Source organism: Jaculus jaculus, chromosome 1, assembly GCF_020740685.1.
Source record: "Jaculus jaculus isolate mJacJac1 chromosome 1, mJacJac1.mat.Y.cur, whole genome shotgun sequence".
In the NCBI taxonomy this organism is placed as follows: Eukaryota; Metazoa; Chordata; class Mammalia; order Rodentia; family Dipodidae; genus Jaculus; species Jaculus jaculus.
In genome coordinates this window covers 95,543,947-95,781,700 of record NC_059102.1, presented here as the reverse complement: position 1 = coordinate 95,781,700, position 237,754 = coordinate 95,543,947, and the positions used below count along the sequence as shown (strand labels likewise).

At 40.0% G+C, this 237,754-nt stretch overlaps 2 protein-coding genes, 1 long non-coding RNA gene, 1 other non-coding gene and 4 pseudogenes across 5 annotated transcripts; 5 read left to right on the top strand and 3 right to left on the bottom strand.

Moving 5' to 3' along the window:
- Window positions 1-33,007: 33,007 nt before the first annotated feature.
- On the top strand, window positions 33,008-85,122 carry Plaa (phospholipase A2 activating protein). Of its 2 annotated transcripts, XM_004658395.3 has the most exons (14): window positions 33,008-33,214; window positions 47,555-47,748; window positions 53,652-53,752; window positions 53,836-53,956; window positions 56,915-57,082; window positions 58,028-58,163; window positions 62,417-62,586; window positions 64,680-64,837; window positions 65,871-66,090; window positions 67,892-67,960; window positions 72,661-72,729; window positions 76,065-76,166; window positions 80,713-80,877; window positions 84,400-85,122. In XM_004658395.3, the coding sequence occupies exons 1-14, from the start codon at window positions 33,066-33,068 to the stop codon at window positions 84,963-84,965; spliced, it is 2,388 nt and encodes a 795-aa protein (XP_004658452.1). In that variant the 5' UTR covers window positions 33,008-33,065; the 3' UTR covers window positions 84,966-85,122. The 2 variants fall into 2 exon arrangements, with proteins under 2 accessions (XP_004658452.1, XP_044997811.1); XM_045141876.1 differs by lacking the exon at window positions 72,661-72,729.
- A 2,497-nt stretch (window positions 85,123-87,619) lies between these two features.
- On the bottom strand, window positions 87,620-87,802 carry LOC123462889 (annotated as a pseudogene).
- Window positions 87,803-89,112: 1,310 nt separating this feature from the next.
- Window positions 89,113-94,674, top strand: LOC101599568 (annotated as a pseudogene).
- LOC123458284 lies at window positions 92,161-92,262 on the top strand. Its single transcript, XR_006635573.1, has one exon. It is a non-coding gene; the product is annotated as a U6 spliceosomal RNA (small nuclear RNA).
- A 14,433-nt stretch (window positions 94,675-109,107) lies between the features above and the next one.
- Caap1 (caspase activity and apoptosis inhibitor 1) lies at window positions 109,108-170,138 on the top strand. The gene is made up of 6 exons (XM_045142126.1): window positions 109,108-109,412; window positions 111,628-111,828; window positions 113,314-113,398; window positions 114,724-114,799; window positions 137,415-137,488; window positions 168,730-170,138. The coding sequence occupies exons 1-6, from the start codon at window positions 109,131-109,133 to the stop codon at window positions 169,074-169,076; spliced, it is 1,065 nt and encodes a 354-aa protein (XP_044998061.1). The 5' UTR covers window positions 109,108-109,130; the 3' UTR covers window positions 169,077-170,138.
- Window positions 130,678-130,796, bottom strand: LOC123457816 (annotated as a pseudogene).
- Window positions 155,730-156,576, bottom strand: LOC105944002 (annotated as a pseudogene).
- A 27,139-nt stretch (window positions 170,139-197,277) lies between the features above and the next one.
- Window positions 197,278-229,290, top strand: LOC123457734. The gene is made up of 4 exons (XR_006635128.1): window positions 197,278-197,359; window positions 222,690-222,811; window positions 224,449-224,561; window positions 228,103-229,290. It is a non-coding gene; the product is annotated as an uncharacterized LOC123457734 (long non-coding RNA).
- Window positions 229,291-237,754: the final 8,464 nt, after the last annotated feature.

The following is a 237,754-nucleotide window of genomic DNA, read 5'->3' as shown; positions in this document are numbered from 1 at the left end:
GGGTTCTCCTTGAATGTTAGGAAACCACTGTACTACTGAGTTACATCCCCAGCGTTTCTACTGTGTAGGTACTTAGTTTACATTAAGCAAATTTATTGTAAGGGTACTTGTATGTCAAGTTCCTTTCTGTCTTTAAACCATGGATTCTTAAACTGTGGGTCATGAACCTACATGGGGTGATGCAATTGCATGTGGGGTTCTTACAAATTTGGCTAACAGGGCTAGGCATGGTGGCACATACCTTTAATTCTGGCACTTAGGAGGCACAGGTAGGATTGCCTTAACCTTAAGGCTGCCCTGAGACTACATAGTGAATTTCAGGTCATCCTGGGCTACAGCAAGACCCTATGTGGAAAAAAAAAATGGCAACAGGGCTGGAGAAATGGCTTGGAGGTTGGGGTGCTCCCTTGCAAAGCCTAAGGAACCAGGTTCGACTCCCCATTACCAACGTAAGCCAGTTGCACAAGGTGGGGGATGTGTCTGGAGTTTGTTTGAAGTGGCTGGAGTCCCTAGCATGCCCATTTTCTCTATCTACTTCTCTTTCTCTCTCTCAAATAAATAGGTAAGTAAGTAAAATATTTTTAAAGATTGGCAACAGGACTGGCAAGATAGCTTAACAGTTAAGAGGCTTGGTGAACACTCTCAGTGGCAAAAATAAAAACAAAAGACCCTGCCTCACGCAAGGTGGATGGTGAGGACTGATGCCCAAAAGATGTCCTCTGACCTCCACATGCACACTGCAGCAAAAATGCTCTCACACTCACACACATAAACACTCATACACACACAACACAACACATATATAAGTTCATACACATATGCACCAAAAAAATGCCACTTGAGTTGCTAATGATAGAAGGAATTGGCTAGGGAGCTTAGGGGCAACAAACCCCAAAGTGAATAGCTAGCTCTTCACTAAGTGTAGGAATTGTCCTTGGGCCTATAGGAAAAAATCTAAGTCATTACACTTTACTACAGGTCAGAAACATCAGAAGTACCTGACCCTTCTGTATCTCTGCCCCCTTGAAGAGTCCTTCTACTACCTTCCCAGAGAATTCCAAAATTCCTGACCCCAAACTCCTGGCCAGCCACCTATCCATGGGGCTTACAAAAATCCTGTAAACTTGCTCTTCTTCATTTAGCCCCTCCATAAAAACTCCAGATCTGAGTCCCGAGGTAGACTTCTCAAACCTCCTCTTGCCTCTATGGGCAAGAGCTCTGCCTTCTCTCATGGGGTTTCTCAAACCCCCTCTTACCTCCCTGGGGAAAAGTTCCACCTTGCTTCCTTCTCTTATGTTCTGGGCTTAAGACCTCCTTCTGTTCTTCCTCCTAACGTGTTTTGTTTGTTTGTCTTTGGTATTAAGAGCTAGGGTCTTGCTCAAGTCCAAGCTGACCTGGAATTTAAGTAGTCTCAGGCTGACATCGAGCTCAGTGCTATAAGCAGAGTTTGATGGACCTCTTTGGTGAGAGTTCAAAAGACCTAACTACAGAGCAGGAAAGATAGCTTAGCAGTTAAGCACTTGCCTGTGAAGCCTAAGGACCCCAGTTTGAGGCTCAATTCTCCAGGACCCATAAGCCAGATGCACAAGGTGGTGCATGCATCTGGAGTTCATTTGCAGTGGCACACCCTTTCTTCCTCTCTCTCTCTCTCTCTCTCTCTCTCTCTCTCTCTCTCTCTCTCTCAAAATAAATAAATAAAATTTAAAAAATATCTAACTACAGAAAAAAACTGTGGTTACTAAAAGTTCAGCTTATGAAGTTCAAAGAGGAAAAAAGAACTTTGTCAGAACTGTGCTGGAAGCATTTATGCTATGCCCATGTCCTGAGAATTTGAGCAAAACTGGATTTGTAATGGGTTGGTGTATGGGAGAGCAGAATATAAAGACATAATGTTGAAGGAAAGATAAGGCAAGACATAAGGAATGTTCAGAGAGCAGAATTTGGGCCACAGCCTGGTTCAGAGGACACACATCCAAATTCTGAACCCCAAGTTGAAGAAGTTCTTAGAGTTTATAGTTTGGATTTAGTTTTACTTGTAGGATTAGTAAAGAGGGCATGATGCTTGGCTCAAAACCTCAGACAATTTTATAAGAAATGGGTTTCTTGGGGCTGGAGAGATGGCTTAGCTGTTGAGGTACTTGCCTGTAAAGCCTAAGGACCTGGGTTCAATTCTCCAGTACCCACGTAAGACAGATGCACAAAGTATCTGCAAATGTATCTGAGGTTCATTTGCAGTGGCTAGAGCCCCTGGTGTGCCCATTCTCTCTATTTTCCTCTTTCTCTCTCCCTCTCTCTCTCTCTCTCAAATAATAAATAAATGAATAAAATATTTTTTAAAAGAATTTTTTTTATTTTAGAACAGAAAAAAAAAAGTTTCTGTCAGAGGCAAACAAAATGGAAGCCTCTATTAAGGGGAAGGGAACCACAAGATGGGTAGCTGTAGCTAACCACAAGCCTGTTAAAAGAAGTACAGAGAGAAGATAAAATCCTTCTTTAAAATCTTGTTTGAAAATCTTTGTTAAAGAATCTTTAAGCCGGGCATGGTGGTGCACACCTTTAATCCCCGCACTCAGGAGGCAGAGGTAGGAGGATTACTATGAGTTCGAGGCCACCCTGAGACTACATAGAATTCCAGGTCAGCCTGGGCTAGAGTGAGACCCTACCTTGAAAAACAAAAAACAAGCAAACAACAAAAAAAAAGAATATTTTTCTTGAAGCCTGGCATGGTGGTGCATGCCTTTAATCTCAGCACTCAGGAGGCAGAGGCAGGAAGATTGCCATGAGTCTGAGGCCACCCTGAGAATACATACTGAATTCCAGGTCAGCCTGGACTAGAGCAAGACCTTACCTCAAAAAACCAAATCCTGGGCTGGAGAGATGGCTTAGTGGTTAAGCGCTTGCCTGTGAAGCCTAAGGACCCCGGTTCAAGGCTCGATTCCCCAGGACCCACGTTAGCTAGATGCATAAGGGGGGTGCATGCGTCTGGAGTTCATTTGCAGTGGCTGGAAGCCTTGGCGTGCCCACTCTCCCCTCTCTGTCTCTCTTCTCTCTCTCTCTCTCTCTCTCTGTCAATCTCAAATAAATAAATAAAAATAAAAAAATTTAAAAATAAAACCAAATCCTTTCAATTAATAAGTTTTTTTCTTGTATCAGTAAGAGTGGCACAAGTAGAAATGAAAGTTTCTGATAGGACATTGCAACCTGATTCAGTTGCAATTGTCTGAGAGATTGCCACCATTGAGATTGGGCCACCTGTTCTGTGTTGGAATAGTAGGAAGAATGCTGATTCTCTTTTGAAAGGAAGGGACCTAAATCAAGAACACTTACAGAGCCGGTCATGGAGGCACATACATTTAATCCCAGCACTTGGGAGGCAGAGGTAGGAGGATAACTGTGAGTTTGAGGCCAGCTTGGTACTACAGAGTGAGGTCAAGGTCAACCTGAGCTACAGTGAAGACCCTACCTCGAAAAACAAAACAAAACAAAAAAATGCTGAAGCAGTTTTTCTGTCCTTCAAAGTGGTCTTTATTCCTACCTCCCCCTGGATTAACAAATATGGTAACCCACATGGTACTGGTTTTAAAAGTATGACAAATGCCAGAAAGAGAGGGTCATTGGATTTACAAAAAGGTCTTTTGGAGATGGCCTCTGAGTGGTACGGAGAAGGGTCATGGTCACTGCAGAGAGATCATGAGGGTCCATAGCATAAAGCCATTAAGATGAACCATGGGTTACAGTGAAGACCCTAGGATTTTGGAGACACAGGTATTATAGGACAGCCTCCAAGTAGAGCTGCTCAATCTGACTTGGAGCATTCATCCCTAAGAAATCAGGCCAGCTGGAGGAGCAGATCTCAGAGATTTTATAATGAGTCTGAGATGCTAGACTTGGAGCTGCAGGATTCGATATTTATCCTTCTTGTTTTTTGATCTTGTATTATTTTAGTCTTTCTTGGCTATGCCTAATTCTTCCGTTTTGAAATGGGAATGTTTGCTCTGTGCCATTATGTGTTGGATATATGAAACTTGTGTTTTGGTTTTATAGGCTCACTGTTGAGAAACTGTCTTGAGTCTTTGGACATAAGACTTTTGAACTGTGCTGTGATTGGTAAAGACTGTGAGGCCTTTTAAAATTAGACCAAATACATTTTAATGAGATGGTCATGACTCTATATAGAGTTCAGAATGCAGTGATTTGAATGAGTTGTTCCTCATAGCTTCATGTGTTTTGAACATTTGGTAGCAATTTGAGAGGTGAAGACTTGCTTGAAGAATATGTCACAGGCAGCAGGCACTGAGGTTTATTATCCCAGCTCCAAGCCCAGTATTAAGACTACTTACACCCAGATATGTCAGCCAGCTTTACTTGTGCCATGCTTTCCCTGCTATGATGAAACTTCCCTTCAAAAATGTAAGCTGAAATAAACTTTTTCTCCCATAAATTGCTTTTGGTTAGGGATTTTGTCCTAGCAGCAAGAAGGTAAAATGCAACATGGGGGAAAATATTAAATAAATTTTAGCCTGCAATTATGGGGCTCCCGATGGGTATCAGAGGTAAGGTAATCTAGCTGAATCAGTGAGCTCTAGGTTCAGCAAGAGACTATCTCAAAGAACAATATGGAGGCAGCTGAGAAATACATATAACATTAAACTTTGGCCTCCACACACAGACATGTACACTCACCTATAAACATATATAAGCATACATGTATACACTACACATATATTCATTCAAAAAATATTGATCAACTGAAAAATGTTGAAGAGGCTCTGTGATTTATGTCAAATCTTCAGTAAGATATAATTGCTTATGAAAATAAACAAGCACATCTATCTCATACTATGCACATTAGCTTATGTCTTTAAATATTTTATTTATTTATTTATTTTTGGTTTTGTAAGGTAGGGTCTTGCTCTAGCTCAGGCTGACCTGGAATTCACTATGTAGTCTCAGGGTAGCATTGAACTCACAGTGATCCTCCTACCTCTACCTCCTGAGTGCTGGGTTTAAAGGCGTGCACCACCACACCTGGCTATTTATTTATTTATTTGCAAGCAAAGCAAAACAGGGAGATGAGAGACAGAAAGGGAGAAAAAGAGATAGAATTAGTGCACCAGGGTCTCTAGCCACTGCAAACAAACTCCAGATGCATGAGCCACTTAGTGCATCTGGCTTTATGTAGGTACTGGGGAATTGAACCCAGATCATTAGGCTTTTTTCAGGCAAGCACCTTAACCACTGATCCATCTCTTTAGCCCACCTATGTCTTTAATAGGTAAAATATATATACTAAAAACTAATTTTGGGCTGGAGAGATGGCTTAGCGGTTAAGCGCTCGCCTGTGAAGCCTAAGGACCCCCGTTCGAGGCTCGGTTCCCCAGGTACCACGTTAGCCAGATGCACAAGGGGGCGCACGCGTCTGGAGTTCGTTTGCAGAGGCTGGAAGCCCTGGCGCTCCCATTCTCTCTCTCTCCCTCTATCTGTCTTTCTCTCTGTGTCTCTCACTCTCAAATAAATTTAAAAAAAAAATGTTAAAAAAAAAACTAATTTATAGTAAACTTCTTTATACTTTATTATCATCAAATGTTTTATTTGTATAGCTGTTTTATATACTGACATATTAAAGGCTAAGTAAAAATTTCTCAGGTGAACTCAAACTGGGGCTGAGCTAAAAACCTCCTCCCTGTAGACCAGATGACAGAAAGCTGGGGAAAGCTGCATTGCATGTAGCCCTATGGGAGACAGAAGCCATTAGAGGTGGAAAAAAGTGGACACTGCAAGCCTGAAGTTTGGCCAGCTAGGCCAAATGACCAAATGGGTGCAATAGTAGCATGTCTATTGTGGCAGAAAGCAACTGCTCTCTAACTGGACTGGAGACCCACTCTATGAAAGGGAATACATGCCTGGTACTGGAAACCTAATCAAAAGCCTATGGGGGAGTGGGTCATGAGCCTTGGGAGTGTAATGCCTGCTCTTATCTGTATAAATGCATATATTATGCCCACCAAACTTCCCTGTAAGCATTTGACTTAATGTTCTACCCATATAGTAATGCTATTCTCACTTTTGGTTAGAGAAGCTTCTCTTTTCAGATGGCGGTGACCACTGGGATTACCCAAAAAGCACCATAGTGCTGAGATGTGATGGAGGAATGTTCCTCACTGAAACATCTCTATCACACCTTCCAAGTCTCGGAAAAGGTGGCAGAAAGAATGTAAGAGCTGAAGAAAGGGTAGGACTGCTTACAATGCAATCATCCAGACAGAAATTGGCCTCAATATCCATGACCTCACAGTGCCTAACACTACCTTCGCTAGACCCTCATAATAGGAGTAAAAGATGATGTCATCTAAATAAAAGAAAGGCTGGGTGTGGTGGCATACGCCTTTAATCCCAGCACTAGGGAAGCAGAGGTAGGAGGATTGCTGTGAGTTCAAGGCCACCCTGAGACTCCATAGTGAATTCCAGGTCAGCCTGGACTAAAGTGAGACCCTACCTCAAAACACTAAAAACAAAACAAAACAGAAATAAAAGGAAGACTAGGGCCGGGCGTGGTGGCGCACGCCTTTATCCCAGCACTAGGGAAGCAGAGGTAGGAGGATTGCTGTGAGTTCAAGGCCACCCTGAGAGACTACATAGTGAATTCTAGATCAGCCTGGGCTAGAGTGAGACCCTACCTCAAAAAACCAAAAAAAAAAAAAAAAAAAAAAAAAGGAAGACTAATGGAGGTGGGGGTGTGTGATGGAATATAGATTTGTGAAGGGGTAAATGGGGGAAGGGAGGAGATTATTATGGTTTATTGTCTGTAAGTGTTGCAGTCAGGTTCTCATTGCTGGTACAAATCACCCAACAAAGAGCAGCTTAGGGGAAAAAAGAGGTTTATTTTGGCTTATAGGCTTGAGGGGAAGCTCCATGATGGCAGAGAAAAATGATGGCATGAGCAAAGGGTGGACATCACCCCGTGGCTCACATAAGGTGGGCAACAGGAACAGGAGAGTATGCCAAACACTGGCATGGGAAAACTGGCTATAAAGTCCATAAGCCCGCCCACAACAATACACTGCCTCCAGCAGGTATTAATTCCCAAATCTCCATCAGCTGGGAACCTAGCATTTAGAACACCTAAGTTTATGGGGGACACCTGAATCAAACCACCTCATTCCAACCCTAGCCCCCATAAACTGTTAACCATCCATGATGTAAAATGCAATGCATTCAGTCCATCTTAGAAGTCCCCATTGTTTTTATCAATTCCAGTGAAGTTCATACATTCCCACAGTCCAAAGTCTTTTAACTGAGCCATAATACCAAACAAATCCCCCCAAAACCCATAATGGCACAGAATAAACATTTACACTGCAAAATATGGCATTGAGCATAGCAAAGAAATATTCAACCAATACAAGATTTAAACAGGGCAAACATCAAACTCTGTAGCTCCAAGTCCAACAAATCTATCCAGTGACAAATCTCTAAGTCTGATAATTCTAACCTGCAACAAGTGTCTCAAATTCCAATTCTGCCCCTCCAGCTAGGCTACTCACAGTCCTGGAAAACTTCATCAGGACCAGCAGCTCACCTTAGCAGCCATCTTGTGGTCCTGGCATCTCCACTGCAATCCATGGTCCATCCTCATGGCTTCATTGGGTCTCCATGCATGCATACAGCAAGGCATCTTTTAGGCCAAGGTTTCAAATTCTTGCACATTCCTTTTGAAAATCAGCTCCAAAAGGCCATAGCCATACAGTCAGGTGTCTAGCAGCACCCCCACTCCTGGTACCACTTTACTGTTACAGTCAGATTTGCATTACTGGTACAAATCACCCAAGCAAGAGTAGCTTATGGGAAGAAGAGGTTTATTTTGGCTTACAAGCTTGAAGGGAAGCTTCACAATGGCAGGGGAAAACAATGGCATGAGCAGAGGGTGGCCATCATTCCCTGGCCCACATAAGGTGGACAACAGGAACAGGAGAGTGTGCTAAACATTGGCATGTGGAAACTTCTATAACACCCATAAGCCCACCCCCAACAATACACTGTCTCCAGCAGGTGTTAATTCCCAAATCGCCATCAGCTGGAACGTAGCATTCGGACCACCTAAGTTTATGGGGGACACCTGAATCAAACCGAAACAGTAAGTATGGACGCTGTCAATAAAAAATAAAAAAACTGGGGCTGGAGGAATGGCTTAGTGGTTAAGGCACTTGCCTGCAATGCCAAAGGACCCCGTTTCAATTTCCCAGGAGCCATGAAAGCCAGATGCACAAGGTTTTTTTTTTTTTTTTGGTTTTTTTTTGTTTGTTTGTTTGTTTTTTTGCAGTGGCTGGAAGCCCTGGCAGCACATTCTCTCTCTCTCTTTCTCTAAAATAAACAACTGTTTAAAAAATTAAATTAAAAGATTTTAAAATTTTTTCTCAGGTAAAAATGGGTCACAAATGCTGAGTTTTAACAAGCCCTGTTATAGATTTCTTCATTGTTTTATCCTCTTTCTAGAACCCTTATTCCTAGCTTTTCAGTGTCAAAAATATGATTTGCCATTTGAATTTTAGCCCACATGTTCGCTATTCAGAAATTTTTTCTGAGGCCAGGCATGGTGGCACACTCCTTTAATCCCAGCACTTGGGAAGCTGAGGTAGGAGGATCACTGTGAGTTCAAGGCCAGCCTGAAACTACATAGTGAAATCCAGGTCAATCTGGGCTACAGCAAGGCCTTATCTCCAAAAATAATTTTTCCTGATAAAAAAAAAGAACTGGAGAGATGGCTTAGCAGTTAAGGTGCTTACCTATAAAGTCAAAGGACCAGGTTCAATTCCCCAGCACCTACATAAGCCAGATGCACAAAGTGGCTCATGTGTCTGGAATTTGTGTGCAGCAGCTGGAGGCCCTGGCATGCCCATTCTCTCTTCCCCTCTCTCTGCTCCGTTTTCTCAAATAAATGAATAAAAATAAAATATTAGGGTTGGAAAGGTGGCTTAGCTGTTAAGGCACTTGCCTACAAAGCCAAAGGACCCAGGTTCAATTACCCAGGACACATGTAAGCCAGATGCACAAGGTGGCGCATGTGTCTGGAGTTCCTTTGCAGTTACTACAAGCCCTGGTGCACCATTCTCTCTCTCTCTCTCAAGTAAATAACATAAAAAATTGTAAAAAGAGAATTAAATATTTAAAAGAAAGTTTTTCTGGTGCTGGAGAAATGGCTAAGCAGTTAAGACACTTACCTGCAAAACCTAAGGACCAACATTCAATTACTCAGTACCCATGTAGGCCAGATGCACAATGTGCCACATGTATCTAGAGTTGGGTTTACAGTGGCTGGAGATCCTCCCACACACCCATTCTGTCTCTCTCTCTCTCTCTCCTTGCAAATAAATAAATGGAAAAAAATTAAAGTTTTCTCTAGTACTCCCTTGGCTTCTCTTTCCACTGTATGTGTTCAATGTACTTTTTGTTCTTACTAAAAACTCTAAAAGAAGCTGGACCTGATGGTGCATGCCTTTAATGCCAGCACTTGGGAGACAGAGGTAGGAGAACCACTGAAGGGTTAATAACTTTCCTTGAAACCAGAGGGAACTGAAGGGTTAATTACTGTTGCTGAAACTATGAAGTCTTGGGAACATCAGAGGCATTCAGTCCTAGACAATCCTGACAATTCCCCTGATTGATAAACTTCCCTTAACTCAGAAGGCCTTGAAGGAACAGAAACCATCTGGGGAATCCTCCCTAGATAATCTTTTTGAAAAAGCTTATTCTGAGCAAGGACACAAATAGCTACAATTCCTTATCACTTCCCCTTGACCTGCACCTGGTTGAGTCTGTTTTCCTCAGGACCCTACTTATAAATGTGAATCCCAGCCTAGCTCAGCATTTCAGCCTCCATACTGCAGGAAGGTTACAGCCCCTGGCTGTGCTTCAATAAACAGTCTCTCTCCGTTGAGAACAAGTCCAGTTTGCTTTTCTCTTTCACTTTCCTTATAATCGCTGTGAGTTTGAGGCCACCCTAAGACTACATAGTGAATTCCATGTCATCCTGGGCTAGCATCCTGGGTAGCTACCCTACCTTGAAAACAAAAGAAAACAAAAGCCTCTAAAAATAAACCTTGGCACATTAAAAGTTTAAAGTGTGCATATTTCCTCTTATCTGTGTATCCTATATTTTATATAGATAGATAATATATATAAATCATGTATGTATATATGACATGGAAATAGAAACAAAACTGTCTACAGGAATGAAAGCAAGGGACTAATGGGAGAGAGGGGGTAAATGGAAGGATGATGTATGGTGAGCTTATGCTTAAAGTACATTACATGCTTGTATAAAAATGAAACCCAGGCCAGGTATGGTGGCACATGTCTTTAATCCCAGCACTTGGGAGGCAGAGATAGGAGGATCACCATGAGTTCGAGGCCACCCTGAGACTCCACAGTGAATTCCAGGTCAGCTTGGGCTAGAGTGAGACCCTCATAAAAAAACAAAATAAAAAAGAAAGAAAAGAAAAAGAAACCCAGTACCATGAACAATGAAAAATGTCAATTAAAAAATCTCTAACATGGCCAGGAGTGATGACAGTAGTCTGTATTCTATGCTTCTACAGGGAGGCTGAGGCAGGATTTTCACAAGGCCAGCCTGGACTATGTAGTGAATGCAAGGCCAAACTGGGCAACTCAGTGAAACTGTGACTCAAAACAAGATTTAAATGGCGGCGGAAAGCACTGGAGAGATGGCTTAGTGATTACGGTGCTTGCCTGCAAAGCCATATTACCCAGGTTTGATTCCCCAGTACCCACGTATGCCAGATGCACAGGTGGTGCATGCGTCTGGAGTTCATTTGCATTGGCTGAAGGCCCTGGCAGGCGCTCCCATTTTCTCTCTCTCTCTCTCTCTGCCTCTTTCTCTCTCTTTGAAATAAATAAGTTAAATTAAATTAAACAAATGGTGGAGTCTTGGGAACAGAGCACAGTGGTAGAGCACTTGTCTTGCAAACTTAAAGGCCCAAGGCTGTGGGTTCAGCCCCAAACATTCATTGCAAGAAGAAAAATGGTTTAAACAGTTTACTTGAGCAGACAGAAATTTATGGATTAGATAGCTCCAAATCAGAAAAGGCGTGGAACTGTGCTGCAAATACTTGAAGGGAAAGTATTTATACCACAGATGCCAAAGCAGAATAAAGAAACTGAGTTGGGCACAGTGTCATATGCACATAGTCTCGGATACTCTGGAGGATAAGGAAGGACATCTTGAGTCAGGAATCTGAGGTCACTGAGAAATGTAGAAAAATCCCATCTGTTCACTGACCAGCCTTTTCTCTTGGTTGTCAATTTGCATTTGTTAATGTTGTATCATATTCAGAGTTAAATTTTATCTGTCTCCCTGCCTGCCAAGCCCTATTGCAATGGTCCCTATATCTATTGGCATTATCCCTTTCGAGTAAGTCTGCCATGTCTTTATTTAACAAGAGCTATAGACTGAAGATATGCAGCCTGCTAGAATTCACATAGTCATATTGCATTCCTAATGAAAGGTTAATAGCCTTCCCTGAAAACTAAAGGGAAGTAAAGAGTTAATAACTATCCCTAAAGAAGTTTGGCACCCTTCCCTGATTGATGTACTCCCCTTAGCCTAGATGGCCTTGAAGGACCAGAGAACATCTGAGTATCCTCCCTTAGACAGTCCTGGCTGAAGGAGCTTATATGAATAAGGACACAAACTGCTACAATTTTCTTATCAACTGCACCTGGTCCAGTATGTTTTTCTTATGATCCTCCTTATAAGCTTACAACCCAGCCTGACCCAGTGCTTCAGCCTTCATCCCACGGGAAAGCTGAGGGCCCTCTGTTTCTCTCAATAAACAGTCTTGTTGGTAGAGCTCAAGTCTGGTGTTCTCTTTTGCTTTTCCCTTACACTTTCCTTACACCTAAAGGTGATGTTACCAACAGGAGGGGCTTTTGAGAGGAAGCTAGGTCACAGGATGAAGACCTTGTGATGGGGATTCATGCCCTTATAAAAAATAATGGAGGGCTGGAGAGATGGCTTAGCGGTTAAGCGCTTGCCTGTGAAGCCTAAGGACCCCGGTTCGAGGCTCGGTTCCCCAGGTCCCATGTTAGCCAGATGCACAAGGGGCGCACGCGTCTGGAGTTCATTTGCAGAGGCTGGAAGCCCTGGCGTGCCCATTCTCTCTCTCTCCCTCTATCTGTCTTTCTCTCTCTGTCTGTGTCTCTCAAATAAATTAAATAATAATAATAATAATTGAAGGGGGAGTAAGAAAACACCTAAGTAAGATCTTCAGCTTTGCCCACCCACAGAAACACCAATTTTGTCAGCATCAAGCTACCTTCACAAGAGCTAGAGAATCCAGGCAAGAAACTATAGTGCCTGGAATTTTAATCTAGTAGAAAATACACACTGAAAAGGGTAGAGAAGAAAAAAAAATTACCTACATCAGGTCTCTTTCCCAAGTACAAGTATCCCAACTTGGAGAGAGATTCCCCTGTCTTGGGGGAAGAAGATAAGGAGATGGCCTTACACTTAAAACCCAAGAACTGGGCCTAACTATAGTGAAAACCCAGCTTCTCCAGCCTGCTCATCTCAAACCAACACTGCAGACTAAGCCATTGGAACTTTATCAGACCCAGGATGTAACTGCCCCTACCCTCTTTAACCAACCTCATGTGACCAGGCTGGGATCAATATCACCCACTAGGAAACAAAATACAAAAGCTTACAGTGGGCTTTGTCTTGGTGCTCTGTGCCAAGTCCACTGCCACAAGACCCAGAACAAGAGAAAAATCAGAGACCTCCCCATACCTAGAACTCACAAATGGGCCTCAACCTACATGTGCCCAGCATCAAGCAAAGACCTTATGTATTGGTGGAACAGACTGGAGTTTCAACCTCATCACCATTAGCTGTAGCACAGGCCTAGGCACACCTCTGAGGTTGTGCAGGTCCTTGAAGCTATGGGAATTAGGCATGACCCAGCATAGTAACAGGCTTAATGGCCACTGGACTTCCTTTACCAACACTATTCCAACCACAGGTAGTATAGTGTGGGAGTAGAATATGGTAGTAAGCAAAGGACTCTGCCATGGAATTTAGTGTCAGACTAGTGAAACCTAGAGCTATACAGATCCTAATCCTCAACCTCCATTATTGCCTGTGGAGGAAGCGTCTGGAATGGTCCTACTGTAGGAAGGCACACATAGCTGCATTCTATGGGACTTCTATTGCAGCTAGTGTCACCTTTGACTGATTGTGAAGACTTTTGCCTTTGAGACCACCTCAAAGGTAGACAGACCATGGCAGTGTGGGCTTTAATCCCACCCTAGTGCTGTGCTAGTGTTAGTGGTATGAACAAACAGTCTTGCAATACTGATGGCCACAGGCTTGGCACAGGAATCAGACACTGTCCCATCTGTGATGATTCCAACCACACCTGAACAAAAACCCAAAGTTCCTTATGGCAGGCCACTATGGACAATGTGTCTGTACCTTCCCTGGCCACAGGGAGAGGCTAACAGAGATAGGCTACACTTTTATGGTTCACATTAAGCAGTACATTAACTGTGGGTTTGGGACAAACATGATTTTGATACCCCTCCAGTGTTAAAACAGAGACAGCATACCACATTCATAAGTGTTCACTGTAAGCACTCAGCCCGGCATGCGGTTTGTTTTTGCTTCAAGAGAAAGGGTCTTACTCAAAAGCCCAGGCTGAACTAAAACTCACCATTGTAGCTGAACAATCATAGGGGTAACAGGGAAAGCCCTCACAGTTGCTGTCCCCAGTCAGTAAACCTGGACTTGGGATGACATTGACTAAAATACAAGTGTAAATATTGATTTGAACAGTACATTGAAACCCATCTAGGATTGATAACTGGTTGTGATGGTTAATCTCCATTATCTATTTAACTGGATTTGGAATCACCTAGGAAACAAATCTCTGGGTTATGTCTGTAAGAGTGTTTCCAGAAACGGAAGGTGTTGCATAGCAGATTTGTCTTCATTAACATATTCCCTACTGAAGAGAGGAAGAAGGCTCTAGAGATTCAGGAAGTCATTCCAGGAAGATCTGAAATTTAGCAAAGGTCACATGACCACTCCCCAAGGATTTAGGAACAAGGATAAGCAACTGTTGAAGGACAGACCATTGATCAATTAGAAATTCAAACATTCTTTCCTGGGGTATGGAGGAAGGAAGTTTAGGAAGTCAACAAACCTTGGAAAAGTTTGCAAGACTCTTCCCTAAGGCTATATAAAGGGCTTTGGGAATGAGACTCTCCAAAAGAGATGCCCCAAATAATGTAGTAGGCTTGAGCCTTTGACCATCCCAGTTGCCTGCAGGGGCAGGTTGTGGAGCAAAATCATGAAAAACAACTTCCCTGAGTCACCATTTGTTGCAGTCGGCTTTTCTTTGTTGTTAGAAACTCGGTCTGAAGGAAAACACCCCAGCAGGGGATCCCCCACGCTCTGCCCGGATATGACGACACCCCAAATCACTCACGAGAAGCGGTCTTGATGCAAACTGCAAGAGGATTTTATTCCAAGCGCGCTGGGGCCCACAGTCGTACACCTCACAGGGGTAGAGGACTGCAGAGCCCCGAATGCAGGAACAGGACAGTTTTTATAGGGTTTCTAACAAAGCCTGTGCATTAGACCAATCATTTTCTAATATCAGGAGCCCGCAGGGTGTTGGCCAGTCAGTTTGTGCCACCCCATAATTTCTAAGCCAATTAGTTTAATTTGTTCAAGCCCCTCGTGGACCAATCATTTTCTTATGACCTTGGTGGTCGGCATTTGCGCAGGTCCTTGGGTGGGAGTAGCAGAGTGTGGTACCAGTCTCCTATGACCTTGGAGGTCAGCCTGTGCGCAATTCCTTAGGTGGGGGTAGCAGAGTATGGTATCAGCCTCCTATGACCTTGGTGGTCTGAGGCAGGCTGCTACGGCTTATGGTGTGACCTACTAAGGCTTACAGTGTGGGCTATTAAGGCTTATAGTGTAAGGCTATTTACAGAAATCAAATAAGTGGTTTACTTCATTACTCATTCCCCATCCTTGAGGGCTATCTCATGCCCTTTTACCTAGTTTTATATTAGGAGCGGGCTCTGTTATAATGAGAAGAGGGATTCTTCACTTGCTTCCAACAGAGAGTAAAGCCTGGAGTTTGAAGTATGCAGGGAGCCCGCTTAAGCTCCCCTTGGAGCGTGATAGTATTTCTGAGCTTCTGAATTCTTGGGCCTTTCAGGTCCAAGAGTAGCTTGTGAGAGGAAAGGGTTTATTTTAGCTTATACACTGGAGGAGAAGCTTCATGATGGCAGGGGGAAAAGATGGCATGAGCAGAGGGTGGACATCACCTCCTGGCCAACATCAGATGGGCAACAGCAACAGGAGAGTGTGCCAAACACTGGCAAGGGGAAGCTGGCTATAACACCTGTAAGCCCACCCCCAACAACACAACACCTCCAGGAAGCTCCAATTCTCAAATTGCCAACAGCTGGTGACCTAGCATTCAGAACACTTACATTTATGGCTGACACCTGAATCAGACCACCATACACCTATGCTGGGGTGGACTTTTTGGTGATGTAGCTGCCTTTGAGTCATCCATTGTGCCTCTAAGCAACCTCTTACCCTGCTTTGTAGTAACCCTGATAAACTCTTTGGTTCACCAAAATTGGTTTTGGTGCCATCATACATTTGTCTGTTGTCTGCACCGTATCTGGGGTGAATAGATGTGTGTTCACATTGCCCAGGGTGAAAAAAATTCTTGGATAGAAGGCCACTATGAGGAAAGAAGACCACCCTGAATCTGGGAACCAGAGCTGATGTCCCAGACTGAATAAAAACAAGAAGAGGCGAAGGTGAGCTGAGCACTGTCATTCACCTCCTCTGCTTCCTGACTGTGGGCACAATATCGCCTGTGCCTCAGACACCCCACCACCGAGCCTTCCTCACCATGATGGACTAGTCTCTCAGATCATGAACCAAAGTAAACCCTTCCTTCCTTAAGTTGCTTTTTGTCATATTCTGTCACAGAAAAGATAAAAGTAACTGAAATACTCGTGCTTATCAAAGCTAGGTTCCTACCTCCCACATTGACTAGGAGGCAGGGACATAATCTTCGATGTTAACTGAAACAAATTCTTCTGGTAACCTTGCATTTTCTCAGGCAGGCAGCTCATATGGGAATAAGGTCATTATCAGGTTGTGGCCTTGAGCTGTTAAAAACTAAGTTAGGCTGGAGAAATGGCTTAGCAGTTAAGGCACAAGCCTGCAAAGCCTAAGGACCCTGGTTCAATTCTCCAGGTCCCATGTAAGCCAGATGCACATGATGGCGCATGCATCTGGAGTTTGTCTGCAGTGGCTAGAGGCCTTGGTGCACCCATTCTCACTTTATCTCTCTCTCTCCCTCTCACTCTCTCTATTTCTAATAAATAAATAAAAATAAATCTTAGAAAAAAAAAAAAACTAAGTGGCTTGGAGAGATAACAGTGAGTTAAGTGCTTGCCGCACAAGCATTAGGACCTGACTTGAGATCCTCAGCACCCATATAAAATGCCAGGTGGTGGTGAACACATATAATCTCAGTGTTGGAGAGGAAGAGAAGGAATCCCTGGGGTTCACTGGCTGGCCAATCTAGCCAAATCAACTAGCTCTAGGATCAGCAAGAGAACTGGTATCAAAGAACAAAGAGGACAGCAGTTGAGGAAGACATCTGATGTCAACCTCTGGCCTCTGTATGCACACCATGCACACATACCTGCGTACACATCGGTTCTAACACACATGAATCTATACACAGACAAACTACATACACATGCAACAGCAACAACAAAGTTAGTATTTGTTCAAGCCTTTGTAATCCAACCTTAAGGTCAGAGGAGGAATTTGGCTAGAATTTGGAAGAAAAGATGTCAGTATTTCTTGATTATTTGTAACCACCTCAAGTCTGTGTATTCATTGTTAGCATCCATGAACATCTTTACATCTTTATTTTATATTTAGATAACTGGTGAGGGCTTTCTGCTTCAGGCATAGTCCCTTGTTGCTATGTCCTCCCTCACATGGAAGAAGGGGTGAAGAAACTTACACTCTTCCTCTTTTACATTTTAATTTTCAGTACCTGCCATGAGTTGAGCATCGTGGCTCATGCTTGTAATCCTAGTGCTTGGGAAGCTAAAGCAGGAGGATCAGGATTCAAGGCCAGCCTGAGCTACAATCGTGAGTTTTAGTTCAGCCTGGGCTTTTGAGTAAGACCCTTTCTCTTAAAGCAAAAACAAACTACATGCCGGGCTGAGTGCTTACAGTGAACACTCATGAAATGAACAATCATAGGGGTACCAGGGAAAGCACTCACAGTTGCTGCTCCCAGTCAGTCAAGCAGCTGAGACGCACAGAGTAGCCACACAGTTTTAGAATAGGAAAAAAAAATTTTAGAATTATAAGCTCAGTACCACTCTCTTTTAGAAAGTTTTATAACCACTGTGAAACTTGTCTTTTGTTTTTCCTCTTTTGCTTCTGTATTTCCAGCTATTTTCAACCAGAGCTTACCTTATACTTTGTATATGTGCTATCGTGGTTTCTTACTTGTTCTTGACTTCTACTGACATCGCTACTGCTTACCTAGCAGCACTGCCTCATACATCCATGCATTCGCTTCTGCTTGTGGGGTTTGTGCTTTTCTTTCCACTGTCAAATTATCTTACTAAATTCAAATTTCTCAGTGGAAGGAAGCTAAATTCAGCCAGTTACTTGCCATATACATCCCTATTGTGGTTGGCCTACTGGTCACTTAACTATCTCTGAAACAATAATTCCTGTGAAAAAAGAGATTGGTCTTGATATTGAACATGATCAGATATGCTTAAGTAGGCCAGAAGAAAAATGATAACCTGATGGGCTTGGTGGGGCAAGGCCTTTGACCCTAGCACTGGGGAGGCAGAGGTAAGAGGATCACTGTGAGTTAGAAGCCACCCTGAGACTACATAGTGAATTCCATGTCAGCCTGGGCTATAGTGAGATCCTTAAAAACCTCAAAAAATCAAAAAGGAAAAAATGATAACCAAATAACATATACCTTTATAGTGCATTTGTGTAGATTTTTTTTTAGAAAATAAGTTTGGAGGAGTGATATCAATAAGTTATTATAGTGAATGATAAAAGATTAATGTTTAATTAAATATTTACATCAATAGAAACCAAAAATTAGACATGTTTTTAGAAATGTTTGTGGAAAGAAAATGGCCATTAAAATTCAAATGTGGGGCCCATATTTTTTCCTCTCTCTGGAGCTGGCAGCAGATAATATTGTGGGGTTAAACTGAGAACCCAGAGTTAGCATAGTTATTTTCTTTACAAATATTTTTATTTTTTTCTGAGATAGCACCTCACTCTAACCCAAACTGTCCTGGAAATCACTATGTCATTTCAGGGTGGCCTCAAACTCATGGCAATCCTTCTATATCTGCCTCCTGAGTGCTGGGATTAAAGGTGTGCACCACCACACCCAGCTTATAATTATTTTTATTTACTTATTTGCAAACAGAAAGACAGAGAGAGAGAGAGAGAGGGAGGGAGGGAGGGAGGGAGAGAATGAGTGTGCCAGGCCTCCAGCCACTTCAGATGAACTCCACATGTATGTACCACTTTCTGCATCTGGCTTTATGTGGGAGCTGGGAAATCAAACTTGGGTCATTAGGTTTTGCAGGCAAATGCCTTAGTTGCTGAGCCATCTTTCCTGCCCCAGCATAGATTATTTTAAACTGAAGAGAGTTGAGGTCCACCAGGTGAAAGAGAAAGGGACTTCTGAAAGCAGAAATGCTCGGGCACTGAGACTACCATAAATCCTATGCTTTGTAACCGTGAAGAAACTAGAAAGGTGCTCAAATCGATATAGGAACACTACAACACATCTGTTTTCCCATTTGTTTGAAAACCCATTTGTTTTTTTTTTTGTTTTGTTTTTCATTTATTGTTGTTTTTTGTTTGTTTGATTTTGTTTTTGTTTTCTGAGGTAGGCTCTTGCTCTAACTCAGGCTGACCTGGAATTCATTATGTAGTCTTAGGGTGGCCTTGAACTCATGGTGATCCTCCTACCTCTGCCTCCCGAGTGCTGGGATTAAAGCCATGCACCACCATGCCCGGCCATCCCATTTGTTTTTATTTTTTATTTTTCTAAAGAAATCCAACTGTGTTTCCTATCGAAACCATTTTTTACACCACATACCAACTTTTCCTACTAAGTTGAACATAAAACCTTTAACCATTTTATAAGGCAGCTATTTATTTCATTGGTTTTCATTTGTGCACAGATTGGCTCTGTTCTATTTATCTGCATTTAGTCAGTTTAGTTTGTAAGGCCCTGAGATACTGAACATAACGGGGTAGATGAAAAGTGCTTTACTTCCCCTGCAGTATGTAAAGTTATATAACACGTCTAGTTAAGTTAAGGTGAAGAAGCATTCAATGAAAACACTTTTTTGCACCTGTATTAGCCATTTTTGGGAAGTATACAAGAAACTAATAATAACTGCAGGGCTCCAGAAAGAAAAACTAAGTGGCAAGGGTTTGAAGATTTACAAATGTCCTTTCAGTTTTTTGAAGTTTAAACCAAATAATGTAATATAGTATATATTATAATATATCTAATATATATTATATTGGTATATATGGTATATTATACCAATATAATATACATATAGTATATATATAATATATTATATATACTGGTTTTTTTGAGGTAGGGGCTTGCTCTAGCCCAGGCTGACTTGGAATTCACTATGCAGTCTTAGGGTGACCTCAAACTCATAGCAATCCTCCTACCTCTGCCTCCCAAGTGTTGGGATGAAAGGCATACACACTATGCCTGGATTATTATTATATTTTTTAAAATAAACATTAGAGTCAGGTAAGATGGCTCAGGGAAGGGATTAAGCATGCTTGCTTGCAAAGTGCAAGTGTCTGGTGTTCACACACGTGCACTTGTATAACATAATAAAGATAAAAAGCAAACATTAAGCAAAATAAATAAAACCATGATTAACTTTTACATTAGCTATAATTTTGTGAAATCTGAAATTATCTAGACAATGTTTTCAAATAAATGAAAAGAAAAGCTATAGTGCCCTTAAATATTTAACAAGAGAAAAAAAGTTTGTCAGGAAAATGTCTTTTTTTCTCTTTGGGCACCAAAAACTTAAAAACAGCAGCTACTGTCTTATATGACAACTATTATAAAGTAATGCTGAAATTTATTAACTTTGAAAGTTTTCTTTAATCCTCTACACTGTTGGCAAGCACAGTATGGTTTATAAACTGTATGGAGTTCAGGCTGTGCCTGTTCTGTTACTCCATATCATTCTAAACAGTAGCTTTTAGGATAAGCCCTGGGTTAAGTAATTGCATTTCATAAAACAGCAGTTTGCTTCGTTTTGAGAGCTAATACTGAGGCATAATGATTCCACATCCTATTTCTATGTAAGTAGCATTACCACCTATGACTTAACCAAATTGTTAGGAACATATGGACACACACAAGTAAATGAAAATGACATCAGAAAAGCAGGCCCACAGAAGGTACCAAACTAATCAGTAACTCATCCCTCACCAGGATCTTTTATTTTCTTATTTTTTATTATTGACAATAAACCAGGATGATTTCCCCCCCCACACACTTTCCCCTTCACAACTCCACTTTCCATCATATCCCCTCCCCTTCTCAATTAGTCTCTCTTTTATTTTTGTCATCATCTTTTCCTCCTATTATTCTCACCTCATATAGGTAGTTCCAGGCACTGTGAGGTCATGGGGTACCCAGGCCATTTTGAGTCCTGAAGAGTGCATTGTAAGGAGTCCTATCCTTCCTTTGGATCTTACATTCTTCCTGTCACCTCCTCCACAATGAACTCTGAGCCTTGGAAGGTGTGATAGAGATATTGCAGTGCTGAACGCTCCTCTGTCACTTCTACTCAGCACTATGATGCTTTTTGAGTCATCCCAGAAGTCATCGCCATCTAAAAAGAGAAGCTTCTGTAACCAGAAGTGAGAGTAGCATTAATGTATGGGTATTGAGCCAGGTGTGGTGGTGCCCTTAATCCCAGCAATTGGGAGGCAGAGGTAGGAGGATCACTGTGAGTTTGAGGCCACCCTGAGACAACATGGTAAAATCCAGGTCAGCCTGAGCTAGAGTGACAACTTACCTCAAAAAACCAAAATATGGGATGGAGAGATGGCTTAGCGGTTAAGCGCTTGCCTGTGAAGCCTAAGGACCCCGATTCGAGGCTCGGTTCCCCAGGTCCCATGTTAGCCAGATGCACAAGGGGGCGTACGCGTCTGGAGTTCGTTTGCAGTGGCTGGAAGCCCTGGCGCGCCCATTCTCTCTCTCTCCCTCTATCTGTCTTTCTCTCTGTGTCTGTCGCTCTCAAATAAATAAATTAAAAAATATATATATATATATATAATATAATATAATATAATATTTTATATATATATATAAAAAATATATATATACATATATATATATATATATATATACATACATACACATACACATTGTGTGTGTGTGTTGATATTAAGAAAAGTGCTTACTAAGCAATTTGGTGAGCATAATACATGCATTTCACCAGACACCAGCAGGCATTACACCCCTAGGGCTCATGACTTCCCCTGTCATAGGTTTTCAGTGTCAGGCATGTATTCCCTCCTGTGGAGCAGGCCTTCAGTCCAAGTAGAGAGTGGTTGGTTTCCCCTCATAACAGACATGCCACTATTGCACTTGTTGGTTCATTTGGCCTAGCTTGCCCAACTTAAGGCTTGTAGTGTCCAGTGCTGTTTATTTCCACTGATGATTTCTCTCTCTCCTATGGAACTGCATGCAGTGTAGCTTTTTCCAGCTATCAGATGGTGTACACAGAGGTTTTCAGCTCATCTCCAACAGGACTTCTCCATGATCTTGCAGCCCAAGCATGTGGAGTCTCCAGCAATAGGGTCTTACCATCAACTCCTAGTGAGAAACCAAGAGCCTTGGCAATGGCCTGTAATATTTTGGGGGCATCAGGGACCTCCCTGGCCAACAACTCACTGGAAGGTATCCCATCCCTGGCACTGAAAACTTTCTAGTAACAATCTATGGCTTCTGAATGCACCATTGTTCAAAAAAGTAGGTTTCCATATGACTTATTCATACCCTCTTAGATTTTGATTAATCCTCCCCCTACTATTCCTTTACTCAATCTCTTCCCTTGACCTCATTTAGGCCTTTCCACCCCAGTATTCTATTCTTCTACTTACACATATACAATGCCAACCCCTTAAGTCCTCCCTCCCTTATAGCCCCTTTCTAGCTTACTGGTCTCTGCTACTGACTCACATACAAGTCCAAACACTTGTAGCTAGGATCCACATATGAAAGAGACCATGTGGCACTTGGCTTTCTGATCCTGGGTTACCTAATAAGTATAATCCTTTCTAGGTTCATCCATTTCCCTGCAATTTCATAACTTCATTTTTCTTTACCACTGAATAGAACTCCATTATATAAAGTTGCCCATCATCATTATCCACTCATTAGTTGAGGCTGGTTCTATATCCTAGCTTTTGTGAATAGAGTAGCAGTAAACATGGATGTGCAAGTGTCTCTAAGGTAGTGTGATGAGTCCTTAGGATATATGCCAGGAGTGGTGTAGCTGGGTAATATGGTAAATCTATTTTTGGCTGTCTCAGGAACCTCCACACTGGCTATACTAGGCTACATTCCAACCAACAGTGTAGAAGGGTTCCTCTTTTTCTGCTTCCTTGCCAGCATTTATTGTCATTTGATTTCTTTCTTTCTTTCTTTCTTTTTTTTCTTTTTTGAGGAAGGGTCTTGCCCTAACCCAGGCTAACCTGGATGGAATTTACTATGTAGTCTCAGGGTGGCCTTGAACTCATGGCAATCCTCCTACTTCTGCCTCCAGAGTGCTGGGATTAAAGGCATATGCCACCACACCCGGCTCGATTACTTTTTTTGTTTGTTTGTTTTTTTGAGATAGGGTTTCACTGTAGCCCAGGCTGACATTGACCTGGAATTCACTATATAGTCTCAGGTTGGCCTCAAACTCATGGCAATCCTCCTACCTTTGCTGGGACTAAAGGCATGCGCCACCATGCCTACTTTTATGCCTTTTTTTTTTTTTTCATGTTTTTGTGATTTCTTGATAATAGCCATTCTGACAGGTGTGAGATGGAATCTCAGAGTAGTTTTAAGTTGCATTTCCCTGATGGTTAAGGTTGTATAAGATTTTTTAGATATTTACTTGCCATCTGTATTTTTTCTTTTGAGAACTCTCTATTTAGTTCCATAGCCCCTTATTTATTTATTTATCTATTTCTTTCTTTCTTTCTCTCTTTCTTTCTTTCTTCTTTATTTGAGAGAGAGAGAGAGAGAGAGAGAGGCAGAGAGAGAAAGGGGACAAGGGAGAGAAAGAATGAGCCATTGCAAATGAACTCTAGATGCATTCGCCTCCTTGTCACAGCCCATTTTTTAATATTTTTATTTATTTATTTATTTATTTGTTTATTTATTTGTTTATTTATTTGACAGAGAGAGAGAAAGAGAGACGGAGGGAGAGAATGGGAGCATCAGGGCCTCCAGGCACTGCAAATAAACTCCAGAAGCATGCACCCCCTTGTGCATCTGGCTAACATGGGTCCTGGGGAATCGAACTTGGGTCCTTTGGCTTTGCAGGCAATGCCTTAACCGCTAAGCCACCCCCCATTTTTAATTATGTTGTTTGCTTTCTTATTTAGTTTTTTAAAATATTATTTAGTATTTTTTTAGTTCTTTATATATCCTGGATAGTAATCCTCTGTCAAATGTATGGCTGGCAAAGATTTTTTTTTTCTATTCTGCAGGTTGTGTCTTTGCTCTAGTCAGTGTCCTTTTGCTGTATAAAAGCTTTGTAATTTTATGAGGTCCTGGTGTTTGATTAGTGGTTTTATTTCCTGAGCAACTGGGGTTATAGTCAAAAAGTTATTGCCTATGCTAATATGCTGAAGTGTTTCCTTTACTTTTTCCTCTAGCAGTTTCAGTTTGGGGTCTGACATTAATGTCTTTGATCCATTTTGACTTGATTCTTGTGCATGGAGAGAGATAAGGATCTATTTTCATCCTTCTGCATATGGATAACCAGTTTTCCCAGCACCACTTGTTGAAGAGGCTGTCTTTTCTCCAACAAGTATTTTCACTGAAGATCAAGTGGCTGTAGCTAGCTGTCTGACTTACATCTGAGTCCTCTATTCTGTTCCATTGATCTACATGTCTGTTTTTGTGTCAGTACCATGCTGTTTTTGTTACTATCGCTCCGTAATATGGGTTACCTCACCAGGATCTTATAAAAGGAAGGAAGGATATCTAACCGTAGAATTAACCTTTTGTTAGACCACTTGAGTGCTTGCGTCCATGGGATCATAGGCAATGGCTCTCACTTTTCCCTCAGGCTTTGCTCAGCATAATCCCTAGCTTGATACTACCTTTCTGCATCCCCCAGTCCTGTGCCACCAAAGCCAGCTCAGCACTCTGAGATAAACACTGTGATTGGTTAGTTAAAACTTATCCATCCACCTGCCAGGAGGCTCTCTTTGCATCTGTATTAGCTCACTGTTTTTGTCTTTAACACTGTAACACAGAGAATTGATTGAAATATAATATGTGATCTGAGAGTTAGTATGAGTAATTCAGATTGAAATAAAAGTGTGTGATTGCCAATGGTCATGATTATAAACTGAAATAAGTAGTGCTTGATGAATTAATAAATTCTGACACTGTGAAAAGACACAATGTGCCCATGTATGTTTCTGACACAGTGAACTCATGATAATTGCTAACTACGCTAAAAGATGAAGTACATAAGCTGGGCATGATGGCACATACCTTTAAGGCCAAGGTAGAAGAATTGTTATGAGTTTGAGTTTAATTCCCCAGTACCTACATAAATCCAGTTGTACAAAGTGGCATAAGCTTCTGGAGTCTGTTTCCAGGGGCCAGAGACCCTGGAGCACTTATTCTCTCTCTCTCTTTTTCTCCTTGCAAATAAAATTTTTATTTATTTATTTTAAAAAATATTTTTATATTTATTTATTTGACAGAGAAAGAGGGAGACAAAGTGAGAGAATGAGCATACCAGAGCCTCCAGCCACTGCAAATAAACTCCAGATGTGTGCACCCCCTTGTGCATCTGGCTAATGTGAGTCCTGGGGAATCTAACCTGCGTCCTTTGGCTTTGCAGGCAAACACCTTAACTGCTAAGCCATCCCTCCAGCCCTGTCTTCTATTTTTAGCCCCACAGAGCATCACTCACAAATCAATGCCTATTCTTTGAGCCAAACAGACTTTGTCTCAGATATTACATGCTTTCCAAGCCTATTGGGTTTCCATAAAATTCACTTATAGCCACTTAAAATTGCCCATAACTCCCATTTCCCTCTTCCCTATAGACATGAGGTACATTAGCATCTGAATCATTTTGATCTAGTAAGCAATTACAGTGTTTGATTGTTTCCACACATGTAATAAGTCTGTATATATTTTCTCCTATTTAGTCTGTCTTTGTCAGTTAAGTCCAGTGAACACTTAGAAGGTAGAGGGGAAATTTCCCTGCAGCCTTACAATTCCAACACCATCAGATTTTCACATACCCAAAATACCATTGTTAATTGTTAGGATTGTGCGTAGGGGAGCATTTGGTGGTTTTCATTTGTTTTTGAGAGAGGATTTCCTATAGCACAGTCTGGTCTTGAACCCAGTATGCAGCTGAAGATAACCTTGAGTTTCTGTTCTTTCTGCTTCTACCATCTGAGCACGGGGATTACAGGCATAGCCACCTTGTCTGAATTTTATTTGGTACTGGTAATTAAACCCATGGCCTCATGCATGTTAGGCAAATACTCTGTCAACTTAGCGACATCCCAGCCCTAAGAGTTGTTTTAGCTTGCCTAACTTTACCCTAGGTTACCAGCCCTGGATCATACTGACTCTAACTTTGTTCACATATGCTTTGCATTAAGTGTTCTGTATACATTTTATTAAGTCATACTGAAACATACTGAGAACAAAAGCCTCCATTTACATATACATTTTATTTCTGTTTTTATTTCCTTTATTTATTTACTTATTTGAGAGAGAGAAAGAGGCAGAAAGAGAAAGAGAAAGAGAATGGGCACAACAGGGTCTTCAGACACTGCTAACAAACTCTAGACACATATGGCACCTTGTGCATCTGGATTACGTGGGTACTGGGGAATCAAATCTGGGTCCCTGGGCTTTGCAGGCAAGCTTCTTAACTGCTAAGCCACCTTTCCATCCTTATTTCCTTCTCACACATCAAACTCAGGACCTCACACATGCTAGGAAAGTGCTCTACCAGTGAGCTATACTACCAGCCCAGTTTATATGTAAATTCAACTCTTCCATGTGTTGTCTTTGATTTTCCTACATGTTTTCAAGCATATGGAAGAGGGAGAAGAGATACAGAATATTTTATTTGTATATAGGTGGACAAGTAAAAGAAATTATTTGTTTTAAATTGTTGAATTCTTTAACATACATTGTAATTAGGGGGGAAAAGTGGGCTAGAGAAATTGCTTAGCAGTTAAGGCACTTGTTTGCAAAGCCAAAGGACCCAGGTTTCTCCAGGACCCACATAAGACAGATGCACTAGGTGGAGCATGAGTCTGGAGTTTGTTTGCAGCGGTTAGAGGCCCTGGCAAGCCCATTCTCTAACTCTCTATCTGTCTGTCTCTTTCTCTCCAATAAATAAATTAAAAATAAAATAAAATAAAAAATTTTAAAAAGTGCCAAGAACCCAGTTTGCTGTTCACAGAATTTAAGTTCAGTCAACTCTCTTATGTTATTTTTACTTTTATTTTCATTTCACAACTTTTATTAACATTTTCCATGATTATAAAAAATATCCCATGGTAATACCCTCCCCCACCCTGCACTTTCCCCTTTGAAATTCCATTCTCCATCTCTTATGTTCTTGCTATGTGACTTTTTTTTTTTTTTTTGCATTAAAAAACTTTATTTCATTGAAAAGATCCAATGTAGTAAGCCAAATTAAACCCCAAATTTACGGCTACATTTAGAGATCTGAACTAAATGGCACTATGTTGACTCTCTTGTAAAGGAGGTCATTAGCTATTACCACTATTTCTCGAAAGTTGTTTCTGAGCAAAAGCTGGCATTATTAAGATATGCATCAGATATTTCAGATGTCACCTTTCATGCACAAGTTAAAGAAAGCTATCAGGCTTTCCCCCTTACATGTGAAGAAAAACACTACAGAACAGGGCCTGAATGCTTCTGACATAGTAGGTGTGACTATAAAGTAACTCACTGTGTACTGTGTCCATTCATCCAAAAGTCCTTGTACTTGCACCAAATTCTGGTGGTGTTCAACACCAGATACCAATATCTGGGACAGTACTTCTGGATCACCTCATCGAGTGCCAACCAAAGAAGTGGGCTGTTCAAAGCTACTGTGGGCAAAGGGACTGCTTTCCCAGTAGGCTGGTGACAGCCAAGAACCACTTCCCACCTGTTTTTACTCATCACATCATTTTTTACATAGTGATGGAGGATCTAAGTTATGGCATATATGAGGGTAAATTAAAAAAATGAGTTTGTTACTTTATAGCTACACCTTGCTATGTGACTTTCAAAGAAGTACCACAGTGGTTAATTTTTTTTTTTTCCACATGATTTCACTCTAGCCCAGGCTGACCTGGAATTCACTCTGTAGTCCCAGACTGGCTTCAAACTCACTTCAATCCGATTCAATTCCATTACAACTGGGATTAAAGGTGTGTGTGGTAGTGGTTACTGATTTAATTGATGAATACTATTGAACATTCATCTCCTGTCAAATGATTAGCTGGTAGTGTTGGAGTAAGCCCAGAAATTCCGGTGTCTTGGGCTCCACCTAAGTAGAAGACATAAGGAGAAAAACTGTTTTTTATTTGTTTTTTCAAGGTAGGGTCTCCTTCTAGCCAAGGATGACCTGGAATTCACTATGTAGTCTCAGAGTGGCCTCAAACTCATGGTGCTCCTTCTACTTCTGCCTTCTGAGTGCTGTGATTAAAGGTGTGCGCCACCACACCCAGCTGGAGAAAACTTTTATAAGGTGTGCTAGAGACAAAACCAAGGATATATTTGAATAGTTAAAGTAGAAAGTTGTAGAGAAGTTTGGTTGAGTCTGATTGGTTAAGCTTGTTTTCTGTTACTGTTGCATTAGACTTCAGAGCTGGGCCCATTTTAGCCTAATGGTCTCTCAGTGGATTTTTTTTTTTTTTTAACCAAGGCAAATTCTTCATTTGTGAAATGGGTAATACAACATACCTTGCAGGGTTATTGTAAGAACTAAATGAGAGGTTATGTGAAAATTGCTTCGTATGTGAAATACTGGTGGAAACATTCACTGAGGATCTATTACATGGGACACAGTAAGGTAGACGATCAAGATCACAGAGGAAGATAGAAGGAGGTGGCTCACACCTATAATTCCATAACTCAGGGGGCTGAGACAGGAGGATTGTTTTGAGGTCTAGGGAAACCTGGAGTACCATGTGAGACCCTGTTTCAAAAAGCAAGCAGGCAAACAAAGTAACATAAAAATGAATGGCGGCTGGGGATATGATATGCTCCGTGGTTAAAGGCACTTGCTTGCAAAGCCTACCAGCCTGGATTCAATTCCCCAGCTGAAAGACCCCCCAGAGGGAGGCCTTCACTCAAGTCTCAAGATAGCACGCACCCAAAGACACACGGGAGACCCAACTTACTGCAAAAGCATGAGGCTTTATTCGGGAAACCAGAGCTCTGGGGTCGACACGTATCTCATGCAGGAGACAGAGGAGTCGACCCTGAGCCCTATTGGGTGTTTCTTTTTATAGGGTTTTTAGCAAGGAAGGGAAAGGGGAGGGGGTTTCACAAGGGTATTTGCCAAGCTTGTACAGTTATGTCTACATATCTTATTTGTGCATAATCAGAGTTTAAGTCCTTGGTCAGGCTGTCTTGGGAAACTATTTTATTATTTTGGTTTTTCTCAAAACTGTATTTTTGTTTATCCTCTTCCCAGGACATAAAGTTTAGGTTGACCCGACCAACCCATATGTGCCACCCGCAGCCTATCTTTTAGCCTATTTTTGATTTACTCCTTTCTGAATATACAGTTCAGGCTGTCCCCTAGCTGTAGCAACCAGCTGTTTCTTCACTACGTTTACTTGAAAATTTTCTATCCTGCCTTTCACAGCCACCCATGTAAAGCCAGATGAGAGTGTGTTTGCAAGAGAGACCTTCACACACACACACACAAACACACACACAATTTAGAAAGATTGAAAAGGAATGAAAAAGGCTGAAGGAAATTCAGTCTTGTACAAAAGATGAATATGCCAATGTGTTAGGATTCAGTAAACACCATATGGGATCTAAATAAAATTCCACTGGCCCTACAGAGGAACTAGAATGGTCCAAAGAGGATAAACTGGTATTAAAATATGACATGGAGGGCTGGAGTGATGGATTAGCAGCTAAGGCACTTACCTGCAAAGCCTAGGGACCCAGATTCAATTCCTCAGGTGCCACATAAACCAGATGCACAAGGTGGTGCATGCATCTGGAGTTCGTTTGCAGTGGCTAGAGGCCCTGGTGTGCCCATTCTCTCTCTCTCTCTGTCAAATAAAAATTTTAAAAAATGAGATGGAGAAAGTAGTACTATAGTTTTCTTGAGACAGGAGCTAACTCTGTAGCCCAGACTGACCCATAGGTCATGGTGGTTCTGCTAATATAAGAATTGTGAGGTGCTGTTGAGCTCTTGGGTGGGCAATAATTCAGGAAGTAGGGTACCTGGCACTAAGGGTCACAGGAAACTTCCAGTGAATTAGTGTCCCCTTTGTTCTTGATTTATGAATTCGAAGAATAACATTCACAGACCACAGAGGGTTAAGTTTAGAACTATTTTATTAGAGATTATACAGTTTAAGAGAAGAATAGAGAACTTCTGTATAGCAGGAGTGGGTTTCTGAAAAATGGGAAATCCCACTACAGACCAAAATCGGGGTCTTTTGTGGGAATTTACTGGAAGGGACTGATCCAGCCCCACTCCGAGTGTCTAGGTGCTGCCAGGTTTTCAGGAGGAAAAACAACTTGCTCCTTCTAACTTTTCCCAAGAGTTCAACAGGGGACCAGCCAGCCTGTCTACCATAGGCTACCATCAGTCCTTCTCCCCATGCAGTGCAATGCAGGATGTTTCTCCTTTCTTTCCTTTCCCACAAAAGGCTTAAAAACCTCCTTCTCCTATGAGACGGTTGGGGATCTCCTACCTCCCTCTTTGCTCCTGGTTTGGAGTCACCCTCTACTTTATTCTGTTCTTGTCCTCTCTGCTCCATGATTGGTTTAAAGTCCCCTTCCTTCTCTTTGCTCCTGGTTCAGAGGAACCTGACAGTAAGACAGACTGAAGAAATGTGAAAGGCCTTGTATGTTGTACGTGTGTGTTGTGTGTGTGTGTGTGTGTGTGTGTGTGTGTGTGTTTTGTAGGAAACTTTTTCCTTGAGGAAACATGAACACATTCCTATTCCACCCAGATAGAACTCATATGACAAACCAAACTATGATTGCTCCAAAACCAGGTTTGGTGAACCAATGAATTATTGGAGTTACTTCTAGAGCAAGGTAAAGGGTTGCTTATAGGAGCATAGGGCACTCAAAGGCAGCTACATCACCAAAAATCACACTCCAGCATAGGGGACAACTCATAGACGCTGCATCTCTTGGAGCTCACTGCGCAACCTGTAACGGGGTGCTAAGGGTCCAGGAAAAACCTTGGGTTCATTTCTTTCTTTCTTTTTAGGTTTTGTTTTTTGTTTTTTTTTTTTTTTTCAAGGTAGGGTCTCACTCTAGCTCAGGCTGACCTGGAATTCACTATGTAGTCCCAGGGTGGCCTTGAACTCATGGTAATCTTCCTACCCCTGCCTCCCAAGTGCTGGGATTAAAGGTGTGCTCCACCATGTCCAACTCATTTCTAATTTTAGTCAAAGAATTGAATAAAAAAGAAAACTGAGAAGGATAATCATTAAATTATTATATTTATTTGAGGGAAGTAGAGCCAAGGAAAGGCACCCACGTGGCTAGAGATCCCACGTGGAGGGCCTGGGGGAAAAAGCATGGAAAGAAAAGAGAAAAGAAAGCTCAAAGAGTTCCTGCAATGTGGGGAGCTGAAGAGGATAAAGAATCCATGCTAGGGGGCCCTCCTGGCTGGGCCTGCACTAGCCAAGGTAGCCCAGGCCCAGTAGAGGGAAAAACTCATGAGATTGCCCTCCCCTTGCAAAGGTATTTATAACCTTAGGGTGGTGGGCTGTCTTCTGGCCTCGAACAAGAGGGCCAGCTGGTTGGTTAGGGCTAGGGGCTTGAACTTGACCAAGTACAATGTTAAATCCTATGAAAGACCTCCCTCCCAGGAGACGTCCTTATTGTTTATGAAAATACAGGTCTCTAGAGAACTAGGCAAAAGATAACAAGTTAGCCTGTGCTTTTCACCTTCAGCAGTCCAGTCCCCCTAAGTTTACCCCCATCTCAGGGACCAGAGTCTTTTCCTAAGCAGTTGTTTTTCCTTTATATAACCTTGGCGGGGGAGGGATGTCTTGCAACCTTTTCTCCAGACGTGTTGCTTTTCTGAGTCTACTGAGCTTATTTCCTCCTCACAGGGAATGTTTCGATTCTGAGGAAACTGCTGTACAACAGAATGTATGATGCATGAATGTGTGTGTGAGACAGGCATCTGCATGTGAGTATAGACGCCTACCATGCCGAGTTTGTGGTTTTGAGAGGACAACTTCTGGTGTCGACCGTTCTTTCCCTGGTTGGAGGCAGAGTCTGTCATTGTTGTCACTACTCAGCCAAGCTACCTGGCCTGTGAGCGTCTCAAGGATTCTCCAATCTTCCCCTTCTGACTATGAGCATACTGGGACTACAAATGTTCCTTCTACAGTGTGACCTTTAAAAGTAGATTCTGGGGAGCATGTTTGTGCACCAAGAGGTTTATCCACTGAACCATCTCACCTGCCTCTCTAACATACTTTACTTTTTTTTGTTTTGTTTTGAGGCAGGGTCTCACTCTAGCCCACCCTGGCCTGGAACTCAGGTTACTGCAAGACTAGCTTTAAATTCATGGCTAAAATCCGAACTGGAAATCAGAGAAGTATTGATTCTAAATCTAAATGAGAGTTTAGATGAGAACAGAGTGAGAAAAATGTAAATTGAGGAAAGTAGTCACACTTGGAAACCAGGGACATAAGACCACTGTATTTGTTAAACCTGATGGTAATGGGTAAGGAGAATGGGGTAGCTTGAAGTGAAAGCAAGTGACTTAAGTTCCCGCTTCGGCTTCACACTCTCGTTTTACGTGAGAAGCAGCTTATGAAAAAGAAGAGGAGTGCCGAGAGAGCACGGAGGAAACGCGGTAGGCACGTCTCATCGGAAGGTAAGCACAAAGCGACCCGCTGCCCGGCGCACAGCATCCAGGTTTAAAATATCCGGATTCAGCCCGCGCGTCGCTCCGGCCCCGGGCGCGCGGCATGGTGGGATTTGTAGTTCCGATTCGCGCCCTCCGCCACCGCAGACACTCTGGCCGGGCCTCTGCAAGGGACGGAGAGAGGACAGGACCCGCGCCTCGGGCGCCGCGGCCGCAGGGCCGGGTGTCGCGATCGCTGCCTCCGGCGGCGGGCCACAGCGCGAAGGGAGCCGGCGAGCGGGAGCCTCGCGTCGCCTCGGCCGCCCGACGCGCGCACTCTGCGTCATGGCGGGCCGGGGCGGATGATGAATTCCGGTGTGCATGTCAGGCTTGCTGTGTCACTCAGCCCGAGCGGCGCGCCCCTTCCCCGCCGCCCTTCCGCGCCGGCTGCCGGGCTCTTCCGGTCTCCCGCCGCCCCTCTCACCTGCTCGCCAGTCTCCGGCCGCAGCCTGGCCCCCGGCCGCTCGGGCCAGTGACTCGTCTGGCGCTGGGCCGGGTTCCCCGGGCGCCCGAGCTTCCCGGCCATGGAGAGCGGCGCCGCCAGGTACCGGCTCAGCTGCTCGCTCCCGGGCCACGAACTGGACGTGCGGGGCCTGGTGTGTTGCCTCTACCCGCCCGGGGCCTTTGTGTCGGTGTCCCGGGACCGCACCACCCGCCTGTGGGCCCCTGACAGGTGAGCCCCGCGAGTCGCCGCCCGGGTGGGCTCCGGCCACGTGGGGAGAGTCCGCCTCTCTGCCTGCCGCCCCCACCGCCAACCCCCGGGGCGGAACGGAGGAAAGCAGGTTTAGGGTTAGGTGGAGCGGGTTTCGAACTGGTGGTGGTGGTGGTGGTGGTGGTGGTGGGTGGGGGAGACCACAGACCTGCTTTCTCGTCTTAACTTGACCAGCAATGGGAGGGTGACCTTGGACGAGCATCTTAACCTCTAAGGGGCTTCAGTGTTTGCAGAGAGGATCCCTCGAGTTTCACGTAGACTTTGAAAATTCACTTAGGTCATGCACACACTCCCAATTTAATGTACAGGCTTCTGCTTCTCCCTCTCCCTGCTGCCCCAGGAGTGGCTCTGTAGGCTCCCCCCCATTAAGTTTTGAAGACCTTAGTTCTCAAAAACATTGCTTGGCGGGTTGTTAACATGCAGTACTCTTAACCGTTGTCCAATTTTTCAATCCCGGAATTGTAGTGTAGAGAACTATAAAGGTCTGGAGAGCTCTCTACCCTTGGTTGGGGCTTGCTGTCTGTAACCTCTACTAAAGCAGCATCTAAAACTATTTCACTACACTGATCTTCTACTAAGATGAGGGCTTAGCCTCCAGTGTTTTGCTTTTGCTGATGATGATCTTGAGCTCTAATGTGAATGTGAAAGTTCCTCACAACCCAAGATTGTCTGGCTGGGTTGTCTAGCAGACTACCCCTCCTATACTTTGAAGTATTTTTTTCATTAATTCAAGAAATACCTAATGCTCACCATGTGAAACATTGTGCTAGTAACTTGAGAAGAAAAAAGGAAAAGTCTAGATTCTGCCATAAAACTTCATAGATGGGGCTGGAGAGATGGCTTAGTGGTTAAGGCATTTGCCTGCAAAGCCAAAGGACCCAGGTTTGATTCCCCAGGGCCCACATTAGCCAAATACACAAGGTAGCACATGCTTTTGGAGTTCCATTTGCAGTGGCTGGAGGCCCTGGCACGCCCATTCTCGCATGTGTTCTCTCCCACTCTTTTTCTCTCTGTCAAATAAATAAATAAATAAAAGTAGAATATTTAAAAAAAAAAAACTTCATAGATAGGCAATGTGAAGACTTGAGTTCTCTTTCTTACTCATGTAAAAGCTTGACATGGTGGCATGTGTTTGTAATCCCAGCACAGGAGACAGGAAGATCTCTGACGCTCACTAGCTAGCCCAATTGGTGAGCTCCAGGTCATGAGAGAGCCTGTCTCAAAAAGAGGTGGGGACTGGAGAGATGGTTTAGTGGTTAAGGCACTTGCCTGCAAAGCCTAACGACTCATGTTCAACTCTCCAGATCCCACGTTAGCCAGATTCACAAAGGGAAGGCAAGTGCAAGGTCACACATGCCCACTAGGAGGTATAATTGTCTAGAGTTTGATTACCTTGGCTGAGGCCCCGGCATGCCAATTTTCTCTTAAAAAGAATAAAAAGGTGGATGCATTCCTGAGGATAATGTTACAGGTTTCCTCTGGCCTCTACAGGCATACACACATACATGCCTATCTATACACAGATATATGCCTGCACACATGCAAACATGGATACTCAATGACAGCACCTCTACCCACCCCCTGCACAAACAAAAAGAACTTTATAGACAATACACAGCAAACATTGATGCTGGGGAGCACTAAGGGACACAGGTAGATTTAGTGGTTTGAATAATACAGGTTTTTATGCTAAATGTGATGGTTCATGCCTGAAATCTAGTGCTCAAAAGGTTGAGGCATGTGGATCATGAATTGTACTTAAGCTTGGGCTATGTAGCAGTACTCTGCCTCAAAGTTAAACAAAAAGAGTTGGGTTTTTTTTTTTCCAATACATTTATTAGACAAGGAGAGGGAGTGGGCACAGCAGGACCTCTTACTGCTGAAAATTAACTCCAGACACATAACTTTGTGCATCTGGCTTTGCATGGGTACTAAGGAATCTGACCTGAGCTGAGCTAGGAGGCTTTGCAAGCAAGTGCCTTTAACCACTGAGCCATCTCTCCAGCCTCGAAATGGAGATTTTAAAACATGCTTTATATTTTAACTTTATGTGAGTTTATTGATAAGATGATTTCAAAAACACTAAAGTGAAGTAGGTAAAACTAAAATAAAAAAGACATTAAAATTAGCTACTACAGATGTTGTCCTTTGAAGAATTTTTCTTGTGATTCAGCTTCTGTCTCATCCTGAATACTTGGCTTCTAGTCTTCCTTATAAACGTCTGGCTTATTTGTTACAGATTTTGAGAAATCCATAGAGTTGATAATCTCTTTGCCCTTTCTATTCCTTTAAAAATATTTTTATTTATTTATTTTCAAGGAGAGAGAGAGTAAAAGATAATGCACCATTAGGACCTCCAGCTGCTGCACACTCCAGATGCATGCACCACTTTGTGCATCTGGCTTACATGGGTACTGGGGAATCAAAGCTTCATCTTTTGGCTTTGCTAAGCACCTTAACCACTAAGCCATCTCTCTAGCCTTTCCTCCCTTCCTTCCAAATGTCTCACTATGAGGCAGCCTGGCTTTGAACTTATGATTTTGTTGCCTCAGCTTCCATATGCTTTATACACCCAGCTCCATGGTTTCGCTTCCTTTTTAAAAAATATTGTGGTAAAATACATAAGAAAATCGACTATTCTAACTTTGCAAGTGCATAGTTCAGTGGCATTAAATAATGCTGAACCACCAGCACCTCCATCCATCTTTATAACTTCATCCTATAAAACGGAAACTGTATACTCATTCAAGTAATGCCTTTCCGTTCTTTCCCTTACAGGCTTCTGGCAGTCATTATTTTACTTTGTAGGATTTTTTACTCTGAGTGCCTCCTATTTCATATAAATAGACTCATACTATTTTTTAAAATTTTGTTAAATTTGAGAGAGAAAAATAGGCGGGGGGGGGGAGGTGGTGGGGAGACAATGGACATGCTGGGGCCTCCAGCTACTGCAAATGAACTCCAGATGCATGCGCCCCCTCGTGCATCTGGCTTACGTGGGTCCTGGAGAATTGAACTGGGATCCTTTGGTTTTGCAGGCAAGTGCCTTAACTGCTAAGCCATCTCTCCAGTCCACTATTTTTTTTTTTTAATAACTGGCTAGTTTCAGTTAGCATAAAGTCCTTATAGATCATCCATATTGGAGTATGTCAGAGTTTCTATCTACATTTTTTAAGACTGAACAAAATTGTGTTGTATGTGTATATCACATTTTTTATTCCCTTATCCATTGATGGACATTGGGATATAAACACGGATTCTTTGTACATAGTTCTGTACGTATATATTTTTTCTTTTATTTTTTATTTGCAATAGAGAGAGACAGGACACGTGAATGGGTGTGCCAGAGCCTCTAGCTGCTACAAACAAACTTCAGAAGTATGTGCCACCTTGTACATCTGGCTTACCTGGGACCTGGAGATCAAACCTGGGTCCTTAGGCTTCCCAGGCAAGCATCTTAACTGCTAAGCTGCCTCTCTTTTTTAAAAAATTTATTTATTTATTTGAGAGACAGAGAGAGAGGCAGATAGAAGGAGAGAATGGGCGCACCAGGGCCTCCAGCCACTGCAAACGAACTCCAGATACGTGTGCCACCTTGTGCATCTGGCTTACATTGGTACTGGGTACTCGAGCCTTGAACCAGGGTCCTTAGGCTTCTCAGGCAAGCGCTTAATTAACCACTAAGCCATCTCAAATACATATTTTTGACCTTGCTTTCATTTATTGGAAATATACTTCTAAGGGGAATTTTTGGATCATTTGTTAATTCTGGTTTTAATTTGTTGAATAAAAAAATTGTCATACTGTTTTCCCTTGTCTTGTTCTTGGGTAGAATATTCTGTTTAGTTCTGGTTGGTTTATTGTGTTCAAGTTCTTTATTTCAAGAGATGTACTAGTTAGCTGAATATGCATACCCATGGCTTATTTTCTGTGTGGTTCTATTCATTATTCAGAATAGGATATTGAAGCCTTCAACTATTGTGGTAGAACTATCCTCTTACAGTCTTTCTGCCTCCTCTTCCACAATTACAGTGGTCTCTGAGACTTTGGGGCTTGCTAGAGATGTCTCATTTAATACTGAGCGCTCAACAGCCACTTATTTTCAGCACTTTGACAAGTTTTGAGTCTTCCCAGTATCCACTGTCTTTTGCAGAAAAGAAGCTCCTCTAACCAACAGTGAGAGCAGCACTAAAACTATTGTTTATGGGCATAAATTGTTTACCCCATGGTAGTCATGTTACTACTGCAACAGTGGGCACATCTTGCCTGGCTGGCAGATTGTGTAGCAAGCAACATGGATCCAGCTTTGGGTAAGACTGTTGGTGACTTTTCTCCCCCAACAGACTGCATAGTGTTTTCTTGCACTGTGACAACTTTCTAGATCCACCTGTTTTCCTGTGAATTTCTCAATTTAACTTTTCTTTGAAGCTGAATAAAACTCCATTGTATATGTGGACCACATCCTCATTATCTTGCATCAGTTGATGGGCATCTGGGCTCATCCTGTTTCCTACTGCTGTGAATAGAGGTGCAATAAACATGTACAAATGAGTATCTCTGTAGTAAAGTGTAGAGTCCTTAGAGTGTATGCCCAGGAGTACTATAGTTGAATCATATCATAGATCCATTTTTAGCTTTTTGAATAGCCTCCACACTGATTTCCATAGTGGTTGCATCAGTTTAAATTTCCACCACCAGTGCATAACAGGTTTTTTTTTTTTTTTTTTTTGCCTCACACCCTGACTATCATTTGTTGTCATTTGATTAAAAAATTATTTATTTGCCTGTGTGTGCATGCACATATGTACATCAAGATATCTTTTAACTGCAAACAAACCAGACACATGCACTACTTGTTTTGTGTCTGGTTTACATGGGTACAGGGGAATAGGATCTGAGCTGGCAGTTTTTGCAAGCAAGTGCCTTTAACTATTGAGTCATCTCCTCAGCCCCCATCATTTGATTTTTCAAAATCTATTTGATGATAGTCATTCTGACCAGAGTGAACTGGAATCTCAAAGAAGTTTTAATTTTCATTTCCCTTATGGCTATTTGTATTTCTTCTTCTTCTTCTTCTTTTTTTCAAGGTAGGGTTTCACTCTAGCCCAGGCTGACCTGGAATTCACTCTGTATTCTCACAGTGGCCTCAAGCTTATGACAGCAATCCTCCTACCTCTGCCTCCCGAGTGATGGGATTAAAGGCATGTGCCACCACACCTGGCTGTATTTCTTCTTTTGAGGGCTCTCTGTTTACTTCCATAGCTCTTTTTGTTATTTTTCAAGGTAGGGTCTTGCTCTAACCCAGGCTGACCTGGAATTCACTGTGTAGTCTCAGGGTGGCCTTGAATTTATAGCAGTCCTCCTACCTCTGCCTCCCAAGTGTTGGGATTAAAGGCATGCACCACCATACCTGGCTATATAGCTCATCTTTTGATTGGGTTGTTGTTGCTTCTATGTTCTAGTTATTAATCTAATCTTCTGTCAGATATATAGTGTTATGTCCAGTTCTCGGTGCCCCCAGTGACCACCAAGGAGAACCAAACACGTATATAAAGGCAAGGAGCTTTATTTTGGGCTTAACCTCAGACTCTTGAAACTTCACCAACGCAGAGGATCTGTATAAGAGCCCTGAGCAATAGGGGGCAGGTTTTTTATAGGGATTTGAACAAAGAAGTAGGGGCATGGTTACATGATTGGTAGATTTAAGTAGTAACTGCACTTGTATTTTTCTGATAGGCTTAGGATGCTGGGGGCAGAGCTGGTGGGCAGGGGGCTAGGGGAATTTTAAGCAGATTAGGTAACCTTTATTGTGATTGGCTATGTGTTTGAGGAACTTAAGTAATTTGTCTTATGGCTATAGAAATGTATGGCGTAAGCAATTTGTGATCTTTTCTTCAGTAACTGTTAAATTTTTATTTCAACCTTGCTGGGAAACAGAAACTTAGGCCTACTGGTGATTCTGAAGCCTGTCATGGCATCCCTCTGGTTCCTGAGTCCTTCATTCCCCCCTCTGCTTGTAATTTAAGAGGACCCAGTCTTGGGTCTTTATTAGGGAAGAGGTTGTAAAGGATGGTACTGGGTTCTTAGCACCATGAGTTGTACTGTGTTAATTTATTCCCTGACAAAAGAGATTAGTTTATTGATTATGCAGGGTCTAAGGGTTAGTAACAACAATAATAGAATCAGGGGTCCAGCTAGGGCTGAAAGCAAGGTCGTTAGCCATGGGGACCAATTAAACCAATTTTGATTCTGCTGTCTAGCTTCAGCCCTTTCCTCTAGTTTTTTGTGGACCATGGCTAAGCTATCTCTAATGATACCTGAATTTTTGATATAAAAGTAACATTGTTCTCCCAGGGCTTGGTATAGTCCTCCTTGTTGTAGGAAGAGTAGATTTAATCCCCTTTTATTTCTCCCTCTCATGAGAAGGCACTCCAACTGCTTTAGGGGACTGGGACGAAGACATCAGATCATTTACTGTTTCCTGCTGAATGGGACATGACGTGGAGATTTGTTGCAGTTAGAGAGTCTCTCCCAGAGAGGGGAACTATTTTAATGAACCCCAGGGTGTAGGAAAATAGTCTTGGAAGAGAACACTGGGGAGAAAGAATAAATGTAAGGAATTAATGAGAAGTGAGCACACAGTAAACTGGTCCTTTTTGATGTCAAAGGAATTTAGGTTGACAGGCTTGTATTGTCATATCAGGACCATCTGAAGATGAGCTAGCTGAGATTTTTTTCCAGAACTGTTCATTAAATGGTACAGTAGTATTTAACATGGCTTGTAAAACAGATGAAACATTAGCAGAGTTATCAGAAACATATATATTTTATTTTATATATATACATATATATATACATACATACATACACACACACACACACACACACACATATATATATATATATATATATATATATATATATATATATATATATATATATGAATGACACTTAACCTTGATAATAGAGAGCTATTGGGTGTTATTAAAGGCTGTACAAATATATTTTTTTAATCTTTGGTTATGCATTTCTCTCTGAGTGTTTAAGACCATGTAGACAGCCAAAATTTAATTAAGGATTGATTTTGGAGGTCATTAATGGCTCTCCAAAGAGACTTTAGGGACCCAGGAGTAGCCCTGTAGCTTACTGGTGTCTTTTTTCTGTTAGGATAAGTCAGAGCCATGCTGGCCAAGTAGTTTTCCCTTCTTTGGGAAGTCAGGAGGACTGATTGCTCCTCAATTGTGACTTTCCTATTTGAGACTGTACACCAATTTTGTTTGGGTCTCCATATCCTCCCTGCTCAGGAAGACAGGTGACTTACCAGGGCACCAGTGTATAAGTGTCCCATCATCTCCAGTGGCCTCATGACCTGGGAGCACAGGCCAAAATATTGGTGCCTTTTGCTCCGATGATTTTAACTGGCTTTGGCTTCTACGTAGGTAATTCACACACTTAGAAAGGAAGTTAAACCAGCCTGGATGTATGTACATATAGAGCACATTTGATTGCTGAAATAGACTTAAAGAATGGCACAAGGGCTTCTAAAATCATTTTGTCCTATCTTTAAAATTTTAGTTGTACTATGGCATCATAAGCCTTATATACAAGGTATAGAAAGGCACATCTTATATTTTGAATATTTAATATTTATAAATATAGGCAGAACCTGTTACCAGTACCAATTGGTTTACAAACTAACTAGTTTAACCTAGAAATTGTCAGAAAAGGACAAGTAATACAGTATAAAGTCTTAGCGCCTGTGTTTAAAAACATCTTTGATTAGTTTAGATACTTGTGTTGGTACAAATTACCCAGAGAATACTGGAAAAGAACCACAGAGCTTGAAATAATTTTTTTTAACCAAAACAGCTAGCTATATTTTAATATAACCCTTGATAAATCTTTTTGAAAGGAAAAAAATTATTTGACAACCCATGATTTTGGCTTAAGCTTGATAGCTATTGATTTTATGTACCACAGAAATCTTTATTAACATAAAACAATTTTATGTTTTATTTATGACTTAAATTTGATGAAGTTTAAGCAAGCTATCCCAACATATCCCAGGAAGATGAAAGTTATCATTACTGAAATTAAATCATTTAAACCTAAGTGATTAAACCTAGTTATGACCATTTAATAGAATTAGCATAAATAAGACAGAAGCTATTTTTAAAGTTATAATGTCTTTAGGTATGAGTACTTTACCTTTGGAAATTAACCACTTTTATGTGAGCCTTTATAATTTACTTTACTGAGAGTGTCTTAAAGCCAGTTTTATAACCCTTAAATCATAACAAGTTAGCATCAGTGACCTGTTAATGAGTGAGGCCTTATCATAAGACTCAGTTTCTCCACTGATTAAAACCTTGGCATCAGGTAAACATTAGATTTAATCTAATTAAAAATCTAATTAAATGTTTTAATGAAGGGGCCCTTACCCTGATATACACATTAGTTAAGCCTGATGCTTGTCTTATGTAAGGAGTTTGTAACCTGATCAAATACCTTGACTCAGTTTACCTATTTAACATTTTGTCTCGTGAGAAACTTTAATCTAATAGATGTGACTTTAGGTGTTTAAAAGAGCACAACTAAAGAGAACCACAGTTATATGCTGTACTTCTTTTTTTCTTGTCAGAGACAATTGGCCATTTTTCTCTAGTCAGAGTCTGGGGGACACATGGCTTAAACTTGCATGGGGTCTGAGATAAAGGGGGTTTCATCTGTTGTTTTTAGAGTCTAGCTTTCTATGAATTTAAGTAGCATATGTTGGAAAGCAAGAACAAAATGAAATTACAGAGCCGAGAGATAAGCATCCTGACATTTCTTATCCTATTCTGAAGTTGTTTGTTTTTACATAGTAAATTTACCCATTTGCAAAACATAAGGTGATAGACTCTTGTCTATGTTTAACCTGGTTAAACCTTCAATTACATCTGTACTTATGACTTTGTGACCCACCTAGCATAGGCATCACCTGTGTCTAATATAGGATGAATTTAGACTAAGACTATGTTCCTATATAAAACTTTTAGAGTATCCTTAAGACTTTGTAAACAGTTGGAAAATCTCTAACTTTAGGCATGGCATTTAGGTTTAGCCTGAAAATTTTTTCCTATATACGCACATCCTCATTTACATACTTTAACATTTTTATCTAAGTACCACTCAAAAAGTATTTTTTTTTTTTTTTTTTGGTTTTTCGAGGTAGGGTCTCACTCTGGTCCAGGCTGACCTGGAATTAACTCTGTAGTCTCAGGGTGGCCTTGAACTCACGGCGATCCTCCTACCTCTGCCTCCCGAGTGCTGGGATTAAAGGCGTGCGCCACCACGCCCGGCTCAAAAAGTATTTTTAATGAGCATTCTATGTCCCAGCATTGAAAAATTCCTTTTTAGTTTTTTAATTATCTTATTATCAACCACCTTTCTTACAAGGTTATTATGAAAAACTACACCAAATTAATTAATCCTATTACCCATTAACAAGTGAGTAGTCTAAAGACAATTTTATGTTACTTATATCAATAAGACATTAAACTAAGGCAAATGTTGTTGTTATCTTGAGGCAGGCTGGCCTAGAAGTCAGGTCAGTTGTCTCCTCCTTTTAAGGACATTATAAAAAAATTTTTTTCCTCTTACCGCTTTTTGGTGTGTTGTTGCACCTGGTCACGGCTTGTATACACCTTACATCAACCCTGCCTTACTCCTGGCACTCTCCAGGGGTCCAGTCTAGTACACGTGGAGGTAATGACCAAGAAGACTGCCCGGAGGTCAAGGATTGTGACTACCTGAAATTGAAAGGGGGGGGGGGCAGGACTGCCAGGAGGCCTCTGAAGAAGGCGGCCCACTGGGAGGCTGCTGAAGAAGAAGTGGGCCCACTGGGGGCCACTGGGAGAGGAGGCGGAGGCATGGCACCTGCATGGGCAGAGGTGCCATTGTCTGTCTGCCACCTGACTCTGACCCAAGCCACCTTGGAGTGCTTAAAGGGAGTGAGGGGAAATTTCCTTCCTGAACTTTTTATTTCCTTGCCAGATGAGCTATGTGGATCCACATGGATGCCCAGAAATCCAGAAATGACCTGGACAACTTTTTTAAAAAAGGATCCTGTCTCCCTCTGGGAGAGCTAATTCCCTTGACTTTCAGAAGAGCTCTCATTCCATAAATCTGATATATATATATGTATGTATCCTCCAGGTCTGTCCTTATGGTGTGTCCACCAGGACGTAAGACCTGATTAGAATAACAGAATTACTGATGCCACGGATGCGGCTTGCTGGCAAACTGAAAGTTTAAAAAAGGGGAGAGAACAAGAAAAGGAAACAAAAACAGAAACACACCAGCAGGCAACCTGAGCTCCACATGTTGGGGTCCTCAGGATCTCTGGGGGGTCCAGGACAAGCCTCCAAATGTTATGCTCAGTTCTCGGCACCCCCAGTGACCACCAAGGAGAACTGAACACGTATGCAAAGGCAAGGAGCTTTATTTTGGGCTTAAGCTCAGACTCTTGACTTCACCAACGTGCAGTGGATCCGTACAAGAGCCCTGAGCAGCATGGGGGGCAGGTTTATTATAGGGATTTGAATAAAGAAGTAGGGGAATGGTTACATGATTAGTAGATTTAAGTAGTAACTGTACTTGTATTTTTCTGAATACAGGCTTAGGATGCTGGTGGGCAGAGCTGGTGGGCGGGGGTCTAGGGGAATTTTAAGCAGATTTGGCAACCTTTATTGTGATTGGCTATGTGTGTTTGAGGAACTTTAAACTTGTCTTATGGTTATAGAAATGTATGGCATAAGCAATTTGTAATCTTTTTTTTAGTGACTGTTAAATTTTTATTTAAACCTTACTGGGAAACAGAAACTTAGGCCTACTGGTGATTCTGAAGCCTGTCATGGCATCCCTCTGGTTCCTGAGTACTTCATATAGCTGGCAAACATTTTCTCCTATTCTGTAGGTTGCCTCTTAACTTGGTTGACAGTTTTCTTAACTGTACAATAGCTTTTTAGTTTCATGAAGTCCCATTTGTTGGTTGTTTGCCTTATTTCCTGAGCATCTGGGGTTCTATTCAGAAAGTCCTTCCATATGCCTGTCTTGAAGTGTTCTTACTTTCTTCTCGTCATTTCAGGATTTTAAGTCTTAGGCGGAAGTCCTTGATCCATTTAGAGTTTATATTTGTGTATGTTGAGAGATAAAGGTCTAGATTCATTCTTCTACAGTGTAGCAGTCAGCCTCGCATTGCTGGGATGAACTTCCAAACCAGGCACAGTTTATGGGAGGAATGGCATTTATATGAAGCTTATGGATCTAGGGGAAGTTCCATAACAGCAGCAGTTGGCCCCTTTCACAGGACCAAGCAGAGAGAAGAGCCACCACCAAATGTTAGTAAGCACACTGTAGGAACACGAGGTAGAACTCTGGCAAAGCTCCAGCACTTTGCCTATCTCTAGACTGGATCTTCAAATCCAACCCAAAACTTAGGGCCGGACCCTAGGATCAGCCCACAATGACACCTCCTCCGGCCAGGTGGCTAGAGATCTAAATTACAAGCTTTAATTAACTTTTGAATCTATTGGGAGACATTCATTCAAACCACAACATGTAAGTATCCTTTCCTCTCGCCCCCCCATTCTTTGTTGAAAATGTGTGTTTTCTGCATCTTTGTCAAAATCAAGTGGCTGTATTACTTGGACTTATACTTGGATCTTCTGTTCTTTTCCATTGATCTATGTGTTTCTATTTTTTTTTTTTTTTTTTTGGTTTTTCGAGGTATGGTCTCACAGTAGCCCAGGCTGACCTGGAATTCACTATGTAGTCTCAGGGTGGCCTCGAACTCATGGTGATCCTCCTGCTTCTGCCTCCCAAGTGTTGGGATTAAAGGCATGCGCCACCATGCCCGGCTCCTGTTTCTATCTTTTTATTTATTTATATTTTTGAGATAGGGTCTCACTTTAGCCCATACTGACCTGGAACTCACTCTGCAGTCCCAGACTGGCCTTGAACTCACAGCGATACTCCTACCTCTACTTCCCAAGTGCTGGGATTAAAGGTGTGTGCCACCATACACCCTACGTGTTTATTTTTATAATCAATATCATGCTATTTTTATTACTATAACTCTGTAGTAATAACTGGAAATCAAGTGAGGTGATACGTAAGGAGTATTCTTTTGCTTTTTGGCTGTTTGGGGTCTTTGTGCTTCCATATGAACTTTAAGATTCTTATTTCTGTAAAGAATGGTACTAGACCTTTGATTGAGATTATATTCAGTCTGTATAGTTCTTTGGTAGGACCTTGGTTGAGGATATTTTGAGATACTTGTTTGGCTATAGTCAATGAAACTTTCCTTGATTTCTTTCTGTATGTTTGTCATTGGTATATATGAAAGCTACTGATACTTGTGTGTCAATTTTGTATCCTGCCAATTTGCTGAAAGTGTTTATCACTGTAAGAGTTTTCTGGTTGAGACACACACACACACACACACACACACACACACACGGTCTATTATATTTAGAATTAAATCATCTACAAGTACTACTAGACTTCTTCTTTCCAAATTAATGCCTTTGATTTTTTTTTGTGTGTGTTAATGTTCTAAGACTTCAAGCACTATATTAAGTAGCTGTGGAGAGAGTAGACACCCTTGTTTTTTTCCAGATCTTAGTGTGAATGCTTTGAATTTTTCCTCCGTTTAGTATGATATTGGCTATGGGTTTCTTATATATAGCTATTTCTATGTTGAAATATGTTCCTTCTACTCCTAGTCTCTAGAGTTTTTATGGTGAAGGGATATTGGATTTCTACCCTTGAGTCTATTTATGTGATGTGTTACAATTATGGTAGTCATATGTGAACCATCCCTGAATCTCTGGAATGGAGCTGACTTGATCGAGGTGAATGATCTTTTTTTTTTTTTTTTCGAGGTAGGGTCTCGCTCTGGTCCAGGCTGACCTGGAATTAACTCTGTAGTCTCAGGGTGGCCTTGAACTCAAGGCGATCCTCCTACCTCTGCCTCCCGAGTGCTGGGATTAAAGGCATGCGCCACCATGCCCGGCTTTGAATGATCTTTTTGATGTGTTCTTTAATATGGTTTGCAAGTATTTTATTGAAAACTTTTTCCATCTGTGTTTATCAGGAATAATGTTCTGTAGTTTTCTTTTAGTTGTGTCTCTGTCTGGTTTTGCTATTAGTCTTACCTTTTATGTGCACGTGGCCTTATGCAACTAGACATCAGACTTTTATGACTTGAGTTAGGGATGTGACAGTGTGTGCTTCTTGGCAGCGAGTTACTCTTTTCCACATAGTATATAATAATCTGCTGTTTGACTTTTAGTAGGCAGTATGCTAAGTGATTGATGTGTACAACAAATTGGTAATCATTCTAATACTAAGGCATTTATTGATGTATTGTGACCTTAGATTCCTTTTTTACATATTGAGAGTGTTATGCTAATGGGTACTCTTAATACTTCATAGTGTAAAATGTTCTCACTATATTTACAGCATACAAACAGTGTATTCTGTTATCTTAATTTCATTTTCTTGGAGTAAAAACACTGATGAGTACAATACAGATGGAGAATGAGAAAAAAGCCACTTGTAATATTTATCTCCTGTCTTGTCTTTTTCTATTAATTACCATACTCTTACTAACAAAGCACATCAGATTTTTCCTAATCTGATAAAATCCTCTGTAGAGAAGCTCATGCAGTTTAGCTGTTTATGTTTAATTTAAAACAGTGGGGATGAAGAGGTTGCTCAGTAGTTAAGGTGTTTTCCTACAAACCCTAAAAACCCAGATTTGACCTTGTAGTACCCATGTAAAGCCAATGCACTAAATGATGCATGCATGCATCTTGAGTTCATTTGCAGTGGCTAGAGGCCCTGGCACACCCACATTCTCATATTTTCTTCCTCCCTCCCTACCTCTCTCCCTTTCTCCGTGCAAATAAATAAAAGCATTTAAAAAGACAAAGTGGATTCTTAAAATTGTAGTACACTAAAATTTATCCTGAACACCAAATGAAAATGGGTGACTTACCAGTTAAGGTACTTGCCTACAAAGCCAAAGGACCTAGGTTTGATTCCCCAGTACCCACGCAAACCAGATGCACAAGATGGCACATGCATCTAGAATTTGTTGGTAGTGACTAGAGGCCCTGGAGTGCCCATTCTTTCTCTTTCTCTCTCTTAAGTAAACAAGTATAATTTAAAATAAATAAAATGAATACTTTGACTTTTATATTCTGTAGTATATTGGGGACAAATATATATCTATTAATTATCTTGTCTTTCTAGTCCTAACAGGGGCTTTACAGAAATGCACTGTATGAGTGGCCACTCTAATTTCGTGTCTTGTGTATGCATCATACCCTCAAGTGACATGTACCCTCATGGACTAATTGCCACTGGAGGAAATGACCACAATATTTGCATTTTTTCACTGGACAGTCCCATGCCACTTTATACTTTACAAGGCCACAAAAATACTGGTAAGTATAACATACTGCTATTTGGAAAAATGTCATTCTGTTGGAAGTAAGATTTACATATCCTTTTTTTTCTCAAGTTTTTAGCTGTTTGTTAGTGGAAATTTTCTGGACTTAGTTCTGTAAGTTCTGTGTCTCAGTTCCCTTGTAAATTTAAAGATTGACATAATAAAAGAGAATTTTTCTTTTTGTACTGGGCATCAAACTCAGCCTCATGCATGCTAAGTAAGCTTCTAGCACTGAGCCTGTAGCCCAGCCTGGATAAGTATAAAAAGTAAAGTATACAGTTATAAAAGGAAGAGGCTGTATCATTTTTACATACTTCATGCTATTTGTGCAAAGAAGTTATATACTAAGGAAAACTTGAGGGCATTTCTTTGTCTTTTGGCATTATCACTGTATTAGTGCAGCAAACTGAAGTCTGAAAAGGAGTGTGTTTAAGGATCTGATATCATTGAAAAAATTTAATACTTTTGAATATTATTTTGTGTGATTTATGTATGTTCCTGATTCTATGATAATTCTGGATTTGTGTTCTGCTTAACAACTCCTCCTCTTCCTCTTCCTCCTCTTCTTCCTACTGGTTTTCTTTTTCTTTTTCTTTTCCTTTTTTTTTTTTTTTTTTTTGTGAGGCAGGGTCTCACTGTAGCCCAGGCTGACCTAGCTGGCACTCACTCTGTAGTCCCAGGCTGTCCTTGACCTCATGGTACTCCTCCTACTGATGCCTCCTGAGTGTTGGATTTAAAGCCATGTGCCACCACACTCTACCCATGCCATTATTATTTTCTTTTCAAATTTTATTAACAATTTTCATGATTATAAAAAAATCCCATGGTAACCCCCCACTGTCCCCTTTGAAACTCCATTCTCCATCATATCCCCTCCCCATCTCAATCAGTCTCTCTTTTACTTTGATGTCATGATCTTGTCTTCCTCTTATGATGGTCTTGTGTAGGTAGTGTCAGACACTGTGAGGTCATGGATATGCAGGCCATTTTGTGTCTGGGGGTAAAACGTAAGGAGTCCTACCCTTCCTTTGGCTCTTAAATTCTTTCCACCACCTCTTCCGCATTAGGCCCTGAGCTTTGGAGGGTGTGATAGAGATATTACAGTACTGAGCACTCCGGTCACTTCTTTCTAGCACCATGATACCTTCTGAGTCATCCCAAGGTCACTGTCACCTGTAAAGAGAAGATTCTCTACCAAAAGTGAGAGTAGCATTAATATAAGGGTATGAACATTAAGAGACGTGCTTACTGGGCACATTGATGAGCATTGTATATACATTTATCCAGACATTAGCAGACATTACACCCCTAGGGCTCATGACTACCCCTGTTTTAAGTTTTCATTATCAGGGATGTGTTCCCTCCCATGGAGTGGGCCTCCAATTCAATTAGAGGGCAGTTGGTTTCCACCATGACAGATGTACCACTATTGCACCCCTTGGCTCATTTGGCCTGGCTGGCCAAATATAAGGCTTGCAGTGTTCACTGTTGAGTATCTTCACTGGTGATTTCTCTCTCTCCCATTGAACTGCATGCAGAATGGCTTTATCCAGCTTTCTGTCAGCTGGTCTACATGGAGGAGGTTATCAGCTCAGTTCCATCAGGATTTCTCAGTGGCCTTGCAGCCCAAGTATGTGGAGTATTCAACAATAGGGTCTTACCATCTATTCCTGGTGGGAAGCCAAGGGCCTCGGCAATGGCCTATAATGTTTTGGGGACATCAGGGACCTCCCTGGCTAACAACTCACTGGAAGGTATTCCATCCTGGCACTGAAAATTTTGTAGCAACAATCTATGGCTCCTGAGTGTCGCATTGTCCAAAAAAGTAGAATTCCAAATGATTTATTTATATCCTCTTAGATTTTGATTAGTCTTCCCTCCACCTTTCCTTTACTCAATCTCTTCCCCTGACCTCACTTTGGGCCTTTTCACCCCCATTAATCTATTCTTCTACTTACATATATACAAGACCATCCTGTAAAGTACTCCCCTCCCTTCCTTTTTCCTTTATATTTCTTTTCTAGTTTACTGGCCTTTGCTACTGAGTTTTCTTCCTACTCACACAGAAGTCCAATCATCTGTAGCTAGGATCCACATATGAGAGAGAACATGTGATGCTTGGCTTTCTGGGCCTGGGTTACCTCACTTAGTATAATCCTTTCCAGATCCATCCATTTTCCTGAAAATTTTATAACTTCATTTTTCTTTACCAATGTGTAGAATTCCATTGTATAAATCATTATCCACTCATCAGTTGAGGGACATCTAGGCTGGTTCCATTTCCCAGTTATTATGAATTGAGCACCATGCCATTATTTTTAAATTAAATATTTGATAATGCTATTTTTTTCTTGTAAAGGATCAGTTATTAAATGTTTTAGGCTATTCAGGCCTTATGATTGCTATCATAACTAGTCAGCTTGTTCAAAAGCATGGCAATTTTATTTTTGCTAATGCATACACATACATGCATACATACATACACACACACATATATATATTTATATGTATAATATATATATACATATATGTACTGTGGTGTGTGTGTGTCTCCACATGTTTCTTTGCCTTTTGGCTGAGAAGCCTGGAAGTACAACAGTCAAAGGCAGGCAGCACACCTAATGTCTAGATTTAAATTTCTCAGCACCATTCTTCAGTAAATGGATAAGAGCTCCTTTAGCAGAACTGGTTGTTTCCAGGACTTGGCAGGAAACATGACAAAAGAGCTAAGGAGTAAAAGATTGCTTAAAGAGGTAGGGGCATGTTAAAGAACACAAAGACAATCTAACAAAACTTGTAATACTCAAAGCCAAAATAACATGAGGGGACAAAATGAATATTGCATTGGAATGTATATAGTCTAATGAATATTCAGAGTCCACACTAATATTAGTGAATCCATACAGAGAAGGTGAAGAAAGGCCTGTCTCATCAAGTACTCTTCAAAAGGGTCAACCAAGTTGGAAAGCATAAAGAAATCTTAGGCGGTAGGTTCTATGGAGACATAAAGCTAATTTCAGTACAAGTGGTTATAATAAATTCAAGTGTCTGGAATAGAAAAAAAAGTACTAGTGTAAAGATGGTTAAATTTGAAATGGTTTATCCTTCAATGAATAGAACTTTTCCAGTGTTACGTTTCCTAGCTTTGATAATTTGGATTATGCAAGATACTAACTTTTGAGGAAGGTGCATTAGGAACATACTGTAACATTTCAGTAAGTCTAAATTCATTTCTAATAAAAAAACATTTGAGGGCTAGGGAGATGGCTGAGCGGTTTAGGCACTTGCTTGCAAAGCTGAAGGATCCAGGTTCAGTTCTCCAGTACCCACGTAAGCCAGATGTACAAGGTGGCACATGCTTCTAGAGTTCATTTGCAAGGCTAGAGGCGCTGGCATGCCCATTCTCAATCTCTCTGCCTCTTTTTCTCTCTCTTGCTCAAATAAATAAGCAAATAAAATATTTTTAAAAGGTTTGAAAAAGAAAACAGTTCACTTTGATTGCCACTTCTAAGTACCGTAATCAGATATCTGCTTGGACAGTGATGTCTTTCAGTCCTTCCTTCTATGGCCAAGCATATGTAGTATGTTATGGATCCTAATGGATGTTTTCTGTTCCCATTGTTTAGACTAGCTATGTATTTCCTGGGCCTCTAGGGTTTGTTATTATTTTGTCTTTTCACTTTAAGAGATTAAAATCAGCCTGACAATATACTTACTCTTCCACTCAAGCTCCTTGGAAGGCTGAGGCAGAAGGATCCTTTGAGACCAGAAATACTTGGGCAGAATGGGCAGTATGACAGGTCCCCATTCCTACCTCTATAAAGAGGAGTAAATAATAAACTTTAAAATATTATATTTTAGTACATGTTTTGCTAAAGCAAGCACAAGAAAAGAAATATTAAGCCGGGTGTGATGTTGTAGATCCTAGCACTGTGGAGGCAGTGGTAGGAGGACTGCCATGAGTTCAAGGCCACCCTGAGACTACATAGTGAATTCCAGGTCAGCCTGGGCTAGAGCAAGACTGTATCTTGAAACAGCCACCCCCCCCCCCAAGTTCTTTTGTCTAAATCTGTCTCATCTTCTGTTCATATCTATTTCCTGAGCTTGCTATACAATGTGATATATTCTTTGTTATGGTAAACACTCACCGATTTAACTTAGTTTAACTTAGTTACTCAGAAGGCTTCTGTCTTCAGTTTGTGGTGGCTCAATCCTGGACATGTTCATCACCTCATATTACACATGATTCTTACTTTCTTTTGTTGTGCTTTTCTATTTAATTTTTATCTTGTGCATATCTATGAAAGTCACTTAAGACAAAATGAGAAACAAGGAGAATGTTAATTTAAATGTAATTATAGTTCATTTATGGTTCCTTAATTACATTTTTATCAAAGAAACATTATTTTTCCTTGATGGTAATTACCCTTTTTCTCATTTCCATAATTTTATGTGTTGACTATTGCAAAATTTTGCATATGTTTACAATTTTATTAGCATACTTAGAATTGAACTTCAGTATAGCTTTTTTCAAACAAAATTTGTTTTCTCCTTTCCTTCCCCTTCTTCCCTCCTTTGTGCCATCCTCTCACCACTGTAATGGTTTTTTTTTCATGTTTCTATTTCATGTTTCATATTTCTGACAATTGTATGTCAGGATAGACTAGGTTATGAGATAGTTAAAAAAAAAAAAACCCTCCTAGATCTCAGTTGCCTCTGCCATTCAGTATGATGTAGTAGGGGGACTCAATCAGATTTTCTTAAGGACTCAGGTTGAAATGGGCTTTATTTCTACATGTGCTTCAGTAGTTATTGCAGCATCAAAGGACAACATGATTAAGAATGTGCTGGCTTGTCAAAGCATATACCTTTAAAAGTATGAGCTGCCATCTCACCTGTTGACTAATGCAAGCATCATGGCTTTGTCTGACTTCAAGTGCAGTGTGGAAAAGGAATAAGAAAATCAGAAGAAATATTTCCTTTCAGAAAAGGGAGCAGAGCAACAGTAGTCATTGTAAGTAAGTGGCTGCTTGAAGGAGCCACTTGGAGAGTTGAAAACCTGTTGTGATCAGTTCCCTCTGGTCTCAGTAAAGTGGGTTCCCATCCATTGCTCCAAAGCTTTGACTCTGGGAGAGTCTTTTCTAAGATAGCTTACATATGTATAATTTGTTCCTTGCATAATTTTACATCAAGATAATAGGACATTTTAAATGTATCCCATTACTGTTGATCTCTGATCTTGGTTCCATTAATTTTTTTTTTTTTTTTTTGTGCTCTTTTGTTTTACTTTGGAAATAGGGATCTCACTAAATAACCCAGGCTGGCCTTAAACTTGGAATCTTCCTAATTCAGCCCTAAAAGTGCCAAGATTGCAGGCATGTGCTACCACCTCTCCTTTGCATTGTCTTCTTATTGTTGCCTATTAGGGCCAGAAGAGAATATGTAGCCAATGTAGTCTTTTTTTTTTTTTTTTGTTACAAAGCAGGAATCTCAGGTTAAATATTATCTCTGTGGTCACGCAGCTTGTAAATGGCTCAGCAAGGCCTTAGATGTTCTGACCACAGAGCTTGTGCTCTGGAACACTGTGTTCTCCCTGGCCACTGAGCAGAACCATAATTGGCTAAGAAATTCTCTCTTCACAAAGTGATTTAATGTTGCAACATTTTAGTTATAAGTTGAAGATTTTTCTGCATGAAAATGTACTAACTAGCCAGGTGCGTGCCTTTCATCCCAGCACTTGGGAGGCAGAGGTAGGAGGATTGCTTTGAGTTTGAGGCCAGCTTGAGACAACATAGTAAATTCCAGGTCAGCCTGGGCTAGAGTGAGACCCCACCTTGAAAAACCAAAACAGAAAAAGAAAAGAAAATATGTTACTAACTAATGAATTTTTCCCCTTAGTTTGTAGTCTTTCATCTGGGAAGTTTGGGACATTACTTAGTGGCTCATGGGACACTACTGCTAAAGTCTGGCTGAATGACAAATGCATGATGACCTTACAGGTATAATATTTCTGTATGAATATTTTAAATAATAAGTATGAAGGTTCTGTAGCATCTTACATCGATACCCATTTTGCTCACAGGGTCATACAGCTGCAGTGTGGGCAGTAAAGATTTTACCTGAACAGGGCTTAATGTTAACTGGATCAGCAGACAAGACTATTAAACTGTGGAAGGCTGGAAGATGTGAGAGGACTTTTTCAGGTAATATCAGAGTAGACAACTTTTATAGTATGTATCATCACTTTGTATGTGCTCAGATGATTTCTTTCTCCAAGGTTTAGAAGCTGAAAGTGGTATTTGAAGAAAACATCAGTTTATTTGAGGACACTTCACGTGGGTGAATATAAATTTTTTTTTGAAACAAGCCCAACAGACTAGCTTTTTTTTTTATGTGAGAGTGCAAGAGTGAGAGAGAGAGAGAAAATTGGAGCACCGGGGCCTCCAGTCACTGCAGACAGATGCGTGCGCCCCCTTGTGTACATGTGTGACCTTACACGTTAATGTTACTTTGTGTGTTTAGCTTACATGGGACCTGGAGAGTCAAAGATGAGTCCTTAGGCTTCGACGGCAAGCACCTTAACTGCTAAGCCATCTCTCCAGCCCAATTTTTATGACATTTAATGTTTAATGTCTTTTTAAGAGTTAGAACTCATAAGACAACCAGGTATAGATTAATAAATAGCAAAACTAGAATATGTGTGTTTAAATATGTGGGATGTATATAACTTTCAATATGCACTTAAACTCTAGCTATAAATAACACACTGAGGCATCAGCTGTCTTACTTGTTCATTTTCTTTTGGCACTTGGGGTTGAACCCTGAGCCTTGTACTTTGAAGCACATGCTTTACCACTGAGCTGCATCCCCAGCCTCTCTGCTCTCTAATAGTAATGTCTGCATTTGTGATTTGTGCACCACTTATAGTTTTGGTGTGAGGTATTTTGTTGTTGTTGTTGTTGTTCATTATTTATTTATTTATTTGAGAGCAACAGACAGAGAAAGAGGCATGTGGGGATGGGTACGCCAGGGCTTCCAGCCACTGCAATAAAATTCCAGATGCATGTGCCCCCTTGTATGCATGTACAACTTTTCATGCTTGTGTTACTTTGTGTATCTGGCTAACGTGGGTCCTGGGGAATCGAGCCTTGAACCAGAGTCCTTAGGCTTCACAGGCAAGCGCTTAACTGCTAAGCCATCTCTCCAGCCTGTGGTGTGAGTTTTTGTTGTTTTTCCTTAAATGTTTATCACTACAAGAAGTCCTTTTGTGTAGACAAAATTGTCTGTGGATGGAAAATCAATGAGAGTTAAGCATCCTTCTGTTATTGATTCATATTATACAATACACATACATACACACTTAAGCTAATTAAGCTAAACCAACACATACTGAGCATGGGGAATATTTTTGATTTCTTGTTTGCTTTAGTAGATCAGAAGCTTCAGAGAATGTTTTCTTCTTAAATTTAGGAGGTATTCTTATGAATATTTTTATGATATTTATAATTTTTTTCTGGTTATTTTTTTGCTTTGTTTTTATGTTTTTGTTGGTTTTTGTTGTTGTTGTTTTTCTTTTAAGAAGAGGCTCATTGTAGCCCATGCTGACTGGAACTCTGTCTGTAGCCTTACACTGGCTTTGAGCTTATAGTGTACCTCCTACTTCAGCCTCCCAAGTTCTGAAACTAAAGGTGTGCACCACCATGCCTGGCTTCTCTGAATTGTGACTTTTTTTTCCCCTAAATATTTTATTTATTTGGGAGAGAGAAAGGCAGATAGAGAGAGAACAAATGGACATGCCAGGGCCTCTAGTCCCTGCAAATGAACTCCAGATGTATATGCCACCTTGTGCATCTGGCTTTATGTGGGTACTGAGGAATTGAACCCCAGGTCCTTAGGCTTTGCAAGCAAATACCTTAACTGCTAAGCCATCTGTTGTAGCCCCTGTTACTTTTATTCAAAAAAAAAAATTGAATGTAAAACATTGGGTGAAAATGAAGAATTGTTGGGATTAAATACTATTTCTGAAGGTTGAAGAGATGGTTCAGTAAGTAAAGTGCTTGCCATGTAGTCATGAGAACCTGAGTTTGGATCCCAAGTATCTACAAAAATGCCAGGCATGGTGGCTCATACATATAATCCCATCTCTGGGGAAGTGTAGTCAGTGGCTAGCTTGTATGACCAAAGCCGTGAGCTTCCGGTTCACTGTGAGACCCTGCCTCAAAAAAAGTGATGGTGGTAGGGAAATTCCAACAACAAACTGGCCTCATCGCATATGTGCCCACACACACGTGACTACACACACACACCCATCCACCCCCACACACATACATATAAGCCAAAAAATACCCTGAATAGTTTAGGAAATAATCTAGAGAAGATAAAATTAATGTGAAATAACTTTCCAAGACTGGTGATAAAAATATTGCCAAATCTGAAATACAAATTTTGGTACCAGGCTTTTCTACAGAAAAAAATAACATTAAAAAATATTTTAGGGCTGGAGAAATGGCTTAGCAGTTAAGGCTCTTGCCTGCAAAGCCTAAGGACTCATGTTTGACTCTCCAGGTCCCATGTAAGCCAGATGTACAAAGTGACACAAGTGTGAAAAGTTGTACATGCACACAAGGGGAATTTGATTGCAATGGCTAGAAGTCCTAGCATGCCCATCCTCTCCCCCCCTCCTATTTATTTATGAGGAAGAGAAAGAGGAATGGGCATGGCAGGATCTCTAGCCACTGTAAACAAACTGCAGATGCATGTGATACCTTGTGTATCCGGCTTTATGTGTGTACTGGGGAACTGAACCTGGATCCCTTGGTTTTGCTAGCAAGTGCCTTAACCACTAAGCCATCTCTCCAGCCCAACTTTTTGGTTTTTTTTTTTTTTTTTTAAATGGTTTTTCCAGGTAGGGTTTCACTGTAGCTCAGACTGACCCAGAATTCACTATTTGTCTCAGGATGGCCTCAAACTCATGGCAATCTTTCTACCTCTGCCTCCCAAATGCTGGGATTAAAGATGTGCACCACTACATCTGGCCTTAGCCCAACATTTTTTAATACATCTTACCACTTGTGCACTTGGAAGTTTAAAAATGTTAATTAAATATATAGTGCCATGAACCAAATGACCTTTCATTGATTTGTATTATGTTTTAAATCCAGGACATGAAGACTGTGTAAGAGGTTTGGCAATTTTGAGTGAAACACAGTTTCTTTCCTGTGCAAATGATGCTAGTGTTCGAAGATGGCAAATCACTGGCGAGTGTCTTGAAGTGTACTATGGACATACAAATTATATTTATAGCATATCTGTCTTTCCAAATTGTAGAGGTAAGAGTACCTCACTCTATATATTTAAAAACTTTTGTACTGTATATTGTTGTAATCCATTCTGGAGATGAAGAGAAGAGTGCTGATTTCTTAAATCAGTTTACTCTCTGACTAACTTAGTAATTGTATTTTTAAATTTTTTTTTCTTTGTTTATTTTTATTTATTTATTTGAGAGTGACAGAGAAATTGAGATTTGGGGGGTGGGAGAGAGAATGGCGCTCCAAGGCCTCCAGCCATTCTGCAAATGAATTCCAGATACATGTGCCACCTTGTGCATCTGGATTACATGGGCCCTGGGGAATTGAGCCTTGAACCGGGGTCGTTAGGCTTCACAGGCAAGCACTTAACCACTAAGCCATCTCTCCAATATGTTTCTTAATGTAGAAGTTTGTTTGGCAACCTTTAGATTCAGATTGGATGGCTGTGTTACAAAAAGACAATTGAGGGCTAGAGAGATGGCTTAGTGGTTAGGTGTTTGCTTGTGAAGTCTAAGGACCCCTGTTCAAGATTCAATTCCCCAGGACCCAGGTAGGTCAGATACACAAGGTGGCGCATGCATCTGGAGTTCATTTGGAGTAGTGAGAAACCCTGGTGCGCCCATTCTCTCTTTATCTATCTGCCTCTTTCTTTCTGTCTGTCTGTCATTCTCAAATAAAAAAATAAAAATAAATTCTAAAAAGACAATTCAGTGTCTGAAGAGAGACTTTATAAAATGTGAAATGAATAAAAATGTGAATTTTGAAGGGGGGCATGTTGGCACACACCTTTAATCCTAGCACTTGGGAGGCAGAGGCAGGAGGATCACTGTGAGTGACAAAATCTAAGATCTATATTAAATTACAAGTAGATTTAAAAGGTCAGTACACTGATATAGAACAATGTTGTTTGTGAATGTATTCTATTTATTCTAAGTAAGTTTTACCATTTGTTTTCACCAATTTTAGATTTTGTGACAACAGCAGAAGACAGATCTATGAGGATATGGAAACATGGAGAATGTGCCCAAACGATACGACTCCCAGCTCAGTCTATCTGGTGCTGCTGTGTGCTGGACAATGGTGACATTGTGGTTGGTGCGAGGTATTTATTTGCTAGTCAGTCAATACATTTTTTGCCAGTAGGCCCTTGGTAAGCAGTAGAGTGTACAGAGGTAAGCCATAGAAATTTCAGGTAATTTGGGAGTTTTCAGGTAATTTGGTAATTTGCATATTTCCATTACTGAATAAAACAGTAATGACACATGCTTTATTACACCAGGATTGAAGTTATATAGTCTAAACATGGAATACAAAAGAAGTTAAAGAAAGTAGATAATTGGTGTGTGAAAACTTGTGGGGAAGTTCAGTTGGATTTTGAAAGATGAGTTTAAAAAAGAGAAATTAGAATTTATGAGAAAAGAGACAGAATAAATTTCCTTTATGGGATGTTATGAGCATAGGTGATAAAGATAAATGAAGGAGGATTAAGGTTGGGGAACAGTGTGATGTGTGTGATAGTAGATGTGCTAGGATACCTGGGATGAATCTTTCAGTGGGGAAGCTAGGCATTCTTCAGATTCAGTGTTTGAGGGCTAAGGGATTGTCGTTCTTGACCTAAAAATGATCAGGTCAAAGATGAACTTGTGAATTAGTAAATATATGAATTGGATTTAACTAGAAGTAGCATTGACTAGGTAGGCAAATTAGAATCAACTATTGTAGTAGGGACATATAGTTATAAAACATTGACCTAGCACTACCAATAGATAAGAAATAAGCAAATGAGAGAATTCGGAGAAGAGATGAAAGAACAAAATAAAACCTTAAGAGCTGGAGAGATGGCTCCGCGGTTAAGGCATTTGCCTGCAAAGCCAAAGGACCCTGGTTCAATTCCCCAGAACCCACATAAGCTAGATGCACAAGGGGGCACATGCCTCTGGAGTTCATTTGCAGTGGCTGGAGGACCTGGCGTGCCCATCCTCTCTCTCCCTCTCTGCCTTTCTCTCTCTCTCTAAAATAAGTAAATTTAAAAATAAAAATAATATAGGCTGGAGAGGATGGCTTAGCAGTTAAGGCATTTGCCTGCAAAGCCAAAGGACTCTGGTTAGATTCCAAAATAAAATAAAATATTACGTGGGAATATGCCTGGAAACATAGGCATAGAGTACACACACATGCAAATAAAAATAAAATCTTAACTGGGTATATGTCTGGGAACATAGGGTAAGAGTCCTTCCCTGACACATGTGAGGCCCTTGGTTCAATTCCAGCACTGTAAAATTTTTTAAATAAGTAAATAAAAATAGTCAAAAATTAAAAAAAAAATAAAGTCAGGGCTAGGAACACAGGTTTGATTCCCCAGTACCCACATAAGCCAGATGCTCAAGGTGGTGCATGCATCTGAAATTTGTTTGCAGTGACTAGAGGCACTGGGGTACCCATTCTTTTTCTGTCTGCCCCTCTCTCCCTCTCCCTCCCTTCCTCCGTCTCTCTCTTTCTCTCTCAAATAAGTAAATTAATTTTTAAAATAAGTCAAAGGTGAAACTGATGTTAATACAAGGTTAAGAAAGAAACTATTTGGAATTCATTAGCATAAATACAGCTCAAAATAGCTAACTTGGGACTCCCTCCCTTAACTGAAACTGAGAAATCATAGAAATGAAATTGATAGTCTCACTGAGGTAAGATGGAATCTCAAATGTACTTTTGATTTGCATATCTCTAGTGGCTAATGAGGTTGAATTTTTAAATGTTTTTTTTATATCATCTTGTGAACTGTCTGTTCCTTTTATTAGGCCATTGATTGTGTCGTTTGTTTTGTTCAGTTTTTTAAGTTCTTTGTTTTATATATTATCATTACAGTATAATATATATGTTTTATAAGTTATTCTCTGTCAGATATATGGCTGGCAAAGGTTTTCTGTCATTCTGCAGGCTTATTTCTTTAGGTAGCTGTTTCCTTTGGTAGGTATAAACTTTAAATTTTATTTTATTTATTTATTTGGAAGCAGAGAGATAGAAGAGAGACAGACAGAGATTGGGCACAGCGGGGCCTCAAGCCACTGCTTGCTAAGGATGTAGCTTAGTACTTACTAGAACACTATTAAAATTAAAAACTAACAAATACAAATTTCTCAGTCTTTTGCCAGTAACTTTATTTGTGTGTGCAAAGGAATACTAGATGGTTTGTGTTGTGCTTACATGATTGGCTTGGTAATTGAACTCAGGCCAGTCGGTTTTGAAAGCAAGCTCTTGCTATCTTCCCAGCCCCTGCCAGTAACTGCTTTAAATACCTGAAACAGTAATGTGTTGTAGTGAGCATAGGGCTGTTCACAGAAATAACTGTTTTTTTAAGTGTGAGAAAAACTTCATTAGATTTAAAGAAGAAAAAGAAGAAAAGTAGAGAGCTGTTTACATGCGTAGGTGGTCTGCATAGGAGTGGGGTTGGAGCATCCCCCCACCCAATCTTAGGCCAGTAGGGCTGAGATGAAGGTTTACCAGACCAAGGAATTGGAAGTTCAAGAAAGGTGAACCATGAAAAAAGGCCTTGCCCACCTGGTAAGGATGCGTTTGTAATCTTATTGTTGTGGGCTTTACCCTCAGGCTTAGGTGAGCCTGAAAGAGAGCTGATTGGTCTGGGCTCTGGAAGGGTTGGCACAGCTGGGTGGGGCTGGAGCAGGCGATGAGATATTACATCTTTTTAATTCCTTCTGGGCCCATTCTGACTATTTCTTTCTTTTGAGAAGACACTCTTTAAAGCATTTATTTAATTGAGAGAGAGAATGAATGGGCATGCCAGGACTTTCAGCTGCCACAAATGAACTGCAGATGCATGTGCCCCCTTGTGCACGTGCACGTGTGACATTGCACACTTGCGTCACTGTACATCTAATTTACATGGGACTTGGGGATTTGAACATGAGTTCTTAGGCTTCTCAGGCAAGCACCTTAACCACTAACCTGTCTCCAGCCGACTTGTAACTGCTACTAGAGGAAAGGAGATGATGATGAGTCAGTCTTTAATTACTTCCAGCTGAATGGGGCCATAGACTATGGCAGTCTCTGGGGAGGAGTGCTACATCAAGGCCAGAGAGAAATCTGTGAGTCAGTCAGATGTCTCATTGCAATCTGTATGTAGTTTTTTTTGTCTTTGTATAAAAAGTTTTTTTTTTTAAATTATTTATTTATTTATTTGAGAGCGACAGACACAAAGACAGATAGAGGGAGAGAGAGAGAATGGGCGCGCCAGGGCCTCCAGCCTCTGCAAACGAACTCCAGACGCGTGCGCCCCCTTGTGCATCTGGCTAACGTGGGACCTGGGGAACCGAGCCTCCAACCGGGATACTTAGGCTTCACAGGCAAGCGCTTAACCGCTAAGCCATCTCTCCAGCCCTATAAAAAGTTTTGTAAATATTAATGACATAAGTATTGGAGCCTATCTCAGAGACCAGGAAGTTTAACACTGTGAGTAGGGCTAGTTGGTATTCATGTTAGAAATACTTAGTGATCAGCTCTTAATGGGTGATCAAGGGGCCTGTATAGATGGAGTTAGATTGTGGTATGACCATCTGATTACGAGCTGCCTATAAAAGAGCAGAGAAGGTTAAAACGTCAATTGAATATACAAGGTCCAAAAATCAGTAAAATAACTGTGAAGGTTATACTAGTTATAATCTTTTTCCACCATGAAAAATCTGAGATCCATTCCCAGAGTGTTCACCAAATGGCATGGTAGCATTCAGCTTGGTCTAATCTGTTTGTGCAGGTCTTGTAAAGCAGATAAGATGTTAGCAGAGTTATCAGGAATATATACACAACATTTAACCTTGATAATGGCACATAGGCCACCCTGGACAGCTGTGAGGATGTCCAAAGCCATGAGATTTTGTGTAATTGCCCTTCCCATCATTTGAACCTCAGGATTAAGAAGAGTGATTCCTTCAGCTGGGTCATTTAAACCCTTTGGGGTGTGTGTATAGTGAGAATTTCTGTGTGCCAGATGACATCTTGTAAGCCAATAGATGGAATAAAAGCAGAGACTAAATGATGGTAAAAAACACTCCTAGTCCATTGGTGCTTTAAATCAGGTAAATTGGCTGGGTGCGCTAAGGTTTTTATTTGTTGCCCTTGCATCCAAGGAAATCCCAGCGTGTACCTTCCCATCCGTCCTGGGGGCAGCAGCCAGTGCCAAAGGTTAGTACCACAGAGCCATTGGGTGCCATCAGGGATACCCAGTGATAGTAGCACTTTTTATATTCATAAATACAGATTGTTTTTTGCTTTGGTTCATTCACATGTGAGCATGTTAATACACTGCAGCAACGGCTTTTCAAATGAATTTGTTTTTCCTTATAGCGATGGTATTATCAGAGTGTTTACAGAATCAGAGGCTCGGACAGCAAGTGCTGAAGAAATTAAGGCTTTTGAAAGAGAGCTCTCTCAGACAACCATTGATTCAAAAACTGGTGACTTAGGGGACATTAATGCTGAGCAGCTTCCTGGAAGGGAACATCTGAATGAATCAGGTAAATATTTCAGTGTAACTAATAGTTTAACATGTCTTCATATTTCCCTTTTACATTAACAAGGATGCTAACAAAGATTATTTTCTTGTGTTTCATTGCAGATTGTGATTTTTCAGAATTTTTACTATCACATATTATTGATAGGAAAAGCCATGTGAACTTTGAAGCTTCCATAAATAGAAATTTTTCTCTTGTTTTCCCCTTGTTTTAAATAAATTTATTTGTTTATTTATTTGCAAGCAGAGAGAGAAGAGAGACAAATGGGCCACTGCAAATAAACTCCAGATGCTTGTGCCACATTGTGCCTCTGACTTTATGTGGGTACTGGAGAATTGAACTAGGGTTGTTAGGCTTTGCAGGCAAGTGCCTTAACCACTGAGCCATCTGTCCTAATCCCAAATTTTTCGTTTAAATAAATCTCACAACACTTAGAAGACTAAACATTAAAAATAAATAAAGTAGTGTCTGTGTAAATGAATTGGGTGATCATAAGAGATTTGAATCAGAGAGCAAGTGAAATCTGATTGTATCCTTAACCTGTTATATTAGTGCTTGTAATTATTATTTATTATGTGATAGCTTCCTAATACTTAATTTGACTCTGTTAATAAGGTGGTAATATTAACAAGTATGAACTTAATCATATTTAATAGTACTTTAGATGATGTTTAATAGCAACATATCTTTCTATTAAGTATTTTTTAAAACACAGAACAATGAACTTTCATTAAATAGAGCATTAAAAGTATCACTGATATGGTTTCAAATTCTTCCTTGTACCCTTGAAGGAACTACCATTTGTAGCATTTATATTTGACCTCATAGATAGACCACACCAAGGATTTAGGCTTTCACTGAGAATAAGATGTAAAGCCACTGGGTTCTTTTATGCAGAAGAGTTTAGGGCTTTTCTGAAAGAACTCTGGTTACTGGGTTGACTATATCCTATTAAGGGCCAAAAGCACAAGTAGGAGAGCTTTGATTCTATCCAACTGAGAAATGATGTCTTATACCATGAGATAATGATGGAGATGTTGAGAAGGCACAGCTTTTTAGATACCTTTTGTTTGTTTGTTTGTTTTGTTTTTTGAGGTAGGTTCTCACTCTAGCCCAGACTGACCTGGAATTCACTATGTAGTCTCAGGGTGGTCTTGAACTCACGGATATCCTCCTACCTCTGCCTCTTGAATGCTGGGATTAAAGGTGTGCACCACCATGCCAGGCTAGATAGATTTTTGAAATAATGAGCTGGTAGAAGTTGCCAAAGAATTGGGTATAGGACTGAGCCACTGCAAAAATGGAAAACCATTTACTGTAAGGAAATATATTGAAAGGCTATATTTGGCAATAATTTCTTTTTTTTTTTTTTTAGTGGGCCAGTTACTTTTTAGCAGAATTCTCCCCTGCCACCTATTTCTGTCTGTTTATTTGTTTGTTTGAGGCAGGATCTCACAATAGCCCAGACTAACTTTGGAATTCAGTCTGGTCTGGTCTTGAACTCATGATGATCCTTCTGCTCTCTGAAAGGTAAGATTATAGGCATGAGCCAACACCTGGCTTAGAATCACATTTTAATTCTGCTCCCCCCACCCACATTTTTCCTGATAAAAACATTTTCTTTACTATTCTTTTCTTTTGATAATTTTTGGTAACTTTTTAAGAATACTACATTTAAAAATATTATAATAAAATTTTCTTTTCAACCAAAATAAAGGAATGGGGCAATAGTTCATTCAGTAAAATTTTGCCAAGCATGAAAACTTGAATTTGACCCCCAGAACATGTTTTTTTGTTTTTGTTTTTAATCTAGGCATGGTGGTGTGTACTTACAATCCAGCACTGGGGAGATGGAGACAGGCATATCCCTGGGGCTCACTGGCCAGCCCTAAGTAGGCCAGTGAGAGGCAGTCTCAACACAGACTGTTTCTGAGGATGGCACCCGAGGTTGTCTGCTATGTACATTGTACTGCCCCTTCAATGGCAAAATGCATATTCCCTTTTATATGTAAACTTTATGTTAAGAATTTTCTATCTAATGTTTTTGGATTTTACTCTACCGTTCTACTTTTGATTCTTACAATTTTTGTTTCAAGGTACTAGAGAAGGACAGACTCGTCTAATCAGAGATGGAGAGAGAGTTGAAGCCTATCAGTGGAGTGTTAGTGAAGGGAGGTGGATAAAAATTGGTGATGTTGTTGGCTCATCTGGTGCGACTCAGCAAACATCAGGAAAAGTTTTATATGAAGGGAAAGTATGTCAGCTTCTTTTAATTATTATCTTAAACTCCTTAGCAAATTCAAGGTTTTCTTTTTTCCATGCTCATAAAATTTTTGTTGGTTAGCTGGGAGTGGCGGCTCATGCCTTTAATCCCAGCATTTGGGTGGCTGATGCAGGAGGATTTTCGTGAGCTTGAAGGCCAGCCTGGGTTACAGAGTGAGTTTCAGGTCAGCCTGGGCTAGCATGAGACCCTGCTTCAAAAAAAATGCATATGCATTTTTTGTTTGTGTTTTAGCATTTAAAAATATATTACTGTGGGAAAGGTATCTTTTTCTATCTTAAAATAGATTTTAAAATACCTTTCCATTTAGAGAAAGCTGTAGTTGACAAATTACTCATTATAAATCTTAAAATTACAAACAAAACAATTCCTTGTCATTTTGGGTTAGGAGTTTCTGTGCCATCTTTGATCTAATGCTTAATACCTGGCTTCATTTAGTTTGGCAAGATTTGAAGGACACTGTAGGGCTTATAATGCCAAAATGTCTTGGTGAGTAGTACACCCTGACAGCTGATAATTTTGGCCTTGAAATTAAACATGTGTAAACCTTCCTTTGGACTCAGAATCAATAGACAGTTGTAGGTTATCCCAATCTCACCCCAGATCTACCGTTGCAGCACAGGCACACTGTTGCTCTTCATGTTTATCTGTTGGAGGAAGTATTAACCATTGCATTTTCTTTTTTCTTCCTTCTTCCCTCCCTTCTTCCTTCTTCCCTCCCTCCTTTCATTTTCAAGGTAGGTTCTCACTCTAGCCCAGACTGACCTGGAATTCACTATGTAGTCTCAGGGTGGCCTTGAGCTCACAGTGATCTGCCTACCTCTGTTTCCTGAGTGCTGAGATTAAAGGCATGTGCCACTATGCCCAGTTTACCATTGTATTTTCAAAAGTTTTAAATTACTATTAATATTAAAGAACATTCAACATCTGTGTTAATGATATATCTCTTACCAGTATTTAGGAACAGGTAAATTAGTGTATCTTTTGTTTTATATTCCTATTATAGGAATTTGATTATGTTTTCTCAATTGATGTCAATGAAGGTGGACCATCCTATAAATTGCCATATAATATCAGTGATGATCCCTGGCTAACTGCATACAACTTCTTGCAGAAGAATGATTTGAACCCCATGTTTTTGGATCAAGTAGCTAAATTTATTATTGATAACACAAAAGGTCAAACGTTGGGACTTGGGAACACCAGCTTTTCAGACCCATATACAGGTGAGTTAGGACTTCTATTAAGTCTTAAGTCCTTCCATCCATGCTGGCTACTTGTTTCCTTTTTGTTACTGTTTTTTATTAGTGGAGATTGAACCCAATGTCTTGCACTTGTCTAAGCAAACATTACTGAGTATAACCCCTCCTAGGTTGAGGTTTCTGAATCTTTAAATACCCTTTATAATTAGCTGCTTAAATACAAACTAACATCTTCAGGAGATTTTTTTCCTTCACATTCATATCATAAAGCTTCAAATCATGAACTAATTTTTTTATTTTATAGAAACAATTATGAAATTATTCTTTAAAAAATAATTTCAATAATTTGAAAATTGTAATTCTTTTATAGTACTTAATATTCATTTATTCACTTATTTTATGGTGATAGGGAATTTGATAAAGATACTTTACTGTTAGTAATTTCCTTTTGTCATGTGTATGTTGTACTGAAGATTGAACGGGCCTTGCACATGCAAGCTAAGTGTTATCCCCTATTGTCATTTCTGATTCATATTTTTCATAAGCTAGTACTTTTTCTTTGTTTTATAAGAATCCCATATTCTCTTTATGTCTCACATTTGTATATAGTCTTGCCCTTTCCTTATAGATGTTCCATGTTCAAAAATTATCTTCCCTTTTTGATTAATTTGACTGTTCATTCCTTCATAATATAAACTAATTTCAACTGTCTTTTGTCTTGATCCAATTTATAAAAGTCAGTCACTACTTTATTATAACTTATTTAACCCTCCAAATGCTTGAATTTAGCACAGAAGGGGGAAAGGCTTAGTACCTGGGTATTTTAGTTGGTATTTCAGACTATAGGATAAAAGAATGAACTTCCATGAACACATTGCAGTACTGGGAAAACTATTAAGTATCCTTACATGCTTTTTTGTAAACAACATGATTATTTCCTCAGAGGTACTAACAAAACATATCACACACTCAGGAATGTGTGCATTAAAATCTATTTTCTTTGTACTCATCACCTTTGAAGTTCTTTCCTTGGGTAGGTTGTGAGTTTCAGTGGATACAATCAGGTTTTCCCTGCTGGTTTCCCAGTATTGAGTGTACTGCTTGATATCTGAACTAATGAATACTGGGCCTTGCTAAGAGATTGACATTTAATGCCTGTGGGCTTCTTAGCAGTAATAGTTTTTTTTGTTTGTTTGTTTTTTATAGCTTTTCAGTGTAGCATCTCACTCTTGGTTTCATAGCAATAGTAACCACAGGAATTACAATGCATTTTTGTAGGAAAAGGGGTCAACATTGATTGTATATTAATTATATCAGAGGTCACTGGCAATTCTCTTTATATATTCAGTTATTTTCAGATTTATGTGCTCTGACTACAAAAGTCATAGAGTTCACAAAACAAATTTTGAAGAACCACTAAGATTTTACTTTCTTACTTCCAATAAGACTTTTGACTGTAATTTCTGTCATTCTGTCATGTGATAGCCTTGCTCGTCATCTGTTCTCCAAGCTTAAGTTTTTATTTTATTTTTATTTATTTATTGGAGAGATACAGGCAGAGAGAGAGAAAGAGAGAGAGAATGGGTGTACCAGGGCTTCCAGCCACTGCAAACAAACTCCAGATGCGTGCGCCCCCTTGTGCATCTGGCTAACGTGGGTCCTGGGGAATCGAACCTCGAACTGGGGTCCTTAGGCTTCACAGGCAAGCACTTAACTGCTAAGCCATCTCTCCAGCCCCCAAGCTTAAGTTTTTAATGTAAGCATTGTGCTCCTGATAGTGAAAGCATGGGTGTTCTTCAGCTTTTCCTTTGGCTTGTCTGGGCAGGTGCTGGTCGGTATGTCCCAGGCTCTTCTACCTCTTCTAGCACAGCATCAACAGCAGATCCTTTCACAGGTAGGGTACACTTTTAATTAAGTATGTCCTTCTTCATTAAATAGACAGCATTTTTATATTACATGCCTTTACAATTTGAAGATCCTAACCAGTAACTGATAATTTATCCATATTTCAGTATTGATAGCTCTTCTTTTAACTTCTGTGGGGGTTTGAATGAAGCCCCCAATAGACTCATGTGTTTTGCATACTTGGTTCCCAGCTGATGTCAAATTGGGAAAGTTGTGGGACCTTTGGGAGAGGTGGAGCCTTGCTGGAAGGAGGTGTGTTGTTGGGAGTGGGCTTTTGCATAATATAGCCCAGCACTTAGACTACTTCATCGCTGCTGCTCTAGAGATGTGATGCCTTGGCTGACTGGCTGCTCATGCCATGCTTTCCCTGCTATGATAAAACTTCCCTTTGAAACTATAAGCCAGAAATAAACTCTTTCCTTCCATAAGCTGCTCTGGCCGAGTATTTTGTCCCAGCAGCAAAAAGGTAACTGCTTCAATTTCTAATACTTTGATTTTACCTGGGGTGCATTTGAAGATTTCCTTGTGATTTTTAATTAGCATGTTATCAGAATTCATTGTTTCTTCCAACTCTGAGAGCAGAGTGCTTAGGAATATACGTTTTGTGTCAAACAGACCTTGCTTCAAAACCTAGCTCTACCACTTATATATTATGAAAAACTGTAAAGCTAGCTACTTAACCCAGTTGAGCTTCTTTTATATTTATTTATTTATTTATTTCAAAGTAGGGTCTCACTCTAGCTCAGGCTGATCTGGAATTCACTACATAGTGTTAGGGTGGCCTCCAACTCATAGTGATCCTCCTACCTGTGCCTCCCAAGTGCTGGGATTAAAGGTGTGCACCACCATGCCCAACTCTTTGTTATTTATTTTTAATATTATTTTATTTTATTTTATTTATTTGACAGTGAAAGAGGGAGGCAGAGAGAGAGAGAATGGGCACGCCAGGGCCTCCAACCACTTCAAATGAACTCCAGATGCATGCGCCACCTTGTGCATTTGGCTAATGTGTGTCCTGGGGAAATGAACCTGGATCCTTTGGCTTTGCAGGCAAACACCTTAACTGCTAAGCCATCCCTCTAGCCCTCTATTTTATTTTTTTAAGGCAGAATTTTACTCTTGTCCAGGCTTACCTGAAACTCTCCCTGCAGTTGGGAACCTTAAACTCACAGGGATCCTCCTATCTCAGTCTTGCAAGGACCTTAACCTACCAAGTGCCCAGAGGTACTTTATTTATTTATTTGAGAGAGGGGAGCAGATAGACAGGGAATGTTCATGGCAGGGCCTCTAGCCACTGTAAATAAACTCTATGTACCACCTTAGGCATCTGGCTTATGTGGGTACTGAGAAATCGAACCTGGGTCTTTAGCCTTCCCAGGCAAGTGCCTTAACTGCTAAGCCATCACTCCAGTACTTTTTATTTTTTAAGTCTGTGAAATTAGATAACTGGGGAACTCTTCAACCAAGGCACAACATGGATGCTATCATTGGCAAGATGCTTGCAGTCATGAGCAAAGTGGCCTAAGCATATTTTGACTTAGCATGGAAGGTGGTGCTTGTGTCTGGAGTTTGTTTGCAGTGGCCGGAGGCCTTAATGTGCCCAATCACCTCCCCCCCCCCGCCTCTATCTCTGAAATAAATAAATACAAATATTAAAAAATTATATTTATTTATTTGAGAGAGAGAGAGAGAGAGAAAGAGGCAGATAGAGAGAAAGCATGGGCACATCAGGGCCTCCAGCTACTGCAAACAAACTCCAGACACATGCACAACCTTGGTTTACGTGGGTACTGGGCAATCGAACATGGATCGTTTGGCTTTGCAGGCAAGCACCTTAACTGCTAAGCCATCTCTCCAACCCTAATGACCTTTTTGAAGTCCCTGAAGGGTCATTGTATCTCTTTGGAGTGAATTTACATTCTGAAATATGCAAGACTTAATGCCAATCCTACTGGGAAAAATTTACTAGAGGTGGACGACCTTCATGCAGCTGAAGAGGGCTCTCTTTTCAGAATGTCTCAGTATTTTTTGGGGGGGGTTATTATTAGAAGAGATTCATAACCTTTATAGCCACCCAGATGCAAGTTGTTGCTCCCTGTGCATTGACAGCCAGTATACTAAATTTACCAACTGTCAAGTAAATGCTTTCACAGGATAGTGACTATAGAGGAAATCTTTGATGGCGTGTGATTTCAAATGATGCTAATAAAGATCTGAAGAGTATAAAATGATGACTTTGTCTTTACTAGCAGTTTCAGAATAGTGATGCCCTGAAACTTAGTCCTACAGGGTGTCAGCATCTCAGAAAGAGCATACCTATTTTACACCACTGCCAACAAATCAATAGAATTCCTGGGGCATGTCTCACTGGTGAACAGTGCCAGTAACTCAGAAGATGCATTCAGCATGTAGATACGCAAAACAGCCTACCAAGTGTCGAAGGGAATTATCGTATCATTAGGATTGGTGAACTACACTTGTATTGAAAACTAACAAAGTGATGCATGGCAGCACTCAGGATGCTGAGGTAGGAGGATCATGAGTTAAGGCCAGTCCTACCAGCATAGTTGACAGTCTTGTCTGAAGAAACAAAAATAACAAAAATGTAACAGCATTTATCATATTAAGATGTGAAAATTATTTGGTGCAATACTTACAGAGTGCTTTGCAAATGTCTGGGGTATACTTAAATTGTCAATGTGTATTAGCTGTTATTTTGTTTTATCAGACTTTATCAATGGTGCTAAGACCAAAAAATTTCCTCATTAGGCTTACAGTTTAATGTCTATCTTAATTCTTTACTTCTTTCCTTATTAGTTTGTGCTATGCTTAATTTTTCTAGTATAAATTAGAATTATCAGGGAAGCTTGTTTAAAACAGTCAGAATTGTACTCCTAGAAATTTTGACTCACTTAGGTTAGTAGAGAAGTTAAAAATGTTTAGGCCAGCTGGGCATGGTAGCTCATGCCTTTAATCCCAGCACTCGGGAGGCTGAGGTAGGAGAATCATTGTGAGTTCCAAGCAAACCTGAGACTGTAGTGAATTCCAGGTCAGCCTGGACTAGAGCAAGACCCTAGCTCAAAAAAATGCTTATGCACAATGGGGTGCATGCATCTGGAGTTCCTTTGCAGTGGCTGGAGGCCCTTGTGTGCCCATACTCTCTTTCTCTCTGCCTCTTTCTTTCTCCCAAATAAATAAATAAAGTACTTTTTAAAAAATGCTTACGCCATAATCCTTCCCCTAAGGTTTCTGATTAGGTTACTTTTTTTTTTTAAAAAAAGCATTTAATTTATCTATTTTATTTATTTATTTGAGACAGAGAGAGTGAGTGAGAGAGAGAGAGAGAGAGAGAATGGGTTTACCAGGGCCTCCATCCTTTGCAAATGAATTCTAGATGCATGTGCCACCATGTGCATCTGGCTTATGTGGGACCTGGAGAGTCCAACCTGGGTCCTTAGGCTTTGCAGGCATATGCCTTAACCACTAAGCCATCTCTCTAACCCCACTTTTTATTTTTTGCATGGAGTCAGTTTAGAGTAGGGCTGAGCTGTGGATGGACTCATGAAATTTGCATATTAAATAAGTGAGTACTTTTAGTGGTCAAAGAACCCATTCACAAAAGTGTAGGAATGTAGTCTGCTTCTTTTTTTTTTTTTTTTTTCTTTTGTTTTTCGAGGTAGGGTCTGACTCTGGTCCAGGCTGACCTGGAATTAACTCTGTCATCTCAGGGTGGCCTTGAACTAATGGCAATCCTCCTACCTCTGCTTCCCGAGTGCTGGGATTAAAGGCGTGCACCACCACGCCCGGCTAGTCTGCTTCTTAATAGCTTAATGCCTTGGGCAAGTTGTTCAGCTATTTTATGAAGTATTGTAAATAATGATGGTATTTAATACTTTAACTGATGCTTGAGGTGCTGATTCACACATAGTTAAATTGTGGTATTTGTTTTTTAATTAATGTTTTGTTTTTGTTTTTTCCTCAAGGTAGAGTCTTGCTCTAGCCCAGGCTAACCTGGCTGTCCTTGAATTCATGGCAGGCCTCCTACCTCTGCCTCCCAAGTGCTGGGATTAAAGGCGTGCACCACCATGTTTGGCCTGTGTTTTAGTTTTTAGTTTGAATTTTCTGTGTCTGCTGGTCCTGGTTGTACCATCTAGAATGTGTATAGACTCAGAACTGTTGTTCATTATCTTCCTTGTGTCATCAAAGGCTCTGAACATCTCCAAATCCTGCTGATTCTTTTCTGTGCTTGCTTTTCCTGTTCTTCATATTGAATAAGACAGTCACAAGTATAGTTTCAAATGTGATGAGGCTGTTGTCAGAGCAAGGCTACTCTCACCCAAGTCTTCTGACTGTCTTAAGTGCCAGCAACTAGTCCTGTTCTTTGACTTAGTATTCTGTGGTTTACATTTCATTCTAGAAACCTTTTTATTCTCTTCAGCCTGTTCATATTTTGTAATTCTTTCAACTTCTCTAAGAAAGCATCTAGTGATTATTATTTTTTCACTTGAAAATTATTTTTAGCTAACATTTATTGGACACTTAGGCAACAAAATATTATATGTGAATTTTGTGTATAACATTTTTGTGGACTAATAATGAATATAAATGATACAGAAGGGAGTAATGTAAACTTTATAAAACTATAATTTGTAGTCACCTTTGCTTACTAGGAGTATTGTTGCATTGTAGGTGCTGGTCGTTATGTGCCAGGTTCTGCAAGCGTGGGTACTACCATGGCTGGTGTTGATCCATTTACAGGTAGATGCTTTTCTTTTAGATGTTAAAATGCATTAAAATTCTTCAGTGTAGGTTGAGCCCCTAGCATTGCAAAAGAACAGAAACATTTAAAGGAAACTATTAATGAAGGGTAAGGACATTTCTGTCATTTTCTTAGTTGAGGTTTTTGATAGTAAAGTGTTTTCTCAGTTTGAGTTTTAGAATTTTCTCAAAATTGTCTTGTTACTACACATCAGAATCATCTGGGGAGCTTCAACAAAGGAAGGTCAAGCCTCATCCCATGATGTTTTTACTGGGCTTGTACTGCTTTAAGTTGGGGGTCGTGGCAAGGGTAGTTTTATAATCTTCCGTGTGGTTCTACTGTAATATCAGATTGAAAACTTTTAATTCTGATTCCTCACCACCCTTACCAAATCCATATCCCATCCATTCTCCTACATTCTTACTCTATTGAAGGTTATTCCCTGGATTAGCCACCATTCACTTTAAGAAGGCTCAACAGTATTTGTTTTTATTTTTATGATTTAGGCTTGGATTCTTTTAAACACTTAGTATTTAGTATTTAGCCTAGAATCTGATGTAGTTTACCTGTCAGTGAACATATGCAGTCATGTTTTCTACTCTATTTGTTGCCAGTAAAAATACAAAGCAAAGTTTATGGTTCATTTCTTTCCAATTTGACAGAGCTCTTGGAATGTGTTTTTCCCTACTTAATTTTTCTTACGTTGTTTATGATATGTAGTGAATTTTATTTATATTTATTTGTTCATTCATTCACTTATTGAAGCAGAGTCTCACTCTAGATCAGGTGTCCTTAAACTCCCAGAAATTCTTCTACCTCAGCCTGCTGGGATTAATGGCATGAGCCACAATGTCCAGCTTGTAATATACAGGAATAACATACTTTTCTAAGCCTCATAAAATAAATGCCCATAAACACAGACTTTACTTACTTATAAACTGGCTTAGTGTGTGTTTTTATAGGCTGACAATAGTAGCTAAGTTCATATAGACTAGAGAGTAAGAATGTGTAGATTTGAAATGTCTTATTTCTACTCCTCTGTTTGACATTGAACAAACTATTTGTTGTGTCTGTGCCTCTATTTCATTTACAAAGTTCACATAGCTACTTCCTGGAGTTGTTAGTAGCCTAAAATTAGAAAATATGTGTAAAGAATTTTTTTTTTTTTTTTTTTTTTTTTGAGGTAGGGTCTCACTCTAGCCCAGGCTGACCTGGAATTCACTATGTAGTTTCAGGGCGGCTTTGAACTCATGGCGATCCTCCTACCTCTGTCTCCCGAGTGCTGGGATTAAAGGCATGTGCCACCATGCCTGGCTTATGTAAAGATTTCTATAGAATAAATGTTTAGTAATTATTAACTATGCTAACAATAAATAGACTAATGTTAATAGTGTTTTTTACCATTTTCCTAAAAGTTGGTCTTAATACTTTGGTGTCTGTTCTATACTTTTATATATCTTAGTTAAAGTTATAGTTTTCCATCCTAGACTAGTGAAATAGCAATCTCCAAATTGGTCTTTCCTGGGTCATTATTGCAGCCAGTGACCTTTGTATTGTTTACTGTGGTGATGCATCCCTTAGCATGGCTTCCATGGAATGCAGCTTCTTGCTTTGCATTCCTACCTGCTTTGCTTTATCTACCCTTGCTGGTTTGTGCCTCTTTGTACTTACTATACTGTTTTGTTTTTTTTTTTTAATTTTTTTATTTATTTGAGAGCAACAGACACAGAGAGAGAGGCAAATAGAGAGAGAGAGAGAGAGAGAGAGAGAGAGAGAGAGAGAATGGGCACGCCAGGGCCTCCAGCCACTGCAAACGAACTCCAGACACGTGTGCCCCCTTGTGCATCTGGCTAACGTGGGTTCTGGGGAATCGAGCCTCGAACCAGGGTCCTTAGGCTTCACAGGCAAGCGCTTAACCGCTAAGCCATCTCTCCAGCCCACTGTTTTCTAATTTAGGAACTTCGAGCACAGTTTTCTGTTTTAGGATATATGTACCCTTTGCTTAGACCTTAAGTTATTTGGTTGTTTGTACAGGTCCCTGTTTTGCTTTTTTAGTTTTTAATAAAGTTAAGTGAACTCAGTAAAATTTTTCTAAACACCTACATATGTCCCTTGCCAGGTTACTCCCCTCTATGATGAGCCCTCATTGCATACTGTCCTTCAGTCAATTAAAATTAAAATTCAGTCAATTAAAATTTGTTTTCTTACCATGAACAGATAGACTGGCAACTAGGAGTGTAAGCAGTGTTTGAATAGCTCATTATTAATCATGTAAATAAATATTTTATAAAGTTAGAATTAATTTTGTACAGTTACTACTTGTTTTATCTTTATCTTTGTCCTGTCTGTTTCTACCTCTGTGGTAATTAGTCTTTCTTTTTCTTTCTTTCTTTCCTTTTTTTTTTTTTTTTGGTTTGTTTTTTTGAGGTAAGATATCACTTTAGCCAAGGCTGACCTGGAATCCACTATGTATTCTCAGGCTGGCCTTGAACTCACAGTGATCCTCCTGCCTCTACCTCCTAAGTGCTGGGATTAAAGGCATGTACCACCACCATGCCTGGGGATAATTAGTCTTTTTAAATTTATTTATTTTGGTTTTTTGAGGTAGGGTCTCTTACTCTTATCTCCAGCTGACCTGGAATTCACTATGTAGTCCCAAAGTGGAATAATTAGTGAGAGACATGAAAATGGAAAGATCGGTATGTTAGTGAAGACAAGAATAAAATTTCATAATGGTTTTCTCTTCTTTGACCTTTTGAAAATAGTTTTTGGTGCCAGATGTGGTGATACATGGTTTTAATCCCAGCATTCAGGGAGCCTAGGTAGGAGGATCACTATGAATTCGAGGCCAGCCTGAGACTAATTCACATCAGCCTGGGCAAGACCATACCTCAAAAAAAAGAAATTATGCTGAATATTAAAGACAAAAGTAGAGATTATAGTCAGGTATGGTAGTTCATGCCTGTAATTCCAGCAGTTGGGAGGCTGAGGTATTAGGACTGCTTTGATTTTGAGGCCAGACTGAGATACAGAGTTAGTCCAAGGTCAGCCTTGCAGTCTGGGACAGAGTGACACCTTGCCTAAAAAAATTAAATAAAAATAGAGACAATGAGAGGGACGACCCTTCTATAAACTTTTATTTTGATTTCTAAATGCAGGCATTAGTATATCAATTGATATAAATAGTAAACAAAAGTTTATGAATGGTTTTCTTGTAGCTATTTTTGGTTTTATTGTATTCACCAAGAAGTCATATCTTTCAATAACTGAAAACATTAGAAAAATCTCAATTTTGATCATGCTTTATGATTTTCATCATCTTTTCTGTATATAGGAAGTAGTGCTTACCAATCAGCTGCATCTAAAGCAGTGAATATTTATTTCCCTAAAAAAGAGGCTCTGACTTTTGACCAAGCAAATCCTACACAAATATTAGGTAAGTCTATATTAATTAATTTTCTTGCACACTCAGATTGTTTGAGATGCTTGCAACGTTGTGTCTCTTTGTGACCTATCAGGAATTGGGTACTTGGATGAATAGAACTTGAATTGTAGCATTATTGAGCTAAGTTGACTATAGTAGATAACCTGATTAATGCACCCTTAATACTTTGTAAGAAACATGTGTAAGAGCTATGCTGACAAAGCCTTGCGGCCCCTATTGGATTCCCTAGTACCCATGTAACCCTGGATACAAAAAGTAGCACAAGTATTTGGCAGTCATTTGAAGAAGCAAGAGATCCTAGTACATCCATATACAAACACACACAAATAAATAATTTCTTAAAAGACATTTACAAATCTAGGATAAATGTTTTACCATGACTTTAATAGAAAAAACTATTGAGGCAAAATGTCCTAGTATCAACCTCTTAATCAGCAGGGCAGAGGGGAATGAAAATGAGTGAGTAAAGCATTTGAGAAATTTTTTTTAAATCTTTATTTTATTTATTTATTTGAGAAAGAAAGAGGGAAAGAAAGAGAATGAAAGCGCCAGGGCCTCTAGTCACTGCAAATGAACTCCAGACACATGTACCACCTTGTGCATCTGGTTCATGTGGGCTCTGGGGAATCAAACCTGGGTCCTTTGGCTTTGTAGGCAAGCGGCACCTTAACCACTAAGCCATCTCTCCAGCCCAAGATCTTTTTGTTGTTGTTGAAAGATCTGAGCTTGTGATCAATTTTAGCATTCTCAGTGCTGGCACACATCACCACACCCCACTTTAAAGATATTATCTTTACAAATTTAAGGTTCTATAGGGATCATTGAAGGCCAATTTAAGCTGCCTATTCACTAGTGCCAGCCTCTGTTGCTCATCTCCTGGGCAGATGGTGTGCCACTGAATGGGAGGGGCTTTCTTTCCTTGGAGCAGAATATTGAGTAGTATTGTTTGTTCTTCATAGAATCAACAGTTAACTACCTCTTGATGCATTGTGCACCCTGAACCTTGTTCGTGGAAATCTTTAGGATTTTAAGATGATTAATAAAAATTGCTCATTTAAGTATTTCATGACAGCTTTTTAAAAAGATTTTTAGAATATTTATTTGAAGAAAAACAGGCAGATAGAGAGAGTGGGTGCATCAGGGCTTCTAGCCACTGCAAACGAACTCCAGGTGTTTGACCTTGTGCATCTGGCTTTACATGGGTACTGGGGAATCAAAACTTTGACTTTGCTGGCAAGCAACTTAACTGTTAAGCCATCTCTGCAGCCCAGTATTTCTTTTTAAAATTAGCTAGGTATGGTGTACATCTGTTATATGATACTTAGGGGCTAAAGCAGGAATATAAGTTTGAGGCTAGCCTGGGCTACATATTGAGCTTCTATCTGAAAAAAAACGAGAGAAGGAGAAAAAGAAGAATGAGGAGGGCTGAGTAGGTGGGTTAGTGGTTAAGCACTTGCTTATGAAGCCTAAGGATCCCGGATCGAGGCTCAACTCCCCAGTGCCCACCTAAGCCTGATACACAAGGTGTTGCATGCATCTGGAGTTCATTTGCAGTGGCTGAAGGCCCTGGTGTGCCCATTCTGTCTCTATCTCTGCCTCTTTCTATGTCTGTTGCTCTCAAATAAATAAATAAAATAAAATAAATAATAAAAATAAAAGAAGGATGAGGAGACAAAAACTGATGACTTTGATTGATTTTTCTGTTTGTTGTTGTTATTGTTTGTTTTTCTTGAAATGAAGTGAAAGGGGTTTTCAGGGTACGGCTAAGAGAACTACTTTCTATACTTCTGCCACAAAGTTCATGGTGAGAATTAGTTGAGATATCATTCATAGGTAATTTATGCATACTTGTAGGCATATTTAAGCTCTTATACATATCTAAGAGATTTCTGCCCCTCCCCCCAAGAGATTTCTTGCACTTAACATTCCTTTTAAAAACCTCATTTCAGGTTGGAGAGATAGCTTAGCAGTTAAGGCACTTGCCAGCAAAGCCAAAGGGCCCAGGTTTGATTTCCCAATACCCCCATAAGACCAGATGCACAAGGTAGTGCATGAGTCTGGAGTTCGTTTGCAGTGGCTAGGAGGCCCTGGCATGCCCATTCTCTTTATCTGCCTCTGCCTCTCTCTATCTTTATCTCAAATAAATAAATTAAATACTTAAAACTTTTGAAAAACCTCATTTTCAATAGTTTGATAATATTAAATTTAATTTTGTTTTTCATTTTGGGTTTTTCAAGGTAAGGTTTCACTGTAGCCCAGGCTGACCTGGAATGCACTATGGATTCTTCCCAGGGTAGCCTTGAACTCAAGATGATCCTCCTACCTCTGCCTACCAAGTGCTAGAATTAAAGGTATACACCACAACGCCTGGCACGTTAAAATTTTTAATGCAAAAATTAGTGTAACTTGTCCAAGTTTCCATTTATGGTGGTTAAAATTGTATCAATTTAAGGCAGGTGTGGTGGCACATGCCTTTAATCCTGGTACTGCAGAAGTTGGTTTAGGATTACTGTGAGTTCCAGGCCAGCCTGGGTATACAGAGTAAGTTCCAAGTCAGCCTGGGGTAGAGTGAGATCCTATCTATAAAAACAACAAAAAGTATAGAGGCCTGGAGGGATGGCTTAGCAGTTGAGGTGCTTGCTTGCAAAGTCAAAGGACCAAGGCTCGATTCCCTAGGAGCCATGTGAGCCAGATGCACAAAGTGGTGCATGTGTCTGGAGTTTGTTTGCAGCAGCTGGAGGTTCTGGCACACCCATTTTCTCTGTCTTTCTTTGTCTGTCTGTCTTTCTCTCTCAAATAAATGAATAAAGTATTTTTTAAGTCTAGATCTTGGACTGGAGAGATGGCTTAGTGGTTAAGGCATTTGCCTGTAGATCCTAAGGACCCAGATTCAATTCCCCAGTACCCATATAAGCCAGGTGAATAAGGTGGTGCATTTGTCCAGAGTTGGTTAGCAATGGCTAGAGGCCCTGGCATGTCCATTCTCTCTCTCTCTTTTTCTGTATCTCTTTCTCAAATAAAATATTTTTTTAAAGTATAGGTATGAATTATTCTTTAATCTTCATGCAGGGAGTTTCAAAAATTTTTCTTGAAGTAAAGGTTTATTTTTTATTTATTTATTTTTGTTTTTTTGAGGTAGGGTTTCATTCTAGTCCAGGTTGACCTGGAATTCACTATGTAGTGTCAGGGTGGCCACAAACTCACGGTGATCCTCCTACTTCTGCCTCCCAAAGTGCTGGGATTAAAGGCATGTGCCATCATACCCGGCCTTTTTTTTTTTTTTTTTTTTGGCGTTTTCATAGCCCAGGCTCACCTGGTATTTACTGTGCAGCCGCTGGATGGCCTCAGACTTGCAGCGATCCTTCTTCTACAGAACTCTGCCTCCTGAGTGCTGGGATTAAAGGTGTGTGCCACCCCTGCCGGCTTTTTTGTTTTTGTTTTTTTAAGATAATGGTCTCATGTAACCCAGGCTGGCCTTGAACTCTTGACTTTGAATGCTGGAGTTACAGACGTGTCACTATGCTCAGCTAAGATATATATTGTTGAAGAAATAGTGTTAGGTGACACAAAGTAGTACTGGTGATGACGAGGAAACGGGTATTAAAGATAAATAGAAAAAATTTGAAGGAAATTAGCAACATGGGAATAAAAAACAATGTTTCTATTATGTCAAATTTTTTAGGTTGTTTTAATTAATATGTTTATTGGAAAGAGAAAACAAAAAGAAAGAGGCAGAGAGAGAGAGAATATGGGCACGTCAGGGCCTCTACCACTACAAACAAACTCCAGATGCATGTGCCACCTTGTGCGTCTGGCTTTATGTGGGTCTAGGGAATTGCACCTGTGTTCTTAGGCTTCGGAGACAAGCACCTTAACCACTAAGCCATCTCTCCAGCCATCATGTAGAATTTTTTTTCTTCTTTTGAATAAAGAGAGTGTATGAGAGAGAATTGGTACACCAGGGCCTTAGCCACTGCAGTTGAATTCCCATATTGTGCACATGTGCGATTTTGTATGCTTGTGTCATTGTGTATCTGGCTTCTGTGGGACCTGAAGAGTTGAACATGGGTCCTTAAACTTTGCAGGCAAGCGCCTTAACTGCTAAGGCATCTCTCTAGCCCTTATGTATAATTTTTAAATAATGCGGTGCCAAATGTTTCTGTGGAACAGTCCCACTAAATATTTTCAGTTGTCATTTCAACTATTTCATTAACAATTCTAGGAGTTGACAAAAGCTGACTAAAAAGTTTAGAATTTGGGGGAAATAGGAGATGATTTATACTGGGATGTTATTTCTTTGAAAGCCATTCGGAATGGTTACAAAACAGAAGTTGTGTCTTAGAAAATAACAGGTAAAATAAAAATCATCACAGCAAACTGTTTTAACATATAAGTGCTCAGCTACAAAGTACTCATAAACTTAACTTTGATTGTCTTTGATTAGTACACTGCAGAGCATTCTTAGTGAACATTGTCTTTTACTTGTATCTGGCTTATTTCAGTTAGAGAATTTTCAAAGATTGTTTTTGGGTTCTAGGAAAACTGAAGGAGCTTAATGGAACTGCACCTGAAGAGAAGAAGTTAACTGAAGATGACTTAGTACTTCTAGAAAAGATACTATCTCTGATTTGTAATAATTCTTCAGAAAAACCCACAGCTCAGCAACTTCAGATTTTGTGGAATGCTGTCAACTGGCCTGAAGGTAAATAAGCACTCTTCAAAATCTACAGCAACTGTCATTCCTATCAATTTTATTTGTTTCTAGATTGAGGTTAACCTAGGTGGTTGTAATTCAAATTATGAAATACTTTACAACGGTTCACTGTATCATTGCATTTCATAATCTTGTTTACGTCCCATGCCATAATGAGAGAATGAAGGTATATGTTGAATATCCTTTATTTCAAATACTTGCAATTAGAAGTATTTTAGAATTTGGAGGTTTTCAGAGTTTGAAATATTTCTGCTGATTTTACTAGATTTTTTTTGTTTTGTTTTTAGAATCAGGTGAGGTCTCGTTGTAGCCTGGGTGACCTGGAATTCGTTAAGTAGTCTTAGGTTGGCCTTGAACTCACAGTGATTCTTCTACCTGTGCCTCTTGAGTGCTGGTATTAAAGGCATGTACCACTGTGTCTGGCAAACTTTTTTTTTTTTTTTTTTTTCAAGGTAGGGTCCCACTATAGCCCAGGTTGACCTGGAATTCACTATGTAGCCTCATAGTGGCCTTGAACTCACAGTTATCCTCCTACCACTGCCTCCCAAGTGCTGGGATAAGTGCGTGCACCACCACACCTTGCTAAACATTTCTTTTTAAAAAATATATTTATTCATTTATTTTATTTGTGAGAGAAAGAGGCAGATAGAATGAAAGAGAATGGGCATTCCAGGGCCTCTAGCCATTGCAAATGAACTGCAGATGCATCTTCCCTCTTGTGAATCTGGTTTATGTGGGTGTTCGGGAATCAAACCTGGATCTTTAGGCTTTCCAGAGAAGAGCCTTGACTGCTAAGCCATCTCTCCAGCCCTCATTTTAAAATGTATATATATATATATTTGGATTTATCAAGAAAGAGAATGAATGGGCACACTAGGGCCTCTACCACTGCAAAAGAACTCCGGATGCATGTGCCACCTTGGACATCTGGCTTTATGTAGGTTCTGAAGAATTGAACATGGGCCCTTAGGCTTCCCAGGCAAGTGCCTTAACCACTAAGCCATTTCTCCAGCTCAAAGTTAAAGGGTATTTTTGTTTGTTTGTTTGTTTGTTTGTTTGTTTGTTTTTCAAGGTAGGGTCTTGCTCTAGCCCAGGCTGACCTGGAATTCACTATGAAGTCTCAGGCCAGCCTCAAACTCATGGCGCTCCTCCTACCTCTGCCACTTAAGTGCTGGGATTAAATGCATGCGCCACCATGTCTGACCCAGCAAAAATTCTTAATTGGAAAATCCAAAATCATAAATGCTTTACTTTTTTCCCTTTGTGTGTGTGTGGGGTAGGGGGGCTAATGCATATGTGTGTAGGATTGCATATGTATCTGCATGCATGTTCTGTGTGTGGAGGCCTGAGGTTGATGTTGGTGTCCTGCTTCATTGCTCTCCACTTTTATTTTCTGAAGCGGAGTCTTTCACTTGAACCCAGAACACATTAGTTCAACTAGTCTAGCTAGTAAGCTTGCCCCTGGGATCCTCTGTCTTTCTACCGATATTGGGATTATAGGTGGGCTGCCATGCTCACCTAGTATTTATGTGGGGTGTGAGGATCAAAGCACTGATTCTCAACTTGTGTGGCAGGTGTTTTATCTTCTGAGCCCTCTCTCCAGTCTAGACATGCTTTTTAGTACATGTGCTAAAAAGTTTGAGATTTCAGGTTTTAGGATGTGGAATTCTCAACCTGTAATAATACAGTGATGACCGTACATGAACCTGTTTGTAAACTGTGTCAGACCATTTTGTGTCCTCTTCAAGAAACTCTTCATTAACTATGCTATTAACTGTGCTGTGGTTCCTCCCTGTTTTCTCACTACTATCTTTTTGTAAAACAAAAGTGTTCTCTCCCTCATGGCTTTTTTCATGCCATTGCTTTATTGAAAAATCATCTTTTTCCCTACAAAATCTCCCATATTGTACATTTGGCTCATTGCTCAATATTTTCCTCGATCTCTGTATTTCCTTTGAGTGGCATAATGCAGTTTTGGTTTATGAAGATTTCGTGTTTGGGGAGAGGAGGCACATGTGCATGTGTGCACATGCTCACTGAAGCCAGAGGGTAACGTTGGGTGCTATTCCATAAACCATCCACCTTTTTTTTTTTCTTTGGTTTTTCTCACTCTAGCCCAGACTGACCTGGAACTCACTAGGTAGTCTCAGGGTGGCCTCAAACTCACAGCGATCCTCTTACCTCTGCCTCCCAAGTACTGGGATTAAAAGCATGTGCCACCACACCCGGCAGACCATCTGCCTTTTTGAAACAGGCTCTCTCTGTTCCCTGGAACTCACCAGGTAGGTTAAACTGGCTAGCTAGTGAGTTTCAGGGATACTCCTTTCTCTGTTTCCCTGAGTACTGGGATTACAAGTACATGCCAGCAAACATGGTATTTGGTTTACAGGAATATGGGGGATCATACTCAGATTCTGGTGATTCCAAGTCAAGCAGTTTATTATCTCTCCAGCCCAAGTTTTTGTTTTGATTGGGCATATATTAGTGAAGATCCTTTATAAATGGTGGTGCTTAATATCTTCATGTTATGGAACATATAATGTCAGGTTTCCTCACTTACAGTCATGTTATGATTGTTGAATACATACAGTCAGATGGTGTCTATCCACGCTCAGTTATAAAGTTCCCACTGTCTTATGAGGAATCCATCAGTGCTTTTTAGCATTTTTAAAGCAGAGTCCATACTGTCTTTATTCATTATTGAATGCTTATTGTACATAAGGCCCTTTGATGTTTTTATAGCATGTAGCAATAAATCCAGTCTATTTAAGTGTAAAAAAATTAATGAACAAAATATTCAATAATAAGTTCATTTTATATAATAAGCATATGATTTTTCACATGTTTTTAAAAATGATCATGTGTTAATTTTGTAGTGGGAAAATAAAATCCTTAAAATTTGAGTAACATATACCCTCCAAGCCTCAGGGTCCATTATAGAATAGATGACAGAAAGAATTTAAGAGCCAAAGGAAGGGGAGGACTGCTTACAATACTGTCTTCCAGACACAAAGTGGCTCTCATATTCATCAAACTTATCTACACAGGACCTGAATAATTATGGTTGAAAAATGATGACATCAAAATAGAAGAGACTAGGCTGGAGAGTTGGCTTAGCCAGTTAAGGCACTTGCCTGCAAAACCAAAGGACTTAGGCTCAATTCCCCAGGACTTACGTAAGCCAGATGCACAAGGTAGCACATGGTTCTGGAGTTCGTTTACAGTGGCTAGAGGCTCAGGCACATCCATTGTCATCTTCTCTGTGTGTGTCAAATAAATAAATAAAATATAAAACATATCTTCCATTAAAAAAAAATAGAAGAAACTAATTGGAAAGAAGAGATTCAATGGAGGGTGGTTTGGGGAGGGAGAAAAGGGGGAGATTATGATTATGGTATATTGTCTATTCTATACTTGTGGAAGTTGTAAATAAAAAGGTAAAGTTTGAGTAACAGTGCTAAGGAATTTTCTCATTTTTTTATAAACATTAATGAAGTTTTCTTTTAATAGATATTGTCTTTCCTGCACTTGACATTCTTCGATTGTCAATTAAACATCCCAGTGTGAATGAGAACTTCTGCAGTGGAAAGGAAGGGGCTCATTTCAGCAGCCATCTGATCAGCCTTCTGAATCCTAAAGGAAAACCTGCAAACCAGCTGCTTGCTCTTAGAACTTTTTGCAATTGTTTTGTTGGCCAGGCAGGACAAAAGCTTATGATGTCCCAGAGGGAATTACTGATATCCCATGCGATAGAACTGAAATCAGGGAGCAATAAGAACATTCACATTGCTCTGGCTACATTGACCTTGAACTATTCTGTTTGTCTTCATAAAGACCATGACCTTGAAGGGAAAGCTCAATGTTTGTCAGTAATAAGCACAATTTTGGAAGTTGTACAAGACCTAGAAGCCACTTTTAGACTTCTTGTGGCTCTTGGGACACTTATCAGTGATGATTCAAATGCCATACAGTTAGCTAAGTCTCTAGGTGTTGATTCTCAGATAAAAAAGTATGCTTCAGTGTCAGAACCAGCTAAAGTGAGTGAGTGTTGCAGACTTATCCTAAATTTGCTGTAGCCATGGGGAAGGGAGTTTACGATTTTAAATTGATTAATGTTTTTTTCTTACATTTTACATGACTAATTACAGATGATAAAACAATTGCTGTGAATTAAGTTGAGATCTTGTAAAGTGGTGTGAAGGGGGAAAATTATAAATAAAATTTTTGCACTGATGAACTGTGAGATTTTCCTGTGTAAAGGGTAGGTTTTCAAAAGCATCAAGCCAATTTAAGAAAGAACTAATCACTAACACTAGTATACTTACTGGCATTTTTTCTCCTATATTAGCCATTTAGGAGAATACAGGGGCTTTTATTTATATGACTGGCTTTTATTTTTATTTTTTTTATTTTAATTTAATCTTATTTTATTTTTGGTTTTTCGAGGTAGGGTCTCACTCTGGTCCAGACTGACCTGGAATTAACTCTGTCATCTCAGGGTGGCCTTGAACTCATGGTGATCCTTCTAGCTCTGCCCGAGTGCTGGGATTAAAGGCATGCGCCACCACGCCCGGCTTGACTGGCTTTTATTTATGTATAACTATTTTGTTGTTGTTGTTTTCTCGAGGTAGGGTTTCGCTCTAGCCCAGGCTGACCTGGAACTCCCTCTGTAGTCACAGGCTGGTCTTAAACTCACAGCCATCATCCTACCTCTTCCTCCCACGTGCTGGGATTAAAGGCGTGTGCCACTATGCCCATCTGTATAACATTTGTTAATTGTTAATAGCTATCTTGTATATTAACTTCTCCACTTTAATTGTTGGATTCTTTCAACAGCACTGAAAAAATTTCAAGATCTTACAGGATTTACTTGCAAAAAATTAAGTTGGTTATAGATTACATGTTGAAAATACAATAATTTCTGAAGCTATTTGTAAATGGAAAGTGTCTGATGGTTTACTTTTGGATGAAGAAAAAGCAAGTTGGTGAGTTATAGCACATGTGAGTTTAGACAGATGAGACCTTAAATTGATGACAGGTTAAGATCTGATTTTCCCTTCACTATATGAGGTAACTTCATTTTGCATTCTGTTTTTGATCTTTGCTTATTTTGTATTATTTTCATCACAAGTTACATCTAGTTTCTTTTGCCCTTCTATTTGAGGTAATTTTGCTTTTCATTTCAGTTTTGATGTGTATTTTTGGTCATTTTCATTATTTCAAAGAAAATGTGGAATATGTTGACTTTTATTAGGGAATTGTACAAGCAACATACATCAGACTTGAAAATCAGCAAGTGTATTGATAGATATGTGGCTTACATTTTTTCCAAAAGAGTCGTATCATATGCAGTGTTCAATACCTGGTATAATATACCATTGCATGAACATATCCATTTCCTATTATGTGTTACTAACACTTTTTTTTTTTTTTTTTTTTTTTTTTTTTGAGGTAGGGTCTCACTCTAGCCCAGGCTGACCTGGAATTCACTATGGAGTTTCAGGGTGGCCTCGAACTTACGGCGATCCTCCCACCTCTGCCTCCCGAGTGCTGGGATTAAAGGTGTGCGCCACCACGCCTGGCCTATGTGTTACTAACACTTTTTAAACCCTTGGTATGTATGGTTCAGGGACTATACCACACTGTTTAATATTTAATCCTCAAACCAGCTTTCTTTGAAGGGTGCTTTTACTCTTTTTAAAAATAAAGATAATGGAAGGACTTAAGAGAGAGAAGCTAAGAGTACTCCCAAATTTAAACCAAGTACATATAGCGGGTATAGCTTCTGTTGCAGTCAGGTTCACATTGCTGGCAGAAAACACCTGTCCAAAAACAGCTTGTGAAAATAAAGGTTTATTTTGGCTTATAGACTTGAGGGGAAGCTCCATGATCAGGGGGAAATGATGGCATGAACAGAGGGTGGTCATCACCTCTTCACCAACATCAGGTGGACAACAGTAATAGGAGTGTGTGCCAAACATTGGCAAGTGGAAAGTGGCTGTAATACCCATACGCCCGTTCCCAACAATACACTGCCTCCAGAAGGCTTTAATTCTCAAATCTTTATATCAGCTGGGAACCTAGTATTCACAACACCTAAGTTTATGGAGGACACCTGAATCAAACCACCACAGCTTCCTAGGAAGGAGGCCATGGTTTGTTTCTGAACATCCTAGCAACTAATACAGGAAAGGAAGCATCCATTAACTGCACAGTTTACCATGTCTAGGATATCCCCATTTCTTTTTTTTTTTTGTAATGCAACATACCAACTTTATTTTACAAAAGTAACGGGTAATGTTAACAGGCACTTATATTAAAACTGTCTTAAATATAATAACCTCCTTGCAGTTGCACTTAACTGAGCTCTTTTGCTGTGAAGAAGACAGCTCATGCACAGATTTGGATGACTCATTTGTACATTTTTATTTTAAAAAAATATTTTTTCTCTGGGTCTATTTAATTGCAAGCAGGGAGAGATAGAAAATAGAGAAATGGGCATGCCAGGGCTGCAGCCACTGCAAATGAACTCCAGATGTATGCATACTTTGTACATCTGACTTTTTATTGGTACTGGGGAATCAAACCCAGGTCCTTAGGCTTTGCAAGCAAGCACCTTAATCACTGGGCCATCTCTCCAACTCCATTTATACATTTTTTAAGTATTCACTGAATGCTTACATACACACGTGTACATTAAATTGGATAAGATTTGAGGATCCCAGACGTACTACATCTTTGTTTTTTTTGGAAGAGGTCACCTGAAGAGACAGGGTAGTTCTGGCTCATGAAACATGTAATGAACCCATCCTAGACTCTGCTGGACACCAACTTATATGGAAAGTTCTCTGGGTAACGTGACATGCTGGTACTTATAGTGCCCGTTGAAGTAGTAAATCTGCTTGTGGGCCATCCTTTGGGCACACACAGTGGTGGGCAGAAGAGCATAATGGAAAACATGAGCACCTCCAGCCAGTTTAGTGACTCAAACAACTGGGTCCTGGATAATCCCATTTCTTAAACAAAGTCTGCTTGGGTGGTTTTGTTTTGTTTTGTTACTTTGCAGTGCTAGGACCCAAGGCCGGGTGTGTGCTAAGGAAGTGCTCTAACAACTGAATTGCAGCTCCAGTATATCTATGTTTGTTTGTTACTTTAATATTTTTATTTATTTGCCTGCAGAGAGAGAAGAGAGACAGAATGTATACATGAGGGCCTGGGGAAATGGCTTAGTGGTTAAGGCATTTGCCTATAAAGCCCAAGGACCCCAGTTCAATTCCCCAGGACCCACATAAGCCAGATGCGTAAGGGGGTACATGTGTCTGGAGTTCGTTTGCACTGGATGGTGGTCCTGGCACACCCATTCTCTCTTTCTCTCTGCCTCTTCCTCTGTCTCAAACAAATAAATAAAATATTTTAAAATTAAAAAAAAGAAGAATGGGTATACCAGGTCTTCCAGCCACTGCAAACAAACTCCTGATGGATGCACGCCTTTGTGCATCTGGCTCTATGTGGGTGCTAAGGAATCAAACCTGGGTCATTTAGCTTTGCAGGCAAGCACCTTAACTGCTGAGCCATCTCTCCAGCCTCCAGTACATCAGTTTTTAATGTGGAAGAGTATTTTTTTATCACCACACACAGGACTTTGACTAAAACAGTGAATAATATTCTCAACATTTATTGTGTAAAGAACTATGGGACTTGCCTGCAAAGCCTAAGGACCTACATTCGATTCCCCAGAATCCACATAAGCACATGAGTCTGGAGTTCATTTGCAGTGGCTGGAGGCCCTGGTGTGCCTATTCTCTCCCTACCTCCCCCAACAAATAAAACTAAAATATTAATGAAGGCCCAGGAGAAAGTTTGTAAAAAGGTGGGCTAGAGAAGATAACTTAGCAGGTAAGGAACTTGCCTGCAAAGCCAGAGGACCCAGGTTCAGTTGCCAAGAACCCACATATGCCAGATGTGCAAGGTGGCACATGCATCTGGAATTTGTTTGCAGTGTCTGGAGGCCCTGGTGTACACACACGTTCTCTCTCCTTCCTTCCCTCTCTGCCTCTCAGTCTCTCAAATAAATAAATAAAATATTTTTTAAAAAGCTGTGTGGCTTCCTTTCTTAATGCCACACTGTGTAGCATAAGAAGGGTAATTTTTCCCAGTAGGGGAAGAAAGGGCTTTGGTAATTTAGATTAATCCAAGGAAACACTTGCAAAATGCCAAAAGGGAATGAGTGAAAGGTAAATTGAGGAGTTATATACATTGCTAAGTATTGAATTGCAGCTTCCTTTTAGTTAAGTTGCAATTTAAACTGTTAAAGTTAACTGGCAAAACAGAATCAGCATGGCTCTGTTACAATACTTAGGATGTCCAATTTAGCATGCAACTGTAAGTACAAACTTACAATTACAAAATATTGCAATTTTTGCAATATTTTGTAAAGCTAGTTACCTTTGAATAATGGTTGGGTGCAGTCTGATTTAAGAATATGGGCTGGGTCTGAAGAGATGGCTCAGCAGTTAAAAATGATTAGTTGCTTAACTTCATCTAGTTAAATTTTGTTTGTTCTTAGTAGAGCCCATAAGCAGAGTTCAAGGAGAAGTTTTCATTAACTCTTCAAAAACTTAGAGAAGACCATTGCACTCAACCAAAAAGCAATTTATTTTCTACCTACAAAAATTATTTTGCTATTCTGTGAAACCTGGTTCCTAGGTATCCTAAATTTTTAAGATAAATTTGTTATCTAAATCAGTGATTAAAATAGTGTTTACATATGGAAGTTAATTTTAATTACTTTGAGTCAAAATGAAATGAATGCATTTTGAAAACCACATGAGATTGGAATATTTGGCTCCCCTACCAAGACTCATGTTCATAGGTGGTAAGTTTTATGTACAAGACTTCTTTACATTTGGTTTGTTGCCTAATCACAATGAAATTTGACTATTGTTCAAGGGATACATGCAAAATAATTACAGAATGGAGAGTAGTTTTGTATAAAATTCCTTTGTTTCATGTTAATGCATTGACATTTTTACCGAGATCAATAAAATATGTGCCAAAACAGAACTTGGGAGAAAAGTATACATTTTTCAGAGTATTACGGTATTGCTACTAGAACCATAGCCTCCTTCAGCTGATCTAATTTTGGTTTATCAACTCTGGGAAACTAAGTAGAGGGATGTTTTCACGTCTAGTAATACACTAAGTCCCCAGTTAATTATTATTCTTTATATCAGGTTATAGAATTTATAAGAAAACAAGTATATAGAAAAATGCTCAGCCACTTTTTGTGGCTAGCTTTATAAACCAAGGGTGTTTGAACTCTTACATAAATAGGAATAATTATCAGAATCTATAAAGTCAAAGAATAAACATAAATTCAATTATCTTTTAATCTGTTGTTGCTTAAGCAATAAAACTGACAAGAACTTTACTTCCTTAAAATGTTGTATTCTCTTTATACCTGCCTTAAAAATCAGATGTGAAATGGGTCAAGGAATCATGACTATAAAGAATTACTGGTTTTGTCACTTTAAGTTGAAGTAATCACAGCTGCTAGTACAGAAATTAAAATAGCCTTTTCTGTAGCCTAACAAGACACTTTTTAAAACAAGTATTAGAAGATGTACTAAAAGACTTATTGATGAGGTTATATTCAGTCTGGGGTTTGGTTGACTTGAATAATGTCTTTTAACTGTGTTTAAATGTATCTTGATTCACTAAATATTTACCCCATACTAATATGCCACACTGTATGAATATAGTGGACTTGATCAAATGTTATCTAAATTTAATCTAATTCTTTGGGGAAAAAATGTGTTCCATATTATTGTGAATTGCTTAGCATTATTGAATGTTTAAAAGAAAGTACCTCGTGGGGGGGGGGGGAGCAGCAGCAATCAGTTGCAAAGCCTGGTGGCTTGGGTTTGATTTTCCAGTACCCATGTTAAAGCCAGATGCACACAGTGGCACATAAATGTGGTATTTCTTTGAGGTAGCAGGGGCCCTGGCACACCCATACTCGTTTTCTCTGTCTCTCTCAAATTATTATTATTTTTTTTTAAGAAGAGAGCCCAGCATGGTGGTGCACTCCTTTAATCCTAGCACTTGAGAAGCAAAGGTAGGAGGATCACTGTGAGTTCAAGGCCAGCCTGATACTACAGGGCAGATTCCAGGTAGCCTGGGTAGAGTGAGGCCCCAGGCCCTACCTTGAAAAACCAAATATGTATAGATGGACTAAAATGTAAGGGCTGGCAATTGTAAACACTTTGCTTTCTAGTACTGTAGAAATCGTTTTATGAAAAATTTTATTATTTCATGTTTGTATAGTTTAGTAAACAAAATCCCATTTTCTTTTCCTTTAAACTTTTCTGTAGTTTTAATGTTTTCTTGAATATAAAAGAAATAAACATTTATTTAGTAAAACTGATTCCAAATAAAATTTGCCTGTAACCCCACAATTGTATCATGCAGTGCTTAATACCTGTATAATACTCCATTACACAAACATATCCATTTCCTATTATCAGACACATACCCATTACTGACTATGAAAAAGTGCTATTAAAAATCTCTCCAGGGCTGGAGAGATGGCTTAGCAGTTAAGCGCTTGCCTGTGAAGTCTAAGAAACCCAGTTCGAGGCTCGGTTCCCCAGGTCCCACGTTAGCCAGATGCACAAGGGGGCGCACGCGTCTGGAGTTCGTTTGCAGTGGCTGGAAGCCCTGGCGTGCCCATTCTCTCTCTCCCCCTCTATGTGTCTTTCTCTCTGTGTCTGTAGCTCTCAAATAAATAAATAAAAAATGAACAAAAAATATTTAAAAAAAAATCTCTCCAAGGGCTGGAGAGATGGCTTAGCAGTTATGTGCTTGCCTGTCAAGCCTAAGGACCCCAGTTCAAGGCTCGATTCCCCAGGACCCACGTTAGCCAGATGCACAAGGGGTGCACCTATCTGGAGTCCTTTGCAGTGGCTAGAGGCCCTAGTGTGCCCATTCTCTATCTGCCTCTTTCCCTGTCGCTCTCAAATTAAAAAAAAAAAATATCTCGGGCTGGAGAGATGGTTTAGGGGTTAAGCGCTTGCCTGTGAAGCCTAAGAACCCCAGTTCAAGGCTCTATTCCCCAGGACCCACATTAGCCATATGCACAAGGGGGCGCACACATCTGGAGTTCCTTTGCAGTGGCTGGAGGCCCTGGCGCGCCCATTCCCCCCCCCCTCTCTATCACTCTCAAATAAATAAATAAAAATAAAAAATAATTTTAAAAAAAACCTCTCCCAAGTGCTCGCCTCAGCAGCATATACGCTAAAATTGGAACGAAACAGATTAGCATGGCCTGTGTGCAAGGATGACATGCAAATTCTTGAAGCGTTCCGTATTTTTACAACCATTATTGCCATATAGCCTAGAAATTCTACTACTACCAATATGTCCAAAAGAAATGAAAACAGTTACTCAAATATGTGTTCATGGCTGTTCACAGCCTCCTCACAATAACAAACAGTAGAAACAACTCAGAACTTTATCCACAGCTGACTGATAAGCCAAATGTACACAAATGTAATGTTACTCAGCCAGAAGTAAAATGAAGTACTGGTAAATACGATGTATGGAGGAATTTCCAAAACATTATTCTAAGTAAAGGAATCCAGTCACAAAGGGTCATATTTTATTCTGTTTTTATGAAATATTCAGGACAGGTAAATCCATAGACTTGGGAAGAGATGATGTGGTGATTTGAATGTAAATGTCCCCCATAACCTCAGATATTGTTATTAAGCTTCCTATTTAGTCTGCAGCAGGTTGAGCCTAGCTGGAAGAGGTGTGTCACAAATCTGACTCTAGCCTTTTCATGAGTTCAGAGTCAGCTTGCTTGCTGTTCTGTCTCTGCTATGGATGTATGATGAAGTGAGCCAGCTTCTTCCACCATGATGAAGCTTCTTGGAGACCTGAAATAAATCCTTTCTTCCCATAAGTTGTTTCTGTTTGGGTATTTTGTCCCAGCAACAAGAAGGTAACTGCAACAGATGGTTGGGGAATCTTTTAAGAAATGGAGCCTTGCCTGAGGACATACACACAACACACAGTTACACATTCAGGTATATCGTCTTCTATCATCAGAAGGAGGTGTCTGCAGAGGGCAAGAGAAGTGAGAAAAGAAACTAGGCTTCTGAGGTCCCACCACTCACTCCCTGAAGAGCTATTGGCAGCAATGACTTCTGGGGCAGGGAAGGACTCATCTTCAGTACTTTAGTCACTGAGAGAGTTCTGAGGAGATAAACTACCCTTGCTCTTCAGCCAAGACACAGCTGAAACCACAGAGGAATTGGGGAGATGAGCAGGAGTGGTTGCTTCTATGGTGAACATAATCAGTAATCAGCTCCACAGTGAAGGAAACAAACCTTGAGGAGACTCACCACTTACTAAAGCAGAGAGCCAGAGGCTCATAAGAGCTCATTGCTGAAGTAGACTTAAAACACACCAGCCGGGCATGGTGGCACATTTTAATTCCAGCACTTGGGAGACAGAGGTAGGAGGATTGCCATGAGTTTGAGGCCACCCTGAGACTACATAGTGAATTCCAGGTCAGCCTGGGCCTTGCAAAACCAAAAAAAAAAAAAAAGAAAGAAAACACCATGGCAGAAGAGGGGTTGGAAAAATTTTAAGAGCCACAGGTTGAGACATGCCCAGAGGCATTGCCTCCCCTCAAAGACTGTTGCTCTCACAATGCATAACCCACATTCCCATGGGGAATACCTGCAACCTCCACTGAGGAGGCTTCCCAGCGGAATGGGGATAGGGATGAGGGAAAGAGGGTACCAACATATGATGTATTCATACAAAATATGTTGTTAATTTAAAAAAAAGTCCCGCTGGGTGTGGTGGCGCATGCCTTTAATCCCAGCACTCAGGAGGCAGAGGTAGGAGGATCGCCATGAGTTCAAAGCCACCCTGAGACTACATAGTTAATTCCAGGTCAGCCTGGACCAGAGTGAGACCCTACCTCGAAAAAAAAAAAAGTCCCCCACCCTTTGCTGTATCCCTTCCCTACACAGACATGGCCTTGGCTGTGAAGATCTCAGAATTGGTGGAACAGGTTTGAATGATCCAAAAATCTTGGATGCACTGAAAAATATGTGGATACTCCATTTCGCAAGCCATTTGATTCCTTGATTTTGGGGAAGATAAAAAATGTTGGTTACATCCTTCTTACAAAACATGGGAGGCAGCACACCATCATGCCTTCAAAAGTCAACTACCAGGCGAACATCTGGGCTTTGAAGGAAGAGGGTTGTACACATGTCATAGTGACCACAGCTTGCGGCTCCTTGAGGGAAGAGATTCATTGATCAGTTCATTGACAGGACATCCAGAAGACTTCAGACCTTGTATGATGGAGTGTGCCATATCCCAATGGATGAGCTGTTTTGTCCCAAAACAAGAGAGGCCCTCATAAAGACAGCTGAGAAGCTAGGATTTTGGTGCTGCCATTGAGGGGCCTTGTTTCAACTCCTGGAAAGAGAGCTTCGTGTTCCGCCCCTAGGGAGCAGATGTTATTAATATGACCACTGTTCCAGAGGTGATTCTTGCTAAGGAGGCTGGAATTTGCTATATAAGCATTGCCATGGCAATAGATTATGAATGCTGGAAGGAACATGAAGAAGCAGTTTCAGTGGACCGGGTTTTACAGCCCTAAAAGAAAATGCCAATAAAGCCATAAGTTTATTCCTCACTACCACATCTCAGATTGTGTCAATGGAACCTCCACAACCTGAATTATATGGCCCAGCTTGACGGCCACCAGAAAACTTTCTACTAGTCATTTTGAGAATTTTGCTTAACTTTGAAAAACAAAAATGGGAAATGCAATTTCATGTTCTTGCCTACAAAAGAAGAGCCTGCAGTGAGAAAGACAGGGTGGAGAGTTGCATGGCATCGGAGGCTCCGCCCAGAAACATGGACTTCTCCAGAACCCAGAAGAGCAAGTAGCATGGCCAGCAGAGTAGATAAGGGGCAGTCTGACAATGGAGAGGGGAAGAAGTGAGAAATTCTCATTCTCACATTCCTGGATTTGCAATGATCAGGACTGGGGAGAACAGTCCAGCTTCCTGTGCTGCCCAGTAATGAGGTGGGAATGGGACTCTGGATATTGAATTACTATTACTTAAAATAGCAGATATTCAGAGAAACCTGAATATGCAAAAATTAGAAGCAAATTATGTTCTTACTATAATAGGATATGAAGATCAACTGAAGATCATGTATTCACAGAATATTTGGTGTGCTAAAGAAATGATTGGTCTATGAAATGAGATAGAAACTGTGTGAGCAATTGTCAGTACTAGTTTTGTTTTCCTATGCTGTGTAAATGTATAAAAAGACTAGAGGGGAGGATACATAATCATGTTGCTGTGCTTGTGGGAGGGATATTCAGTAATTTTTATTTTCTTTGAAACTTTCCATATCTACATTTTTCTGTCACCTCTTTCGTGGTCCTATTTTGGACAGCAGATCCAAAACAAGTCAGGCAGACTAATAGTGTCAAGAATTGGAAATAATAGGAAATAACGTTCACTGAGGTATAAGCAGACATCACCAGACTGTGCTTCAATGGCTGGTAAAGCACCAGGGAACCACTTGCAAAAAGCTCCTTCTTGGCTATTTTTTGTAGCAGCTGGGATCTTTCTTACAGCACATGGGTAGGACAGGCCTCAGCTGGCAGGTTGGCAAAACAGCAGACAGCTCATGGGAGGCAACCACGGTTTGGAAATGTGAATGGTCCAAGCATTTGTGCTATTATTTCTAAAATTAGCCCATGCTGAAGTGGGGCAGCATCAAAAGCAATAAAGGACACCTCCATGATACTTCATGTTATTTCACCAAACCGGCAACAGTGCGTTGATTTTGACCTAGAGCAACACAGGCACAGTATATAACGGAAGCTTCCCTGGCTTATGATTTTGTCAACAGCCATCAGTGTTTTCCTAGTCTGTCACCAGTAATCACATGAAGACCACAACCAGTCAGAACCAGACCATTCACAAACTTGATGCCAATTTGCATTGGTTCCCATAGGGATTCCAGTAATGATCATAGGGGCTTTCAAGTCCACTTGCTTACAGGGCTTGCTCTCTTCTATCAATTGCTCTTTTCTATTAATGGCTAGTGGGATATATAACTATACAACCCCACTACTTAGCAGCTGGATTGTCTACAGTGGCTCCTGTTGAAACAGGAGGGAGCAGCTCTGCTCATGGTAAGCTCTTCTGAGCTGGATTCTTACCCAGAAAACAGTAAAAAATTAACTTTCTGGGCTGGAAGACAATCAAAAGGCTGGTGGGAGAGAATGAATGCATGTAACAAGCTTTATTGTACAGGAATCAGAATTACAGTAGACAGAAACAGCAGGGCAGCTTAATCACAAGCGAAGGGGTGGGAACCCCAGAATGACACCTCATTTGAAGACTAAATTTGGGGGGTTAAGTATAGTGGGACTACCTATCATTGAAAGTGTCCTAAGCTGATTGTCCATTGAAAGTTTAGTATTAATTGGAGATCTTTGAATGGGGCTGTTGATTTGGAGAAGAATAAGGTGAGCTGGCAGACTGACTGTGGAGAAGCATTAGAAGCAGCCAGCTGGGACAGCCTCCCCAGCCACAATACTTCAGTCTGAGCTCCTAGAGCCCCAGCCATCCCCAATCAACCATGAAATTTCTTAGCTTCTTAAGTATAATTCCCAGAAATGGGGGATTTTTCTCTCACTGTCCTCTTCACAATATCCCCTTCCTTAATCATTCACATTCCTGAACATGATAACACCAATGTTGTCCAGTTCCAAGTTCATAGTCATATCCATTGAGCCTGAAGAAAATTACCATTTCTTCAGCTTGAACTGATATGGAAATTTGGGGTGCCTTTGAGAGTGACAGAGTTTTTCTCAGCTCATGGTTGAGCTGTAACTCAGGAGTTAGGGTGTTACATGCTGTCGGCCACACAAAACTTTCAATGAGTCAGTGGCCTCCAGGTTCTTGTCTTAAGAAGTTTGGTGAATGAAATCCACAGACAGATGACAGAGGGTGGAGTTTAGAAAGATTTGATTATAGAGTTTAGGAGAAAGAAAGCAGTCAGGGCTCCTGCTGATAAGCAGGAGGGGTTTCTAGAAACGGGAAACCCTGCTATTGCAGTTAGTTTTGTGTTACTGACAGAAAACATCCAACCAAGATCAGCTTGTGAGAGGAAAAGATTTATTTTGGCTAACAGACTCAAGGGGAAGTTCCATGATGGCAGGGGAGAATGATGGCATTAGCAGAGGTTGGACATCACCTTCTGGCCAACATCAGGTAGACAACAACAGCAGGAGAATGTACTAAGCACTGACGATGGGAAGCTAGCTATAAAACCCATAAGCCTGCCCCCAACAATGTATTACTTCTGGAAGGCTCCAATTTCTAAGTTGGCACCAGCTGAGGACCTACCATTCAGAACATATGTTTGTGGGGGACACATTCTGCCCCTAGCCCCCATAAACTGATAACCATACTTGATGTAAAATGTAGTGCATTCAGTTCAACTTTAAAACTCCCCATAGTTTTTATCAGTCATGATGTTGTTCAATCATCCCTATGGTACAAGTTCTTTTAACTGAGCCATAATACCAATAAACATTTACACTGCAAAAGATGGCATTGGGAATAGCAAAGAAATACAAGATTTAAAACAAACATGGGCACACCAGGGCATCTAGCTGCTGAAAACAAACTCCAGATGCATGCGCCATCTTGTGTATCTGGCTTACATGGGTCCTAGAGAGTCACATCAGGGTTCTTTGGCTTTGCAGGTAGGCACCTTAACCACTAACACATTTCTCTAGCCCAGTAAAGATTCTTGATTGTGCTGCACCTCAAATTTTCCAAAAGGTGATATATTAAAACAAAGATAATTAGCATAAACAAAATGAACAGGAATCTGTCTTTGATTATTGTGAATATTTTGAAAAAAATTCAAACAATATTCTGAAATGACCAAAGTCAGTTTTCAAAATCAAAGTTATGTCCTTTAAACTCCAATTTCTTTTTTTTTTTAAGTTTTTTTGTTGTTCATTTTTATTTATTTATTTGAGAGCGACAGACAGAGAGAAAGAGGCAGATAGAGGGAGAGAGAGGGAATGGTGCGCCAGGGCTTCCAGCCACTGCAATGAACTCCAGACGCATGCGCCCCCTTGTGCATCTGGCTAACATGGGACCTGGGGAACCAAGCCTCAAACCGGGGTCCTTAGGCTTCACAGGCAAGCGCTTAACCGCTAAGCCATCTCTCCATTCCTAAATTCCAATTTCTTAAGTGGATCAGATGATAACCTGGTAATATTAGTAAAAAAAAAAAAAAAAAAGAAAGAAAGAAAGAAAAAGAAAAAGGCTAGAGAGATGGCTTAGCAGTTATGGCACTTGCCTGCGAAGCCTTAGGACCCATATTCAACTCTCCAGGTCCCATGTAAACCAGATGCAGTGACACAAGCACACAATGTCGCACATGTGCACAAGGGGGCATGCACATCTGGAGTTTGACTGCATTGGCTGGAGGCCTTGGCCTGCCAATTCTCTCCCTCTCCCTCTCCCTCTCCCTCTCCCTCTCCCTCTCCCTCTCCCTCTCCCTCTCCCTCTCCCTCTCCCTCTCCCTCTCCCTCTCCCTCTCCCTCTCCCTCTCCCTCTCCCTCTCCCTCTCCCTCTCCCTCTCCCTCTCCCTCTCCCTCTCCCTCTCCCTCTCCCTCTCCCTCTCCCTCTCCCTCTCCCTCTCCCTCTCCCTCTCCCTCTCCCTCTCCCTCTCCCTCTCCCTCTCCCTCTCCCTCTCCCTCTCCCTCTCCCTCTCCCTCTCCCTCTCCCTCTCCCTCTCCCTCTCCCTCTCCCTCTCCCTCTCCCTCTCCCTCTCCCTCTCCCTCTCCCTCTCCCTCTCCCTCTCCCTCTCCCTCTCCCTCTCCCTCTCCCTCTCCCTCTCCCTCTCCCTCTCCCTCTCCCTCTCCCTCTCCCTCTCCCTCTCCCTCTCCCTCTCCCTCTCCCTCTCCCTCTCCCTCTCCCTCTCCCTCTCCCTCTCCCTCTCCCTCTCCCTCTCCCTCTCCCTCTCCCTCTCCCTCTCCCTCTCCCTCTCCCTCTCCCTCTCCCCCTCCCTCCCTCCCTCCCTCCCTCTCTCTCTCTCTCTCTCTCTCTCTCTCTCTCTCTCTCTCTCTCTCTCTCTCACACACACACACACACACACACACACACACACACACACAAAGACAAGTTGTTGGGCTTGCTTAAAAAAAAGTTATAATTGAGTGACCACTCTTACCCTGGGACCTTGTCCATTCAATTTATCCACTTTCAAGGTCTGTCCAGGAAAAAGGAGGCAAACAAACCTTCTCACATAATGAATATTCAGCTTTAACAGTCAGATAGGTAAACCAAGCCTTGTGTTCAGATAAGACCCTTTAACAAGCACAAAATTATCCTTGTCCCCTGAACATCAAAAAGTTTATTGTAAAGGGCCGGGGAGCCTAAAAAAGACTGTAGAAAACCCAAACATCAACAGGGGAAATTAAAACAGGAACAAGGTTTTCTGGCTTATGTATGAAATAAAGGAAGTACCTTAGAAGTTGATGCTCAAAGCAAGAATTATATCTGCAGGACATTGCTGTCTTAATTTGATGCAGTAGTAAAAGTTTGCCTCTCTGTATGAGAGCCACATCAGTCCAGATCAGCTTCTATACTATGGAGATAGTCATGGGTTCCCTATGTTCCTCATACTGTGGAAACTATCCTAAACTTTCACTACAGTGAATATCGCTTTGTTGTCAGTCAGCAGGCTTGCCACCTATCATCTGAACGTAAATTACTGTCTCCCGCTATAAAAGGCTCCTCCTGATTGGATTACCTTGATTGGTCACCTCCTCCCTCCTGAGAGAACTTTACCAATAACACCTATAGATACTGCTGATGCTGTTGACTTTAAGAGTGGATCATATTTTTAAATTCTGGAGAAAGCAGTGCAGGATATGTAATTGTCTTTCTTTTTGTGTGTACATGTGTGATGTACATGTACATGTGGTGTGGTGTGTGTTTGTGTGTAAAGATGCAGTGCCCCATGCACACACTGAGGCCTGGGCTGAACATCAGGTGTCCCTGCCATTGCACATCTACTTGATTCCTTGATATGGTATCCTTTTCACTGATTTTTGGAGCTTGCCGTTTACACAAGCCCCAGTGATTTTCCAGTTCCTGCTCTCCAAAGGACTGGGGTCCCAGATGTGCATGGCCATGCCCAGGCTACTTATGTGGGTTCCAGGGAGTCAAACTCAGTTGGCCTCAAGACCCCTCAGGCCCTTATGCTTGCACAGGAAGCACACTTAATTGCTGAATCATCTTTGAAGCCTGCAGTTGTCTCTGTAATGGTAACCATCAAAACCAACTATCTTCATACTTAAAATCAGCCCCACCAACTGGACTAATACTGGCATACACAATGGCAGAAGATAAAGGGCACACAGTGGGTATGCATGTGGATTAGCCCTTCAAAACAGTAGAATGCTCACTAACCTTTAGACATACTAGAAGCTATGAAAAACATAGTTAGAACAACCAGTTTACTTCGCTAGGCTTTTTTTTGAGACAGGTTCTCACTATGTGTCTTTGCTGATCTTGACCTTGTTTTGTAGCAGAGGCTGGTCTTGAACTCATAGCCTCCTCTTTCAGCCTCTTGTGTGCTGGAATTACAGTGTACCATGACACACAGCTGAAGAAAAAAAAAATTGTGTTTTTTTTTGAGGTAGGGTCTTGTTCTAGCCCAGGCTGACCTGGAATTCATTATGTAGTCTCAGGATGATCCTAAATTCATGGTGATCCTCCTACCTCTGCCTCCCAAGCACTAGGATTAAAGGCATGTGCCACCATGCCCGGCATGAAAAAAATTCTTGAATTGCCTTTGTACACACAGGTTCTGTTGAGAAAGAACCCTCCAGAAGGAATTAAGAATATGGGACAGTGGAAGATCAACGTTTTTGTTTTTGTTTTTGTTTTGTTTTTGGTTGAGGCAGTGTCTTACTATGTAACCCAGGATAGGCTTGAACGTGAGTTCTTTCCTTAGTCTCTTGAGCATTTGTATTACAGGCACATGTCACCTCATCCTGCTGGAATTTATCTGACACTGTTTTATGGCATGGACCAAATGACAGACTCATAATACTTCAGTTTTCCTTTTTATAACATATTCATGAATATACATTGAAATCCCAATAAATGATAGTTTTGGGAATATGGAAAGCCACTTCATAGATCACAGTGATAGCTTCCCTTTGCCTCTGGGGCTTTTACAATCCTGGCAACAGACTATGCCCATTTGCCACCACTTTGGTTGGGTGCATGTGTCCACACATATATGAAATTACTTGTTTTCTCACTAGACTGAAGTATTTCCATGTCCAGAGACATGGGCCAATGGTAGGAGAAATCCTACTAGAAAAGATTATTCCTGCTTGGGGAGTTACATCTGAACTCCACAGGTATTAGAGAACATACTCCTCTGGCCAAACAACTCAGTGTATTTGTAATGCGTGAGCAATTTTCCTACACTTCCATTGTGTTGCTTATCCTCAGTACTCTAGACTGATGGAAGCCCCAACTGGCAAAATTCACCGAGGTTTTTGACCTTTCCTGGCCAAAGGCCATTCTGGTTTTGCTCAATCTTTGTTCCAACCCATTAGGAAAATAGCAAGTTTCTCCCTTTAAAATAATAACAGAAAGGCCCATCTGCCTAGGTGAAGGAAACATGAGACAGCTCTCTTCAGAGCAGTTATTTCCACTGTTGCCAAGGTCTTACTGAGCTTCTTATAAAAACTTCAAAGTGAATTAAAGCCTGTTTTAGCAGATAGCTTGTGGTGGACAAAGATATATTATTGTAGATCACAGCTTTTGACCTGAAGATTTTGTTTACTGTAAGTGAAATAAAATAAAGGTTCCATCCAGCTTGTTTGAAGGGACTCTATGAGGTATTGTTAATCAGTCCTTGTGGCTAAATTAATAAACATTAACTCATAGATCTATAGTTCTCATTTTTTAAAAGGTACCTCCTCTGGGTAGACATTTAGCAGAGGTCTTCAGCTAAAATTGATTCACAAACCCATTCCTTTTTTATATCTAAAAATTTTAGTTGGTCCATGAAAATATAAAAATTATATCTTTCTACAGTGCTGGGGGTCAAACTCAGGGTCTTACACATGCTCAGCTAGTACTCTAACACTGAACTGGATAGTTAGCCATCATAAATATAGTACATATTAGTAAAGCAACATGTGTTATTTTCATATACACATACATTATGTAATGTTTAAATCTTGTTGAGCCCATCTATTTCCCCAAACATTTATCATGTTTATTGTAAATATAATCAAAATCCTTTATTATAGGAGGCACAGTCTTTGTTCTGATCTACCTGTAACATATTACCATTTGTAGTTACCTTCTCATTGCTGGAATAAAGCACCAACTGCAGCAGGAGAATGACCTGAACTCTAGCCAGGGAAAGGTGGGTATAACACCTCTGAACCCACCCCCACTAACGTATCTGCTACAGCAAGTCTCTACTTCCTAAATTGCCATCAGCTTGAGACCAAGCATTCAAAACACGAGTTTATGGGGAACAGGCCTTCAGTATAAGATTGGGATGGCTGAGGCATCCATCTATGTCAACTGAGCAATTGCCAGGTACTCGGCCTCTCTCATGTGCAGATAACTTGGACTGCTCAGCTATAACCTGTAAGCTGATCTCATACATTTCCTTATAATATGGATTCATTCTGTTGGTTCTGTTTTTCTAGAGGCCTCTAATATATCTAACTACGTCTTCACTACTTTTCTAATTTATTATCCAAAGTTCTCTTTATTATCATAGCCTCAAAAGAAGAGCCTTTTAGGGATGGAGGGATAGCTTAGAGGTTAAGATGTTTGCCTGCAAAACCAATGAACTCAGGATCGATTCCTCAGGATCCATGTTAGCCAGATGCACAAGGTGTGCATGTGTCTGGAGTTCGTTTGTAGTGGCTGGAGGCCCTGGCACGCCCATTCTTTCTCTCTCTCTCTCTCTCTCTCTCTCTCTCTCTCTCTCTCCCCCTCTTTCTCTCAATGAATTTCTAAAATGAATAAACAAATATTTTTTTAAAAAGAAGGGCCTTCTGCCCAGAAAGCCAAGCGCCACATGTTCTCTCTCATATGTGGATCCTAGCTACAGATGACTGGGCTTCTGCGTGAGAATGAAAATACTTAGTAGCAGAGGCCAGTAAGTTGAAAAGGAGACATAAAGGGTGGAGAAAGGAAGGGAGGAGGATACTTAATAGGTTGATATTGTATATATGTAATTACAATGATTGTAATGGGGAGGTAATATGATGGAGAATGGAATTTCAAACGGGAAAGTGTGGGGGTGGGGAGGGAGGGAATTACCATGGGATATATTTTATAATCATGAAAAATGTTAATAAAAATTTAAAAAAAAAAAAAAGAAGGGCCTTCTAAGTGTACAAGAAGATAAGCCAATGAAGACCCTTCTGAACAAGATAGTGTGAACTGAAGTTCCCAGAAAAAAAAAATAATAAGGCACCGCATGGCTGATTGATTAGAAGTGCATGATTATGGAGACTTGGAATGCTGCAGATTCAGAGCCAAATCATCCTGGGCTATCTTTAGTTCCCTTAATAGCCATGCATTGCCCACCTGTGTCTGACCTAATACCCTTTAATCTTTCAGGTAGAACTTCTGGAACACATTGACTTAATAGACCATTAGCTTCCACCAATCTAAAAGCTAAGAATTTCATCAGGTATTATCTAAAATCTGTAACAAAGTTTTACTTGCTTGCTTTAACTCACGGGGGGGGCAGGGGGAGCCTTGACTTACAACTTTCTTTTTTTCTGGGACTATGAAAAATTCATGAACCACTTTTAGTTTGGGACATGTTATTTAGGACAACCTGGGTCCTTGTTCCTGGGGTATGGTCACTCATATTTGGATCAGAATACAGGATCTTTATTCTCTTTGAGGTGAGGACTATGTTTTTTGGATATTCTCAGGAATGTGACTAATACACATCTAGATGTTGGGCTGGCAGAATATATGAATATAAATCTCTCTTCAACTGTTTATAGGATTGTTAGTTATCAGATCCAACAGAGATCTCTTGATTCCTTTTATATTGTATTATTTATTTGAGAGGGAGAGAGAAAGAGGCAGAGAGTGAATGAATTAATATGGATGTGCCTCCAGCCACTGCAAACAAACTCCAGACACAGGTGCCACCTTGTCATCTGGCTTATTTGGGTCCTGGAGAATGGAACCTGGGTCCTTTGGCTTTGTAGGCAAGAGCCTTAACTGCTAAGCTATCTCTCCTGCCCAGAGACATCTTGATTCTTTAGCCTGAAAATTATTATTATTATTTTTGTGGTAGGGACTAGCCCAGGCTGACCTGGAATTCACTATGTAATTTCAGGATGGCCTGGAACTCATAGCAATCTTCTTACCTCCGCCTCCCAAGTGCTGGGATTAAAGGTGTGTTTGTTCACCCTCGGTGCCTGTATAATTCTTAACAAATGCACATCTTTAGACTGTCTTCTAGCCTTCCCAAGAGGGGTTGTGCTATAATCACAAAGACTCTTCTTGTGCTTCTTTTTATTTATTTATTTATTTATTTATTTGAGAGCGACAGACACAGAGAGAAAGACAGATAGAGGGAGAGAGAGAGAATGGGCGCGCCAGGGCTTCCAGCCTCTGCAAACGAACTCCAGACGCGTGCGCCCCCTTGTGCATCTGGCTAACATGGGACCTGCGGAACTGAGCCTCGAACCGGGGTCCTTAGGCTTCACAGGCAAGCGCTTAACCGCTAAGCCATCTCTCCAGCCCTTCTTGTGTTTCTTACTGCATGTGGATGAACACTTATCAGATCAGACTTAAAACTACTCAGTTATTTGAGTTTATAATGATAAAAGATCACACCACCTTTCTTAATATGACATAATCAGCTGGTTACCCTGGAACTAGACTCCTTTTCAGATCTAGATCTCAGGATTTACTAATTTACATATTTTTTGTCCTCTTAATATTATTTCTCTCTCTCTCTCTCTCTCTCTCTCTCTCTCTCTCTCTCTCTCTCTCTCTCTCTCTTTGAGGTAGGGTTTCACTCTAGCCTAGGCTGACCTGTAATTTACTATGTATTCTCAGGGTGGCCTTGAACTCATAGTTGTGCCAGCCTGCAGCACGGAGGTCGAAACAGACCCTGAAGGAGGGAGTGGGAATGAATCTGAGACAAGAACACAAGGAATGGAGCCAAGACAAGGCTCAGGTTTATTCAGGCAGACACAGGCTTATATACAGAAGACAATGCCTTCATGCCCAGGGCCATGTGGTAACACCCCTCTATCAGGTGCCTATCCCTTATGTTAAATGATGCCTGGTGTTATTTCACCTGGGCTGCCTTCTCACCTAGGCTGTAGGATAAGAGATTAAAGACCATCTGTAGCTCCCAAAGTCAGAGAGCAGCTACAGCTCCCCTGCTCCCGACATCTCCCCCTTCTTTATTTATTAAAAGAAGCAACTGGGGCTGGAGAGATGGCTTAGCGGTTAAGTGCTTGCCTGTGAAGCCTAAGGACCCCGGTTCGAGGCTCGGTTCCCCAGGCCCCATGTTAGCCAGATGCACAAGGGGGCGCACGCGTCTGGAGTTCGTTTGCAGAGGCTGGAGGCCCTGGCACGCCCATTCTCTCTCTCTCCCTCTATCTGTCTTTCTCTCTGTGTCTGTCGCTCTCAAATAAATAAATAAATAAATAAATAAAATTAAAAAAAAAAAGAAGCAACTGTGCCTGTCTTTGACAGGGGCAGAAGGACATCCTTAGCTCCCAAGGTCAAAGAGCAGCTGCGGCTCCCAACATCTCCTTCCTTCCTTTGTACAAAAGATGGCAAGACCCGCTATTCAGCGGTGGGCTTTTACCAAATGGGGGAGTATTGACCTGACTCCTTCTGTGGGCTGTCATTTTTTCATCCCACAATCTTGGCCCTTGGTACCTTTTGGGGAGGGGAGGCAGGGCCTATGTGATCATAATAGGTGTGGTACCAACCTCCATGCAAGTCAGGTTTTTCTAACAGGGAATTCAGAAGTGGTCAGAAAGGGACCTTCTCTTGTGGTGCTTTGCCTCACACCCATGTTGATATGCATAGGTCTGAATCCTATGCAGTTCCTAAAGGAGGGAAGTCCATCACTGGACAAACGTATTATCTTTCAATACATGCTCTATCTTAGGTTGCATGCATCCTCCCCCGATCTTACCCATCTCTGGCTACCAGCCAGATAAAATTCAGGGAGAATTAGTATAAAGTCTGAGGAGCCAAGGACAAGTTCTATAGTGCATACCTCGGAACTCTGCACAAACATTCACAATAGACTTCATTAGACACTTGAAGAAAATAGGCAATAGGCATAAGAGAAACAGAAGGCAAACTCCCACAGCTGTAAAGCTGCCTATCCACAGACCTACAATTGTCTTTTTTCTACTTAAACTATTTTTAACCTCCTCTAGAATTTGAATACTCTTGTCAGAATACCAAGGCTTTGAAAGGTTAACAGAAATAATAACAAATGCAGGTTGTTTGACAATCATTACAAATTCAGAATTATGAGAAACACAATTGGACAGACTACAATTATCACAGGTAACATTAAACATTCCTTCAGATCCATGATACCAAGTAATATTTACATTTTCTAACATCAGGGCATAAGGTGGTGTAACACAGACCATAACAATTCCCTTTGGAAGACTATTTGAATTATTGCTGGCAGATGTAACCTTGATACCTCCCATAGCAGCAGCAATTTTCCACATGCAAGTTTGCTGATGTCCATTGTCTGACCACCACAATCCTGAGGACAGTCCAGTAGACTTCATTGTAAGCAAGACGTACATGACACCATATCATCAGGATCAGCAGTGTCCTCTTGTTTGATCTCATGGCCTGCATACTGGACCAAACGTTCTGGCAACCATCTGGCTTCATTTTCTTTCTATGAAAAAATACAAACAGATCCTCAGCCCCATATTAATACAGGGTTGGGTCCACTCCATTTGTTAGTCAATGGATCTTTCCACATTACTTTAGCATAATTATTCTTGGTTTGTGCATGCCAAAAATGGACAGTGGCAGAAAACCCTTTTGCATCCAAAAGTAAAAAAATTTTAAATAAATAAAGTATGATTTAACCATTTTGTTACTGATCCCTGTGTCATTTCCTCCTTTTTAGTTTTTTTGTAACCATATTTTTAATGTTCCATTTGCTCGCTCAATGATACCTTGCCCTTGGGGGTTATAAGGAATTCCAGTAACATGCTCAATATTAGAAGAAGAACAAAAGAGCTTAAATCCTGCACTTGTATATCGTGGACTATTATCTGTTTTCAGTTGTTTAGGTACTCCTAAAATATTAAAAGAATGAAGACAATGAGCAATAATATGTTTAGTAGCTTCTCCCGTTTGAACAGAAGCACAAATGAAACCAAAATATTTTTATTTTTATTTATTTATTTATTTGAGAGAAGGAAAGAGGCTTAGAGAGAGAGAGAGAGAGAGAATGGGAGGGCCAAAGCTTCCAGCCACTGCAAATGAACTCCAGATGCATGTGCAACTGGCTTACGTGGGTCCTGGGGAATCGAACCGAGGTCCTTTGATTTTGCAGGCAAGCGCCTTAACCACTAAGCCATCCCTCCAGCCCCCAGCTTATTTTTCTCTCTTGATATTACACACACACACACACACACACACACACTCATTCTTTCTCTCTCTAAAATTACTGTTGCCCAGTAATTATACATGATTCAGGGATTTATTGCATTTGCATGACTGAAGTCCTTTGCAGTCAGCAAAGCCTGTGTTGAAATGTATCTCTAGTGTCCTATCTACAGCTTTATGGGACATAATTACCTTGGAATGAACCTTTCTTGCCACTTGGGACCTTCAGTTTGAAAATCTTCAGAACCCTTAGTTGATTACCCATACTTCCCAGAGAAAGCTATTGATTTAAAAGGGAAAGGACTGGAAATGTCACAATAATGAGGTCAGAGTTATTTAGCCCCAGGGAAGCAGGAGGCCTGAAGCCTGAGGCCAGAGTCACTTAGGATATTCTGACCTAGCATGGAAGTCTTTTGGAGGCTGATATTATAAAGATAATAGATAACTGCACATGGCGCATGCTTCTGGAGTTCATTTGTAGTGACTAGAGGCTCTGGCATGCCCATTCTCTCTCTTTCTCTCCTCTGTCTATCTCTAATAAATAAATATATATCATATATCTTACATGAACACATAACATAAATTAAGCCCAACAAGCAATATCCTGTTATTCTTGTCAATCAATGCAATTGAAAAAAAATTATTTTGCTATACCTATTTTTGTTCTTTTTAAATCTATATTGTAGCTGGGCATGATGGTGCATGCCTTTAAAAATCCCAGAATTTGGGAGGCATAGGTAGGAAGATCACCCAGAGTTGGAGGCCACTCTGAGACTACATAGTGAAATCCAAGTCAGCTTGGGCTAGAGCAAGACTTTACTTCAAAGAATGAGCCGCCCTCCCCCTCACAAAATTTAATGTATATTGTTCTGAGATGTAGTTCACCTAGAAGAGTGTGTGCCTAGCATGCTCAAGGCCCTGAGTTTGATACCCAGTGCCACATAAACTGGGTATAGTGGCCCACACCTGTAATCCCAGACCTCCGGAAAAGTAGGCAGGAGGATCAGGAGTTCAAGGTCAACCTTGCCTAAGTAGATAGCTAGAGGCTAGCCTGGGACCATGCTCAGAAAAAAAAAAAAAAAAAATCTATTAGAAACACATCACAGGGTATGGTGGACTGTGCTTGTTATTCCAAAAGCTGGGCTGAAGGATGGTCTGAACCCTAGTTACAGGTCAGCCTGGGCAACACTTCTAGATCACTGCACATACAAAACCTTTAGACCGTTCTTATGCCACTTGGGGAACATCAAAATAATTCCTAATAGAGTACAAGCGCCTTTCCTAATTCAAGGGGCCCTTGGCAACTGGTGGCGCCAAGGCCCACCTCCAGGAACAGCTCACGCGGTCTGCGCCGCGGCCGGAAGTGACGCAACGCCTGCGCCGGCAGCGCCCGCCGCTGCGGAAGCTGGGCTGTGTTGCTCCAGAGACCGCCGGCTCTCGGATGGTTGCTGCCCCGGGACCATGACGGGGAAGAAGTCTTCCCGGGAGAAGCGGCGCAAGCGGAGCGGGCCTGAGGCGACCGCGGCGCTGTCCGCCCCGGACCTCGTGCCCGCGCTGGCCGGCAGCGGCAGCGGCAGCACCAGCGGCTGCGGGAGCGCCAGCGGCTGCGGGAGCCTCGGCTGCTGCGGGAACGCGGGAGGCGCTGCCGGGGCGGCGGGCGGCGGGAACGGCGCGGAGCGCAGCGAGCGCCGGAAGCGGAGGAGCACCGACTCGTCCTCCAGCGTCTCGGGCTCGCTGCCGCAGGTGCGTGCTCCGCTTGCGCGGCTTCCCCGAGCCCCAGTGCCCGCCAGGCGCGGGCCGCGGCTCCTCGTTGCTGCGGAGCTCCCGGGGCCGCCGGTTCTGGAGCTTCACGACCCCTAGTCCCGCAGAACGCCGCTCCGGTGCTGTGAACTTTTGCACCCTCTGGCCCAGTCTCCCATGGAGCATATATGGGTCGGGTGCTAGTGCTCTTGTGAAGTAGACGTTTTACTTACCTCTTCATCTTCTCCTTCAGTGCGGTCTGGTTCATTCTGCCTTACACATGGAATAAACATTGATGCCCAGTTCTGCTCACGGTCGTAAGAGTTTAGCTCCTACGTTTGCATCCAACATCACATTTCAAAAGCCGTGTTCTTTATTTGCCACCAGCCTGCCCGAGATCCTTTCATTAAAACGGATAGTTGTAACTTACTGCAAAACAAATGCTTACTTAAAATTCATCCAACACAGGAATAAAAGCAGAAATGTAAACGTCCTCCGTGCCTCCACATTAATAGTTGATATAAAGGCCCTTTTCACTTTTCTTTTATACGTGTGTATTTAAGTTCCTGCACAGAAGCTGTATCTTGATATTCCCTCTTCTGAATTGGATAATACCATGGCATTGAGAAGAGTTTCTTTGTATATATGATAATTTATTTCTTAGGAGTAGGCATTTCACTATATCTTTAAAAATATTTATTTGATAGAGGGAGAGAGAGAGAGAATGAATGAATGAATGAATGGGTGTGCCAGGGCCTGCTGCCACTGAAAACTCCGGGGTCATGGACCACTTTATGTATTTGGCTTTACATGGATACCGAGGAATCAAGCCTGGGCCATCAGGGTTTGCAAGCAAGTGCCCTTAACCACTGAGCATCTCTCCAGCCCCTCTTTTATCTCTATACTTATGATTACTTAAGTTTTCAGTTTGTTATTATCTACAGTATCAAATCACGCACACTTGTACATAAATCTTGTGCAAGAATTGGGATAGAACTTCAGAAGTGAAATTCCAGGTCAGAGTGTATGCATTTAAAAAAAATGTTACCACCAAATGCTTTTCAAGTAAGGCTTAACTGATTTATAGTTCAACCAAGAGTCTTTAATCACTGAGCCTTCTTCCCAGCCCCCAATTCATAATTCATACAGCACATGAGAATGAATATTCATTTCTAGAAATCTTCACTAACTTTTAATAAAAATTTTTTTGAGATGTCTCACCTGGCTGGCCTGGACCTCACTATGTAGACCAGGTTGGCCTCTAATTTTCATCAGTCCTTGTACCTCTGCCTCCTGAGTACTGGGGTCACAATTGTAGGCCACTGTGCTCAGAAACAAAATAAGCCTAAAGGACCAGATGAGCCATGTTACCTAAACAGTGTATGAAATCAGTTAAATGACAGTGATTGTGTAACCGTTCTATAAAATCTATTTTGCAGAACAAGATCTTATATCGAATGTGGGGAGCCCAGTTAAATGACACTTGCTGTAATCTAGGAAAGATCATCCACTGGGATTTTGGTAGTAGATTTGGGGAGAATGGCTAGATTCAGAAGATAGGCTCTCAGAAATATTTTAAATTACTGAGATTATTTGATTTGAAGATGAATAAATTATTTAGCAGTTTATGATTAGCATATGACTTTGTTGACATGTGTAATTTGTAACATTTATGTTGCTTTTCCATTTCTTTGTGAATTTAAGTAGAATGACAATGCATAAAACTTTTGGATGAATATATACTTGAAGTAATCTAAATTCTTCAAAAGTTTAAAATTGGAAGAAATATTCCACATTGGCTATATTTTCATCAGTGTGTCCTAAGATACTTTCTTTTCTTTTTCAAGGTAGGGTCTTACTCTAGCTCAGGCTGACCTGGATTCACTATGTAGCCTCAGGGTGGCCTTGAACTCTTGGTGATCCTCCTACCTCTGCCTCCCGAGTGCTGGGATTAGAGGCATGCACTACCACGCCTGGCTCTAAGATACTTTCTTATATCACTAATCTTTGAGTTAATTTCAGTGTAGATGGTAAAATTAAGGAATGGTCAACAAGTAAGTATTCTTTCCTATAGCTTTAGATTAGTAATTGTGCAAACAGAAAGAATTTACAAATGTTTAACAGAATAATTTATCAAATGAAAATGCTTGTTGCCATGCACATATTCTGAATATCCTAAATAATTTTATTTATTAATTCTTTATTCTTTTAATTGTAGGAACCCAAATATCTTTTACCATCCTTTGAAAAAGACTTACTCTTGGCAGAGCACAGTGATCTTGAAGAAGGTGGACTGGATCTGACGGTCTCATTAAAGCCAGTGAGTTTCTATATATCTGACAAGAAGGAGATGCTTCAGCAGTGCTTCTGCATCATAGGCGAGAAGAAGCTACAGAAGATGCTTCCTGATGTGCTGAAGGTACTTCATCGTGTATGAGTCTGTACCTGACATGGAAGTAGAGCCAGTTTTGTGTCACTCGTTTACTGAATGTAGTGTGTAACAGGATAGTCCAATCTAAAACCAGTTACTTGAAAGGATATAAGGAATGGAATTTGAAGGACCATGGTGCATTAACAGGATAGTCCAATCTAAAACCAGTTATTTGAAAGGATATAAGGGAGGGAATTTGAAGAACCATGAATGGCCTTGTATATTTGAACTTTTTTGTTTTGTTTTCTTTTTCTTTATTTTTTGTGGTTTTTCGAGGTAAGGTCTTGCTTACCTGGTCGGGAGGCAGAGGTAGGTGCTGTGAGTTTGAGGCCACCCTGAGACTATATGGTGTTTTGTTTTTTTCAAGGTAGGATCTCACTATAGTTGTGGCTTATGTGGAGTCACTATTAGTTTCAGGCTGGCCTTGAACTTTCTGTGATCCTCCTACCTGTGCCTCCTGAGTGCTGGGATTAAAGGAGTGCTCCACCCATCTGGCTCCTATTTGAACAGTTATTTTAAGAAAGACTCAGGAAATTTATTGATTTTAAGGAAGTAATTCTGTCCCATCAGGCAATGGTACTCATTAGAATTATAATGACTCTTTTCGGTATGTAAGAAATACTTTACTGCTGTGTAATAAGGCACAATAGTTTGGAATGGCTTACATTTTATCAGGTTTACAAGTGCTTTCACATACTTATTTCTGAAAGATACCTAGGAATACACACACACACACACACACACACACACACACATACATATATATATATATAGTTTTTAAATGTATTTATTTGAGAGTTACAGACAGACAGAGAAAGAGGGAGAGAGAGAGACACAGAGAGAGAATGAATATGGGTGTGCCAGGCCCTTTAGCCACTGCAAATGAATTCCAGATGCATGCGCCACCTTGTGCATCTGGCTTACATGGGTCCTGGGGAATCGATCCTCAAACCAGGGTCCTTAGGCTTCACAGGCAAGTGCTTAACTGCTAAGCCATCTCTCCAGCCTTTTTTTGTTTTTCAAGGTAGGGTCTTGCATAAGCCTGGGTTGACCAGGAATTCACTCTGTAGTGTCAGGCTGGCCTCGAACTCATGACAATTCTCCAACCACACCTGGCTCCAATATATGCTCTTGCAATTTTACAGTTGTAGAAGCACAGCAAAGATCAAGTATCTGAATTTCATGGAGGTAGAACCTTTTAGAAGAAGAGTGTAATGTAAATAGATATTTATTCAGGAGATATGGGAAACTAACTTGCACTTTAGTTTGTCTTTCATAATAGACATGACTTTTTGTGTTCCCATCCAATCTCTTATTTCATCCCATGAAAAGATTTATGTGAATATACTTAAGGCTTTCATTTGTTTGGTTATAAATTTTGCTAATTGGAATTTTTCTTATGATTGCAGTTTTCCAGTTTACATTGGAGCTATAGTACATAAATGCAATGTTTTTAAATGTCATTTCCTTTAGAACTGTTCAGTAGAAGAAATAAAAAAACTATGCCAGGAACAGTTAGAACTCCTGTCTGAAAAAAAAATCTTGAAGATTCTTGAGGGTAAGAATAAATATTTCTACATTCTGCAAATTTTTTAAATGGTATTCAACATAAGTCCTGAAATTTTCTTTCTCCTACTTAAGTATGTCATTAATTTCATTATTAAGGAATTGAATAATATCTTTACTTCTATTTATACCGAGAAATACTAACGTAAATATCAGAATAGAATTTCAAAATTAAAGTTGATAGTTTTTCTAAACCAATGTAAAGATAAGAGCATATGTTTGCACACTGAAATCACTGGCAAAAATACTGTAAAAAAGTCACCAACAAGGCCAAAATTTTTCTTGTTTTTTTTTTTTTTAAATTATTTATTTATTAGAGATAGACAGAGGAGAGAAAGAGAGAGAATGGGCATGCCAGAGCCTCTAGTCACTACAAATGAACTCCAGAAGCATGCGCCATGTGCATCTGGCTTACTTGGGACCTGGAGAATATAACCTGGGTCTTTAGGATTTACAGGCAAGTGCCATAACTGCTAAACCATCTCTCCAGTCCCAAGATTTTTTCTTAAAATTACTAATTTTGTTCTACTTATATTCTTTATAGCTTATATAATTAACCTATAAAGAAAATAATGGAGATTTTTAAATGTTAGTTTATTTTTTATTTTTATTTATTTATTTGAGAGAGAGGTAGGGAAAGAGAGTGAATGGGCATGCCAGGACCTTCAGCTACTGCAAACGAACTCCAGACACATGTGCCCCTTTTTTGTATCTGGTTTATGTGGGTCCTGGGGAATCAAACCTGGATTCTTTGGCTTTGTAGGCAAGGATCCCAACTGCTAAGCCATCTTTCCAGCCCTGGATATTATTTTTGCTCTAATAAAGGCCAAGATGTAATGTAATAATTCTTGTAATTTGTTAGCATTTGTATATCCCTGAAATTTGACAGTTATTTGTGATACATATATTTTTAGACTTTTGAGCTTTCAGTTATTTTTTGTTCTTTTTGAACTTTATGAAAATTTTAGCATTTGTATCACAAAGAAACAAACAAAAAAAATTAGATACTTTTTATTTCCAGAGAGAATAATTTTTTTTAATGTAGGATAGTTTAATGGATTTTGGAACTCTGAAATTAGCTGCATATATAAATATGTAGTCTCTTAGTATTATATACACACGTCTTGTGTATATGTGTATATATGCATATGGGAAGACAATAAAAGGGCAGTAGAAAGTCATTATTATTTAAATATAAGCCACTGGAATATGTTGTCTTTTAACTAAAGTTCTTTAATATGCATCACCATTAAAGGTGACATTTTATGTAATTAAATTATGTTATAAACAATTCAACAGTTTATTTTTGTTTATAAGGTAACAATGGTGTGGACTCAGATATGGAAGAGGAAGCAGATGATGGCTCCAAGATGGGACCTGATGTAGTAAGTCAGTAAGTTAAAGCACTTTCATTTTACCCTTAGACTACATAGTGAATTTCAGGTCAGCCTGGGCTAGAGCAACACTCTATCTTGAAAAACGAAAGCAAACAAATAAACAAAACAAAAAATTCCCCCAAAGCCTTAGTCTTAATTCTTTATGTAGTATACAAATGTATATTGTTTAAGAAAGTACTTTTACTTTTTACTACTTTTATTAAAGGTAGGGGGACTTTGTTTACCTTAGTATTGAACAAAATTTGACGTACAGAATTAAGACAGATTTGTCTTTTCTCAAAGCCATAGAAGACTGCTTAAGAGGCGGTTGCTGGTAGAATTCTATAAATCTTATTGAATTGTATGACAACTTCCTGTTTGCTTCCTGTTTACAGTGTCACACCAGTCCTGCTCATCTGTATAGAGGGACCTGAACTGGTGGGCAGATTCATATAAACATGTTCTCTATGTCAGTAGAGGATGCCATTTAACATATTAGGTGCTTGAAATTTCCATGTCTTCTGTGATCTGCTTTTTTTTTGTTTTCACTCTAACAGAGGCTAGTAATCTAAACTGGCTGGACACTAATGGAAGAGTCACTAGGCATGAATAGGCAAAAAAGAATTGAGGAGTTCAGTAACTTCTGTTGAGCATTGAATTAATACAATATAGGAAAAATACTTTAATCATGCAATAGAAAATCAAGGAAATAGTTATAGCACCAATATAATTTCAGGAGCTAAAATTATTCTGGGTTTCTTTATTCACCAAGCAGACTGATAAATGGATTCATTATGACTGGGAACTGAATTGTCCTAAAAATTAAGTTGAATAAACACATATAGTTTAATACAGAGAAGCCCCAAAGTTGTGTAACTTAAATATAAGTCAAAGAAGTTTGAATTACAGTTTTAGGAGTGTTGCAGTCAGGTTCACATTGCTGGCAGAAATCACCTGACCAAGAGCAGCTTTTGGGAAAAAAAGAATTTATTTATTTATTTATTTACAGACGTGAGGGGAAGCTCCATGATGGCAGGGTAAAACGATGGCATGAACAGAGGGTGGACATCACCTCCTGGCCAACATCAGGTGACAACAGCAACAGGAGAGTGTGCTAAACATTGGCAAGGGGAAACTGGCTATAATACCCATAAGCCCGCCCCCAACAATACACTGCCTCCAGGAGGCGTTACTTCCCAACTCTCCATCAGCTGGGAACCTAGCATTCAGAACACCTAAGTTTTTGGGGGACACTGGAATCAAACCACCACAAGGAGATATTTGAACCCAATGGACACCAGAAAGTCATTCATTCATCCATTCACCCAACCACCCATGTGTTTATCCTTCTATGTTTCTAAGTAAGTTGAAGGATGGATTTCTCAGTAGTGGAACTACCTGGCTAGTACTGGTTCCATCCAGGATGATGAGGCTTAGTGTCCAAAAGGTGTTTGTGATAGCCAGCTGTTGCTGCCAGACTAAAGAGTGTAGCTGCTAAAATGCTGACTCAAAAGGCAAACAGAATGGAGACAGTCCCTCTTCTCTTGCTTCTTAGTCTTCCTGTAGGGCTTTCTCTTTGAAGAATTCATCAGGAAGTGCAATGACAATGAGAGAGAATAATATTTGAAAACTTCTGTTCCTAGCATCACAATGCCTAGTTTAAAAGAGAAGTCTAGTAACATGACTCACATTATTTTGAAATTAGAAAAATAAAAAAACAAAAAGAAGTTGAAGAAAATGAAACTACAAAGGTAAAAGTTAAAACTAAACTGAGAAACATATTTGATTGATACCTGTGAGCTGAAGAGTAATGATCCATGTAGCAGGTATACATAAACATGAAAACTAGAAAACACATGGTTTTCTGTCAAATACAGTTGACCCCCCCCCCCTTCATAGAAATGGAAGTTTGGAGGTTAATGTGGGAGAAATTGGAAAACAGTAAAGATCTGTTGAAAAAAGCACCAAGATGAGATGGACTCATATCTGAGTTACTACTTGCGTGAGTCAATGCTTGTGCTTATAGCTAATAAAATGTCACTAAATGCCAACTGTTATTAATGGATTATATCTGTATTATTCAAAATTATCCAGTCCCTAAAATGAGATGAAAAGATCTTTAATTTACCTTATGATTTCTGCACACATTTATTTATTTATTTATTTATTTGGGAGAGAGAAAGAGGCACAGACAGAGAGATAGGAAGAATGGGCACACCAGGGCCTCCACCTACTTCAAACAAACTCCAGACACATGAGCCACCTTGTGGATCTGGCTTATGTGGGTTCTGGGGAATTGAACCAAGGTCCTTTGGCTTTGTAGACAAGTGCCTTAACTGCTAAGCCATTTCTCCAGCCCTCTGCACAGTTTTAATTCCCCAAATCTTATAAGTAATACCAGAGGGATTATAGGCCATCTTACTTATGAGTATAGGTTTATACATGTAAAAGGTATGAGTATTAGCACATAATACTCGGAAGTATATCAAGTGAGTGATTATGCTGAGGTACATGTATGATTTACTCCAGGAATTTTTACAAGGAGACTTAATTAGAAAATCTATTAGCACAATTTGTATCACTAAATTAAAAGTCAGAAAATACATGATCATATAAGTAAATGTTAACAATGGCCTTTGGTAATATTTAGCTATCATTTTTTATTATATATAATGTGTATAACATGCTACTTGACACACAGTGAAACATTGATTACTACAGCTAAGCAAATTAACCTATTCATATCCCTATTTAGTTGACCTTTTGTGTGTTTGGTAAGAGCACATAAAACCTGGTTTTGCAAATTTCTAGTGTACGGTGTTACTGACTCACTCCTTGGGTGTGCTGTTACATAGTAGGATGGCTATTAGATTCTATTTCAGAAACCTAGAAGAATGGATTCTGAATATTTTTACTATAGAGATCATAAATATTTGAGAAGATATGATTTAAATATATAGTGTCTACATTATGTACACTTAACATAGTACCCTATTAGCATGTATACTTATTATATTTTTGTCTGTCAGTTAAAAATAAATAAGTGGAGCCAGGTTGGTGGTGCACGCCTTTAATCCCAGCACTCGGGAGGCAGAGGTAGGAGGATTGCTGTGAGTTCAAGGCCACCCTGAGACTACATAGTTAATTCCAGGTCAGCCTAGACCAGAGTGAGACCCTGCCTTGAAAAACCAACAAAACAAAACAAAACAAAACAAAACAAAACAAAACAAAACAAAACAAAACAAAACAAAACAAAAGATAAAATAAAATAAAATAAAATAAATAAGTGGAAAAATGGGCTTTGTTCCAGATGATTTTGCCCAACCATAGGTTAATATGAGTGCTTTGAGAATGTCGATGGTAGGCTAGGGTACATGTTCAGTAGGAGTAGGTTGACTGTATTAAATGTGTGTTTTTTAAATTAAAAAATTATTTGTTTATTTGAGAGAGAGCAAATGAGGTGGGGGGAGGGATGGACACATCAGGGCCAAAGCTACTGCAAGTGAACTCCAGATGTATCTGCCACATTGTGCTTCCGGCTTATGTGGGTACTGGGGAATCAAACCTGGGTCTTTAGGTTTTGCAGGCAAGTGTCTTAACCACTAAGCTACCTCTCCAGTCCCTTAAATGTGTTTTTGACTTAACAGTGTTTTTATTTTTATTTATTTATTGATTTTTTTGGTTGTTTTTTCAAGGTAGGGTCTCACTCTAGTCCAGGCTGACCTGGAATTCACTGTGTAGTCTCAGGGTAGCCTTGAATTTACAGTGATCCTCCTATCTCTGCCTCCTGAGTGCTGGGAATAAAGGTGTGCACAACCACACCCGGCTCTATTTATTGATTTTGAGATAGGTCTGTTGTAGTTCATGCTGACCCTGAACTTTCTAGTGAATTCTAGAGAATGACCTTTAACATCTCATCCTCCTGCCTCCATCTCCTGAATGCTGGGATTACAGTCATGTGACACTGTGGCAGGCCAAGCATGTATGATTTAACAGTGGGCTCATTGGGAAGTGACCCCACCATTAAGCTGGAGCATCTCTACTTGGCAAGCCAGGGATAACATTCTGAGTAGTAAACAAAGTTGAGCTTGGGTGGAAGTGAAGGCTGCATTTGTCATGCTTTGAAAAAGGAGGAAGCCGGCATAAGCTAAGGAGTCAGGTGGCCTTTTAAGAACTGGAAAATATAGGGAAATGGATTTTCCCTTTACACCTCTCAAAGGGATACATACACCAGTGTCTCTACCTTGATAGGGTTCTCTAACTTTCAATTTGGATTGAAGACATCCAGAACTATTTGGGAATAAATTTATCTTGTTTTAAGTTACAAAATAATTTGTTATAGAGACAGTAAGAAGTTAATACAGTATAGTTGTTTAGAACCTGGGGAGTAAGCCAAAGTTATTTGTTGCCTAAATGCCATAAAGAGGCTTTGTTTCACCCAAACAACAATAAAACGTTTTTGAAATGGTTTCCAGGCAGTATCATACAGAAATCTTGATTTCTGAATTTTTTTTTTCAAATTTTTTTAACAACTTCCATGATGATAAAAAATATCCCATGGTAATACCCCCCCCCCCCACTTTCCCCTTTGAAACTCCATTCTCCATCATATCCCCTCCCCATTTCAAACAGTCTCTTTTATTTTGATGTCATGATCTTTTTTCCTCCTCTTATGAGGGTCTTCTGTAGGTAGTGTCAGGCATTGTGAGGTCATGGATATCCAGGCCAGTTTGTGTCTGGGGGGAGCACGTTGTAAGGGGTCCTACCCTTCCTTTGGCTCTTACATTCTTTCCGCCATCTCTTCTGCATTAGACCCCTGAGCCTTGGAAGGTGTGATAGGGATATTACAGTACTTCTTTCCAGCACCATGATACCTTCTGAGTCATCCCAAGGTCTGAAAAGAGAAGATAAAGACAGGTGGTCTACATTGAGGAGGCTTTCAGCTTGATTTCTCAGTGACTTTGCAGCCCAAACCTGTGTAGTCTTCAGCAATAGTATCTTACTGTCTATTCCTGGTCGGAAACCAAGCACCTTGACAATGACCTGTAATGTTTTGGGGGCATCAGGGATCTCCTTAGCCAACAGTTTACTGGAAGGTATCCCATCTCTGGCACTGAAATTTTTTGTAGTAACAATCTATGGCTTCTGGGTGCACCATTATCCAAAAAACTACGTTTCCATATGCCTTATTTATAACATAAATTTTGATTAACCCTCCCCCTACCCTTCCTTTACTCATTCTCTTCCCCAAGCTCACTTCGTCATTCCATCCTCAGTAATCTGTTTATCTACTTACGTGTATACAATACCATCTCCTTAAGTCCTTCTCGCCCCCCCTTATATATCCCTTTTCTAGCTTACTGGCCTCTACTACCGATTTTCACTCCAACTCACATACAAGTCTAAACATTTGTAGCTAGGATCCACATGAGAGAGAACATGTGGTGCTTGGCTTTCTGGGCATAGGTTACCTCACTTAATTCTTTCCAGGTTCATTCTTTTCCCTACAAATTTCATTTTTCTTTACCACTGAATATAACTCCATTGTATAAATGTACCACGTCTTCATTATCCACACTTGTCAGTTGAGGGTTGAGTCAGTTGAGTCTAGGCTGGTTCCATTTCCTTCATAGCCCACTTTTTAAATTGGGTTGCTTGATTTCTTATTATTTAGTTTTTTGAGTTCTTTGTATATCCTAGATATTAATCCTCTGTCAGATATATAGCTGGCAAAGATTTTCTCACATTCTGTAGGTTGCCTCTTTGCTGTATTCTCAGCATTCTTTGCTATATAAAAAAAGTTGTTTCAGTTGGGTGTGGTGGCGCACATCTTTAATTTCAGCACTTGGGAGGTAGGGGTAGGAGGATCACCATGAATTTGAAGCCCCCCTGAGACTACATAGTGAATTCCAGGTCAGCCTGGGCTAGAGTGAGACCCTACCTCAAAAGAAAACAATTGTTTCTTGTTTGGCTTTCAAAATAAGTGTTGCTTCCTGTATGTTATTTATAGCCAGGCTAGATACTTGGGAAGATTGAACAAAAAATAACGTAGTGCATAAATGCTGAGGGTTTGATGACTACTTTCCTGAGATGTTTGTTTTTAAGAATTATTGAGCTATTCACTTGTGTTAGTGAGAGACCAGCACATAGAATGTTGTGTGTGTATGGCCATCTTTCAGTTGCTGAGCCCTGAAAGTAAAATGTGGTATGACTCTATTGCTGTTTGTTGGTTTAATGAACTTTTTACTATATATATATTATATATTTAATTATTTAATATTTCATCTAGTTACATAGCTCATTTATAAGCCATTGACTAGGAGCTGTGTTAATTTTCCTATTGAGCTATCTTAATATAACTACTCACTACCTTTTGTTTTTATAAGAGCAAAAACTATGTCAGTGGGTGCTTCTCAGTCATCAAGAGTACTGATTTAATTTCCTCCAATTTAAGAAACATTTCCCTTGACTGTGTTTATATAACTAACTTTTAGAAGGGCAATGTTATTTAGCTAAATGCCAGACTCAGTAAGTTTCAGCAAATCTTGAACTTGGTGGGAATAAAGGAGTCCTCCATAAGCTACTTCTCTTAAAGTATTTGAATACAGTTTACTCCGAGTGCCCCGGAGAGCTGCATTAATGTGCACTATGACTACAATACATACCTAAGTAGGTATTATTTATCAGTGGATGAAAAACTATAGGTCTCAAGTATACCTGAGACATTGAGAAATTGTGATTTCAGTCAGCTGATGTCATAACCTGATTGTATAGGGTTGTTCTGTACTAGTTACTTGTTTAATTGTATTGAATTTAGAATTATTTATTTATTTAGTTTTTTTGAGGCAGGGTTTCACTCTGCTCCAGGGTGGCCTGGAATTCATTAGGTTGTCTAAGGGTGACCTCAAACTCATGGTGATACTCCTACCTCTGCCTCCCAGGTGCTGGGAGTAAAGGTGTGCACCACCACACCCGACCTATTTTCATTTGAGACAGAGGGGAAGAGAGTAAGAAAGAGAAGAATCTTTGTATGTGTGTGCATATTGTGTGTGCTTTGAAGCAGGGTCTCACTCTAGCCCAAGCTGACCTGGAGCTTACTCTACTCTGTCATCCAGGCTGCCCTCAAACTCGTGGTGCTCCTTCTACCTCACTCAGTCTCCCAAGTGCTGGGATTAAAGGCATAAGCTCCCATGCCTGGCTAGTTTGGAAGGTTTTGAATTAGTTTATTTTTAATATATTCTGTAATTTTTATTTGCATTTATAATTTTATGTATTTTAAGTGTGTATGTATGTATGTATGTATGTATGAATGAATGTGTGAGTGTATCACTAGCCAGCTTTCCCCTGGGCTTCTGTGTCTCTGCCTTCTTTGCAGTGGAATTATAGGTACCTGTATTGCCAGCCTGTCATTTACATGACATTGGGGATCCGAATTCCAGTGTACACACTTGCATGGCAAGCACTTTACTGCCTGAGCTATCTTCTCAGCACCAGTTTTTTTAAATTAATAACTTAACTTCCTGAGAAAATGAGGCAACTTTTAGAAATCTCAGACTGGGTCTGGAGAGATGGCTCAGTGTTTAAAGGCATTTGTTGGCAAAACCTGAGGGTCTGGGTTGGATTCCCCAATGTAAAATCCATGCCAGATGAACAAAATAGCACATGCATCAAGTTCATTTGCAATGGCAGGAGGCCCTGCCTTGTTAATACTTGCAAACTCTGTCTTTCTCTCTTTCCCCTTTCTCTGCTTACAAATAAAAATATTATATAAAGGAAGAAGTCTCAACCTGCTGGTTTTATCCAATTGATTATTCATGTTTTATTCTGATACTCCTGTATATCTTGAATTTTCTTATAAGGTAGAAATTACTAATTTTTTATTGATAATTATTAGCTTTCTTTTTAGTTTCTTTTCTTTTTCTTGTTTTTTTCAAGGCAGGGTTTCACTCTAGCCCAGGCTGACCTGGAATTCACTATGTAGTCTCAGGGTGGCCTTGAACTCATGGTGATCCTCCTACCTCTGCCTCCCAAGTGCTGGGATTAAAGGTGTGCCTGGCTTTTTTTGTTTTGTTTTTGAGGCAGGGTTTCCTACTAACCCAAGTGGACCTGGAAATCACTGTGTAGTCTCAGGTAACCTTGAACTCATGGTGATCCTCATACCTCTGCCTCCCAAGTGCTGGGATTAAGGCATGCGCCACCATGCCCGGGTTAATTGTTAGCTTTCGATTACTACTGTAAACATTATAGCCATAGTGACTTAAAAATAATACAAATTTATTTTCTTTTTGTTTAATTTTTTTTGAAGATAGTATCTCAATGTGTAGCTTAGGCTGGTCTGGAAATCATGATCTTCCTAGTGCTAGCTTCTGAGTGTTAGGAGTGCTGGGAGTATAGATGAATATCACCACATCCTGCAAACTTACTCTCTTATAGTTCTTGAGCTCAGGAGTAAAAAAATGGCTTTAAAATGTATGAGGTCAGCCTGGCGTGGTGGCGCAAGCCTTTAATCCCAGCACTAGGGAGGCAGAGGTAGGAGGATCGCCGAGAATTCGAGGCCACCCTGAGAATACATGGTGAATTCCAGATCAACCTGAGCTAGAGTGAGACCCTACCTTAGAAAACCAAAAAAAAAAAAAAAAAAAAAGTATGAGGTAGCACATGCATCTGGATTTCATTTGCAGTGGCTGGAGGCCCTGGCACACCCATTCTCTCTATCTGTTTCTTTCTCTTTCTGAAATAAATAAATAAATAAAATATGGGAATAAATGGCTTTACTGAGCTAGTAATGGTAAGGTACTAGCAGGTCTGATATTTCCTTGACCTTTTTATGTCTACTAGTTGCTAGTTATACTCTTGGCTTGTGGGCCCCTCTTTTTATCTTCAAAGTGACTGGCATATTTTTTAAAATCTTTTTTTTTTATTATGAATATACTTTGTTTGGATACACCACATTTTGGTACACTCATCTCTCCTCCCTGTCCCCATTCCACTGATGGCCCTCATTAACAGGGTTGCTGATATTCACCATGGGGTTGTGGGTTATGAGTTGTAAGGGCAGGAGTCAGTCATTGAGAGGCGGGCAGTGCCTCTGGGTATGCTGTCCCAACTTGCAGCTCTTAAAATCTTTCTGCCCCCTTTTCTGTAAAATTTCCTGAGCTGTAGTGGGTGTGTTTTAGACTACTTCACATGAAAAGCTCTCAGGAACTTCTGGATTTCTGCTTTGGTATGTGTTGAGTTTCCTCAGCATCTGTTTCCTTCATCCTGGTGCTGGTTGTCAGGCTCACTATGGAAGCAGCACTTGCTCATCTCCGCAATTCCTCTGGATTCACTTGGGCCTTGGCTGAAGTGTAAGGGGTGGTTTATCTCTTCAGATCTCCAACAGAAAATGAAGCATTGTTTAAATGGGATAAGCATTGTTAACGTAGGGAAATTTGATGAATGCATCCCCTCTTTTGGTCAAAGATTAGTGGGAGCTTGTCGTTGAAGAGCATAATCTTGATCTTCAGAGGATTCCAACCTGGTTCTGAGTTTTAGCCATGGGTTCCTTTCCACTGAACAGATCTCTTAGCTAATCAGAAAGCCATTGGTTACTCACCGAAGTCATATGTCCCCATTGCACTGGTGTGTACATCATGTCAGGCTGGTTGCTTCTGAGTATCTTTTATGCGTCCTTGCTCATACTGTTGTGGGATACATTCCTGTGGTAGCTCATGTTGTATTCTCTAGCACTAAGCAGGCTAATAACCATTTGGGGACTGGCACTTTGCATATTCTGACTGACTCATCTTGGGTCCCTCTCACAGTGAGTGACTACTGTGATTGAGCTCACCAGGATGATACAAGAAAAGCTTTTCAGTCCACAGTGTCTACCTTAAGCATATCTACAAAGTCCTTTTTCCATATAAACTAACCCTCACAGGTTATGGGAATTAGAAGATGGGCATATGGAGGGGAGTTCCTGTTACTTTAGGACAGTAAGAGAAAAGGAAGTTGCTGTGCACACCTTTAATCCTAGCACTCAGGAGGCCGAAGCAGGAGGAGTTTGAGGTCAGCTTTAGACTACATAGTGAGTTCCAGGTCAGATTGGGCTAGAGTGAGAGCCTACCTCTAAAAAAAAAGAGGGGGGGGGGGAGCAAGGAAGAAAGGAAAGAAAGAAAGGAAGCTGAAGATAATGAAAAGAAAGTGTCCAGAATTATTAGTACCTGCCATATGGTAAGTACTGAAAAAAAGAATCTGTGCATTTGCTTTGAGTTTTTCCTGTGATTCTTTAACAATGGCTTCTAAAATTCCACTTTGCTTACATTGACAAGTTATGGGAATACTCTCTTCCATTCCTTTTGTTATGGAAAGCCTAGAGGAAGCTGTGAAATGACTTGTAATTTTTAGTTATTCTTTTTAAAAAATTTACTTATTAGAGATGGGGTTGGGGGGGAGATATATAGAGAAAATGGGCACACCAGAGCCTTTAGCCACTGCAAATGAAGTCCAGACACATGCACCATCACGTGCATTTGGCTTACGTGGGACCTGGAGAATCGAACCTGGGTCCTTAGGCTTTGCAGGCAAGCACCTTAACCACTAAGCCATCCCTCCAGCCCATAGTTATTGCTATTTTTCCATTTAATGATTTTTCTTTTATGAAAATTATTTATTTAGTCTGTGTGTTGATGTGTATAAGTGTTGGTATGCATGTACCACAGCATGCATGTGGAGTTCAGAGGGTAACTTTCAGATTGGTTCTCATCTGCCACCTCCTCCCATACCCCAGTCCTGGTAAGGTCTTGCTCTAGCCCAGGTTGACCTGGAATTTACTATGTAGTCTCAGGCGGGCCTCATACTCACAGCGATCTTCCTACCTCTGCCTCCTAAGTGCTGGGATTAAAGGTGTATGCTACCATGTCCACCTGGCTACCTTCCAATTTTTTAAAAATATTTTTATTTATTTATTAATTAATTATTAGAGAGAGGATGGAAGCACCAGAGCCTCTACCCATTGCAAATGAACTCCAGACACATGTGACACCAGCTTATGTGGGTACTGGGGAATCAAACCAGGGTCCTTAGGCTTTACAGACATGTGCCTTAACTGCTAAGTCATCTCCCCAGACCCCTTCCACCTTTTTTTGAGGCAGGGTTTCTTATTGCTGTTTAACATTCTGTTTATGGGCTTCTGAGAAATTCTTTTGTCTTTTTGCATCTCATCTTTCCACTGGTGCTCTGGGATTACAGATACTCTCGACAGTTTGACTTTAAAAAAAATTTTTTTTAAAATTTATTTATTTGAGAGCGACAGACACAGAGAGAAAGACAGAGGGAGAGAGAGAGAATGGGCGTGCCAGGGCTTCCAGCCTCTGCAACAAACTCCAGACGCGTGTGCCCCCTTGTGCATCTGGCCAACGTGGGACCTGGGGAACCGAGCCTCGAACCAGGGTCCTTAGGCTTCACAGGCAAGCACTTAACCGCTAAGCCATCTCTCCAGCCCCATCGACAGTTTGACTTTTATGTGGGGGTCTGGGGATCCAAATTCAGGTACCAAGCATTGTGTGGTAAATGCTTTATCTACTGAGCCATCTCTGTAGCCCATTTTTACTTTTTTTCTTTTGGTTTTTCGAGGTAGGGTCTCACTTTAGTCCAGGCTGACATGTCATTCACTATGTAGTCTCAGGGTGGCCTCAAACTCATGGAGATCCTCCTACCTCTGCCTCCCGAGTGCTGGGATTAAAGGCGTGTGTCACCACACCTGGCTACTATTTTTTTTTTTTTTAACAAGACAATTCACTGTTTATACATGCTTTTTAAAATTTTTTTTTAATGTTTTTTTTTTTAGTTTTTTGTTTATTTTTACTTATTTATTTGAGAGCGACAGACAGAGAGAGAGAGAGAGAGAGAATTGGCGCGCCAGGGCCTCCAGCCACTGCAAACGAACTCCAGATGCATGCGCCCCCTTGTGCATGTGGCTAACGTGGTTCCTGGGGAATTGAGCCTCGAACCGGGGTCCTTAGGCTTCATAGGCAAGCGCTTAACCGCTGAGCCATCTCTCCAGCCCTTTTTTTTTTTAATTTAAATTTTTCTTTTTTTGAGGTAGGGTTTCGCTCTAGTCTAGGCTGACCTGGAACTAAATCTAGTTCCAAGCTGTCCTCAAACTCACATCAGTACTCCCACCTCTGCCTTCCAAGTGCTGGGTTTAAAGACTTGCACTACTATACCTAGCTTATGCATTTTTTAAAATGCTGTTTTTAAAATTTTATTTATTTATTTAAAAGAGAGAGCGAGAATGAATGAATGAATGAATGAATGAATGAATGAATGAATATGGGTGTGCCAGGGCCTCCAACCACTGCAAACAACTCTAGATGCATGTGCCACCTTGCACATCTGGCTCATGTGAGTACTTGGGAACCGAACCTGGGTCCTTCGGCTTCATAGGCAAGCATCTTAACTGCTAAACTATCTCTCCAGGCCCATTTTTTTTTAAATTATTTATTTGCAAGCAGAGAGAGATAAAGAGAAGATACACAGAGAGAATGAGACTGGGCATGCCAGGGCCTCTGGCCACTGCAAATGAACTCCAAATACATGTGCCACCTTGTGCATGTTGCTTACTTGGGTACTAGGGAATTGAACCTGAGTCTTTGTGCTTCACAGGCAAGTGTCTTAACTGCTAAAACATCTCTCCAGCCCCTATTTTTTTTTTTTTTATTACAAAGGTGGAGTTGTGATATGATTGTGAAATGTCCTCCATAAGCTTATGTGTTTGGATACTTGGCCCTCATGGCTAAATCTTATTATGGGAGGCGTTGGAACTTTTAGGTAATGGATCTTAGCTAGAGGAAGTGGGTTACCTAGGGGGAGGTAGGTCTTAGAGTCATAGCCTGGTCCTGCTTTGAGCCCAATCTCTTTACTTCCTCATCTATGCCATGTAATATACACTGCTATACACTTCGGCTGCCATAGCTGTGAGCCACTCTTGCTGCCCTGCCTTTCTTACCATGATGGATTTTATCCCTTCAAATCATGAACCAGGAGAAATCCTTCTTTTAGTGCTTTCTTATAAGGTATTGATCACAGCAACGAGGAAAGTAACAAGCACAAAAGGTTCTGCCTGTGTACACTTACATAAATGTATGAGAGGATATTTTTCATAAATGAAATCAGTTTGTTATATTGATAGGATTCTCTGTTAGCTCAGTAGGTGGTTGTGATAGTTTTCTTGTTGATATAACAAGTGAAACTTAAGGGAGGGTATATTTTGGCTTATGGTTTTAGGGAATACAGTCCACCATGGCCATGGAAGGCCATGTAGTAGAGTGGGATATGGTTGGTTGCAGTGTGTTCACAATAAGGAAGCAGAATGAAAATGCTTGTAGTCAGCTTGCTTTCTCTTTTTCATCTTATGCTTACTCACAAAAACTCAAGTTACAAGGAGTAATTTATATACAAGATTAAAAAAAAATCATGGAGCCAAGAAAATTGGAATGTGGTGACTCTCACTCTTTGGATTACATTATTTGGGAAAAGGAAATGACAGTAAAGTGTCTTTCTGTAGGGTGGGTAAATTTTAGTATCTTTCATGGAATGGAATTTATGAAGGAGTCAGTAGAGATACACATTGATTTATTTGCTGTGTGGAAAGGCTCTTTATGAAGAATTGGGGTTGTTTTGCCCTTTGCATAGTTTAAAAGTTATGGTTGGTTACCACATGTTGATTGTTCTGATCCAGATTTAATGCTTTTGAGATATTATCATTAAACAAACAGATTGAGGTGGAATTTAGATGCAATAAAATTTACCTTCTCTCTGTTTCTGTACCCTAAGCTGGCTTGAACTTTTTTTTTCTTTTTCCTTTTGGTTTTTTGAGGTAGGCTCTCACTCTAGCTCAGGCTGACCTGGAATTCACTTTGTAGTCTCAGGGTGGCCTTAAACTCATGGCGATCCACCTACCTCTGCCTCCTGAGTGCTGGGATTAAAGGCGTACACCACCATGCCTGGCTTTTTTTTTTTTTTCTTTTTCTTTTTTGAGGTACGGTCTCACTCTAGTCCAGTCTGATCTGGAATTCACTATGTAGTCTCAGGCTGGCCTCAAACCCACAATAATCCTCTTACCTCAGCCTCTTGAGTGCTAGGATTAAAGATGTGTGTCAACATGCCCGGATGGCTTAGAGCCTTTTATGTAGCTAAAGTTGGCTTTAAAATCAGTGATTCCCTCCTTTTATCTAATTATAGAAATGAGCTACATGTGGCTAAAAATTTTGGATACACAGACATACGTCTACCATTATAATCATAATGTACCATTTCCAGTAAAATGAACCAAAAATTTCCTGCATGACTGTAGAGTTAGTTCCTCTTTCTGTCCTTCTTAACCTCTGCTATAACCAGCTTTACATCTGATTTTTGTCACTGTGCTGTTTCCTTTTTCTAGAATATTATGTACTGTGTGTGCAATAATATAGTGCATAGCCTTTTAAGTTTGGCTTGATTCACTTAGCATAGTGTATTTGAGACCTATAAGTACTATGTGTATACGTTTAGTATTCCATCATGTGATTGTACTGCTGTTTTTTAAATCCATTCCCCAGTCGGCATAGCGTAGTAGGCAAACTAATGATATCTCAACCATGTTTGTCTTTAAAACTTGAGGATATATTACTCTACACAGCACAGGATACTTTTACAGATTGTATATTAAGAACCTTAAGATAGGGGGTTATCCTGTTTTATCCCGTTTGGCTCAATATAATCATATGTGTTCTTAAAAGTGGAAGAGGGGGCTGGAGAGATGGCTTAGCAGTTAAGCGCTTGCCTGTGAAGCCTAAGGACCCCAGTTCCAGGCTCAGTTCCCCAGGTCCCACGTTAGCCAGATGCACAAGGGGGTGCACGCGTCTGGAGTTCCTTTGCAGTGACTGGAAGCCCTGGCTTGCCCATTCTCTCTGTCTCCCTCTATCTGTCCTTCTCTCTGTGTCTGTCACTCTCAAATAAATAAAAAAAAATTAACAAAAAATATTAAAAAAAAAAGGTGGAAGAGGAAGAAAGTAAAAACGATGCTATATGAACATTTATTTGTTCCTCACCCAAAAAGAAACCAGGGATGTTGGTCTACAATCTCAAGGGGCATATTTCTGTTCAAAACCCAGAATAGTGGGTCCATGTCTAAGCACTTCCAGATAGTGCCTTAAACAGGTCCTTTCATTTTAATCTAGCGATGCCAGACCAAACATCTGGCCTTGAGAACTGTGATATAATGAATTTGAGTTCTTTTTAACCATCAAATTTATAATTTGTTAGCAGGATGTTAGGGTTATTTTCCATTTCTGGTGATTTTACACAAAGCCTCTGTAGGGTTTGGATGCCCGTCTTCATGTGAAGCAGTCCCTGAGAGCAGCACTGCTGTGTTTCCTCTCCACCTTCACTGCTGCCAGGCACGAGAGTGACTTTGTACTTGTTCTGGTTTTGGCTTTTTTTTTTTTTTTAAACCATATGAGCCATGGTATCACATTGTGCTTTTAATTTGCCTTTCTGGATTAACTACAGATGTGGGATTTCTGTCACTGTGTTTGTTTGGTATTGACATATTTTTCTTCATTGAAGTAATTTTTAATTTTTAACCTGTTTTTATTTTCCTTGTGTTTAAATGCACTTTATTTTTAGACAACCTATATGACATTTACAAATAAAACAAAACAAAAAACAATGCCTCCACTCCAAAAAGTCAGTCAGAATTAAAGGTCAAGATAACATCAGTCTCATTCTTACAGTCCTGGTGTTGTGTGGATGGCAAGCAGCAGCTGGCTGCGATGATAGGTGACAGATCCAAATGACTGCTGATGTGTTACTGTGACAACAGAAGAGGACATTGACACCTCTTCCCAACTTGGCCTCAGCTTTTGTACCATGTTGATGTGCTCCCCCTTTCAATCTGGGCCACCACAAAGGCAGAAAGCACAGGGATTTTTTACTTTTGCATCCTAGTGCAAACCAAAAGAACCGCAAGTTAACTTGTTTTTAAAATTGTAATGTTTTCCTGTTATGATTTCAGAAATCTTTATGATCCTTGAGACATCATTTTACTTTATTGCCCAGGCTGGTTCAAGGAATCTACCTGCAACAGCTTCTCAAGTAGTTGTGATTGTAGGCACATACTAGCATGACTGCTTTTTATTTTTTTTAAAATGTAATTGTGTTTGAGAGAGAGAAAGAGAGAACATAAGCATATTGGCGCACCAGGGCCTTGTGCTGCTACAAACCAACTCTGATGCATGCACCACTGCCTTTATGTGGGCACTAGGGAATGAAACCCAGGCTACAGGCCTTTCAACAAGCTCTTTTAGCCTCTGAGTCGTCTCCTTAGCCTCGACATTTCAGCATGAGGCCCTGGTGTACCTAGTGATTTTTTTTTTTTTTTTTTTGAGAAAGAGAGAAAGAAAGAGGGAGAGAGAGAAAATAGGTGTGCCAGGGCCTTTAGCTGCTGTAATTGATGCATGTGCCTCCTTGTGTACATTGCATCACTGTGTGTCTGGCTTATGTGGGATCTGGAGATTTGAGCAGGAGTTTTTAGGTTTTGCAGGCAAGTACCTTAACTGCTAAGCCATCTCTCCAGTCCCCTAATTTTTTTTTTTTTTTTTGAGGTAGGGCCTCGCTGTAGCCCAGGCTGACCTGGAATTCACCACGTAGTCTCAGGGTGGCCTCAAACTCATGACTATCCTCCTACCTCTGTGTTCCGAGTGCTGGGATTAAAGGTGTGCGTACCATGCCCGGCAAGACTAGGCTTTTTAAAATAGGGATTTTATTTATTTGTTTGAGAGAGAAAGACATGCACAGAAAGAAGCAGAGAGAAAGAGAGTGGGAGGGGCTGGAGAGATGGCTCAGTAGTTAAGGTGCTTGCCAGTGAAGCCTAACAACTTGAGTTCAATTCCTTAGTACCTGTGTAAAGCCAGATGCATAGTGGCACATACATCTGGAGATAGTTTGAAGCAGCTGGAGGCTCTGGTGTACCTAGTCTCTCTTCTGTTTTTTTCTGCTTGTAAATAAATAAACAACAATATATGTATAAATAAAAGATAGAGGGAGGGAGATAGAGTATGAGGTATACCAGGGCCTCCTGCTGCTGCAGACGAACTTCAGACATGTGTACCACTTTGTGCATCTCGCTTTATGTGGGTACTGGGGAAATCAAACCCAGGTTGTCAGGCTTTGTAAGCAAGTACTTTTAATCACTGAGCCATCTCTCCAGCCCCTAGAGTTTTTTTCTAATCATAAAACTAGAAATAAAATACTTGAGTTTTGTAGTTTTCTTATACTTCAACACTTTTTTGGCTAAACATATTGCCTCTGATGCTATCTAATGGAGATCTTTAGTTGTGTTAAAGAATTTTGAACCTATGTCGGGTGTGGTGGTGCACGACTTTAATCCCAGCACTTGGGAGGCAGAGGTAGGAGGATTGCCATGAGTTCATGGCCACACTGAGACTACAGAGTTAATTCCAGGTCAGTCTGGACCAGAGTGAGACCCTACCTTGAAAAACCAAAAAAAAAAGAATTTTGAACCTATATGACAATTTTATTTTGAAAAGTATAGATCTTTTTTTAAAGTTTTTTTTCACAGTTTATTTTTATTTATTTATTTTTAAATTTTTAAAATTTTTATTAACATTTTCCATGATTATAAAAAAATATCCTATGGTAATTCCCTCCCCGCCCCCCCCGACACTTTCCCCTTTGAAATTCCATTCTCCATCATATTACCTCCCCATCTCGATCATTGTACTTACATATATACAATATCAACCTATTAAGTACCCTCCTCCCTTCCTTTCTCTTCCCTTTATATCTCCTTTTTATCTTACTGCTACTAAGTATTTTCCTTCTCACTCAGAAACCCAATCATCTGTAGCTAGGATCCACATATGAGAGAGAACATGTGGCGCTTGGCTTTCTGGGCCTGGGTTACCTGACTTAGTATAATCCTTTCCAGGTCCATCCATTTTTCTGCAAATTTCATAACTTCATTTTTCTTTACCGCTGAGTAGAACTCCATTGTATAAATGTGCCACATCTTCATTATCCACTCATCAGTTGAGGGACATCTAGGCTGGTTCCATTTCCCAGCTATTATAAGTTGAGCAGCAATAAACATGGTTGAGCATGTACTTCTGAGGAAATGAGATGAGTCCTTTGGATATATGCCTAGGAGTGCTATAGCTGGGTCATATGGTAGATCAATCTTTAGCTGTTTTAGGAACCTCCACACTGATTTCCACAATGGCTGGACCAGATTGCATTCCCACCAGCAGTGTAGAAGGGTTCCTCATTTTCCACATCCCCACCAACATTTATTATCATTTGTTTTCATGATGGTGGCCAATCTGACAGGAGTGAGATGGAATTTCAATGTAGTTTTAATCTACATTTCCCTGATGACTAGTGATGTAGAACATTTTTTTAGATGCTTATATGCCATTCGTATTTCTTCCTTTGAGAATGCTCTATTTAGCTCCATAGCCCTTTTTTTGAATGGCTTGTTTGACTCCTTATTATTTAACTTTTTGAGTGCTTTGTATATCCTAGATATTAATCCTCTATCAGATATATAGCTGGCGAAGATTTTTTCCCATTCTGTAGGTTGCCTCTTTGCTTTTTTCACTGTGTCCTTTGCAGTGCAAAATCTTTGTAATTTCATGAGGTCCAGTGATTAATCTGTGGTTTTATTGCCTGAGCAATTGGGGTTGTATTCAGAAAGTCCTTGCCAAGACCAATATGTTGAAGGGTTTCCCCTACTTTTTCCTCTAGCAGTTTCAGAGTTTCAGGTCTGATGTTAAGGTCTTTAATCCATTTGGACTTAATTCTTTTTTTAAAAAATATTTTATTTATTTATTTGACAGAGAGAAAGGCAGAGAGAGAGAGGGAGGGAGGGAGGGAATGAATAATGGGTGCACCAGGGCCTTCAGCCACTGTAAACGAACTCCAGACTCTGTGCATCTGGCTAACGTGGGTTCTGGGGAATTGAACCTGAGTCCTTTGGCTTTGTAGACAAATGCTTTAACTGCAACACCATTCCTTCAGCCCATGGACTTAATTCTTATGCATGGCGAGAGAGAAGAATCTATTTTCATCCTTCTGCAGATATATATCCAGTTTTCCCAACACCATTTGCTGAAGAGGCTGTCTTTTCTCCAATGAGTACTGTTGGCATTTTTATCGAATATCAGATGGCTATAGCTACTTGGGCTTACATCTGGGTCCTCTATTCTGTTCCACTGATCTACATATTTTGAAAAGTATATATCTTTAAAAAATTTGCAATTTGGGCATGGTGGCGTGTGCCTTTAATCCCAGCACTTCGGAGGCAGACGTAGGAGAATCACCATGAGTTTGAGGCCACCCTTGAGACTACATAGTGAATTCCAGGTCAGCCTAGAATGAGACCCTACCTTGAAAAACAAAACACAACAAAACACCCCAAAATAAATAAATCCAAACATTTTGCTAATATTGGTTTTACTTTTTATTTTTATTTTTGGTGTTTTATTTTATTTTTGTTTTGTTAAAATAGGGTCTGGTTTGTATCCCTGGCTGGTCTGCAGCTCACTGTATAGACAGGCTGGCCTTAGACTTGCAGCTGTCTTTTTCCACTGCCTCCTATAAGTGCATCAACTTGTTAGAAACTGAATCACTAGAGGTGGAGAGATGGCTTAGTGGCTAAGGCACTTGCCTGTGAAGTCTGAGAACCCATGTTCTACTCTAGATCCCATGTTAGCCAGACATGCAAAGATAAGGCAAGTACAAGTAAGCACATGCCCACCAGGTGGTGCATCCAGAGTTTGATTTCAATGGCTGAGGTCCTGGCACACCAATTGTCTCTCTCTCTCTGACTCTATCTCTCTCTGTCTCTCTAAAAAAGTTTAAAAATTGGATTAGTAAATTTTAAACTATTAAAAGTTTTTTTTTGTGATTGTGTGCATGTGTATATGTCATGTTCTTATGTGTTTGTACTTGTGTGTGGGTACTCATGCATGCATATTTGTGTGTGTTTGTGGACCCTAGAGATCAGTGTTGGGTATCTTTCTCATTTGTACTCTGTTTTTTGAGACAGGGTCTTATTTTGAACCTATTGCTCAATGATTTAGCTAGATTAGCTAGCCAGCCCACCCTTGAATCCTCCCATGTTAGCCTCCAAGTACTGGGATTACAGGCGTACTCTGCAGCTGGCTTCTTCATGAGTGCTGCGTGTGAATGCAGGTCCTTGGGCTTGTACAAGCTCTTTACTGATGGTACCAGTTCAGATCCCTATTTCTTTTTGTTTTATTTTTTAAATTTGTCTTTTCTCTTTACTGCCACAGGGTGGTGTACTATCTCTGCATCTGAATTCTGTTTGACTTTAGTAACCTGATCCAACCAACATGATATAAAATAGAATTTTCTATAAGTTCATGTTGGGCCAGGAAATAAGTTGTTTATGACAGTAGATAATCTTTATAGATTAGTTTTAATCTAAGGGGCTCCAGTAAGCTTTTGTTGCATTATTACTTGAAAATTTTATTTAGAAATAATTTCAGGCTTATTACAGTGTTAAGAGAATAAGATCGCTCTAAGAAACATCCATGTAGCCTTTATTTAGATTTATCTCTAATTAACATTTTGCCTCATTGGCAAACCTTTTCTTATATGCATCTGTAATACAGTTTTTGAGACTTGAGTCATATAAATCTGGCGGTTGCCCCTCAGCGTTTCACTGTGTTTTCCAGAGAGTAGTGACACTCGGCTATACACTTCAAGTATCAACTTCAGGGAGTTCAGTGTATCTAAAATCTTATCTAGGCTGCCATTAGCTTATTTTGTCTTTTGATGCATTTATTTAAAGGTTAGTACTTAGATTAATACTCTCAGTTATGGAAAATCTAATTTGCCAAGAAGAATTACTGACACCTCTAAAGTCAAAGTGAAAGAACACCATCTGAGTAGGTGACACCAGACAGCAAAGCAGTGTACACAGAGTCCCAACAACCACGCATCTTACAGATGTCATAATTAGTACCAGTGTCAAATAACTTATTTTTTATTTTTTAAGGCAGGGCTGGTGCAGACTTAGATTTCACTTTGTAGTTCAGGCTGGCCTCAAATTCAGAGTTATTCTCCTACTTCAGCTTCCTCTGTACTGGGATTACATATGTGAGTCACCACACCCGGTTTAACATTTTTTTTCTTTCTGAGACAGACTTTATTACATAGCTCATGGTGGCCTGGGGACACACAATTCTCCTGCCTCATCCTCCCACATGGTGGGATTATAGATAGGCTCTACCATGCCTGGTGCCAAAGACATAATTTTACAGTCTTTGAGTTTATGCTTGTATTAGTGAAGTTTAATTTGAAATAAATATATACTTGCCAAATGTGTCGACTGCAATGAATACTATAAACTTATAAAGAAATGTTCATAATCCTTTTTTGTCTTTAGCTTATTTGAGAATTTGTTACTGTTTCATTGATAGAAATGATTTTGACTGAGAAAATTTTCTAAGTATCCCTAGTATATTCCCTTTAAGGTATGTAAGAATTCTCAGAAGGTCACTGTTGTTTGAACTTCCTCCTGAGGAGATGCAAACAGACAGCTATTACCCAAGACAGGGCACAGAGGACAAACCAAAGTAGGATTACACTAAAGTTGGAGATGGTGGGCCAGTGAGTTTATTAGTGTTTTTTACAGAGTGTGAGTGAGTGTGGGGAGTATGGATGACTCATGGGTAGCTGTCTGACCACAAGGCCCACTCCCAATATGGGTCGAGACTCATAAATGCTGCACCCTAGAGCTCACTATATGACTTGAAGTTGGCTAACGTCTTCCCCCACCCCAGTAATTGTGAATTTTTTAAGCTTCGGGAAAGCCCTGAGACATGTGAGTTGTTTTATTTCCTAAGCCTTCCTCTTTCGTCCTGGAGAGAATGTTTCAATGAGGAGGAAATTGTTATGCAACAGAAATAACTATCTAGTTTTAAGAAAATAGTCACTTGAATGTTTACAGATAATTTCTTGACTATTTTTGCTGACACTATTTGTAGTGTCAATATTAACCATGGTGTAATACTATCATAAAAGCCCCAGTTTAGTTTGTAGCTCTATTGTAAAATGTAGTGTATTGTAACTTTTTTGTGCCCTTACAATTGAATTCATTTACTTTTATTACATATGTATATTACATGTAAAGTACGTATTTTCACATATTCTAGTCATCAGAGCATTTGAGATATGAAATTAGATAAACATAAAGTAATTTTGAATGCCAAAATGCCCATTAAATGTAGCAGTGCAAACTGAAATTGATTGGATAGTGCTGAGAGTTTCACTTTCTTTGGTCAGCTATCCTTCAAAGTATTGGGAGGGAGTAAAGCATTATTGTCATGTTCCTGTAGGTTTGCTCCTTGAATTTGTAAAGAAATGCATTGCTTACATTTAGTAGTAGTTTGTAACTTCTACTTTTAAACGTATTTCTTAGTCTCTAGAGTATATTAAAGTGTACCCTGGGGCTTAGAAGAATTCATTGTGTCTTGCCAAGTGGTTAACATCATCCTGGGAATGTAGACAGTAAATAATTGATTAAATATGGTTTTGAAAAATTGTTTTATTTTTATCCCTCAGACAAGACACCTGTACAGATTCTACTTCATCCCTGAGAGAGACCAAACAACCAGAAGGTTTGGAATCAAAGCAAGGTAAGGATCAAATACCTGGCTTTTGTGTAGCATTTACCAATAAAAATTTTCACAGTGTTCCAGCTCAACCACATTTTCCAGATAGGGGAGCAGAGCAATTTATTTGCCCACAATCCAAAGAGGAAAAAATCCATTCACCCTTTATAAACCCTTGCTTCCTTTATTCCTTTAGAGTAACCTGAGTGATGTGTGGTTTGTTATAGAGGCTTGCAGGGAGATGTGGTCCTATTAAATAGTTTTAATTCAGTATTTTAATTTTTTTATTTTATTTATTTTTTTAAAAAAAATTATTTATTTATTTATTTGAGAGCGACAGACACAGAGAGAAAGACAGATAGAGGAAGAGAGAGAGAATGAGTGCGCCAGGGCATGCGCCCCCTTGTGCATCTGGCTAAAGTGGGACCTGGGGAACCGAGCCTCGAACCGGGGTCCTTAGGCTTCACAGGCAAGTGCTTAACTGCTAAGCCATCTCTCCAGCCCTTTATTTTTATTTTTAACTGGATACCTTTGGATTGTATGTAGAAAAGAGCTGATCATTTTTTAAAATTTTTATTTTTTTATTTATTTGAGAGTGACAGAGAGAGAAAGAGGCAGAGAGAGAGAGAGAAAGAGAGAGAGAATGGGCACGCCAGGGCTTCCAGCCACTGCAAACGAACTCCAGACACGTGCACCCCCTTGTGCATCTGGCTAACGTGGGTCTTGGGGAATCAAGCCTCAAACTGGGGTCCTTAGTCTTCACAGGCAAGTGCTTAACCGCTAAGCCATCTCTCCAGCTTGAGCTGATCATTTTTATAGGATCATTTTATAGGACAACTTGCCCTACTCTGTTATTTTGTCTTGTTTGCTTTCTTCCTTAAAGAAGAAATTTCTTTCTTTAAATCAATTTTCATACAACATATTTGTTAGCAGAAAAAAGTGGCACATTTAATTTATTTAAGCTTCATAGATTAATAGTCCTATCTTTTAAAAATCTCAACATTTAAAAAATATTTTTATTTATTTATTTGACAGAGTAAGGGGAGAAAGAGAGAGAGAGAAAGAGGGCATGCCAGGGCCTCCAGCCACTGCAAACAAAAATCCAGAAGTGTGCACTGCCTAGTGCATCTGGCTAATGTGGGTCCTGGGGAATCAAATCTGAGTCCTTTGGCTTTGTAGACAAATGCCCAAACCGCTAAGCCATCCATCCAGCCCAAAAAATCTGAATATTTTTTTACTGGACACTCAATTTCATATTTTAAAGTATATATATGTTGTAAAAGAAATGCATAGTCTTTGCCAGGTATCTTTTTTTTTCCCCCCTCCAATGTAGGGTCTCACACTAGTCCAGGCTGACCTGGAACTCACTCTGTAGTCTCAGTCTTTTTTTTTTTTTGTGTGTGTTTTATTTTACAAAGAAGTGGGGCGGGGGAGAAGGAGGGAGGGGGAGAGAAAGAAAGGGTGAGCCAGGGTCTCCAGGCACTGAAAATGAACTCTAGATGCATGCACCCCCTTGTGCATCTGGCTAATGTGAGTCCTGGGAAATTGAGCCTGAGTCCTTTGGCTTTGCAGGCAAATGCCTTAACTGCTAAGCCCTAGGCCTATCTTTTAAGTGTCATGTTTTTGATTCTGATCTTGTAGTTTTTATTCAAGTACCACCTCATGTTTTCCTATTTGTAAAACTAATTCAGAGCATTGAAAAATCTATTGCAAATAAAAGGATTGAGTTACCTGTTAGATAAGCACTCAGTATTTGATGGGTTAAGAAAGTTTCTGTAAACTTGAGCCAGAGTAACTCCTTTGGTAGAAAGAAGCAAGTCATTAGTTTTTGCAGAAGTTTTTAAAACTTCACTTTGCTACTAATGCCTAGTTAACAAAGGAGGAACATAGCATAATGTTGTGATTTGTTTAATTTATATCTAAAGAGAAAGATTTCGTGTTTCTTTAATTCTAACTAGTGTGAAGTAGGGCTTATTAATAGTTTTGATGATTTGAGGGATTCTTAATACTTTTCAGAAATTCTCTTATAAATAGCCAGAGAAAATCATATCTGTTTACTATGACTACTTCTGAGCATCTTCAGTGATATAAACTTAGGTTTAGATTCCTCAGCATTTACTTGTCAGTATTTACCTTTTTTTTTTTTTTTAAAATATTTATTTATTTGAGAGAGGGAAAGAGGGAGGGAGGGAAGAAGGAAGAGAGAGAGACAGAGAATGGGTGTGCCAGGGCTTCCAGCCACAGCAAACGAACTCTATACACATGTGCCACCTTGTGCATCTGGCTTATGTGGATCCTGGGGAATTAGCTTTGCAGGCAGACGCCTTAACCACTAAGCCATCTCTCCAGCCCAGTACTTACTTTTTTTTCATTTAATGTAAGTACAGTTATATAACCCTCTTTATACTTCATATATAACTAGACTATACTGCTTTTAGTTATACTTTGTTTTATGAGATAGATTCTCACTTTGTTCTCAGGCTGCTCTTGAACTCATGATCCTCCTATCTCTGGCTCAGGAGTGCTATGATTACAGACACATACTAACATGCCAGGTATGCTAGTGTGTCTTTTCTTTGTTTCTAAAACTCTGTACCAAACAAGAAAGCAGTATGGTGAGCATGCTATCAGATCTTCTGGGGACATAATATCATATAAAGAATAGAAAAAAAAACTAGATGAAGCATTTTCTAGGGAAAAGGAGATATAAATTGCACTGTTCAAGTTAGCCAAGGCTGTTTCTCAGAGAATATGTTTTTCTGATCCCATGTTCAGAGACCCATTGCTAATGTTAGTATCCTGTTTTGCTGTAATTTTCTCTTTTTTTTTTTTGGCTGTAATTTTGTATGATAACTATAATCATATGAATACCAATCATGGAGAAGCCAAGAGGAAGAGAAAGGACCTCATAATAGCCATTGTCACAAAATCCAGGCCCTTTATGCTTATGACTATACGGAGTTCTCACATTGGGCGTCAGAAGGCACAAAAAACACACTGATGACACTAAGCAGAATTGAGAAACATAAATCAGAGTAAAGTAGTACCATAGTAAAAAGCCTTCCATGGTTGTGTTTGACTAACCTTGGGAAAATGGCTATATTTTCATTAATTAAGTTGAATATATTATTCTTTACAGCACAGTGTTTTCCCATAGTTCATTCTTACAGATCACTTTCATAGTTCATCTTCACATGGTTTTTCTTTTTTCTTTTTTTGTTTTTTCGAGGTAGGGTCTCACACTAGTCCAGGCTGACCTGGAATTCACTCTGTTGTCTCAGGGTGGCCTTGAACTCACAGCGACCCTCCTACTCCTACCTCTGCCTCCCCAGTGCTGGGATTAAAGGCGTGCGCCACCACGCCCGGCCACATGTTTTTTTTCTTTTTAAAGAAACTGAGTAAAATATCAAATGCTTTGTTGCATACTAATATAAAAATGAAGTTTCTATAAATTTATTTGTGCAGAAATCTTCCACTAATGTAGCTGAAAGCTGAACCAGACTATTAATAATTTCATGAAGCTGAAGCCCAGGTGTATCAGGAAATAGAAAAGTATGGATAACCTTCCCCTCTCTCCTTCCCTCCCTTCCTCTTCCTCTCTTTCTCTTTCCTGTCTTTTTTTTTTTTTTTCAAGGCAGGGTATCACTCTAGCCCAGGCTGGCCTCTAACTCACAGCACTCCTCCTATCTCAGCCTCTTGAGTGCTGAGATTAAAGATGTGTATGTACCACCATGCCCAGCATCATGCCTGTTTTCTAAATGAACAAGTTATTTATTTCCTATTTGTAATATGCGAAACTCTAAATATAGTTCTGTATCCATAAGTTGTCTTGTGTAGATAGGCTATTCTTGCTCACAATGAGCCAGAACATAATGTTCCGGGTACATGCATTGCTGTTTTAATGGCTTGACCATGGAAGAAATTCATTGAAGCTTATGTAGTCCTAAAGTAACCTTTAGTTCAGTAGACCAGAATATTTTTTTTTTCAGAATAAATCATCTTTATGACTTATTGTTTATAATACTGACAAGTTATTGAAATTACTGTTTAATTTTTTTTCAGTTTTTAAAATGCTAAAGTAGTACTCCAGTAACTAGTCATGTAACATTCAAGCATTAACTATTAGTTTGTTGACTCGAGTTGGCATTTATTTATCTAATACTGGTTGCATTCATCTTGATAGGAAATACCATGTTGGAAATTAGCAGTACTGAATATTAGATTGAACACTAACTCCTACCACACTAAAGGAGTGATAGCTTAGAGCTACCTTTACTGTGCAAACCTTATAAAAATGTAGGTATGCTGGTTGATTGGTTGGTACTGTAACAAAATAGAAACTGCTGTTAAAAATAGTTTGTTAAATCAATTGTTTTCAGCTTAGAGGGTAGTGATATGAGAAGTATCAAATATAGTTTTGTTGTTTGGCAGAACTGTGTGTATGTAGGGACATGAGTACATGCATATGTACTCATGCAGGTTTACTGCAAGCTTGAGTTTTTTTTTTTTTTTTTTTTTTCAAGGTAGGGTCTCACTCTAGCCCAGGTTGACCTGGAATTCTCTATGTAATCTCAGGGTGGCCTTGAACTCACAGCAATCTACCTACCTCTGCCTCCCAAGTGCTGGGATTAAACACGTATGCCACCACGCCTGGCTTAAGCTTGAGTTTTTTGTGGGGGTGAAGAGGCACTATAACCTAAACTTACCTGGAACTCACTATGTGGTCCAGGCTAGCCTTGAGCTCAATGGTGATCCTTCTACCTCAGCTTCCCAAGTGCTGGGATGTTAGGCATGAGCCATTGTGCTGGGCTCAAGGTTGAGATCTTAAGATTGGTTTCTAGAATATTAAGGATTGTTTTATTGAAAAGATTAAACTCTGCTTTAAAAATAATCCATGTTTGTTTGAATTTCCTTAATTGGTCACTTTCCCTATATTTTGGAAAATAATAGTTTATCTTTGATGAGGCAAAGTATAAAAACATTTTCAAAGTATCAAATGTATTTTTGCTAATGTAATAAATTATCCTGTAGACTTTCGTTTATGAGTAAGTTTGCATAAGATAACTCAGGAATATTAAGGTGAAAGTTTGTGTTTAAATTATTAATAACGGGGGACATAGGTAGTTTGTAGATTATTGCTTCTTGGAAGCTGTAATGTGGAAATTAAGCTAAGCTGTGCATTAGAGATAGTTGAACATTTAATGGTGATGAGAAGAGCCAGGGTTTATTGTCCTTATTCTAAAATATTTGAAGAGCTATTAAATAGTAGAGAATTTATTTAATTTTGTATGGCTAGTAAGAGTGAAAGTAGAATAGATAAAATTATAATTAGACAAAATTTGGAGTTCAGTTTCTTTCAAATAATCAGTAAATGCAGTGGGCTGGCCTCTTAAATTCTGTAGCTGAAGCTCCTCTAATGCAGGTTGCATAAATCACCACCTGATGGCGGCATTGCACAACATAGGTGGCTTTGTTCTTTCTAACTGGCAAGTTTTGTAAAGACTACCAGTACGTTGTTTGTAGTTGGGCAGAGTGCTTAGTATATATTTTCTTTCATTGCTTAATGGAATACAAAATTTTTTGTTGGTTACATTTTTGTTATACTAGAAGAAAAGATACTTGATTTAGTCTTTAGGCAGTTTGATGTTTCCTTGAAACATGCTTATTTGAACACAGGTATTAAAATAAGTAATGTAACCTCACTGTATATAATATGATCAAAGTCAGTAAAGGTAAAGCAGCTATTACATTTTACTTAGACTCTTACACATTAGTGTTCTTCACATGAAAATGATTCTCATTAGAGAGGCATGCAAATAACCCATAAAACATGTACATAAGGTTCTGCTTTAGTTATGTTCAGATCTTGCTGTTAAAAAAACATATCCAGTTGGCTTGAACAGCTTCATTTGAGCTATTGAATTCCTGAGTTGGTGAGTGCTAAACAGTTTTTCTTGTTAAAATTTTTGTTGTGAATTTTAGTGCATCAACATACTGTATTTGATCGTATTCCTTTCCCGTTGCCCTGCTTGTCCACTCTTACTCTGCTGAGCACCCTCTTCTTTTCAAGGCCTCTTTCTCTTCTGATGGCTCATTCTTTTTGTCTTTATCCTCTGTTTCAAATGTTAATGGCCTCAGCATTGTGCAAGTCTTGTGGCGGGAACAACAACCACTGAGACGTTATGAATGCACTGGCCAATAGGTTTCTTTTAGGATTACTTTGTTGGGAGTATATTTTAGTGCTGGAGTACCAGCCTTGCTTGTGCAAGGTTCTAGGTTTAATCCCCACATCACAAAAACAAACAAACAAAAACGTTACTAAGAGCTTCAAGAAGTTTAAAGACAGGCTCTAATAAGAGAAAGGTATCTTATCAGTGATTAAGCTGTGTGATGGAAGCTTTTTTTAACCAGTGAGATCCATGGTCAATAAAGTGTAATTATCATGTACCTAGAAATATAGGAAGAAAATACATAGCAAAAAGGTATATTTTAAGTACTTAGGTATGTGAGTATGCATCAGTTTATAATAAAATATATATATTGATGTGATTGTGAGTGCTTTTAAATGTTTTCACCAGTAGATTGACGGACTGTGGACTAACATAAAGAATTGCAGGGAGTAGAGAATGGAGATATGTTGGAAATTTTAGTGAGGCAGTTTTTAGTCTCGAAAAGTTCTAGATTCTATTGATTGGCATTGTGGCTAAATAAGGTATTTGTTGTATATGTGAAAATAGAATAGATTTTAAATGTTCCACAAAAATTAAGTAAGTATGGTGGTGGAGATGTTGATTGGCTTAACTTAATCATTTTAGAATTCATAGATATATCAAAATTTCACATTATATACTATAAATATTTAATTTTTACCTGTTGGCCCTACCTCAAAATGGAGGAAAAATGATTGATGGTGATGTAATTTTGGTTTCTCAAAGTTTTTTTCTGTTTTGGTTTTTTGAGGCAGGGTCTCACTGTAGCCCCAGGCTGACTTGGAACTCACACTACAGCCCAGAATATACTTGAATTCATGGCAATCCTTCTTCCTTAGCTTCCCTAGTGCTGAGTAAAAGGTGTGAACCATCCTATCTCATCATTTCTGAAAAAAATTTGAATTATAGAGGATTTGCCATAATTTAGCAAAGGAATTTAATATAAAACCATATAACATCATTAGATTCTAAGGTGAGAGAGAGATGAAATTACTAATTCTTGCTCTTATCATTGTTGAATAGTGTCTTGCTGCACTGGGAGATGCTGACATGGTTAGTGGACTAGAACCAGAGATTACCAAGTGAATTTGCAGTAAGAAAGGCATTGGGCTGAGTGAGCTGTGCATGCTCACAACCTTAGCACTGGAGGTTAAGGTGGAGGGTCACAGATTCCAGACCACCTGGGCTACCTAGAAGAATAGGCCTGAATGCAGAGTGAAGAGAGTATGGAAAGTCCTAAGATAGATGCCATCAGAGACTTTACTTGCTCTGTTGAGGAAGAGACAGATCATTTACTACAAAGCGGCTTATACAGACCCAGACCTTATTGTTTATGTAGAAATCTCTGGATTCCTAAATGAACTCTCTTGACTCCATTGAAGACCTAAACTGCAGGTGTGAGTGTTAGAGAGCTGTGGGAAGCTGATAAGCAAGATCTACAAAGTGGTTTGGAGTTGAAAGCACAGATACATACATGTTTTGTTTTTCAACGCTTGTGTGAGTTCCTTTTCTTCAGAGTGTATGGCTTGTCTCAGTAACTGGCGTTAACAAATGAACAGTCATGGAATGCAGATTCAGAATAGGAGCTAAACTTCTTCATGGGTTTTTAAAAACTTGTTCTGAGGAGATGTTGAAGTAAGAGATGCTGAAGTAAGAGTAATTGTAGCATAGATATGGGCTACACAGTGAGACTGTCTCAACAAAAGAAAAGGAAAAAAAATTAAATTCTTTCTTCACTTCTTTGATCCATTTATTTATTTTTATTTTAAAACTTTTTTTTTCCCTCAAGGTAGGGTCTCACTCTAGCTCAGGCTGACCTGTAATTCACTGTGTCATCTCAAGGTAGCCTTGAACTCACGGTGATCCTCCTACCTCTGCCTCCCAAGTGCTGGGATTAAAGGCGTGCACCACCATGCTGGCTAGAACTTGTTATTGACAAGCTCCATACACATACACAAATGTTTTGTTCATAATTCCTTCCTGGCACTCCCTTTGTTGTTTGAACAAAAATGTTGTTACCAGAAATGAACCAAACAGAATCCTTCCCACTTAAAATTTTAAAATTGTTTTATTTATTTATTTATTAGAGATAGAGGGATGGATGGATGGAGGGAGGGAGGGAGGGAGGGAGGGGGAGAGAGAGAGAGAGAGAGAGAGAGAGAGAGAGAGAGAGAGAGAGAGAGGGAGGGAGGGAGGGAGGGAGGGAGGGAGGGAGGGAGGATGGTGTGCCAGGGCCTGAAGGCACTACAAATGGACTCCAGATGCATGTGCAATGATATGTGTCTGGCTTATGTGGGGTCTGGAGAGTTGAACATGGGTCCTTAGGCTTCACGGGCAAGCACCTTAACTGCTAAGGCAGCTCGCCAGCCTACCTTTGTACTTTTTCATTTACCTCTTGTCTATGGGTAGCACTTGAATGAAAGGGTGAAAAATTACATGTTGTAAGATTGATTAGTCTATATATTTTTTGTATCTTTTGAAATGTTGGACTTTTCTATTCTAAATAAGTAGGCAAGAATTTTAGATGCATTATAACCCATGCTTTTTCTTTTGGAGTCAGTCTTAGTTTGGTCTTGAACTTGGAGTCCTCCTGCTTTAGTATCTCTGAGTGCTGCTATTATACCACCACATCTGGCTTGTTTGTCTTATTGAGAATGAAAGTTCAAGAGATTGATTCTTTATATTGAGAGAAATATTTAAGTTGTATCTATTTTTTGTGTGTAGCGTGATGTGTGTGGTACATGCACATGAATGTGCTAATATGGCCCTCCATGCATGTGCCTGCAGCAGCCAGAGGAGAATGTTGGTTGCTCCTTCATCACTTACCTGCATGTTTTTCCATATGAAATCTGTTACTGATTGTGGAGTTTGCCATTCTAGAGTCTTAGTGATTCTCTGGTCTCCGTGTCCCATAGAACTGTGGTTACAGATGTGCATGGTCATACTTAGCTGTTTACATAGGTTCTGGAGATTGGAACTCAGGTGGTTTGGGGCCTCTCTCAAGCCTTCATACTTTTTTGGGAAGTGTATTTAAGGCTGAACCATTTCTCCAGCCTGAGTTATGCCCATTTGAAGCATTCTAATCTATGATACATTTCATAGGACTAAAGACACACTTTAAGGCAATTATTTCAAAGGTTACAGGTAATTGTGTCCCATTTAGGAAACTAAATTAAATGATAGCCCACCTCAGCTTTCTGAGTAGCTGGAATGATTAAGTGTATACTACTAACCCTACTTCCTGGCTTGTACTCATTGGTACTTCTGAGCCCTTTGGCTTACTTCTGAATTATACTTCTTCAAAATTTGGAGCTGATTTCTGTATCCAACAAACTGTTTTGTGCTAGGCACTAGGAATAGAAAGATAAAATTGTCTCTAGCCTGGAAAGAACTTTGAATAAAGAAAAACTAGTGTGTGTTTGTTGTATTCATTTATATCTAAAATCACATACCTCCTTTTTTTCTAAAGAATGTTTATTATTATTATTAACAAGATGCTTTGTATGGGTACATTATGTGTTGGTAGCCTCTTTTTCCTTGTCCCTGCCCCCATCCCGTTGGGACCCTCCTCAGCACAGTTGTAGGTATTCCCTATGGGGTTGTGCTTTATGTCTTATGGGAACCGTAGTCAGTTACTTTTGGAGGGGGGAAGGGAATGCCTCTGGGCATGATATCTCAGCCTGTAGCTCTTACAGTCTTTCCACCCCCTCTTTGCAAAATTCCTTGAGCCATTGGGGGTGACTTTTAAGTCTATTTCAGTGATAAGTTCTTAGGAGCCTCTGTCTGTTTTGGTAGGTATTGAGTGTCCTTGGGGTCTGTCTCCCACACCCTGGAGCTGATTAGCAGGAACAGCATGGAAGCAGCACACTTACTCATCTCCCCAATTCCTCTGTGGATTCAGTTGTGGCTTGGCTGAAGTTCTAGGGGTAGTTTGATCTCCTCTGGTCTCACTTCCCTCAGTACCAGGGAACTGGGAGGAGCCAGTGAACAGGGATCTGGTGCTGCATACACCTTAAGGCACAGGGTCCCTCCTTTCTTTTCTACTAAGGTACATGAACTCTATATTGCCAAGATCAGTGCTTCTATTTGTATATAAGCCCCATTCTTTTGATAGCTATAGTTTTTCATCATTCTGTCACATCATTCTCCCTTTCTTGGGAACTGGTCTCATCAGGTGTGTCACTGGTTACTACTAGTCCCTGTCTTGACCTCCCAGTTTCATTTGAGCCCATGGTTATTTTCCCTTTCTCTAAACTGTCTTCAATCTGCCTCCTCAGGCCTCTGTGTTATGTTCCCCTCTTCCTTCTTTGCAAGGGCCAGTGCCTAAGTGTTCCCTAGGAGGTGATCATATGTAGTTCTGAGTGATAGCTACTAATTTCTACAATTTAGACCTTTTTGCCTCATTAACACAGGATCTTGCTGTATAGCCCTGGGTGTCCTTGAACTCACCACAGTCCTGCCTCAGACTCCTGAGCGCTGGCATTATAGGCATGTACCACTTTCTTGGCTCAGTCTAGGCTTCTGCCACTTGCATATCCAGCTTCCTTACTATATGTCCCATTAGCTTAGTATGTCCCACAGTAAACTCTAGATCTTGTTCTCTCCATTGCTCTTCCTAAAACAAATTAACAGTAGTCGTCTCCATCTCAGTAAGTAGCAGTCACATTCTTGGGAGTATCTATGCCAGGTACCTGGAGACTTGTTTTCATTCCTTTTTTGCTCTATTAACTTTGTCCAAAATTCAACCATTTTGCACCTCTCCTTAGGCATATTGTTCTGGCTTTCATTCTTAGCACACCATGGTCCCATGCTCCCTATATTCTCTTCTATGCAGCAGTCTGGGTGATTAAAATGTAAGAATGGCTACATTATTGTTCTTATCAAGCATTCTAATAGCTTCTCAGCCCCAAAGAAAGACAAAGTCTGTGGACCTTCTTCCCTTGTGTCCATGCACATGGGCATGTTCTGCAGTTCTCCTTGTGCCTCCTGCTGTCTTTCAGCACTCCTGTTCTGCACTGCTGGTGTTCTTTCTCCAAGTCATCACATGGTCCTTCACACACTACTTATGTCCTCATCACGTTACCTGAGCTGCTAAACTAGTTAGTACTTTCTGTACTTTTTCCAGACTCATCGACCTAATACACCTAGACTTTGGGAGTTGGTGTTATGTTTACTATGCTGTGGTTTTGTAGAAGTCATCTTTGTTTGACAAGCAGATGTCTACTGTCTACCTGTGTCGTTTATAGCATATCTCAGAATGCAAATGGAAATCTATCAATTGTAACTGAGTTTTAATCTTGTGACTTAAGTGTCTGTATCTGAGTCTTCAACTCATTTATGCCAGTAGTAAACTCTTACTTAGATAAAACCAAACAGCCTCTGTTGCTCTACTTCACTCATTCTTCTCTCTGTAGAGCTGGTTATCATCAATTTTCCTCCACTTACCACTGTTGCTTTTTGGTTTACTTTGGTGTTAACACTGTCCAGTTATCAATACTTGTTTCTACTTTGACAAACATGTAGAGGTACCTAAGAGTTTGTTTGCTGTGCTCCCTTTCCTCCCTAAGGAGCTCTGGTAGTGTACTTCTGTCTGTGGACTTCTGACTGTCTCCTTTAAATACAGAGCTTCATTAGACAAAAGGTTTTGTCTTAGGTTCCATTATGTTTTCAGTGCTAGTCCATAGGAAGTGAACTTAGTAAGTAAATAATAATATTATATTTAAAATTATTATTTTGGCCCAACATGGGGGCACACACCATTAATCTCAGTACTTGGGATGCCAAGGTGGGTGGGAGGATTGCTGTGAGTTTGAGGTCAGCCTGGGCTAGAGTGAGACCGTACCTCAAAAAACCAAAAAAAAAAAAATATTATTTTGTACCTGTGCATATGTTTGGGAGTGCATATGTGTGTGCAAGAGTGTATGCATGCATGTATATGTGCATGTGTGTGGAAGTTGAAGGACAGCCTTGGTGTTGTTCCTCAGGCACTATCCACCTTTTTTGAAAGAGGATCTTTTATTGGCCGGGAGGTTGCCACGTAGTCTAAACTGGCTAGCCAGTGAGGCCCTAGGATCTGCCTGTTTCGCCATTGCTGGGAATATACCTTTGTGCTACCATGCCTGCTGTTTTTCTACATTGGTTCTTGTCACTGAACTCAGGATCCTCATGCACTTTATCTACTGAGCTGTCTAAGCAGCCAAATAAGTGAGTTATTTTAAAAAGAATAAGGATGGATGGATGGAGTTAGTCAGATGGATGGAAGAATCATTCTTTCTATTCTACTCTGTTCAGCACATGTATTACTAGTAATAGAGATGATGGAGGCCACACAGTGTAGTATACAGTAGTGCTGACTTATTTCTCTGTGGTGACTGAGATGTCTGCTCTGAGTTTGTCTGTCTGGTCTTTCCAGAACTAAGTCATTAATTTTATGACTCCCTTTGTCTTGAGCTTTGTTTTTGTTACCTGTATAGATTCATACCCATCTTCTGTGCTTTTTAAACAAATTTATTTATTTGCAAGAGGATGGAGGGAGGGAAATATCAGTGCACCAGGGCCTCTTGTTGCAGCAAACAAAACTCTATATGTGTGTGCCACTTTTTGTGTTTGGCTTTATGTGGATTGAACTTGAACCCTGGCCACCATCTCTGCAGATCCCCAGTCTTCTATGTTAATCAATGATCATGGCTTTATTTTTTTTTTTAATTTTTTAAAAATTTTTATTAGCATTTTTTAAAATCCCATGGTAATTCCCCCCCCCAACTTTCCCCTTTGAAATTCCATTCTCCATCATATTACCTCCCCATCACAATCACTTTATTTTATTTTATTTTGAGAGAGGAAGAGTGAGAGAGAGAGAGGGAGAAAGAGAAAGAGAGAGAATATGGTGCTCCAGGGCCTGAGCCATTGTAGTCAAACTCCAGATACTTGTGCCACCTAGTGGGCATATGTGACCTTGTGCTTGCTTCACCTTTGTGCATCTGGCTTACTTGGAATCTGGAGAGTTGAACATGGGTAACTCCCAAAGTCTAGGTGTATTAGGTCGATGAGTCTGCTTAGACTTTGCAGTCAAGCACCTTAACCTCTTAGCCATCTCTCCAGCCCCATGGCCTCTTTTTAAAATGTGCTTATGATCTCAGTGTGATGGTGCACACCTTTAATTCCAGCACTCTGAGGCTGAGGTAGGAAAATTTCAGTGAATTCAAAGCCAACCTGGACTACAGAATGAGTTCTAGGTTGGCTATTGTGGGAGTGAGGCCCTGTCTCAAAAAGCAAACAAACAAGAAAATGTGCTTATGACAGTCATTCTTCTATAGCTGCATTTCTCTGGATATTTCCTTATTTGGATAATTAATATTTTCAAGAGTTTGATGGTAGAACATCATTTTATACTCTTTTTTTAAAAATTTAATTTATTAGTTTTTTTTTTTTTTCAGCAAATACAGGCAGTTTGGTACCATTGTTTAAGCTCATCTATGATCTACCCCCTCCCATTGGACCCTCCTTGTTGATGTAAATGGGTTGTGCATTGTGGAGTTAGCCCACAGTCATTGGTATGATAAATGTCTCTGCAGATCATGACCCAACATGTGACTCTGACATTCTTTCTGCCCCCTCTTCTGCAAAATTTCCCTGAGCCATGTTGGGTTCATTTTTGGTCTGCTTCAGTGCTGAGGTGTTGGGTGCCTCTGAGGCTCTGGCTCTCTGATTTGGTAGGAGTTGATTTTTCTCTGCGTTGGTCTCCTTCCCCTTTGTGCTGGTATCCAGTTCACAGGAAAACATCACCCTTGTTTGTTTCGCCAATTGTCCTTAGTTTCAGTCGGGCCCCTTTTGAGGTATGTTGGGGCAGCTCTCTCCTTAGGATCTGCATCTATCTGAAAAAGAGAAGCAGATTCTCCAATGGAGGGTAAGTTAGCACCCGGAAAATTGAGATAACACTTACTTTTTTGATAGAGAGTTTGATAGGTGTAGGCCCTCTTGTACCCCATGATTGATGGTAGCTTGATATTGGGGAGTGTGCTTGTGTTTGGGTATGGTTCTGACTTGTTTCCCAGCTCCAGCTATGGGTCTCCTACCACTGAGGGGATCAGTTAGCCAAATCAAGAGCAGTTGGTTCCCCACCATGGCTGTGTGCCACTATTGAACTTGTGTGGGCATCACATCAGGTTATTTGTTGCTAATTAGGTTAGACAATGAGTTGCTTGGACAGATATTGGTCATTTCCCCCAGTCGCCCATGTAGCACCTTCTGGCACTAGACACGCTGACTGTCTGGGGACTGACTCTCTCCTGGCTTCCAGCCATGCCATTCCATTTTACGTGTCAGCTGCGTATGGAGTCTTCAGCAATAGGGTCTTACCACTGGCCTTTGGTGGGTCATCAAGTACTCTGACAGAAGTCTGTCATTGTTTTGGGAAACCTAACTGTCCTTTCCCATCTGAAAAACAAAGCTAAAGAAAATAAAAATCCTCAGGGCACTTTTGATTTCTACCTTCACTGTGATAAACTCTAAGGTTATGTAGTTCTTTAGTTCCCTCCCTCCAGGTTCCCACTGTTAATTAAGGTGAAACTGACAGTTTTCATTTTTCCCCCTAGTCCTTCAATCAAAATGTTCTCAGTTTAGGGAAGGATTTGTGCATGTTTAGTGAAAAAATGCAGTTTTCACTTCTGATGATGGCAGATGCTATAGAAATATATAGCAGGTACCTTTATGTTGTTTGAAATTTGGAGTCAAGTCTCTTTTTGAGCTTACAACTAAGCAAAAGCAATGCTGTAGGAAGCATACTTATTTGTGAATTAGTGAGGTAGAGCACTGTTCCTTGGGTTGATGTGGAACTTGAGATATTACTAACAAGGAATATTCAAGTGTATGACTCCTGAACAGGTAAGTTCCATAGATCAGTGGGAGTGTTGGTCTTGATTCTGTACTCCAGTACTTAAAAGTACAAGTACTGAAATACCTTTTCTTCTTTTGTTCTCTTGGATGCGTTTTCATATAATTCAAGGTGTTTTTTAAACTCTTTTAAAAATATTTAATTTTTTTATTTGAGAGAGAAAGAGGTGGGAGGCAAGGGAGAGAATGAGCCCATCAGGGTCTCCAGCCACTACAAATGAACTCCAGATACATGCATCGCCTTAGGCAACTGGCTCATGTGGATACTAGGAAATCTAACTTGGGTCCTTACTTCTTAGACAAGCACCTTAACTGCTAAGCCATCTCTAGCCCTAATCCAAGGTTTTGATATCAAACACTTACTATATTAGAACCTTATTTAATCAAATGGCAGGAGAAACAACTTTTTACAGGTTATCTTTCTGTACACTAGAAGGAAGATCATAGTGAGGGAGCTCTCCGTTTTGTCAGGTTGGGCATGGGATCAGGTCCAAGATAAAGTACTTACTTATCTGATCTGTTGCATGAGAGTTGCAGGAGGGGACCCCTTGCTTTTTATCCTGGAGTAGGGATGTCTTCAGGGATAACACCTGTGGAAGCTCCCTTTCACTTAATCTCACCTGAATCTGGATCTAGCACATTGCCTTCATTCATTATCCCTTACCCTTGCTCAGACTTTCCTCCTTGTTAATACCACCTTCTTAGTGTCTCCTTATTCTTTTTTTTTTTGAGTATGGTTTCACTCTAGCTCAGGCTGACCTGGAATTCACTATGTAGTCTCAGGCTGGCCTCAAACTCATGGCGATCCTCCTACCTCTGCTTCTGAAGTGCTGGGATTAAAGGCGTGCACTACCGCGCCCAGTGTCTCCTTATTCTTAAAGACCTGTCCCATATCATTCATTTGTGAAGGTTTCCTAACCTTTCCCTGGTGCATTGAACACTGTAATTTTCTTATACTTTCTGTCATATAGACAGGCACTTAAAAACATTGTGTCTATAAAGATAGCTATGTGAACAGATTGTGTCTTTCCCATCTCCCCACCTTGCTATACTGGGATTGAACCCAGGGCCTCATGCATACTAGGCCAGTGCTCTGCAACTGAGTTATTTCCTCAGCCCAGATTACGTCTTAATCACGCCACACATGTTTTGTCACTCTTCTTGCAGCATTTTCAAGGCCTGCCTTTTCTGTGGCCTTTGCATCATAGCTATGGTATGTGTAATAGACACAGAGTATTTTATTGATTTTCAGAGTAATGCATGAAAGAGTTAGTTAATAGATTCTTAAAAGTTAGGTCTAGGAAGATCCAGAGGCATTGCCCCCCCCCCCCCAATTTACAATGACTGATGGCTACTCTCACAACTCATAACTCATAACTCATGACCCCTTGGTGAATACCAGCAGTCCCACTGAGGAGGGCCCTCAATGGGAGCAAGGAGAGAAACGATGGTACCAACACATGATATGTCCATACAAAGTTTCTGCTTAATAAAAAATAAAATAAAGCCAGGTGTGGTGGTGCATGTCTTTAATCCCAGCGCTTGGGTGGGAGGCAGAGGTAGGGATCACCATGAGTTCAAGAACACCCTGAGACTACATTCCAGGTCAGTTTGGACTACAGCAAGACCCTGCCATCAAATACCAAAAACCGAAAACCAACCAACCAACCAACCAAAAAAACAAACAAAAAGTTACGCATTGGCTAGAGGGTAATGGCTTAGCATGAGGCACTTACCTGCAAAGCTTAAGGACCCATGTTTGACTCTTTAGGTCCACGTAGGCCAGGTATGCAAGATTCCAGAAGGTAGCACATGTGTCTGGAGTTCAATTGCAATCACTGGAGATGCTAGTCAGCCAATTCAATGCCTCCTATAAAAAAAATACCAAAAAAAAAAAAAAAAAAGCCAAACAGTGAGGTAAGATAACTTGACCTTTTGAATAACCACCTCTATAATTGCTGGGCAGGGATATTTGCTTGAGGTTTTCCCACATCCTCATTTAATTTCTTAGCCTTCCAAATGCATTTATTACTTATTTTAAAGTAATTCTCAGCATCTTCAGGTTATGTGCAGGTATTTTAGTATACATGGTCCCCAACCATCTCTAACCACATAGAAACAATGGTTTTACTTATGATATTTCACTTTAAAATAGTATACAAAAATGTGTGCACAAAAGTGCTATATACTCAGTAGAAACCATACTTTGAATTCTGAAGTTTGATCTTTCTCAGGGCTAGAAAAATGCAGTATAATTTTGTGATGCTCCGCCCTTGGCCAGTCCTCAGGATGAGACCTTCACTGAGACGTGATGCTCTGTACTTGGCCAGTCCTCAGGATGAGACCTTCACTTAGATGTGATGCTCTGCACTTGGCCAGTCCTCAGGATGAGACCTTCACTGAGATGTGATGCTCTGCTCTAGGCCAGTCCTCAGGATGAGACCTTCACTGAGATGTGATGCTTTGCACTTGTCTAGCCCTTAGGATTAGACCATTTTATGTTTTTTTTTTTTGTTTTAATGTATCATTTTTTCCTACTTATTTTCTCTTTTCCACTGTGTCTTGTCATGCTTTTGACTTAGTCTGTCACTTTATTGAAGTCCCTTCCTAACTGTTGTCATATCAGATCACAGTGATCAGTCTGTGTGAGAGCTTCCCCTTGCCACTATATTCTTGACTTGCTGCTTTTTATCTGACACAGTAATGTATTTGGTGTCCTTCTCCTATGAGTTAAAGGTGAAGCAGGTGCTATTTGTTCACCATCATATCCTTTGTGCTAATAGCACTGTTTTGCACACAGAAAATATTTCATCAACTTGAGTTGATTATTAGGTTGATGTTGGATTTCACTCGTTCATACTAATCTCTTTGCCTCTGATATGTATTTAAATGATGTTTTCTTTCTCTTCAACTCATTTAATGATTGCTTTAGTATTCTCTTCCACCAACCATTGAATGTTGAATGTTTTCTTTCAATAACTGCATTGTTCTTTAGCTCTTTTCTATTGTATTCTACACTTGCTTATGGCTATAGTGATAGCTTCAATATCTGTTCAGATACTAAATAGACTTTCTCCCCCAAGAGTTTATCTTCTGATCCCTCAATTATTATTATTATTTTTTTGAAAGCACTGATAGCATTTAATGAATCTCCTTGGGTGGCTTCAAGCTATGAGGACACAGGTGCCCCCAACACCTATTATCTTCTCCTCAGCTGTTCTGCTGAAAAATTTGTCCTTCATGATGACAGGTTGCTCAGGGAGCTTTCCTTTCCCCAGAACTTTTTAGTAGCTTGATTGCATAACAGCGATTGGGCCAACTCAACTCTTATTTTTGGCAGCATTTACCCTGGACTGTTCACTGACCAGCGTCCACCATTTGTCAAGGTTGACAGTGGGGCACAGGCTCTGGTTCCTCTTTAAGTGGTAATGCCTCATACCAACTTTCCCAGTGTAACCTGGATGCTATTTGTGGAAGTTGATCCTGTGGTGATGCATGCTACCAGCATTACCCTGGCCTCCTGAGTGCTTCTGGTGATTGCCGATGTGACCGTGGCTCACATGGCCCTGAAGCTTCCAGGTCTTCCTCAGTTTGCATGGTGGTGGTTGAAAGGAAAGAGACCAATTATCTTATTTTTTAATTTTTTTTTTTCCCAAGATAGAATCTCATTCTAGCCCAGGCTGATGTGGAATTTACTATGTAGTCTCAGGGTGGCCTCTAACTCATGGTGATTCTCCTACTTCTGCCTTCCAAGTGCTGGGATTAAAGGTGTGTGCCACTATGCCCAGCTTCAATGCTTTTCTTTATTTATCTCATTTTTAAAAATTAACCTTCATGTTTTGCTGTTTGTTTTTATACATGTACAGAGTGTATTTTAATCATTTTGCACCCTTCCTCATTACCCTCTGTGATTCCTCTCCCACTTCCATTGATCTCCTTTCTCTTCCCAGTTTGTCCTATTTTACTCTCATGTCTTCCCACAGCCCCCTTGACTATCCGATTGAGTTTCATTGGATTCTTTCAGGAGTGGACACCCACCTTACGATAGCTTCTCCACTGGAAATCATTCATTTGTTATATCTGGGTTTTCATGCCAACTGGTTTGGGTTTAATAAATGTCTGTAACACTTCTTTCCTTGATAGTAAGTGGATACAGTAGCCTTTCAATAAGAGTGCAGAGTACTTGGACCTGTGGTAGGGAAGGTAATGAGAGGAAAGAGAGTTTAACTGGCTCAACCTTTTCTAATTTCATTTTAAATGTGCTGTTTGTTCCACAGCCAATTCTTTCCTTGTTTCCAAGACATAATTATACTGTGGTGTCTTCAGCTATGACTTTGGTCTGTTTTAATTTTACTATCAACTTGATCCTGTTTACATTTTATAAACCTCTTGCACCTTTTTATCTTGAGAGGGTATTGTTTCTTGTTAACTAATGCTATGATTTTTACCTTTTTTTTTTTTTGAGGCAGGGTCTCATTCTAGTGCAGTGAGCTAGAGCTCACTCAGTAGTATGAGGCTGGGCTTGAACTCACTGCGATGCTACCTCTACCTCTATGTCCCAAGTGCTGGGATTAAAGGAGCCCACCACCATGCCTGGGTTGATTTTACCTTCTTTAAAAAATCTTTTTACAAGTTTATATTTATATAAAAGTTTGAGGAAATTACACAAAACATTAGTAAGTTCATTCTTCTGTTTTCCTTTACTTTTACTCCCCTTCATATGTGTAATCACTGATAGTAATTAATGCTCAGTGTTTCTAAACATACTTTATTTATTGATTTATTATTTATTTATTGATAACTTCCATAAGTATAGACAATATACCATGACCACAATCCCCTCCCATTACCTTCTTTTTTCTCCCTTCCCAAATCCTTTTTCCACTGAATCTCTTCTTTCCAGTTAACTCTCTTCTATTTTGATGTCATCCTTTTTCTCCCCTCCTATTTTACAGGTCTTGTATAGGTAATTTCAACTACTTTTGTGTTTAATAGACAGTATTACAAGCATTCTTCCTTTTCCTTTGGCCCTTCTGTTCTTTCTGCCATCTCTTCTGCCCTGGTCCCTGAGCCTTGGAGGGTTTGATAACGATGTCTCATTTAGTGTGGAAGACTCCACTGTCACTTCTTCTCAGCACTTTGTTGAGTTTTAAGTCACCCTAGTGGACATTGCCATCTGAAAAGAGAAGCTTCTCTAACCAAAAGTGAGAGAAGCATTAATATATGGGCATACACATAAATTTAGAGGGCATTTTGGTGGGCATTGTTACATGCATTTAGCCAGACAGCAGTAGAAGTTTCCCCAATAGGGTTCTTATGACCTCTCCAATAATAGGATTTTGTTTAGGTTTTTAGTACCAGGCAGGAATTCCCTCCCATGGAGCGGGCCTCAAATCCAATCAGAGAGCAGTTGTTTTCTCCCACAACAGACATGCCACCATTGCATCAGTTGATACATTTGGCTTGGCTGGTCATCTGTAAAGCTTGTATGGTCTACACTGTTATTACTTTTCTCCCCCAGTAGGCTGCATAGATCTTTCTAGCATCATGACAGCTAGTTGACAGGGAGGAGGTTTACCGTCAGCTCCAGCTTGATTCTCAGTGACCTGCAGCCCAAGAACGTGATTTAGGCAATAGGGTCTTACATCTAGTTCTGTGGGTAACCAAAAGCCTCGGCAATAGCCTGTAATATTTTGGGGGCAGCAGGGGCCTCCCCAGCCAACTTTGCTGGAAGGTATTCCACCCCTGGCACTGAAATTTTTCCAGTAACAGTCTGGCTTCTGGATACAACATTATCCAGCTCCCCAAGATAAATCTGCTCACACTGTCTTCTCTCCCGTTTTTTTTTTTTTTTTCTCATTTTTATTTTTATTTATTTAGTTGAGAGCGACAGAGAGAAAGAAGCAGAGAGCAAGAGGGTGGGGGGAATGAATATGGGCATGCCAGGGCCTCCAGCCACTGTAAACAAACTGTAGACATGTGCACCCCCTTGTGCATCTGGCTAACGTGGGTCCTGGGGAATCAAGCTTTGAACCAGGGTCCTTAGGCTTCACAGGCAAGCACTTAACTGCTAAGCCATCTCTCCAGCTCCCCTTTTTTTTGAGGTGGGATCTCGCTTACATATCTATACATTCTTCTTAGGCCCTCCACGCTCCTTCCTCCTTCGTAACCCCTTTAAAACTTCCTGACCTTTAGTACCTCAATATTATTTTTAACAAAAATATGATTATTAACTCTTTAGCTTAACTTAAAACAGTTTTTTTTGGTTTTTCAAGGTAGGGTCTCGCTTTAGCCCAGGCTAACCTGGAATTCACTATGTAGTCTCAGGGTGGCATTGAACTCCTACTTCCTACCTCTGCCTCCCGAGTGCTGGGATTAAAGGCATGCACCACCATGCTGGCTACTTTTAAAAATATTTTCATTTGTTTGAGAGAGAGTGTGTATGTGTCTGCCAGAGCTTCTTGCTGCTGCAGAAGAACTCTAGGCATATACCACTTTGTGCCTCTGGCTTTATGTGGGTATCTGAGAATTGAACCTAGGCTGACAAGCTTTGCGAGCAAGTGCCTTCAACGTCTGAGTCTCTTCAACCCTCCAGTTTATCTTTTTACCTTACTCTATTTTTTGAGACAGGATTTCATGTTATAACACTGGCTGACCTCAAATGCAACACCTCCTTATCTCAGCTTCTCAAAGGCTGTGATCATGCATGCTACTACCATCCCTGGCTTATTTTAGGAATGTTTCCTTCTTGCTTTTATTTTTCCCCCAGAAAGATCAAAATCCTGTTTTTTTTTAACTAGTAAGTAAAAAATAGTACCTTTTAAATCTGCATTTTCTCAAAAAAATCTGCATTTTCTTAATTAAAAATTAGACTGGGCAATTTTTTCATGTATTTATTGGTCCTTTGTATTTATTTGGTGAAATATTTGATGTGTTTCTACCCTTTACTCATGTTTGGATTGTTTCCTAAGGTACATGCACAGTCTGTATATTCTTAAACTTTTCTTTTTTATATTTTGGTAACATTTACTCTAGTCTTTTCCTATCTTTGAAGTTTTAATTTCCTTTTTCTTTTTTGTAGCACTGAAGCTCCAACCTAGGACCTCACACATGCTAGGCTAGCATCTACCTCTGAGCTATATCCCCAGTCCTAAACATTTTTATTTCAATAACTCTCTTGAGTTCTTTTCTTTGTGGGTTTTCCATTTTGTGTTTTACTTAGGAAGGACTGATACCAGTAATTTTTGTGTGTTTGCTTTTATTTGATATATTGTTTTTAAAACTTTTAGGAAAAATCAATCTTATGACAATGTGTCAATAACTTTCTCATGGCTGGGAAAAAGTTCCCCACCAGAGGCAACTTATGGAAGGAAGGATATTCAGTTCTGTTTATAGTCTCAGAGACATCATGATAGGGAATGTACAACAAGAGCCAGAAGCTATTGTCACATAGGGACTGCAAGCCAGAGAGAGAATAGCTCTTGTGGCCAAGCTATAAGATCTCAAGGCCCATCCTTCAAGTCTGTTACTTCCTTAAGGTTCTGTTACCTTCTAGAACAGTGCCATCAGCTGGAGATTAAGTATTCAAACACATGAGTCTGTGTAGGAAATTTTATATCCAAGCATCACAGACATACACGCTCCCTTTTATTTATACCAGAGGTATCTTACTATATTTGTATTTTCATACACACATATACATGTATTACCTTTTTTTAAAAAAATTATTTATTTGAGAGTGACAGACAGAGAAATAAGGAGATAGAGATAGAGATAGATAGAGAGAGAGAGAGAGAGAGAGAGAGAGAGAGAGAGAGAGAATATGGGTGTGCCAGGGCCTCCAGCCACTGTAAATGAACTGCAGATGCGTGTACCCTCTTGTGCATCTGGCTAATGTGGGTCCTGGGGAATTGAGCCTTGAACTGGGGTCCTTAGGCTTCACAGGCAAGCGCTTAACTGCTAAGCCATCTCTCCAGCCCCACATGTATTACTTTTAAAGTCATGGAATATTATGAAGTGGTTTTTTTTTTTTTTAATATTTTATTTATTTATTTGAGAGTGACAGAGACAGAGAGAAAGACAGATAGAGGGAGAGAGAGAGAATGGGCGCGCCAGGGCTTCCAGCCTCTGCAAACGAACTCCAGATGCATGCGCCCCCTTGTGCATCTGGCTAACGTGGGACCTGGGGAACCGAGCCTCGAACCGGGGTCCTTAGGCTTCACAGGCGAGCGCTTAACCGCTAAGCCATCTCTCCAGCCCGGTTTTTGTTTTTTTGATGTAGGGTCTCACTGTAGCCCAGGCTGACCTGGAATTTACTATGTAGTCTCAGGGTGGCATTGAACTCACAGTGATCCTCCTACCTCTGCCTCCCCAGTGCTGGGATTAAAGGCATGCACCACCACGCCCGGCTTTGAAGTTTTTTTCCTTTTTGACCATACTTTTTTTTTTTTTTTTTTTTAAGAGTGCAAGGTTCTGGGTAGGTACCAAATATTTTGCTTTTATATTTCTGTCCCATGTTCCTAACTATGGCTCATTACCTAATATAAACAGATATTTCTGTGGGAAATCATCTATTTATTTCTCTGTGTTAGTGATGGACTTGAGCAGTGATGTATTCTTTTTGCTATTGAGATACTGAGTTTAAGTTGGTTGGTTTATTATATTAAAAATTCTTTACTGCTTGAGTTAATATGAATCCAGTTGGTATGACTAAAAGAAGATAGCAGGAAGATGACAGAGAGAGGGAGAGGAGGGAAGAAGAGGGAGATAAATGGTGACAGCATACTAACCAGAGGACAATGTAATAGAATGCATGTTGGCAGGCCTAGGGAGATGGCTCTACAGTTAAAGGTGTTTGCTCACCAAGTCCTGCTGGACTGGGCTCAGTTCTCCAGTACCCACGTAAGGCCAGATGCACAAAGTGGTTTATACATCTGGAGTTCATTTGCAGTGGCAGGAGACTGTCATATGCAGATGCTCTCTCTCGTAAATAAATAAATTAAATAAATAATAAATAAAAATAAAAGATAAAAAGAATGCATTGGCAAGAAGTTGACCATGGTATCAGCAGTAAGTGACAAATGTTCAGTACATCCTTGTACTCTTTATTTATTTTATTTTTTAATTTAATTTTATTTTTTTTTTTTGGTTTTTCGAGGTAGGGTCTCACTCTGGTCCAGGCTGACCTGGAATTAACTGTCATCTCAGGGTGGCCTTGAACTCATGGCAATCCTCCTACCTCTGCCTCCCAAGTGCTGGGATTAAAGGCGTGCACCACCACGCCCGGCTAAGCTTGTACTCTTTAATACTTTGTCTTGAAAGATCTTTGCATTTTGACTTTGTCTTCCTGTCATTATTGCCTAGCTAAACCCTTAAAAGAACTTTAATCCTTTCTCATAAGCAGTTACTCCATTCTTTCTTTATTTGTATTGCTTTTCTCTGAAGAGCCCTCAATGGAATATGTTTTAAAAGTTGCTCATCTTACTGGAGGAGCAGAAGTAATATAAGAAATGTGTATCATAGGCTCTTGTTTCTTTTGTGCATTCGTTAAAATTATTTTAATTATTCTGCTTCTCTGTGCCATTAGGAACTTGGGTCTAATTTTTTTTTCTTCTCTTCCCTGTACTATTTTTAAGTATTTCTTAGTTACAGTTAATAGTTTGAGTTTTATTCTTATTATGTTAATTGCATCTTTGATATTTTTGACTCATACTCATTTGTACTTTACTTTTCTTGGTGGATTTTAATAACCATGGTTTATATCATGCATATATCAAGCCTTTTTTGGCTTTGATCGTTAATAAAACTTGAATAATTAACTGGGCTTAAGAATGAGTGCCTTTGTAAGCTCAAACATGTAGTTGGTTTACAAATTGAGTTTTGACATTTTTACCATGAATCATGGTATGTATATGATTACTTCTAATTATTACTAAAAAATGAGTATAACTTTCTGAAAGTTAACTCTGAAGCTTTATTAAAGTAGTATTGGCTTGTCTGTTTTAGCTCTTCCTACTGATGAGATTTTATTTACAAGAATATAGTGTTCCTATTAGATTGATAATCTTACTCAGACTTTTAAGCCTGAGTGATAACTTGACTTTTATGGAATTCTTATTGTATTTTCCCCTAAAAGCATCACAGACAGACTTGTTTGTGCATACATATGCAGAATGGGGGGGGGCACAAAAGGATAGAAAGATCACAATGAACTGTTAAGGGCTTTGGGTAAGGCATTTGAGATGATATCTCTTCCTTAAAAAGAATGTATAAAGTTTACCTTTTCTACTTTGAGAGTCCTAGGAAAAAATCCCTACAATTTCCTCCTATGAACAAGAGTAAAGCATATTTGGAAATGTGTTCATATGTTTGCAAATGATGCTTTTAAAAAAGGTGAGTATTGATTAATTGTATTGAGATAATGAAAATTAAAAAATAGTGAAGAAGCTTAAAGTATTCTGATATCATGAAATAATCTGTCTTGTACAATTCATTTCTTATCAATTTTAAGGGATAAAATCCTTATATTAAAGCATTTTAATGTAAGTATGTAACAACCAAATTTTGACATTTATGGTGTCAATGGTGACATTCTTTGGTATATCACCATATAATAGACAGATGGAACGTACTAATACCTTCAGCAGAGTTGTATTACAGAGAACTGGCACCTTAATTTCAGGTAATTTTGCATATAAACAAAGAACACTATTTTTTAAAGCGATAGAATGCATGTACTATTGTTTATATAAAAACAAAGATATAAAGCACTGCCCATCTTTTGCTCACATAAAATTTTGAAGCATACCAGTAATAGAAAACAAAAGTGAAAATTAATTTCTTTTTTCCAGGTTTTTAATCCCTTGAAATATTGGGACCATGAATGTAAATATTTTGAACCTGAAGCTCTATTATTGCTGACTTTACAGAATACTTTACTATGTAAGCTCTGTACAGAGTGGCTCTTTAGCTGTGGCTACTTCTTATACATGCCTATATTAAACATCTTTTTTTTTTTTTTTTTTTTTTTTGTTTTTTTCGAGCTAGGGTCTCACTCTAGCCCAGGCTGACCTGGAATTAACTCTGTCATCTCAGGGTGGCCTTGAACTCATGGCAATCCTCCTACCTCTGCCTCCCGAGTGCTGGGATTAAAGGCGTGCACCACCACGCCTGACTTCTTTTAAACATCTTTTAAAAAGTAATCCAAATTAAGTGAAAGTTTATATCTTGGTACCATTTATCTAATAAAATGGTGTTTGAAAGCTATGAGTTCTTCTCAAGAATAAAATAAAATGAATATCATCCTCTAATTTGACTATGAAATTTTTACCCACAGGCTCACTTAGTTCCCAGCCAGTGACACTATTTTAAGAGATAATGGAGCCTCAGGAGTCAATGTCTAGTCATAGGTTGTATGTTACTAGAGGTATATCCCAGGGGATATCTTGTCCTTGGTCTTTGCCTGTCACTTTCTTCCCATTTGCCATGATGTGAACAGTTTCTGCTGCATACGCCCATTGCAATGATATTCTGCCTCACGACAAGCCTAGAAACAGGACATGGAGCAGGTGACCATGGACTGACTCCTCTGAAACTGTGAGCTAACATAAACCCTCCCTTATGTTGTTTCCATCAAGTGTTTGTCATAGTGTAAAAAGTAACTAAAAAAATTCACCCCAGTAGAGTAGTCACTATGGCTAAACTGATCCATGTGGTTCTAAGACCCTTGGAACTGGTATGCAGGAGGAATTTGGAAGGACTGGAGGTATGAGGTAGAGAAACCTTAGAATGCTATGCACAGAGCTTAACAGGCAATTCTGGGGCTGACTTGGAGTAGCATGCCAGTAGAAATTGGGACAGTAAAGACTATACTCATGAGGTATCATATGGGAAAAAGGACTCTGTTGAGAATTGAAATAGAGGTCATTCATGCTATCTTTTTTCTTTTTTCTGAGGTAGGGTCTCACTCTAGTCCAGGCTGACCTGGAACTTACTATGTATTCTCAGGGTGGCCTCAAACTCACAGCTATCCACCTACCTCTGCCTCCCAAGTGCTGGGATTAAAGGCGTGCTCCACCACGCCTGGCTTCATGCTACCTTTTGACAAAGTATTTATATTTTGTCTATGTCCTGAAACTGAGAACTAGTTTAAAGGCAATTGACTAATGAGTTTGGTGGAGGAGATTTCAGGACAGCATATAGTTCAGGTTGTGGTATACTTACTGCTGGCTGCTTTTCACCACCTTTATAGTGAGAATCAGAAGCAAAGGGTAAAATAGAAGAATTAGAAAAATGTAATCTAACCCCAAAAAGAGCAGTTTGAAAGTTGTAGACAGGAAGGTATGGTTGTTAAGAGATTAAGAAGAAACCAAGTACTTTGTAGCTGGACAATAGACACCTTCAAGGACATGTAGGAATTGTTGAGCTCTCCATCCATTACAGGTACCAATGTTGAGAACTTTAGATTTATTTAAAAGATTGTTGACAAGAGAGAACCAAGCAAGCAACAATGTGCCTTGCTTGCATAGGACTACCTAGGGAAGTGTTTTCTTGGGTTAAGCTTCCCAGGAACTCAGATCCCACTACCACTGTAGTTCAGGGGGCTTGGATACTGCTCAAACTGATGGTGGACCAATCAGCTACATCATGGTGGGATTGCAGCTGTGAAGAATGCAAGATTGTCAGTCAAGAAGGCTTCCACCAAGATTTCAAGGGAAGGCCAGGGAGGCCAGGTAATGTGTGGCAAGGTTAGGATTCTTACAGGCAGCCCCTGAGAAGGTGCATGAAGCTGTGAGGATAAAGCTGAAGACACAGTGGAGATCCCATTGTAATAGAGAGTCCAGGAATGTGGAATGTCTGCCAAGAATAGTTGCATGCTAATGATTGGACTACTGGAGACAGGGTGTGTGGATCTGCAAAGAGCAAGGCCAAAGGGTAGGGCATTTGAAACTTTTTAGAAGTCACACCATGATACTGTGTGCCCTGAATTCTGAGCCAACGAAGTGTGAGATTTAATATTTGCCCTGGTTTTGATCTTGCTTTGGTCTAGTTCTTCCTTATTAATCTCTTGTTGAAATGGAAATATTTTCTCTGTGCTATTATATCTTGAGTGTATGTAACCTGTTTTTATTTTATAGAGGATCATAGCTAAGAACTTGCTGTGAAACTCAGAAGAGACTTTAAACTTTTGAATGATATCAAAACTGTTAAGATTTTGGGGACTCTTGGATATAGACCTTTGGGAACGCAGAGGAGCATGTTAAGTCTTGGACATAAATTGTCTCCAATAGGCTCATGTTGTGTGTATGTAGTCCCTAGCTTGTGATGCTGTTTCAGGAGGTTTGGGGAACTGTAGAAGGCAGTATCTGGCCATGGGAGGTACTTTGCTAATGTGTGCCAGTAAGGGTATCTTGTTCCTGGCTGCTGTCTATTTCTGTTTCTTTCTAATTCCTGACCACCATGATGTGAACACCTCGGTCACATACTTCCACTGCCACAATGTTCTGTCTCACAGCAGGCCCAGAAACATGGAGCCAAATGACCATGGACTGAACCCTCTGGAACTGTGAGCCAAAATAAATCTTTTCCTCTCTTAAGTTGTTTCTGTCACACAGTTTTGTCACAGCAACACAAAGTAATGAATACAACACAATCTATAGTCTCTCTCTTTAAGAGATTATTGATATATACTCCTGCATATCTTTATATTCATTAGGTGGAGTTATAAGCCATTGGTGTATGACAGTGACATTCAGCTAGATTTGCCTTGTTTGCCTTCCAAATATACTGGTATAGATCTTCACTTATTTAATGAAACCTCCTCTAATTTTTGTCATCTTTTAAATATTTACTTAAATCTACATTCAAAGAAAATTAATCTCATATAAGTATGATTACCATTTTAGACATTGATACCTATACCCAAAGTAATAATTACACATAAATTGGAGTATTATGAACATGTTATGAAGTGTTATGAAGACATTATGAAGATAGGTCTTTTCTGTTTCTTAAAAAAAGTGTTACTAAAAAGGTTGGTGGAGAATTCTTAGTAGGACATATTTTACGCACCAATAATGTATTTTTTTGGGTATTGCACCAATAGGAAATTCTCTGACATTATTATCCAGGCACTGAATATACTAAATGAAAGTGTGGTAACCATATTTTATGAAGCAAAAGAGTATTTCTAAGTATTTCCAGCTTCCTTGCTAATTATTTTTTCAAGGTAGAGTCTCAGTCTAGCTCAGACTGACCTGGAATTCACTGTGTATTCTCAGGCTGTCCTTGAACTCACAGCAATCCCCCTACCTCTGCTGTGTGCACTATCAAACTTGGCTTATTTTTGTGTAGAGTTAACTTTGCATTTATAGTAGACCTTGAACTTTCAAGGCATTCTGGAATAATTTCCCAAGAGGGTTAGAGACTTGTCCAAATCACATCCTTCATGGCAAAATAGAAATTAGGATGCCAGCATCCTGGTTTATAGGATTCCCTTCTCTCTGGCTTTGTTCCTTCAGTTTTTGTTTGTTCATTATCTGACAACAGCCTATAGTCTAAAAAAGAGATGATATTAAAAAAAGTTTTAAAATCTTCTAAATTGCCTGCAGATTTTCCTTCAGAATTAATGATTTGCAGACAAAACATTCAGTTAAAGCCTGCCCAAGAACAGAAGTCAACTAAGGCTTTGGAAAACTCAACACTTGCTACCTTAAACTTGTTTGTTAACCTCATATTAGGATATTTCTATTAAACATTTTATAAAACAGAAGGCTATATTTATTTTCTACAATTTATTCTTGCTATTTGGAAGTACTTGTTTCTTTGGCTTCATACATAAAATACTCTGGTATCAAACAATTAAAATGACATTTTTTACACATTCTGTTTGTGAATACAAAAATAATATGTAGACTCATTTTCTACTTGTTTTGGATTATGGAGTCGTTATTTTAGGTTATAATGTGGGACAAAATAGAAAGTATTTGTTATAAAAGCAGTGAAGTTGAATTGTGTTCAGAATTCTTACATATTGTAGTCTTTCACCTGTCAGGAAGTCTTCTCCTCCATGACAAAAGTATCAAGTCAACATTTTAACAATCATTCTTTTTTTTTTAAATTTTTTTTCTGTTTATTTTTATTTATTTATTTGAGAGGAACAGAGAGAGAGAGAGAGAGAGAGAGAGAGAGAGAGAGAGGGAGGGAGAGAGAGAGGGAGAGAATGGGCGCGCCAGGGCCTCCAGCCACTGCAAACGAACTCCAGACGCGTGCGCCCCCTTGTGTATCTGGATAACGTGGGTCCTGGGGAATCAAGCCTCGAACTGGGGTCCTTAGGCTTCACAGGCAAGCGCTTAACCGCTAAGCCATCTCTCCAGCCCTAACAATCATTCTTTAAATAACAAACATTTGTTATTCAAACCGTAAATGGATGAATACATTCAAAGTTGTAAATAAGTCAAAATATAAGTGATATCCAAGGCCACGGTTGTTGAGTCATAATCTGCATTTATACGAAGTTCTTGATATCAGTTACAGAAGTTTTATAACAAACATGATTTTTTAAAACTGTATACTAACTTTATTAATTAAAACCTTCTTCAAGAAGACTTGTTTTATCTTAGAAAATACTTTAGGCATTCTCCTTTAACTTATTGATTCAGAACCAAGTGTTTGAGAAAGCATATGAGAAAATTTGGAATAGTTACAATGTACAGATGTCCAGCTTCCAGATATTTTTTCTTCTAGTTCATAAAACATGGTATTTTTAGTTCTTCTAGAATGATATTTACTTCCTTAGTAGTTCTCTATCCACATGGTTTCCAACCGGAGCCTTCAGTTTGTAATGTATAAGCTTCATTACAATACAAAATATTATGGTGTTTTTATGAGAAAACCAGATCAAGGAAACTCAGTATTATGGAATAAGTTTCCCAGTGCTATGTTCCACTAAATCGGGATGAAAAATATACTACGATTTACATGAGTTCAATCTGTTTCAAAAACGGAAGAGTCAGGAAAGGGGGTGGATGAGGATCATGGAGTGTCTTGGGACTGTGGTGGGAGGTTGGGTCAAAGCAGACCTTTTATCTTGAACAGAAGGAAATTTTGACCCAGGGCTTTAGGTTACATGGTTCTTCCCCAGCCCTTTTTGTTTGTTTGTTTCAGGCAAAGGGGAAGATAGTGACGTGCTCAGTATAAATGCAGATGCTTATGACAGCGACATAGAAGGCCCGTGCAACGAGGAAGCTGCTGCTCCTGAGGCCCCTGAAAGTACAGTCCAAAGCGAAGCTGGTCAGATAGATGACCTGGAGAAAGATATTGAAAAGAGCGTGAATGAAATTCTGGGACTGGCAGAGTCTAGCCCAAAGGAACTCAAAGCAGCCACCCTGACTGTTCCTCCACCGGAAGATGTCCAGCCTTCGGCACAGCAGCTGGAGCTGCTAGAACTTGAGATGAGGGCCAGAGCCATTAAGGCGCTCATGAAAGCTGGAGATATAAAAAAGATAGCTTAGTTCTTTAACTTGAATTTTATGTGTGAGTGAGCAAAGCCATGTCCTATCATTTTGTATATGAACTTTATTTGGAGTCTTATGTGTTATTTCTCATGAAACACTTATTATGAATTTATCTTAGGCCTAAATTACTTTTTTTTAAAAAAAAACTTTTATAGATTATAGATGAGTATTTAAATTCATGGCAAATAGAGTTGGGTAGCCTGGATTCTTGTCTTAGATAAGTATTTAGCTATGTCTACAAATTAATATCTTTAAGAAGACAGTGGAAAGGAGTCACAATATTTTCTTCCTTTGTTTTTAAATGTTTGGTAACAGACCCAAAAGCTTTAAGAAAGATTGGCCCAGCATGTTTCTCTTAAGGCTATCTATATTTTGCAACAGAATATTAAATTATTGCTCCTAGATTTGCTAACAGTTCAAGAAATTCAGTTTATGTATATACGTACTTTTAAAATACGTGCTGTTTGAGGGTGCCTTCTGTGGATGTGAGCTTCTTACTGAAAACTGAGTAGCAGTTTTTGTTGTAAGGCTTAGAGCTCTGAAATGGCTAAGAAAGCAGTTTTTTCTTATTTGAAAATGAACTTGATTTAAGGCAATTTTTACAATGTAGAACTAATTGCCCGTGTTTAATTCCAGCAATAGGCCATTCTCACAGATATTTGGTCTTCTTTGGGCACTTGGTTCACATTTTTTTTTTCAATCAAAATAATTTTCATTTACATTCCAAGCTACCATGAAAAGGATAATATATTATCATACAGGGTTTCATCTGATGATGTTGCTTGAAGATCTGATATGCTATAATTTCATAAATCACAATAATAAAGGTTATTCTGGATATGAAGACTTTTGATACCTTTCCAAAAGCAAAATTGACTTTAAGAAACTTTGATAAGTTGATGTTTGAATTAAGCTAATTTTGTATACTTTTTGTAAACAAATTACAACCTAGCCACAATTATAGATGCTTTTGCTCCCATTACCAATTGCACTTGTTTGATACCAAAATAAATTTAGGTAGGATCCCTTAATTTAAAATAAATCATTTTTTTTCTAAAATTTGGAGCTGTTTTTATACTTGCTAACAAATATAGTATATTTTATTTGTAAGCCATGCTCTGCTGATATAATATGAGGATTTCCTTTTACACACTTTTCAGGGGTTGTGTTTTGTTAGCTAACATAATTATGTTAACTTTGGAGGGATTCTAGGTAGATATAAAGGAGGATTGCTGTTACAAATGTATTTATTGTTTCTGAGCATGACTTGCATTCATCCTGTCATTTTTTTTTTCCCCTTCTGGATATTTCCAATGAAACATAGAAGGCTCTGTCATCTGAAATGATTTTCTTAGGTTAGGAGGCATGGGTGTGCTTTCCCAGGGAGTTCTTGCTCATTATATTAGAATGAAAAAGCATTGATCACAGGAAAATTTCATTTCTATTCTATTCTAATTTAAAACAAATATTAGCCAGATGTGGTAGTACATGCCTTTAATCCCAGCACTTGGGAGGCAGAGATAGAGGATTGCTGAGAGTTTGAGGCCACCCTGAGACTACATAGTGAATTATAGGTCAGCCTGGGTTAGAGTGAGACCCTCCCTCGAACCACCCCCCCAAAAAAAAAGAAAAAGAAAAAAAAAAACCCAACAAACAAATGTTAAACTTGTAATGTAGTGGGTTGGAGAGATGGCTTAATGGTTAAAGTGCTTGCCTGTGAAGCCTAAGGACTCAGGTTTGATTCCCCAGTACCTATGTAAGTCAGGTGCACAAGGTGGTGTGTGTCTCTGGAGTTCATTTGCTGTGGCTAGAGGACCTGGTGTGCCTGTTCTTTCTATCTGCCTTTCTCTCTCTCTCAAATTAATAAATAAAATTAAAATTTTTAAAAATAGTATTGTGTACAGAATAAACGTCTGCTGCTAATTATAAAATGCAGTAGTTAGCATTTGTGTGTTTAAATATACAAGACTAGAAAAAAGAGTGAGATTAGTTGAGGCATTGTGTATCTGTTCTGCTTAGTATGCAAAATGGTTTAATGGATATGTGATTGGAGTAGATGTCTGAGAGAATGAACTAAACAAATTGAATATTTAGATTCCTACTTAAAAATAAAAGATCAGTATTTATTTATTTTTGGCTTTTGGAGGTAGGGTCTCACACTAGCTCAGGCTGACCTGGAATTCACTATGTAGTCTCAAGGTGACCTTGCATTCTTGGCAATCCTCCTGCCTCTGCCTCCGAGTGCTAGGATTTTTTTTTTTTAAATGTTGAAATACTGTGAGCTTTCTGAGAATAACTAGAGAAATGTTTAATTGGTAAAGCTCTTACTGCATGTGCATGAGGACCTAGGTTCAGGTCCCTAGTACCCATGTAAAAGCTGAATGTGTGTGGCAGCCCACCTGTAATTCCAGCTCAGAAGGTAGAGCTGGAATCCCCAGGGCAAGCTGACTGCCTAGATGAGTTGGATTGGTGAGCACTGGGCTCATGCAGGAGGCTCGGCCTCAGTAAAGGAAGTGAAGAGTGATCAAGAAAGACAGTTGACTTCAGCCTCTGACCTCCATACATGTAAAAACACACATACACAATACACATGCAAAACAAATAAGGAATGTTTGTTTTAGAAATGTTAACTTAGGGCTGGAGAGATGGGTTAGTGGTTAAGGTGCTTGCCTGAGAAGCCTAAGGACCCATGTTCAGCTGTCCAGGTCCCACATTAGCCATATGCATAAGATGATACAAGTGAGCAAGGTCACGTGTGCGCACAAGATGGTGCACACATCTGGAGTTCGATTGCAGCGGCTGGAGGACCTCGTATCAATTCACTTTCTCTCCCTGTCTCCTTTTCTCTCTCTCTCTCTCTCTCTCTCTCTTGCATAAGAAAAGAAAAGGCCAATCTTTTGGGCTTGCCTTAAAAAAAACAACAATAAAAGAAATGTCAACTTAATGGGAAATTAACATATTGATCTGATACTGTTATTTGAACCAACAGCTTTCAGGTGTTATTGAATGCCTCCAAGGGGATTTTAGCATGAAATAGACTTAAGCAAGATATGGTTGCTACTTTCTACATCTGATTTCTTTTGTTAATGTAAGGAAAATATTTAGATGACATTTAACTAGTAATTAGGTTAAAAAAACACCAAAAAAATTAAAAAGCTTTCATATTTTCCATGTAATTTCAAATAGTTTTAAAATATTTGACTAGGAACTTAACCCAAATCTCTCTTCCCCGGTTACATTTTTGATATGTGGTTTTGCTTTGTAGCCCAGACTGGTTGCAATTTCACTATACTCCTGTCTCTCGTTCCCCAGTGGCACACATCCATCTTTGTCCTTTTTTTTTTTTTTTTTAGTTTTTCGAGACAGTGTCTCACTCTAGCCCAGGCTGACCTAGAATTCACTGTGTAGTCTCAGGTTGGCTTTGAACTCCTGGAGATCCTCCTACCTTTGCTTCCCAAATGCTGGGATTAAAGGTGTGTGCCACCATGCCAGGCTGACCCATGTCTTGAATGCTGTGTAGCATCAAATAATGGGTCCTTTGCTCCTGTGCATAGTTGTCTCACTTTTATGTATTTTACATATTCAGATATCTCTTAAAACCTTTCACCAAGTTACCAATAAAATATTTCAACTCAAAAACAACCTAGACTCTGAAAGCTTTTTGTTGAATGCTACCAGTTCCTTAGAAGATTTGATAAAGTTGTATGTCCTTCTGTTACAAGCTTTTTGCTAAAACCTAACTTCAGCAAAACATTAGATCCCAAGCTATGATTAGTTATCTGAGTAAAGATACTCTCACTTAAAAACAAATACAAATTCTAATAAAATTTTCATTTTTTTAAATGTTGCTGTCAATGTTGTGAGTGAATCTACAATTTAGGGCAAATGCTTGGCTTATAGTCTTATAATTTTAAATATTCTTAGTTCTAAGATGAAGGTGGTAGCACATGCTTAAAAAATTTTTTTTTTTTTTTTACTTTTCTTTATTTGAGAGTGACAGACATAGAGAGAAAGAGGCAGAGAGAGAGAGAGAGAATGGGCACGCCAGGGCCTTCAGCCACTGCAAACAAACTCCAGATGCGTGCGCCCCCTTGTGCATCTGGCTAATGTGGGTCCTGGGGAACTGAGCCTTGAACCAGGGTCCTTAGGCTTCACAGGCAAGTGCTTAACCGCCAAGCCATCTCTCCAGCCCAGCACATGCTATTAATCCCAGCATTGTAGAGGCTGAGGTAGGAGCATCACTATGAGTTTGAGGCCAGTCTGGGCTACAGAGTGAACTTAAGGTAACCCTGGGCTAGAGAGAAACCTTGCTTCAAAAAATTAAAAAATTCTCAATTCTATTCCAACATAAAAAGCAAAGGAAAGGCTAGTTATTCTCCTTGACTGTATCTACTTATTTCTTACAAATTAAAAGATAAATATTTTGACTTTGAAAAATATTTATTTAGGAGAGAGAAGGAAACAGAATGGGTGTGCCTGGGTCTTCTGCCAGTGCAATCAAACTCCAGATACATGTGCCACTTTGTGCATATAACTGTATGTGAATACTGGGGAGTTGAATCTAGGCTGACAGGCTTAGCAAGCAAGAGCCTTTAACCACCAATCCATGTCTCCTTTCCTGTTTTAACTTAAAACCTCATCTTTATTTTTACATTTTCATTTCTGAGAGAGAGAGAAAGAGAGAGAGAGAATATGAATTGGTGTGCCACTGCAATTGGTGTGCAAAACTCTAGATGCATGTGCCACCTTGTGCACATGTGTGATCTTGTGTTACCTTGTGCTTCTGGCTTACATGGGATCTGATCATGTTGAACATGGATCCTTGGGCTTTGCAGCCAAGTGCCTTAATCACTAAGCCATCTCTCCAGCCCTACGTTTTCATTTTTATACAGTACATTATTTTTATTACTTTGTACAGTACATTATTTGTACATTTTTTTAAGACAAGGTCTTGATGTATATTATATGCTGGCTGGCTTTGAACTTGCCATGTAGCCCAGACTAGCCTCATACTCATAGTGGTCCTCTTACTGTTCCTTCTAAGTGCTGGTCACACAGACTTGTATCATTATACCTGACTATACTTTTTTTTTTTTTTAAACAAAGAACTGCTAATGAGTATACTAGTGAGCAGTCAGATGTATTCCTTAATACTAGGTGAATAGGCTGTGTTATGCTATAATGAAAATGTGAATTAAATGAGTGAAAAGGTTCTGATTTGGCACTAATCAGCTGTGTAACTTTGTCCAGTTAGCTATGAAATGAGGGAAACAAACTGCTAGCCAAGTATGTAGTTTCTTTCAACTGTAATAGTCTGTAATCCTAACACAGCACACCATAAAGCTTTTGAAACAAACTCTTTTTGAATTCAAGTGTTTCTGTTTTATGTTTTATTTATTTGCAAGCAGAGAGATAGAGTAAGAATGGGTACACCATTGCCTCCTGCCATTGCAAATGAACTACAGATGCACGGGCCACTTTGTGCATCTGGCTTTGTTTGGGGAATTGAACTTGGGTTATTAGGCTTAACAGGCAAGTGCCTTAACCACTGAGCTCTCTCTCCAGCCCAAATTCCAGTGTTTCTTATCTCTTTCATTCCCCTCCTGCAATTTGAAATGAAACAGTCTGTTTATTCATTTTCTCTCACTATATTGTTTGGTGAGAACAACAGCCTAGTTATACACCACCCCCTTTACCTACTACAGTCTTCATTGTCAGGATCTTTTGGTAAGTATACTGTTGAGAATTATTCACTTTGGACTATAAACTTGGTCTATCTTTAACATGCTATTTATTTCAAAATAATTTGTAAATAATTTTAACTTAAAAAAGGACTTTTTTCCTAAAGTGAATAGTGAAAAATAATTTTTAATTCCCTGTCATTTTTATGCCCAGCTGTTGTTACTAATATATAACCACTTTCAAATCTTTTAGTTGTCTCTTGTAGTGTTTGCAAGTGTTATTAGATAACATGATTTTTATGTATTCTGTGACGCTTCAGCTCTAGGTTTTATCTGCTCTATTTTGGAATGTGGAGATTAAGCTTTAGTTCCATATCTCTTCTTATAAATCTTCCTACTAAAATACAATTATATCACACATTTTGCTAAATTTATATTCAATATTTATAATATGTTGACTATTAATTCACAATTGGACTATGTGGTGTGTATAATTGTATTTCCTCCTTTGGTCTAATTTTTGTGCCTGGACAGAAAGAGGTGTATGTGTAGGTGTTAATATGTGTAAGTATGTGCATGTGTGGTTGCAAAAGCACCTGCATGTACATGTATGTGGGGGGCCAAAGGTCAATGTTGAGTTCTTTCTTAATTGCTTTCCACCTTATTTTTTTTTAAGACTTAGAGAGACTTTATTAGATTAAGTGAAGGAAAGAAAAAAGGGCAGAGAGCTCATGCAATGTAGAAGGCAGGAGTGGGTTAGGGAGCCCATATAGGCATAGGGGTTCCTCCCTATCTTAGCCTGGCCAGGCTGAGACAAGAGCATGGCTCACCAGGGCAGTGACCTGGTGGCCCAGGAGAGGTGAACAGCCAAAAAGAACCACTTTAACTTTTGAAAAAGGTTCTCCCACTGAAACTGGAGCTCAACGGTTCAGCTAGGCTGGCTGACCTGAAATCCCCAGGGATCCTGCTGTCTTTGCCTCCCCAGCACTGGGGTTACAGGCATGCACTGCTGCGCTTGACTCAAACATGGGTACTGGGACTCTGAACTCAGTTCCTCATGCTTGCATGGCAAGCATTTTACCAAGTGGGTCATCTGCCCCCTTTGGTCCAGTTTGTGTTTTGGAATTAGTATATAATTGCCCTATTATATCTTTAGCTCAGTTTTATGTGTAACAGGCACTAATTTATCTCCCGGCTATCTTCTCCAAGTGTCAGTCTTGTAGAGGTTCAAACACGTTATATAATCATGTTTTTTCTTAGAGACTTTCTTACTGGTTTTCTGTGATGCTAAATGGGTTACTTTTCCCTCTCACATTGGAGCCCAATTTTTTGGATAATACCTTTCTTTTATGGTTTAGTCTCTCATTTTGGTGCCATTCCTTTTCTACTAGCTTTCTGTGAAAGGCTGCATGAACATTAAACTGTTTTGATTCATTGGTATGACTCAGCATGGCTAAGTTCTATCATATACCAAATGAAAGTTTCCATGAGTATAGGTGTCTGGGCTGGAAATCATTATGCACTTTCTTTGAGGCTACTACTGAAAGTTCTTTGTCATCCTGAATCTTGATGCTGGTGCTTTATGAATGTCCTGTTTCTTTCCTTTCTTTGCGGGGGGGGGGTGTTATTTATTTTTTATTTTTTTTATTGACAGCTTCCATAACTGTAAACAATATCCTATGGTAATTCCCTCCCTCCTCCTACTTCCCCTTTGAAACTCCACTCTCCATCATATCCTCTCCCCCTCTCAATCAGCCTCTCTATTTTGATGTCATGATCTTTACTTCCTATTATTATGGCCTTGTGTAGGTAGTGTCAGGCACTGTGAAGTTATGGATATCCAGGCCATTTTGTGTCTGGAGGAGCACATTGTAAGGAGTCTTATCATTTCTTTGGCTCTTACATTCTTTCTGCCACTTCTTCTGCAATGGACCCTGAGCCTTGGAAGGTGTGTTGAGATATGTCAGTGCTGAGCACTCTTCACTTCTCAGCACCATGTACCTTCTGAGTCATCCTAAGGTCACTGCCATATGAAAAGAGGAAGTTCTGTAGGCAAAAGTGAGAGTAGCATTAATATATGGGTATGAATGTTAAGAGAAGTGTTTACTGGGCAGTCTGGTTAGCATGGTAGATACTTTTAGTCAGACAGCAGCAGATGTTATACTCTAGTGCTCGTGACTACCTCTATTGTAGGTTTTCAGTATCAGAGATATATTCCTTCCCATGGAGTGGGCCTCCAGTCAAATTAGAGGGCAGTTGCTTTCCCCTCCCACAGGTGTGCTGCTATTGCACCTGTTGGCTCATTTGGCCTTGCTGGCCAAATATAAGGCTTGCAATGTCCACTGTTGGGTATCTTCACTGGTGATTTCTCTCTCTCTCCCATTGAACTGCATGCAGCATGGCTTTTTCCAGCTTTCTGTCAGTTGGTATACATGGAGGAGGTTTTCAGCTCAGTTCTAGGAGGATTTCTCAGCGACCTTGCAGCCCAAGTATGTGGAGTCTTCAGCAATAGGGTCTTACCATCTATTCCTGGTGGGAAGCCAAGGGCCTCGGCAATGGCCTGTAATTTTGGGGCCATCAAGGACCTCCCTGGCCAAAAACTTACTGGAAGGCATCCTGTCCCTGGCACTGAGAATTTTCTAGTAACTATATATGGCTCTGTGTGTTCCATTGTCCAAAAAAGTAGTTTTCCATATGACTTATATATATCCCCTTAGATTTTGATTAGCCCTTCCTCCACCTTCCCTTACTCAAGCTCTTCCCCTGACCTTACTTAGTCCTTTTCACCCCCATTGATCTGTTCTACTTATGAAACATTTTATTTATTTATTTTTTTGACAGAGAAGGGGAGGGAGGGAGGAGGGAAGGAGAGAGAGGGGGGGAAATGAATGACAATATGGGTGTCAGGGCCTCTAGCTGCTGCAAACGAATTCCAGACATGTTTGTCCTCCTTGTAAATCTGGTCTTGGGGAATCAAACCTGGGTCCTTTGGTTTTGCAGACAAATGCCTTAACTGCTAAGCCATTCCTCCAGCCCTTGTTTCTTTCCTTTTGAGTGCTTTCAGGGTTTGATCTTTTTTTTTTTTTAATTTGTTTTGTTTTAGTTTTTTTTTTTTTTAATTTTTATTTATTTATTTGAGAGCGACAGACACAGAGAGAAAGACAGATAGAGGGGAGAGAGAGAATGGGCGCGCCAGGGCTTCCAGCCTCTGCAAACGAACTCCAGACGCGTGCGCCCCCTTGTACATCTGGCTAACGTGGGACCTGGGGAACCGAGCCTCGAACCGGGGTCCTTAGGCTTCACAGGCAAGCACTTAACCGCTAAGCCATCTCTCCAGCCCTTGTTTTAGTTTTTTTGAGGTAGGGTCTCACTGTAGTCCAGGCTGACTTGGAATTCACTATGTAGTTTCAGGGTGGCTTCGAACTCTTGGTGATTCTCCTACCTCTGCCTCCTGAGTGCTGCGATTAAAGGTGTGCGCCACCATGCCTGGCAGGGTTTGATCTTTATCTGCACTAGTCTGATATTTCTTATTTATTTATTTATATTTTTATTTATTTATTTATTTATTTGACAGAGAAAGAGGGAAAGAGAGTGAAAGAATGGGCATGCCAGGGCCTCCTGCCACTGCAAGTGAACTCCAGATGCATGTGCCCCCTGTGCATCTGGCTAATGTGGGTCCTAGGGAATGGAACCTGGATCCTTTGGCTTTAACCTCTAAGCCATCCCTCCAGCCCTAGTCTGAAATTTCTTATATGTTTTTTTAAAAATTTATTTTTTAATTAAAAATATTTTGAGAGAGAGAGAGAGAGAATTGAGAGAATTCCAGCTTCTTAGCCACTGCAGTTGAACTCCACATGTTTTCACCACCTTACGCTTGCCTCACCTTTGTGCATCTGGCTTTCTTGGGATCTGGAGAGTTGAACATGGGTCCTTAGGCTTGGCAGGCAAGCACCTTAACCACTAAGCCATCTCTCTAGCCCTATTTTTTAATTTTTATGAGAGATAAGGGAGAGAGAATTGTGACACTAGAGCCTCTAGGCACTGCAATCGCACTCCAGGTGCATGTGTGACCTTGTGCACATGTGTCACCTTGTGTGTCTGGCTTACATGGGTTCTGGGGAGTTGAACCTGAGTCCTTAGGCTCTGCAGGCAAGTGCCTTAGCTGTTAAACCATTTTTCCAGCCCTTCTGACTTTTTTTTTTCTTCCAAGATAGGGTCTTGCTGTAGCTCAGGCTGACCTGGAATTCACTATGTAGTCTCAGAGTGGCTTCGAACTCACAGCGATCCTCCTACTTCTGCCTCCTGAGTGCTGGGATTAAAGGCATGCACCACCATGCCCAGTCCCCTCTGACATTTTTTTAATGATGTGTCAGGGTGTGGATAATTTTTTATCCATTAAGTTAATCATTGGTGCACTGTCAGTGGGGAAATCCATGTCATTCAGCTCTGGGAAACCTTTAAAGTACTACTTCTTTGATAAGTTTTCCTCTCCCTTAGTTTTCCTAGTTTGGGTTCAGATATATCCAGGCATGTTTTTAAAAATCTCTCTCTCTCTTTTTTTTTTTTTCTTTTTGGCTGGGTGCAGTGAACTTTATTTGATGGTGGTGACAGAAAAGGGCTCCTTAGCCCCCTCCATTCTTCCAAGGTTATCTGGGAGGGAAACTGAGGAGGGGCATGCTCAGTATGTTGGCCTCTGAGTTGGGCCAGGGACTCCCCAGCATCCGAGGCCTCTCTTCCTCTCATATTGTTGCTGGGGTGATGAGGGTTTTTTATTCCTTGGAGGCCATGTGGACCATGAGGTCCACCACCCTGTTGCTATAGCCAAATTCTTTGTCATACCAGGAAATGAGCTTGACAGAGTGGTCATTGAGGGCAATGCCAGCCCCAGCATTTTAAAAGCTTTTTAATCATGACCTTCTTTCATATTTACAGTGTGCTCTGATCATGAGCCCCTCCACCACTGTCTTTTGTCCCTATCCCCTACACTGAACTGCTTCTTCCTCACTAGTCCCTCTTCTATTTTGCTGTCATTTGGGAGGGGGGTCAGATTTTTGAGGTCGGGTCTTGCTCTAGCCTAGGCTCACTGTGTAGTTTCAGGCTGGCTTTGAACTCACAGTGATCCTCCTACCTCAGCCTCCTGAATGCTGGGATTAAAGGTGTGCACCACCACACCTGGAAATATAATTTTTTTTATTGGTTCTCATATTATGCAGGTCTTGTATTAGTTATCGTGAGGTTATGAATACAATGGCCATTTAATATCTTGAAGACAGTATTCCAAAACACTTCTCTCCTTCTTTTGGTTCTTACATTCTGCCACCCCTTCCACAATGGCTCCTGAGCCATGGAGGGTATGATAGAAGATGACTCACTTAATGGTGAACAGCACTCCACTGTTGTTTCTCAGCATTTTGAAGAGTTTTGAGTCTCTCCAGTAGTCTTCACTATCTGAAAAGAAGCTAACCAGAAATAAAAGTAGTATTGATCTATGGGCATAAATATAAATATGTATAGAGGGCAATTTGGTAGGCATATTCATTTAGCCATACAATAGCAGTAGCTTCCCCTTTAGGGCTTATAGTCACCCCAGCCATAAGCTTTTGATTAGGTTTTCAGTAACAAGCAGGAATTCCTTCCAGTGGAATAGGCCTCAATCCAATCAGCAGTTGGTTTCTCCCATAACAGACATGCCACCATTGTACCAGTTGGCATATTTCAAGGCTGCAGGCCTGATTTAAAATTTTTTAAAACTTTTTTTCTGTTTTATTTATTTATTTGAGAGGGACAGACAAAATGAGGCTGATAGAGAGAGACACACAGAGAGAATGGGCACGCCAGGGCCTCCAGCCCCTGCAAACGAACTCCAGACGTGTGCACTCCCTTGTGCATCTGGCTAACGTGGGTCCTGGGGAATCGACCCTCAAACCAGTGTCCTTAGGCTTCACAGGCAAGTGCTTAACCACTAAGTCATCTCTCTAGCCCCTGATTTTTACATTTTTAATTACTTCTATTTTTCATCCATTTTCTCTCATAGTTTTTTTTTTGTTGTTGTTGTTGTTTTTAAATTTATTTATTTATTTATTTGAGAGCGACAGACACAGAGAGAAAGACAGAGAGAGGGAGAGAGAGAGAATGGGCGCGCCAGGGCTTCCAGCCACTGCAAACGAACTCCAGACGCGTGCGCCCCCTTATGCATCTGGCTAACGTGGGACCTGGGGAACTGAGCCTCGAACCGGGGTCTTTAGGCTTTACAGGCAAGCGCTTAACCGCTAAGTCATCTCTCTAGCCCCTGATTTTTACATTTTTAATTACTTCTATTTTTCATCCATTTTCTCTCATAGTTTTTTTTTTTGTTGTTGTTTGTTTGTTTGTTTTGTTTTTTGAGGTAGGGTCTCACGCTAGTCCAGGCTGACCTGGAACTCACTATATAGTCTCAGAATGGCCTTGAACTCTCAGCGATCTGCCTACCTCTGCCTCCCGAGTGCTGGAATTAAAGGCGTGTGCCACCACACTCAGCTTCTCATATAGTTTTTAATGTGCTCTTAGACCTTCTTGTGATTAAAAAAATTCTATCATTTTTAGTAACTCAAAGAGCTCATCGCTATTTTTATTTTCTGAACATTCCTGTTTTAACATAATCTTGTGTCTATAGGGCCATGGTTCCAGCATGGAACCTGTGTCACAGAAGTCCATGTGCTCAGATCTTGAACCTCACACCAAAATCTTAGTGGAACAACCGTGAGCCCCTCATGAACAGGACAACACAGGAAGTCTGCAAGGAGCCCTTTATATGGCTAGTTTTCATGTGCCTTTTTTTTCTGGGAGACTTTCTTTCAGGAGGATACATTGAGGCAATTTTCTATCAGTCATCCTGGTTCCTTTGAGATCATGAGACCTAGGATTTTGTTCCCTGCACACAGGACCGAGCTGCATCCTATCAAATTGCTTACCTCTAGAATGACATTATCTCAACCAGGTCTCCTGTTGCTTCTGCTGTATTGTCTCTTTGGTGTTGTGTCACCTAGCACAAGAGTCATGGGGACTTTAGTTTTTTTTTTTTTTTTTTTTTTGTTTTGTTTTTGAGGTAGGATCTCACTCTGGCCCAGGCTGACCTGGAACTCACTATGGAGTCTCAGGGTGGCCTCGAACTCACGGCGATCCTCCTACCTCTGCCTCCCGAGTGTTGGGATTAAAGGCATGTGCCACTATGCCCGGCGACTTTAGTATTTTGGACTTACTATCTATGCAAGTCAAAAGCTATCTTAAAGAGAAAAATTCTTGTTCCTTTTTTGTAGCCTAAGCTGGGCTCAAACTCATACCCTCCTGCCTCAGCTGCTGTACTGCTGGTATTTGAGGACTTGCTAGCTCTGCAGCTTTGGCTTTTGCTTTTTCCTTGTGCTTGGCTGGATATAGCATTTGCCATTCCAGGGGTGTTCATTTAGTGGTGTTTTCTTCTGCCACTCGCCTTCTCATTTCAAGTCAATATTTTTCTTAGTTGTTGGTGCTTCCTCAACTTTCCATAAGTCTTTGCTGCTTTCAGGTATACATGAGACACTAAAGAGTTGATTGGAAGTTCTGCTTTTTTTTTTTTTTTAATTATTTATTTATTTATTTGAGAGCGACAGACACAGAGAGAAAGATAGAGGGAGAGAGAGAGAGAATGGGCGCGCCAGGGCTTCCAGCCTCTGCAAACGAACTCCAGACGCGTGCGCCCCCTTGTGCATCTGGCTAACGTGGGACCTGGGGAACCGAGCCTCGAACCGGGGTCCTTAGGCTTCACAGGCAAGAGCTTAACCGCTAAGCCATCTCTCCAGCCCAAGTTCTGCTTTTTAATGGCTCATTGATTAGTAAATTTTTTTTGGGACTGGCTTGAGGGTATCCATGATTTGCTATGAAGCCTTTCTTTCTTTGTTCACCTACTTTCCATAGGCCAATCATGTCTGTGACTGACTGGTACTTTTGAATTTAGAATCTCATGCTTCTGTTTTGCTGCAGCCTATGGTGGAGTTGAATGAATGCTTTTTTTGTTTTGTGGGAAGACCAGAATTTTGCATCCCTTACCCCTCTTTGGGAGAACCTAAGGTCTTTATTTCTGGGCCTTACTTGGGTTTGTGTTTTGAATCATGACTGCTTGGTTGCATCTCTCTGTATGTCCTTAGGCTGCAACCTTATTCATCTACTTAATCTTTATCATTCATTTATTCATACTCCAGCTTCCAGTTTTTAAAAAATTTATATATATAAACAGATTATCCTCTTATCCTCGTCCATGATTCTGTTCCCCTGGGGGCCCTCCTCAGTGAGGTTATGGTATGCACTATGGGGTCTTGAAGGCCTCAGTCAGTCTCTGTGGGGTGTTGGGGAAACTGTGACTCAGGGTATTTGTACCATGACAGGCCTGTTGGCAGTCTGATTTAGTGTTGATTTCTCTGTAGTCTCTGGATTTCTACTTTGATGGATTTTGAATGATCACTGTATCTGTCACCATCTCCCTGGAGCTGGCTGTCAGGCTAGCAGTAAGAGCAGTATTCATACTGTAGCCTCCTCTTCAATTTCTTGTGTGCCTTGGCAAATGTGGCAGAGGTGACGTGCCTCAGGGTGAACAGTCAGATATCTTCTTGTTTTATAGATAGTTCTTGATTCTCCTCTGTTTACTCTGCCGTCTTTAAAATGAAACAGATTCTCCAACCAAGGGTAGGAGCAGCTTGGGTTAAAGAGGGTATGCAAAGTTATTTGAGAGATTTTTGGTGTGTAAGCCCACTCTTCTCCAGAGAGCAGTGGGTGCTTCTCTTTGATGTCTGAGTTTCCTGTCCATGGGATTCTGACTTGGTTTCCAGTACCAGATGTAAGTTCTTTCCAACTGACCAGGCCTCATGTCTAATCAAAGAACAACTGATTATCTGCAGAGGTTGTGTGTCACTATTGCTCAAGTATGCATTTCTTTCCCTTTTTTTTTCAAGGTAGGATGTTGCTTTAGCTCAGGCTGACCTGGAATTCACTATGTAGTCTCAGGGTGGCCTCAAACTCATGGTGATCACCTACTTCTGCCTCTCAAGTGCTGGGATTAAAGGTGTGCACCACTATGCCTGGCTACAAATGTGTTACTTCTTGTCTGGCTGGTTGATTTTTTTTTTTTTGGTTTTTCGAGGTAGGGTCTCACTCTGGTCCAGGCTGACCTGGAATTAACTCTGTCATCTCAGGGTGGCCTTGAACTCATGGCAATCCTCCTACCTCTGCCTCCCGAGTGCTGGGATTAAAGGCATGCGCCACCACGCCCGGCTTTGGCTGGTTGATTTTGTAGTCTGCAGGGTTCCCTGCTTATTCATGTGACTATTGTCCTCCAGCAGTTTCCATAGGGCTTTCCAGCACTATGAGGGCTGTCCAGGAGGGAGCTAGTTTCCCTCTTGGTTCTAGCATGGTATCTCGATGACCTGTGACTGTGGCCTGTGATGTCTTCAGCAATAGGGTCTTACCTTTCAGCCCTGAGAGGTAATCAAGTGTTTTGACAATGGCCTGCATTGTTTTGGGGACCTCATGGATCTCCCTGGCCAACAGCTCATTGTGTGTGGGGGAGTGGTGGGGGGATTGGTGATGGCAAGCCCAACTCTGAGCCTAGGATTTAGCGGCTAGAGTCCATGGTTTTAACATTAAGCTTTTTCCACCTTCTGTCCAGACTGTCCCCCAGAACTTTCAAAATTTTAACCCATGTGTGTCCTCTCTTTTGCTGTCCAGAGCAGATTGAATGTCTTCACTTTGACTCTCTTTACTTATGATCTCTGTAGGCTTTTATTAGGAGCTATGGTATTTAGTATACTCTTCAAGCAGATGTTGCTTCCTTTTCAGGCTGGCCTGAAACCCATAATGTTTTTGCATCAGCCTCCTGTGTAGATAGGATTAGAGACATGTGTCACCATATCTGGCTGTTGCTTATTTTTTTTTTAAAGCTGATTTTACTTTTGTTATTTTTTTTAAATTGGAGTTTGGTGGGATTAATGTAGACTATTAATGAATTGTGTGTGGGAAGGATAAAAGAATAGACAGGGTGACAGTGGTTGGAATCAGTGATAGCCGAAGTCTGGCAGTGGCCCTCTGGCCTTCTTGGCTATTGGAAGGTGGGTATTGTTCCTTCTTTCACTCTAGTAGTTTCTACTGTAATGTGTCTTGGTGTTAGTTGTCCAGTGTTAATATTACCAAGGACTAGTGCTCTTCTATCATGTACTTCAGCAGCCTTTTTGTTTTATCAATTGAATTAACTAGTATTATAATGTTTGTTCTTGGCTTGGTTTTCTTTGGAATCTCTTACTATTTGTAGTGTATTTTTTGTCTTCAATATATGCCCTCCCCTTCCCTCTCTTTTTTAAATTTTGATTTATTTGTTAGAGAGAGAGAAAGACAGAGAGAGAGATGGATACACCAGCACCTCTATCTACTGCAAACAAACTCTAGACACATGTGTCGCCATGCGCATCTGGCTTACATGGCTTCTAGAGAATAGAACCTGGGTCCTTAGGCTTTTCAGGCAAGCACCTCCCTTCCTCCTTCCCATTCCACCACATCTGACTAATATATGCAGCTTTATTCCTTTTGGGTTTGTTTTGTGACTAATCTATGCAACTTTATTCCTTTTGGTTTTTTTATTTTTTTTTTTAATTTTTTAAAAATTTATTTATTTATTTATTTGAGAGCGACAGACACAGAGAGAAAGACAGATAGAGGGAGAGAGAGAGAATGGGCGCGCCAGGGCTTCCAGCCTCTGCAAACGAACTCCAGACGCGTGCGCCCCCTTGTGCATCTGGCTAACGTGGGACCTGGGGAACCGAGCCTCGAACCGGGGTCCTTAGGCTGCACAGGCAAGCACTTAACCGCTAAGCCATTTCTCCAGCCCTGTTTGTTTGTTTTGAGGGTAGGAAAGGTCTTGCTATGAAGCCCAGGCTGCATTTGAACTCTTAAATCTCTGCTGCCTCAGCCTTCTAAATGTTTAACTTTGTCATTTTTTTTTTAAGTCTTCATTTTGAGTTTTACATGTTTCTCTTCTTAAGGCATTACTTGTTTCCTTTAGTCATTCTTGTGTCATTGATTAGGTATGTGTGTGTGTGTGCGCACGCTCCACCAGTGAAGTGATATCCCCAGTCCTCTTTTTTATTTTGGTATAGGGGTTCCTCAAGTGCCCAGGCTGGCTTTGAACTTACTGTGTAGTCCAGGCAGTCTTTGACCTTGTGATCTTCCTGCTTCAGCCACCCAAGCCATTGCTGCCAAAGGCCTGACTTTTATTTCTAGTTTTTGTCTGAATCTTAGCATCTCATATCTAATTTTGATATATATATTATTCTTACACACCCAGTGCCATTTTCTTAAATGACTTTTATCTTATTTTATAATATAAAGTAACACTTTAAAAATGTTTTGTAGGCTTTAATGTATTTTTATTATCTACAGGAATACTATTTATTTAAAAAAACAACAACACATAGTGTTGCATGAGATTTGACCTGAATAATTTTCTTCTCATTTTATGTGAAACTTGCTTTCCTGAGGTTTTATAAAAATGCTTGATCAAGTTAGCATTTTTAGTCTTATGTTTCTTCTTTTTGTTCTCTAATGTTCAAAAAGAAGGCAGCTTGTTTTCTGAGATATACTTGGGCTTTGGTCCCCTACCTGATGTTTTCTGGAGTTCTTTTTCCTTTCTTTTGATTTTCTCTGTCTTACTCAGCTTAGACTCCTCAGTCAGTTCTTCCTTAATGAGGGACTCTGCCAAGTTTAAGGAGTTCTTGGGGCCTATACATTGCTCTAGATCATTTTAGACATTATACTGAAAATATTACACCTACTGTCAGAGGCAAAATCCCTCCCACTTCCAGCTGCTGTGTGGTACTGGCTTGCTTTGATTTCCCACTTCCTCTTAGTCTCTCCTACTATCAGGTCTGTTAAATGCCTAGTTGTCTTCCTTTTGCTCTGTTCCAAAGAAGTGCTGGTCTTATGGCCTGTTGGTTTATGGTTTGTCTGGGTACTTATTCTTAAGATGTACATGTTTTGGTGTTTCTATGGCTCTGTCTAGCATTATGTAGGGATTTGAAGAGATTAAAGAACTGTGATTTTTCTCATCATCCTGTGTTTGCATTTAAATACATTTAGTCTCAGAGTATGTGGATATGAAATAGAATTGTGCATGGACATAAATATATTCAGTCTTCTTTGTATATAAAGTAATTATGTAGCGTTTTATGTCCAGGAGAAGTAAGTTCTATATAAAATACATTGTTATATTATTTTTACAATTTTTCCTAAAATTATTGTGTTAATTTTGACAAGTTTTCTTAAATGTTTAAGAGTTATTTTCATATTATGAAATTACCTGTCATGTTTATCTGTTTAATTATAATATAGTTATAAGAAAAATTAAAAGCCAGTCAAACAAAAAGTCAGTCTGAAAGGAGATTCAGGAAGCATCAGTAAACATTATGAAGTTTACTGTCTTTAAAATTTATTTTATTTATTTATTTGTAAGGAGAGAGGGGAGAGAGAGAGAGGAGAGAAAGAAAGAGTGAGAATAGGTGTGCTAGAGCCTCTAGCCACTGCACACAAACTCCAGATGCATGCACCACTTTGTGCATCTGGCTTTATGTTGGTACTGGGGAATCAAACCTGGGTTTTTAGGCTTTGCAGAAAGAGCCTTAACCACTGAGAAATCTCTCTGGTCCCCCAAAAAAGTTTACGTCTTTTTGACGAAAAAATAGCTTGATGTAGTTGATAGCTTTAAAACAATTGTCTTCTTGGTAAATGTCAGTGTAGTGACTTTTGGTGGGAGTTTTTCTATTAGTAAACATGGAACAAAATAAGGTAGGAGCAAGAACACTAAGATATCAAATTACATTTGGACTATGAGGTTCTTTGTGTTTTTCCTGATTACATAACCTCCTTGTTTATTTCTATACCAAATCTGCAGTATGTAGAAAGAGGGGATAAAAGGCTGGAGGGATGGCTTAGCGGTTAAGGCATTTGCCTGCAAAGCCAAAGGACCCAGGTTCAATTCCCCAGGAGCCGCGTTAGCCAGATGCACAAGGGGGCGTAAGCGTCTGGAGTTTGTTTGCAGTGGCTGGAGGCCCTAGTGTGCCCATTCTCCCTCTCTCTCTCTCTCTTCCTCTTTCTCTGTCAAATAAATAAACGAATAAAAATAAAATATTAAAAAAAGAGAGAGGGGATAAAGTGTTTATTGTGATTCTTATTTGTAGCCAAATTTAGGGTTAAAATACTGCAATTTCTTGTCAAGTTTCATGCTTTATAGTTCTTTCTTGCTTAACATTAAAATATGTAAGCAGAATACTTGTGTATTCTGAAGCCTATGATAAAGGTTTTTGTTGTGCACTAGTTAATCAAACTGCTGCTGTACTCAGTGGAGAAGGAACAAAGGACTAATTGTAAACACTGCATGGTTATGAAATTGTGGAGGACAGCTAATTATCCCTTTTTGTTCTTGTTCATTTTTTAATACATGTTCATACAGTTTACTATTCTCAAATATCCCCAAGATACCATCTTTCCCACTTAATCCGTAGGTGGAAAATCCTTTTTGTCAGAACTGAAAATCTCTCTTGTCAGGATATGAATTTTAGCTTATATGGCAAAGATCTGTCTCATAGCTTATTGCTTTCCGTGTTAAATAAATGAAACCAGTCTTCCCACTACAGAGTGTGTCCACATGGACATGTGATAACCACGTGAACTTGAGTTAATGTTAATTGGTATACTAAAGCCTGATAGTTCTTAGTGAAGGATAGGCATTTCACTGATAGCTATTTTTTGAATTCTGAAAGTTAGTCTTGAAACTAGGCATGGTGGCTGATGCCCTAGTTTCAAGACTAACTTTCAGGAGGTAAGGTAGAACTCCGGGAGTATAAGGCTAGCTTGGGGCTATAGAGTGAGTTCCAGATCAGCCTGGGCTAGAGTGAGACCCTGCTTTGAAAAATGAAACAAACAAAAATAATCTTTATGAACATTGTGGTTGAATTCAGGAACTTTTTTCCATTCATTCAATAATTTTTTGACAATTTTATACATGTATATACATGTATTTTCATCAAATTTCCTCTCATTTCTTGACTCTCCTCCCCATCCCTCTTCCATTGAAACCCCTTTCCCCAATTTATTCCTCTTCTACTTTGATGTTTTTTGTTTTTCCTTGTGTGTATCCGATCCGAGTACCCACATTAGCCTAGTTACCTGTCTGCTTTGAACCACCCTCATTGGCCATCCATTTTTGTGTGCTGTTCTTCCATTTTCTTTTCTACCCCACTATTAAGTCCTCTTCCTTCTACCTGGTGTTCACGATGGTTGTGGATTCTTGAACTCCAGGGATGTTGGAGGTGGCGAGAGTGCTGGGTGAAGGTAGAAGCACACTACAGGGAAGTGGCCGCCTGTGGCTGGGGTCCTTGGAGACTGGCAGAGGGCAAGTAGGAATTTTGTGTTTCTAATGATGAATCAGTCTGCAAATGGTATAGGTATGCAACTGTGTACAAATAAGTTTTGCTGTAAAAATGATATTTTGTTGTGAGAAAGACAGCGATTTACTGGATAACCAAGGCATCATATTCAGCTATTTGGAAGCACACTATTTCATCCACTTGTATATACTTTGAGTCCTGGCTATAGTCACATTTTTTTTAAGTTTGTTAGAGATGATGTAATTGTTGTTCACTTAAAAAAATGTAAGATGCCGGGCGTGGTGGCGCACGCCTTTAATCCCAGCACTTGGGAGGCAGAGGTAGGAGGATCGCCATGAGTTCAAGGCCACCCTGAGACTACAGAGTTAATTCCAGGTCAGCTTGGACCAGAGTGAGACCCTACCTCAAAAAACCAAAAAAAAAAAAAAAAAAAAAAAGTCAGAGGCTGAAGAGATGGCTCAGTAGTTAAAGGCACTTGCTTGCAAATCCTGCCGGCCTGGATTCAACTTCCCAATACCCACATAAAGCCAGATGCACAAAGTGGTACATACATCCGGAGTTCATTTGCAGTGGGAAGAGGCCCTAGCATGAGCTCATATTTCCTCTCCCTCTCACTCTTACTTTCCATTTACAAATAATAAAAATATTTTAAAAGATAGAATAAAGGAAATGGACTTGTGTACTCTGTGGTATATGTGTTACTCAATGTTATTTAAAGTATATGCTTGTCACTATGTAACTAATGTTAATTTTCTCATTGCTATGACAAAATTCCTGACAGAAGCAACTTAAGAAAAGAAGGTTTTAAAAACTTTATTGACAACATCCATACATATAGACAATATACCATGATCATAGTCCTCTCACATCCTTCCCTTTTACCCCTTTTGTATGCTACCTCTATTGAGTCCCTTCTTTCCAGCTAGTCCACTTTTCTTTTTTTAAAAAAATATGTATTTATTTTTGAGAGAGAAAGAGAGAGAAGAGAGAGAGAGAGAGAGAACGAACATGGCATGCCAGGGCATCTAGCCCCCATAAACGAACTGCAGATGCATGGGCCACGTTGTGCATCTGGCTTTATGTGGGTACTGGGGAATTGAACCTGGGTCCTTTGGCTTTGCTGGCAAGCACCTTAACCACTAAGCTATCTCTCCAGCCTGTCAATTTTTTTTTTTTTGTTGTTGTTTTCCTGAGGTAGGGTCTCACTGTAGCTTGGGCTGACCTGGAATTCACTGTGTAGTCTCAGAGTGGCCTTGAACTCACGGCGATCCTCCTACCTCTGCCTCCCGAGTGCTGGGATTAAAGGTGTGTGCCACCACATCTGGCAGCCTGATAATTTTTCATGTATGTACAAAATGAAGTTAAAAAAACACTTTTGTTTATTTGTAAGCAGAGAGAGATGGAAGAGAGACAAAGAGAATGTGCATGACAGGGCCGTTAGCCATGCAAATGGACTCCAGATGCCTGTACCACTTTGTTCATCTGACTTTACGTAGGTACTAGGGAATCAAACTCAGGCCATTAGGTGCTATAGGCAAATACCTTAACCCCTGAGGCAGTTCTTTAGCACCTACAAAATATATTTTGATCATAGTTACCTTGTCTCCATTTTTTCCTTCCCCTATTCTTTCCTCTGCCCCCTTCTTTCCAACTAGTTCCTCTGCTGTTTTTAAAAATATTTCATTTATTGATATTCAGGGAGAAGAAGAGGGTGGGGTGGGGGAGGGAGGGAAAAAGAGAATGAGAATGGGCATCCAGGGCCTCCAGCTGCTGCAAAAAACTCCAGATGCATGTACTACTTTGTGCGTATGGCTTTACGTGGGCACTGGAGAATTTAACCCAGTTTGTTAGCCATCATCCATCCCTATTATTTTTAATTGATTATGAGTTTTATTGCATGGCCATATTGGATTATTTTGACTCAACAAATATGAGGATTCTGTCCATCATTGCAGGGAAGGCATAGCAACAGGAGCTAGGGGCAGCTGATCACGTGGTGTCTGCAGTCTGGAAGCAGAGAAGTGATGCTGGTGCACAGCTTCCTTTCTCTGTTTTATTTAGCCCAGGACCCCCAACATTGAGTGGTGCCATCTTTCTTTAAGCGAGTCTTCCCATGCCAAGAAACTCAATCTAGAAACCCTCACAGACATGTTCAGAGTTTGTTTCTTAGGTCCAATCAAGTTGACAAGATTAACTATCACACATTTAACAGCTGGAAGTAGCCCCTGAACTAGTGTGCTGTGTTTGCTACTTCGAACAAATATATTCAATGAGGAACCTAATTAGGAATAACAGGAGGTTATGGTTGGCAGAGGTAGGTGGACTATTTTGTTAATGTATATTGTTTAATATTTTCTTTCTTTTTCTTTTTCTTTTTTTTGGTTTTCTGATTTTCTGAAGTAGGGTCTTGCTCTAGCTCAGGCTGACCTGGAATTCACTATGGAGTCTCAGGATGGCCTTGAACTCACAGCAATCCTCCTTCCTCTGCCTCCCAAGTGCTAGGATTAAATGTGTGCACCATCATGCCCGGCTTTGTTTAATACTCTTGACAGATTCTCCAAATATTTTCTTTTCCTTTGTGTCAATAGTTGCCATTATATACCTGATATTTTATAGTATGTGTTTGTGGTTGATTGCAGTTGAATAATAAAAACCCTGTGATGGCCTACTCAAAGTGGGATTTCATAGTATATTTTGCATGTAACAAGTATGAGTAATTTATCAGCAAGAGTTTGCCCACATAGCTATTAAGAAATCATACCTTTCACCAGGTGTGGTGGTGCATGCCTTTAATCTCAGCACTCGAAAGACAAAGGTAGGAGACTCCCCATGACTCCAAGGCCACCCTGAGACTCCATAGTGAATTCCAGGCCAGCCTGGACTACAGCAAGACACTACCTTAAAAAAAAAAAAAAATCATATCTTTTATTAGCCATGAGTGCTGTCTCAGACTTCTCACAGTTCAGTGCAGTATTGCAATGAACACTTTCTCAAGCACCTTGTTTTTTTATTGATTATTATTATTTTAAAGGGTTTTTATTTATTTATTTATTTATTTGACACGGGGGGGGGGGAGGCAGTGTGGGAGGGAGGGAATGGGCATGCTAGGGCCTCTAGCCACTGCAAACGAACTCCAGACACATGCACGCCCTGTGCATCTGGCTAATGTGGGTCCAGGGGAATCGAACCTGGGTCCTTTGGCTTTGCAGGTAAACGCCTTAACCACTAAGCCATCCCTCCAGCCCTCAAGCACCTTATTTTATTTATGTTTTGAGTTCATTTTATCCTGAAAGGGGAAATCCCCAAATATATTTTCACAATGTTCCCTGCACACATTTTTTTAAATGATTTTTATTTTTGAGGGGCAGGGGAGAGATAGGTCCTGGGGAATCAAGCTTGGGTCCTTTGGCTTTGTAGGCAAGTGCCTTAACCCCTAAGCCATTTCTGTAGCCCCTTCTGTAATCATCTATTCAAAGCAACGAATCTTTGCTCTGTTACAGATGCATAATAAATATCACCTCTGTAAAATAACAAAAAATAAGCTTAAATATGTTCTTTTATTCTAAATTTGTGTCATTTCTTCCTTTTTAAAAGGGTGGGGTTACAGAGAAGAGAGAATTGGCGATTTTTATATTTAATTGATCTAACAGCATGTGCTGACAAGTAATAAATAACCACAATTCAGAGTGACTAAATAAATTGGTTTTCACAAGCAGTGATTCATCTTCTGCCTTTCCTTGCCATCAGGCTGAGAGACAGCTTCTTTCTGTCAGTTTATAGGAAGAGTATTTGCTAGTTTAATAGTCGTGTTCTCTTCTACCATTGCCTTCTGTTGTGTAGCATTTTAAAACATTGAACTGCAGTAATTATGCCTGCTCATTCTTTTACTTAAAACCTTGCACATTTATAACTGCTTAGTGTGGTATTCTTACAATATTCTCTAGTAAGGTTGTTTCCCTTCTCATTTTTTAAAAAGTGTCTTAGGCTAGTATTTCTCCTTGGTGCATTTCTTTATTTTCATAGCTTTGTTGATATTCATATACCATGAATTTAAAAATGTACAGTTTCATTTGCTTTTACAGAATTATGTATCTGTTACCTAAATTCAGAAAATTCTCAAGATCTCATGCTCAGAGCAATCATCCCTGGGCCTGTCCTCCCCTAGCCCCCGGCAATCCCTAAGATACTTTTGTGTCTGGATTTGTCATTCTGGACATTTCATATGAATAGAAGCATATAGTAGGTGGCCTTTGGGGTCTTTTTTTTTTTTTTTTTTTTTTTTTTTTTTTTTTTTTTGGTTTTCTGAGGTAGAGTCTCACTCTAGCTCAGGCTGACCTGGAATTCACTATGGAGTCTCAGGGTGCCCTCGAACTCACAGTGATCCTCTAACCTCTGCTTCCCAAGTGCTGAGATTAAAGGCGTGCACCACAATGCCAGCTTGTTTTTTTATTTTAAAGTTCATCCATGTTTTCACAGATAACAGTACATCATTCCCTTTCTATTGCCAAATAATGTTTCATTTCATAGACACATTAGAATTTTGTAAAAATTTTATTAATTTTTAAAATTTTTGCTTATTTTTATTTACTTACTTATTTGAGAGTGACAGAGAAAGAGGAAGAGAGAGAATGGGCATGCCAGGGCCTCCAGCCACTGTGAACGAACTCCAGATGCCTGTGCCACCTTGTGCATCTGGCTTACATGGGTACTGGGGAGTCAAGCCTCAAACCAGGGTCCTTAGGCTTCACAGGCAAGCACTTAACCACTAAGCCATCTCTCCAGCCCTTAAAAAATTTATTTTGAGAGAGAGAAAGAGAAAGAGAAAGAGATTATCTGAAGTTTGTTTGTAAGGCCTTTTGCCACTGCAAACAAACTCCAGACACATGTACATGCACTGCTTTATGTGGGTACTGGGAAATCAAACCCAGACTGCAGGCTTTGCAACAAGTCCCTTTTATCTGTTAAGCCATCTCCCTACACCCCAGAATTTTATCACAGATTTTGAGCAATTTGATTATAGTGTAGTTTACTGATATTTTCTTCATATTCTGCTATGGGAATCAGTGAGATTCATAATTTATCAGTTTATGTCAAATTTGTAAGATATTTAGTTCTCTTCAAATACCTCTCTTTATTTTTTTTTTTCCCCTTGGTGGCTCTGATTGCTCATATGTAACATTTAAAGTTTTTAGCATGTCTCATTGATGATGGGTGACAATGACTTTAGAGTTTAGTGAGGCTTGTGACATCAAAGTTTGGGGTGAGTTGTTGGAAACAGCTGTGGCTAGAATACTCCACCTGGAGCTGGAATTATGCTTTAGCAGCAAGCAGATGTCACTGCAATGTAGCTTCCTCAAGGCATCCTCGTAGTGTTTAAAGCTAGGATAGGCCACTGGTTTTCAAAGAGAGGCTGTTTGTCTGACATGCTCCACTTGATACCCAGGCAGCAAGGAAAAGTCCACCAATAGTCACTTAGGGAGTCCAGTTGCCATCTTTCCTTATTTAAAAGAGGGGAAAAAAACTTTAAAAAGGGTATTTACAATAAAAGACTTATCGTCAGCATTTATAGTGCCTTAATAGTGCTTTTTTAGACAAAAGCAGGGTTATTTTAATCTGTCTTGGAGTCATTGGGAGCCATCTCAAGTTTCACACTAGTCTGTAAATAACCAAGATGACAATATGCATAAATTTAGAGTATACATCAGAGATTGTCATTTGTGAAGATTTTCCTGGTTTATTTTGTCTTCTTTTCTTTGGAGTGTTTCTCTAATCTTAATAATTTTGAGCTGAACATACACCCTTTAGGAACCTTAAGCTTTACCTGACCATCTCTACCCTAGTCTTCTCTGTTTCCTGTCTTTCATAACAAAGAATTGTCATTCTATTTATTTGCTAGAATGTGTTGACTAATTCTAGGAGTATATTAATTCTGTTTCAAAGAAATGGAGAAGTAAGAATATTCATGTATCACATCCTGTTTTCTACCAGAGAATGTTTCCCTATATAAAAAGCATTAGATGATGGAGCTGTCATCAGCTTGGGGTTGTTTGTGCCACCCTACCATGCTTTTTAACAGATTTAGGTTATTATATTTCTTTTCAATATTTCCCCAGAAGAGGTGATTTATGTTGATAGCAAGTTTAAGAAATCTCTTTAAGTCCTTTATTTAGGTATGTTATCTATTTTTCTCAGTATTTTACATAAGGAATTTTTTAAAGATTTTATTCCTCATTTTAAAATGTTTAAAATGTTTATTATCATTATTATTAATAACATGTTTCATATGGATACATGTGTTGGTACCACCTTTTCCCTCGTCCCTGCCCCCATTCTGTTGGGGACGCTCCTCAATAGGGTTGTAGGTACTCCCCATGGGGTGTGGTTTATATGTTATGGGAACAATAGTTATTTTGGGGGGAGAGCATGCCTCTGGGCATGATGTCTCAACCTGTGGCTCTTAAAATCTTTTCATCCCCTCTTCCGCAAAATTCCCTGAGCCATGGTAGGTGAGTTTTTTTTTTTTCCCTTGTTTTTTTTTTTTCGAGGTAGGGTCTCACTCTAGCTCTTAGGCTGACCTGGAATTCACTATGTAGTCTCAGGGTGGCCTCAAACTCATGGTGCTCCTCCGACCTCTGCCTCCTGAGTGCTGGGATTAAAGGCGTGTGCCACCATGCCTGGCTATGGTGGGTGAGTTTTAAGTCTACTTTTGGTACTTATTAAACAGCAAAAAGTTAGGGTAATAACCATGCCTTTATGGTATGTACAGGATACAAAGGTAAGTAGTTAATAACTCAGTATCTGAAACCTTAAAAATACAGAAAGTTTGTTAAAGCTTTTATTGTTGTTGTTTAAAAAAATATGGAATGCTTTACGAATGTCCATGCTAATCTTCTTGTATCCTTCTAATTTTATTATATGTGCTGCTGAAGTGAGCACTTTTTAAAAAAAATCAAATGCACATGTGGGGCAATGAATCTGTTGCTGTTTTCTATAAGAAATAAATTTAAAATAGTTTTAAAATATTTCAAATTAGTTCTCCAGTCATGGAACATAGTTTCTTATTTTGCTTCTCATGTGTATCTCTCTGTGTTTCTCTCTCTCTCTCTCTCTTGTTTCCTCTCTCTTTCATTTTGCTACACAGCTCAAGCTAGCCTGGAATTTGCTAATTCTAACCAAAACTGATCTCAAGCTCACAAGCCTTCTTCAGCCTGGCAGGTGTTGGATTACATGCACAAGCTACTTCCCTCGTCTAGGAAATACTGAAGTACTGGAATCCTTCTGTGTTTGAGCAGGTGGTCCTCTTTTTACATGGGAATGTGTTCTGAGGCCAGTCCCAGAGTCAGCAGTTATTTTTATTCTAACTGAAAGAGATAAAGCTCCTAAGAGTTTATTAAATATGTTTCTTGCCACTGAGTTATCAAGAAAAATACATCCCCATCAGTGCTGACTAGTTGGTAATTTCTGAAACATGAAGCCACAGTTCCTCATAAATAACAGAGGAACAGAATCACAGGGAATTTGGCTGAGATCAGTCTGTAGATGGATGAGTTAGCCTGTAAGCAAATGCTATTCAACTTGTGACTTAAGAATGTGTTTCTAACCCAGATGCTTAGATGTCAGGAGACATGCTGAAGTTTTCACAGACTAACAAAGGTTAGTGATTCACCAAGCACTGGTGTATGGGGGTACATTGTAATTACATGGGAAGCAGGCATGGACATTCTTGTGTCACTGTTAGAACATATCCTTTCCATGTTGTCATGGAAATTTGCCAGGCCTCTAGTGAGTTGAATTTAACCTCGATGTCATGGGATGAGTATGGGTTTCACCACTGATCTGTGGAGCCCTGCCAGTCAGACATTTGGCAGCAGAGTTGTCCTACTTGTGCCATGTTTATGTGGCTACGTTATGTATTAGATATGTAGCTGATATTCATATCAGTTAATTTACATGAATTATCTTCAAAGTCAAAGACTTTACAAGTCCTTGCCACATTTCCCTGGCAAATGTGCCACTGGAGCTAAAACCTTGTAGCAGTCTGATAAGTATGATACCCAATGCTTTTTGTTTTTCATTTGGAAGCTGCCAGCATTCCCAACTCGAGGATTGACCCAGGAGATGATCCAAAAGCAAGTGAGTGTGATTTGAAGTTTTGAGTGAGGTAAGCTACAAATAATGTGCTTTCTATCTCTATAGACAAATAAGTAAAATGAGCGGGAAGAGATGCTTTTGTGCTCTTGGAGGTGCCTCAGTTTTTTGGCAGATGTAGGCAGGCTGGATAGAAATTTGAAAACAGTTAAAAATTTATGTCACATTTTTAGTAGTCTTCATACCATGATTACCTCATTGTAATGCTTTTTATAGCTTTTTGAGTATGGATAACCTTTTTACATTTGAATAATTTTTATAGCTTTTTATATTTAGAATTTTTGTGGCAGTTTGTCACTTGACAGAGGCAAAATTGCATGGGATGCATAATTTGGGATGTATAGCCTCAGACAGAGTTGTAAGATGAACCAAGAGACTTTCTAGCATTGTACTACTTTCTTTGTCCTTCCTCCTAAGTAGACTTGTACTACCAAGAAGAAGGTGGAAGCATCATTTGTTACTTGTGCATTTCTCCTGTGTGCTATTGGAAATACCAGACAGGCTGATAGAACTGATGAGGACTGTTTCTTTAATGTGTCATATTAAGTCATCATGTGTATAGTAATGCCTCTTGAGGCAGAGAGGGATCTAGAAAAGAAGAGGAGAAGGAGCCAGGTACTGGAAGATCTGAGTGTACATGGCTAAGACATGAGCCTCTTGACAACAGTGTACAGCTGGATGTCTGCAGAGGCACATTGAGGTGTAAAATAGAATTCTTCAGGTATTTCAGGTCTCTTTTGTAAATTTATATGATGAAAGACCCTTCACAGAAGACCCTCACTATATATACAATCATAAAAAGCATAGAAATTTTAATAAATTTAAAAATATATTTATTTGCAAGTAGAGAAAAAAGAGAGACAGACTGAAGGAATGGGCACACCAGGGCCTCTAGCCACTGCAAACAAATACCAGATGCATGCGCTACTTTGTGCATCTGTCTTTACATAGGTATTAGGGAATCAAACACAGGTCATTAGGCTTTGCAGGCAAATATCTTATCCTCTGAGCCATCTATCTCTCCAGCCCCCCTTAAGAACTTTTGTCTGTGTTTCAAACTATATTAAATGGGTATAATAATCATTAAACTTAAAAAGAACTTGAGAGGACCAAAGCCTATATTGTTATTTTAGCAATCCAGTCAGACAAAATCCAGAAAAACAAAAATGTTTTTTTGATCTCGAGCAAGGATTCTTTTTTTTTTAAATTTAACTAACATTTTCCATGATTATAAAAAAATATCCCATGGTAATACCCACCCTTCCCACCCCCACACTTTCCCCTTTGAAATTCCATTCTCCATCATATTACCTCCCCATTACAATCATAAGAATTCTTTATTCTAGCAACTAGGAAGTGATGTTTGCTTATATGTTTTAATTGCCAAGTGCTGTAGAGTTTTTGTTTTTGCTTTTGTTTTTCGAGGTAGGTTCTCACTCTGGCTTAGGCTGACCTGGAATTCACTATGTACTCTCAGGGTGACCTTGAACTCTCAGCGACTCTCCTATCTCTGCCTCCCAAGTGCTGGGATCAAACCCACCATGCCTGGGGTTGTAGATTATTTTTATTATTTTAATATTTTGTGTGTGTGAGGGGGGTAGAGAAATACTCAATTTGGAACATTTACTTGGAGAATCCTGAGGATCCAAAGTAGAGGAATCTAGGTTCAAAAAGCATTTGGGGAACAAAAACCTAGAAGTATGTCTCTCTTTGTGATATGTGTGCATGTGCATGTTTGTATTTATGTTTGTGCATGTATGTACATGTGCTTGTAGAGGCCAGAGGACAGTCTTGGATGTTTTTCATTTGTTATGTCATTTACCTCCTTTGAGGCAGGGTTTCTCATTGGCCTGTAGTTCACCAATTAGGTTAGACTGGCTAACCAGAAAGCTCCAGCAATCTGTCTGTCTCTGTCTCCTTGGAGCTGGGTATTTTACATTGGTGCTGGGGCTCAAATCCAGGCCCTTAGGCTTGCAAGGCAAGCACTTACTGATGAGCTATCTTCCCAGCTTTTTTTCATGTGCTTTTAGTTTGCATTTCGTTGTTGATCTGTGTGTTTTTCATGTGATCACTGGTCATTTGTGCATAATTGTTTTGTTTCTGAATATTTTGTACATTTTTGTTTCGTTTTATTTTTTGTTTTTTTCAAGGTAGGGTTTCACTGTAGCCCAGGCCAACTTGGAATTCACTATGTAGTCTCAGGGTGGCCTTGAACTCATGGCGATCCTCCTACCTCTGCCTCCCTAGTGCTGGGATTAAAGGTGTGCACCACCATGCCTGGCCTATTTTGTACATTTTTAAATGAAGTATTTGTCTTTTTATTGTGTTTTACAGCTATTTTCCATATTCTGCATACCAGTCCTGGTTATATATAAATTTTGCCAGTGTTTCCTTAAAACCACTTGCCTCAGCCTGGCATGGTGGCGCACATCTTTAATCCTAGCACTCGGGAAGCCGAGGTAGGAGGATTGCCATGAGTTCAAGGTTACTCTGAGACTACAGAGTAAATTCCAGGTCAGCCTGAGCTAGAGATCCTACCTTGGAAAACCAAAAACAGAAGAAAACCACTTGCCTCTTCATTTTCTTAATGACATCTTTTGATAAGCTTAAGTTTTGAATTTCATTGCATTCTGTTACCTATGAATACATTCTCTTTTGGTAGAAGCCATGTAGTTTTAGTGCTTATATTTAGGATGTTTCCCAGATTATTTCTATTTTACTAATTTTTAGAAGTTTTTGAAAATAGATCTTCTAAAAAGTATAAAATTATACCCAATTAAAATTACTTTCACAGAATTTGAGGGCAGCCTGGTGCTACAGAGTGAGTTCCTGGCCAGCCTGACTAGAGTTAGAACTTACCTTGAAAAAAATTTATTTTTACATATGAACAAATAAATATAATCAGGCTATGTAAATCCTATTAAAATGTCTTTCTTGAGAAAATATATGAAATTATGGAATTATTGAAGAGATCAGACCGTCTTCCATAACTTTGTGTGTGTGTGTATGTGTCCATGTGTATGAGTGCACATGCAGAAGTCAGGTGATAACTTCTAGTATCTGTTCTTACAACTTATTTGAAGCAGGATCTCTTGTTTGCTGAGTACACCAGCCTAGCTGGCCCCTGAGCTTCTGTGGATTTCTCCTGTTCCCACCTAACAATCTCACTGTAGGCAAGCAGGGATTACAAATGCTAGCGTTACAGCTTTATGTGGGTTCTGGGGTTCGTAAAACAAGTGTTTTATCCACTGAGCCACTTCCCCAGCTCGTGTTTTGTTTCAAACCAAGCATGTAGTTTAAGAATATTAAAGTTTCCTTTGATAAAGGGCAACCTTACTAAAAAAGGTGTTTCTAACATACATAAGCTCAGGTAGTAGTAAATTTCTCTGAAATGGTGAGTGGTAGGAAGAGGAGTTGTGCCCAGCTCTCTCCTCTATAGAGACTCTGAGAGGAAAGTGGGAGCTGTAGCAACATCCTCCTTGGGTACATTCCTCCTCTGGGTTCCAGTTGTCCTCATGCCTCAGGCTTGTTCTCTTCAGATCTGAAGGAGGACTGGCCACATGCCTCGGGCAAAGATTGTAGCTTGTGTTCCTTAAGAAGTATGATGGTTAATCTTTGCTGTTAACCTGTCAGATTTAGAATCATGAAGGAAACAAACCTCTGGGTGTGTCTGTAAGGATTCAGAGAGGGCACCATTCCATGGGCAGGGATACTGGGCCCCAGAGGACAAAAGGAGAAGGTGAGCTGAGTGCCAGCACCCTCTACCTGTTCCCTGGTGAAATGTAAGGAGTCACTCTGAGAGCCACCTGCATGCCAAACCTTCCCCACCGTGATGGACTGTAAACCTTCTTTATGTTGCTTTCTGGCTTCTTTCTGTAGTACTGGTGACTGAACACAAGGGGCATGTGCCTTACCACTGAGCTATAGCCCAAGCCCTAGCATTATTTTTTGTCATGTATTTGTCACAGCAATGAGAAAAAGTAACTGGTGTGGCTCCCAGCTGTTCTCACAAACCAAGCCATTGGCTATTCTCCTTCACTAAGAGCAGTGGCTCATTTAAACTCCCACATAACATTTGCTCTGAAAATATATTTTTTTGAAAGTTTCCACTTAAATAACTGTGGATTAACTTTTAGTGAGACCAATGTAGTGGAAGCTAAGCAGAGCATATAACCCCAGTCCTTTGGGCAACAGCATATTGTCACAGTTCTGCCTTAATTCACTGCATATTGCTTTTTTTAAAAAAAAAAATTTGCAGCCAGATTCTGAGTTATTCACCTTTTAATGTCTGGAAATGCCAAAACCGTTTGGCCATTTGTTCATGTTGTTTGAGCAGCACACCCAAGTAGAGTAAGAATATATTTTCCAAAGCAAAGAATAACGCCTCTGAAAGTTTAGAGTGCATTCCAAATGCTCTCCTAACTCAGAAAAACCATTGAATATTACTGACCGTGTCTTTATGCATTTTTGTTGGCCATCGTATTCCATATTGTGATGTTTCCCCCAAAAGATTTTTTTATGAATTTAAAGCTTCTAATATAAAGGTTATATTATCAACAAATGCTAGTTTGAAAGAACCAAATAGGATTTTGAAGATTACAGTTCTTTAACAATGCCCTAAATTTTTATTTCCTTATCCATTCCTCATTGCTTTCTTTCTCAAGACATTATGGTTTATTGTGTCTCTACCAGGTACCTTTCATGTGATTTACACAGTGAATGGCCCTGCTTTCAGAGCAAGTTAATGATATAATATCCCCATTTATATTCAGAGCAGTGAACACTTTCTAGCTTTCGGAATAATAAAAGCACCTGCATTTAATATACATGGAAGAATGGAAAGCAAATAGCAGATAAGGCACAATCAGGTATGTGTAATCAGGTAAAATATCACAATATTAGTGTAGATCAGCATCTGGTAATGACTTGAATCTCGAAAGACTGACAAACAGCGTAGCCTAAAGCAGCCAGGCACACCTCATTCTGAGCACCTCTTCCAAGAACTGATTGCTTCTCTCGTGTGCTTTCTGGCAGATTAAGCAGGTAGAGTTTCTTATTTTAACTCTTCTAAAACTATACTGGAAGCTGGCAATGTTTCTTTTGAGACCACATCAAAAACAAAAACAAATGATGTTCCTAAAAGGAAAACCTTATATTCCCAGCAGTTATCTCAGATTGATCCAAATCAGTTTTATTAAAAAAAAAACAAAACAAGTATATCTTGCAGCCTGAGGCACAGCTTTCATTCCCATCTCGGTCTTTGCTAGCACATCACTGGTGTTCTGTTTTAAATACTAGAGGACTGTTAGGTGAGTGGAGCCTGACCACCCTCTGAGGGCATCTTCACTTCTGATGGTTGCAGCTGGTAAACCTAGCTGTGTGTCTCAGCGCTGCACAAGCCCCAATGTATCAGAAGCAGATGGAGCCAAGTAGAAAGCTACACATTTCTCAAAGTCAGGACCAAACACGCCTAGTTTGTAGAATAGAATTTAGCAGTTTCTTTGGTTTCAAGTTACTCCTTGTGAGAGGCCATTGGTGTTTTCTAGTAATTCCTTTCAGTTTACCAGGTGCTGGGGAGGCATGGAGGGTGTAGGTTGCTAGGGGCGGGGCCCAGATGCAGAGGGGCTGTAAGTAGATGCTAGCTGAGAGTTAGTTACCCTTTTGTTGGTGACCCCAGCTATAGCAACTTCCTGCTGCCTCCAGTGGGGAAGCATCCTTGTCCAGGTGCAGAGGGGCTAACTGTAGCTGGGAGCTCACCTCAGTGTTGGCATCCCCAACTGCAGCACCCCCTCTCTACCTTGTCTCTTGCTGCCTGGGTGCAGGAAGCATCCTTGTTCTTAACTGGACCAGTTGGAGTAGGATGGCATGTGCAGAAAGTTGAACTGGCAGCTTCAGTTTCTGAGAAGGGTCCTATTCACACTTGCCCCCAGTTTGCTATTTGCTGTTTGCTGTTCGGGGGATGGTAGCCCTGGGCACTGGCCAGTATTAAATGAAACTTTCCTAATTATAATAAGTATGAATGAGATGAAATAACTGGCACTTGGAATGGTTCTTTGTTTTTTCTTTTTCTTTTGGTGGTAACAACTCTTAAAAACTGCCCTGTCTCCCACCTGTCTGGTTTGAACCACCACAACAAAGTACCATAGCCTCGGAGGAGTGACTTACACGACTGACATTTGTTTTCTCACAGTACTGGAGGCTGGAGTCCAACATCACGGTGCCAGTTCTGATGAGGGCTGTCTTCCTGGCTATTTATTTGAAAGAGAGAGAGACAGAGATGTGCATTTAGCTTATGGTGGGTACTGGGAAATTAAACTTGGGTCCTTAGGCTTTACAGGCAAGTGTCTTAACCACTAAGCAATCTCTCCAGCCCTCACTGTGTGCTTTTACAACCTCCCTCTTATGTATATCAGAGTTGGTCCAGAAGGCAGTCAGCTCATTGCTTTCTGTTCTTAAAATTGTACTGATCCTGCCATAATGGTCCCATCACCATGACCTCATCTAAACCTGTTACCTCCCAGGGGCCCATCTCTAAGTACTATCACATCAGGGGATAAAACTTCAATAAATGGATATTGGGGAGACACAGTTCAGTTCACCTGAACATCCAGTTGATTATTAGTAACATTATCAATGTCTAGACAGTCATTGTCTCTTTAAGTTTTTTTTGGTTTATTTTTATTTATTTATTTGAGAGTGACAGACAGAGAAAGAGGCAGAGACAGAGACAGAGACAGAGACAGAGACAGAGGGAGAGAGAGAGAGAGAGAGAGAGAGAGAGAGAGAGAGAAAGAATGGGCGCTCCAGGGCTTCCAGCCATTGCAGATGGTTTCCAGATGCGTGCACCCCCTTGTGCATCTGGCTAACATGGGTCCTGGGGAATCGAGCCTTGAACCGGGGTCCTTAGGCTTCACAGGCAAGCACTTAACCACTAAGCCATCTCTCCAGCCCATCATTGTCTTTTTTAGGTTGCCAAGGGGAAGGAGAGGTGGCTCTGTGGGTAAGAGTTTTTGCCATGCCAGCATGAAGGCCTGATTCAACCTGAGTCTGACTACCCCACACTCATGTATGTAGCTAGGTATGTATACATGCTGTAAGCTCATTCCTGTGGGGAGCAGAGACTGGAGGATTGCCAAGGCTTGATAAGACAGAAGCTTCGGGCTCAATGAGAGACTGTCTCAGGGAGACAAGTGGAAGATCAGTGGGAGGACAGCTGAAATTCTCTGGCCTCTGCATGTGGGTACGCAGGGCACATACCACGGACACAGACACGCCACACCACACATTCTACACAAGGTTGCCATGCGAAGAATTAGGAGTTTCGTCCTATAATGGTGCAAGTAACAATTGATTGGGTACTTCAGTAGCCTGGTGTGTCCTTCATCCTCCCACACCTGCACTCATCCATCCCTGTGGCATCCACTTCAGGCTTATAGAGGAAGAAGTCCCATCACAAGAGACAGTGTCAGAGGTAAAGGACAAAATGACTTTCAGGATAGTTATTGTGTCAACAGTCTTTTGTAATATTATACTTTCTTTTCTTGCAGTCACATGGATTAATTACTGATTTCAGAATGATAAATTAACCTACATGGGGTGAATTCATCCACAAAACTTATTTTCCACTATTTCCTGAATACCATAGTTATAAAAAGGACTGGTTTTCAGAAGCTTTATAATGACTTAGAATAGAGAGCACAAAATTTGTGGAGTTTATGGAAAATCATGGGTTAATTACCACCCTGTTTCCTGAGCATTCTATTTTGCAGAACCCATCATTGAATGCTTTGCAGAGATGGACTGAGATTTACATTTTACAGTTGCAATTGCGAGCCCCTTCAAGGTCATGGAATGAGATCTAAATGATCAATTTAAACATGAATTTCCCACTGTTGAAGTTGAAAAGATGTCCCTCAACATATTTTTTGTTTTGTATTTTTGTAGCTTACAAGGAACAAAGAAGCCTGTTTTTATTATTTGAAGTTGTCATTTTGTGACTCTGAGCCATGAAGAGCAATGCTAGCCACATTAAAGACAAGATGTGTCACTGTCTTGCTGTGGTAGACAGCTTAGAGAAAATGTGATTGAGGCTGTGTCAACTTCCAAGTTGAAGACATTTCTATTTCTGTTTGGAGCTACATTAAGAAGTGTGCCATAAACAGTGATGGTGAAAATGCAAACCACATGATTTCCTGGCTCTGTTGACATTCCTCACGCTCAGAGCTCTTCTCCAAGGGTTAGGGTGTTGCAGTAAGTAATCATAGAGCTCTGAAATGGGGCCTAGGCTTTGGTCCTCCTGTCTTTAGAAGATTGTGCACACCTCCTATAGTTGGATAGGAAACAGACCATTTTAACTGGCTTATACAGTTTGCTACTATTGTCCTACTTTGAACACATGAAGCCTTGGTCCTTCTAGAAACATGGGTGAGAAATTGATACCAAACAGACCTGGAAGACATGGGTAAGGTTACACTCACTTTCTCTCATCTGTCTGAGAGAGACTGTAATGGCTTCCTAAAGACACTATGGAAAGTTCTTTCCCTCTGTCTATAGCTGTGTTGATAATTTTGTATGACAAAGAAGAGATATTTTTCAGCTACTTTTCCACTTAGTTTGAGTTGTGTACGCTGACTAAGGGAAAGGTCTGATGCTGTATATAGCAATCCTAAACATGGCACATTTCAAACTCCTGGAGTGGGAAATAATGTCTTCATGTGTCTTCTAGCTGCACACTTAAGAAAAGGCATTTTACTTTTTCACCTTAACTTTCTCATATTAAAAGCAATGATTTTTGTTTTGAAGTAGTGTAGATCTCTGGTCTCTCAAAATATCCTTGTCAGGGTATTTCATAGCCATTGACACCAAAAAGTTGCCAATATCCAATAGCCTTGGACTGAGGCTGCTGATGGCAGATGCTCACTCATAAAGCTGAGCCTATATAAGTAGAATACTGCTAACACATGGCAGTGTCTATAACTCAAGGACTTGCACCCTGAGGAACTGACCCTGAACCTTGCTGCTTTTGCCATATGACAAAACATAAACAGATAAATAGAAATAAAAGATGGAAAACATTATTTTATGCAATCTTTTATAATGTATTTATTTTATAATTTTATCTACTAGAAAAATATTGTCAGCTGGGCATGGTGGTACACGCCTTTAATCCCAGCACTCGCGAGGCAGAGGTAGGAGGATCACCGAGAGTTCGAGGCCACCCTGAGACTACAGAGTGAGTTCCAGGTCAGCCTGGACCACAGTGAGACCTTACCTCAAAAAAACCAAAAAAAAAAAAAAGAAATGAAAAAGAAAAATATTGTCATGACATGATTATGATGCAGCTTAGTCAATCAGTTACTACTATCAAATATATAATATGTTAAAAAAATTTTTTTGAGGTAGGGTCTCACTCTAGCTCAGGCTGATCTGGAATTCACTGTGTAGTCTCAGGGTGGCCTCGAATTCGTGGTGATCCTCCTACTTCTGCCTCCTGAGTGCTGGGATTAAAGGCATGCACCACCATGCCCGGCTCTACTACAAAATATTATTATAAAGTACATACATAAATAAATTTCTTAGGAACAAGTGTGTTTAATTGGAGATGAAAAATTGTTAAATATAAAAAATGATCACAGGAGCAAAAAGAACATTGGAAAAGAACAGCAATGTAGCTGACTAATGAGCATCATGATTAACATATTTTACAAATTTATCAATACTGAGGCACGGTATCTCCTTGTTCCTTGCCAGAGTTAATAATGACAGATCCCATGACCCTATTAATATTTGAATAGTCTAATAGGCACAGGCCATCATGCAGCAGAGCAGGATGTAAATCAGTGGTCAGAGGCCAGACCACCTTCTTGTGCTTACCTATTGATCATTGATCACCAACTTTTCCTCAGGGTCTCTTCCAGCATTGTCTCTTGGTGAAATTGTCCCCTCCTTCTTGCCCTTCCCAGGTCTGTTGAGTTCTGTTCTTTTTAATTCCACACATTGAACAAGGTATATTTATAGGATTATTCTTATTTGTAGACATGCTTTTCTTTTCCAGTGGACTGCACAGGCTCCTTGATGATATACTGTACCATTTGCTTTTGTGTGTCTGATACATAGTAGGTTCTGATGGGATGTTTTCTGAACAAAGGTTCACTGCATTCTCTTTTGTTACATGTAACAAAATAACTTGAAGTCAACAGAGAGCTTTTGATGTGAAAGATACTAATATAAAAATAAGTGCTGGAGTTTTATAGTATGCTTTAAGACATAAAAAGCCCCATGTGTTTCATAAATATGGCTAAATATAATTGGCTTGGGATGGTGAAGTAATGGAACAATCATCGTAGCAGTGGCGGTAGAAGTATGACAAGAGCATTGGTCTCAGGGTCATAAACCAGAGGTCTGGACATAGAACCTTGCCATAGGACTGAAGTTACCTGTTTTTGCTGTTGTTTGTTTTTATTTTTAGAAACTTTTTAGTGACAGTTTTCATACATGTATATAATATATTTTGAGCATAATTTCTTCCCCTTATTTTCTCTTCTCCCTCATCCCTCTTTCCCCAAATTCCTTCTCAGCTACTAATCCCTCTTGTGTAGGTTTTGTGCAGAAACTGACAAGCACTGTGAGGTCATGAATGCAACAGCCACTTCATGTCCAGAGACAGTGTTCCAAAGCACTTTTCACCCATCCTGTGGTTCTTCCTACCCCTTCTTTTGCACTGTTCCCTGAACCTTGGAGGGAGGCATGATAGAGATATTTCATTTAGTGCTGAGCACTCAACAGTCAAGTATTGTCTGTATTCTCTGCACTTTGATGTTTTGAATCTCCTCAGTAGTTACCACCAACTGCAAAAAGAAGCTTCTCTGATCAGAGGTAAGAGCAGCACTAATCTGGCATATGCATTAATATTTAAAGAATAATTTGATGGACACAACAGAACCTTTTATCCAAATAATAGTAGTATTTTTTTCTACTAGGGCCTATGATCTTCCCAGCCATAGGCTTTTGACTACTTTTTCAGTTATAAGGTATGAATTCCCTCCCATGGAGCAAGCCTCAAATCCAGTCAGTAAGCAGTCAGTTATCCCCATAGAAGTTATGCTACTATTGTCTTGTCTGGCTGATTGGTTGTGATGCTCACACAGGATCCCCTTCTGGTTAAGACTGTTGATGACTTTTCTCCCCTAGCAGCTTGCATAGTACTTTCCAGTACTATGACAGGAGGTTTCAAGTCTTACCCTGTTTTAAAAAATATATATTTAATTTTTATTTATGAGAGAGAGAGAGAAGGGAGAGAGAGGCGGGGGGAGAATGGGCATATCAGGGCCTCCACCCATTGCAAATGAACTGTAGATACATGCACACCACCTTGTACATCTGGCTTAAATGAATCCTGGGGAATTGAACCAGTTCCTTTGGCTTTGCAGGCAAGTGCCATAACCACTAAGCAATCCCTCTAGCCCCTACTACCCTCTTTTGGACCTATTTTTTTCATCTCTCAAAAGAGAAAAAAACTAGTTAAAGTTGCATGAATTTCAGGTCATTCCAGGCCTTGAAACTCTCATAATAATTCAGGTTAAGTATTCCTAGCACTACAAAAAGTCCCATGTCTTTAGTTCCATATAATGGTGTGTGAACATTACTTCACTCTGTTTAGATATAGGATCATCTATTTTTCTGTTGATTCCTCCTTTCCTCATGTCTCTCTCTCTCTAATCCTGTAGGTTTTGCCTTCAAGCTATAGAGGAGAGGTGTGTGGAATTGTAGGGATCTCCCATTTCTCTGTTGGTGACTTATTTACTTCTCCATCAGCTGTCTTTGCTCCTGCACTTCCCCTCATACAATTCTTAGCCTCTCTATAGCCAGTCCTTACATCCTCCAGCTGACCCTCAGAAGACACTTTTTGACCTATTGTAATTGCCTGTGTGAAAGTGATGTCACAAGACTCTGAGGCCATTCACCACCTACTCATCTCCCTCCTCCCTGCCCCCACCCCTCCCATCTTTATTTGATGGAGGTACTAAGTACTGTTCCTTGAATGTACATTATGTGCTCTGCATTGTGGTAGGCATTTACTTTCATACCTAATCACTTACATCTCTAAACCTTTGCTGTATACCTGAAGGGCAGCTGTAATTTTAGAGAGAGGAAAGAAAGTACTGTCAAGTTGTTTCTAATTAATTTATTTAAGAGAGAGAGAGAAAGAGGGAGGGAGATAATGGGTGTTCCAGGGCCTGCAGCCACTGCAAATGAACTCCAGACACATGCACCATCTTGTACATATGGCTTATGTGGGTACTGGGGAATCGAACCTGGGTCTTTAGCCTTCCCAGCAAGTGCTTTAACCACTAAGCAATCTCTCCAGCCCTCTCAGATTGTTTAAATGACTTTCTCAGATTGCCTAAGGCTCAAACCAATGTAGTTTCCATTGTATTAATGTACAAGTCAGCATATGTAGGTCCTTACCAAGTCTTTGTTGTTTTGTTCATGGTAGCTTCTTATTTGTTTCAGAAACAATATTATGTCACTATGATGACAAACATTTTATCACACTCTGTACATATAAATTCACTGTCTTATTTTTCCTATATACTCTGTTTATTGTCACATATATCTAAAACATTATTGTGTGATTAGTTCTTATTCTAATACTGATTCTATAAGCAATTTATTTGTTGTTAATTTTTCATGTTGTCATTTTAATAGCTAAATAATTTCTATCAGATTAGTTTATCATGGTTATAGAAATAGTTCTTAAAAATTTACTATTGCATAACATTTAGATTATTTCCATTTGTGTTGAGATTAATTATAATAATGACATTTATGCATCATTTGAAAATAAATGGTAACATGTTACTTTTTTTTTTTTTTTTTTTTGAGGTAGGGTCTCATTCTGGTCTAGGTTGACCTAGTATTAACTATGTAGTCTCGGGTGGCCTCAGACTCAAAGAGATCCTCCTACCTCTGTCTCCCAGGTGTTGGGATTAAAGGCATGCACCACCATGCCTGGCAACATGTTAGTTTTATTGTTTGCTTGTTTGTGTTTTTTTTTGTTGTTGTTGTTTTTTTGAGGTAAGGTCTCACTGTAGCTCAGGCTGACCTGGAATTCACTATGTAGTCTCAGGGTGGCCTCTAACTCACGATGATCCTCCTACCTCGGCCTCCCAAGTGCTGGGATTAAAGGCATGCACCACCACGCTCAGTAACATGTTAGTTTTAAAAGATATTTTTTAATTTGGGAAATATAAGGGATTTATATGTACCTATTCCTCAGTTTCAGTAATAATCAACATTTTCCCTATCTTATTTCATCCAACCCCTCACTTTTTTCTTAAGAATATTAAATAAATTTCAAGTATATCACCATTTCAGGATACACTTTTAACAGATAAGGACATTTTTCTAAAGTTATCTAATATTCTGTGACATCCACCTAAAGTTTATGTTTAAATTTACCTGATTATCAGGAGTGACTTCTCAGATTTGGTTTGTGAAAAGTAGGATTCAAATATAGTCCACACATTGCAGCTGGTTGCTGTGGTATTAATGTTTCATTCATTCTGAAGTGTACATGTGCACTTTTTTCTTTTCTTCTTTTCCTTCTCTTTTTTCCCTCCCCTCCCTGTTTCTCCCTTCTTTATTCTCCTTCTCCTTTTCAAAAACAATATTTATTTGAGAGAGAGAAAGAGGCAGAGAGAGAGGGAGGGAGAAAGAGAGCAGAGAGCGAGAGCGAGAGCGAGCGAGCGAGCGAGAGAGAGAGAGAGAGAGAGAGAGAGAGAGAGAGAATGGGCATGCCAGGGCATTCAGCCACTGCAAATGAACTCCAGACACATGCACCCCCTTGTGCATCTGGCTTACGTGGGTCCTGGGGAATCAAACTGGGATCCTTGGGCTTTGCAGACAAACACCTTAACCACCAACCATCTCTCCAGCAACCTCTCTCCCCCTTTTTTTTTTGAGATGGAGTTTACCTATATAGCCCAGATAGGTCTTGAACTTGCCATCTTCCTGTTTTATCCTGTAGGGTTCTGAGGTTACAGGCATGTGACAGCAACACTCACATGCAGTTTTTAATACTATCATCTTATTACATAAAAGTCCTGTGTGGTGTCTCAACATCCTGAAGTTGATGTTTCTTCAGTGTACCCTTTTTGTTTTACTTTATTTATTTATTTTGATTTTTCAAAGTAGGGTCTCACTCCAGCCCAGGCTGGCCTGGAATTCACTATGTAGTCTCCGGGTGGTCTTGAACTTACCACAATCCTCCTATCTCTGCCTCCTGAGTGCTGGGATTAAAGGTATGCTCCACGACAGCCAGTTTTATTTTATTTTATTTTATTTTACTTTTTTCCAGAGGTAGGGTCTCACTCTATCCCAGGCTGACCTGAAACTCACTGTGTAGTCACAGTCTGATCTTGAACTCACAGTGATCCTCTGCCTTCTGAGTGCTGGGACTAAGAACATGTGCCCTTTAACTTCACTATCTACTGTATTTATTTAATTGCTAGTGAGAGATTAAGGGATTAATGCAATTATAGCTCAATTTTAAGAAAGACTACTTGATAAGCGTGGTACTTTTCAAGTTGGGGACCAAATTTACCATTCATAGCATATTTACCAAAGTATAAGCTTTTCTTTCTTATTGTAGAAACAGATCCAGTTATATGTATCCACATGAATGGGCTTTAAGGTTGAGGGAGGCTGAGGCTGTGTTAAGAGGAACATAGAGGAGATGGTTCTTTGCAGGAGCCTTAGAGAGAAGAGCTGTGAAGTGCTGCATTTCATAGGCAGGGCTTTCTTTTGTGACTAAATTCAAGTATCTGCATGTTTCTTTTATTCTCTTGAATAGACTATATATTGGAGACTTTGAGCTGTAGGAAAATAGGGATTTTCCTCATTCTTTTTTTTTTTTAAATAAGATTTTTATTTTTATTTTTTTTGGTTTTTCGAGGTAGGGTCTCACTCTAGGTCAAGCTGACCTGGAATTCACTATGTAGTCTCAGAGTGGTCTCAAGCTCATGGTGATCCTCATACCTCTGCCTCCCGAGTACTGGGATTAAAGGCGTACGCCACCATGCCTGGTTTAGGATTTTCCTCATTCTTTTAACTTCTGGATGCCCATCTGCTTCATGTTACCATTGATAGTGTAGACTACGTCACAGTCACAGAGACTAAGAATATGAAAATGGGAAAAATAAAAACAGTCAGTATTAGATTGTCTAAGCCAATGTCTTGATTCACAATCATTTTTGGTCACTAAATCTTTACTCAGTTTAAGTGTGGTGCTGACCATTTTTATCATTTCTGCTAAGAAATGGTTTTATCGTGTGCTAGCTATTACTGGGAATCCTTCTGTTTCTTCTTGTCTCCAGATAGCTCTTTAGAATAAGGAATAATTCTTTTACTTTAAAGTCTCTTTTGTTTAAAATATCTTAAGTATTTGAATTGACACTCTGGTAAGTCACACCTGTTTCCAACTTCTTTTCCTTAATGATACCCTTCTTACTGCTCTTTGACAGTTCTCTGATGTGTTTGTCATGAGTGTAAGTGGTGTTTTCAAGGAATAGTATGAGTATGTGAGTAATGTGTGTGCAAGAGAGTGTTGGTTTATTACCATGACTGAGAGGAAAAAATTTAGCATCCTAGTTTTTTATTTTGGACAATCAGGAGAAAAGTGACAATGAAAGGAGGAGCTGCTTGAGGCATGCGCTCATACTGAGAATTGCAGTGGTTTTAAAGACTCCTTTAAAGATTCTTGTGCAGTATTTCTTAGGGGTAGGTCAGCCCAACCCAGGCTGGCAAGTATAGTGTTTTATTAGATTGCCAGTCTCTGTCATACCTTTTTTTTTTTTTTTGAGGCAAGCCCAGCAGACTACTTTTTTTCATTAGGTGAGAGAGTGAGAGAGAATTGGCATGCTAGGGCCTCCAGCCACTGCAGTCAAACTCCTGATGTGTCCCCAACCTTGTGCACGTGTGTCACTGTGTCTGGCTTATGTGGGACCCAGAGAGTCTAACGTGAGTCCTTAGGCTTTGCAGGCAAATGCCTTAAGCACTAAGCCATCTCTCCAGCCCTCTGTCATACCTTTTATTTACTACAGGGTGGCACTGAAAATCCTGAGTTTCTTCTATATTAATTGGCTACTTAGTTGCTAATCTGTTTAAGTTTCCTTTGTATACTCTAGTTTTGAATAGAGATGCTGAACATTTGCCATAGGAACTATTAAGCTAATTTTTTTTTTTGAGGTAGGGTCTCACTCTGGTCCAGGCTGACCTGGAATTAACTATCTAGTTTCAAGGTGGCCTAGACCTCATGGCAATCCTCCTTCCTCTGCCTCCCAAGTGCTGGCTTAAAGGCATGTGCCACCACGCCTGGCTATTAAGCTAATTTTTATTCACATTTTTAATCTGTCTGTTGTGGTGTCATGAATCCTAGTTTGATCTTCCGCATTGTTACAATGTTATTATTGGGTAAACACTAAAAATCATGCCATGTTATGAGTCTTTCTCTGTTATAAAATGTGAAAGTTGGGGAGTTCCATTGTGTTATTTTTTTCTGTGTTTTCATCAGCATGTAACACACACATTTGCACACATATGCATGCACACACATACCATATGTACATGCAGACATGCAAGAACAAAAATTATTCAAGTAAATAAGGTAGATAATTATTTACAAGGTCAATTCTGAAGTAGTTTTTTTTTTTTTTGGTGTGTGTAGGGGCTCTAGATGCTCTGGATCTCTCATACTTCTCTGCTGCCAGTGGCAATTTCTTTTTTTTGACAACTTCTATACTTATAGACAGCAAACCATGGTATTTCCCTCCCCTTCCCTCCCTTCTTCTCCTTCCTTCTCCCCTACCCTGCCCTCCCCCACTTTCTCCTTCTTAGCTCTGCTCTCCGTCATATCCCCTCCCTCTGTCCATTAGTCTCTCTTTTAATTTGATCTCATCATCTTTTTCTCCTATTATGAGGGTCTTGTGTGGATATTACTAGGCACTGTGAGGCCTTGGATATTGAGGCCAAATTCTGTCTGGACAGTTGTTTGTAGAGAGTGGTACCCTTTAGTCCAGTTAGAGAGCAGTTGGTTCCCCCCAGAGAAGACATGCCACTATTGCATTCATTGAGACAGTGGACCTCTCTGGCCAAACTTGAGGTTTCCAGTTTTAACCACTGATGACTTCTGTCTCCCATAAGACTGCATACAGTGCAGCTTTTTCCAGCTTTCAGTTAACTGGGCTATAGGGAGAAGGTTTTCTTGATTTCTCAGTGACTTTGCTGCTCAGGCATGTAATGTCTTCAGCAATAGGGTATTACCACTGTTTCTCACAGGGAACCAACGGCCTTGGCAATAGCCTGTAATGTTTTGGAGGCAACTGGCCAATGACTCATTGGGAAGTATCCCATCCCAGGCACTGAAAATTTTCTAGTAACAGCCTATGGTTTCTGGATGTGCCATTATTTTAAAAAGTAGATTTTCATATGTCTTATTCAGAATATCTTGATGTAGCAGACAGATTCAGGTTCGCTGAAATGAACTTCCAGACCGCACAGTTATGGTGGAAGGGATTTATTGAAGCTTACAGACCCAGGGGAAGTTCCATAATGGCAGAAGAAGTTGGCCTGCCTTCACAGGTCCAAGCGGAGAGAGAGAAGTACAAGCCTAAAGGTCAAAAAAAGCTACACAGCACACTTCAGGAACTCCAGCTAGGCACACTTTTTGCATATCTTTAGATTGAAATCGAAACCCACCACCACACCTTAAGATCACCCAGTGACATTGCCTCCAGTCAGGTAGCCAGCAGATGCAAACTACAAACAATAAAGAACTGAATATATAGGAGGCCATCTATTCTATTCTAACCACCACACTTGAATTTTGATTGACCCTCCCCCCAATCTTTCTTTTATACAATCTCTTCTTCTGACCTCACTTAGGCCTTTCCCCTCCCTGTAATCTGTTCTTCTACTTACATATATACAATACCATCCTCTTAAGACCTTCCCTCTTCTTCCTCCCTTATAGCCTTTTTCTAGCTTATGGACCTCTGCTACTGGTTTTTGGTTCCAGATCACACACAAGTCTATACATTAGTAGCTAGGATCCACATATAAGACAGAACATGCAACTTTTGGCTTTCTGGGCCTGGGTTACCTCACTTAATATAATCCTTTCCAGATCTATCCATTTCCTTGCAAATTTCATTTTTCTTTACCACTGAATAGATCTCCATTGTGTGATGTACTACATCTTTATTACCCATTCATCTGTGTAGGAACATCTAGGCTGGTTCCATTGTGAATAGGGCAGCAATAAACATGGTTGTGCAAGTATCTCTAAGGTAGTGATAAGACTCATTAGGATATATGCCTACGAGTGCTATAGCTGGATCATATGGCAAATCTAGTTTTAGCGGTCTCAAGAACCTCCACACTGATTTCCACAATGGCTGTACCACATTACATTCCCACCAGCAGTGCAGAAGGGTTCCCCTTTTACCACAACCTTGCCAACATTTATTGTCATTTGTTTTCTTAATGGTAGCCATTCTGATGGAGAGAGATGGAATCTCAAGGTAGTTTTAATTTGCATTTCCCTGATGGCTAAGGATGTAGGACACTTTTTTAGATGTTTATATGCCATCTGTATTTCTTCTGGTGAGAACTCTATTTAGTTCCATAGCCCATTGTTTTGGTTGGGTTGTTTGGTTTCTTATTGTTCTGTTTTTTGAGGTCTTTGTATATTCTGGGTATTAATCCTCTGTTAGGTGTGTAACTGGCAAAGATTTTCTCCCATTCTGTAGGTTGTCTCTTTGCTGTATTCATAGTGTCCTTTGCTGTACAAAAGCTTTATAATTTCATCAGATTCCAGTAGTTGATTAGTAGTTTTATTTTCTGAGCAATTGAGGTTATATTCAGAATTTCATTACCTATGCCAATATGTTCAAGGTTTCTCCTACCTTTTCCTCAAGCAATTTCAGAGTATCAGGTCTGATTTAAGGTCCCTGATCCACTTGGATTTGATTCTTGTACATGGGGAAAGACAAGGATATATTTTCATTTTTCTACCTATAGATATCCATTTTTCCCAGAACCACTTGTTAAAGGTGCTGTCTTTTCTCTAATCAATATTTTGGCATTTCCTGGATTAACATCTGGGTCCTCTATTCTGTTCCACTGATCTACATGTCCGTCTTTGTGCCAATACCATGCTGTTTTTTGTTACTATGGCTTTGTAATATAGCTTAAAATCAGGTATGGTGATACCACCAGCCTTGTTTTCAGATTTTCAAACTTAGAGGAATATATATTCTTAAAGTGTGTCCTTATAATTGTCTGAATTTCTTTGGTATCTGTTGTAATGGTGCCTTTTTCATCTCTAATTTTATTAATTTTTGTCTCTCTTCTGGTCAAATTTGCTAAGGGTTTATCAATCTTGTTTAAACCAACTCTTTGTTTCTTTGATTCTTTGGATTTTTTTTTCTTTCTATTTCATTAATTTCTGCCCTAATCTTCATGATTTGTTCTCATGTGCTGCATTTTGGTTGTCCTTCTTTTTCTAAAACCTTAAGGTGGAGCATTAAATTGTTTATTTGTGAACTTTGTAATTTCTTAATATAGGCACTTAGAGCTATAAATTTCCCTCTTAGGACTGTCTTCATTGTGTCCCAAAGGTTTTTATATGTTGTTTTATCATCATCATTTGATTCTATGAATTTATTGATTTCCTTTTTGATTTCTTCAACGACCCACTGATCATTGAGTAGTGTACTGTTTAGTCTCCATGAATTTTTGAATGCTCTATAGCTTTTCTTGTTGCTGATTTGCAGTTTAATTCCATTGTGGTCAGATAGAAGACAAGGGATTATTTCAATTTTCCCATAATTGTGGAGATTTGCTTTTTCCTAATATATGGTCTATTTTAGAGAATGTTCCATGTGCTGCTGAGAAAAATCTATATTCTGCAGCATTTGGATGGAATGTTCTGTAGATCCATTTGTTCCATGACATCATTTAATTCAGATGTCTTTCTGTTCATTTTTTGCCAGGATGACCTGTTGTGGCAGTTTGAATAGATGACCCCCAATATATTCAGTTTTTTATTGTTTGTAATTTGCATCTACAGCCACCTGGCTGGAGGCAGTGTCACTGGGTAGATCTTAAGGTGTGGTAGTGGGTTTCAGATTTCAATCTAAAGAGATGCAAAGTGTGCCTAGCAGGTGTTCCTGAAGTGTGCTGTGGCTTTTGGCTTGTGCTTCTCTCTCTCTGTTTGGACCTGTGAAGGCAGGCCACTTTCTTCTTCTATTTATGGAACTTCCCCTGGATCTGTAAGCTTCAATAAATATCCCTTCCCCAATAACTGTGCCTGGTCTGAAAGTTTATCTCAGTGAACCTGAAGCTGTCTGCTACACCTGTCAATTGATGAGAGTAGGGTATTGAAGTCTCCTACTATAGTTGCATTTGATATTATCTGTGACCTTAAGTCTAATAGTGTTTGATGAAACTGGGAGCTCCCATATTAGGTTCATATATGTTTAGTATTGTAATGTCCTCCTGCTGGAGTGTTCCTTTAATCAGTATAAAATGACCTTCTTTATCTTTCCTCCCTAATGTTGGTTTGAAGTCTATCCTGTCAGATATTAGGATAGCAACCCCTACTTGTTTCCTAGGCCCTTGCTTGAAATACCATTTTCCACCATTTCACCCTAAGGTAGTATCTATTTTTTATTGAGAGATAAGTTTCCTGGAGGCAACAAATGGCAGGATCCTGCCTTTTAATCCAGTCTGCAAGTCTGTATCTTTTGGATGGTGCATTGAGGCCATTGATATTAACAGTTATTATTGAAAGGTATGCATTTATTCTCACCATTTTTCTTAATTTGTAGTGTTTCTGGTTTTCCCCTTTACTCATTTGTTTTAACTGTTATTTGAGTGTGGTTTACTTTTTCCATTTTCCTACTGTGTGTGCTTTGCTTTCTCTTCAGCATTAAGAATTCCTTCAGGGGCTGGAGAGATGGCTTAGCGGTTAAGCACTTGCCTGTGAAGCCTAAGGACCCTGGTTTGAGGCTCAGTTCCCTAGGTCCCACGTTAGCCAGATGCACAAGGGGGCGCACATGTCTGGAGTTCGTTTGCAGTGGCTGGAAGCCCTGGTGCACCCATTCTCTCACTCTCCCTCTATCTTTCTTTCTCTCTGTGTCTGTCGCTGTTAAATAAATAAATAAAAAATGAACAAAAATTTAAAAAAAAATTCCTTCAAGTATTTTCTGTAGAACTGGTTTAGTTGTCATAAATTCCTTTAGCCTGTTTTTGTTGTGGAATGTCCTTATTGCTCCATCAATTTGGATAGATAGCTTTTCAGGATAAAGTAATGTTGGTTGACAGTTGTTATCTTTCAGAACTTGGAATACATCCTTCCAAGCCCTTCTGGCTTTTAAAGTTTGTGTTGGGTAATCTGAAGTTATTCTGATAGGGTTGCCTTTGTAGGTGACTTGCTTCTTCTCTCTAACTGCTTTCGATATATTTTCATTGGTTTGTGTGTTTTGTAGTTTAATTATAACATGGTGAGGAGAGGTTCTTCCCAGGTTTTTGTCTGTTTGGTGTTCTACAAACTTCTTGTGTCTGCATTGGCATTTCTTTCCAATTTGAGAAAAGTGTTCTTCTGTGATTTTGCTGAAAACACCTACTAAGCCTCTGGATTAAAATTCTTCTCCTTCTGTTATACCTTGAATTCTTATGTGTGATCTTTTGATAGTGTCCCAGATACCTTGAAATTCCCATTCATACCTTGCTATTATTAGCTTGTCTTTCTCTTTGTTGGACTGTATTAGATCTGCCACCTGGTGTTCTAGGTTAGATATTCTGTTCTCTCCTCTACCCATTCTACTGGTGAGATTTTCCACAGAGTTTTTTTTTTATTTCATTGACTATATTCTTCAGAGCCAGGTTTTCAGCCTGATTTTTCTTCAGTATTTCTATTTCCTTACTCACGTCTTGTAATGACCTCTTTATTTCATTAAGCTGGTTTCCTGTGTTCTCTTTCAGAAGTTTGTTTTCTTCTTTAGTTCCTTTGTTTTCTTCTTTGATCCCCTTCATTTCTTCTCTGATTTCTTTGAGCATAGATAACCATCATTTTTCTTGAAACCTTTGTCAGGCATTTCATCTAAAACAGTCTCATTGGTGATCATATCTGATGGATTTATAGTTTTTGTTGGGACTGTATTGTCTTGATTCTTTGAGTTTCTTGTATTATATTGTAGTGACTTTTGCATCTTGAATTGATTTGATGCTTGGGTTTTCTACTTATCTGCAGTGTTCTCAGATGTGGCATTCCACCTCTATATACCCTCAGGATATGAGTTCAAGGTGCCAGGTGTAGCTTTTGACCGCCAATCAAGCTACAGAAGTAATCCTAGGTGTTGAGTTAGCTTGCTATGCAAGTATTATAGTGGGCTGGGTGGAATAATTTACTGGCAAATTCTAAACTTCAACCAAGTAACATACACAGTCAATAAAAACCAGCACAAAGTATGCAATTTTGGGGATTAAAACAAACAGATAGTCATATAAAGCCAAAATCCCTAAGGGTGTGTGTTGTTCTACACCCTTAATCTTTTTATTTTTTTTCTCATTTTATTTATTTATTTATTTATTATTTTTATTAGCATTTTCCATGATTATGAAAAAATATCCCATGGTAATTCCCTCCCTACCCCCCAACACTTTCCCCTTTGAAATTCTATTCTCCATCATATTACCTCCCCATCTCAATCATTGTACTTACATATATACAATATCAACCTATTAAGTATCCTCCTCCCTTCCTTTCTCTTCCCTTTATGTCTCCTTTTTAACTTACTGGCCTCTGCTACTAAGTATTTTCCTTCTCACGCAGAAGCCCAATCATCTGTAGCTAGGATCCACATATGAGAGAGAACATGTGGCGCTTGGCTTTCTGGGCCTGGGTTACCTCACTTAGTATAATCCTTTCCAGGTCCATCCATTTTTCTGCAAATTTCATAACTTCATTTTTCTTTACTGCTGAGTAGAACTCCATTGTATAAATGTGCCACATCTTCATTATCCACTCATCAGTTGAGGGACATCTAGGCTGGTTCCATTTCCCAGCCATTATAAATTGAGCAGCAATAAACATGGTTGAGCATGTACTTCTAAGGAAATGAGATGATTCCTTTGGATATATGCCTAGGAGTGCTATAGCTGGGTCATATGGTAGATCAATCTTTAGCTGTTTTAGGAACCTCCACACTGATTTCCACAATGGCTGGACCAGATTGCATTCCCACCAGCAGTGTAGAAGGGTTCCTCTTTTTCCACATCCCTGCCAACATTTATGATCATTTGTTTTCATGATGTACACCCTTAATCTTGTCAGCTGAGAGGTAGAGATTTCTGTTCTGAATTAGGTTCCTGGTCAACCTGGATTTGGATCAGACCCTGCCCACAATAATGACAGAAGCAAAAAACAAAGGCAATATATATATAAATGAAAGCACCAAAGGCAATACAATTCAACCCCCAAACACAAGTTGTTTGAAAACAGTAAAGCAACCAAGAGTATATACCCCATAACCTGCCCTGACAAGGAAAGAGAGATTAGGTTTTCCAGGACTGTGTACCTGTTTTTTTTTTTTTTTTTTGTCAGCCAGCCTCGTTACCTTTTGGGGTGGCTTCCAATCTCACCCATGCTGAGTGCCTGCCCGGATCCCTCTGTGTTCTTCTGTGCAGCTGTACCTCTGATCCCCTCTGCTCGCTGTGCTGCCACTGCAGGCTGATTGCTGGAGGTTCGTGGTTCTGATGGTGGGGGATGGGAGAGTTCAGACTGCTGGAGTTGCTCGCTCTTTCAGTAGCTCTTTAGTTGATCTCAGCTCTCTTTCCTTCAGATTTCTTAAGTTTGCAAGAAGGCTGATAGAGCTGAAAAATCTGCTGCTTGGTCTCTGATGCTGCTGCCGCCACCTGGCACGCCTGGTGGGACTGCCCCAGTTGGGCATGATCACCTGAGTGGGACTCTGGCTGTTTTCGTCCTTTCTTGTGGGTCTTGGTCTCTCTGGCTTCTCTGCTGTGTTAAAAATAGCCTATAATCCTATACTTTTCAGAAGAAGAGTATATTTTGCTGGGGTTTTGCTTAAATCCTTCACTAGACTGGTTTGGCGTGGCTCCTAAGCCACCATCTTACCTGGAAGTCCAATCCTGAAGTTTTGACCCTCAGATTCTACAGAGGAAATATAAGTAAGTTGGCTCCAAACACTGAGAATCTCTCTAACTCAAGTCCTCATGTGGGCATAGCCATTTGTTAGCCCAATATCTTTTCCAACCTTTGTATGCTTCATCATATTTTGTCTTTCTTAGTATCTTCCAGATATTGAGTGTAACTGTGTAATGCAGGATGGCCTTCAACTTGCTGTCTGTCTGCCTTTCTGTCCAGAGCACTGGCATTACAGATGTGCATTACCATACCTGGCTTCATGTACTGGATTCTTATCTTCTCTTGAAGCTCTATTTTTAGAGAAAAACCTTTTGTGGTCCGTGGACACAATTTTCCATTTGTCTTATCATGTCAGATTGTTGTCTACTAGACCTTCATGTGAATGCATACAGTTTGTAACTGAGTGATTAGTCTGGTCTTCTAAGCAATGTTCAGTCTGTTTCTTTTGCACAGTACTTCTGTCTTTTAAGCAAATACGGAGGTACATTTCTATATATGGATGATGTTAGAATATAAAACCTTGACTATCAGACATGAATCAAAGTGCTATATAGACTAATTTATTATTTCAGTATATCAGAAGCTACATGAATAAATCATAATCATTTCTATTCCTTTAAGAAGATCAACAGTTAAAAATTGCATTTCTTATTATTAAAAATGGCTTTAGAGCTGAGATATAATCTCCTAAATGAAAGAATAAAAATAAGAGCAAGATGAGCTGGTAGACCATTTTTCTCCCTAAAAGCTTGAAATAAATGGAGATCAAGAAATGTTATTCATTGTTACATAAATCATAGGTCTTATGACATCTCTAATATTTTATTAACAAAATTTTGATTTGATTTATGTATTTAAAATACCTAGCCATGTAGTAAAACATAAATTACAAATGGAAACTCTTGATTTATGTTTATGGTGAATAATGTGTGGGACGTGACAACTGATCACAAAGTTTGCAATATTCCCTGAATAGGGCAGGGATGGAATCACAGAAAAGTCCTGAAAAAAAAAAAAAAATGCTGCCTTAGGTGCCATTTGTTGATATGCAGACGATGCTGTCTTTTAAGAGATGATACTATCTTGATGTTGTGAACTTTCACTCCTGTTTCAGACATCTCCAGATCTCAGTGAAATATGCTTGACAGTTCTCAGTGCCTTTCGTCTCTGTGATGGGTTACATGGACACAGATCTCTGCAAGGAGAGCACAGAGCTTGGAAAGAGTGTCTTCTTAGGTAAATATTGGCTCTCTCTGATCTTGTGCAATAATGCTTATATTCTTGAATTTCTCGGAGCACCTTCATCTCCCTCATTCTCCAGAACCTAAAAAGATACCTACTGAATTACTAATTCCCAATTCTGTGCCAAACCAAAATATGTGTTCTCCTTTCTATTACCTGAGCTTCTTAGTGCCCAAAGAGAGAAATCACATGGCCACGCAATTGGTGCTACTCCACATTTTTATGAAGATCTGCACCATGCAGCCCCCTTCTGTTCCTCTATAACTCACCTCAGATATAACTGTATCAGAGAGTTCTTCCCTGACCTCTTTACCACAAGAGGTTCCTTTGTTACCAATACACTGTTTAATTTTATGACAGTTTGCACTATAATTCTTTTAAAAATATTTTAATTTTATTTATTTGATGAGGGGGAGGGAGAGTAGAGAATACATGTACCAGGACCTCCAGCCACTGCAGACGAACTCTAGACATGTACCACCTTGTGCATCTGGCTTACATGGGTTCTGGGGAATCAAAGCTTAGTTCTTTGGCTTTGTGTGCAAGCACCTTAACTACTAAGCAATCTCTCCAGCCCCTATAATTCTTTTCAAAAAATATTTTCACTTATTTGCAAGGAGAGAGAGGGAAACAGGAAAGGAGGGAGAGAGAGAGCACACATACCAGGGCCTTCTGCCAGTGCAAACGAACTCCAAATGCATGTATCACTCTGTTCATCTGGCTATATTGGGTACTGAGGAATTGAACTTTAGTCTTTAGGCCTTGCAAGCAAGTGCCTATACTGCTGAACCATCTCTCCAGCCCCCCTATCATTCTTTCTTAGTGCTTTCCCAACTCATTGTCTCCATAGCCAATTTCCTGTGCATAGAAACAGAATCTACCTTATTAATTACAGTAGTAGTGCATTTAGAGGCACATAATAGCATTTACAAAATTATTAGATAAATGAATAAAGATTTGTAAGATTGCATTTGAAACAAACCCCTAATATTATTTTTTTAATTTTTATTTATTTTTTTATTTTTTAGAGAGAGAGAGAAAATTGGTGTGCTAGGGCCTCAGCCACTGCAATCACACTCTACATGCTTTCACCATGTAGTGGGCATGTGTGACCTTGTGCTTGCCTCACCTTTGCACATCTGGCTTACATGGGATCTGGAGAGTCAAACATGGGTCCTTAGTCTTTGCAGGCAAGCAAGCACCTTAACCACTAAGCTGTCTCTCCACCCCAACCCTAAAAAAAAAAAAAAAAAAAAAGTAAAAAGTATTTCTGTATTGCTGGGCATGGTGTTGCATGCCTTTAATCCCAGCACTTGGGAGGCAGAGGTAGGAGAATTGCTATTAGTTCGAGGCCACCTTGAGACTACATAGTGAATTCCAGGTCAGCCTGGGCTAGAGCAAGACCCTACTTTGTAAAACCAAAGCAAGCAAGCAAACAAACAAACAAAAAAGTATTGCTGTAAATGAACATGACCATAAACCCAAGAGCTATCCTAACAGATGCACAGCTGTCTTCCCTTTCAAATAAACTTCTTGTGGTAGTTCAATAAACAGACTCTAGTGTTGTGCACTGGGTACTGATGGCTGTTGCTCAAACCTTTCCCACAGAGGCTCTCTTCTTTGTCTGGCAGGTGCACACAGGTTGGTACTGTTATGGTGGCCTCTTAACATGCATCATCTCAAGGCACCAGGGCAGTGTGTGCCTGCACCTCCTTCTTCCCCACTCAAGCAGTCATATTAACATGTAAGTGAATGAGTGTGAGCATGAGGTCCTACAAGGACTACTTTGAGTCTGTTCTAATTCATAGTCGATGTCAATAAGAAATTATATAGCTTTTAGCTGTTGGGTCATGATTTGCAGAGACATTTATCATACTAATAACTGGGGGCTAACTCCACAATGCACGACCCATTTTCATTAACAAGGAGGGTCTAATGGGAGGGGGTAGATCACAGATGAGCCTAAATAATGGTACCAAACTGCCTGTATTCACTGAAATGAAAACTAATAAATTAAATTAAAAAAAAAAAGAAATTATATAGCTTATGTTTTTTTTTTTGTAACAGTGAATTACTTGTTACATACCTTACAGCTGTTGAAGGCATATCTATGTGCCTTGATGTGTGATTTTTGAATTCATGTTTTAGCATTAGGTCTCAAACTTCTAGGGTGAATTCTATTATTTCTATAAGTTGGGGAAGAAGCTAATGTGTGTAGATGAAATGCTCAGTGGCAACTAGTAGAACTCCTGTAAATGATAATTGCAGTATAGCCTGTATTGATCCTTGCCAGGCATTGTTTCAGAACGATTCACATGAAATGCTTATTATTTAAGCTGAGCCATACAATTACAAATGATAGACATTGCAGTGATAATAGAAAATTACCAAGTACCTTCATTCAGCTCCCCTAATGTTAAGACTTTATATACAGTGTATTTATCAGATCTATGGTGTTACCATTGACACATGTATCAGTTACCTTTCTCATTGCTGTGGCCAAATAGCTGACAAACAAAAATATCAGTGTAAGAGGGGAATGATTTGGGGGGTTTGCTTTGGCTTATAGCTTCAGATTACAGTTCACCATGGCAGGGAAGTTATGGTAGCAGGAACTTGAGGCAGCTGATCACATTCAGTCCACAGTGAGGAAGCAAAGAATGAATGCTGGTGGTCAGCTAGTTCTCTCCTTTTCATACACCTAAGACTTGGTCCCATAGAATGGTGGTGCCCACAGTTAAGGTGGGTCTTCCCACCTTAATTAGTCTAATCAAGATAACCTCTCATAAGTTTATCCAGAGGCAAGTTTTCTAGGTGATGCTAGGCCCTGCCTAGTTGACAGTATAAATAATCACAGTTTATTACTATTAAGTAGTCTATTGAGGTTTTTCAGATTTTACAAAATTTTCAACTAGTATATATTTCTTTTTCCTGTTCCAGGATCTATTCTGGTATATCATATTACATTTAGCATCTGTGTTTTAATAAAGAGTAAAATATAAAAGTAAGCCATCTCCCAGCTCTGTTTCTTTATTTTCTTGAGACAAGGTCTTGCTCTGTAACCCAGGCTAGCTTGGAACTTGCTGTTCTCCTGCTTCAGCCTTCCAAGTGCTAGAATTATACAGGATTGTGCCACCATACCCAGCTACATTGCCTGTTTTCATACACATATTTCCCTGTATGGGTTTATGTTTGAAAACACTTTTACTATGTGCCTAAGTTTTTCATGTGCATATTGTTTGGGTTAGTATTATCAAATCATTGAAGGCTTGTTTGAGTTTTTCTTTTCACAAACAATAGTGTGATTACTTCCAATGCACATGAGCTTTAGGCATTTTTTTGTTTATTTTTTATTTATTTATTTGAGAGTGACAGAGAAAGAAAGAGGTACAGAGAGAGAGAGAGAGAGAGAGAGAGAGAGAGAGAGAGAGAGAGAATATGGGTGTGCCAGGGCCTCCAGCCACTGCAAACAAACTACATACACATGCGCCCCCTTGTGCATCTGGCTAACATGGGTCCTGGGGAATTGAGCCTCGAACTGGGGTTCTTAGGTTTCACAGGCAAGCGCTTAACCACTAAGCCATCTCTCCATCCTCATTAAAAAAAAAATTATTTACTTTTAATTTATTTGAGAGAGACAGAGAGAGAAAGAGGCAGACAGAGAGAGAATGGAGCAATTTTTATAGATATATCATGAAGAATTATATATATATATATATATATATATATATATATATATATATATATATAAAGCTCTAGGGATTTCTCCCATTTATTTTATTTTTAACTCAAATAATGCATTTTAAATTAAACTGAAATCCAAAAACTAAAAATTAAAATCTCCTGTTCTGATAAACCTGCTTCCCTGAGGAAAAGAAGGTATTATGGGGTTTCTGGCATTAAACTGGGATAGTGTAGCAGAAATTGTTAGTTTAATACCCATATGAAAATACAGTTTTCCATCTAAGCTTTTCATAGGTGTTTGAGGTTCCAGTGAGTTCTCAAGAAGAATATTAAAGCCCCATTATGTTTTAATTTGTGACCAGGGGTAGCATGACCTGGTATTTCTTATGGTTGTCTGATTTTATTTTCAGGGTTTTGCTACTCTTTTGTCATTCAAGAGGAAGTTTTATTGCTAGGTAACAGATATAGCAGTAGAGAAAAGAGACCTGGTTGTCTCTACCTTTCAGAAGAGATAATGCACCTAATCCCAAGGGTACAAGTCCTATAAGGTCGAAGTCTCTCTCTCTCTCTCTCTCTCTCTCTCTCTCTTTTTTGTTTTTTTTTTGGTTTTTCAAGGTAGGGTCTCACTCTAGCCCAGACTGATCTGGAATTCACTATGTAGTCTCAGGGTGATCCTGAATTCACTGTGTTCCTCATACCTCTGCCTCCTGAGTGCTAGGATTAAGGCATTTGCCACTATATCTGGCAGGTTGAGATTTCTTGAACTATATAGTTAGCAGACATTCTTGGCAGCTATGAAGTAGAATCAAGGAGATGTCTGGCTCCTAAAGCCACAAGCCACAGTGGTTGGACATCTTAAGCTCACTATTGGTGTAAGGGCATACCACTAGCTGCAGTAGAATGTGGATAGGGGGAAGGTATGGCTTCTACAGGTAGGCAGGCCTGGGCTCACACCTGGAATACAGTGTCTGCTAGGAACTCATTCACTTTAAGGAAGTAATTGGTGCCCATAGGCTGAGCTTTCTCAACTGTAAACCTGGAGTGGGGAGGTGGCTCAGCAGGTGAGAGCACTTGTCCTTGGTTTTTAGCATGAGGGCCTTAGAGGGCCTGAAAGTGCCGATTCCCTAGCACTCAAGTAAAAAAGCTGGTGCAACTATCATGGAACTTCAGTCTGTGAGGGATGGAGACTGGAGAATCACTGGGGTCTGCTGACTGAAGGTGGTTGAAAGATTGTCTCAAGGAAATGTGCAGATGAGCGATAGAATAGGGTACCCAACATTTTCCTCTTTTATCTGCATGCCCACACCCGTGGCCTGTGCACCTGTACCCGCATGTGTGTACAACATATATGTATCACATCACACACCATACTACACATATTGTACATACACACAGACTGCTACAGATGCTGTTTGATCATTTGAATGAGATGTAAAAATGTCTGGTAAAGTACCTCGTATGTAATACCCATTGGATAAAAGTTTATTCATTGAAGGGATTACCCCTGTGTTTAAAATAGGAGTATGGTCAGTTGTGATAGAGAGCATAATGAATATCAATGAAATAAATTAAACGTCCATTTAATTCTTTCTTCCCTGCAGGTTTACAGACATTATTAATAAGCTCTGGCTGGAGTTTATTGGATGAATAGCCAGCTCCCAAGATCTGAGAATTGAAATAGCTCATTGTTTCATCTCTAGGGACCTCAGATGAGAAGGTGATGGACCATTCCTCTGGGACTTTGGCATCCTTATTTCTCACTTTCAGTGACCTGCCAGCCCATGGATCAGCTCTGGCCAGAAAGGCAGTTCTGTAAGCATGGCTGCTAGGCATCCTCTTCTGTATCAGGGGCCCTTCACAGGACAAGAGCAATTTTGGGAGCTAGTATATTTTAAGGTTTTCTTAATTTGTATATTTTATTTGGAAATATTTATATAGTATAAACAAGCTGAATTTCAGAGACAATGGATTTAAACATCAGTTTATTACAAAAGAGAGCCATGGAAAATATTAACATGATGGGCTGGGGATATAGTTCATTGAGGGCCTGGGTTCAATCCCAGCACCTCCCATCTAAAAAAATGTTTACATAATGAAAGATTGCAGAACTTCAGTGAAAACTTGGAGGTTTGTTGAGATATAATTGTCATATAATAGAGTATGCATATTTGAAGGGTTTGATACCTTTTGGGACTTGTGATGCATATCAAGGAGACCTTCACTGTGATGAAGACAGTGGACATATATCACATCTCAGAAGGTTACTGGTGCCCTTTGTACTCTTCCCTCTGTATACACCAAGCCACTCTCCCTGTCCTGATCTGCTATGTTACTAGACATTAACTTTCATTTTCTAGAATTTTACATAAATGGGTTGTACAATGTATATTTTTGTATGAGTTAAAAAAAACTCAGAATAGCTTGTTTTTAAATTTTACTTGTATGTGAGTGTCAGGGCTTCTTGCTATTGCTAATGAACACCAGATGCTTATGCTACTTTTTTGTATCTAGTTTATGTTGTTGGCTTGGGAATTGAACCTGGGTCTGGAGGCTTTACAAGAAAGTACCTTTAACTGCTGAGTCATCTTCCCTAGCCCCATCAGCATAATTATTTTAAGGTTTGTCCATGTTGTAGTATGTATCAGTACTTCATGTCTTTTCGTGGATGACTATAACATTTGATTGTATGAAATATATACTGTTTTCCTATTTACTTGTTTACAGATATTTGGATTATTTCTACTTTGCAGTGATTATCAATAAAATTTTTATGAGCATACATACGCAAATGATTTTTTTTGGATGTGATTTCATTTTATATCTTTGATGGTTTATATTGATTGTCAACCTGACAGGACCTATAATCCCCTGTGATTAATTATGTTAATTGTGGTAGGAAAGCCCACTTTGACTATAGGTGGCACTATTCTATGGATGTGGTTCCTGGGCTATATAAAAAGAGAGAACTGACTGAACACTAGCATTCATCACTTGGCTTCCTCACTATGGGCTGAATATGACCAGCTGTCCTTCAGATTCCTGCCACCATGCCTTATTAGCTTTAAGGTACTGTGCCTGTAGCCTAGGCTGATCTGGAATCCACTCAGCAGCCATAGGCTGGCCTCCAACTCACAATGATTCTTCTACCCTTAAGTTTTCATGTGCTGGGGTTAAAGGCGTGTGCCACCGCATCTGGTTCCTTGGACTGATTTTTGTCACTTATTTTGTCCTGGCAACAAGAAGGTCTGTAATACATATTTTATATAAATGTTTAGCTTTTTTTTTTAACCAACCACCAAGCAATTTTCAGAAGTAGTAGTATGATTTTATATTCCTTTCAGCAATGTCTGAGGGTTCCACTTTATATCCTTATCCACACTTGGTGTATATCCAGCATTTACTTTTAAAACTCGATACTTTTTGCAGTTACCTTCTTATTCTTAGTACAAAGCTCCTGACCAAAAGCAGCTGGTGGGAGCAAAGGATGTATTCTGGCTCACAGCCTTGAAGGGAAGCTTCGTGATGGGAGGGGAAAACATGGCATGAATGGAGGCTGACCTCACCTCTGTCACAGTAGGTGGAAAACAGTAGTGGGAGAGTGAGCCAAATTCAAGCAAAGGGGGAGCTGGCTATAACAAACCTAAGCCTGCCCCCAACAACACACATCCCCCAATAAGATTCCACTTCCCAAATTGCCACCAGCTGGGGACCAAGCATCCAAAACACATAAGTTTATGGGAGACATCTAGTTCAAACCACCACAATGCTGAAAAGGCCAATCCAAGAAATACCAGTGGAAACAAGTATATCCTTAGGCACCAGGGAAATAAATTTAAACCATAATGATTTGCTTATTCAAACTGACACTTAAAGGAAACTAATAATGTTACATTATTATAATGCCCATTTTACAAGTGGAAAAAATGGCGACTTCAAGGAATTAGGTGATTTGACCAAAGCAAAATTTGAGTTTGAAATCAGGTATGTTAACCTCTGTGCTGTAAAAGTAGCAGTCATTTAAAGGAGGCTTTAAAAACTCAAGTTGGAAACATAGGAATTCACTTATTGATTACAATTTCCATTTTCTTTCCTGCTGGGATGGCTATCCTACAAGCAACATTGGATATGTCAGAAGTGCTGTTGCATGTTTTAGCATCTGTTTTACCTAAACACTAAAATTTACATTTTTCCACATTCAGCTTTGACTGGATGCTTCTCAGGGAAGTATTCAAAGTGTGGAAAATCCACCAAGGCTGCATTGGCTCAACAAAGATAGAGTTTTGTTTAACCATGATCATTAAAAATAAAAAGATTTTTGTCTGTGTCTTTGTTATTATCTGACATATTTCAGTTTGAATCACTCTCTACTATTTGACTATTTGATCCTGGGCAAGTAACTAAACACTTTTGCCTTCATTTCATCTGTAAATTGGGACTGATATTGATGTCAGTGTATTAAGGGTTAGCGGAGCTGATGTATACAGTTTACCACCAAGTCTTGTACTTATTAAAGTCTAATACCACTGAAGTATCTTGTCACCATTAATTATGTATAACCACAGTAGGAATAGGGATTTATGAGTTTATCATTAGCCTATATCTTGTATCCCTCTGGGGGACTTGTTCTCTCCTTTAGGAAATGGTAATCCAAGGCAGGCAGTGGTATGTTAACCATAAGAATTATTAAGAGGTAAATGAAATATTTATCCTTAGGAATAAACATTAGAAACATTCTTTGTAGGGACAATCTGTGGTTATTAAGCCACTTCATGAGTACCCACATGGTGCTTTAGAGTTAAATGGTCACATACGCGGGAACCACAGAGTGTCGAGAAATCAGAGTCAATGAGATAGTGTGTGTGGAATACTGCTTCTCATGCTCAGATAACTGAAGGCAGGTTGCAGTTTTGTGGGGCTTAGAAACCTTATCAGGCACTCCCACTTGGTAGACTGCCTTCATCCTCTGCTTGCTGTAATGCCCGGCTGTTTTCCCAGGACCCTGCGAGTGCTGCTTTACCAGTGAAATCTTTTCTCTGTCCTATTAGCCTTTTAGAAGTATGGTCAATGGTTTGGGTCAGTAGTTGGGGATTGCAGTGAAGTCTTGCCCAAGCACTTGGGTGTAAGATTATAAAAGATAAGCCTACTTCTTTACTGGGTGCTTCCAGCAACTTTCACTGGTAGTCCAGTAATAAGCTTGCTCCACAGAGAGAGCCTAAAGTTCTACTAGTTGGTACCAGTGCTGTTATGCAAACTTCCCAGAAGACAGAAATTAAGAACAGATTTTTTTTTTTCACTTGGCAAAACTGTGTTTCAGTTTCAGAACAACCAGATAGGGAATCTCTGTCATCTCCTAGTTACAAACATGAGTAGAAGGTCACGGTGGGGGTCCTGATTCCTGCACAATTTATGTGGCTTCCAATTGTGCAGGTTTAAGCAGGACTTCCTGGCTTGAACCAGGGAAGGCAAGAAAGTGAAGAATAGTCTGTACTGCTGTAGTGCCTCCATCTTCTCCCCCTCCCTCTGTGGTTTTCCAAGGTAGGGTCTCACTCCTACGTCTATCCTTCTTTCTTTCTTTCTTTCTTTCTTTCTTTCTTTCTTTCTTTCTTTCTTTCTTTCTTTCTTTCTTTCTTTCTTTCTTTCATCCTTCCGTCCTCCTCCCTTCCCCTCCTCTCCCCTCCCTCCCTCCCTTCTTTCTTGCTTTTGTTTAGTTTTATTTATTTATTTGAGAGTGACAGAGAAAGAGGGAGAGAGAGAGAGAGAGAGAGCGAGCGAGAATGGGCACATCAGGGCCTCCAGCCACTGCAAACAAACTATAGATGCATGCGCCTCCTTGTGCATTTGGCTTATGTGGATCCTGGGGAATCACGCCTCAAACCCGGGTCCTTAGGCTTCATAGGCAAGCACTTAACAACAAAGCTATCTCTCCAGCCCTACTTCTTCTTTCTTGAACTCAAGTGTTGACTTGTATCTTATTTGTATCACTGACGATATTTCTGTGCAGCAGTTTCATAATTTTACCTAAAATTAGCACATGACACTTGTAAAACTATTTTATTTACTTGCAAGCAGAGTGAGAGAGGGATGGAGACAGAAAGAGAGAGAATGGGCATGCCAGGGACTCTAGTCACTGCAAATGAATTCTACATGCATGCACCACTTTGTGCAACTGGCTTTATTTGGATACTGGGGAATCAAAACCTGGTCATTAAGCTTTGCAGGCAAGCACCTTAACCATTGAACCATCTCTCCAGCCCAGAACACGGCACTAAAGATAATTCATTCAAACCCAGGAACTGCAACAACAACAAAAAAGCCCACAAATTACCTACTTATTAATTTTTTTTTCAAGGTAGGGTTTCACTCTAGCCTAGGCAGATCTGGAATTCACTGTGTAGTCTTGGTGGCCTCAAACTCAGGGCAATATTCCTTTGCTTCCCAAGTGCTGGGGTCAAAGGCATGTACCACCATGTCCAGCTCTACTCATTGATTTTTTTTAAATTATTTATTTATTTGAGAGTGACAGTCAGAGAGAAAGAGGCAGATAGAGAGAGAGAATGGGCACGCCAGGGCCTCCAGCCGCTGCAAACAAACTCCAGACGCGTGCGTCCCCTTGTACATCTGGCTAACGTAGGTCCTGGGGAATCGAGCCTTGAACCGGGGTCCTTAGGCTTCACAGGCAAGCGTTTAACCGCTAAGCCATCTCTCCAGCCCTACTCATTGATTTTTTAAAAATATATTGTACTTATTTGAGAGAGAGAGAGAGAATGGGTGCTCCAGGGCCTCCAGACATTGCAAACTCCAAATGCATGCACCACCATGTACATCTGGCTTATGTGGGTACTGGAGAGTTGAACTGGGATCCTTCGGCTTTGTAGGCAAATGCCTTAACCGCTAAGCCATCTCTCCAGCCCACTCACTGATTTCTAAAACTGAGGTTAGGCACATGTAACATAGTTTGTCATCTTTACCATTTTAATGGGCAGTTCAGTAGTACTGAGCCACATTAGTATTTTATGAAACCGTAAACTTTTCATCCTACAAAACTGAAACCCCATACTAATTTTTAAAACATTTATTATTATTTATTTAATTGAGAGAGAGATAGATAGATAGATAGAGAGAGAGAGAGAGAGAGAGAGAGAGAGAGGGAGGGAGGGAGAGAAAGGGAGAGAGAATTGGTGCACCAAGGCCTCCAACTTCTACAAATTAACTCCAGATGCATGTGCTGCCTTGTGTGTCTGGTTTACATGGGTTCTGGGGAATCAAACCTAGGTCCCTTGGCTTTGCAGGCAAGTACTTTAACCACTAAGCCATCTCTCCAGCCCTGAAACTCCATATTATTAAATAATGATTCCCATTACATTCTGCCCACATTCCCTGACACTCACCACTCCACTTTATGAATTTTACCACTTTGGTTACCTCCGTAAGTGGATTCATGTCATATCTTTCTTTTCACTCTCAAGGTACATTGATAAATCAGAAGTCAGTGCTGTGGATGCAGGGGAAAAAGAACCTGAAAACATTTTCCAGCCACTATGGAAGTCAGTGAGAAGGTTCTTCAGAAAAATAAAAATGAAACTACTCTACCACTTCTGGATATGTATATACCTGAAGAACGCTTAAGTCAGTGTACAACAGAGATACCAGCACACACATTTAAAACATTTATTTTTATTAGATACGGACATATTTACTATGTAAACAGCAGATGTTGGTATCATCCTTTCTCTTGTCCCTGCCTCTTTTCTGAAGAGTCCTTCCTTGTTGGGGATGCAGGTCAACCCAATGGGATTGTGCCTTATGCATTATGGAGGTGGGGGAGGGGACGTCTCTGTGAAAAATGTCCCAACTTGTGGCTCTAACAATCTTTCTGCCCCCTGTTTTGCAAAATTTCCTGAGCCATGTTGGGTGCCAGCACACGATTTTATTGAGGCAATAATCACAATAGCCAAACTAAAGATTCAGCTTAAGTTACTATCAACAGACAAGTAGATAAAGAAAATGAACATTTACATAGCAAATATTTTTCAGCCATGAAAAAGGATAAAATTATATCAGCTGTAGGAAAATGGCTGGAGCTGGTTATCCTCATGTTAGGTGCAGTAAATGGCTAGGGCTAGTTGTCCTCATGTTAAGTGAAATAAGCAGGTCTCAGATAAATGTCATGTTTTCTCTAATATGTGGGAATCTACATTTTTTAAAATGACATGAAGGGAGAAGACAGACTGTGTAGAAAGAGGAAGGGGGCCATTGGAAGTGAGAAGGGGAAACAAGTGACTATAAAATGAGGGGAGTGAATATGATCACTTGGTAAAAAGCCTTTGTTCTTTTGCTGAAAGGTTAACAGTATAATGGCAAGATAGCAACATTATATGTATTGAAGTTTAACTCTTGATCATAATCTTAAAATGCTGGATCAAGTCTTTTCTCAAGCACTCCCTACAACAGATCTTTTGAATTACAGTGAATCAATTCTTTTGTGTTTTACCAAACTTGAGTTGGGTTTTTCATTGTTTGTGTTTTTAAAAGTTATTTATTTAAAAGAGAGAGAGGGAAAGAGAGAGCGACCAAGCATGTGCACCAGTGCCTCCTGCCTCTGCAGACAACTCCAGACTCATGGGCCACTTTGTGCATCTGGCTTTATCTGGGCACTGGGAATCGAAACCAGGTTGCCGTGTTTTGCAAGAAAATGCCTTTAGCCTCTGAATCATCTCCCCATCCCTACTGTTTGTTTTTAAGTACATTCTAGCTAATCATCTATGAAATCCTGGGTACAAGGTCATAAAAGAATGATTAAATGGATTTATGTCACTTTTGTCCTCCTGGACACTAATTTCTCATTGCCTGTACATATTGCTTTCTTTTGTTTGTTTGAGGTGATATGAAGATTGATTGTCAGGAATCTGACAAAGTTTATGTCTGAGCTTGTCCTACTTGGGAACTATGGCTGACCTTCAATGTATGTCAGCCTGTAGAGTTCCCTTGGGAGGACCTGGATGAGTCCACTGTTTGCTTTTTTTTTTTTTTTTTTTTTTACGCCTCTCATTACATTCAAGGACACTGTTTGCTTTTAAGGGTCTCTCAGAATTTGTTTTTTCTTGTCTTTCCTTTCAGTGATTTCTCTAAAATAACAGCCAGCTCTACTCATGTAGCACCTGCCTGATTTATAATGTTTGGCATCACACGACTGGTAGTCTCCTCCTTAGGTCTTGCCACATTTACTGGCTAGCAGAAGGTAGCTAGGTCTCCTTCCGAGTATGAACCATTTCCATGTGGTCATGTAAAAGTCAACTGTCAAGCACAGTGCTTAGCATATGATGGGTAAACTCTGGAGCTGAGGGGCCCATCTAGTACCTGCATTGATAGCCCAGAGAATATCTGAAGGTGCCACTGAGACAAAATCAGACTAAGTCTCCTAGGCGTTGAACTTATCTTTAGCCCAGGCACGTTTTGAACTTGCAACCCCCTCTTTCAGCCTCCAGTGCCGCTGAGACTGCAGACTTATACTACCAGGAATGGCCAACTTAACTCTTTATAAAATGAACTAGTCTACGATGCTCTGTTATGGAAATAACAAATAGAACAAGATAGTGTTCAAATAAACATAAACGTTTAAATGCAGTCACTCTAAGCCTTCTATGGCCTTAACTTGTATTTTCTCATTTTATTGATAGGACTTTTTAAAAATTTTGTTTTGTTTTTCTTTTTTTTTAAATTTCTATTAGCATCTTCCATGATTATAAAAAAATGTCCCATGGTAATTCCCTCCCTCCCCCGCCGACACTTTCCCCTTTGAAATTCCATTCTCCATAATATTACCTCCCCATTTCAATCATTGTACTTATATATATATATACAATATCAACCTATTAAGTACCCACCTCCCTTCCTTTCTCTTCCCTTTATGTCTCCTTGGCCTCTGCTACTAAGTATTTTCATTCTCACGCAGAAGCCCAATCATCTGTAGCTAGGATCCACATATGAGAGAGAACATGTTTGTTTTGTTTTTCGAGGTAGGGTTTCACTCTAGCTCAGGCTGACCTAGAATTCACTATGTAGTCTCAGGGTGGCCTTGAGTTCATGGAGATCCTCCAACCTCTGCTTCCCAAGTACTGGGATTAAAGGCGTGTGCCACCACGCCTGGCAGATAGGACCATTTTTTAAAAGAATATATGTATATTTTTGAGAGAGAGAAAGAGAGAGAGAGCGAGAGAGAGGGAATTGGCATGCCAGGACCTCAGCTACTGCAATAGTCAAACTCCAGATGCTTGCACCGCCTACTAGGCATGTACGACCTTGCACTTGCTTCACCTTTGTGCATCTGTTTTATGTGGGTCCTAGAGAGTCGAACATGCATCTTTAGGCTTTTCAGGCAAGTGCCTTAACCACTAAGCCATCTCTTTAGCCAATAGGACCATTTTTAGCAAAGCATACTGTCTGAACTGGTTGAATGTAGTGCCCCCCAAACCCAGAATAAATTATAGGTGGATTTATAGGTTCTGCTCAGGGCATGGTCGATTGGCTGGGTTAAAAAGAATTGAGATATATTTATCTTGTAGGTCCAACAGGCCTTAGTTATTAAAGGAAAGAGGTTCATAAGTAGAAGCTACTGGTTTTTTTTTTCAACTTTAGAATGCCTGGAGAACTATATCCAGAATTGAATATATCCTATCACACTAAATTAGCATGTTGTTCAATTGGCCACTTAGCAAAACTTCCACAATGTGAAGCAACTTGACATCAGTAAGTGAATTCTGAAAATTAGCCTCATACTTAAAACAGGAAAAAGCCAATGCCACCCAAGATGGCTGGCCTTGTTTATTATGCTCATTCTAACACAGATACTTTACAATTCCACTGTGGCCAATATCTTTCAGAGGTTATCACATTTGCTACTCCTGTGCTCTCATTAGAAGATGACTATAGATAAGGTGTCAGAGATTTTTGAGCATGGCTCCTTCTAGGCATATCATTGGGTTTCTCTCTCTCTCTCTCTCTTTTTTTTTTTGAGGTAAAGTCTCACTCTAGCCCAGACTGACCTATGTATGTAGTCTCAGGCTGGCCTCCAGCTCATAATGATTCTGCTGCCCAAGTGCTGGGATTAAAGGCGTGCACCACCACACCCAGTAGGTTTCTCTCTTTTTAAAGTATTTTTATTTATTTATTTGAGAAAGAGAGAGAAAGCATTGGTGTGCTGTCAGCTTCCATAGGGGTTTGAGATGGCTGTGATTTAAAAGTTGTTTGTGTTCT

What these genes read in the sequence shown, in the direction of transcription:
- Plaa (XM_004658395.3), top strand. Translation starts at nt 33,066, where the DNA reads ATGGAGAGCGGCGCCGCCAGGTACCGGCTCAGCTGCTCGCTCCCGGGC. An exon ending in TGTCTTTCCAAATTGTAGAG is followed by an intron (nt 57,083 to 58,027) that starts GTAAGAGTACCT and finishes CACCAATTTTAG; the next exon opens with ATTTTGTGACAACAGCAGAA. An exon ending in GGAACATCTGAATGAATCAG is followed by an intron (nt 62,587 to 64,679) that starts GTAAATATTTCA and finishes TTTTGTTTCAAG; the next exon opens with GTACTAGAGAAGGACAGACT.
- Caap1 (XM_045142126.1), top strand. Translation starts at nt 109,131, where the DNA reads ATGACGGGGAAGAAGTCTTCCCGGGAGAAGCGGCGCAAGCGGAGCGGG. An exon ending in TGCTTCCTGATGTGCTGAAG is followed by an intron (nt 111,829 to 113,313) that starts GTACTTCATCGT and finishes CATTTCCTTTAG; the next exon opens with AACTGTTCAGTAGAAGAAAT. An exon ending in GGACCTGATGTAGTAAGTCA is followed by an intron (nt 114,800 to 137,414) that starts GTAAGTTAAAGC and finishes TTTATCCCTCAG; the next exon opens with ACAAGACACCTGTACAGATT.